At 44.0% G+C, this 274509-nt stretch overlaps 4 protein-coding genes and 2 pseudogenes across 10 annotated transcripts; 5 read left to right on the top strand and 1 right to left on the bottom strand.

The window, feature by feature from the left end:
- Window positions 1-5149: 5149 nt before the first annotated feature.
- Window positions 5150-18905, top strand: Zc3hav1l (zinc finger CCCH-type containing, antiviral 1 like). The gene is made up of 4 exons (XM_046434205.2): window positions 5150-5758; window positions 6638-6773; window positions 12496-12757; window positions 14092-18905. Exons 1-4 carry the CDS (start codon window positions 5376-5378, stop codon window positions 14220-14222), a joined length of 912 nt encoding a protein of 303 aa, XP_046290161.1. The 5' UTR covers window positions 5150-5375; the 3' UTR covers window positions 14223-18905.
- A 27036-nt stretch (window positions 18906-45941) lies between these two features.
- Window positions 45942-190176, top strand: Kiaa1549 (KIAA1549 ortholog). Its single transcript, XM_058575719.1, has 20 exons — window positions 45942-46122; window positions 101447-104122; window positions 107681-107769; window positions 108795-108972; window positions 117286-117416; window positions 119527-119710; window positions 121877-121936; window positions 123076-123224; window positions 126920-127097; window positions 131032-131216; window positions 139738-139934; window positions 141974-142089; window positions 147745-147950; window positions 149133-149356; window positions 150372-150525; window positions 161455-161775; window positions 171468-171514; window positions 175580-175737; window positions 181683-181828; window positions 183669-190176. The coding sequence occupies exons 1-20, from the start codon at window positions 45972-45974 to the stop codon at window positions 183921-183923; spliced, it is 5805 nt and encodes a 1934-aa protein (XP_058431702.1). The 5' UTR covers window positions 45942-45971; the 3' UTR covers window positions 183924-190176.
- On the top strand, window positions 96922-97067 carry LOC124086213 (U2 spliceosomal RNA; annotated as a pseudogene).
- Window positions 190177-205460: 15284 nt separating the features above from the next.
- Tmem213 (transmembrane protein 213) lies at window positions 205461-210747 on the bottom strand. The gene is made up of 3 exons (XM_046434231.2): window positions 210572-210747; window positions 206618-206692; window positions 205461-205732 (listed from the first exon to the last, which is right to left on the bottom strand). Exons 1-3 carry the CDS (start codon window positions 210681-210683, stop codon window positions 205563-205565), a joined length of 357 nt encoding a protein of 118 aa, XP_046290187.1. The 5' UTR covers window positions 210684-210747; the 3' UTR covers window positions 205461-205562.
- Window positions 210511-274094, top strand: Atp6v0a4 (ATPase H+ transporting V0 subunit a4). 7 transcript variants are annotated; one of them, XM_046434220.2, is made up of 23 exons: window positions 210529-210639; window positions 218124-218429; window positions 220913-221060; window positions 234311-234444; window positions 235599-235677; window positions 235932-236026; window positions 237778-237903; window positions 238320-238414; window positions 239943-240069; window positions 242940-243022; window positions 244331-244424; window positions 246639-246851; window positions 249825-249975; window positions 250780-250919; window positions 252435-252592; window positions 256018-256111; window positions 260147-260265; window positions 261679-261895; window positions 265518-265619; window positions 268280-268396; window positions 271530-271647; window positions 272525-272696; window positions 273748-274094. In XM_046434220.2, exons 4-23 carry the CDS (start codon window positions 234328-234330, stop codon window positions 273839-273841), a joined length of 2511 nt encoding a protein of 836 aa, XP_046290176.1. In that variant the 5' UTR covers window positions 210529-210639; window positions 218124-218429; window positions 220913-221060; window positions 234311-234327; the 3' UTR covers window positions 273842-274094. The 7 variants fall into 7 exon arrangements, with proteins under 7 accessions (XP_046290175.1, XP_046290176.1, XP_046290178.1 ...); XM_046434222.2 differs by having other exon boundaries at window positions 210621-210639; window positions 218130-218429; XM_046434221.2 differs by lacking the exon at window positions 210529-210639 and adding an exon at window positions 211436-211568.
- On the top strand, window positions 222833-228199 carry LOC124086201 (rho-related GTP-binding protein RhoG-like; annotated as a pseudogene).
- Window positions 274095-274509: the final 415 nt, after the last annotated feature.

The raw sequence follows: 274509 nt of genomic DNA, 5'->3' as shown, positions 1-274509 counted from the left end.
ATATCTGAAGGTTTTTTTTTTTCCCTGTGTTTATTTACTTTGTCATAGCATGCTCACAATAAAATCTGCGATTATCTAGTTTCTGGGGTGGACTCCTCAGTCCGGCATTTGGTGGAAGCAAAGCTAAATAGCAACCACTTCCTGCTCCTACCTGTAGCTACTATAAGGACAGCTATCAGGAAAGGCAATGAATGCCCAGCGGGAAGTGTGTGGTTAGAGCCACTGGGGCTATGTTCCAGGACGTGGCTTTGAAAAAGTGTGAGGGATAACAGGCAGGTTTCATTTCCAACATGAAGGGCAGAGGGGATGAATCTATGTCAGCAGTATCAGTGTTGTCCCTGGAGTGAATGATGAGAGCCTGTGCTCCAGTAGTAAGCCTGGAAGTGCCGTCAGCTTAAGCATGCATGAGCTTCAGAATCCGGTGGAGGGAACTTTCAAGGACCTGCTTACATGCTAAAGCTCCAAGCCTACAATGCCACCCCCAATCGCAACCTCCTGCTTCTCTTTTCCATACCTCTGTAGTCGACTAGGATGGTTTGTTTCCCTCTGTGCCTTCCCCAGGAATCAGATGATTCCCAGACTTCAGGTATGGTACATGCTACAGATTGAGTCTGCAATGTCCCCCAAAGGCCTGTGTTAGTGGTTTGATCCTCAGCGTGGCACTTCTGGGAGGTGGTGGAAATCTTTTAAGAGACGCACACTGGGAGGTTTTAGGTCACTGGTGGACTTGTTCCCCATGCTGGTCCTGTTCACCCTGTTTCTCAGTCGCTTCAAGGTGAGCAACTTACTGCACCACCTGCTCCCACCATGATGTACTGTGTTGCCATAGGACCAGTTGGTCATGGACTGAAACCCCCCAAATGGAGCCTTAAATCAAACCTTTTCTCTTTTTAAGTTGATTTTTCTCAAGCATTTGTTACAATAATGGGAAGCTGACTCCTAAAACCACACATTTGGGGCTCCCGGATCTGTACCTCTGCTGAGGCTCAAATAACTTGTGCAAGGTGTCACAGCGAAGGAAGCCAGCTGCAGAGCCCACGGATGAGGTGTGCTACTGTGCTGCCTCTGCAGGAGGTCTCCCTCTTCCTCTCACCTCTCCACCCTCTCCCTGCACATCCTCTCTCTCCTGCACATTTTTTTCTGGCTCACAGTCTTCTCTGCTCCCAATTCCCCATCTTCTCTCAACATTCCTGTGAATGATCCACTCAACAGCCCCAGCCTAGCGGTCTCCACCCTCTATGTCTTCATCCTCGCTCTATCAGGGCGCCCACATCCATCACCCCACTGCCATTAGTCAGAATCACTCAGAACTGCTCTCTCTGAAATCCTAAACTTCTGTTTTCCATCCGTGATCATAGCTTGCCCTTTCAGTCCTCCTCCCACCCCTGCGTCTACCTTCTCCACACATTCAGCCCCTTTCTGTCTTCATTTCTGTCCTTATTTAGCCATGAGTCCATCATTCAACCCATGACCCCTTTCAATTAATACCCAATTAATTTCAATTAATCACCCAGAACCTTTAAGCTTCTGCTCATCTACTTGGCAAAACCTAAAAGAGGATCAGTCAAATTTTGCTCCTATCCATGGAGTGTCTCCAGGGAGACCAGTGGAGCTGCTGGAGGGGTGCACTGTACAGCCGTGGCAGTCACCCTCGCCAAGGCCCTCCACTGCCACCCTCCCTGTCAGCATTCTCCCTATCTCTAGTCAGCCTTGCCAACCCCTTATAGTCTCAAGGGACCCCTCCCACTCATTCTTGGGCTTGTGTCATACTTACAAAGGCAAAACAAAAACTATTGGGAGGAACTTTATGTGCCAGCATCCTTGCTTCCTTTCCTCTTGTCTGAACGGAAAAGGTCTTTCTCCTCCTGTCTGAGGTTAATTCCCCCACTGGGTCCCATCCTTCTGTCACTGCTTTATGGACATCACCCGCTGACTAGCCACCTTCTTTCCTGTGTTTTCAACTTTCCTCCCTGCTAGCCCATTCCACTTAGTATATAACCGTACTTGTCTTGCCTATAATAAAATCCTTCTGATACTTGTGTATTCCTCTAATTATTATTTTATCATCTCCTTTTCAAATAATATTTATAAAAGTAGCATATAAGGCTAGGGGTATGGCTCAGAGGTGAAGGGCTTGCCTAGCTGGCATGCGTAAGTCCCTGCCTGGGTTCAATTCCCAGCATGGATTTTCCCATTCATTTTTAATCTACAGAAGTATGCTATATTAGGTTGGGGATGATAGCTCAATGGAACAGTACTTGCCAAACATCTGAAATAAACTTGCTTTTGCCCTTATAGCAAGACTCCTCCCTTGCTGACCACTTTCTCCTTCAACCTGTCTCCTCTGTGTGTCTACACATGACTTACACTTTCCTCTAATCACTCTTTCTCAGCTTATATCTTAGGCTGGGTTCCCCCCGAAGCAAAGAGAGAAGGATTGAGAGCAAGCAGTTGATGTGGAAGTTGGTCCCAGGAACACTGGTAAGAGGAAGCAGGGAAAGGAAGGCAGATGGTGCAGGCTGTAGTAACAGGCAGGTTATGGCCAGAGGCAGTGGGCTCAATTCCACTGAAGAACCTGTGGGAGGTTACGAAATACACACCTCCAAATTGTTCCATGGAAGAATAATGAGCTGGGATATCTGTCCCCTCTTAGGTTCGCTGGCAAAGTGGTGTAAAATTAACTGACAATAGGAAAAAAAAAACACCAAAGTTTATTCATGTGCATATGGAGCACACAAAAGTGGCTTCTAAATAGTTGAAGAGGAGCTCAGTGTGAGGCCCAGGCAGGAGGATCCAGAGTTCAAAGCCAGCCTCAGCCATTTAGCAAGGCCCTAAGCAACTTAGCAAGACCCTGTCTCTAAGGAAAATATAAACAGCACTCCTGGGTTCAGACCCCTGTACCAGAACAAAACAAAAACAAAAACACCAGTTAAAGAGGATAAAGGAGGGCAAAATGGCTTCTATGGGAAGAACAGTGGGTTTCCAGGGTAACAGAATGGAGAACAGTTTGGGATAATGCTTGTTTATGTAAGTGTGGGAGGGTTTTCTCCCTTTCTTTCTTTCCTGCCATAAAAGTCCCACGGAGAGGGGATCCATATAGGCTCACTTTCAGAAGCTTCTGCTTTCAGTGAGATAAGGAGAGCTCCAACAAGATTTCTTTCTGTATCTGTTGAATCTCAAATATCTTTAGTTTAAAACAGTCCTCACATATACTCTGGGCCCAGGTGGGTCCCCACACCACCAATTCCCTAATATCCCTGTTGAACTCCTTGGGGATTCCAGCCTGTCTATTGCCAGCAAGCTCATTCCTTTTGCTGGAAAAAGACCTTAGGCAGAGAATCCTGGTAAAAACGCTGAGTGCCAAAAGGACACAAGCTACTACCATTTTTCTTCTAATTTTTCTCTTCCTCTACCTGCTTCTTTAATGGTGGTATTCCCCAAGATCTTACCCTCCCATAGTTCTCACAGCTTCAGTCACTACGATGTCATTCAAATCTATACCCTTCCCTTCTCATCTCCCTTAAGGTGTGTGTGTGTGTGTGTGTGTGTATTGAGCACCTTACCTTGGATTGTCCACTGCAAACAAAACTCAATAAAAACTGGGTTGACAGTCTCCCTTTTTAAAAAAATGTATATATTTTTTAGTTGTAGATGAACACAATACCTTTATTTTATTTATTCATTGATTTTTATGTGTTGCTGAGTATCGAACCCAGTGCCTCATGCCTCACGGGTTCTAGGTAAGTGCACTGCCACTGAGCCACAACCCCAGCTCTGGGTTGAGGGTCTCTTAAAGCCTTTTCTCTTGTTATTCCCTACCTTGTCTTGCTTTCTTAAAATCTGGTCTTCTTATTGTTTCCAGAGGTCTTTCTAAAACATCTGTCCTAGGCTGGGGGTGTACTCAGTGATAAAACGCTGGCTTAGCACACACAAGGTGATAGGTCTGACCCCAGCATGCAAGCATGCATAAAAATTAGATAAATAGGGGCTGGGGTTGTGGCTCAGTGGTAAAGTGCTTGCCTTGCACACATGGGGCACTGGGTTCGATCCTCATTTCCACATATAAATAAATAAAGGTATTGTGTCCATCTACAACTAAAAAAATTATGAAAAAAATAGATAAATAAATACCTGTCTTACAATATGCCAGACAGTCTTTTAGGTGGTAGGGATATAATAATGAACAAGACAAAGAGGATTCCTGCTTTCAAAAGCATGAATCTTGCAAATACAGAAATAAACAAGAAAGAAGAAAAATATGTTTCATGTAGACTGGAGACCCATTTTAGATTGGGAGGTCAGGAAAGGCATTTTTGAAAAAAACACATTGAAAACCAGAACTGAATGACACAAAGGACACATCTATGCAAACGTACTGGCGGAGAGACCACTTCATTCCCCAGCTGAAAAATGCTTCTTTCAATGGTTTTCCAAAGACTTCAGGATCTAAGTTCAAATTTCTGAACAGGGCAGAGAAAAGTCTTACAGCTTGAGGCCAGCTACCTTCCTCTAGTTTTTTTTTTTTTTTTACATTACATGACATCAACTCATTACATACTCACAAGCACCACCAAGACAGCAAGTAGACTGGCTGAGTCCCCCTTACCTTTATTCATCTTTGTACTCTGTCTCTGCATTAGGAGTCAGCTCCATAAATGTTTGTTAAATGGCATATTGGGCAAAAAGTTTCGATGCATCATAAATGTACAGATCTAGATCAGTGCTTTTCAAGAGAAGAAGCATTCCACATGTGTAAAGTTTCCTCATAGCTACATTAGGAAAGTAAATGAAACGGATGCAACTGTCTTTACATTTTATTTAATGGAACATATCCAAAGTAGTATCCTTTTAACCTGTGATTCATATAAAGATCTTGAGCTATTTCACATTCTTTGTTTATCTGAAATCTTCCAAATCCAGTGTGTGTATTTCACACATCGCATCTCAGCTGGGACTGGCCACATTTCAAGTGCTCTGCAGCCACATGTGGCTTGCAGCCACCTCCTTGGCGACGGCCCCCTACCAAGGACCTAAAGCAGCCCAGCCATTCACCTCCTACCGCCTTACCTATTTTATCTGCTTTGCAGCCTACTAGTTTTACTCGCCAAGCTCTGGTTTGCCTGTCTGTTTTGTGACAAGGACTCGCCCTGAATGGTGCCAGGACAGGACAGACATTCAATAAGCGTCCATCCCTTCTTGAATCCGTGCCCAGCGGGCATCGCGAACTTGGGCCGTCCTCTCACCCTCCGGGGCTGCCCTCGCCCTTCCTTTCCTAGGCCGGTCCCTGGAATGTGGCTGGAAACCGTGGACGTGACTGGGAGGAGTCTGGCCTCCTCGGGTTTCGCGCGGCGCGCACGGGGACGCGGCCGCCGGCCATGGCGGACCTCACGGTGTGCTCCTTCCTCACCAAGGTGCTGTGCGCCAACGGCGGCCGCATGTTCCTGCAGGACCTGCGCGGCCACGTGGAGCTGTCGGAGGCGAAGCTCCGGGACGTGCTGCAGCGGGCCGGGCCCGAGCGCTTCCTGCTGCAGGAGGTGGAGATGAAGGAGGGCCTCTGGGACGCCGAGGCGGAGGCGGCGGCGGGCGCGGGCGGCGCGGGCGGCGCGGGCAGCGGCGGCGGCGCCTCGGCCTGGAGGGTGGTGGCCGTGTCCTCCGCGCGCCTCTGCGCCCGCTACCAGCGCGGGGAGTGCCAGGCCTGCGACCAGCTGCACTTCTGCCGACGGCACATGCTGGGCAAGTGCCCCCACCGCGACTGCTGGTGAGGGGAAAGCGCCGGGGGCCGGGAGGAGGGCGAGGGCCGCGGTCTGTAGGTCCAGCGGGAAGCCGGAGCCCAGAGAATGGCGGAGGCGGGTCCTCGTCGGGCGCGGGGTGGGATGGCGACCTCCGGGGAGGCCTCGTCTGCGCTCGCGGCTGGATGCGGGGCGGGGGGGAGGGAAGCGGGAGGTCCCTCGGCCCAGAGTCCTCAGTCGCCCGCGCCCCCCGAACTGCTGTCCCGCCAAGGTGCCTTCGCTACGCGCCTGGGTTGAATCGTGCAGGAACTTTTGAGTTGACCCCCCTCAAAGTGACCTCTGGGGGACATCTGAGGATCCCGGGAGATCCATGGGCCTTTTGCGCCCACTCCCCACTAACTACAGTTTTACAGGAGCGGGTCTGTGCTCTCGGGCTTTAAAATCCTGGTCTGGCCTGACCCACCCCCTCCCCCGGAAACAGGGCTGGAGGCTGTGAGTGAGGATCTACCCTCCGCACCCCCTCAGCGGGAGTTTGAAGCTCTTTCGTGGTGCATTCTCGCCGCACCCTCACCCCCAGTTTATGTGGAGGCGCTTTCTTTCTAACGTTAGTAGACAGTGGGAGATGGGTCCCTCTCTGGGTGGAGAAGGCCAAGTGCCGTCATGGGCAGAACAGATGTGCAGCCTGTCCAGGGAGGTGCCTGGGGGAGGTACACTTGGCTCGAAAGCATCCTTAATGAATATGAAAATGACCCTGGGAAGGGAGTAGTTTCAACCCAACTTTCTTATTATCAATCAGTGCCTGGGAAATTGTTGGACCCACTGTAAGTTGAAAGTTGTCTAAGGCAAGAATCCCACCCACTGGCCCTTCCTCACCTGGGCTTCTGACCCAGAGCTTTGTGTTTCCCCAGGTCTACCTGTTCCCTTTCTCATGATATCCACACACCTGTCAACATCCAAGTCCTGAAAAACCACGGGATTTTTGGCCTCAATGAAGCCCAGCTTCGGATCCTGCTTTTGCAGAACGACCCCTGCCTTTTGCCAGAGGTGAGTGGCCATGGAGTTCATTGCCTTCTCTGGCTTTATAGCACAATAGCTCTGAAGTAGTATGATTTAGTTTCGGATTCTTAAAAGGACCCTTTCTAATTCCTATAATGGCAAAATTCGCATGAGTGTTTCTGTTTAGCCATACATAAAGAATTGTTTTAAACAAAATAGTGAGAATCCCAAGAGAAAATATTATGAGACCACCAATTAAAAGTAGAATTTTGTAATCTGGCACCATGATTCTATCATAGACTTTCTCATGGTTCCAGAAAAGGGTAGGAAGAAGGTGGGGGAGTGAGGAGACCACCATTCAGGATTCAGGATGGCCCTGTTTTTTTTTTTTTTGGTGGTGGTAGTGGTGGGGATTGAACCCAGGGCCTTGTGCATGCAAGACAAGCACTCCACCAACGGAGCTATATCCCCAGCCCAGGATGATCCTAGGGTATGACAGGGTCCAAAGGGAAAGAAAGTTGTGAGGTAGAACATGTGAGCTGGAGCTTTTGGTGCAGAAGATGGCAGAGGCCTCCCTCGAGTACGTTCGAATCTGTACCCCAGGCAGTCCTGGAGGGGATCTTAGGAAGCAAGGCTTCTTCTTGGCATCCATCTCATTTTAAATGCCTGAAACCTTTGCAGCAGGTGTTCTGTGAGCCAGGTGCATCCCTCTATGTTACAGAAAGTAGATTCACCCAGAAGCTGGCACAGATTATTGACAGGAAGGGTTGAAAGGTGGCATCAACTGTGAGGCTGGGGCCAGACCTTCCTCTGTTAGAGGGAAGGAGCAGTATAGCTGCTGTTTGCCCTTTAATTTCACAGTATTTCTTGATTTGCAGAAGTTTAAAGGGTTTTTTTCTTTAAAAAAAAAAAAAAAACAACCGTTTACCTGTCCAAGATTTTATTAGCAGGACCATAGCGGCCAGTCGCAGAAGAGAAGGGGGTTGAGAGAGAGAGAGAGAGAGAGCGAAAAGAGAGGAGAGGGGGAAGAGAGGGTGAGAGGGAGAGAGAGGAGAGAGGAGAGAGCAGAAGAGGAGAGGGGGAAGAGAGAGAAGTTGAATGGTTTTATGTTGTCAAACTCATTGAATCTTTTTCTTTATGGCTATGTTAGACAGCTTTTTTGTTGGTGTTACTAAAAGACCTGACAAGAACAAATGTAGAAGTTTATTTTGGGGCTCACAGTTCAGAGGTCTCAATCCATAGAAGGCCATCTCCATTCCTTGGGGGCTTGAGGTCAGGCAGAATATCATGGCAGAAGACTGTATGGAGGAAAGTGGCTTAGGACATGCAGATCAGGAAACAGAGAGCTTCACTTTGCCCAACAAGGACAAAATATAGACCCCACAGGCATGCCACCAAGGACCCACCTCCTCCAGCCACATCCTTCCTGCCTACAGTTGGCATCCAGTTAATCCCTAGCAGGGGATTAATAATCTGATTAGGTTTAGACTCTCACAACCCATTCATTTCACCTCTAAACTTTCTTGCATTGTCTCACACATGGGCTTCTGGGGGATACCTCAGATGGAAATCATAACAGTGGCTCTTCCTAGATGACCTGGGCCCAGCCTCATCTTGTCCTATTAGACTGCTTCAGTGTTCTTTTAGCCCTTATAGTGGGAGGCTGCCCTTGGCCCAAAGTTGGACCTAGAGGTGTGTGTGGCACAAAACATGGCCACTTAGACATCAGGGGCCACAGACAAGCACAGAGGATGAAGTGAGAATGATGCTTCCTGTCTTTTGTATGAAGGTGCCTGGTTGATTCCTTTCACTGCTCTCCTAAAGATACAGTGCAGGATCCAGACATAGCACACAAGAAAAAAGACAATGGGGGATAGTATGTGAAATATCATGCTAGCTCAGTTGAAAATTTAGATGAAATGAACATATTTCTAGAGCATAGGGCAAATCAAAATTGATTCAAGAAGAAATGGAAAGCCAAAAGAGCCTTATGTTTTTTTAAAAAATAAAAGCACTAAACAAACCCTGAAGTTTTCTATAAGAAAACATCAGGCTTACATAGCTTTATCATTTATTTCTATCATTTTTTTTTGCATCTTAAGCATAATTGAAAAATAAAAATTATGTATTTATGGCATACAATGAGATATTTTGACATATATACTTACATGTGACATAATTAACATAATCCTACTAATTAACATATCATCACTTCATAAGGTCATCTTTTTTAAAATTTTGAGTGATGAGGATTTTTTTTTAAAGCAGGTTTTTAAAATTTTTATTTATTTATTTATTTATATGTGGTGCTGAGGATTGAACCCAGGGCCTCACACACGCCAGACAAGTGCTCTACCACTGAGCCACAATTCCAGCCCAGTGATGTGGATTTTTAAGATCTACTCTCTTAGTAGTTTATAAGCATAGAGTATGTTATTTTGAACTCTAGACACCATGCTGTACTTTAGGGCTCCAGAATGGATTCATCCTAACTGAAACTTCAGTCCCCTTCACCTGCATCTCCCCATTCTCCCCCCAAGTTCCAACACATCTTTAAGGAACAGATTGTTCTAATATTTGGACTAGGTCTGGGGTCTATTTTCCTTGACCTACATTGTTGAACCAGCATCCTACTATTTAAAATAGTTTATAATATATTTTAATATATGATAATCCAAGTCTCTATGCCCATTACTCTTCTTTCTCAGTTTTTTTTTTGTTTAATCAATTCTTTTTTTTTAACAATATCTTTATTTTATTTTTATGTGGTGCTGAGGATTGAACCCAGTGCCTCATGCATGCCAGGCGAGCGTGCTACTACTTGAGCCCTATACCCAGCCCCTGTTTAATCAATTCTTGTTTCCTTTTTCTGATAAAGTTTAGAATCAGTTAAATTCCTAAAAATATTTTCTTTTTGAGAGAGAGAGAGAGAGAGAGAATTTTTTTTTTTTTAAAACAACTGATATTTTATTTTCTTTTTATATTTATTTATTTTTTTAGTTCTCGGTGGACACAACATCTTTGTTTGTATGTGGTGCTGAGGATCGAACCCGGGCCGCACGCATGACAGGCGAGCGCGCTACCGCTTGAGCCACATCCCCAGCCCCGAGAGAGAATTTTTTAATATTTATTTATTTTTTAGTTTTCGGTGGACACAACCTCTTTATTTATTTATTTTTTTATGTGATGCTGAGGATCAAACCCAGCGCCCTGCGCATGCCAGGTGAGCACGCTACCACTTGAGCCACATCCTCAGCCCCCTGAAACTATTTTCTAGGAACTCTTTGACTCTAGGAGGGTCAAAATTGCATTAAAATTATAAGTTCATTTTAGAAAATTGGCACCACAATTATAGATAGAGATGCTCTTGTTTTAAAGCAGGTTATGTGTGTCCTGTAAAATTACCCATGTTTTAGCTTGATTGGTGGTGTTCCTGTTGTATCGCTTAACATGCTCCTCTATTTCTTGAATATATGGTAAACTAATAGATCTGGAGGTTTGATGGGATTTGGATTTGATTTTTTTTTTATAGCAAGAATATTTTTAAAGGTGGTGCATTATTAGGGTAACTTAACATTCCAGTTTGCCTGGGAGTGGAGGGGTGTCTTGGAATGTCAGACTTTCATAATGGTATTTCTTGTTGTACCACGTGGGGGATCATATAACATCTTGCCATCTTTTTGTGTGTGTGAGGTGAAGTCGATTGGTCATTTCAGAGCTGACAGCCTGATCCATCGTTATAAAGCTCCCCGAGAGTACGTCCTTGGTTTGCCTGGAGCAGACCAGTTCACATTAGCTGTCCCAAAGTAATCATTAACAGTGCTCCCCCCCCCCACTCTCATATTATATGGTAGTGCAACCTGTCGAGATGGGTTTCACTGGAAGTAGACCTGAAGTGGGGATTTGGGTTTTGTGATTTATTGAGGGAGGGCTCTTAAGGAAAAACCAGTGGGGAGGAAGGGAAGCAGGATATAGAGGAAAAAAGGCTACAAGCACGGGGAAGTCTGGCCCTGACTTGATTCATGGGGCCATAGGATAAAAATTGCACTGAAGAATTGTTCTAGCTTGGGGGCAAGGGGCCAGGCTTTTGTACCTCCATGTAAGTCCTTCATTGGCTAAGGGTTTGGGGGAGAGCAGGTCAGTTGAGGGTCCAAAGTAAGAGAGGGGGTAAGAGAGCCAGTGTGCACACTATCTGGGGGAGGCCTGGGCGGGGCTCCACTGGTATCCTTCAGCCCTTCACCAAAGATCTTAACAGCTGTTGATAATCAGAAGATGCCATTTACATCAGGGAACTGCGAATCAAAAGCACTATATCACACCCTGGTTAGAATATCTATTGTTAAAAATAAACAAAAAAAAATGCTGATGAGGATGCAGAAAAAGGGGAATACACTGTAGGTGGGGAATATAGATTAATGTACCATTATGGAAAACAGTACAGAGGTTCCTCAAGCAAGCAAGCAAGGAAGAAACAAAATCTAACTACCTCAATATATTGAGGCACTGAGATTAGTATGTTGAAGAGCCATCTGCATGGCATGTTTGCTATGCACTGATTGCAGTAGCCAAGATATGGAAACAACCTAGGTGTCCATTGATGGATGAACACACACACATACACACACCCATACACAGGAATATTATTCAGTCCTAAAAAGAATGAACTGTCATTTGCGGCAACATGGTTAGAACTGGAGGACATTATGTTAAGTAAAGTAAGTCAGATGCAGAAAGACAAATACTACATGTTCTTATTTACAAGTGGAAACTAAAGGTGATCTCAAAGAAGTGGGGAATAGAGGCTGGGTTTGTGGCTCAGTGATAGAGCACTTTCCTGGCATGTGTGAGGCACTGGGTTTGATTCTCAGCACCGCTTATAAATAAATGAATAAAATAAAGGTCCATCAACAACTAAAAATATACATATTAAAAAAAAAGAAGTGGAGAATAGAATAGTGGTTACCAGAACCTGGGAAGGAACAGTGTGAAGGAGGAAAAGATGGAGAGAGGATGGTTGATGGGGCCAGGGGTGCAAGAGTAACCTACTAATGTTCTATAGCACTGTAGGATAATAATGGTTGACAAAAATCAATTGAATATTTCAAAATATCTAATTGAATTTGAATGTTTCCAGTACAAAGAAAAAACATATGTTTGAGTGACAGACATGGCAACTACCCTCATCTGATCTTTATACATAGTATAATATACATTGTATACATGTATTGAAATGCCACACTATACCTCAATACAGGGTGCATAGTAATATGTACAATTACTGTGTGTCAATTAAAATATTAATTTAAAAAAGATACCATTTAATCTCCAGTTTTGTAGGAGGAACTGTTGTTTATTGGCTGAAAAAGATACAATAGCTGGGTGTGGTAGCACATACCTGTATCCCAGCACCTCAGCAGGCTAAGGCAGGAGGATCACAAGTTCAAGGCCAGCATGGGCAATTTAGCAAAACCCCATCCTGAAATAAAATAAAAAGGACTGCGGGGGCTGGAGTTGTGGCTCAGCATAGAGTGCTTGCCTAGCAAGTATGAGGCCCTGGGTTCGATCCTCAGCACCACATAAATATAAATAAATAAAATAAAAGTATATGTCCAACTACAACTAAAAAAAATAAAGTAAAATAAAAATTTAAAAAAGGGCAAGGGATGTAGTTCAGTGATGAAGTGCTCCTGGGTTCCGTCCCCAGTACTGCAAAGTAAATAAAGATATGGTGAGATCTAATATTTCAGGTATTGCCTTCTTTCTGTACCAGGTCTGTTTGCTGTACAACAAAGGTGGGGATCCCCTCTATGGTTACTGCAACCTCAAGGATAAATGCACCAAGTTCCACGTGTGCAAAGCCTTCGTCAGGGGAGAGTGCAAGCTACAGACCTGCAAACGGTCCCATCAGCTCATTCATGCTACAGCCCTGAAGTTGCTACAGGAGCAAGGACTGAGTATTCCAAGTGTCGTTAATTTTCAGATCATTTCTGCCTACAAGCATATGGAGCTGCACAAGATGCTTGAAAATAAAGGTAGGCCTAGCAGAGGCAGACAAGAACCATCAATGGTGAGGTGGTTTCAAAATCTTCACAGTAAAGAAATAAGAACAGTGACTTGAAAGTGAGTCTGAGGACCAAACCACTACATATGTTAATCGAAGCTTTGTTGTTAGAAAGTTTAGGACAGTGGACAAGTGACAATATTGAAGGGTTTCAGAAGACTTTTGAGTTTAATACTATAAACTCAAAAGTCTTCTGAAACCCTTCAATATTAGCTCCTGGGCCAGTTGGAGGCAGGAGCAGTCTTAACAACTTGCTGGGAGATGGGGAGGGAGAAAGGTGAGGATAACATAGGGATGGCTTTCTTTTATGAATTGGTTTAAAGGGTCTGCTTGTTTTCATTTTTTAGCAATTTTAATCACATTATAGAAAAACTTGGAGCACAAACTAGAAATAAAAATTGCATGTGATTCCCCTCACTCTAAATGGTAATAATTGTTACACTTCATTGTAGGCCATTCAATCCTGTTACTGTGTAAATGTTCTTTTAACTGTAATGTGTTTTGCTTATTTATTTTATTAAATTTGCTTATAGCTGAAAATCAGTTAGTGGTGGGTTTAGAATTGTTGATGAGAAAAGGTAATTAATTAATTGCCAAAGTCAGAGGTACTAAGCTTTTATTTTATTTTTAAATATTTTTTAGTTGTACATGGATGCAGTGTCTTTATTTTCTTTATTTACTTTTATGTGGTGCTGAGGATTGTGGGAGTGCCTCACATGTGGGAGGCAAGTGCTTTACCACTGAGCCACACCCAGCCACCAGTACTAAGCTTTTAATGTGCAGTTTTCTTTCTTTCTTTCTTTCTTTTTCCTCTAGTACTGGGGACTGAATATCATGCTAGACGAGTACTCTACCACTGAGAAACTTCCCCAGCCCTTTTGTGAAAACAAAAACAAAAATTAAGTTTTGAGACATCCTGAAGTTTTCTTATGTCGGAATGTTAGTGGCCGACTTTATGAATTTGAAAGTAAGGGGGACTCCGGAATACCAGTGTCACAGGCTGTCTAGGGAACTCTCAGGGATAGAAGGGACCTTCTACTCTGTTTCTGATGTAGTGCCTATTATTGTTCTCATCTGGTCATTTTTACTGGGACTCTTCTCACTATGGAATACTGACTTTCTGCTTGCTATTGTTATATTTTTAATATAACAATTACCTGTTTTAATTCAGAAGGCACAAACTCTCCAAACCCTGGGAATGAATTAGGAGTCTTGTCTGAGACCTGGTTACTAATGTAAAATGAAACTTAAAGAGTAATACAAAGAATATTTTTGGAAAGCTCATTCCTTTCTTCTTTCTTTTAGATAACTCAGCTACTGAGTGTTCACAGGGCCTTGAAAAACAGAGAACACAGGAGGCCAGGGCTGGAGAAGGCAGGCCTCTGGTCCCCATCCCTGCTCAGTCAGCCAGGAAGCCCTACCTAGGTAAACCGTAAAGGGCATCAGTGAAGCAAGAAGCTTGTTCATCTTGGAAGACCTGAAAGCAAGTCTTCTGCTGAGCTTCAGTTTGTAACCATTCGTTCATTTAGTCATTTCTTAATAAAGGTCATTAATAGCTACCTCACAGCTTATTGTGAGAGCTAAAGCTGGGAGGATAAAATTTGGCATGGGTGGCTGGGGATGAGGTTGGACATGAAGCAGGCAAAGAGAGGGTAAAATTTGAGCGCAGAGGGGTCAGTCCAGGGCAAATCCTGAAGATGCAGCTTCTGCAGTTCCTGAGCATCTTCCCCAGCCTGGGCGGATGGAGCTCTTCAAGTGGTGAATTTCTGCTGACTTCTGTGGTCTGACCAGTGATTTTGTCCATGTAATCAGTTTACATAGATCCATATGCTTTGCACAGTTTTCTACTTAGGCATTTCATAAGTATCATTCCATTTTGTTCACATTGATCACACATAATCATTTTTTTTGCACAGATACATTAATATATCATAGTTTAACTACCTCCCTTATTCTGAGATATTTCAACTCTAACAAATTTTGAATTTATCTTTTTATAAAATATACACAGTATTGAATTTATAAAGCCATGCTTTACTTTCGCTTAGCTTATAGGTGCTAAATGATAATGTGTTTTGGTTTGCATTTCTCTAAATGTATGTGAGTGAATAGTATTAACTGCCTTGTGTGGGTTCTGTTTTGTGTATTGTATATGTGACCTTTTATTGCTGGGACCTCTGGGCTGACATGGAGCTCCGTGATTTTCATAAAAGAATGTCATCCATACTGTGTTCAGGATGTCCAAGTTTTGTGCATCCATCCTTGGCCTGCACCACAGAGTATGTAACCTTTGGGTTCCTGTCAAAGATTTCTACCTCAGCCTGTCTATTTTTTATCTTTTATTGAGCTTTTGCTAAGCCCAGCTGCTGTAGCTTGAAGGATGGGTAGTTTATCCATTACTTGGTAACTCTTCTTTCTGTGGATGCAAACGGACCATGGGAAATCTACCTGCTTCACCCATTTCATGTTGACTTCCCTCTTCCTCCCTGTTCCCTCTTCTCTCTGCCTCTGTATACCCTGCTGTCTTTATCAAGATACGTGTAGATGTTGAGTTCTTTTTTATCAAGGGCTACCACAGAGGCAGGTGTATGAAATCCTTTGCTGTGTGTATTGTAGTCATATTTCCAAATGTCATTGTGTAAAGTGCTTTCTTAAAAAAATTTTTTTTGCAATAACAGTGTGAGAAAAAGGGACAATATAGTAGCTTTTATAAAACTAAATTTATTTAATTTTGAGAAAACTTATGTTTTCATTTTGAGAAAAACTGAAATGCTCTTCTATTGAGATGGGGGAATGCAAAAATGTTTTCAAGTGATAAATTTCTTTGTTTTCTCCTAAAAGGGCAATATGATTCATATAACTTATGATAGTTTTTTTACTGTTGTTGTCAACAACAGTATTTCTGAAAAGCCTGATGTTCTGCATATTTTGTTTTTTCTTTCTTTATTATTTTTTCCTAGTTCTGATTTTTCCTGGTGCTATTTTTTTTTGGTGGTGCTGGGAATCTAGCCCAGGGCCTTGTGCATGCTAAGCAAGCACTTTACCACTGAGCTACACCCCAGCCCTGGTGCTAACTTAAATTTTATTTTGCATTTATTTTACATAATGATTAAATGTAAAATCATTATTTTACATTTAATCATTATAACTCTCTCCGGTTTATCCTTTTACCGTGTATACTTTTGTCTAAGCCATCTTACACCCTTAAAGCAGAGAATGAGAGTCTAAAGGCGTATCCTTTATCCTGAGAGACTTGGTGGACTTTCACATCATTGTGTTCTTTTTATATATCTTATAATTGTGATCTTACATAAGTAAAGGCCCTCTGTAATCTTTGTTGCAATGTTTTATTCAGTTCTGTCATCTTCCATTTCAATTTTGGTTCTGCTGATAATCATTCTATAAAATTATCTTACGTAATTTACTGGACCAAGTCCAACTGCTTATCCCACTACATACCAGTAAAGTCAAGAGACAAGATATGGAGGCAAAGAGTCTGACTATTGAAAAAGCTGGCTAGATGAGAAGATAGGGACTCTGTCCCAAAGCTTGTCTTCCTGGGAAGCTGACTTGGGGGTGGCTTATGTAGACGGATGATGGGTGTTCCCTGATTGGTGGGTCCTGTCTCATCAAGTGGGTGGGCCAAATGAGGCACATCTGATCCTCATTGCCTGGTCATGAGATGTTTTTCAGTTCTGCAAATTTCAAAAGCAAAGATCATTATTTCCTCAGACTATTCTTGTCACTGATGAGTTACATATTACACAAAGGACAGGCTCGAGGTGGGTAGCTGCCACTAGTCTCTCTTGGTGATTGCCAAACTCCTGGTGAAAACAGGTTTCAATTGGTTACTTATTATAAACCTTCCATAATGGAAGAAAACATCCTTAAGCTCACCTTCATAATCACACCTCTTAATCTTTCTTTCATTTCCGTCTGATGGTCCAGCTCTTAGACTTCTCATGTCAGAGCTGGAGATAGGTTTTCTTTGTTAATTTATTGGGGTTCATGAGGTGAAGCCTCACGTCTCCAGGCTCCCCACCCTCAACATACTCCAACTTGAATGAATTCATTTTCCTCCAGGGTTGTTTCTCCTTTTATTTCCTTATTTTTGGATGCTTATCCCCATTCAGTCATTGGACTTAAGCCCTGTGCTCTTCTTTGTCTTTATTCCCTGTGTCACATTGGTCACCCAGGGCTGGCGATGTTTGGCTCCTAAGGAGCCTCTCAAATGCTCATCCTTCTCTGCCCCTTTCTTCCCATCCCTACACAATTCCTTGGTTCACACCTTTATCACCCATCTTATGTATCCCACAGGGACATAACTCGGTGTTTTTCAAGTTATATGTGGTGTGAGTTTTTAGTAGAAGGTGCTAGGTGGGCTCCTTTCCCCCACTTCAGTTCTGGTAGCTTTATTTTAATTTTTAATATAATAGACCTTTGTGGATTCCATCCATCTCCCCACTGTCCCTCTCTTCTGCACCTAGCTGCCGGGTTGATCTTTTAAAAGCAAATCTAATCCTGTTGCTTCGTTTCCACGTAAGGCAAGTCATAAACTCCTCCCCTACAGGGACCAGGAAGGTGAGTTAAATAGATGGAATGGACTCTCTGCAGGGAAAGGGGGCACAGAGGAAATCCTGTGGCAAACTCTCCCAACTGCAATGTGTGCGGCCCTGATTTCCATCTGGGAATATGGACCCAGTTTGTCATATAGTCTGCTTTTCTAAAGAAGCCAGAAATCCAGATTTTTTTTGTGAGAAATTTTCTGATTTTTAAATATTGGCTTCTAATTGAGTTTTAGAAATATAGATTAAGACTGTTTCTGCTGACCCACTTGGAGTTTTTGAAATGTACTCTTTGGTTGTCTTGTGACTCTGTATTTGTAAAAGATGTTCCCTCTTTTACAAGTGCCGGTCCTTCTTCCCTCTGCCTTCTTCAGAACCTGGCAGTTACAATCTTCAAAATGTTAGCGTTTCTTGGTCCCTAGAGAGGAAGCACTTGTAGAATTTTTTTTCTTTTTTGCAGTACTGGGGATTGAACACAGGGGTGCTCTGCCACTGAGCTGCATTCCCAGCCCTTTTTATTTTTCATTTTGAAGCCGAGTCTCTCTAATTGCCCCAGCCAGCTTTGAACTGGTCATCCTCCTGCCTCAGCCTCTGGAGTAGCTGGGATCACAGGTGTGAGCCTCTGTGCCCGCTTCCTGTAGCGCTACCCTAGTACTTACCACATTACATCATGGTGCTTTGAGGAGAATCGTTCTTGTTAATTCTAACTTCCATCTGGAAGTTAAGACCTATTTTTTTTTTAATCATACAATGAATTAAATGCTGTATTGGAACCTGTTTGAATCAGTATATATCTTCTTTGGTCTTCTTACCCCCACTTACATTCTTTAATATTCAAAAATACAGCCCCCCCCCATGGGGGGATAAGTAAAGTAAACATCTCTTTCAGTTCTTCAATTTGAATTTTTTATTACTCTGTAACACTTTTGTTTATGATGCTAATTCTTTCCATCAGGTATTTAGTCTGTTCGTTATTAATGTGTTTCTTGATGTTGTTTTGTTATACTTTGTTCTTATTTTTGTTTAGGTCTTATTATGTTACTTCTTTCTTGAGTATTTTATATCTGTGTTCCTACTCAGCATGGAAATCTTTATCTTTAGAAGGCTGTTAATTTTAAAAATATTTATCTTTTGCTGAATTGTTTTTGTTCCAGTAGTGGTAGAATGCTTTTTTTTTTCTAAAAATAAAACTATAGCTGCAAAATGATTTCTTTTTTATGTATTTTTATTGTTTTGTGTTAAGTACAAACAAAATGTGATTAAAAAGTTTCTTTGGTATTTCTTCATTAAATATAAAGTTGATTGTTGGTTTTAAATAAATGTTCTTTATTAGAATAAGAGGAATAACATCTTTTCTTTGTTTGAAGCTAAAAGCTTGATAAGATGAATTGGTATCTTTTGATATAATCCTATTTTTATCACTTAAATCCCTAATATGATTGACTATATAAAAAGTTTTCATAATTTTAAAACACCCTTAAATTCCTGAAATAAACTCTACCTGATTATGGTACATGTTCTTTTAATGTACTTCCCCCTTTGGTATACATTTATACATTCATAAATAAAATTTCATTTATATTTTATACGTGTATGTAGTAATTTTCTTTTTCTTTATTTATATGGTTAAAGCATAAATTTTATTCTATCTACTGTTTAGCGTTTTTGTAAATTGATTTGAAATATTTAAAAAAAGTTATTCTTATATTTTTAAATTACTCTCTCTGTCATTAGTAGAGAATATTCTTCCAAAAGAGTTTTTTTAAAAAATACAATAATATTTCATTGTGGAAGTTTTAAGAGAATGTAGGAATGTATTAAGAAGGAACTAATAAGCCAGGCATGGCAGCACACTTCTGTCATCTCAGCAACTTGGGAGGCTGAGGCAAGAGGATCACAAGTTTGAGGCCAACCTGGGTAACTTAGTGAGACTCAGTCTAAAAAAAGGGGGGGGGGGCAGTGGCTGGAGATGCAGGGAGTGGTAGAGTGGCCCTGGGTTCTGTATACCCCAAACTTTTTTTTAAAAAGAAGGAACTAATAATCACCCATAATACCAATGTATAAAGGCACTTAATTTATTAGGTTTTTTTTTTTTATTTTTAGTCTTTTTCATGCATACAGTCTTAGTAGCAATGACAGAAATAAACAGAGCATCCAAAATAAGGTAACAGATGCTGGGCATGGTGGCATAGGCCTGTAATCCCAGAGGCTCAGGAGGCTAAAGCAGGAGGACCACGAGTTCAAAGTCAGCCTCAGCAATTTAGCAAGACCTTGTCTCTAAATAAAATATAAAAAGGGGTGAAGACATAGCTCAGTAGTTAAGTACCCCTGGGTTCAATCCCCAGTACCAAAATAATAATAAGGTAACAAATAGGACTAAACTTAGCTATGGTTTGAGTTTGTCCCTCTAGAGTTTGTGTGTTGAAAACTTGGTCCCAAGGTGGTGGTATGTGACCTTTAGGAGGAAGGACCTAGCAGGAGGTCTTTAGGTCAGCTGGGGACATGCCTTTGGATGTGGGACTCCAGTTGCTCTTTGGCTTTTTTTCTGGCCAACATAATCTCTTCCTTTGGAATGTGCTCCTGCTGCCATGCTGCCATCAGCGATGAGGTCCACCATATCCAAGCTGATACTGGCACCATGCCCTTGAACCTCCAGAACTGTGAGCTAAATACGTTTCTCTTTATAAAGCATCCCATATTCAGGTATTTTATTATAGTAAAATTGACTAAAGCATCTCCCAATTATGTAAGTGTGTATATTTAAAACTTTACTATCAGTTGCATTAGAAAATGAGATCGAACAATGTCCTAGTTAGGCACTTTATCAATCAGTATTTAATTGCAACTTATAGAAAGTGATTCTAGTTTAAGAAAGTAAAGGAATTTGGCCAGGCCCATTAGTGCATGACTGTAGTCCCAGATACACCAGAGATTGAGGTGTGAGGATCACTTGAGTCCAAGATTTCAAAACCAGCCTGGGCAACATTGTGAGACCCTATTTCTAAAACAAAACAGGGAAGTAAAGGAATTTACTAAGAGTACGGGATAGTTCACAGGCTCTAAAGGAACTGCAGAAGAAAGTTTGGAGACTGTGCCACGTGGAACCACACCCTTAATTGTGCTTGAGAACTGGTCCATGAACACATCACTGCTCCCCCCCCCCGCACAAGATGTTGTGGCTGTCACCACCACCACAGTAATGCTGGGTCCCCAAAACTGAACTGATGCCACCCACCATCCAGATGGATTCTGTGCAAACTTTGTTTCTCTGGGTTACCAGCTTCTGATTCAAAGTGAGATGTTATAGAATGCAGCCTCAGGGGGAAGAATCTGTGTCACCTGTTGATGCTCCAGCTACAGGGGGCGATGGGAGTGTGAGTGTCTGGATTTGTTGCTTCCATAGCAAGAAATGGGCTCTGCCTCACGTGAGACAGGCTTTTCCAACACATGAGGAGGATTTAGAGTGACAGGTGCATTCCGCATTCCATTACTTTAGCATCCCAATGTCATTATGCACATTTCCCCCACTTTTACTTTTAAAAGGGATGAGGGCCACTTGGGAGGCTGAGATACGAGCATCACAAGTTCAAGACCATTCTCAGCAACTCAGCAAGGCCCTAAGGAACTTAGTAACTGTTTCAAAAGAAAATAAAAGGGAGTCCGGTCGGGGGAGGGGCGTGAGTAGGGGCTGGGGATGTGACTCAGTGGTAAAGCATCCCCAGTAACAAAAATAAAAGTGGGTGGAAGATTTTCTAAATATTCTTACAATATTTGTAAATGGGGTAAAGAAAACCAGAATAAAAAGTTTCATCCTCAATATGACATCAGATATACAAAAGAATAGTTGAATAGGAAAAATATTAATAGTGTTTACTTCTGGAAAGTATTTCCGCTCAGTTTTGGGGACCCAGCACTACTGTGGTGGAAGTGACAGTCATAGCATCTTGTGCCTGGGGTGGCATCAGTGTCTTAGTGGACCAGCATGCAAAACCCACTCAAAACACAATAAAAATGCTCAAAACAAAACCAGCCAAATTATGTCCTCTTAGCATTCTTTTCCCCCAGGTGCTGGGATTGAACACGGGGCCTTGGGCATGCTAGGCAAGTGCTCTGCGCTGAACCCTCAGGTCCAAGGCTGATCATCTGTATCTGTTCTTCCCTCTGGAACATCTTGAATTCAACTAAAGCGCTAAACCCCATCTGCTCACAACTTCACTCACCTGCCAACCCCTCCTCCTAGTTTTTGCCTCTCTCTGTGTTTACCAGATATCTATAAGAGCCTTCAGGTAGAATTTGCTAGTAGCTATATTTAAGAAATCCCAGATGAGAAGCAACTAGCCAGGATAAGCTAAGCTGCCTCACAACACAATCCTCATTACTTGTTCCGGATGCTCTACACCTGATCTGGGTTCTTCATTCCTAACTTTTGATAACTTTTATTCCAACTGGTAGCTACTCTTAACTTCTATCAGTCATTCTCCTGTTATCCTTGACTGTGTGGATCAAACTCCTGCTTGTTTCCCATAGCGATCCTGTTAGCCGCCTCTGCTCAGCCCCTAATTTATCATCAATGGCAGCCTCTTTAGTTGCCCACACCTGAAGTCCACTCAGGTGCCTGCCCATCTGAAGACTCAGCCAGCCCTGTTCAGCATGTGAGGCAAACACCATTTGTTAATTCAATCAGGTGTTGTGAAGTGAGCAGACCAGCAAACCAGCAGACGATTGTCACTGAAAAGGCAGTTTATTAGGGTTCCCGAGAAGAGGGGGCCATGCCATGCCAGGCAGGGCCACCTGCAGGTAAATGGCAGGAGGTGGGAGGTGGGGAGGGACGGTGAGAATGGTGAGGCAGGGTAAGCAGGCCAAGCGGGTTTAGGATTGGCTAGTTAGAAGAGCTTGAGCAGGGTGGGGGTGATGGGGCTGCCCCTCGTTGTCTGTTCCTAGTCTTGCAAAGATCAGAGCAGAACAAAGAGCATCCTGCAGTGCAAGAGCCTGGGAAGGCTGGATGGAGGAGGAGTAGACTCTCTGGATTGACTGGTTCATTTGCATATGAAAGGCTCACTCATTTTCTGTCTCTAGGAATCTCATAATTCTGGGAGGAACAGTCCCTCTCTAGTCAGAAAGGACCAAGGCGTCAAAACCTCAGATACAGAAACTGGAACATGTGGTTGATACCATGTTTTAAACATCCATCCTGTCCTGGGCAGGGTTGGGTTGGCACTGACCACTGCCTAGATCCAAACCCCCAGGTAGTCTCTGGGTTCTGGATGTGCTGCCCGGTCATCCTTTTGTATGAGGCACCTTCAATGGCATTTTGGCTACAGAAGTAGCTCAATACCCTGCTCAATATCCACAGCCTTAGCTGGGTGACTTTGCAGCTCCTCTTACGGAAAGATGGAGCCTCTTTTCCTAAACCCCTGCAGGCCCCGTGACTTGTTCTGACAAATGGAATGCAGGGTTGGTGAAGGTATGCCATATATAAGTCTCTTGGAGAGCCCTCTCCCATTTCCACTCATTCTCTTGAACCCCATTTTAAGAAGCCCAGGCTGGCCTGTTCCCATGAGGAAAGTCCAGTTGTCCAGGCTGAGAGCATCCTATGGCAGCCTCTTGCTTGCTGTCCCTCAGTCAAACACTTCAAGGGCTCAGCAGAGTCACCTCCTGCACCTGCAATTGACCATTAGTGCATGAGTGAGCTCATCTGAGACCAACAGAACTGCCCAGTAGACCTGCGGATTTATAAGCAATGATAAATTTCAAGGGGAAGATGAAGGGTTCTTCTGCCTAGTGGAATCCAACCCTAATCCCTAATTCCCTAATCCAACCCTAATCCCTAATTCCCTAATCCAACCCTAAATAGCCACTCTAATCTTAATATTTCAAATAATTAACAAATAATAAAACACACTCAGAAATATATTTACAAAAATGAAGCCCCTGATAGATCTAGTCCACATGGGTTCTTGAACTAGACAAAACCAAAAATGGCTCTGGTGGTTTATTTAAGGGAGTACATCAAAGGTAAGGGTAAGGTTTCAAGGGCAGAGTCTTGCTTTGTGATATCTTGTGGTCAGCAGATTGATTAACATCTTGGCAGGTCACACCCATCTCAGGTGCTGTGTGGGATCTCAGACAGAGCTTGAGGGGGAAGTTCACCTGCATCAGGTGATCAGTCCCTGAGGGGGTGCTACAGGGAGTTCACAATGCCAGACCTATCCCCTCAGGAGGCTACTATGTGCAACAGTCCATACAGAGCCCAAGGATGCCTCATGACAGATAAATGCTAATTGATTTAAGCCACCAGGATTGGGGTGGTTTGTTATACAGCTGAAGCTGACTGATACAATACCTATCTCATTTACATGTGAGAACACAACCAATATGATAGGTATTGTTATTAGCATTATCCTTATTTTATAAATAAGAAAATGGAGGCACGGAGTACTTAACATAGAAAGTCTCGTACCTTGTGAGTGGTAGAGATGGCCTTTGAAATCTAACTCCTGGGCCTGCTTTCTTCACTACCACCTCTGCCATTCCACTAATGTAGGGAGACCTGAGGTCCAGGAGCCTTCAACAGGCTCTGATTCCATCTCTTTACCTGATAACTCTATGTCAAATACACAGTTCCCAAATGAGGTTCTGTTAGTATGGTTACTCATCCGACTCAGGTTATGAGAACTTTTAGAGATTTTCTTTTCTTTTTAGAGAGAGAGAGAGCACATGAATATATATATATATATATATATATATATATATATATATATATTTTTTTTTTTTTTTTTTGTAGATGGACATAACACAATGCCTTTATTTTTATGTGGTGCTGAGAATCGAACCTGGGTCGCACCCGGGTCGCACCCATGCTAGGCCAGTGCTCCACCGCTGAGCCACAATCCCAGCCCTACGGATTTTCATACTCCTTTTTCAGATAACAAGTCAGTTAAGTACACATTAATTATTTTCTGGGGTAATATTTTGCAAGTCAGTTAAGTACACATTAATTATTTTCTGGGGTAATATTTTGAGATAATATAAAAGTTCCATTCCTCTTCAAACTTTCATCTATTTGTTGTAGCATCTATGGATGATTCCTGTCAGAATCATCCATAGATGCTACAAATCATTATGGGGATGGTTGTCAAGGAGTTATTTTCTAATTCCCTTATTTATTATACTTTTAGTGGCTGGATTCCTAGTGGGAGAGAAGAGTTTTCTCTTATTTATTTACTTGCTAGGCAAGTGCTCTACCACAGAGCTAGTCCCCAGCTCTATCTTTATTTATTTTGGTGCACAAATTGTTTCTTATTTGTTCAGTAGGAGTCCATTCAAGCTAGCATCTCTGTCCTTTTGAAATGTCCTCTTCATTCTTTGGGCATTTTTTTCACTTTGTGAGGCTCGTTTATGCTCTCTTTGCTTCAGCCCTGGAAGCTACTGTTTTTTTAGAAACATTATCAACAGGGGCTGGAGTTGTGGCTCAGTGGTAGAGCACTTGTCTGGCATGTGTGAGGCCCTGGTTTGATCCTCAGCACCGCATATAAATAAATAAAATGAAAGATCCATTTACAACTAAAAAAAATTAAATACAAAACAGTATCAACCACTTCCAACCTTTCTCCACCCTGCTGATCTTTAGAAGACACATTTATTTATTTATTATTTTGGTGCTGGGGGGTTGAAACCAGGGCCTCCTGCACACTAAGCATGCCCTCTACCACTGAGTTAGACCCCTAGCTGAAAATAACATTTAAAATCAAGATCTGCATATAAAAAGCAAGATGTGCTCATCATGACTGCTGGGGAGAAGACACTTATTCTCTTGGCTACGGACCCAGAAATGGGTGCACACACAAACATGCATGTATACATTTATGCACATATATACATATCTGCACAATTAATATTTATTCATATATGTTGCTATTTATAGGTACATTAAAACCCCTGAGTTCACACTGAATCCTTCAGATCTAATGCAACTCCAAAAGCTTCATTCTCTCCTACTTCCTGTTCATATTTGTAAATTGCTTCTTAAACAATGAGATGACCATATGATTCATCAAAAGTTACACAATTAATTGAAGGCAGAACCTCAACTCAGGCTCCCAGTCCATTGCCCACGACATTAGACTACACTCTCATTATTCACAATAATATTTATGTAATTGTTCACTTCTAGAATGTACAGAAGTTTCAAAATTACCAAACACCTCTAGAATTCTACTAACTAGAGTTAATATTGGATTAGTGGTTATTTTATCCTTAAACTGGGGTCATACAAACCAAACAGCATGTTCAAAAGTTACTTAGGGGGCTGGGGTTGTGGCTCAGAGGTAGAAGTGCTCGCCTAGCATACATGAGGCTCTAGGTTCAATCCTCAGCACCACATAAAAATAAAATAAAGATATTGTGTCTACCTAAAATTTTAAAAAAAGTTACTTAGGTTTGGGTCAGTTTCCCCACCTCCACCCCTGGTCAGTTTAGTTAGGTTATTCACTTGAAATATGGTTTAATTCATTTGCTTTTGTTGTTTTAATTTTGGGGATGGCCCCTATCCTTAATTTTCTCTTCTCTCCTTTTTCTTTTTTTGTAGTATATGAAATATAAAGGTGGTTTCAAGGATAAAGACTAAACAAAAATGGTTGTTCAGTAAAATGTCCTCACCCACCTCTCTTCTTCCCATCTTCATCCCACTCACCCGCTGTAGGTAGCTGTGTTCCTTTTCGAGGGCTGCTGTAACAAGCACTGCCCACTGAGTGGCCTGAACAACAGATATTTATTTTCTCACAGTTGTGGAGGCTGGAAGTCCAAGAACAAGGTGTGGGCAGCTTTGGCTCTTCCCAAGGCCTCTCTCCTGAGCTTGCAGACGACTGTCTACTTCCTGTGTCCTCACATGGTCTTTCCTCCATGTGCACACATCCCTGGAGTCTCTTCTTCACCTTATAAGGACACTAATCATACTGGATTAGAGGCTCATTGTGTCCTCATTGAACCTTAATTACTATCTCCAAAATAGTCACACTGGGAGTTAGGGCTTCGGCACATGAATTCTCAGGGACTTAATTTGGTCCATAACTGTAGAACCAATCTCAAAATTCTCTGTTTTAGTTTGCTGTAGGATTTTTGTTTGTTTGTTTTTTGGTGGGAATTGAACTCAGGGGTGCCTTACCACTGAGCTACCTCCCCAGCTCTTTCCAATTTTTATTTTGAGACAGTCATATTAAGTGGCTGAGGCTGGCCTCAAACTTGCCATCCTTCTGCCTCAGCCTCTCTAGTTGGGGAGTGCCACACCTGGCGAGATTCCTATGTTTTTTGTTTGTTTAGATGGGTAGATACATATAACATTATATACATATGTGTATATGATGTGTAATACATATATGTAAATAGATATCTATATATTTAAAGTCTTATTTCCCTTCTTTCTTATATAAAATATAACATAATAAAAGATAACAGTCTCCCCTAACTGGTTCTAAGATCCCCAGTGGGTGCCTAAAATTTTAGCTAGCACCAAACTCTGTAATACTGGTTTTCCTATGTGCCCTATAGCATTGCCATCTAGAATCAATGATTTATACCTTCCTTGATTTATACCCTGCAGCCTCCTTTGTGTTTATATTCTTGAGCTTTGAGACCATTATTAAGTAAACTAATAAGACTTGAACACAAGCACCGTGATAGCATGACTATCAGTCTGATAATCAAGATGGTGACTAACGGATGGGTAGTGTATACAGTGTGGATATGCTGAACAAAGAGAGGATTCACAGGCTGAGACATTGCAAGATTTCATCACACTACTCAGAATGGCATGTAATTTAAAACGAACAATTTGTTTCTTTCTGGAATTTTCCATTTAATATTTTCAGGCTGACTAAAGGTAAGTGAAACCCCAGAAAACAAAACCATGAATAAGGGTGTCTATTGTCTATTCTTTTGTACTTCATTTGTTTTCACTCAACAATTTATCCTGAAAATCACTCTACATGAATTTATAGTTAACTAAAACTCTGAGTACTGGTGAAAATTTAGGGAAATGACTACTTTTCATATGGTACTTGTCAAAGTGTATTAGTAAATTCTTTTCAGGTGGGTACAGATTGAAGATTTTTGGAATTCAAGGGATCAGATCAAATTTTGTTGGAACTATGAATTCTCAAGAAACCTTTTTGTGGGTTGTATGTATTTTCACTCATCACTCTGGTTAGGGCAAACTCAGTAAAGACCAAGGTAAATTAACTTCATTGGCACAACACAAGTTTAATACTTTTACCTATAAAGTTGGTTAGTGGATAGAAGGGAATATAGTCTAATGTAATGGGCACTGGACTGGGAGTTTGAGTTGAGGTTCTGTCTTCAATTTATCGTATAACTTCTGATGGTTCATGTGGTCTCTTTGAGTCATTTTATCAGGTATTAAATTGAATTAATTCCACCTGCTCTTAGAAATCTAAGCTATCTTAAGATATAAATGGAACAAAAGGTCTAAGACAAAAGCAGAGATGGCAGTCGTATTTTATATACATAACTATAATACAATCAAATGTCCTGAGAAAGGAAGGTAGACATTTGCCTAAGAAAACTGTGTGGGGTATAGAGAGATGCAGCAATATTACCATTTGAAAAAACCAAAAACTTTTAGAGGCAGCCTGAGGAATGTGGAGAGGATATGTTGGGACAGAAGAAATGTGGACATCAGAGCCAGGAGCATTGGCAAGAAGGTAAACTCATTATGTAAACGAGCAGGGAGAAGCAGATGAAGGGAAAATGATGACACTTCGAATATACCTCGATAATAGGAAACTGATTGTCAATATTTATGAAAATGCAGCTTCATGGATGGGAAATCTATGAATATGTAAAATCACATAGAATAGAAATAGTTTTTATATTTAGAAAGCCCATGAGAAGCGAATGAAATAATAATGGGAATGGAAGTGCTGAAATTACTTTGGACTGACAATCCTTAGAGTTGATACTGGAATATAGAAATGAGTCATAGCTCAATTAGGAAGGCTGTGATGGGAACATCTAGCGGGGAAAACCGATGCAGGTGCTGGGGACGGCTCCCCTGTCATGATAATCTCAACAGCCTCAAGCAAGAAACACTTAGAGCCCAGGTAATGGTATATGCCTGTAATCCCAGCTACTTGGGAGGCTGAGACCAGCCTAGGCAGCTAAGCGAGACCCTGTCTCAAAAGAAAATAAAAACAAGGACAGGGGTAGCTCAGTGATAGAGCACTTGCCTAGCATGTGCAGGGTCCTGGGTTTGGTCCCCAGCACTCCTGTCCATGCACACACAAAGAAACAATTATAGAGAATTAAGATGGTTTATTTGTTAAAAGCTTGTGGATCTCTATGATTTTTTAAAAAACTACTACTTACATATATTGTTTTGATAATATAATAAGAAAATTTTAAAATGACATAATATTTGAAAAAAACAAAACAACCAGAATTCTGATGAGGCTGGCAGTCACTGTTTCCTGAGCACGTTGAGCTGGACATTCATAAATAGCACACAGATTTATCTCAGCCTGACCAATCTGATAGCTGACTGATTGCTGATAGAAGTTTCCAGTTCTAAGACTATTGTTCAAGTAGGTTGTATGAGAAGCCAGCTAATGTAATAATTAGGAAATATTATCTAGGAAACTCTGTCTTACAAAGAACTGAAAACCTTTTCCTTACCAAAATGAAGATAACTGTTAAGCTTTGCTTCTTGGTTCATATTTCATTTAATTTAACAATATTTATAAATAAAGATACTAACATAATTAATGTGTCATGGAGAAGAAAAATACATTAATGATTTTGCTGTTGTTTTATTTTTTATTTACTCTTTTTGTGATGCTGGGCATCAAACCCAGGGCCTTGTGTATACTACACAAGTACTCTATCACTGAGCTATGCCCCAGCACTGTTACAATTTTTAAAAATATCAAGGCAATTCATGAATTGAGGGTTTCTAACTTGGTTGAGGCCCTGGGGATTGAACCCAAGGCCTCATGAAAGCTAGGCAAGCATTCTATAATTGAACTACACCTACAGCCCTTTTTATTTTTCATTCTGAGACAGACCAAGGTCTCACTTAGTTGTCCAGCCTGAACTTGAACTTGAGATCTTCCTGCCTTAGCCCCTTGAGTAGCTGGGATTACAGGCATGTATCACTTTAAGCTTATGTTTACATTTTCTGAGCTTATCTCTAAGGTCTGATGAATGATTTGAGAATGTAAGATTTTTGTTTGCTTGTTTTTTTATATGCCAGGACAGATAAAATGCTAAAGAAAAAAAATCTGAAACAAAAAATTAAACATAAAAAATCAGAGGAGTGGAGCTGGGGCTATAGCTCCGTGGTAGAACGCTTGCCTTGCAAGTGTGAGGCACTGGGTTCGATCCTTAGCACCACATAATAAATAAATAAATAAATAAATAAATAAATAAAATATTTTGTCCACCAACTAAAAATAAAATAAAACTTAAAAAAAAATCAGAGGAGTAAAATAAAAAAGAAAACAAAACAAACAAAAAAATCAGGGGAGTTCTGGGGTGTGCCTCGGCAATACAGTCCTTGCCTAGCATGCACAAAGCTCCAGAAACACACACAATCTGGAGAAAAAGGATTATTTAAAGAATAATGAAGAAAGGGGAAAACTAACCTAAAAGCAATTCTAGAAATTACAGCACAAAGAGAGCAACCAGAACCAATTGTAGAAATACAAATTCCAAGTAGGGCTGCTTGGATCTCCCGAAAATACTAGAGGAAAATAGGTTAGGATGAAAACTATTTAAAATGCATTTGTTGGGCTGGGGATGTGGCTCAAGCGGTAGCACACTCGTCTGGCATGCGTGCAGCCCGAGTTCGATCCTCAGCACCACATACAAACAAAGATGTTGTGTCCACTGAAAACTAAAAGGTAAATATTAAAAAAATTCTCTTTCTCTCTCTCGCTTTCTAAAAATAAAAATTTAAAATGCATTTGTAAGTGCTATAGAGATTAATATAATACTTAATTGTTTTATGCTTAATTGTTTAATGTCTAGAACTTTATAATCAAATCTACAGTGTAGCCAATCAGTGATACCAAAGACTAATTGAAAAATCAAATTCAAAATACAGAAGGATTGCCAGGCGAGGTGGAGGTGGCGGCTCAGGAGGCTGAGACAGGAGAACTGCGAGTTCAAAGCCAGGCTCAGCAACCACGAGGCACTAAGCAACTCAGTGAGACCCTGTCTTTAAATAAAATACAAAATAGGGCTGGGATGTGGCTCAGTGGTCAAGTGCCCCTGAGTTCAATAGTTCAATCCCTGGTACCAAAAAAAAAAACACCAGAAAGATTAAGTAGAGGATTATAATATTACCAGCAAAATCATATTGCTCTGACCTAGGCAACAGAGCACAAAGTACAACTATACATTGAAAGGAAGTGTAGTAGACTAATTGCTTAATCAGAATTGTAGGAGAGGGGTGTTTTCTAAAATTGGTAATGAAAAATGAAACTGAGTGTGAAACTCAAAATACTCAGGGCTCTATCAAATATCACAAGAAACCTAAAGGCTTTCTTGCTCTCTCTCTCTCTCTCTCTCTCTCTCTCTCTCTCTCTCTCTCTCTCACACACACACACACACACACACACGCACACACACACACAATTTGGTGCTGGGACCAGGTGTGGTGGTACACACCTGTAATCTCAGCAGCTTGGGAGGCTGAGGCAAGAAGATCATATGTTCAAAGCCAACTTCAGCAAAAGTGAGGCGCTAAGCAAATCAGTGAGACCCTGTCTCTAAATAAAATACAAAATAGGGGAGATGTGGCTCAGAGGTTGAGTGCCCCTGAGTTCAATCCCTGGTATCCCCGCCTCAAAAGAAATTAGGTGCTGGGATTGAACCCAGGACCTTGTATATGCTAAATTCATACTCTACCATTGATCCAGCTTCATACAACTAAAAAGCGGTTAGTAACATTTAAAGAGATACCAAATAAAATTACTTTGGAACTTGTAATCCAAATGAAAAGGCAGAGAGACTGAAATCAGTATCTTTTTTTTTTTTTTTTTAAATATTTATTTATTTAAGTTCTCGGCAGACACAACATCTTTGTATGTGGTGCTGAGGATCGAACCCGGGCCGCACGCATGCCAGGCGAGCGTGCTACCGCTTGAGCCACATCCCCAGTCCTGAAATCAGTATCTTTAAGATACTTAATACTACTCATCAATGATGAGAAATATTGGTAATTATAGTAGCTTCTGTTTCTTGCAGCTTTACTAAATGAGACAAGGCTTGGGTGAAGTCCTTTAGGTATACCACCTCATGTAGTTACCAAAACAGACATGAGGTAGATTGGTCCTGCCCTCACACCTGGGCAAGAGGGTCCCTTGCATCACTGGGCTTTCTCTCCTCTGGCTTCCTGTGGGTTTGGCCCAAGATAGACATCAGTGTGCTTTAAAGGGCTGTCTTTGCTCATGACATGTACCACTCAGTACTCAGGGAGATGCTTCTCAACATCTCCTATTGTATGTCCTCTAAACCAAAGTGGCTGCATCCAAATGCCCTGCAGGTCTGTGTGATGTAGGAACAAGGGTTTGGGATTTGCAGAGGATGTCAGTGGTGGAAACATGCAGGTAGGCAGAAGAAAATTAACTCCTCAGATAGCTTTGCAAGATGAATTGTTTTCTCTCAGTCATTCCAGTGTCCATTTGCCTTCCTCCTTTCTGTTTTCCATCAGTAGTTCTGGACATAGTCACAAATTGAGTAGCGTTTGCCACAGTGGTCAAGGCAGCTGTGGGATATTCTGTGCCATGAAACAATTCGTGTGATTCTTCAATATTTAGATAGGTAGCCTTGCACGGAACATGTGAGATGCAGGATAGGATATAAATTTCTTTCACACTGCATGTGGAATTTAATATGGTTTTGTGTTTTATAAAAAATATTTTTAAGGGCTGGGGTTGTGGCTCAGTGGTAGAGTGTTGCCTACCATGTGTGAGGCACTGGGTTCGATTCTCAGCACCACATATAAATAAATAAAGTCCATTGACAACTATAAAAATATTTTTAAAAAATATTTTTAAGATTTAATTACATTTTTAAAAAATTAAAAAGGAAGTCTCACATCAGCTCAGGATGCAGAAAATCAAGGACAAACCAGATGATCTACAAAATCATTTTCTTGAGTCCATAAAAGAACTGTGATCACAAGGCAATCAAGTTAACTGAAATCCAAAGAGTGACAGTGCTGTGCAGGCAGCGATGTGATACCAAACTGTATCACCTTTAGCTGAGCATGGCGAAAAGAGAAGGCCCCCATCCAATGAATAAGATGAAATTGGCTAGATTCTTAGTGGGGGAGGGTACTTGGGATTGAACCTAGGGGTGTTTAACCACAGAGCTATACCCCAGCCCATTTTAATTTTTTATTTTGAGACAGGGTCTCTCTAAATGACTGAGGCTGGCCTCAAACTTGCCATCCTCCTGCCTCAGCCTCCCCAGATGCTGGGAATATAGGTGCACACTATAGCTCTAATGAATTCCTAAAGGCCAAGTATGGGCTACCAAGTCAATTTGTAACAGCTAATAGCAGAGGAAAGCTGAAAGTTGTATAAGAAACACTAAAACAAAGAGATTGCAACAATTAATAGTCTCCCCAGTCCTGAAACACTTGCAAAGACTAGATGCTCCTCATATTACAGACATGCTTATAAACACACACACAAAAAAAGATGAAAAGAAATGAGAGTACCCAGTTGGATAAAGGGCCTGAAGGCTGATAACTCTCATACACCTCTGGAGGAAGACTACACTGGAAGACTAAGTTTTAAAGGTCTAAAAATATGCATGCCATTTGATCAAATAATTCCAGTTGCAGAGATTTATCATGTGAGAATAAAATGATTATTAAAATAGTAATTATTAATAATAATACAAAATGAGAACTTTACCTGTCAAGTTTTTATATTTGTTAGGTCATTAGCAAGAAGCAAATAGCACACACAAACAGGAAGAGTAGGAACAGCTGAATGAAGGACCATTTATAAAGGTCTGGGCAGGGCTAAAGGAAGCCAGCAAAAGATGGTGGCCAGGAGAAGGAGCTATTCTGGGAGCCCAAGGAAAGTGGCCTCTGAAGACAACCCCAACTAGGTGTGGGGTCTTCAGTTCAGGGACTCAGTCAGCCAGTAGTCAGGGAGGGAGTGAAGGGAATTGGTCCCTGGATCTCCCTTTTCTCCCCATCATCAGATTTCTCACTGATGTCTGTCTTGGGCTCAACCCACAGGAAGCCAGCGGAGAGGAAGCCTAATGATGTTAGAGTCCGTCCAGTGATTATGAAGATCAGCCTCCCCAAGCAGATGGCCTGGTGCAGAAGGATAGTGGATGGATGGAGGGCTGACTGAAAGACCTGGTACTGGGCAGGGTGCGGCTCTGTGGTAGAGCACTTGCCAGCATGTGCAAGGCCCCGGGTGTGATCCCAAGCACTGGAGGGGGGAAAAAAAAGAAAAGAAAAAAAGGATCTAGCACAATGTTTTCTGTAGCATTGCTTAGAATGGTAAAATATTAGAAGCCACTAAGTGCCTATCATTAGGGAATATGCTAAATGACGTACGATAGGCTTATATCTTGGTATACAATAGTACCAGTAAAAGGAACATTTTGGAAGTATCATTTATAAAGGTGAAAGATGTTCATAATATATTTTTGAGTGAAACAAAATTTTTCATATAGTCTGGCCCCATTTTAAAAATCAGTATTTTGTGTGTGTGAAATTTATGCATTTAAAGAGTCTGGGAAGAGCATTCATCTACTGTTAATAATACTTCTTCTGGAAGGTGAGATTACAGATAATTTTAATATTCAGAATTTTGCTGCTCTACATCTTATGCTTTTCCTACAATGTGTGATGAAAAATTAAAGTTCTTTTTTTAGAAAAATGAGAAAGATGGCATGATCCCAGATTTATTCAGTGAGTTCAGTAGGTGCTATTCTTAACACTGATAAGGAAGATTTCTTAAGAATCCCATTAGAAGCCAATTTCACTTATGAACATAGTTACAAAACTCTTAAATGAAATTCCAGCAAAGAATTGAGCAATGATAATTATCATTGTATATTTGGCGAGGTGCTTATTACTACATGGGGTACATGGTGCATTATAAGTTGCCAGTTTCTCCAGATCCCCAGGGCGGTGATCACACTTTTATTCATGGTGTAGTGCTATGTTGTCCAATATGGGAAACCACTGGCCACATGTGGATATTTAAATTTAAATTAACTAAAATTAAATCACATTAAAAATTCAGTTCCTTAGTTGTCCGAACCATACTCCGTGCACTTAATAGCCATTTGTGGCTAATGGCTATTTCATTGAACAGCACAGATTTATAGAGTAAATCCATCATTCTAGAAAGTTCTTCTGGACCATATTGGTGCAGAAATTTCTAAATTTTCCCTTTAAAATGGTGGGTGGATTCCACACAGAATTGTTCATGGTAGGTAAGTTTATCATCTAGCTTCTCACAATTGTCACCCAGAGCCTATAAAATTCAGTTTTGTATCATATTGAGCAAGATTCACTATTGAAGCCTATTTTATTCTTTGGAGATTGCCATTTCCTAAAGGGCAAAGATTGTGTTCTTCCTCTATTTCTGTCAAGAGACTTAGTACACTAAATTTAATAAATGTTTACTGGTACCTTCTTTCTGGGCCTGGTACCAAAGAATGATGGACAACCTCATGCTTCTCTTAAGTTAATTCACTCCCTCTGGGGAGAGGGGAGGAGGAGTTGAGAGAAGAAACTGGCGTTGTTTCTGTACTTCCATTTATTCATTTAACAAACACAGGGCAGTGGGGAGGGAAGAGATGAAAAGGACAAGGTCCCTGCACTTGCAGAATTTATAGGCTGGTGGGGGAGCGGACACTTGAAGAATTAATTCCATGTGAAAATGAAGTGACAGAGGTCTCTTGGGGACTTGTGGGAACACAGAGGAAGTACAGCAGGCCCAGCCTTGGTGAGGTCAGGGAAGGCTTCTTGGAGGACTGATGCTCAACACCAGGGGTTTCAATCCTAGGAAAGATGTGCCTCTTGAGATTTGAGCAGTACAGGAGTTTTCTAGAGAATCAAGGCAGTTAGACAGATAGATGGCTACTCTCTGGGTTTGGCTTCATTTATTCATGTAATCAGTCTGAACTCGTGACAAGATGGAAGAGTGAGGAACTGAGCAAGACTATGATCACTGTGCTATTCTGAGCTTGAGCCGGGGTTGAATTTTAGAACATGGTTATATGGGAGCTGGAGTTAGTATCAAGCCAGAGAAGAATGATCCTAAAAATAGCTTTCACCAACTGTTGCCATGATTCTGATGTGGGTTTCTGGCTGCCTCAAGAGAGCTGCCGTGGGTTTGGGGCTCCGTAGGAGGCGACCCTGGAGAGTGTAGGCAGAGGTTTGAGCTGGTGGATCTCCACAGCTTGTGTGATGGGAGGCGGAGTCTTGGAGGAAGAGGCGGTGAGGGAAACTGCAAGAACAGAGAGCAAGCCTGGAACCTACCTAAGGAACATTCTCACGCGCCATTACTGCTACCAAACTGTGCGAGAGTCGCGGACATCTCTAGGCCAATCCATCTAGGCAGGGATCCTGGTTGACCTTTGTACCTGTGGTCATAGGCTCTCTGAGGATGTCTTTCCCTCCCCTGGCTTTTATTCTGATGGACAGAAAGTCCTTCCCAGGGACCAAGGTAAACTGAGGTAGTTATTTGGTTGAGATCGAGGCAGGTCAAAATCTGAACTTGTCTTACTAATTTGCTCTTTTGTCCCCAATATATAGCTTTTCTTCCACTTAGGCAAGAGCCCCATCCCGTGGCCGGCTTTGTTCATTCCTATCTTCCCACCTTTGTCTTCTCTGCAAGGCTCCCTCCTCCTCGCCTTCCTTTAACCAATGTTACCATTGTTTCTGTGGTTTAGGACCCAGCTCAAGCCCCAAGTGCTCGGGACACCTTCCCTACTACTAGCTGATCTGTTCCTTTGGATTTTTTTTCATAGCCCAAGTCCTGCCATCCAGCACTGTGACTGATGATCTTAAATTGGGGGAAATCAACTTTAGAGACTACTAAAGGCCTCTACCTTGATTCATCTGCTTCTTCTCTCCTCTCTGGGAGGATGGCATTGGTGTCCATTTTTTTTTTTTAATTAAAAAGATGAATATTGTGGCATTACCCAGAGGAAGAATGCCTGTAAGCCCAGTATTCTCATGCAACCATTTTAAGATGGTCACATTTCCTTCCCAGTCATATAGTGTTATATATTAGCTCATAAATCATTTGGTATTAGTTTTCCCCACTTAACATAACCCAAACCCTTCCTGTGTGTGTTCTCAGTTACTGTACTAGAAATTCAACACCACCTCTTACTCCACTGTGATTTATCAAGCGCCTCTCTTGACACTAGGCCGTGGGCTGCGAACTCCACCTTTTCAAAAGAATTTCATGTTGCTCTCAGTTCCATCTCCCCTTAGCTCTGAGAGTGTGCTCTGGTGATGACCTTCTGCATTTTAGTCTCTCATCTCTTAAAACTAGAAGGATGTTCAGTCTTGTCTATCCTGACAGCATCTCAGCCTTACTGCATGCCATTCTCTGTGGCCTCCACTGTTTCCCAACCTGCTCCTTGTTATTTGTCTCCCACCCCCTTCAAGATAGTGTGGAGGTTCCTTAAAAACTAGGAAACAAATCACCATATGATCCAGCAATGACATTTCTGGGTACATATCTGAAGAAAACTCAATCCATATGCCAAAGAGATCTGTATATGCTTGGGTTCACTACAGCACTCTTCTCAACAGCCAAGACACGGAGGCAACCGAAGGGGTCATCAATGGGTGGATGGATTTATAATGGAATTTTAAATATGGGATTAATAATGTGGGGTTTATAATGGGATACTATTCAGCCATAAAAAGGAGATCCTGTCTTTCATGACAACATGGATGAACCTGCAGGACATAATGTTAAGTGAAATAAGCCAGGCACAGAGAGAAAAGTCTCCTGTTAATGACTAGATCGTCAAGTTCCAAGAGGTCTTCTCGGTCCCTTTGTCCTTGACATTGACTGTTCCCTTTGTTTCAAAACTTTCTTCCCAGGCCTTTGGTGACATCTCATTGGCATGATGCTCTACTTTCTCTCTGCATGGTTCTCCACCTTTTTCAAAGACTCCTCTTCAGATTCTCCAAAAGGTAGGTCTTTGGTCTTTCTTGAGGGCCCTTCCCTGTCCTCTTTTCTTTCCTTCACTCCTCTCTTTCTAGGCACAGAGATGTCTTCTCACATTTCTAGTTAATAATCCTGTGCCAATAGCTTCCATATCTGTATCTTTAGCCTTCTAGCCCCATCCTCCAAGCCCCGGCTCCTCTTTACCACTGCTCATGTTAACAGAGCTCCCCGGGTGTGTGCTAAGCACATAACAGCAGCACCTTTAATGCTAGATGCTTCATCTGTTCTCCTAATCCAGCCTCTCCTAAGCACATAATTCTCAGGACACAGAGAGCATGAGCCAACAAAGAAAATAAATAAATAATTGGTTTTTATAGAAGTTAAAAAATTCTTATTTTTGAAAGTTACCACTGAAAGAATGAAAAGAAGCTGAGCATGGTGGCACACGCCTCTAATCCCAGCAATTTAGCAGGAGGAGCCTGAGGCAGGAGGATTGTGAGTTCAAAGCCAGCCTCTGCAATAGTGAGGTGCTACGCAACTCAGTGAGACCTTCTCTAAGTAAAAATACAAAATAGGGCTGGGGATGTGACTCAGTGGTTGAGTGCCCTTGAGTTCAATCCCTGGTACAAAATAAAAATAAAAATAAAAATGATAAGATAAGACAAGCAATGGATAGGAGAAAATATTTGTAAACACATATCTGAGAAAGGATTTTTTTTTTATCAAGAATATATTAAAATACTTACAACTTGGTAATAAGATGAGAATTAACCCAAACATATAATGGGTAAAAGATATGAATGACTCTTCACCAAAGAGGATACATCAATGGCAAATAAACACATGAAAAGGTACACAACCTTTCTGGTCATTGGGAAAATGCAAACAAGACTACGACAAGCTGACTCTCCACGGCTACTCCAATGGTTTGATTAAAAAGACCAACAAAATCAAGTGTTAACCAGGACACGGAACAATTAGGACCTTCATACAATGCTAGTGGAAATGCAAAATACAACTCACTTTGGAAGATAGTTCGGCAGTTTCTTAAAAGCTCAATATACAGTTACCACGCAACTCTGCAATTTGACTCCTAGGTATTCACCCAGGAGAAATGAAAATGTTCACACAAAGCCTGGAAACAGTTTTAGCAGCATTATTCATAATAGCCAAAAGCCTGAAAACAACTCAAATGCCTATAACTGGTGAAGTGGATAAACAAATTTTATATATCTGTTCAGTGAAATACTACTAAGCAATAGAAAGGATCACAGGAACCATATATGGAACAACTTGTATGAACCAGAGACATTATGCTAACTACAAGAAACCAGACTCAAAAGGTTACACACTGCATGATTCTGTTTATATGAAATTCTGGAAAAAGCAAAGCAGTAGAAAAATAAATCAGATCAGTGATTATCAGGAATGGGGGTGGGAAGGTGCAAGGGATAGATGGCAAAGGAACTTGTGTGTGTGTTCCTGGGGATTGAACCCCGGGGCCTTGCACATGCCAGGCAAGTACTCTACCACTGAACTTCATCCCCAGCCTTTTTATTTTTTATTTTGAAATAGGGCCTTGCTAGGTTGCTGGCTCCGAATTTGTAATCCTCTTTCCTCTGCTTCCTGGGATTACAGGTGTGAACCAAGATGTCTGCCTCATTAGCAAAGAGTTGGGGGGGGGTAGGGGTAGGGGGAGGGAGGAGGGAGAGACAAAACAGGTGCTTAGAGAGGGGTGTAAGAGAGAAGAGGGAAGTTGAGTCAGAACGAGGCCTTAACTCTGTGGCCAGAGTCTGGCCCTAATTTGTAGACATATTTTATGTATCCATTCAGCAAAATTCTACCAAGAAACAGAAATGAACTTTTTAGAGCAATGGAAATATTTTATATCTTAAGTGTGGTGGGCGATATAAGATTTCACAGATTTGTCAAACTCATTGACTATTTTAACAAAGTGAATTTCTCTGATTGAATTACCTGGCTGAATTTATCTGGCTGAATAAACTCGACTTAAAAAAGAAAGGAGAGAGAGAAAGAAAGGAAGAGCATATATATTTCAAGTGGATTTTCAGGGTGAAATAGCGAATTGACTTTAAATTTTGATAGATAAAGCCAAATTGTCTTCCAAAATGGCTATACCAATTTACACTCCTACCAGTAGAATTTGAAAGTGGCTATTTCTCCATGCTTTTGCACAATGGATATAATCAAAATTTTAAAAGCTTTGTCTATATGATGGTGGGAAATGTTAGGATCCTTGATACTTCATGCATGTGGTGCTAAGATCTTGTCTCAATTGGTCTCCCCATTTAGGCTTTTCTCTCTCTAAATCTAAATCTTATATATTGTTAATCTTTCTGTGCTGAGTCCTAATATTATCTCAAAAAGATCTTGACTGACACTTCATTGCCAACAAATTTGGTCCAGACTCTCTGGCTGCAGAGTTAAGGTCTTCTTGTTCTGACTCAGCTTCCCTCTTCTCTCTTACACCCCTCTAAGCACCTGTCTGTCTCTCTCTCTCTCTCTTTTTTTTTTTTTTTTGCTACTGGGAATTGATCCCAAGGGTGCTCTACCACTGAGCTATATCCCCAGCCCATTTTAATTTCTATTTTGATACAGGACCTCACTAAGTTGCTGAGGCTAAACTTGAACTTGCCTAGGCCTAGGCCTCCCCAATGGCTGGGATTACAGGTGCACCACTGTTTTTATCTCCAATTCAGATTTACAGCTTGAGAGTTTCTATATGTGCTTGCACAGCAGAACCCTGGGGAGCGCTCTACAGAAAGGGTTGCTCAATCTTGCCTGCAGAGATTTGGATTTAATCGTTCTGAGGTGTGGCCTGGGTTGGGGGATACTTTGCTTTGTTTTGTTTTCTGGAGCCCAGGTGATTTTAACATGCAGCCAGGGGTGTGACCCACTCACCTTTCCAGTTACTCTGACACTAGTTAGAACAATCTCACATGTTCCTGCCTTCATGTCTTTGTTGAGGCTGTCTGTCCTTCCACCTGGAATACCTGTTTAGTCCTCTATAGCCTCCAAATCCACTTCATCCCTCGAGGACCCCCTGAGGCCCCCCAGATCCTTTGCGATTCCACAGCGAAGCTTTCCTTGAGCCCCTCTATCAAACACTTCTGCTCCCTTGGATCTTTTTTTTTTTTTTTTTAAACCAGAGATTGAAACCCAGGGTGCTTAACCACTGAGCCATCCCCAGCTCTTTTTGTATTTTATTTAGAGACAGGGTTTCACCAAGTTTCTTAAGGACTCACTAAGTTGCTGAAACTGGCTTTGAACCTGCGATCCTCCTGCCTCAGCCTCCTGAGCCTGGGAGGCACACCTGGGATTATAGGTGTACCCTACTGTATCCGGCTCCTTTGATCAGTTTCATAACTTCCCTCTGGACATTTTTCATGTTCTGCTTTGCCATAACTTTTTTATTTACTTTTTTCCCCCTGTAAGATGGTTAAATTCTTTGAAACAACTGTAGCTGATTAATCTTACTCATTACTTAGCACTTTATGGGACATTTGTTTAATAGGAGCTCAGTAAATGTTTTTTGGATGTTTATTCTAGTTGCTTTTTCATTTTGCACGGTTGCTTCTCCTGCCTGGGGCCCTCTTCTCCAGTTGTCCCCACTGGACCTTATTGAGTGCTCACTCTGACTGCTCTAGTGAACACGGTATCACTGTCCCCCACCATACTCCTTTCTCCCTTTTTTAGTTCCTGAATAGCTGTCATCAGCTGTGTATTTGTGACTTGTATATCACATGTCTCTCTCACCAGAACATAAGCTCCACCAAGAGAGGCCTCTCTTTTGTTTGCTGTTGTACCCCCCTCAGAGCCCACTACAGTGCCTGGCATATAAGTGCTCAAGAAATATTGATGGAACTTAGCGAATTAACTTTATGGACATTTATCTTATTTTGTTAATTCTCATAACAACCCATAGTTAGCGGAGGTAGGCATTTCAAGCCCATCATCAGATAAGAAAGATGGAATTTTGAGAATAGGGATAAGCTTTTGGTCCACATCCACAAACTTTCATGTGACAGATTGGAGAGCAGAACTGGGGAGTCCCGATTCCTCTTCCAGGGCTCTCAGCCTTTCTTCTGCCTTCCAGCTACCCTCTAGCTGTTGCTGGTCAGTCCTTCCCTCCCATCTGTACCTGGGCCCAGCCCTCGGAGGGGTCTGAGTCAAGTGTGCAAGCGTATGTGCACACACAATGCAGAGAAGTTTTAGCAGGGACAGGCCACGCAAGCATACCATCAAATGAGAGGCACCCAGCTTCCTCCGTGACCATACAAACCTTCCTAATGACCTGCTGGCCTGGGTTCCAAGGTGGAATTTCAGACTCTGGAGTTGTGGGCAGGCATGTAGCAGCCGGCTGCCCTGTGAACGTCGAGCCCTCCTGGCCTTCTCTTCCCACTGTGGTTCTTTGCTTCACTCCAGCAGACTTCCAGTGCGTGTCTGTAGCCACCCTACCTGCCTGTGCAAGCTCCATACTCCCCTGCAAGCAGCTACTGCTTGGTCACTCCTCAGGATCAGACACACAGCTGCTGTTCCACCCTTGAGTGGAGACACCTAAGGAAGAGCCTGGGGCCAAGGGGAAGGAATTCTGGAGTCCTGGGCTCTCCAGTGTGGGGCAAATGTGGTGTTCCCTTGGCCTTGCAGTCAGAGGGGACCCAGATGGGACCCATTTTGCCTCGTATAGAAGTGAACCCCATCCGACCTCTCCCCCTTCCCAAACCAGACTGGAAACCTCTCGAGGACCCAGGCTAATTCTTCCCTTGTCCCGGAGGTTGTGTAGTATCAGATGGAAAACAGGAGAATTTCACTTGGGATTTGAGCCTTAGGGAAAGAAATTAATCTCTCTGGCTTGTTTAATTATAAAATGAGAATTGGATGATATAATCTCTAAAATCGATTTTTTTAATCTTTTTTACATCCTACTACAACAGGTTGTAGTAGGTGCTCAAGAGTCTACTAGACTTATTTGTTGCATAATTTGCTACAAATGCCTCAAAGCTTCATCTTAATCCATTTTTGGTGTGTGTGAGTCTAGAGTTAAGGCCTCTTGTTCTGCCTCAGCTTCCCTCTTTTCTCTTAATCCCTTTAAGCTCCTGTTTTATTTCTCTCCCCCCCCCCCCAGTACTGGGGATTGAATCCAAGGATGCTCTACCACTGAGCTACATCCCTAGCCTGTTTCATTTTTTGACATACCACCTACCAGATGAGCCCTAGGAGACATCTTCCTAGACACTGCAGTAGAATGCTCTGAATTTTAACAGAGGTCCTGGTGTTCCGTCTTCAAGACTGGGGAGACTAAGACCCTAGGTCTCTCACCCTAGACAGCTGGTGACCATGAATCATTTCTATTAGCTAAAAGTTGCATTTTCATTTTTATTTCTAACTGATGTCAACTCCTTAACGGTGGGACAAACATTTCACTGTCTGAGTTGGCTAAGGAGGGAGAGGGAGGCTCCTTTCTCTGACCTCCTGAGGTCTAATGCAAGTGGAAACTTACTGAAGACTGAGGCCACATCTGAAAGATATACCTCTTCACTGGGGAGTGGATATTCCCCAATAAATGTATAATGAGGGTGCTGGCATTGAACATGGGTCAGTGCCTAGGAAGACTTGCTTCTGGAAGTGAACTAAGAATTTCTAAGAATGTGTTAGCAAGGGTAAGGAGAGGGGCTGGAGTTACAGCATGAGTGAGGCACTGGGTTTGAGTCTCAGCATTGCATGTAAATAAATAAAATAAAGGTCCATGGACAACTAAAAAAAAAAAAAAAAAAGGATAAGGAGAGGGAAACTGACCATTATTTTCCTTATCTCCAAATGGTGGTGATCAAAGCAGAATGACCTTGGTTGAGAAGTAAACGTATTTAATCATAAAACATCTAAAGAAACCCATACATGCAATTGGCACACAACCTATCTGTCTATAGTCCTCCTGTCTGTAGGCAGAGTGTGGCCCTCTACATTTTCCCCCTCTGCTGCCATGGAGAAGCACAGGAGTAATACAATTTCTAAACCGTTTCCATGAGTCCTCCAAGTTCTTTCTTTGGGATCACAAACAATACACTAGGGCTTTTGCAGCCCTGGGTGGAACAGAGGGCTTACTGGTACCATGGGAAATCCTAAGGCAGGATGACACCATATTTGAACTTCATATTAATTTAATGGGGGGAGACAAAGCACAAACTCATAAAGGATAAAATAATACAACATGACAAAACCAGTCAGGCTCCCTTCCCCAAGAGCTCAGTGTGCAGTAAAAGGGTGCCTCAAGGCAGTGGTTTGTGGTCAAATTGAGGCAGGACTCTCAGGTTACGGTTTAAGCTGGTGACAGAAAATCAGTGCTGGCTATATGCTTAAAGTGAATGGTAAAAAGGCCTCCTCAACTACCTCCACTGTTCAAGACACAACAAGGAAACATCGAAACCCTATGCAAGCAGGTATAACCACACCCCCTTGCCCGGAAGTAACCTCTAAACCCAAGGTAAGAGGGGATGGGACCCTCATTTAAATTCATTTCCATGTTAAAAGATACACCCAAGGGGAGACCTAACCCAATTTTAGACACATCTTTGATCTTGTGCAAGATGGTGCACAGGTCACAGTAAGAGACTGCAACATAATCATGACTATTGCTGCATAACTATGAATATGCAAATTCCTGATCCACAACTCTATAAACATTGTTCACCCTTTGCCTTCCTTGCCACTCTGTGGAATGGCTGCTTAGCTGTCTGGCTACTCTGCCTATGAGGTAGACACTACTAATCAATGCAACGAATGAATCTTTCTAACCCTCTATTTGTTAGCTGATTTGATTTCTCTCTTGCATGAGCTAAAGGACTGGCTGAGCAGGGGACAAAAGGAGGTGTTTATACAATGAGTTCAACAAAAAGAAAAACCATGAGAACCATGAACAAGAGGTCCCACATCTAGGGCCACCACATCCAGGGACCAGACATGCTCTGACAAACAGTGTCTCCACTTAGGTATTCACCTGAGTGTGTATGCTGGAGACAAGGTATGCAAAGCCCGTTTGGGCCAGGGCAGGGGGCCACCCGGGATTGTTCATGATGTGCATAACACCCCTCCACATCAAGGACCTCAAAACAAACTTTATTTTCACCCATTTTCCTCAAAACTAACAGGTTGATACTTAGAACAGAGTGCTCCAGTCTTGGGTGGGACCTCCCCCTCCCAGGGCTTATTAGGGGGAACCTGGCTGAAGAGCAACCTGGAGGGATCCTTTGGTCAGTATAGATGATTCACATTTTCCACTGTCATGGTTTTTTGGACAATAAAATAGTGCCCCCCCCCCCCGCCCCAACCCCCATGCACAGCTTTAGGCCCCTGGCTGGTATAAGTTCTCCAACAGGATGCAACCGTCCCAAACTACCCGCTTCACCATTCCAAGTCCTTCCAACCACCCGGTGTTCTCAGAGTTAGAAGCCTGGCACACGGGGATTGACAAACGTCAGCCTCCTTCTCTAAGTTTCTCCTTTCCCCAAGAAATCTAACCTCCAAACTCTGCCTTCACCTCCCAGGGGTGTTGTTTTATCCCCCAAAGGGCCCGGCTGGGTGGGGGTTCACCAGCCGCTTCCCAAAGGCCTGCTGGGTGCGGAGTGGAGGGCCAGGGTCTTCCTCAGGACCCGAGAGGGAGAAAGGAAGGATGGGCAGAGCTGTGCGCGCGCTTCCTCACCCTTTTACTGAACGCTGGGCTCTCGGGACGGGAGACCGACTTCTCCCCGCTTTGTCGGCTCTGCAGCCCCGAAGGCTGCCCGCGAAGGCAGGCGCTCGGCACACACCTGCTGCCCGCACCGAGTCGGCGGCAGAGGAGGAGCGAGAGGCCCGCCGCCCTCGGGGCTGGCCAGGTCCCCCGGCTCCGACCCCTCCTCGCGGGCCTCCCCCGCTCCAGGCGCCCCGGGGGAGCCAGGGCGGCGGGACCCAGCGCTAGGTGCCGGGTCGGGGCGGCGCCCGCGGCTCGCCCGGCCCAGGCCAACCGCGTCCCCCGCGTCCCCTCCCGGGAGGCGGGTCCTGGGGGAGGGCTGGGCACCGGCCCCGCCGCCGCGCCCGCGCCCGCCGCCTGGGCCGCCCCGCAGGCAGGCGCCGGGCCGGCCGGGAGGTGGTGCTCGCCTCCCCGCGCCCGGGCCCGCGCGTTGCCGGGCAGCGGCTCCGAGGCTCCGAAGGGGGCGGAGCGGCGAGGCCGGCGTGCGGCTGGCGGCCCCTGTCCGCGGTTCCGGCCCCCGGCCCGCCCCCGCCTCGCCGGCCTCCCTCCGCGCCGGTGCGCGGCGCCCCGTCCCAGCCGCAGCCGCAGCGGCCGCCCCTCCACGGCTTGAGCGCGCCGAGCCGCGAGGCCGGGCCGGGGCGCCGGCCGGGAGTGCCGGGGGCGCGGCGCCGACGCCGAGGCGCGGCCATGGAGGGGAAGCCCCGCGCCGGGGTCGCGCTGGTCCCGGGGCCGAGCGGCCGCGGGCCTTCCGCCCGCCGCGCCCGCCGCCGCCGCCCGGGGCTGCTGCTCCCTGGCCTCTGGCTGCTGCTGCTGGCCCCGCCGGCCTCGTGCGCCCCAGGTAAGCCCCGCCGAGACCCCCGGGACGCGGCCGCGACCCTGCCGGCCGGTACTGCCCATCTTTTCAAACCCCGGCTTTCCCCGCCCATCCTCTTTTATTCTCCACGGCTCCCTCGCCCTCCTTTCTGGAGATGCTTTTCCATTCTTCTTGGGCCCAGCAAATAAAGGCACGGAGGAAATAAATAAATAAAAGGAAAAAAGCGAGCGGATTCTGGCCAGTCTTGCTAAAGGTCTGCAAAGCCATCCTCTGTGAACCGTGGAGCCCAAGGCCGGTCTGGTGGCTTCATCAACCGAATGTGCCTTCTTTTTTCTGCAGAATGCAGGCACTGAAATTGTATGTGTGCATGGCTGTATGAATGTGACATGTCGAATGTTTGGGAATACTTTATTGTCGGGGCGAAGGAGTACATTCGGAATGGGCTTTAAGACAGTATTGCATTGGCGTTAGCAGCCAGCGTCCCCCAGATGCAGGCAGGCTGGTGGTGTCCCCCAGTGAGCCAGGACACAAAGAACATTCAAAGAAAATCTCTTGGAAAGCGCCCTGGCTATGGGTCTTTCCAGGGAAATAGCTATTGATATTAATTCTGCAAAGACATTATTAGTACAATGGAGTGTGAAAATATTTTGATTCTTAAGTGTCAGGGCATGAAAGGAGTAAGGGTTGTTTTTATAATGGATGCAATTTAGTGACTGTTCATCAGCATGGAATTAAGAGGCATGATTTATGAAGAAGCATGTGGGTGGGTTTTGTTTGTTGAGGAAATGATTTAATTCATATTGCTTCTCTGAAATGTTTATTTGTCCACCCTGAGCGTACACACAGGACCGCCTAGAGACGGGGTCTGAACGGACACACTGCAAACCAGTGATTGCCACAGCACACACACTTGGCCACTTTGTGGGTGGAAAAGGGAAGGTGGAGTGAGCAGCTAGGGGTGGAGAGCTTCTGCACACTGAACAAAAAACAGAGAGCCATGGAAGCTGCTCAGAATCCTCCCTTCTTGTGGGAGTGGGGCCAACGGACTGCCAAGTGGCTTTGGACAAAATTGGAACATTTGAAGGTGTTCCTTTGGGCCTGACAGCATTATAACTGGTGAGATGGAGGGCGTGTGCAATAGAAGCAGAGGAAGGGACTTTAGGGATCATAGAATGGGACCACTCTGATGTAAGAGGAAACTAAGGCAGAGAAGTGACTGGCTCAAGGTCACAGGCTAGCTGGTGCAGAGGCATCACTTTAAACCTCCCTCCCCCACTGCTCTTGACCCACAGACAGGTCCACATCTGAAGCCTCCATAAGAATTTCCCCTAGCTGGGTGGGGCCTTGTCTCAGGGAGCCACACCATAGTTGGCATTGACGGAGTGGGTCTCTTTTAGGAAGCATACAGCTAGTGCAAATGGTTTCACCCAGGGTAGTCCACCAGGCTCCAGTCTTGCCGCCTGCTAGTTCCAACCCTGAGTTTCTCCTTCAGAGGAGGAGAGGAGAAGAGAAGAGAAGAGAGGAGAGGTGATAATTCTGAAGAGTGCTTGGCTTTAGTCAACAAAGAAAGCCCTGTGATACTAATGGATTCATGTCATGGGACACAGCAAACTGTTTCCATTACAGAGTGTCCTGTGTGCCAGGTGCTACATTTTATATACACGATCCAATCATGCTAGTAATTAGGCATTACTGTTCCCACTTCACAGAGGAGGAGACTAAGGCTTCAGGAGTTGAGGTGTGGTTAGTTCAGACTCTGTCCTCAATAGCTTCCCCATGTACATGTGATATTTAGATAATCTGCAGAGGTTGTGGTGAATATAAGTTCTTTTTTTGATAAATTAAATAGTAGAGCAGTTGGGACTATCCTTCCAGAAATTTTTCTTCTTTAGAAGCCCTTTTCTGTTCCCCTCCACCCCCAATCCAAACATGCAAACAGTGACCTGAAATTACATTTCCAACCTAGAGCTGACGTCATGGAAGCAGAGACGTCATCCTTTCACTAATTTGTGTATTGGACTTCTCTGGTTTGCACAACTGCTTCGGGGCTGGGTGGTAGACTAAGAACTAAGAAACAGAGAACCCAATTTCAAGGACCTGGTCCTCCAGGATCCAATTGGAAACACAAAGCACTGTGTGAGCAAGCACAGACCCTTGTATGCACTGTTTGGTGAAAGGAAAGGCAAAAGGCAGAGAGGGACATACTAGCAGGGTTCCTCAGTATGGAAGTGGCCCCTGATCCTGATCCTTCTTTTCTTTTTCTTTTTTTTTTTTTCTCTCTCTCTCTCTCTCTTTTTCTTTTGCAGTGCTGGGGCTTGAACTCAGGACCTTGCCGTGCTAGTCAAGCTCTTTGCCCCTGAGCTACATCCCCCATTCTTCCAACCCCCATCCCCATGTGGGGGATGACCTTGGTGGAGGGTAGCTTCCTGATATAGCAGGGCTGCTTGTGGGATGCCTGGGCCTGGCCAACAGCTGTTCATCTTTGGAAGAGGTGGCATCACAGTTATTTGGCCTGTGTCTTCTTTCTGCCACTAGAACCTCTTTGCTAAGTCCTGAGTGTTGGACTTTGACCAGCAGTGGGAAGAAGCTTTGCTCAATGCTGCTGTGGTGGTGTGTTTTCTCTGAAGAGTAAGCAGTGTTAGTTAGAAGATGGTGTGCCTTGGTCCTGTTTTGGAGTCCCTCTGCCAGGGAGCAGTCCCCTCTGTGGCCATCTGACCATGCTCCCCTCCTTTAGTAGGTTTCTCTTTTCTCTAGAACTTCTGTTCAATAGTCTACTTTCCAGGCAACATCCTTATTATGATCTTTAAACTTTGGTGTTATTGATTTCTTGTTTGTTTCTATTTCATTCATCATTTTGAATTTGATCTTTTTTTCCTTAAAGAAAACATTTATAAGTTTGGTTTTGACTGTTCACTATTGTGGAAACAACTTGTAATACTTTGGACTTTCTTTTGAATGCAGTACTTTTAGGCAATTCGCCATCCACAATATAAAAAGAAAGAATCATGCTCTGATCCTTTGCCCTATTCAGAGATAAGTCTTTTTTAAAAATAATAGTCATTATGAAATTGATAGATAGCTCTGCAGAATTTGGAAGTTACTAAAAGGTACAGAAAACAGTTACTTACAATCCCACAACCCATCAATAACGCTGTAAATAGGTTAATCTCTTTTTTAAAATTTTTTTGTTTTTAGTTGTAGATGAACACAATACCTTTATTTTATTTGTTTATTTTTATGTGGTGCAGAGGATCAAACCCAGTGCCTCAGGAGGCATGCTAGGCGAGCGCTCTGCCACTGAGCCATAACCCTGGCCCCTAGGTTAATCTTCTTAACATTAAAAAAAAGTGAGAATCAAATTATATGCTTAATTGTATTTATGACTTTTTCAACGTTTAACTTCAACATTTTCCTATCCATTAGATATTATTAGAAAATGCAATTTTCTAGCCTAATAATTTAATTATTCTTCCATTTCCAGTCTTTTTTTTTTAGTGGCTATAAAAAATGACATGGATAAATAGCTGCAGAGATAAGCTTTGTCTATATATTTTTTTTCTGCATGTGTGGGTCTTTTTTGGAATTAGAATGTGATTAAACTGTCAGGCCAATCAGGCTGTGTTTCTTCATGTTTTGTGTAGAGTGCTGGGTGTGTAGTAAGTGCTCAGATTGTGGGTGAATGCATCAATTTTTTGCAAGTTGTAATTATAAAATAAACCCTTGGAGATTGGGTAGTTGCATCCTGTCATCACCTGCACTGAATATCATTTTTAAAACCCATGTTGGTATGTTTGTAATAATTGTTTTAATTTGCATCTTTTAAATTTCTTTAGTGTTGGATTTTTTTGTTGTTGTTTATTTTGTATTTATATCCTGTGATTTTGTTTTCTGTATTTTTGTTCATTTGTAAGTTTGGGTATGTATTTAAGTCTTCACATATTAAATATAAGGCTAGCAACCACTGTTCTTTCTACTTGCTGTACTTCCCCCTTCCAGTGGATTTTTTTTTAAATTTTATGAAATTTTGAAATGAGGAATTTGGAGTCATTTTGATTATCAAAATCTGTTTTTTCTTTTTACAATTTTTTTTCATTGCATTTATACTTTGTGGTGGTTTCATATCCTGTGAGCAAAGACTTAGATAAATGTTTGGCAAGTATGGTCCGGGGCCTCCAGCATCGACATCATTTGGGATTGGGGGTGCTTATTAAGAATTTAGATTTCAGGGTTCCCTCTTGTCCTAAATTTAAATGTTTGGTAGTGGTGCCTGCGGAGCTTCATTTTGACAAGTTTAGAGTCAAAATTTTATACTTCAAAACCACTGAGGCAGATACTGTGCACCCTGGAACTGAGAACTATAGTGCTTTGGAGATGCACCATTTAGCATCTTGCTGTTGTGTTTTCATTGCTAGAACTGTTGCTTTATTTTGTTTGGTTGTAACTGTTTTTGGTCTTGTGATTTTCTGGGTTTTCTTAGGGTTGCCAGGAGAAATGCAGAGCCTGCCGCTGACTCTGCCTTCTGCAGCCTGGGTCAGGAGTGTCTCCCTGAAGCCTGAATGCAGAGCCCCATAGGGAGTGGTTGAAAGACACCAGGGATCTGAGAGCCAGGGGTTTTCTGTCAGTGCCCTGGGTGACGGAGCCGGCTTATTACTGTCATGGTTACACCAGGTGAATTTTCCCAGATAGGAAGTCCCTGCTCTGACTCACTTGATTTCAAGTTGTGCCCACCCACCCTTCATCTGGAGCTCTCCAGGATGCTGTTTCTCTTCCCAGTGCTCAGGCATCAGGATCTGTTGGATAATGAGTTAGAGAACTTGGGTGTGCACATTTCTGCCCATAGCTTACTCTGTGACTACAGGCAAGTTGCCTTGTCCTGGGTTTCCCCATCAGTGTTAAAAGGGATGAAAGAGATAGATCGCCCCCAAGTACCCTCAGTGCTGTTTCAAGCCTCATCTTGGGTGCCTTGGATGCTTACTATAGGCAGCATCGATTCTGTTCCTATAGGGTTTCTGCAGCTGTCGGTTCTCTTTGCCCAGTAATTGTTTATGCTGGTGACCTGCTGAGGAGAGGTTCACTCTTGCTATTGCATTGAGTTCTTCTTTTTTAAAATACTCCTCCAGGCAGGTATGGTAGGGAATGCCTATAATCCCAGCTGTTCAGGAGGATTACAAATTCAAGGACAGCCTGGGCAATTTAGAGAGGCCATGTTATAAACAAACAAATAACCGCCCCCCCCCCCCCAAAAAAAAAAAAACTAAAAGGGTTGGGAATACAGCTCAGTGGTAGAGCAACCACGTGTCCAATCCTCAGTACTGCAAAAATCAAAAAAACCAAACCCTTCCATTCTTTCCTCTTGCATGCCTACACCAGGGCACGTCCTTTGCTTTCTCTCTTTTTTCCCACTCTTTGTCTCTTCCATTTTTCCATCTCCTTTGTTAATGCTGCAGTGTGCTGTGATTTACAGCTTCAGGCATTACTTCTCTTTATTAGTAAAAATCTACTGTTGCCATCCTCACTGGTCCACACACCTGCATCATCATTATCATCTGGTAGTTGAAAATGCAGATTTCCAGATCTCACCCTAGACCTTCTGAATCAGAATCTGCTTTGGATAAGATCCCCAGGTGATCTCACATGCATATTAAGTTTGAGAAGCCCTGGTGAGGAGCCCTGGGTGAGGCGGTGCCTTCTGACCCAGCCTTCTGGGACTAAGTAGTGTTGGAACTCTGGAGTCCGAGTCTAAATCTGCAGCTAATCCAGATGTTCAGAGACCCTGAGCCATACCTGCATTTAGGACTGATAAAGCCCTATTCAGTTTTGTATGGGATGGCTCTCCAGAGCTGCCTTGATTTGCCGCCTATTCATTCATTATGAACATTTGGCTAATGGTTGCAGCCTGACATACTGCCATGCCCTTGGTAGACAGCTGCTGTGCTGAACTTCCCTTGCCCCCATCCCCTAGTGCCCTGAGCCTCCCTCTCCTCCCCACCCTCCCTCAGGATTCTTCTCTCTTACCTCTCCAAGATCCAGCAACTGGAGGGTTAATGCTCAATCTAGCAGCTGCTTCAAGGACTGTGCTTTTGTCTTTTTGATAAAAGCCATTCCCATAGGTGTGTGGTGGCATCTCATTGTAGTTTGAATTTGCATTTCCCTCAGGATTAGCGATGCTGAACATTTTTTCATGTGCTTCTTGGTCACTTGTATGTTTTTATTTTTTTTTACATCTGTCTCTTCAAGTCCTTTTGCCCATGAACTTAGAATAACTCCCCTTCTGTTAGTCAGTGCTCATGCTCCACCTGCTGAGAACTGTGTTGACTGTGGTGGACATTCACTTGTTTATTCATCCATCCCCGATTCAGTCCTTAGAAAAAGTTTGTCACATGGTGTATTTGATGGTAGCTGAAGTCACAGATGTGGGAGACACCACCCAGGGAGAGCATGAGAGGAGAAGGCACCAGTTGACAAAGCCCAGGAAACTAATGATGAAAGGGGAAGAGAAAGAAGAGCCCCTGAGCAACAGGGACTGTTGTGACTAGGTGGGGCTGTGAAAGCATGGGGGTGGGGGAGAGTTTTTATTGGGGTGAGTGATCCATCATGTCAAATGCTATGCTACCGTACTTTTTTGTATGTGTGGTGGTGCTGGGTATTGAATCCAGGGCCCTTTATATGCTAGACAAGCACTCTACCACTGAGCTGTACCCCCAGGCCTCCAGGGGTATGAGGGTACCAGGGCCACCTGATCCATATCTCTTGGGATACTTGTCACACACCCTGACGCATGGTCAAGTTAGATCTGCTGAAGCAGCGTTTGCATTTTTGCAATGTTCAACAGGCTCTTTAAGATTTTCTCGTGCTTGGAGAGGTTTGAGTTATTCCTGAGAGTAGGCTGCTGGTGGCATGGAATTGATTTAAGTTTTAAAACATATTATAGGCTTGACCATGTTTATAAGCTACAAGAAGGAGTCGGTAAAGAGACAGTGGTTGAAAATTTAAGGAAGGGCGGGCGTGACAGATGCACAACTCACCTGAAGTGGAGAGTTCAGGTGGGAAGGCAGGATCAGCAGAAGAAGGGTTGGGGAGAAAGGGGTTGGGAGAAGGAATTGGAGGGGGCCTGGGAGTGAAGTCTAAGGGGTTGGAAGACATCGATAATGAGTCAGGACCCATGCTGCATGATTTTGTCCTGCAGCACTTGACATTCCGTGGTGGCCAGGGAAAGGTGAGTGATTGAGTGGCTTGAGACATCGGGCAGGTGCGCAGCGCCAGTGGGAATTGAGGAAGCTGACCAAGGTGGATGAAGGGCGCTGTGTGGGGTCTGGCCTGGAGGAGGAAGGAAGTGAATATTGGATGGAGCAGTGGGAAAAGGACTGGGAGAAAGGGTCCATCCAGGAGGCACCCCAGGCAGGAGTGTGAGGAGCGAGGTGGGGAGAGGGTGGGAGGGGTCGGTGAGTGGTGTTTCAGGAGAGCATGGACTCTGGTTTTGGTCCTGGGTAATGACCAAGGTAGGTGTAGTTCAGGAGTTAGTTGTTGAAGTGGAATTGGAATGATCTGGGTGGATAATACCATCCAAGTATGTTGAACTTGCCAGGAGCAGGGTGGGAAGGGCCGTAAGCTGGGCCTCAAGCCCGCAGTGCATGAAGGGAGAGACCCGAGCACCGTGTACCATGGGGAGGAAGTATCTCGAGTTGTCCACTCTTCCCTGCCATTCCCACTCCCACTGTCCCCACCCCAGCTCCTATCATCTTTTCTCTGGCCACTGATGTGGCCTGGCTCCATCCAGTTCATCCTCCACCTTCAGTTGGAGGGACCAGTGGGTCACATGCTTCCTTCCTGCTTGAGTCTGCCACAGCTGCTGTGGCTTTCATCACATTCCACACCTGAGTCAAGCCCGTGCCCTGTCGTCCTGTGTATGGGACAGGTGGGAGGAGGGATGTGGGATGGGAGAGACTGGACACAGTGGGTGCCAGGTTTTCAGTGTGTTGGTGCTACAGGGGGCCAGCACTGTCCCTCCAGCAGCAGAGGAGGGGGATGGCTGAACGCCGAGTTGGCCCACCCCAGACTGAGGCCTAGCAGTGGAGAGGCTGTTTTTCAACCCTGAAGTGTGGGTTTGAGTTGACGGCTGTGGAAATGACAGAGTAGGGCCCAGCCCTTCAGAGGGCCCGTGTCCTTTGGGGTGCTGTGTGTGTTCAAGGAGTGAAGTTCAAGTATTGAGTTAGGGATGGTAGGGGGGAGTAATAAGGTGGAGACCTCTGTGAGGTGAGGAAGTAGGAAGAAGCCCCTGTGGGTGGGGCGGCAGGAGACAGGTGTTGCTGAGAGGGGGGCAGAAAGCGCAGGGCAGAGCCTCCTGGGTTTGAAGGATGGGGACTCACAGCCAGAGTGGAGGGATGATTTTGGAGAGGAGGGAGGAACAGGCTGGAGCTCTGGCCATGGAGATGCAGAAGGGGCAGCTTGTGACTGTGGAGGCTGGCAGGTCAGGGGCTGGGCTGTGGCTCAGTGTGGAGCTTTCCTAGCACACGTGAGGCACTGGGTTCAATCCTCAGCACCGCATAAAAATAAATAAATAAAATAAAGGTGTATATCGTCAGCATGGGTGGAATTGGGGAAAATATAGCAGGTTTCTGGAGGAGAGCACGAAGAGGGGTGAAAGAGATGCCAGGCAGTGGACAGGGCCCAGTGGAGTTGGAAGGCCAGTCTTGGTAGTGGCCCAGGGGTTACTCTGTTCACTCCTCCAGCCACCCTGGATGGCCCAGAGCCTTGGAGAGAATGAGAGGCGACAGCCGTCCTGGGCTGTTGAGGGCAGGGACATTGGGAGGCTCCTGGCTGCCGGTGATGGGCTGGGAGCTCCCAGCCCTGTGTAGTCATCTGGAAACTCTCCTTGCTGCTGTTTCTCTGGCCTCTTGTTTGGGCCTGTGGAAGGAGCCCTTCATCACTTAGCATTTTGGGTGCTGGGATTAACTTTGGAGCCAGACAGTCTGAAGGGCCGCTTTAAAAATGCTGGGTAAGTATTGCTGGGAGCTTTAAAGCAGGGCAAGGGGAGGGGGAAGCTAAAACATACAAAAACAAATATTCTCATGGAGCCAGCTGTGTGTGTATGGTGGGGGGGGCAAAGCCTGGGAGACAGGTGGGAACTGGTGGGAAGTTGCTAGGGCTTTGCTGTGCCCCAGGTGAGCTCCTGAAACCAGCTGCGTCAGCTTCACCTGGGAGCTTGTTGGAAATGCACCCCAGGCCCCGCCCCGGTCCCCTGAATGAATTTACTTGTAGAAAGCATCTCCAGTGATTATGTGCACACTAGGATTTGGGAAACTCTGGCCTAGGCAGTTTCTCATGGAGTTTGGGTGTGTTTGAAAGATTTTTGGTTGCTACCTAATTAGTGGGGGTCTTAACGTGTCAAATTCTAGCCCAGGTTTCAAGTTGACTGGGAAAACCAAGGGCAGGTTCAGAGCTGAGTTGGTGTCTGGATGTGCTCACAGACCTGCTTCTGCTCTGAACTTCCCCACAGGCCCCCACATGTCCCCAAGCCTCTAGTCCCATTCTGGTCTTCCTGAACTGATCTCAGCAGGAGTCAGGGTGGTTAGATACCTAGGATTACGACAGCACCCCAGATGGTTGAAGCAAACAGGTGTCCCTGAGCAGAGGAGCAAATACACAAAATGTGGTCCAGACATACGATGAAACATTTAGGAAGCCTTAGAAAGGAAGGGAATCCTGATGCACGCAGCGTGGTGAGCCTTGGGGACATGATGCTCAGTGACATAAGCCAGACACAAAAAGACAGATGCCGTATGCTGCTGCTTTCACGAGGTACTTAAAATAGGCAAAACCATAGAGGCAGCCAGTGGAATGGTGGTTGCCAGGGCCCGGGGAGGGAGGAGTGGAGGGCTGTTTAATGGGTACAGAGTTTCAGTTTTATAAGGTGACAAGAGCTCACTGGTGGCGCAACAATGTGAATCTCCTCGGCACCACTGAACTGTACACGGGGAATGGTTCAGAGGGCAAATTTTATGGTTTTTTTTTTTTTTTTTTTTAACCACAGTTGTTTTAAAGAATAACCATCGTGGTGGAGTGGGACCTAGCTGATAGGGTAGCAGGAGTGGACTTTGGTCAGAGCTGGGAGCCAGTGGTCAGGGTGCAAGGCAGCAGCCTCTGACAGGTGTTGGTCCTGGGAGCTGGCCGGCTGAGGCAGGTGACGGGCTGGGAGGCAGGGACACCCATGTGGACCAGCACAGGCAAAGTCTGGATGGAGTGTGGGGTGCGGGGCAGGACGGTGGTCTCAGTGGGTGTCCATGGTCCAGCAGCGAGGCTCTCCAGGCCTCTCCCCCTCAGGACAGCTTTGCTTCCTCCCGTCCCTTCCTCTCTCAGGCCTCATGTTGTCGAGGGTTTATTTGCTGGGGTCTGGGCTGGGGAAGGCAGTTGGAGAAAGGGGTTAGGGTTTTCAACCTGGGCCTGAATGGAGGCTGAGGAGAATCTTTATTTTTTTGATTTATTTATTTTTTTCCTTGTATGATCTTTATTTTTTTAAATATTTATTTATTTATTTATTTTTTGAGACAGGGTCTTGCTATATTGCCCAGGCTGGCCTTGAACTCCTGGGTTCAAGTGATCCTCCTGCTTCAGTCTCCCGAGTTGATAGAGACTTAAGAATTTGTAAAATCAAACTCTTCTTCCTAGCCTTTGGAATTGGACTTTTAAATATTTTTATGCCTTTTGAGGGTTACAGTAGCTTTATTGGCTTTTTCCAGATTAGAAAAACAATATGCATTCATTGCAATAATTAGTACTTACTGTTCCCTCTGCCTAGAACATTCTTATCTCAGATTTTTATCGGCCTGGGTTACTCCACTTCCTCCAGGTCTCTGCTCAAATCTGGTGTTCTCAGAGAGGCATTCCCTAATGCTTTTTATTTTTGAAAAATATTTTTAGTTATAGATGGACACAATATCTTTATTTATTTATTTATATGCGGTTCTGAGGATCAACCCAGTGCCTCACAAGTGCCAGGCAAGCACTCTCTACCACTGAGCTACCAACCCCAGCCCCTCTAATGCTGTTTTAAAAAGTGAGGAGCTGCCTTCATCCCTAAGATCCTGCCTCCTTAATTTTGCCTGGCGACTCTTGTCATCTTATGTATCTCTGGCCGTCTACTCTGTCTCCCTACACTAGACCGTAGGCTCGGTCAGGGCAGGGTTCATTCAGTGCTGTTGCCCACTAAGGCAGCGAGTCTTCCTCCAGTGCCTGCTCTGTGCTGGGCCCTTGGGGTCCAGCCCTGAGCAACATTAATCACATGATGTGTTCCTAGATGGGAGGTGCCGTGGTGAAGAGAGCAGGTAAATAGCTGGGACTCAGGATTTGCAGTGTTAATCTGGGGGTTTGTGAAGCCCCATTGAGAGAGATTAGGGCTGCTGTAACAAAAGCTCCACCAATGGAGTGGCCTAACCGGCAGGAATCTGTTGTCTCCCAGTTCTGCAGTCTGACATCAAGGAGTGGCAGGACCTTACTCCCTCTGAAGGCCTTGAGGAACAGTGCCTGTCTTCCCATGGTGTTCTCTGTGTGTCAGGTTAAATCTCTCCTTTTTATAAGGACAGTCCTACTGGATTAGGACCCCGCCCTTCTTCTGAATGACCTCATCCTAATCACATCTGCACAGCCCTGTTTCTACATAATGTCCTATTCTGAGGTTATAGGGGGAAGGACTTCATGTGAATATTTGGTTCGATTCATAAAAGTGACATTTAAACCAGGATTTGAAGGAGGCAAGGGGGCATCCATGTTCCTAGCAGAGGAAGTAGCCAGGTCAGAGGCCTCGAAAGGTATAAGGGCACCTGGCTCTGGGGATGAGAGGAGGCCAGAGTGCAGGGAGGAGCGGGGCCTCAAGTGTGAAAGAAGTGGGTACCAGGGGTTTTGATCAGAGGGTGATGTGTTGAGACTTGGAATGTAAAATCTGTTGCACATTGAATGAATGTAGATGATTACACAAAGGTATAAAGGCTTTTAGAAAGCAAAAATCATCCCCGATCCTGCCACTCAGCTGTGACATTTTGGTGTCTCTTTCCAGACTTTTTACACACAGAAGCAGACACACACACACAGCAGTAGTATCACACTCTGCCTGTGGTTTGGCAACTTGCTTTTTTTTCACTTCGCACTTTATCACGGAATCTTTATGTTGTCGGGAAATATAGATCCGCATCATGATATTATTCGACACTGTGGAGGTTCTGTATTTTATTTAATTAGCTCTCTGTTGATGGATAATAATTGTATCGCTTTCTGCTGTTCCGAGCATCACTGTACATACATCTGTACACACTTTTCTAATTATTGCCATAGAATAAATTCCCAGAAATAGAATTGCTGGACTAGGCAGTGTGCACATATTAAATTTTGATATATTTTGCCAAATTGCTCTCAAGAAAGGTTGAAGCAATCTATATTCTCTCTAGCAATGAATGAGAGTGCCAATTTTGCTTCCACCCTCCATAATACAGCCTGTTACTGATCTTTATTATCTTTGCCAAACTCCTAGGCAAGAATTATCTCCTTAACAGTTGCACTTCTTCGATTGTTTATTGGCATTTGATCCTTCATTTGAGCTCTCCTTTACATTTTTTTCTCTAGTCGTCTTCTGCAGAAATCTCAGGACTGACCTGGGAAGAATTCTAACAGTGACAGAGAGCTTGCCTTGTGCCAAACACCCTGTGAGGCTAGTGTCTCTTGTTTCATCTACACAATCATATGAGGTGGATATTACTGTGATACCCATTTTATAGATGAGGAAGACAAAGTTTAGAGAGGTTCACTAACTTGCATAAGGAGACACAGCTAGTAGGAGTCCTCCTAACTCTGTGGATGAGTGTGCCACCCGCAGCCACGGTTCCCCTAGTCTGGGTCGTATTAGAGAATGACCTCATGGTCTCTCCCACTGAGGAGCCTGCTCACAGATTTGCTTGCTTGGGCAAATGAGCTCTGTGGCACCAGATCTAAGCCCTGCCCATCGCAGAAGCCCTAACTGAAGGCACCCTCAGGACTGTCCCTGAGAAGGTGCTCACCAAACTTTATTTAAGAGAAGTGAAGGAAGTGGATTTTGGAAAGTTGTATGGAGGTGCCATTTGGTCTTATTTCAGCAGATAAAACATTTTAACATAAATAAAAGATGGCAGAAAGCTGAGATTCATGTTATGAGCCATATTCTGTTTCCTCCAGCATGGAAGGTGATCTTCTTCTTAATGCTGTGTGACATTTTCTTTCTGCGTTTCTTTTTCACTGTGTCCTGGGTCGTATGCTTGTGGCTTTGGTAACATTTCTGTCTTGTTTTGATGGCTCTGTTTCTCTGTGGTTTGTTCCTGACAGCAGAGTGTGTGGTGTACTTCATCTTCTTTGTTCGTAAATTAGCGTATGCCATTGGTTTAAAATCAATTTCTCATTAACTAGAAATTTTGTTGGGAGGAAGGCAGTGCCTTCAGAGAGGTCCCTTGTTCAAAACCCCGCCAGCGGAGGAAGCTGTCCTACTTCCGTGGCGTTCTGTGCCTCTTGAGCTTTTCCTCAGTTCTCTGTAAAACACAGCTTATTAATGCTCTGAGTTCTTGCCTGAATCTGGTGTTAAAGTTTAACCTGCCCAATAATTTCCAGAAATCTTATTCCTGTAACTGTTCTGATTTTTCTGTTGCAGTTTACGTTGACTTTATTCGTTGACAGCCTCCACGTTCCTCTGTTCCCTCCTCCTATTCTGTGTCCCACTCCCCTGAGAGGAGAACTTGACCTGCCGTGGCATCTGCACTGTGTCAGGCAGCGTCAACTAGTGCTGCACAGAAACAACCAAGTCCCAGGGGCTTTCCTTCAGCTGGTGGCTTCTGACTCCCCTGTGCGGGTCTGTCTTGTGCCTTTTGAATTTTGTCTCTTTCTGGAATTTCGCTAACCTGGCACCTGTGCTTTGTTCTTCCGTTGTCATCTTGGATTTTCTAGCTCCAGAGTGCACCGGGCAGGCAGGCGGCTGTGTGGCAGCTCTGTGTGCACGCGCCTGTGTCGTTCATTTGTTGAGTGCTCCCTGCCGCGTGCTGAGCACGGTGCTGGATGTTGAGATATTGTGATGAACGTGACCCTCAAGGAGCTCAGTCACACAGGACACAGCATTCCATGTATAAGTAACTGCCCGACAGTGTGCCTTGTGGTATAATAAGGGGACTGCCGTGGTGATGGAAAGAGGACCGAGAACTGGCAGTAGATGTAGGATAAAAAGATGGCAGGGTGGAGATAACTTTAAGAAGGGAGGTGAGATGGAGTGGTCTTTCAATGCCACAGGGGAGCGTTGTTTCAGTTATTTATGGCTGTGGAATAGATTGCTCCAACATGGAATGTCTTGAAACCACAGTGGTTTATTATTTCTCATGAATCTGTGGGTCAGGAACTTGGTTGGGGTCTCTCACGTGTATGTGTTGGGCTGGTACCCGACCTGGGCCGTGGGGTCTGACTTGGTTTCCCTCCCTTGTCCAGTCTCCTGGCATTCTCCCACAGGTCCACCCTCTCTCTTCCCATGTGGCCAGCTTGGGCTTCCCTGGAGCAAAGTGGTCTCAGGGTAAAGGACTTGGTGATGGGCAGGTGGCTGCCCAGAGGGATGATGCAGAAGCTGCTAGTCCTCTTAAGATCCCGGGCTTGAAGTTTTCTGAAAGAAGCAACCGGAACAGTGACTCTGGTAGAGCAAATCACAAAGCCAGCCCCGCTTCCAAGGGACAGGAGGGATAGTATGCACCGAGGATTGGATGATGGTCATCTTTGGAGACTTGCCACCATGAGTGGAAGATGTTCCAAAAGAAAGATACATACAATTACAGATAGATACATCACAAATGGAAAGAAAGATACAATTACTGGAGAAAGTTCTTGGAGGAAGTAGGAACACATGATAATAATAATAGGCATCATGATAACTAACTAAAATGGGATGAGCACTTACCCCAAGCCAGGCATTCTTAAGGCACTAGGCATGTAGTAATTGTTTTATGCCATTTAATGCTGACAACAACCCCATCTATCAGGTACAGTTATTAACCTCATACAGGTGAGGAAAGTGATAATATCAGGAGAGGAAGTAAGTCACCTTATTGACTTTAAGTCACATAGCTAGTAACTGAGAGAGGAGGAATTCAACTCCAGAGCATTCTTGGATAGAAAGAATGAACGGTGCGTCTTCCACCGCGGCAGGTGGGAAGGAGGGAGGAATGAGTCCAGGTGTGGGCTGATGCAGGTAGGGATGGGAGGAGGCTGCAATTGAGGATGTTGATTTCTGTTGGCTTTTTTTTTTTCTTTTGATGAGGACCTGTCATCTCTTATGTGAGATGGGACTGGAAGAGATTGGGCTCCTTGAAAAAAGTGGTTTATAATTCTAGTACCTGGGGCTCAGGAGAAGGACCAGAGCAGAAAGCACCAGAAGGATGGTTGAGTGTCCAGAGCCTGGAGGAGCTGGAGACCGTTCATAAGCAGCAGCACCGTCCTAGCCCTGTGGCGGATTCAGCTATAGGTTTTGGCTGCCCCATGTCAGGGCAGAAAAGGTCCATCTGCCCCGTGGCCATCATGGGGCTAAACCCTCAGCGGCCCCTTCAGCCCATGACAAAAGTCTGATAGATCTGTTTTCTTTTCAGCTTCCATTATGGCCTCTGTGTCACAGTTTACCCTAAGTAGCTCCCCCAAAGTAGCATTTTTATAATAGATTTGGAAAAAAAAAGAACATCAAGAGTCTTCCTGCACAGACCCCACAGACTTTGGGTTTTATTTTATTTTTTTAAAGTGGTAGTGGGGATGGAAACCAGGGCCCTCACGTGAGTGGTAGAGGGCAAGCACTCTACCACTGAGCTGCATCTGTTTTGAAAATCTCACTAAGTTGCTGAGGGCTGGTTTCTAACTTGTGATCTTTCTTCCTCAGCCTCCTGAATGCGTGGGATTATAGGTGTGCACCACCAACTCCATCCGTCTTTAATTGGGTGTTTAATTAAACCTTTAATTGGGTGTTTCTTAAGATACTCTTCAAGTCTTAAAGTCTTTTCTAGTTGTGATGGGTCTTTTAGTTTTGGCACTGGATTAATTGCTAAGAGGGAATGAATTAGTGTGTACCCAATATGAAGGTCGTGAGGTTAGAAACACATTATGTATGAGAACTCTGGGCCACAGTGCAAAAAAAAAAAAATTGGTTATTTCTCAGGTTGTGTAATATGTGTGCCTACTTGTACAGGAACAGATTCTGGGCCATTTAGTCTATTTGGATTATCTTGGATTGTTGCTGAGTGATCCGGGGGAAGTATCTGCCATCCACTGTTAGGATGAAGCCACTCATCTCTGGACTGGGAGAGGAAGAGTCACTGATATGGTAAAGTAGAACAGCAAGACTTTGAATTGGAGAGATGCACAGTTTTAAACAACAATCTCAGGCAACTCTATTGTCCTGGGAGGTATATGAGAGACTGTTAACTCCTGAATCATACCAACTTTTACAGCCGAGAAGTTATATAAATATTCATATCAGTTCCTATTTCTGTGGCTCTGACAAGATGCCCCAGGGCCCGTGGCTTCAGGATTCAGGCTGAGTTGGAGACTGTTTCATCAGTGCATAACCAACAGGATGAATTTCACCCTCTTTATTATTCTGTTTGAGATTAAAACTCCAGGGAAGAGAGCAGGATTTGGGAATGGTGCCCATCCCTCACCCAGGAGCGAGTGGGCACCTTGAGTGACAGTGGGCGGTATCTGGATCACATGCTATGGTGGAGGCAGTGTTCCCCAAATCAGGACTTGGGGGAGTGGGCACCAGGCAGGATTGCAGCTGTGCACTCCACAGCCTGCTCCTGGGGTCACGTGTCCTCTGTGCTCAGCACGGGGCCTTGTGCATGCACACACTCACTGATAAACCTGCATGTGTCTGGAGGATATGTACAAGGGAGAGGAGAGGCAGAAATACGTATTCACAGACATTTTCACGGAAAATTACAAATCACAAAGACACAGTGTATACAGAAGTATGGTGTGCACAAACATATAGGTTAACAGCAATATAGAGAGCAATATAATAATATTATGCTGCTGTAATAATCAACTACAATGCAAATAAAGCCATTTGGACTCCACATAATGCTTTGGGCTTGAATCAGAGGAAGGCTAAATAGTAGAGGGTGATCCAGGAGAGAGTAGGGGGGTATAGAGATCAGGAGGGGCCAGCATGTGACCGTGGGGCACCAGTTGGGTCCACATGCTTTAACAAAGTAGTGGCTAAGATTCATGATGAGACTTTGGGTCCCCACTTGTGTTTCATGATGGGTCTCTTGGCTCTGTTCCTTGCCAGTGTATTCACTAAGCCAGTCTGATCTCTGTCTCTGATTTGTTCTGTCTTTACTTCCCTCCATCTGCCTGCATGAGTGGAACAGCCTCTTCCCCTCCGGCCTCTTTGCCTCCTCTCCTCCGCCCGCAGGGCTCTGGGGTGGCCTTCCCCACGGAGCTCTGTTGGACTGTTAATTTGCGCCTGCTGTTCCTTATTCCTGGAATGCCCTTTCTGCTCCTCGTTTGCCTGATTTTGTGCCTTCCTCAGAATCCCACCCATGCATAACCTCCTCCAGGAAGACTCCGGCTCCCCCAGAAGGGTTTCCGTGCCTTCTGTCCATGTGCATCTTATTTTGGTGCTGGCCACTGTACGTCATTGTCCTTAACTAGGTTGGAGACTTCTCGAGAGCGGGAGGTCTTGCCTTCTTGGCCCCGTGTCCTCACCAGCTGGCACCTGGCTCAGGGCAGGTCCTCAGTGAACATGGGTTGAGTAGTTGAACGGACGAGTGAGGAAGGAATGGGCCACGCGTGAACATGGCCTGGGTCGATAACGGTGACGATGGAAGGACCTGAGCACTGAGTGGGGGAGTTCACGGTGGCTGTGGCGTCTCTCTGGACTCGTCAGCTGCTTTGTAAGGCTGGCTTCTTTTGTCGTCCTTGTGCCTTACTGGTACCTCCTCTGAAATGCCAGCTCAGATCCCCGGTTCACACCGCTCCTCTTTCTTCAGATCTGAGTCACTCTCTTGGTCTCTGGAGTCAGCTCGTGTAATGGGACCTCAAAACTCGTCTTCATTCCAGACCTGTCCTGTGGACTTAGGCCTCTGTGGACAGGCAGCTGTCATTCTAGCCGTCAGCGTCAGCTTTGGGTTCCCTGCACTTCCCTCTATTGAGAGGAAGTTTATGAGTCTCTGATTATAAGTGATGCTCGTTTGTGGATACTTCAGAAAATATGAAAGTATATTTAGAAGAAAATAACCATCTTTATTTCTACCACGTAGCCATGACTGTTTATCAACAGTTTTCTGGTCTTTTAAAAAATATACATATGTAATATGTATATGTAATAGACTATTTTTTATGAAAAAAGTACTCCTTTTTATATGCATATATAATTGACTCTACTTTTTCATAAAATGGGATCATACTATCCATAAAATTTTGCATCTTGCTATTTTTATTTCCTATAAGCACTTTCCATATTCCTTAAAATATTTTTAATTAAAAAAATTCATCTGTAGAGCAGAATTTCTAAGCCTTTCAGTAATTATCTGGTGTCTTTCTTGGTCCTCATTCATGCATTCTATGCAATGCTATGACAAACCTCTTTATGCATAGATTTTGGAACTTCTGGTTATTTCCTTTAGGATAGGTAGAAAGAAGAAGAGTAGCTAAGTTGAAAAAGGGTAGACTAGAAAAGAAAAAAAAAAAGCCATGTGTGTGTGAATCAGAATGCTTTCTAGCATTCAAAGATTTGCCCTGTGTTGGGATTTTAGAAACAGATTTATAGTTTGCATATTTCAGTAATTTTCCTTAGAACACCTGGTCAGACTGTGGTTTTCCCAGCCCTGGGGTCTGGTTTTGTTCCATCTCATCTCTGTGTGAGCCTATTTGGCCGTGAAGGCTCGCTACCCTCTGCAAGCCTTTGGAGATCTAGAGCCAGGAGGGTGGTGTGGATGGCAGTGGGGATCTTAGCTGCATGGTGGTGTCCTAGAGACTGGTGGCATGACCTGGTGCAAAAGGCCAGGGACCTGGAGTGTCCAGATGGAGTCTGCTCCTCCGCAAAAGCCCAGCCAAGCTGTCTTTGCTTTGTGAAGTGCCTTTTTCCGACCCCCCTTTATGCCACAACTGTATTTAGTGTCTTTATACTAACTGTTCTCAACTTGAATTACAGTGATTATTTTATTTCTAAAATTGTGGTTAAATACATATAGCATAACATTTACCATCGTAACCATTTTTAAGTATATGGTTCAGTGGTGTTAAGTGCATTCCTATTGCTGTGTAACCGGCCTACAGAGCTCTTCTCATCTTGTAAACCTGAAACTCTGTATCCATTAAAAAACAAGTCCCTATTCCCTTACCCCAGCCCCTTGGGAACCACCATTTGACTTTCTGTTTCTATGAATTTGACTCCTCTGTTCTCTCGGATAAATAGGATCATATGCTATTTGTCCTTCTGTGACTGACTCATTTCATTTAAAATGTCTTTGGGGTTAACTCTTTTAGTATGAGTCCCAATTTCCTTTTAAAGGCTGTATAATATTCTGTTGTATGTCTGACTACATTTTGTTCATCCATTCATGGACACATGGGTTTTCACCTTTTGGCAATTGTGCATTACAGTGATTCATTTATCTATTTTGTAGCACTGCTGATTGAACCCAGGGCCTTGCACATGTCAGGCAAATAATCTGCACTGAGCTACGTCCCCAGCAATTTATTTTTAATTCTATTTTTACTACCTGACTATGAACAGCAGGGACAGCAACTGGTTGTCTCTGGGTCCTGGATATTTAGTGCTGTCTCTGGCACATAGAGTTGAGTCACCCAGGGGCACCTCAGAGGAGGGCTGTGTGTGGTGACTTAATGCTGTTGCTCTCTGTGGTGCCATCAACACACTGTGACTTCAGCTGTCTCTTTGTCCCTCTTGTCTTCAGTCCCTGGGTCTCCCATCTGCTGCTTTCCTCTTCTCTGCCACCACCTCAGTCCTGATCACCTAGTCCTGACTGCCAGGCTCTGCAGCACACAGGTCTTCCCCCAGCTGTGGCACTGTGTCACCCCTCACCCAAAGCTGCTGGAGCTTGGCTGGGTCCACCTACCTTCCAGGGAGGCTGAGGTGCTGGTGAGCCAGGGAGGGTGGGCTGAGACAGCAGCCTGAGGTGGAAAGAGGACTGTGGCATCCACTGGGGGTGGGGGACACTGAGGTAGAGGAATTACCTGAAGGACGTGGGGAAGGAAGCTGACCGTTTTGGACAGAGGGCAGGAGCCTGGGCAGTTTGCTCTGGCTGTAGAGAGCAGGGGGCATGTGAAGGAGTCTGGTTTGTTCAACACAGTCCAGGATCCTGAGTGGGGCAGTCCCTGTCCTCTGTAGTCTTTCCCCCTTCCATCTAGTAGCCCTCCACGGCTGCACCCTCTGCACCGCAGTCATGACCCGTCAGGCCCTCTGTGCTCTTTCTTCTTTTTGGTACCCAGGATTGAACTCAGGGGTGCTAAGCCACTGAGCCACATCCACAGCCCCGCCCCCCCCCCCCTTTTTTTTTTTACAGACAAGATTTTGCTGAGTTGCTTAGGGCCTTGCTAAATTGCTGAGTCTGGCTTTGAACTCATGATCCTCCTATCTCGGCCTCCTGAGCTCCTGGGATCACAGGCATGTGCTATATGCCTGGCTATACTCTTGTTTAACATCTTATGCATGCTTATTTCTCCAAAGAGAGCAGCACCTGCCCAGGTCCCCAGTTTCCTAACTTCTGGCCCTCTGCTGAACAAAGTTCAGCTGCTATTTTTACTGATAGAGTTCAAGAGCAGAAACATACTCTGCTTCACACCCTTGAAGCAGTTTCCCTCTACTCCACTCATTTGTTTCTTCTCAGAAGCTGATTTTTATTATTATTAATCTGACTTCTTATACACACTAGATAACTAGATCATCAGCCCTTGCTAACATAGTGCACGTGCAACGTGCTGACTCTCCGTATCTTTAGGGTATTGGTTCCGGGAGTCCTGAGGCACCCAAATCCCAGATTCTCAAGTTATTTGCACAAACCTATGCCCATTCTCTGAAAAATTCAAACAATCACCAGATTACTTGTAAATACCTAATGCAGTGTAAATGCTATCTAGAAAGTGGTTATGCTCTATTTTTTTAAGGGAGTAATGAAAAGTTATTTGGTGCATGTCCCCATATAAAGCGGTTTTATTCATTTTATTTCACTCATTTCCTTTCATGTTTTTGTTTCTCACTGAAGACTTTCAGCTTGTCTGTTGGGCTGTTTTTTGGCCATGCTTCATGTAGGAGGGTGACCTCGGTTTTTTAAAATCTTTTTTTTTCTAAAATTCTTCATTTTTATGATTGTTTTTCCTATTACCATTGTACTTGAAAGAAATTAAGATGAAGCTGCTTTCCAAACAAGAGTGATTCTGAGCGGAACTTCAAAGCAGCGACCTTTGATCTCATCTCATCATCATCTGCCCTGATGGGTCCTGCTCTTCCTATCATTCTGGTCCTTGGTTTCTACTCAGATATGCACTGTGGACATGCTCTCCTCACCAGGCTTTCTCCTTTCTCTTATTGAATGTTGCTCACCAACAGTTTCAGCTCATTAGGGAAGTTCAGTGGTTTACAGGCCTTCTAGAACCTCTGGAACTGCTCCTTGGGATGTTCTCAAGATGATCACAAAAATAGCAGAAGTGATAAGAGCAAGAGCAAGGGTCTCCAAGTCCAACTGCAGATTTCAACCTGTGAAAATACATTTGGGAGCCAGAGTATAAATATTTTGGTAGAGAAGGCCTGTTGGGCGATTGTTTTACTAGCTGATCGGAGCGTCAAGTCCTGTTAGTTCACATCAGCAGTTTACGACTCAGTTTATGAGTGACTTCCCTGAACATCCCTTGATACGTGGCGTCCTCAGTTCACTCCTGGGAATGCATTTTCTCTTCTTTTCACTAGCTGAGAAGTACGGAAGCGTGAAGGCATGCTTACTTTTGTGTGCCCTAGTTTCTGATTATTAAACTACTCACTTGCCTTAACCTGAGGTCTTTCATGAGTCCCGTGTTGTTTTGTCCTAGAACCCCAAATTCTTATTTTCTGAGCAATGTTATTGATGATTACATTAACAGCTGGCCTTTTTTTTCCTTTCCATGTTCACTCCACGTTTGCCTGGTGGCTCTTGACCTCATGCACGAAAGAATCACTGGGGCACTTTGGAAATCCACATCACACCCTGCCAAATTGAGCCAGGGTTTCTTGGAGTGGGGTCCAGGAGTCAGGAAAGCTCTGACGCAGCCATCCCTTTCCTGGATTATCTCATGTCCTTTTTCTTTTTTCCTCATGATGTGCCTCATTCTAGAAGGGCACATCAAGGACAGGATTGATTGCTCTGGGGTTCGAGGAGGTTCTCCAGTCTGTGCACGCTCCGAGGTGATCCTTTCCATGTGCCTGTGCTGCCCTGGAGCCCGGCTGCTGGGGGAAGGCAGAGCAGGGGTGTTCTGTAAAGTTTCTAGAGCCAGTGCTGCCTCAGGTCACGAAGCGCTTTTAAATCCGGGCTCCTGCGCAGACATGTCTGTGGGGTACTCTTCTCACATCGTTTGCTTATCATGATGTCAGAATTTCCATTTGTTCAGGAGGATTTGTCGAATTAGCATTCTGTGAACTCAGGTTTGTTGCAGAATGATCCTGGTGAATGTCTTCAGTTTGGGGTGCTTTATTAAAGTCTGTGCTCATTTTGAGTCGGTTGTTTTGTGGGGAAAGCAGGTGTTCCCATCCACCCGGTGCACGGATAGCATAGCCTCTCCACAGGGATACGCAGGGAAGGCAGGCCAGCTGTGCAGTCGAGGAGATGCCAGGACAGGAACCCGGGGAAGGCTGAGTTAGAGATCAGGGGAGAGAAGACCTCTGATATTTGAAGGCCAGAGGGAAGAAACTAAGGAGGGGGACAGACGAGGGTGGGGGGAAGCATCTGTGAACCCTGCATTCTGCGATTCCTTTGTGGAATTTGGGAGACTCAGGACAGAAGGTGTGCGTGCAGGTGGGGGAGGGGACAAAGGGATGGCTGGTGGGGAGGCAGCGGGGGTGTCAGGAGGGGACTAAGGAGAATGAAGGTGTTTGAGGACCTAGGTGAGGCGGTGCTGACAACTTCAGCAAAGCAGGAGAGAGACTGCTGGAGCGTGTGGTCAGGGATGAACAGCAGGCCTGGGCCGGAGCCCGCGGCTGCTGCTCGCCTCAGCAGCGCCTGGCAGCAGCTGGGGAAGATGTGTCCCTTCTGGAGCAAACTGAATTCGCGAGAGGGTTGCCGCTCGTGTGGAACAGAAATTAGAAGTGATTATTCTTGTACCAAATAGTCTTTAAATGACAAGGGTCCCCTAAGGCACTCAGATATAACTCAGACTCCAGAGGCGGTTTCCAGGTAGCTTTTCAGGAATTCCTCTCATCACACAGATGAAGGCTCAGAGGCAGGGGCGTGCTCCTTTCTCCAAGATGAGGAAGGATTAAGGGCAGAGGAGAGATTCTCCTCGTGACCAGCCTTGGGGATCTGTTAGGAAAACTGTTTTAAGAATTTTGCAAATTTGATAGACATTTAGGTTTTGAAAATATATATGACAAATAATTTCTAACTTTTAAAATCAAAGCATGTGTATTATATAAAAGTGCTTGTAAAAAAAAATAAAATACTTGGGAATCAATCTAACAAAAGAGGTGAAAGACCTCTGTAATGAAAATTACAGAACACTAAAGAAAGAAATTGAAGAAAACCTCAGAAGATGGAAAGATCTCCCATGCTCCTGGATAGGCAGAATTAATATTGTCAAAATGGCCATACTACCAAAAGCTTTATACAGATTTAATGCAATTTCTATTAAAATTCTGATGACATTCTTCATAGAAATAGAAAAAGTAATCATGAGATTCATTTGGAAAAATAAGAGATCCAGAATAGCCAAAGCAATCCTTAAACTATAAAGCTATAGTAACAAAAATGGCATGGTATTGGCACCAAAATAGACATATAGACTAGTGGTACAGAATAGGATACAAAGACAAACCTACACAAATACAGTTATCTCATACTAGACAAAGGTGCCAAAAACATTCACTGGAGAAAAGGAAGCCTATTCATCAACTGGTGCTGGCAAAATGGAAAGCCACATGTAACAAAATGAAATTAAACCTCTATTTCTCATCTGCATGAAACTCAAAGTGGATCAAAGACTTAGGCACTAGAACAGAGATCCTACAGCTACTAGAAGAAAAAGTAGGCCCGAATCTTTATCATGTCCGCCTAGGATCTGACTTAATAAGACCCCTAAAGCACAAGAAGTAAAATTAAAAATCAATAAATGGGATGGATTCAAACTACAAAGGAGAGAGCCTATAGATTGGGAGAAAATCTTTACCATATGAACCTCAGATAAAGCATTAATCTAGGATATATGAAGAACTCAAAAAACTTAAAACCGAACAATCAATCAATCAATCAATCAATGGGCTAAGGAACTGAACAGACACTTCACAGAAGAAGAAATACAAATGATCAATAAATATGAAAAAATATTCAACATCTCTAGCAATTAGAGAAATGCAAATCAAAACTACTGTAAGATTTCATCTCATTCCTGTCAGAATGGCAATCAAGAATACAGGCACCAGTAAATGTTGGTAGGATGTGGGGAAAAGGTACACTCATACATTGCTGATGGGACTGCAAATTGGTGCTACCACTATGGAAAGCAGTATGGAGATTTCTCAGAAAACTAGGAATGGAACCACCATTTGACACAGCTATCCTACTCCTTGGTTTATATCCAAAGGATGTAAAATCAGCATACTCCAGTGATGTGGCCACATCAATGTTTATAGCAGCTCAATTCAGAATGGCTTAACTATGGAACTAACCTGGATGTCCTTCAATAGATGAATGGATAAAGAGAATGTGGTGTATATATATGGTGGAATATTACTCAGCTTTAAAGAAAAATGAAATCATGGCATTTTCCAGTAAATGGATGGAGCTGGAGAATATCATGCTAAGCAAAATAAGCCAATCCTAAAAAAACCAAAGGCTGAATGTTTTCCTCTGATATGTGGATGATAATTCCCAATAAGGGTGTAGAGGTGATGCTAGGGAAGAATAGAGCTACTTTAGATTAGAGGGAGTGAAGGGATGGGAGGGGATATGGGGATAGAAGTTTAGTAGAATGAAACAGACATTATTACCTTATCTACATACATGACTGCATGACTGATGTGATTCTACAACATGTACAATCAGAAAAATGAGAAATTAAGCCCTATTTGTATTGATACATCAAACTGCATAAATGCATTCTACTGTCATGCATAACTATAAGACAAATGAAAAAGATTAAAAAAAACTTCTCGTAAGGATGCGCTGTGATGAATTTCCACCAACTGATTACAGCCCCGGGACACTAAGATGAAGAGGTAGAATGCTACTTGCCCCTTAGAAGCCAGTCACCTCCCCCAGGGTAGTTGCTGTCTTGGCTCCTCCAGCTGAAATATGAAATTGGTGTGTGCAATCCTGTTGTACACAGACTTTGACCAGTAGCTTTGGTTGCTGGGGCAGCTTGTTCTTGGGCAGATCTTGGAGTTAGATGGCCATGGTCATCTACTTGAAAATATAGCATTCTTGGGGAAGGTGGTACTTGGCATGGTCTTTTGAAGTCAGGGATGTTCACTGCTTCTGTGGCTCTGCTCGGGATGCCCTGTGCCCTCTGGGGATTGGCACAGGTGTATCTGCTTGTCTCCGTGTTCGTGACCCACCCATGAATCCCTGTGCACCTAGTGGGTCGCAGGCCGTCCTGGGATCTGTGGAAGGTCCTCAGGGTGCCTGGACTCTGCAGTCAGTCTGGGCTATGAAGCCAGTGCGAGGTGACTTCAGGGACTTATTCTTGAGGCAGACTCATCCTGGTGCTCTTCTTTGAAGCTTGAGCCTGGAGAAGTGGGTCACTTGGCTTACAGATCCAGTCTTTTATTTATTTTTGATTTGATAGAGTTGCCAACATTTAAAAACGAGGAGTCTTCCTTTGCAATGACTGAATACCCGGCCCCTGGGGCCCACTTTGCTGACGTCCTACAGCTTGCTGTCCTTGAATGTGGGCCTTTACCGGCAAAGTTTCCCTCCCCAACCTCTCAGCTTTGTGTCTTAAGAGTTTCCCACAGAGCCAGGACTTCACAGACCTCCCTGCCTTAGGGTTTTTACAGGACCCAGCAACTGGGTTCTCTAAGTCAGGGATCTCAAGTTTCCATCCAGAATCAGAGGCGCCGTAGGTTGTATTACGTCTTTATTTTTGTGTATTCATCTTTTATTGGATAGGTCAGACTTTCCTATTGTTTAAAGTACACAAGGCAGAAAATTATAATAGTGAAGCATTCCTCCTATCCTACCCTGCTATCCAACCACCTAATCCCCCTTCTCAGGGTCTTCATTTGCCTTCCAAAATACTCAATGCAGATACAAGCAAAAACGTGTCAGCTCACTGTGCTCTTGTTCCGTAGCCTTCCTTTCTTCCTTTAACAACATTTCTTAGACACTGTTCCATGTTGGTACTTGAGGAGCTTCCTCACACTCTGTTGTGTATATTAGTGCTTCTAAGAGAATTCCAAGATAATTTGTACTTGGGCCCTCGGGGTCAGGTGTGCACCTTTGCGTCCACCCAGCACTCTGCTGCTGCCCAGAGCCTGTCTCTCAGTTGCTTGATGTTCATGCTGCTCCCCGCTGGGTCCTGGAGCACAGCAGTGGCCCTGCTGGTCCCAGCCATCATCCATCACTGACCTGAGTTCTGCTCACCTAGGAAGACCTTCCTCAGCATGTCTCATGCTATCCAGAGGAAACCCCGTTGCCTTAGCAACCACACTATCCTTGTCCCCCAAATTGATACATTCCTTGTGCCTCTCCTGTTATGTTTCTGTGGCACTTTGTCATTTTCCTGGGACCTAGTAGATAATAAATAAATATGACCTGATGAGCCTGGTTGAATTGGTTGACCCTTACCTACTGGTAAGTTGTTAGCAAGGTTCTGCAGGATTGCGCTAGAACCTGTCTCTTTATTCTGTGTGATGGGAGAGACGGCGGAATAGGCATTTGGTCCCCACAGTGGGGTGTGTGAAAACATTAGAATTTCTCAGTACTTTTGTAGAAAAATCTATTTTGTATATAGAAATAAAAATTGCTTTACTAATATCTAGTATATGGGTTGACCCTGACACCCTCAGTTGGTCTCTGTGACAGAGGTTTTGTGTCACATACGGAGAGTAAAGAGACCTGAGGACAAGCAGGAATGCCATGATGTGGAGGGGTTGACAGTGAGTTTGTCACCTGTTTGTTGTCTTTCAGGGACTTGGGATGGACGGAGATGATGAGTGTTTCATTTTGCAGATTTTCAAATAATATAATAAATATTTTGAAATTTCATGTGAACAAAATTTCCCTTAGCGTACAAATGACCTAAGACGGCTTTTTTTTTCCCTTTCTTTTTGAGGGGGTAGAAGCCCTTGGGTGGAGGTGGTGTTAATAGTGCAGCCACCAGCTGGGGAGAAATGGCGGCATTCTTACTCCTGTAGCGGCTCTTGTCAGCCCAGTGCATTGGGAAGCAGTGACCGCGCCTGTGTGAGTGCGTGAGGGCAGTGTAACAATGCCACATGTTGGGTGGCTAAAAACAGTGAGTTGACTTGCATCGGGTTTGGGAGGCCAGAAGTCCCGAGTCAGCCGTGCCCTCTAATGGCTCCGGGGGAGGCCTTGTTTGTCCCCTGCTGCTCGGGCATCTGCTGGCAATTCTTGGCTTTCCTTGGCCTGTAGCTCCATCACCCCCGCCACACGGCTGTCTGCTCGTCATCTTCCCTCTGTGTGTCTCCATCCTCTTCTGCATATGTCCATCTGTCCTCCTTTTATGAGGGCAGTGCTCAGGTTGGATTAGGGTCCTCCCTAGAGACCTCACTTTAACTTACTGCCTGTAGTAAGACCCTATTTCCTAATAAGGTCACATACTGAGATGGCAGCAAGGGCAGTTTAGGACTTCAACAGATCTTTTTTTTGTGTGTGTGTGGAATAAAATTCCTTTCGTAAGACTGTCTAATCCGATGTGGTAAGTTGGGTCTCTGAGTATTGGAATTCATCAGGACGGCTGGAAGAATCGTTCCTACCTCCAGTTTTTATCAGGGAAGTTCAGGTAAGTCTGCTTTTGCCTTTAGATGTTCAGCAAGTGTCCTGAGCTATTTATTGCGCAGCCACTTCATTATTTTAAAGTTTGCTTTTGTGTATGATTTATAAGACTCACAACGTGGGAACAATAGGCTGCGTAGGTTGTAAACAAAGCAACTGGAGGTGCGCTTGGGGATGCTTTTGCTGATTGATGACCCAATCTGCTTGGAGATGGCACCTGTGTCCAAGTCCCATCTCCACCTCTTATTAACTTGTGGACTTGGTAGGTTCCCTTCCCTCTCTGTGGTTGGGTTCCCCATTTGTAAATGGGTTGTTGGGGAAAATTAAGTGATTTAATTCTCAAAGGATGCTCAGGGTAGAACTTGGCTTATAGTAGGCAGTCAGTAAATATAAATTATTGTGGATATTAGCAGGTTGGCTTTTGTTGTTTTCCACAGTAGCTTATTTTATCTACTGTCTCATCTTGGGGAAATTGTTCAGTTTGGGGCCACAGATTTCACAAGAAACTCAGCTGGACGGACGATGATTCTGTAGGAATGGACTAAGTAAACAGCAAGATGGGTGTGGAACTGGGTGTGAGTTTACTTTTATTTTCTCCCACTCGGTGTGAACAGGTTGATAAGTAAAATCCAAGTGAATGCACCTCTGAGGTTTTCCTACATCTGTTGACAGTGCGGTGCCGCGGGGACTTGGGGTATTTACCTGTTCCCCATATCCTCTCTCTCCCTGGGCTGCCCCAGTAAAGATGCGTGAGCCCCAGTGGTTCTCAGCTGAGCAGGGTCATTTTTAAAAATTGGTTCTTTTTAGTTTTGTATAACATTAGGATACATTTTTACATAGTCACAAAAGCATGGAATGGACTTTGCTCTAATTTCAGTCCCAGCACTTGCAGCCTCAGCTCCCTTTGCTTTGCTCTACTGATCTTTCTGCAGTGTATTTATGGTTTTTTGTTTTGTTTTATTTTTAAATTAGTGTCTGGTGGCTGTACTTGATGTTGGGATTCACTGTGGTATGTTCATGTGTGGACATACGAAAGTTCAGTCAGATTCATTCCACTGTTCTTCACCAGGGTCAATTTGAATGCCTGAGGGGCACTTGTTGCCTCTGTGTGTGTGTGTCTGTTTGTCTGTCTGTGTGTTGGGGGCATTACAGACAGTGGGTGGGGTCAGGGGTCCAAGGAACAGGGGACCTCTAGAGGCCTCTGTGTAGGACTGCTGTTAGGCTTTTTTTTTTTTTAAGTTACAGTTCTGTTTTAGAATATCTTTGGTCTGTGAGCGATTTTTCTTCCTGTCCCTATAGCCAAGCAAAAGAAAGAGTAATTGTATCACGACAGTAGAGTGGTTTCAAGTTCTTGCTGAAAATGCCCAGTGTTTCTTACTTAAATAGCCTCAGTAATCAAGAGCCTTTTTCTGGTAAAGGCCACTGATTCTCTGGAGAAATCAACCAAGGCTTACACACAGGCAGAAGTCCATTTTTTAAAGAATAAGTTATAACTGGCATTTAAAAGTAGAGAATAAAAAGCCTCCCTCTGTAAATGTAACAATAAATACAGTGTATTATTTGATTTATGTTATCATGATACATTAAAACCAGTGAAGGAGGAAAGGGAGAAGACAGATCAGAGGCAAAGGATGGAAGGAGATTGAGGGTGGGGAGGGAGGTGAAAGGGGAGAGTTAGTAAACCCAGAGGAAAGATCCAGCTTAAATACTTTCTCTGCCAAACTTGATATTGACTTAGCCTGTGGATATATTTTAAAATTTATCATATGAAGAGCAATGCTTTTGTAATCTTATTTTAAAAGTGGTCACTGTATTTAATGACCGTGTTTGCATGTATTTTTTTTTTTTTGGTACTGGGAATTGAGCTCAAGAGTACTCGCCCACACATCCCCAGCTCTATTTTGTATTTTATTTGGAGACAGGGTCTTACCGAGTTGCTTAGCACCTCACTGTTGCTGAGGCTGGCTTTGAACTCCTGATCCCCCTGCCTCAGCCTCCTGAGCCAATTACAAGTGTGTGCCACCACGCCTGGCTGACCGTGTATGGTATTCTTGAAAAATGCTAGTGGATGATTTCAGTGTGCCTAGATTAAAGCATGTTAGCAACCTGATTTGAGAGAGGAGGGGGTCAGAAGTCAATCACAGTCTTTGGGCAAGATGACATGAGTGACTTCATGCATTCAATACCTGAAATTGATGGATGAAATACAATCAGAGAAAGCCAACAAGTCTAATTCATCTCCAGGACAAGTTGTGACCTTGGTGGACCAGAAGTGGTAGGGAGGTGCAGGATAGTTATGGGGCCAAGGTCAGTCCTGGCAGGTGGAGTGCTCAGCTTGGAGATGCGCTGGGGCTGAACCTGGACAGCAGCTGTGGGCATGTACACATCAGGCACTAAGGAGGCAGAATGGTACCTTCCTTTCCCTGAGGTCTGGGAATGGGCTACGAGTTCAGCCAGGGGACAGCTTTAACGCAGCCTATCCTTAAAACACCTGGGGAAAGGTTGAAAATGTGCACTTCTCACCTGCTCCTTCACAGAATCTGGGGAGAGGCCTGAAAATCCATAGTTTAAAAAGATCTTTAGGTAGCTCTGAGGAAAGAACCCTCTTTAAGAAATACTGCACTGGTGAAAACCAAAGTCAACTTTAGAAAAATAATAGCTTCCCCAAATGAAATGAACATGAGCATGTTTAATTGTACTGAGGAGTTTTTGTGTTTGAGTCCTTCAATTAACTGTCTTTAGAAATTTCTTGATGAAAATTATATTATTGTGTGCATGTGTGGGTATGTAACAAGGAATCCCACCATTATGTACAACTGTAATGCACCATGCACCAATAAAATTATGGAAGAAAATTCCTTGGTGAAATACACATAACACTTACCATTTTATTTATTTTTAACTTAATGTAATTTTGGGAGGCCTCAGGGCCTCCTGTGCTAGGCAAGTGCTCCCTCACTTAGTTACACTGCCAGCCCTACTGTCACTGTTTTGAAGAGTACAATCCAGTGGCATTAAACATTCACAATGTTTTGCAGCCCTCATACCACCTAGTTCCAGGTTCCCCCAGGCTCCCAACTAATCTGCTTTTGTCTCTATGGGTTTGCCTATTCTGGATATTTCATATAAATAGAATCATGAATTTCTGTGTGTGTGTGTGTGTGTGTGTGTATGTGTCTGGTGGTATTCACTTAGCAAATGTGTTCAAGGCTTATCTCTGTTGAACACGGGTTGGTCTTTTATTATTTTTTATGGTTGAATACTGGTGCATTGAATAGATATGCCACATTTTGTTTATTCATTAGTTCATGGACATTTGGGTTTTTCCCATCTGGTGGCTGTTATGAAGAGTGCTGCTATCAATATTCAATGTAGCAACATTTCTTGGAACACCTGTTTTAAGGGCTTGGGGTATCTATCTGTCTGGGAGTGGAATTACTGGGTTTCCTGATAATTCTGTTCAACTTGTTGAGACACTGCCCACCCTTCCCCTAGTGGGTCCACCAGCAGGGGTCAGAGCTTTGACCCTGCCACCTGCTCACCAGCTCTTCCCATTTTCTTCCGTGGCCATCCTGTGGGTGTGATTTCACATTTTACAATGGTTTTCATTTGCATTTCCCTAAAAATGAATGATGTGGAGCATCTTTCCATGTGCTGGTTGGCAACTGCATTGCTCTTGAGTTAGAAGTTATCTAGGTGCTGGGCAGGGGGTGGGCGCAGGGTAGGGAGATGTTGACCATAAGTTACACAATTTCACTTAGGAGCAGCAAGTTTAATAGATATGTTGTACAACGTAGTGGCTATAGTTAGTAACCATCTATTTTAATCTTGAGAAATGCTAAGAGAGTGGATTTTAAGTGTCCTCACCACAAAACGATAACTACATGAGGTTGATTAGCTTGACTTAGCCAGTCCACAATTTCTGCATGTATCAAACCATCATGTTGTACACTACAAATAGGTACAATTTTACTTATTTATCAGTTTTAAAAATAAAAGAATAAGGAAAGGAATAGTAAACACTTTTCCCATAGGTGGTGTTTCTTACCATAGCAGTTAGTCTTGTATGGCGTGGCGGAGACTGCAGTTGCTGGGGCAGGCAGCCCAGGGTGCCAGGCCTTGGGCAAACCAGGACTCGCTGTGCCTGCCCGCCCTGTCGTACACAGCATGTGTCAAGAATAGCATGTCTACTAGGAGCTTTGTGAGACCTGAGGCTGTCCGAGAGGCATCCAGGCATGAAGCCATTGTCACACAAAGGAGATCTGTTGTTACATCCCTATTGCTTATGGGTCTCTCAGGCTGCCTTAAGATTCCTCAGCTGGGGAGGATGGAGCTGTGCTTGTGGCAGTGTCCATTGTGCAGTGCCCTGGGTAGCCATTAAGAGGTCGCTGGGGTAGCAGGCAGGTCCTTTGCTCTGTTGTGTTCCTCACTTGAGTTTTCCTGCTCCCAGCCCAGCCTTCAGCTTACCCTTGCAGGCGAGGTAGTGGATGTGTTCCTATGAACTGCCTGAGAGCTGGTCCCTGGGAACAGTCCCTTCATGTTCATAGTTCTCATTGGGCCTCCCTTGGGGCCACCCACCCTTAACTGGGTTTGAGGTCCTCTGGGGGCAGCACCCGCATGCTGTCAATTTCCTTTGGAATTAGTAGTCAATGTTATTTTTATGTATTGCTCTTTTAAATGCTGTTTAAAAGTCTCCAAGTTGGTAGGTCTGTGGCGAGATGCAGTGAGCATAGATTTTAAAATTTGAAACCGATTTCAGTATATGCACATGAATTTTGTTTATCTTGTAGTTAGGAAAAGTTTTGTGCATAGCTACTCAAAAACACTTGTCTAAAATTTCCCTGGAAAACTCTCAGCAGCCTCTCCTGGTGGTGCTGTGTGGACTCGGCAGTGTGATACTATGGTCAGAGCAAGAGGTTTTGATAGCAGAGGGATTTGAGTTCAAATCTTGGTTCCCCACTTACTGGATGTGGGACTTGAAAAAGTTTCTTAATCTTTTGGATCCTCAGTTTCTTCACTGATAAAAAGTGAGAAGAACAGAGCCCAACTCTTGGCAGGGTGGTGTTGTGCAGATGAGCCTGCACACCTTGAAACTAAACATCACAACATTGTTTTTCTTTTCTTTTCCTTGTTTTCCCTCCAGTGCTAGGGGTGAAAACCAGGATTTCACAGATGCCAGGCAGGTGCTTTCCACTGAGCTACACCCCCAGCCCACATTTTTTTTTTTTTAATGTGGTAAAATATACATAACATAAAACTTAGCAGTTGAATCATTTTTAAACATACAGCTGAGTGGCATCCATTGTAATGTGTCCTTAATTTTTAAAAATTTAATTTTAATAAGAATTGTGTATTGATGGAATCTTTCCATGTTTTACGTAGATGAAACCACCCTATGGTACCCTGATTTCTCTCCTGGAGTGCAGGCACCCTCTTCTTACCCTGCCGTCTGCCCACCTTCTGCTTGCACCAGGCTGGTGCCGGTCAGTGGGGCTCCCAGCTGTTGCCAGCTGGAGTTTCCTTAACCCTGGGGACCTGCGGGCACCCTGAGGCCTGGCTATTCATAGGGGCTTTCTCAGGTCATTAGGTGATTATGCAGAAGGCATTAAACGGCCTCTGATTTTGGAGGTTGGGGGAGAGTTGCCTTCTGTTTTACACAGGTGTTATGCTGTCTCTTAACACTTCCCTGAGTATGGAATAGGGGAGAAAAGGATTCAGAGTCTTCTTGCCTTTTTCTAGAAACTCTAGTTAAGGGGTATGGGAAGAAGAGGAAATTGAAACTATTTAGCAGCCATGTTTTAAGGTAATTTTAGTACTTCATTAATCTGTCCTTTGGAAAGGGACTAAAATAAATGTACAGCTTTGGAAATATTCTAACATATCTATTTCCTCCCCTCCTTCTTTATAAGTGTCATAATTTCCAAGATCTGCTTTATTCTTTATTCATTCTTTTGGGAACTTTGAACTTCAGGGAGAGAGCCAGAGTCGGACGAGCATTACTCGAATACATTCTTAGAGCCAGTGGTTAATCTGTAATTTTTCTAAAGAACAGAACAGACTTCAGCAACTTTGTATTCAATTCTTCATTAAGCAACTTAAAAATGTTCTAAAATAAGCACAGACATGTTATCATTCAGATTCCAAATAATTCTTGTTCTTTCTATAATTGTATCTTTGAGTTTTGGAATGTCTTAACCTGAGCTTAAGATCCCGATGTCCCTAATGCCATACCGGATGTCAGTGGTGGTGCCAGGTGATGGCCTCATCACTTGGTGAGCAGTAGATGGGGGGTCTTTTGATAGATGGAGCAGGCTGTCACTACACAAGCTGCTGGTATATGTGTCACTCCTCAAAGTGGCACAGCCAGAAATTAGGCACCTTCTGCTGTGATGCAATAGGAAGTTCAAGGACCACCTGAAAAGTGTTGTGCCCAGAGCATCCATCCTGAATCTGAGGGAGCCTCTTGATCTAACTGGAGGTTTATGGGCAATTTGGGGGTTAGAAGAACATGTTAGATGACACCATGAGACTATAACCAGCCAAATATAGAATGTAGGTTGTCTGTGGGGACAGATGACCTGTTTTCTTTAACAAGTAAATAGTGAGTGCTTAAAAAAAGAATGGGACAGGAAAACTTATAAAGTATAAGAGACTTAAGAGACACATGAACCAGAGCGGCGTGTGCCTTGTTTGGAGCCTGATTTGAAAAAGCAACTGTACAAAAATATTTTGAGGCCATCAAGGAAAACTAAGAAGGAAGTGGTATGATCGTTAATGAGTTCTTATCAGAGTTAATGGAGGTGCTCATTGAAGTGAAAAATAATATCTGGGATTTGCTTTTCTTTCATTAAAAACATTGAAATTGTCGAAGCTGGGCAATGGTTTCTAGTCTTTCAGCCTTTGCATATGTTTGAACATTCCATAATAAAAAGTTTAAAATGCCAAAATTTGTTTGTTGGCAGTATTTAAATGTTTTACTGTAAACAGCAAAAACATACATGGAATCCTCTGTGCTGGTAGGACTTCTGTTTTAGAAAAATTGCCTTTTGGCTTATTTATTTATACATTGATCTGGTTGGTTTCTTGGCAAATTAGTCTTTACATTAACTTTGTGTTATTCCTCATCCTGGAGTCCCAAGGAGCCTTTAAATAAACCAAGAAAAGTCATAATTGTAGATACTTAGAAAGTTAATGTTATGGATAATTGCTAATCAGGAGGCTCTTCATACCAATAAGCAGGCAGAAGAGGGGGTTTGGGAAAGATTGCCAGTGAATGGAAGTAAATTAAGTAAGAATGAGAATAATTTGTGTGACTGACTGAATTGAATCATAGAAGTATATGTAAATAGTGTCTTAGTCCTTTGGGGCTGCTATAACAAAATACCTTTGAGTAGGTAATTTATGAACAATAGAAACTTATTGTTCTCCATTCTGAAGGCTGGGAAGTCAAGATCAAGGTGCCAGGAGTTTGTATCTGGTGAGGGCTGATAAGGGGAATAAGCTTCCTTAGGCCTCCCTTATAAGGACAGTCGCACTTATGGCTCCACCCTCATCACCTTCCCAAGGCCCACCTCTTAATTCAGTCACGTTGAAGTTCAGGTTTCAGTACAGGAATTTTGGGAAGTGACACAAACATTCCGAGGATAGCAATATGATTGCATAGCTGAGTCCTCCCCTCAAGTGAACGTGTCATTGTGGGTTTGGAAGTCACAAGTTTTCCCCTCTTTTCTACCTTGATATGGTATCTGTCGACTTCAGTGATCATCACCATTAGCCCAAATGCTCTCTTGGGCACCAGAATCCCATTTCCAACCACCCCAAGCTGGCTCCCTGCCTTCCACACAAGTCCTGCTGTATAAGGCTTCCCTTGCTGGCCGCACCCCTCACAAGCCACGCCCCTCATCACCGGCCACGCCCCTTCGCACAGGCCACACCCCCTTCACACATGTGTTAGATGCTTTCCCACCTCAGGCTTTGCCCACGCTGCCCCCTGAAGGAGCGGCCTCCTGCTGTCTTCCTGGCTCCTCCTCCTTTCCTGACCTTCCCTCTCTGTCATTCTCCTTGCTCATTTCCTAGGCAGTCCTCTCAGTCTGTCATCATCTGTCTCCTCCACAGTAAGGTCCACAAGCAGGGGACCTTTCTGCCTTGGTTAACTCTTTGTACCCTGCCTGTAGCTACCCTGGTCAGGAGGGAATTATGGGACTTTAGGCCTTGGGCTGGGCCCGGGAGACAGACCCTTGAAAGATATAGCCTCTCCCTCTAAGGAGCTCAGGGCCTTCTACGGAAGCTGGGAGTAAACCAGTAATACAACTTGAGTTTGAGAGAAACGCATGGGCAGGCATCTGGGGAAGATGGCACAGGGGAGTCTGGATCTGATAGGAGGAAGGTCTGGCGGAGGGAACAGCCTCTGTGAACCCATGGCGGTGGGGTGGCGGGAAGGGTGCCCAGCAGGACACGCAGTAAATGGCAGATGAGGGCTCCTGTCCACCAGCTGAGGACTTTGGATTTCTGGAGGCCATTAAAAACCAATGAAGGATTTTAAAAAAATATATATATATATATATTAGTTTTTGATGGACCTTTATTCTGTTTATTTATATGAGGTGCTGAGAATTGAACCTAGTGCCTCACACATGCTAGACAAGTGCTCTGTCACTGAGCCACAACCCCAGCCCTCAATGAAGGATTTTAAGAATGAGATGACCTGGTAAGGTCATTTCTTTTCTTTTTTTTTTTTTCCTTTAGGTAAATTGCAGACATACTGACACGAATTGAGCAGATCTGCATGTTAGAAAACTCGAGGTGGATCAGAGTTTAGATGGGTTATGGCTCATGGCAAGAGACAGCCCTGACTCATGCTCATGGCCAGAAGCAGACACCTCTGATGAGGCCCCGGGCAGTTGCAGAGTTTCTCAGCCTCAGGAGTTGGGGCACATGGAGGGTGGCCCCACAGCTCCAGTGACTGAGTACAGGGTACGGAAGTTTCATGCCATTGCCCTTTGCACTTGGGCTTAGGTCCACTCCAGAAACTGTAGAAGAGATTTGAAGGACCGCTGCTGGGTGCTCTGGGCTCTTCTGGTTCTTGAACTGCACCCAGAGTGGGCCAAGAAGCACCTCCTGTGCTCAGCACCCTGGGAAGCCCATCTCCTGTTAGCTGTGCAAGGCAGGGCTCTCAGCAGATTCAGCGTGGTGGTGGGGAGGAAGGAGGGGAGACTTAACAGCAGAGGGAACTTGCTGTGAGCATGCATCGTTGATGGGTCTGAGGGAGAGCATGGGGTTGTTGTAGGTACTCCGTGGAGTTGTCTAGTAGTGGTGGAACTGTGACTCCAAGTCACATTTTCTTTTCTTTCTTTTTTTTTTTTTTTTTGAGATGTGATCTTGCTGTGCTGCCCAGATTGGGCTCAAGTGATCCTCCTCAGCCTTCTGAGTAGCTGTGACTATAGGGTGTGTCACAGTGCCCAGCCTCGAGTCACCTTGATGGTTCTCTCTTGCCCTACCATACTGTCAGCTGCCGAGTTTTGTGGTCTAAACTTCAGGTGGTCTCTAACTTGGGACTCTGCTCCATTCCCTTCTTACTGTTGCCCCCTTGGTCTTTGTCCATGCGGTGTAAGGTGGAGTCTGCTTGGCCTTCTTCCCACCCTGCACCGTAATGATGCTAAAAGGGCTGCTTTGCTCAGAAAGTCCAGCAGCACCCGGTTGTCTGTGGACATTCTCTTTTGGTTCCTGAGCCAGCTTTTCTAGCATCCTTCCCAAGCAAATGGAGCTGCTGCTGGGTGTTATGCAAACGCATCCCACATCCACCAGGCTGGGGGCTCTGGCTCCTGCTGGCGCTTCCCACCAGTGTGACCCCTCTCTCTTTTAAGCCTCCTTGCTCACTTGATATCAGAGAAAAGCTTAATTTGGAGCTGAATTAAGGTCTTAAGCCTGTGGATAAGCTGTTTACTGTTTGCTGGAATTAGACCCAGTTGGGGAGGCTGCAGTGTCTGCTGGTCGCCTTGTTCCAGCTGGTGCACTGGTGTGGAAATGAGTTCTGCTGTCCCTGGGTCCCCCAGGGAAAGTGCCGCCTCATGCTCCGTCATGGCATGTCGTGTGCCATCGAGCTCCAGTGTAATTGGAGACAGAAGATTATCTTGAAGATGATGGTGTCCTTTTCCCTCTTGTTGTGGGACTGTGTTTTGAATTAAATTATTTTAGAAACAGATGGCTGACAGAGAATTTTTTTTTTTTTTTGCCTTTGTTCTTAGTGAATTGAGTATTTAGTTTATTTTGGTTACTTAAAGTGCTGACAGTCTTGCTTTCCAGGTTGGTAAGAGAGGGCTGAATTTTATTTAGGAAAGAATAAAGCCAAGCAAAGAGAAAGCACAGCATCTTCCAAATGATACTCTTGTACCTTGAATCACACCAGCATTTTAATATCTCGTCTCTTCGAATAAGCACGTCATGCAAAGAGCCTCCCCACATCCCAACCAGGAAGCCTATGCTGATGTTTTAACCATAATGGTTTGAGTTTACAAAAAGCTTTGCAGTACCATTATTTTAGTATTGTTTGGTTGTGGCTGTTGTTTTTCAAATTCCTCTTAGTTCTTGTTGTATTCTTTCTGGTGAAGTCACTAATTGTATCTGGACCCCTATCTCTAGAGGAAGTGGAAGGTGTGACTGATGACCGGGGATTTCTCCAGGGGACCTGTGCAAGTTGGAGATAGAGCGGTGCCTGATTCTTCTTTCTGTGGGATGTTCTGGAGACGTTGGCCCCATTATCTCCCTGTTTGGAAGGGATTGTGCAACACCAGTTCCAAAGAGCCCTGCTTTTTATTAGCTGGGACTTTTTAGCTAAAAATGAATCTCCCCCAGCTGTTGATGAAGTGGCCATTGTTATTTTGGGAAGCCCCTCTTTAGATCTGGGGAGTCTCTCACCATGTGATGGTCAGAAGGCCACAGGATTGATGGAGCAGGAAGGCATGTGACTTAGGCCTGGCCAGTCAGACACCCCACCTGGACTTTGGATCCTGAGGGTGCAGCCGGCTGTGCTGGGTTGCTGTGCTGGGTCCAGCCGGCTCAGGCCTCGTCCAGGACTGTCGCTGCACAAAACCCCAGCTGGCTCTCCAGCTGCAGCCTCGCTCAGATCGTGGCTGCTGTTTGAACTCTGTAGCCAGAGTTGTCTCCGTTGCAAACACTAGAGGACCCTGGCTGAGAGAACCTTCTAGCATAAATATGGGGTCATATTTCAGTTCTACTTGGAAAGCAAACTTCAACACCCATTTTTCAGGTAACAATTTTCTGGAATGCTGACTCTTGTTAGCAGTTGAGAGAACTGAGGCCTGGGGAAGTGAAGCAAGCTGTTCAAGGCCAGCAGTTAATGAGCTCACGGTGAAGCCAGGTGAGAGCCAGGACCCGAAGCTCATGTGTCCAGCCGTCTCTGCTACATCACATGCCTCCTGTGTGAGTCAGGAACCAGGGACGTGAAATAGGGCAACAGATGTTTTAATGTCACCTGTGACTTAGTAAAAGTCAAGTAACAAAAGATATCAAAGGAAGATTTCAAAAAGAAGTGTTTAAATAGATGTGAACTTAAAATATTGGGGAAAATCGGTTACTGTCATTCTCCTTGAGGCTGAGGCTTTTCTGTGGCTCTCTCAGGCCCCACATACAGCTGATCCTGAAACCTTCCGGGTCAGCAGGTCTTGCTCTTGCAGGATGACAGGGAAGCCTGCCTTCTGGTTGGGGTACAGCTCTCAGGGTGAACCTGGCCCTCTGGCTTCATTTCTGTGGGCAGCTCCCTCCCCCTGCTCCCTAGGTCTTTCTCTCACCCCAACCCTCCTGGTGGGCTTTGCCTCCTCCCTACTTGGGCCCTGGTCTCAGTGGATGACCTGAACTCATTTTCTTTTTCTTTTTTTTTTTTTAGGAAAAAGAGAGAGAAGCCCCTCTGGTCAAAATTCCCTTGAGTTCTCACCATTAAGTTATACCGTTTGCTGGTCTCTCTACGCGCCCTCAATTCCACTTCCTTCTTCCTTCTCCGCCTGGGTTCATCCCTCATCCTGTCACCTTCATGTCTTCCTCTCCTCTGGATTTTTCCATCGGTGTTGCTCTAGCCCAGCATTTTTCAATGAAAGGCTCTTGCACTTGCATTTGAATTGGTGTTGGATAAAACATAGGTTCCAAAGTAACATTGTGGGCATATGCACCCCGTGCATGCACACAGCTATTTTAGTTTTTGTTTTGAAAGAATTTTAGACACCATAACAAATTATGAAAATTAATACACAGAGTTCCCACGTGCTCCTTGTTCAGCTCTCCCCAGTGTTAACCTCATATGTGGCCCTCACAAGAGTCATCAAAACTGAGGAATCATTATTGGTGTCATACTGTGAACTAAACTACAGATTGTACTGGTTTCATCAGTTTTTCTGCTTCTGTTCTGGAATCCAAGGCAGAATCCCACCGCACATTTAGTTGTCATACCTCCCCAGTCTCCTGTCTGTGATAGCTCCTTAGTCTTTTCTGACCTTGACATTTTTGGAGAGTTGGTATATAAAATACCATTGCTGGGTTTGTCTGATGTTTTTCTCCTGATTAGATTGAGATTTTGTATTTTTATAAACTGTGTCTTTAACCAGCTCTAAGAACCGTGACCCTGGCTCTCATCCTTCCCTGACCCACGCAGCTAAACTCAAAAATGTTGTGTGACATAGTTCATCATTCTTCAACACACGGCAGCCTGGCCTGTGAAATTCCTGCCACCACGAGACACCTGCCATCCTGTCTCATAGCTGCTCTCCAGCCCTTTGTTCTTGGTCTCCTGGGCTCATTCACCGAGGTGACCCCTTCCTGATTTTACTGTTCTGTTTTCCCCCTCCTCTGACTTCTCACTTTTGCAGGCTTATCCTGGGCTCGTGTATCCCTTTGCATACTTGATCTCACCACGTGGATTTCCCTAAAACACATATTTCTGGTGTTTCTCACACATAATGGGCACTCAAGTCCTCTGGGGATCTTGTGAGAAGCAGTTTCTGATTGAGTGGCTTCACGCAGGCCTGAAATGACATGACAGTTCTGAAACTCTCCCGGCTGAAGCTGATGGTCCGCAGACCAGCCTGGGTAGCAAGTTCCAATACTCCACCCCAACTAAGCCTCTGTCATCTCAAGTTCAGTTATTGTGGCCATACAACAGCTCTCTCATTTCCTCTTGCCCCTGTTAACCTGTTCTTCACATAGCAGCACAGAGAAGGGCTTTAAAAAAAAATAAACCCAAACACAAATTCTGATTGTGTCGTTCTCATGCTTTAAATGACTTCCTCAATGGCTTCCTGTGGCCTTCCTGGTGTTGTTCAACATCAGGGCTTCTCTGCTTGTATTCTGGTCCCTGTCTCCTCCTAATCCCTTCTTGGTGTTTTTCTTTTTTTGAAGAGGGTGCTAGGGATTGAACCCAAAGGCACTTAACTGCTGAGCTGCATCTCCAGCGGCTTTTTATTTTCTTATTTTGATACAGGGTCTTCTTAAGTTGCGGAAGGCCTTGCTAAGTTGCTGAGGCTGGCTTTGAACTCATGATCCTCCCGTCTCAGCCTCCCAAGTTGCTGGAATTATGGGTGTGTGCCACCATGCCCAGCTTTCTTGGTGCTTTTTTAAAGCTTTTTCCCCCCTGCTTCCAGACATGCTATCCTTCTGTGGGCTCTATCACTAATCCTGCCCCTCTGCCACTGGACGTCATGGAAATCCCGCCTTCATCCCAAACAGGCCACACTGCCTGCTGCTGGTGCCTTGATTGATAGTCAGGCTTAAGCACTTTATCTCAGTACTGCAAACCAGTGACAAAAACCTTAAAGACCATACTTTGAGAAACAATGATCTAAGACACTCTTGTCTACAATCATACCTCATGCACACACACACACACACACACACGTGCACACACAAACACACACACACGCACTCATGGGCACATTTGGTCCTAAATTTAAAAAGCAGAATTTTTAAAAATTTTAAGAAGTAGTGCAGAAGAGTTTCACAGTTTTTAGTGCAGAGAATGATTTCTTAAAACTTCCATCTTAAGATACAATATGAATCTCAAACAATAATGGTAAAAATTGTTAAATTTGACTCTATTAAAATTGAGATCAAAAGATACCATAAAGAGAACCAAGCAACAAGATACAAATTAGGAGAAATTATAACTAACACAGGATATTAGGATCCAAAATATGCCCAAATCTCTAAATCAGAATGAAAACGATGGACAACTCAATGGGAAAATGGTCTGCAGAACTGACAAGACACTGAAGAGGCCACATGAGTGGCCAGCAGATATGCAAAAATACTGTGCAAATTAAGACCATGAGGTTTCCCTCCAGCAGGATTGGTAAAAGTGTCAGGTATTGGTGAGGGTTCGTAAGTCACGCTCTCCTGCATTACTAGTGGGAGTGTAAATTGGCTCAACTACTTTAAAACTTCTTGGTGGTGTTTAGTAAAGTTGCAGATGAACATGCCTTCTGAGCCAGTTTCCTATTCCCAGATACTCACACACACACACACACACACTCTCACCCCAACTTTTGTAAGTTTAATATCCACAGAGTTATATGTGTACATACATACATACTTTTCACGAATGTATGTGTACCAGAGTATGGGTAAGAAAATTCATGTTTGAAATGTTTTCACTAACAAAAATTGGCACTAGTCCAACTGTCCATCCACAGTAGATGGATAAATGAACTTGATCTATTCTTGTGATGGGATTGATGTTGAAATGAAAATAAAGACTTATAGCTTCATGAAAAGAGGGATGAATCTAAAAAAAGAATGTGGAGTGAAAAAAATTAGTGATGATAGAAGATAGGAGTAGGACCGTGGCCCGGAGTTCTGGAGGCAGAGCCCACCCGCACTTCCTGTGCCCGTGCGGAGAGCCACCCTGTGCTGGGGTTCCTTATTCACCAAAGCATGGCTCCATAGCCCAACATCAGGAAACATACAGTCTTGAGGCTGCCACGAAACTGGGATATCACCACTTGTATCATGGGACAACAAAAAGGACATGATAAGACATCATCAAGGTCCCTGGGGGCCTGGCTGCACCAAAAGTATCTCTTCTAGGGGTGCTAACAGTTACCCTGTTGCTGAGGTAACAAGGATTCTTACAAGAGGTTGCCTATCTCTTGTTTCTCTTACTAACAGCCAACTTGTTATAATTATCCTCTCACTAGTCATATAATCTAATACCTCCATATTCTCACATCCTACATCATAAACATCTCAGCCATCACCACCCCCCGCCACCCAGTCTCCCCTTCCACCATCAGAAACTAAACCATCATGCAAGCCTATTGACTATATAGTTTAAGATAACTGAACTCATCATTTCTGAGTATAGTGACAAAACTGTAAATTTAAAAATAGAAGCTAACTGATATATGGTTGCACGTTGGGTACATTGAGTGCTATAATATTGATCTCTCCCTTAAATGTGAGATATTGGTAACCTGTAGGCACACTATAAGACAATAGGGCAGAAACTGTAATATTTGAGATCTACACTGTAAGAGAGGATGACACATAGACATCATGAAAAAACAAGGGAGGAAAGTGCCCCAAACAAACCAAGACACTACAACAATAGAATCCATAGATAGTGAAGTAGGTGAAATGTCAGAGAAAGAGTTCAGAATGTACATAGCTAAAATGATTTGGGAATTAATGACCTAAGTAAGCAGATACACACAAAAATCAATCATTCCAAAGAGATAAAGAGATAAGAGAACAAATTCAGGCAGCCATTGATCACACCAACAAAGAGTTAAGAGAGCAATACAGGCTGCAAGAGATTAAGAAAGAAATAGAGATACTGGAAAAAATTCAAACAGAAATCCTTGAAATGAAAGAAACGATAAGCCAATTATAAAACTCAATAGATAGCATCACCAACAGACTAAACCACTTGGAAGACAAACCTCAGACAATGAAGACAAAATATACAATCTGGAAAATAAAGTTGACCTTACAGAGAAGATGGTAAGAAACCATGAACAGAACATCCAGGAATTATGGGATACCATCAAAAGACCAAATTTAAAATTTATTGGGATAGAGGAAGGTCAGAGATTCAAACCAAAGGAATACACAATCTTGTCAATGAAATAATATCAGAAAATTTCCTAAGCATGAAGAATGAATTGGAAAAATCAAATATAACAACAATAAGGACATGATAAGACATCATCAAGCTCCCTGGGGGCCAAATGTACAAAATTACAACAGATCTACACCAAGACACATTATAATGAAAATGCCTAGCATACGGAATAAGGATAGAATTTTAAAGGCTATAAGAGAGAAAAGTCAGATTACTTATAAGGGAAGACCAATTTGGATCTGAGCAGATTTTTCAACCCAGACTCTCAAAGCTAGGAGATGTTGGAACAATGTATACCATGCTCTAAAAGATAATGAACGCCAACCATGAATCTTATATCCAGCAAAATTAAGCTTCAGACTTGATGATGAAATAAAAAGCTTCCATGATAAACAAAAGCTAAAAGATTTTATAGCAAGAAAGCCTGCACTACAGAACATTCTTGGCAAAATAGTCCATGAGGAGGAAATGAAAAACAACAATGAAAATCTGCAAAAGGAAGAACTACAATAAAAGAAAAAGCCAACCAAAGGAGAAACTAAGTCAAGCTAAACACCAAAAATAAACAAAAATGACTGGTAATACAAATCATATCTCAGTAATAACCCTAAATGTTAGTGGCTTAAACTCACCAATCAAAAGACATAGGGTGGTAGATTGGATTAAAAAAAAAAAAAGACCCAACAACATGCTGCCTTCAAGTGACTCATCTCATAGGAAAAGACGCCCATAGACTGAAGGTGAAGGGTTGGGATAAAATATACTATTCACATGGCCTACATAAGCAAGTAGGGGTTTCCATCCTCATATCAAATAAAGTAGACTTCAAGCCAAAGTTAATCAAAAGGGATAAAGATGGACATTTAATACTGCATAATGGAACCATGCATCAACAAGACATAACAATTATAAATATATATGCCTCAAACAATGGAGCATCTATGTTTATCAATCAAACTCTTCTCAAGTTCAAGAGTCAAATTGATCACAACACAATAATTCTGGGGGACTTTAACACACCTCTTTCACCACTAGATAGATCTACCAAACAAAAGCTAAACAAACTATAGAACTCAATAATATAATCAATAACTTATATAGAGTATATTATCTATCAATGAGTGAATATACTTTCTTCTCAGCAGCACGTGGATCCTTCTCTAAAATATGTTATGCTACAAAGCGAATCTTAGTAAATACAAAAAAATAGATAGTACAATGGAATGAAATTAGAAATCAAGGATAAAATAAAAAATAAAAGCTAGTCCAACACCTGGAGACTAAATAATATGCTATTGAATGAACAGTGAGTTGTAAAAGATATCAAGGAGGAGATTAAAAAATTCATAGAAATAAATGAGAATACCGATACAACATATTGAAATCTCTGGGACACTATGAAGGCAGTGCTAAGAGGAAAGTTCATTGCATGGAGTTCATTCCTTCCAAGAAGAAAAAGTCAACAAATAAATGACCTAACATTACATCTCAAAGCCCTACAAAGAGAAGAAAAAATCAACCCCAAAAGCAGTAGAGAGACAGGAAATAATTAAAATTAGAGCTGAAATCAATGGAATTGAAACAAAATAAACAATTGAAAAAATTAACAACAAAAAGTTGGTTCTTTGAAAAAAAATAAATAAAATTGATGAACCATTAGCCATGCTAACGAAGAAAAGGTGAGAGAAAACAGAAATTACTAACATCTGTAATGAAAAAGGTGGCAGACACTATAAAAAATAAGATAATTAGAAATTATTTTGAAATTTGTACTCCGATAAAATAGAAAATATTGAAGACATCGACAAATTTCTAGAGGCATATGATATACCTAAACCAAATCAGGATGATATACACAATTTAAACGGATCAATCTCAAGCAAGGAAATAGAGGAGGCCATCAGAAGCCTACCAACCAAGAAAATCCCAGGACCGGATGGATACATGACTGAGTTCTACAAGACCTTTAAAGAAGAACTAACACCAATACTTCTCAACCTATTTCATGAAATAGAAAAAGAGGGAACACTTCCAAACACAATTCTATGAGGCCAATATCACCCTAATTCCAAACCAGACAAAGACACATCAAAGAAAGAAAACTTCAGACCAATATCTCTAATGAATATGGATGCAAAAATTCTCAATAAAATTCTGGCAAAAACATATCAAATACAAAAAAACATATCAAGAAGATAGTGCATCATGATCAAGTAGGGTTCATCCCAGGAATGCAAGGTTGGTTCAACATACAGAAATCAATAAATGTAATCCATCACATCATAGACTCAAAGGTAAAGATCATATGATCATCTCAATAGATGCTAAGAAAGCATTTGACAAAAAATATGGCATCCCTTCATGTTCAAAACGCTTGAAAAACTAGGGATAACTGGAACATACCTCAACATTGTTAAGGCTATCTATGCTAAGACTGAGGCCAACATCATTCTAAATGGAGAAAAATTGAAAGCATTTCCTCGAAAAACTGGAACAAGATAGGGATTCCCTCTGTTACTACTTCTATTTAACATAGTTCTTGAAACTTTAGCCAGAGCAATCAGACAGACAAAAGAAATTAAAGGGATACGGATAGGAAAAAAACTCAAATTATCACTATTTGTAGATGATATGATTCTATGTCTAGAAGACCCAAAACATTCCAACAGAAATCTCCTAGAACTAATAATTGAATCAACAAAGTAGCTGGATATAAAGTCAACACCCATAAATCAAAGGCATTTTTGGGTATCAGTGACAAATCCGCTGAAACTAGGAAAACCACCCCATTTACAATAGCCTCAAAAAAAATACTTGGGAATAAATTTAATGAAAGAGGTGAAAGACATCTACAATAAAAACTACAACATGCTAAAGAAAGAAATTAAAGAAGACCTTAGAAGATGGAAAGATCTACCTTGTTCTTGGATAGGCAGATTTAATATTGTCAAAATGACCATACTACCAAAAGCACTATACAGATTCAATGCAATCCCAGTCAAAATCCCAGTGGCATTCCTTATAGAAATAGGAAAAGCAGTCATGAAATTCATCTGGAAAAATAAGAGACCCAGAATAGCCAAAGCAATTCTTAGCAAGAAGAGTGAAGTTGGTCACATTACTATTCCAGACCTAAAACTATACTACAGAGCAATAATAACAAAGCAGCATGGTATTGGAACCAAAATAGACCTGTAGACCAATGGTACAGAATAGAGGACATAGAGTCTAACCCAAATAACTTCAGTTTTCTTACATTAGACAAAGGTGCCAAAAATGTACATTGGAGAAAAGATTGCCTCTTCAACAAATGGTGCTGGAAAAACTGAAAACCCACATGTAACAAAATGAAATTAAACCTTTATCTCTCACCATGCACAAAACTCAATTCAAAGTGGATCAAGGACCTAGTAATTAAACCAGAGATCTTGTACCTAATTGAAGAAAAAGTATGCCCAAGTCTCTATCATGTCGGATTAAGCCCCAACTTTCTTATCAAAACTCCTGTTGTGCAAGAATTAAAAACAAGAATCAAGAAATGGGATGGATACAAACTTAAAAGCATCTTTTCAGCAAAAGAAACAATCAGGTGAATAGAGAGCCTACAGAATGGGAGCAAATCTTTACCATAAGCACATCAGATAGAGCACTAGTCTCTAGGATATGTAAAGCACTCAAAAACCTTATCACCAAAAAACCAAATAACCCAATCAATAAATGGGTCAAGGAACTGAACAGACACCTCTCAGAAGAAATTATACAATCAAACAACAAACATATGAAAAAATGTTCAACATCTGTAGCAATTAGAGAAATGCAAATCAAAACTACTGTAAGATTTCATCTCACGCCAGTCAGAATGGCAGCTATCAAGAATACAAACAACAATAAGTGTTGGAGAGGATGTGGGGGAAATGGCACACTCATACATTGCTGGTGGGATTGCCAATTGGTGCAGCCAATCTGGAAAGCAGTATGGAGATTCCTTGGAAAACTTGGAATGGAACCACCATTTAACCCAGCTATCCCCACTCCTCACTCCTCGGTTTATACCCGATGGACTTAAAAACAGTATACTACAGGGACACAGGACAATGTTTATAGCAGCACAATTCACAATAGCTAAATTATGGAACCAAACCTAGATGCCCTTCAGTAGATAAATGGATAGGGAAACTTTGGTACATACACATAATGTTCCACTCAGTATTAAAAGAGAATAAAATCGTGGCATTTGCAGGTAAATGGATGAAGTTGGAGAATATAATGCTAAGTGAAACAAGCTAACCCCAAAAAACCAAAGGCCGAATGTTTTCTTTGATATGAGGATGCTGACACATAATGGCGATTGTGGGGGACAGCATGTGAGGAATGGAGGAACTTTGGAGGGGGCAGAGGGGAGGGAGGGGGAAAGGGGGGGCAAAGGGTAGGAATGATGGTGGAATGAGTTAGACATCATTACCCTAAGTACCTGTATAAGACACGAATGATGTGAAAATGCTATGTGTACAGTCAGTGTCTTGAAAATTGTGCTCTATGTGTGTAATATGAAATGAATTGCATTTTGCCATCATGTATAACAAATCAGAATAAATTAAAAAAGAATATAGGTAGTGTAGTTCCATTTTGAATAAAGTTTGGAAACATACATGTGTGTGGTAAAACTATAAAGAAAACCAAGGATATGAAAAATACAGAACTCTAAGTGATAGTTATCTCAGGGGGAAGGGAAGGTGATAGGAAAGGGTACACCAGGGCCTCAAAGGTAAGGGCCTCAACTGGGTTGGGGGTACTTGCATGTTGGTATTATCTATATAGCTGATGTGTGTGTGTGTGGGGGGGTGGTGTATTTACACGTATACACACATACATACACTTCCTATTTGATAGTAACACACCAGTACCAGTTGGAGGAGAGGGTGACCTGGGGGAAGATACTGGCATATGTTGGGGTTGGAGAAAGAAAGGGAAAATGCTATTTTTTAAACCAGGTAGAAAAATGAAAGGTGAGGATTGGGGAAGGGAAGTTTTAATAATGGCACAAAAAACCTCCATAGGACATTCTGAGCACTAGAAGAAGAAAAGTTGTTAAAGATTTGCCAAGTTGGGCAGCAGTTTATTATCTGACTGCTTTTATTTTTAAACTCTTCAAAATTCTGTGGTGGGGGGTGTGTGTCTTGTTTTGTAGGTTTAATATCCACAGAGTTGAAATGACTCATCATGTTTTGAAAACTACAGCTTAGCAGAGAAGCAAAAATAGTAGCTCCATTTGGATTGAAGCTCTTTAGAGACATTCGACACTGCCATTCCCCGGGGTTCCCCGGTCCTCAGAGGATTTCCTGTGTTTCCAGCACCCTTGAGCTAGTCCCTAGGTGGTCACTGGGGTCTCACAGTCCAAAATGCCTTTGTGTGGGTTTCATTAACCAAATTTAGTGTGTGCTTTCAACTCACTTATCGTATGACATAATCTGGCATGTTTTTCAATTTACTTTATCAACTATTTTGAGAAAATGGGCTAATTTAACAAGGTGTGAAGACCCTTCCACCTCTGAGAACACAGGGACCTGTCTTTGCAGGCTGACTCTGCCTCATGTGCTATTTTGAACAAGTCAGCTTAAACTCTGAGTCTCATGTGCCCCAGAAGGAAATTGGCCTTGGTCTTAAGGGATCCATTTAGCTTGAAAAGTCCATGATTGATCACTACATTTAGGGAAGCGTTCCAGATAGAAAAATAGATACTTAAAAAGATACTTATTTGTGTGAGTCTTAGATAGTTGGGGATCCTCGTCACTGACTTTTAATCACTCTGAGGCAGCAGTTGGGCAGTTCCTGGGCTGTGACATATAGCACGGCCAGGTTGGGGGCTGGGGGGGACGCCTGATACATATGTGTTTATGCAGGTTCAAGGAGAGAAGGTGCCTCAATGTTGGCTACTCAGAGTGGGGTGGCACACCCGGGTCAGCTGGAGTGAAGCTGAAGCCCAGGCCCCATCGCAGAACTGCTGGGCAGTGGTGGCATGTTTTCAAGGTCCCCACATCATTTGTGGGCACGCCACTGTCTGAGAAGCACTTGGTCTCACCCCAACCCCGTTCCTTTCTCTCTGTTGTCAAAGAGAGAACCTTTTACTCTTTTGTGATCTAGTGCTTTAGAGCTCGGAAATTGATCCCCAGGGCTTGAGATGAGAGTCCCTGATGCCTTTTATGCTGAAAAAGAGACTCACCTGGGTTTTCTAACCTCTTCCTGAATTAACCACAGAAGTAATTCCCCATGGCACTGCAGCTGCTGTCTCTCCCCCAGGGCCTGGCAGAAAGGAAAAAAAAAAAAAAATCCCAGGTTGGCACGCTTGACATTTCTCAATGTGAAGTTTTTTTTTTTTGTTGTTCCTGTGCTTTCCTAGTTAGGAGATTTATTTATTTATTTATTTTTTGGTCCTTTTGATGACTTTGCCTTTCTTGCTCCCTTATCCTCTGAAGGCAGGGTGGATTTAATTCTCATTTGCATCAGAGCTGGATCTCTTCTTGGCCTTTTGGCTAAGATCAAGTGTAGCATCAGATCTGGTTCATAAATCAGCCACTCAACATCACTTTTCTCTCTCTCAGCCTTCTGGTGCACTTGAAATGTGTTTCTGATTTCTTTTAAAAGGGATCTCACTCCTTGTTCAGCTCTTATATTTCAAAACAAGTTATATCATAGCAGAGTTTTAAAACAGACACATAAAATGACTCATCCTTAGGAAAACTTTCAAATTTATATGCTATACAGTTGGACAGAGTTGTGATTTGTATTACGTCTTGAATATATGCCTTTCAACCTTTACTGCAGAGAAGAACAGCTGCTGTTTTACTGGACTGGTATTAAGTATCATGTTCTCTTTCGCCCGTGCTTGGACTGAGACAGGTAAGTCATAAAAGCACGTACACAGGGAATCCTAGGGCCAGGTTGTATTGAAGGCAAAAAACATTTAATAACATCATATGAAACAACTTAAAATCTCTATTTAATAAATTGTGTCCTTTTACTGTGTATCTCTTTTCTTTTTTTAAAATAATTTTGCAGTGCTAGAGATTGAACTCGGGGCCTTGGGCATGCTAGGCAAGCGCTCTACCACTGAGCTACAGCCCCAGCCTGTGTTCATCTTTTAAGTCATGTCACAGAGAAAAGAGAATGGAGGTTTGTGGCTTTCATATGCTAAAGGCACCAGCTAGAAATATGTTGCCTATAGGACTAAGCATTATTTACAGATTTTAGTATATTTACACAAAATCTATCCACAGAGTTTTGTCTTAACTTTTGTTTTAATGTGTATATTTTTAGTTGTAGATGGGCCCAATACTTTCATTTCTTTATTTTTATGTGGTCTGAGGATTGAGCCCAGTGCCTCACATGTGTTAGATAAGCTCTGTACCACTGAGCCCCAGCCCCAGCCCCTGTCTTAACTCTGATTCTCATCTCGACTGGTGAGTCACAGATCCCTCTGCTGTCCTCCTTTCACCTTCTAGGCAGCTATACTATTTTATGCATCTTTCGTTTACTCACAAATTAAATAGCAGTATTATTATTCATTTGTACCATTAATGTTTGTTTAGAGTTACCATCTATTTGTCATTTACTTATTCTCTATTTCCTCTTCCCAGACCTTTTGTCTGAGATAATTTATCTTTGTTCTTGAAGGATGTCCTCGTTTAGAGGTGGTGCAGGTAGCTGCTGCTTCCTCCTCCTCCTCTTCCTCTTCCCCTTGCCTCCTCTCTTCTTTCAGTACTGGGCATCCAACCCAGAGGCTTGCACACACTAGGCAAGGACTTTCCCTCTGGGCTACATCCCCAGCCCAGTTGTAATTTGAAACAGTCTCTCTCTGAGTTGCCCAGGCTGGCCTCAAAATGGTGATCCTCCTGCCTCAGCATGCTGGCTAGTTGGAATTACATGTACCAAACCATATGTGTCTTCTTGATGGGGAGTTTTTGCTCAAGTCTGAGATGTCAGATAGTTTCTCTCAACTCCTTGAAGAGTTTGTTCCCTAGTCCTCCAGCTTCTATTCTGTGACTAGTTCTCTGCTTGTGTAATCGACACCCTTCTCTCTCTGACTGCTTTTATAATTTGTCTTTTTTTTAAAAAAAAAATTATTTATTTATTTATTTTACTTTTACGGGGTCCTAAGATGGAACCCAGTGCCTCATGCACACTAGGCAAGCGCTCTGCCATTGAGCTACAGCCCCAGCCCTCATAATTTGTCTTTGGTGACCTGTGGCACAATATCATAAGTATGGGTTTTAAAAAAAAAATCACCTTGTTTGGGATTTCCTGGTTTTCCTAAATTGAAGGATTTGTGTCTCCTTAGTCTTGGAAAATTATTAGTGTTATCTCTTTGAATATTGTTTCTCTGTGACTCCCTTCATTACGTTTTTCTAAAACTTTGATCAAAGGTACGTCTCATTCTGTCTTCTTTCTTATGTTTGCATCTCTTTGTTTCTAGCTGATTTCTTCAGATGTGCCCCTCAGTTCACTAAATCTTACTTCAGCTGGGTCTAAATTGCTGTTTGATGTGTGTGTTAAGTTTTTAAATTTTAATTACAATATTTTCATTTTTCAGTGTTCTTTGTTTGCTTTTCAAATATTTCTGGTCAGTTTTCATAGTCTCTTGCTCAGAACTCATGTTTTTAATCCCCACTTATTATTTTAGATGAATTAAACATATTTTAAAAATGTCTCCCAGAATATCTGAAGTCTTTGAGATCTGAGATTACTTTGATTTAGTTTCTTTTGGCTTTTCCATGGAATTCGCTTGACTTTTCATGGTACCTTATTTTCCTGTGTGTTTTTTCATTTGAATTTTGTGCTCATATTTGTTGGAACTGTAGCTGTGGGAATATTTGATTTGGGAGTGTGTTCTTCTGAGGACAACTTTTTTTTTTTTTTCCTTTCTTTTTTTGAGACAGGGTTTCACTCTGTTACCCAGGCTGGTGTCAGACTCCTGGGCTCTGATTCTTCTGCCTCAGCCTCCTCAGCTTTCGTTGTAGTTAGGTTTATAAGTGTGTGTCACCACGCTGGCCTGGGATCATTCATATTAGATTCTGACAGACATTGGAGACTGGGCTTATTTTTTTGGGGGGGGGATACTAGGGATTGAACTCAGAGTCACTCAACCACTGAGCCACATCCCCAGCTCTGTTTTGTATTTTATTTAGAGACAGGGTCTCACTGAGTTGCTTAGCATCTTGCTTTTGCCAAGGCTGGCTTTGAACTCATGATCCTCCTGCCTAAGCCTCCGAGCCACTGGGATTACAGGTGTGCGTCACTGTGCCCAGCTAGACTGGGTCTACTTTAAATTAGGTCTCTTAGCATAGAGTTATTAGGACCATATAAATAATGTAGGTTCTAAAGTTGGAGAGACTTGTGTAATTGCTGCCCAAAGCCAGAGCTGAGATAGACATTTGTTCTTTCCTTTTCTCCCCCTCCCTCCCTTCCTTACTTCCTTCCTTCTTTTTTGGCCTCAACAACAGAACTTAGCTGGGTCCCTTCTGGAGGCCAGCAGTCCAAGGACTGGGTCAGCAGGCTGGTTCTCTCTGAGGCTGTGGGGGAGAGCCCTGCCCAGGGGGTCTCCTGGCTGCTGGTGTTTGCTGGCAGTCTTTGACATTCCTTATCTCTTAGGAGGATTGCCCTGATCTTCCTTCACCTTCACAGGTGTTCTCCGTGTGTGTGGTGTGTGTGTGTGTGTGTGTGTCCAAATTTCCTTTCTAAAATGAGGACAAGAGTCATAAGGAAGATTGAGTTAAGGGTAATTTTTATAGGTATTTCACACATAGTTGGGACAAGTGGAAGGTGTTGTTCCTGCTTGTGATCGCTGCCCTGTCCCCAGCTGTGCTGCAGTGGACAGTACTCTGGCCCTCTGTCAGTGGCTGGGCTGTCACTCACCTAACTTCCCTGGGCAACATATCTAAATTACAGGTGGAAACACCTGAACTTTTAAAATGATGACAACTGTCCCAGGATCAAGAATAGCAGAGTTTGAGCAGATGATGGGATGATTTGGACACATGTCAGAACCTGGTATCCTCTGACACTGTTCGTTCCTTCATTTGAGCAGGTGTTTAATTGAGTTCCTACCAAATATCACTCACTGCGCTGGCTACCAGGCAACAGGAACTGTCCCTGTTTCCAGAAGCTCACAGTTGAATGAGTAGGCAGGTAGTTTGATGGTAAGGGGTGTGACAGGTAGAAGCCCAGGGGGAGACAGTGACCCATAACTAGAGCTTGGAGGGAGGAGGCCAGAGCTGTGTGCTATCTGAAGGACTGGAATGGCCTGATGGAGAGCCAGGGAGGGGCATTCAGGAATGGGGACAACAGGGTGCAGGTCACCAAGGCCAGAGCAGATTTGGGTTTGGGAGCCGCAGGGTGCTTATTTGGCCAGAGGAGAGTTGTGGAGGCCTGACAGGGGTGAAAGGTGGGCCTGGAGGTCTCTGGGGACAGCCTGGGAAGGGCCCAGTGACTGTTTGGAAGCACCACTGGAAAAGCCTGGAACTGTCACCAGGACCTGAGTGGTGCTGCCAGGAGGCACTCTGTCTTCGCAGGAGTCAGCTTGTGATTGGAAGAGAGAACCGTGGGCTTCAGGGTCAGGGCAGCCCTGTGTTAGAGGCTGGCTTCCCTCCAGGCAGATCTTGTAGTGGACTTGTCCACCTTCTCTAACCTCCTTCCTCGTGTGATAAATGAGAATGGCCAGACAACCTCCCAGGGCCTGTTTCCTGTGTTGTGTGGTTTTGTGGGTACGAGTGTCTGTTGTTAGAAAGCAAGAGAAAGCGTGTAAATGTGTACACACAGAGGCCAGCTTACGTAAAGGTGGTGCTCGGGTTTCTGAGTGCTTGAAGATTCATTTCCCGTGGCGATTCTGGCCATATCTGGCTTCCGCCGCGTAGCTGTGAATGGTAGCTCTCTACCGCGAGTGGATGTTTGCTGAATGAGTAACTGTGGATGCCTGAAAGGAAACCATAGCAGTCCGACTCCCGTGGCATTGCAGCTAACCCAGCTCTGGTTTTCTTGCTAGATGAGCTCCCTCTGGAGCAGCACGGCCTCTCTCCCTTCCCTGCGGAGCTCTTGCTGGAGACCAGCACCATGCCCAGCGCTGCACACGTGGCCTTAACAGAGACTGCGGCGGGGTCCCAGCTGAGCCGGTCTCTTCTCTCCACGTCCTCTCCATCTGCCACTAGTTTTGATACGGCCTTTTTAAATCATGGAAAACAGACCCAAAGTACAGCAGATCACAGTGTCTTTGTGGTAAATTATGGGTCTGTGACGAGTAATGAGGTGGCCTTCGGTGACGATGACATGGATAACTTTTTGCCAGATGCTCCCTGGACCTCTGCACGGATGGTGTCCCCAACACAGTCCATCGTGGTCAGCCCACCAGAGCTGCCCGGAGAAACGCCCGAGCTCAAGCCCACTCCATCACTACCCACGATTTCCCTACAGGACCAAGAGGTGACATCAGCCTGGCAGAGTTCAGCCCAGCCACCAGCGACTTACGTGGAGTCCCCCAGTCATCTTGGCACCTCTTGGTCAGCTTTTCCCACCTCCGAGGGCATAACTCCAACTCTTAATGGGAACCTGGTGCTTTATCCTACCGGAACCTACAGCCAGTTACCAAGTAGGACGTGGCCAGAGACAGTGGCTCCAGTCACAGAGGACGCGGGGGCCCTGCCCTTGGGCTCGTGGTCTTCTTTGCCTCCGCCGTTAGGTGATGGCGGTCCCCAACAGCCATCTCTGCCCCCTGGGGAGGTCTCACAGACTCCACAGCAGGTCCTGGCCACACGCACAGGCAGACACCCCGATGTGACCACTGCTGGGAGTCAGCGTCTGGAAGAAACTGTCTTTCCAAGGGTGGACCCCACTGTCACCGTGTCACAGACGGCCTTTGCTTCCAGGAGCACACAGGCTGCTTCGTTTTCCGCCCCTCCTGCATTTGTGTCTTTTTCTACTCCGTCAGTGGATGCTTCACACGACCCCTTCCTTCCTGGAGATGCCGGCGACACGTCAGAGTTGCCTGGCAGTCCTGTGGTCCCCAGTCACACGGCGGATACCCTCGTCCTGAGCCCCGTGGCCTCCCTCAGGCCCTACACTTGGTGCGCGTCCTGTGCTGTGGCATCTCCTCGGCACGTTCTGGCCACAGGTTCTGTGGAGAGAGACGTGGGGTCGGGGGATGGGCCCGAGACCCTGACGGTGGCCACGCTGGCAGCCAGCAGCCCCTCTCTGTGGAGTAGCGAGGCCACCGACCTCTCTGAGTTCGAGGAAGATCCTCAAGAATATAACACCCTGTTCCCCTCCAGGCCCGTGGTCTCCCTCGCTTCTCCATCCCTGAGGGTCTCGGAAGCCAGCCCAGGTGTGTCGGCCGAGGTGGGCACGAGCAGCGTCACCAGCACCCAGGTGTACTCTTCTCTTGAGCACCTCTCTGCACCAGTGTCCCTCGGGCCTGCCTTTGGCTTCTCCCCGGTGGCCGACGCTCAAGGAACACCATCCAGTGTGACCGCTGTGTCTTTCTCGGTCACTGCCAGCGTCCTCCTTGAATCATTTTTCTCTGTCACAGTAAAGGAAAGCACGCCGTCCCTCTGGTTCAGAGACGCGAGTCTGTCCCCCTCTGAGACTCTGGTTCCTCTGGCAGAGCCTTCACTTTTCTCCCACCAGGAACCCGCGGGGGCTTCTGCCCAGGGGTGGCCGAGTGTCCTGGATCTGGCGTCCAGCCTCCCCTCCACGCCTCCGCTGGACCTGGGCAGCCCGGCCCCCTCCTCTTCCCAGGTCCCTGCTGCCCCGTCTCTGATGCCAAGTGGCCTGTCCCCCATCCCGTCCCAGTCCCTTTCTGCCTGGGTGGCGACCTTGGCCTTGCTTGACCCTGCCAGTCTGCACTCACCGCCTCTTTCTGCTCCGAGTTCCACAGACCTGGCGTCTCCTCAGCTCTGGCCGAGTGCGGACCTTCCTTCAAGGACGGTCACCTCTCTCCCTGGTCCTTCTGAAGTGCCGGTGCCGCCGAGCTTCTCCTCGGATCCTCTCCAGCTTGCTGGCTCATCCACGGTCGCGCCCACGGACTCTGACGCCCTTTTTACCTCGGCTCGCACTGGAACTACCTCCTCTTTTGAGTTCTTGCCCACCCGCCACGGCTCTGCAGTCGCCACGCTGGTGCCCTCCGGCTCCGAGCCCAACCTCGATGTCTCGACTGCTGCGACTCACCCCTGGTCAGAGTCCCCTGCTTCCCCTCTGACACCTGTTTTCACCGAGGCTTTTCTGTCCTCGACTCTGACACACTCGGAGGACCCGGTCAGTGCTACAGACTATCACACGCCTGTCTCACCCTCTTCCTCCCAAGTCATTCCCACCGGTCCAGTGTCAGTCAGCGACGCATATCTGCCATCAGCATCCTCACTTGTCCCGGGGGGGAGCTCGTCACCCCTGCCCACAGAGCCACCGTCCACGCTCACAGGTTCACCGTGGAACACATCCCCCGAGCCGAGCACACCCAACAGCACTGCTGCCCATACTGTGGACACTGACCTGAGCAGTGGCACTGGGAATCCGAGCCCCCCGGAGGGCAGTGTGGCCCCTCCATTGCCATCCCTCCACCCTGTGACCACCTCCACTCTTGAAGCGACAGTGAGTACTCCAGCACCGGCCACCACCAAGCCACCTTATGTGTGTGATATTACAGTCCCCGATGCCTACTTGATCACAACTGGTAAGGCCCCGCGTCCGGTTGCCTCTCTGGGGAGGGGGCTTTTCCTAAGGTGTTCGTGAGCAGTGCTTACAGGAGACCTGAAATGCATCTATGTATGTAAAATACTTAGTATGAGCAAGTGCACTGAGCAAGCACCCTGAAGATTACCTATTAGTACTTTCAATAAAAGCAAATAGAGGATTTAAATGAACCATGGAGCTTTTGGTAGGGTCTTTGTCTTCAAAGCTCATAACTCAGTGGGCACACGGATGACATGGTTGAAAGGAAGCCCGTTCTCATTTAGTTCAAGCAGAGTCGGGAAGTTGCATAAGGGTAACCTTGGCAATTTTATACTGATTTACTATTCTTGCTTTTGCTTTTATATATTCCTGTAAATGTCATTTGGATCCCAAGGAAAGAAAAATGGAATGAATAAATGTCCTCTGAACGTAGTCACGGACTTTGATCCTCTGCCCCGCCTGTAGCCTTGGTTGGTGGCCAGCTGAGCTCCAGGGTCCTGAGCATTGTGGGCTGCTCCAGCCACATTGGGCTGCAGCCCACCTGGGGACATGCTGTACAAGGCGGACTTATCTCAAGGGCAGTGTCCAGGGAGGAGGCCTGCTCCATCAGCTCTCCATGAGAAGTGACTTGGACGTACATGACGTCTCGTGGGCTATGAGTGTGTGTTCGCCTCCAGCCTAATGCGACAGATCCTGGCTCTGTGAATTGGTTTTGGTGGGGATAGTTTTGATGAAGAAGGGAGAGAAAAATGGCAGGAGAAGTAGGGAAGAAGTGGAGTGGAGTGGACAAAGAGGAAGAGGAACGGGAAAAGGTGTAGGTGAGGACAGAGAAGAGCATGCCTGGTCCGTTTCCCCCATGCTGAGTGCGGTGGACCATGGAGCCTCTGCCCACCACCAGGACAGAGCCGCCACCCTCGCAGTGGGCTGGGACCCTGGCAGCCTTTGCTCTCCTCACCCCACAGTAACCTCTGCAATTCAGGTGACAAATCGTTACTGAGCACTTCGTAAGTGTGTGTCCTTCTCGAGGCTGTGAGGGATAGAGTCAAGGAAGACATGGTCTTAGAGCCTGGTAGGGCAGGCGGTGAGCCATGGGCTGGAGATTAGGTAATGGGAGGAGAAGATGACTGGTAGGAAATGAGGGTGGAACAAAATTAGACACTTTAATCTGCAGGACGAAGGCAGTTGAGCCGTGAGAGGAGTTTCTCATTGACAAAAATATTTTCATTCTTTTTTTTTTTTTCCTAGAGTGGTTGGATGTAAGGAGCTTATTAAAAGAGTTACTGAAAGCATCTTTATCTCTGAGATACTAGGATATTTATGATACAATGTTGTATCTTTTAAAATTTTTCTGCAAACAACTGGAAACCATTTTAGGAGTACCTCTGAGAACACTGGGCATCATATAGGATAAATTTAACTTTCATATATGATATACATTTAATGACGTTTGGTGCCCTTTATTAGGTATCTATGTTTTTAAACTGCCTTTTGGAACAAAATTCACCTCTTACGAGTGTGCTTTGTCAGCTGTGCAGAGTACCCTGCTGTCACTTTGCGTTTGGAGGGGAGGTAGATGCCATCTCTCGCTTTCAGTAAGGCCTTTGACGAGAGGACAGATCAGCTCATTTCCAGTGCTGGTTTAGATTTGACCTTGGTTGCTTTCTTTTTATCTATGAGAGAGTCTGGAGTGGGGTTCAAGGTGGTTCTTTCAGTGGAGTTCTGTAAGAAGGTAGAACCATTCTAGGTGCTCTTGATCCTTGGTGGCCTTGCAGGGAGACCCTTGACCACAGGTGTCCAGCAGAGGTGACCATGCTTCCCATCTGGCACCTTCCTGACCCATGCCCTCTTCTGGAGGGCTCCTCACCTCTCTTCTGCTGGCTCTGGGGAAATTATAGATAGTTGGCAAAATAATTGTAAGAGCTGTTTCTGGATGATTCTTTTTCTCCCCAAAGACTGTAGTTCTCACATCTCAATGTTCATTTTATAATACCTTCCTCAGATTGCTTAGAGCGGGTGGCAGTTATGGTGGCTGTGGGACCATGTAGAGCAGCACCTGGCTGTGGAGTCACATGCAGTACATGCTTTCTGCTTCCCCTGATAGTTCTTCTGTTTCTGACTTTCTGCCTCTATCCTTCCCCAAGCTTAGCTCTGGAGACCCTTCCTGTCCTCCTCTCCCCCTCCCCAGTCTGTTCTAGTTCTCCCTCCTTATTTCCTTTCTTAAATAGGACATCTTTCCATTCCCCCTTCTCCTTCCTGTTCATTCTGTCTTTCTCTTAAGATCCACGGATCCACTCTGATCCACTTGGAGCCTGTGCAGACTGTGGTGGCACCGGCATGACCCAGCAAGGTGCTCTAAGAAATGGATTTGTTCTAATGGTCTCATGAACTAAAGGAGTGATCCCCCTTACCATTTTATATCCGGGTCACTGATTTGTTGGAAAAACAATCAAATGTAACTTACATATTTTTTAAAAAAATTATTATTAGAGTTTTATAGTTATACCTAGCAGCTGGGTTGGTCCTGACAAACTCACACCTGCATGGAAGTCGACTTCAGTTCATGATCCCTCCCTTTCTCTCCTGTGCCCCCTCCCCTCTCCCATCCTCCTTTCTCTACTAGACTTCCTTTTGCTTGCCTATTAATTTATATTTGGATGGTTCTTTATGTAATCTTATCCTTCCCCCTCTTTTCCTTTATTTCACTCTAGCTTCCAAGTATGAGAGAAAACATTTGACCTTTGAGTTTTTGAGTTTGACTAATTTCACTTAGCATGATATTCTCCATCTCCATCCATTTACCAGCAAATGCTATAATTCTTTTTTATGGCTGAGTAGAACTCTGTTGCAAATATATATATATATATATACACACACACACACACATATATATACACACACACACATAATTTATTAATCTATTCATCTATTGATGGGCACACTTTTTTAAGAATAAAGAATGTGGAAGGATTCTAAAAATTAAGATCAGGGGAATGAAAAATGGAATAATAATATCAACTGCATCCTAATTTTGTGCTATGGCAAGTTGATAGAAGAGGAAGGAAAAAGTGGAGGGGGAAGGAAGGGCAAGCTTACTAAATACTCAGTAGACACAGAGCAGCAGGCATACACATGAGCATGAATTTTTAAATGGAACTTTTTAGATGTGAAAAAATTTCAATAGAACTATGCTAACTAGGCTGTAGTATGAGAAATATTTTATTTCCTGCACAAAAATTTAAAATATGGGAATTGGGATAATGTTTTTCCCCCACCCTCAGTGGTGAACATTCTTCACCTGCTGCTTTGAAGAGGGAGGAGTCCCTAGAAGGGAGGAGTCTTCTAGTTCTGTCGAGCAGCATCTTAAAGCCTTTAAAAACATTGTTTCTGAGAGCTTCTAAAGTCTGGTGTTTTGCCATTAGGGCCATAGCCAGGGGACAACCTGCTGTTTGTTGGGATAAAAACGGGAACTGGAAGCTCTTTGCCCCTGGCTAACACATTTTGGCATAGCTTGGTATTCCTGGTGACACTCAGCTGCACGCGGTGGTTGTCTTTGATCTAGTGCTGGCCAGAAGAGCAGTGCAGGAGTACATCATCACCTCCATCAAGGAAGTGCTGAGGATTCACTTCAACCGTGCGGTGGAGCTGAAGGTGAGCCGGCTGGACGTGCGGTTGAGTCCGACGGCACGCGATGATGCCCTGCCAGTTCTTCCTCTAACCCCTCTGCTGCTCCTTCCTGCTCATCCTCTCCATCTCCTCTCAATGTCATTTCATCGGGGAAGCCTCTCCTGATGCTAGACAGGGTCAAGTTGAGTTCATTGGGGGGACATTTTGGCAGAGTTGGGACAGAGGGTCTCTCAGACCAGAGGTGACACTTTTGGTGATGACCTTAACAATTTTTGCTTCCCTTGATTTACATTAAAGGACTTGGATTTGAGTTTAAATTAAATCTCAGAGTGAGTACATATGCTTCTTTCAGTACATTGAGTGAGACGGAGATGGATTTCTGAATCTTTTATACCAGTCCCCCCAGTGCCTCTTCTCCTAGATGAGCTGAGGGAGTCATGCTCTCTAGACCTGCACCATCCACAAGGTGACTGGGAGCACACGAAATGGGGCTCTTGTCAGAAATTGAGATGTGCCCTAAGATGTGCTCCCATGTGGTGGAGCTGAAGATTTTAAGAACAGAGTGAAAAGAGGAATGGAAATATCTCCCTTTTAATTTTTTTTTTGTATTGACCACATATTGAATAATATTGTGTTGTGTTAAGTAAGGTGTATTTAAGATGAATTTACAGTGTTCTTATGTTTTTAATGTGGTCTCTAGAAATCTTAAAATTGTCTAAGTGGCTTCCATTGTATTTTGGACAGCGAATGCTTAATACAGAGTAAGTGCTCTTTTCTGTGTGGTTTAAACATGACGAACACCTTGAATTCTCTGTAGCTCGTTATTCAGTTCATATTACTGGCTATTGTTTCCTGCTGCTCTGGTAATTTTGAGCTGTTTTTGAGAAGATTGAAAGAATATAAGAATAACTAAAAATTTTGATTCTCTGTGAAGCACTACCCTTTCATTTAAAATACTGATATATATTTTTAAATTTAATGTATTATCTTTCTGCCCAGTACAACTTCCTCTCAGCTTGAATTGTCTTTTGTATTTTTTATTTCCCTAGGTTTATGAACTATTCACTGACTTCACTTTTCTGGTAACATCCGGTCCTTTTGTTTACACGGCAATATCAGTCATTAATGTGCTTATTAGTAGTAAACTTGTGCGTGACCAAACTCCTTTAATCCTGTCTGTGAAACCTTCTTTCTTCGTGCCAGAGTCCAGGTTCCAAGTCCAAACAGGTGAGACAACTGAGCATAGTTGTTTTGATTTGTAAGTAGAATTTCATTTTATTTTTGTATTTTTTAAAAATGGGAGATTATTTTAGAAATTATTCATTCATTTGTTTATTTTTTGAGATGGGGTCTTGCTGTGGGCTCAGGCTAGACTCTGACTTCTAGTCAAGCCATTCTTCTGTCGTACAGCCCCTCGGGTGGCTGAGACTACAGGCGTGTGCTATTGCACCTGACTCTGTTATTTAATTTAGAAAATCTTTAAAATTATGGAAAAATTTCAAGCATATATAAAAGTACACAGACTAGTTTGATACCCCCCATGTACCTACCATATGGTTTCCACAGTGTTCAGCTTCTAGCCAGACTCATTACATCTATACCCCCATTCACTTTCCCACCTGTCACATTATTTTGCAGTGAATCTCAGGCATTGTATCATCTCACTTACAAATATTTTAGCTTATACCTCTGAAAGATAAGGCCTGTTAAACACACAAGCTCACACCCACACATTCACACTCACATACATATATATCTGTCCACAAAATTATCACACTCCCTAAATTTAACAGTAGTTCCTTAATATCATACTTTTCTTTTTATTATAGACATTTTTAAATGTATACTAAAGTAGAATTACATATGCTCATCCTGAGCTTAAAATAAGTAAACATTTTACCAGTTTTTTTTATCTTTCCTCCACAGCTTTTTTGAGGACCCCAGAGTGTTTTAAGACAATGACAGATATTATGTCATTTTGCCCATAAATACTTAAGAATTCATCTCTAATGAATTTATATACCTTTGAAGTGTTTTGTCAGTAGTACCTTGTGATGCTCAAATTGTTATCTTAGGTGTTTTTCCATTTTAAGACAATACCAGTCACCCCCATATTGCATATATTTATTTGGTACAAATTTGGCTTTCTGCATTTCCATGACATGATCCATAGAAATAATACTCTCTGCCCTTAGGCCCAGGAAGCAACTTGATGTTCTGCTTATCCTTCTGCAGCCCCAAGAAGCAATTGAACTGCCAGTCCTCAGAAGTGTGGCCCCTGAGGGCCTGAGAAGCAGACAGGCAGACATGCTGTCACACCCTCAATCCTGGGAAGCAGCTGAGCATGTTGGCCCCTGGAGGCCCTGCACAGCTCTTGGACAATGATGGGTGCCCTGTGTGATCCCACCAGAACATTCTGGCTCCCAGGCAAACTTTAGACACTGCAGGCATTGATAGGTACCCTGCCCCACTACCAGGCACTTCAGTGCATCCACCTGGGCCCATCAGAATGGTCTTGCCCCTACATAATGTGCAGAGAAACTGACATGTGCACCACAGATGGTGGTACAAGACTATAATTCCTGCAGCCTGGCCACTGAGACTTATGCAGATATTGCTAATGTTGATTATAGCTGAAGAAGCTCCACTGAATACCCACCTAGAACCAAAGCCAGTGCAGCCTTTCCAACCGCCATCCTAGGACATGCGGTCAGGAGAAGTCTTTTATTATGAAAGGCATGGTGTAAAGTTGGTAGAGGCAGCAGATCCACCAGATACACCAGTGTCAACATAGGGACACAAGAAGCATGAAAAAACGCGACACCTACAAAGGAGCATGGCTCTAGCAATAGACCCCAAATAAAAGGAAATCAGTGAATTGCCTGAAAAAGATACAAAATAATGACTTTTTAAAAAACTATTTTTAGTTGTAGGTGGACACAATACCTGTATTTTATTTATTTATTTTTAAATTGTTGATGAACCTTTATTGTATTCATTTATTTGTTTGTGGTGCTGAGAATCAAGCCCAGTGCATCACACCTGTGAGGCACATGCTCTACCACTGAGCCACAACCCAGCTCTCTTTATTTTATTTTTATGTAGTGCTGAGGATCGAACCCAGTGCCTCATGCATGATAGGTGAGCGCTGTACTTCTGAGCCACAACCCCAGCCCCCAAATAATGACTTTTTAAGGACTTAATAAGATACAAGAGGACACAGACAATTCAGTGAAATTAGGAAAGGTAACTCCTGATAGAAATGAGAAATTCAGTAAAAAGTTAGCATTTCATAAAAAAGGGCCCAACATAAATCATGGGGCTAAAGAACTTAATCAATAGAAATAAAAAATACAGTAGAGAACCTCAACAGGAGAATAGATCTAGCAGAAGAAAAGGATTTCTGAACTTGAAGACAGGTCTTTTAAAATAACTTAGTGAGACCAAAAAACAACAAAAAATAAAGTATGAAGAAAGCCTTTGAGACTGCGAGACACCATTGAGTGAGCAAACATTCACAGTATGGGTATTCCAAAGGAGAAGAGAAGAGAAAAGGCATAGAAAAATCTATTCAATGAAATAATTGCTAAAAATGTTCAAAAACTTAGGAAAGATATGGATATTCAGGACCAGTAAGCTCAAAGAACCCCCGCAGATTCACCCAAAACGGATCCTCTCTGAGGCATATTATGGTCAAATCATCAAAAGTACAAGGTAGAATTCTAATGATAGCAAAAAAAAAAAAAAAAAGTTAGGTCACATATAAAGAAATCTCCATTATGCTAATAACAGACTTTGCAGCAGAAACGTTATAGTCCAGGAGAGAATGGATGACACAGTAAGATGCTGAAAAAAACGAAACAAACCCCTACCAACAAAGAGCACTCTGCAAAGCTATCCTTCAGAAGTGAAAGAGAAATCGGCTCTTTTTAAGGCAAACAAAAACTGAGGGATTTTATAATCACCATACTGGACCTACAATAAATGCTTAAGAGAGCCCCACACTGGAAATGAAAGGGTAATAACCTCCACCATGAAACCTGTGAAAGTCTAAAACTTGCTAGTAGAGCAGATACACAGAAGAGGTCAATCAGTACACAAAATGACCAAGCCCCCAGACCTCAAAAACAGCAAGGGAGGAAGAAAGGAACAGAAGATCTACAAAACACCCAGAAAAAAACTAAGAAGATGACAGAAATATGGCTTTACTTATGAGTGATAACTTTGACGGTAACTAAATTCACCAATCAAAAAATATAGATAGACTGAATGGATCAAAAAATCAAACCAAAACAACAAAAAATGACTGTGCTGCCTACAAGAAACTCACTTCACCAAAAAAGACACACATAGACTGATAGAAAAGCGATGAAAAAGATATACCATGTAAATGGAAACCGGACGTGAGCTGAAGGAGCTATATTTATAGCAGATCAATGGACTTTAAGTGAAAAATTATAAAGGGAGACAAAGAAGGGCCCTCTATAATGATAAAGGGATAAATTCAACAAGAAGAAACAACAATTATATAAACACACAACGGACCCAGTTATGAAAAGCAGACATTATTTAAAGATTTAAAGGAGAGAGAGACTCTATTACAATAACACTGGGGACCCCAGCCCCTCATTTTATCAACGGACAGGTGCTTCAGACAAAAGAATCAACACAGTAACGTTGGAGTTGGACCATACTGCAGACCCAGTGGACCTGATAGACATTTACAGAACATTTTACCCACCAATTGCAGAATACACATTCTTCTGTCAACACATGGAATGTTCTCCATTATGGACCATATGTCCAGCCACAAAACAAGTCTCAACAAATTAAAAAAAAATTGAAATCATAGCTCGTGTTTTCTCTGATTACCATGGAATAAACTAGAAATTGGCAAGAGCAACTTTATACATTGTACTAATACATGAGCATTCACAACATTCTTTTGAATGGCCAAGTGGATCAACAAAGAAATCAAAAGGAAATTAAAATCTTCTTGAAACAAATGAAAATGTAAATGACATACCCAAACCGGTGGGATATAGCAAAAGCAGTGCTAAGAGGGGAATTTATAGCAATCAGTGCCTACATCAAAGAAAAGTAAAAGAAAAATTTCAAATCAACCTAATGACACAACTAAAGAACTAGCTAGTGAAGCCAGCACAAACCAAATGCAAAATTAGTAGAAATAACAAGGGTCAGAGGAGAAATAAATACAGATGAAAGAAACAATTAGAAAGATCAATGAAATGTTGGTTTGTTTTTTTTTTTTAAAGATAGATACAATTGGCAAATCTTTAACTAGACTAACAGAGAGGGAGGAGAGGAGAGGAGAGAGGGGAGAGGGGAGAGGGGAGAGGGGAGAGGGAGAGGAAGGGAGGGGAAAGAGAAGGTGGGGATGGGCACAGCCCAAATAAATAAACTCAGAGATGAAAAGGAAGACATTGCAGCTGATACCACAGCAATATGAGAGATCATCCTTAGGGACTATTAGGAGCAACTGTATATCCACAAATTTGAAAATTCAGAAGAAATGGATAAATTTTTACACACATGTAACTTACCAAAATTGAACCACAAATATGTAGGAAACCTGAGCAGACCAATAACAAATAATGAGATTGAATTAGTAATAAAATGTCTCTCAACAAAAAAAAGTCCAGGATCAGATGGCTTTGCTGTCGAATTTTATAAACTCTTTAAGGAAGAACTGATGCCAGTTCTTCTCAAGCTATTCCAAAGCCTTGAAAACGAGGGAACTCTTCCAAACATAGTCTTCAATGCCACCTTATACAGATACTAAAACCAGACAAGGACATGACAATGATAAAAAAACTACAGTCCAATATTTCTGGTGAACATAGATGCCAAAATTCTCCATAAAATACTAGTGATGTGAATTTAATAATATGTAAAAAATATTACAGGGTATGGGAGGATTAAGTGAATTATAAAAAGGGCAAAGGGGAAAAGGGGAGAGTGGGAAAGGGAGGGGGTATAGGGTAGGAAAGACGGTGCAGCCATGGTCATCATTACCCCAAGCACATGTATGAAGACATGAAGGATGTGACTCTACTTTATGTACAACCAGAGATATGAAAAGTCATGCTCTATATGTGTAATATGAATTGTAATGCATTCTGTTGTCATATGTAACAAATTAAAATAAAAAAATTAAAAAAAATTACACACCATCATCAAGTGGGATTATCCCAAGGAGGAAAAGGAGATTCTACATATGCAAATCAATAAACACATCACAAGAAAGAATAAAGGACAAAAACCATATAATCATCTTAACAGGTGCAGAAAAAGTGTTTGATAAAAGTCAACATCCCTTCATGATTAAAAACCCTCAAAAATTAAATACCGAATACTTAACATAGTAAAGGTTGCATATGAGAAACACATAGCCAACCTCTTGCTGAATGGGAAAAATTAAAATTGTCATTTCTAATATCTGGAATAAGACAACACTGTCGATTGTCACCACTGTTATCCAATGCAGTACTGGAAGTCCTGACCAGAGCTGTTGGGCAAGGAAATAAAGAGCAGCCTGATGCCAAAGAGCCAGGCAGTCGAAGTGTCCCTGTTTGCAGCAACATGACTTTATAGCTAGAAAAACCTGAAGACTCTAAAAAAAAAAACCTGTTAGATCTTATGAATTCAGCAAGGTTGTAGGATACAAAAATCAACAAGTAAGAATCAGTAGTGCCTTAATACACCAGTACTGATACTCCTGAGAAAGAAATCAAGAAGGTATCCCCTTCACGATAGCTACCCAAACAATTACAACAAGAAAGCACTTGGGAATAAGTAAACTGAGGAAGTGAATGGTCTCTACGATGAAGAGCATAAAATGCTGATCCAAGAAATTAAAAAGGACACACACACAGTAAAAAATGGGAACATATTCTATGTCCAAGGATTGAAAGAATTAATATTGTTAAAATGTCCATCATGGGGCTGGGGATGTGGCTCAAGTGGTAGTGTGCTCACCTGGCATGTGTGAGGCACTGGGTTCGATCCTCACCACCACATAAATGTAAAATAAAGATATTGTGTCCACCTGGGGCTGAAAAATAAATATTTTAAAAAAATGTCCATCATACTCAAGCAATGTATAGATTCAGTGCATTTCCTATGAAAATAACAATGATGTTCCTAACAGAAGTAGAAAAAAAAACCTTATAAAATTTGTGTGGAACCATGAAAGAACCAGAATAGTCAAAGAAATCCTGATCAAAAAAAGCAGAAGTGGCTGGGCGTTGTGGTGTATACCTACAATCCCAGCTACATGGGAGGCTGAGGCAGGAGGATTGCAAGTTTGAGGCTAGCCTGAACAACTTAGACCCTGTTTGAAAATAAGAAATAAAAAATTAGCTCAAAGTAAGAAACAAAATTAGCTCAATGTGTAGCTCAATGGTAGATGAGCCTGTGTTCAAGGATTCTATCCTCATTGTGAAACAAACAAAAACCCCAAAGCTGGAGGAATTACAATACCTGACTTCAAAACATACACAGTGATAATAACCAAAGCAGCTTGTACTGCACAAAAACAGACTTGAACCCTAGTGGAACAGAATGGATAACCTGGTATAGGCCCACGTATTTACAGCCAACTGACTTTTCACAAAAACATACATTGGAAAAAAGGATGTTCTCTTCGATACATGGTGCAGGAAAACTGGATATCCATGAAGAAGAGAGAAACTAGATCCCTATTTCTTCTCCATATACAAAAACCAACTCAAGGGGCTGAGAGTGTGGCTTAGTGGTAAATTGCTTGCCTAGCATGTGTGAGGCCCTAGGTTCAATGAATTGCCAGTATCACACACACAGAGACAAAAGGAAAAAAGTCAACTCAAAGTAGACATGAAAACTATGAAACTACTAGAATAAAATATAGTGGAAATCCTTTAGGACATTGGTCTGGGCAAGGTTTTTTGGATATGACCCAAAAAGTATAGGCAACAAAAGCAGAATTGACAAATGGGGTTGCATCAAATTCAAAAGTCTCTGAAAGGCAAAGGAGTCAAACAGCGAAGAGATGGTCTTCAGAGGGGAGAAATGATTGCAGACTCTGCATCTGACAAGTATTTCTGTTCTACAATGTGTAAGGAACTCAATAGTAAAACCCCAAACAATCTGATTAAGAAATGAATAAATGACCATAGGAGACATTTATCCAAATAAATTATATGTGTGGCCAACAGGTATATACTAAGGGCCACCAATTGCCCAGCCTCACTAAGCATCAGAGAATCACAAATCAGAACCGTGGTGAGAGATTGACTCGCTTCAGAATGGCTATAACCAAAAAGACAGAAAAAAAAAAAAAATCAACGTGGCAAGGATGAAGAGAAGAGGGAACTCTCATACATTGTCAGTGGGAGTGTAAATTTGTATATGCATTACGGAAAAGAACATTCATATATTCATTTGAGGAAACATGGGGGTTCCTCAAAAACTAGAAGTTTGCTACCATATGGTCCAGCAATAGCACTACTGGATATATGTCCAAAGTAATTGGTATGTTGAAGAGACACCTGCACTTGCATGGTTAGTTTCAGCTCTATTTACAAAAGCTAAGACAGGGACTCAACCTAGACCTTCATTGCCAGTTAAATGCATAAAGAAAATGTGATATATATATATACACAATGGAATATTATTTGGGCAGAAAGAAGAATGGAATTCTGTCATTTGCAGCAACGTGAATGGAACTAGAGGACATTAAGTAAAATAAGTTAGGGATAGAAAGCCAGATACCACGTGTTCTCATTTACAGATGGAGGCCGAAAAGCTGATGTCAAAGAAGTAGGGAGTAAGATTGATGGTTACCAGAGCCTGGAAGGGATGTGGGTGGGGAAGGAGGGCTGGAGAGGACTTCTGATGTTCCGTAGCACAGAATAACTATGGTTAAAAACAATTAATTGTCTCTTTTTAAAATAACTATTAGAGAGGATTTTGAACGATCCCAGCACCAAGAAATGATAAATGCTTGAGGGGAGAGACGTGCCAGTCACTCTGATCTAATAGTTATATGCTGTATACATGCATGGAAACGTTATGCCCTACCCCAAATATGTATAATCGTTATGTGTTAATTAAAAACAAAAATCTATTTAAAAAGTTCATATTAAAAAAGAGAAATAAGCTGGGCGTGGTGGTGCATGCTGGGAATCCCAGCAGGAAGATCAAGAGTTTATCATCAGCCTCAGCAACTTAGCGAGGCCCTAAGCAACTTAGTGAGACCCTGTCTCAAAATAAAAAAATAAAAAAGGGCTGAGGATGTGGCCCCGTGGTTAAGCACCCCTAGGTTCAATCCCTGGTACCAAAAATTAAGTAAATAAATAAATTTAATAAAAAAAATTTTAAAAGAATGTTTGAAAAATAGAGAAATAAAGCACTGTAGGACTTGATTGCATTCTATGGGTGAATTTGTTGATTTGGGTTCTATTTTTTTTCACTCTCTTCATTCCGTAATCCTCAAGAAGCACCTCACTCATGGGACTTGATTGCTGTCCTTGTTTTCAGTGCTTCAGTTCGTGCCTCCAAATGTGGATACTGGCTTCTGCAACTTCACCCAGAGCATCGAGAAAGGCCTGCTGACGGCCCTCTTTGAAGTGAGGAAGCAGCACCAGGGGACCTACAACCTCACGGTGCAGGTGAGACTGTCCCTGGATGCAGAACTGAATGGGAATCCTGTAGAGGGGAAACTGCCCCCCAGTGTTTCATGTGCTCAACCCTCATTGCCCCCAGTGGGGGAAACCCAGGTGGTGTGTCCCCGGGTCATCTCCCTACAGTACAGCAGGAGTCTGGTAGGCACGGCTTGAGCATCTTGGAGACCGCAGAGAAGCTGACAACCAGGGAGCTCGGGTGTGGTGAGCTGAGGACATGACCATGGGCAGGAAATTCAAGAATGTTCTGAAAAGCAATGCTGTCTGTCTAAACAGCCAAGGGGGAGTGCCTCAACATACTGGTGTTTTCCTAAATGTTGTGTATCCCTCATCCAAAATGCTTGGACCAGGAGTGTTTCAGATTCCAGAGTTTTTCAGATTTGGGAATATTTGTGTAGACTTTACTGATTGAGTTTCCCAGATACTGAAAATCTGAAATGTTCCTAAACCCAGAACTTTCTGAGTACTAACCTGGTACTTAAACGGTGTTGGATTTTGGAGCACCTGAGCTTTCAGGCTAGGGAGGCTCTGCCTGTGTTATGGGATACCTGAGTGCAGCACTCAGTCTAAGCCGAGGCGGTGGCTTCGCGTCCCAGGCCTGGCTTTGTACAGATCGTATGGAAACTGCTGATGTTTTCACATTTCTTTGTTTTTTTCCCCCTTCATATTCTTTGTTCTAACATGCCTGTTATCTAGATCTTGGTGCCTCTGGATTCACCTTCCATATTTCTTATTTTTCCCTCACATTTTCCATGTCTGTTTATTCTCTATTTTTTACAGATTGTCTAAACGGTCCCACCAGGTCACTAACGCTGTCATCCTCTCTGGACATTGCATTATTCATCCTCCTGTAGAATTTTTCTTTAGCAAACCCCTCTCTCTCTCTCTCTCTCTCTCTCTCTCTCTCTCTCTCTCTCTTTTTTTCCATTTTTCTTTGCTTCTTTTTCATAATAGCCTTTCCTTCCACGATGCAGGTCATCGTGAACGACAGTGCAGGGTCACCTTGAGAGTCTCTCTCTGAGGATGTTAATTTGAATTTTAAAAAATTCTCCTCCGTTTCCTACGCGGTGTGTGCTTTCTCTGCAGTCCTTGCTCTGTGTGCTGGTCTTGCTCCTTCGCCCCTGCGCTTGTCTGGAGGTGCCCAGGTTGCTAATGCTGGTGGCCGGTCCAGATCCCTACAGCCATGTGCCCGCCCTGTCTCCTAACGGGGGATTCCCAGGGTGCTGGCAGCTGGGCAGAACATACTGGTGCGGGCTTCCCAGCGCAGCACGTGGTCAGAGGTGGGCAGAAGGGGCCACTGTCAGGATGAGGCAGAGATGCACTGACCTCTTTTTCATGGCAGGACGGAGCTTTCTTTCCTTTTTCTCTTGCGTGTCCTGGACTTACCTGTCTCTGCCCTCTGTCTTACATAGGGTCCAAACCCACAAGGGGCCTTTTGTTCCCCAGGGACTTGTTTTCCTCTGGAAGCAGTTCTTTGGCCTGTGTTGGCCTGGATGTGGCATTGAGAAGTGAGAGAGGAGGAAGGGATCCGGGCAGCTCTTTGGCACAGATCTTTTAATTAATCATACTCATACCGATTACCTCTCTGGCCTGCTTTTGTTCTCTGTTCCTCTGCTTTCCCCGGGGTGTCTCTCTGGGCCCTCCTTGGGGAATGGCTCTGCTGTGCGCTCTGCCTGTGTAGGTTTTGGGTCTCAGTTCCCTCCGTTCTGGTTTATTTCAACATGATCCTGTCCTTTCTCCATCTTCCAGAAATTTGACAGACTCTGGGCTTCCCCTCTTCTCAGTGCTGTTGTGGATTTATTCCCCTTTGTTCAGCTTCTTGTTATTTCAGTGGGATTTGGGTGGGAGGCAGAGCCGGGGAAGGATTATAAATACATGAGCTCAGTGCATCATTTAATGTAAAAAGCATTTTCAATAAACGGAGTGTTTAAAGTCTTGCAAAAGGGAACCAGGTTAGCAAGCCAGATATTTTTCCTTTGATAACTTTACCTCTTTTAAAAACATTGATGTCAGAGCTATGAGAGAGAACACATCGTCCAGCTTGCAGATGAATGTTTTAATTTATTTTAGAAGCTTCTTCTGACTTTTCTTCTTTCAGATCTTGAACGTCACTGTTGGTTCCTCAAGGATGGCCTCTCGGCGGGGCCCGGTGAATATTATCTTTGCTGTTAAAAACACACAAGGATTTTTGAATGGGTCAGAGGTGAGCGAGCTGCTCAGGAACCTGAGCGTGGTGGAGTTCAGCTTCTACCTGGGGTACCCGGTGCTGCAGATCGCAGAACGTGAGTACCGCATGCTTTTGAGGCTCAGGGGAAGTGGCTGCTGACATTTTTGCCGGTGGACCAGTTTTTTAAAATATTTTGAATTTTTAAAAGGGACTACTTTTTTAGAGCAGCTTCAGGTTCACAGCAAATATGACCTGAAGATATGGAGATTCCTATCATACCCCTTCCCTTCATGGATAGCCTCTCCCCTGATAACACCGGGCCAGAGTGGTCCATTTGTTACAGTCGAGGAACCTACATTGACACACCATTACCACCCAGATGCCATAATTTATGTCAGAGCTGACTTTTTAAAAAAAATTTTGTTTGTTCTTTTTAGATATACATGACAATAGAATGTATTTCCACCTATTATATATACATGGAATATAATTTCCCATTCTTGTGGTTGTATGTGATGTGGAGTTCCACTGATCGTGTATTCATATGTGAACATAGGAAAGTTATGTCTAGTTCATTCTACTGTCTTTCCCATTCTCATCCTTCCTCCCTCAGCTTCATTCCCCTTTGTCTAATCCAGTGAACTTCTATTCTTCCCCAGAGAGAACATCCGGCCTTTGTTTTTTTGGGATTGGCTTATTTTACTTAGCATAATAGTCTCCAGTTCCATCCATTTACTGGCAAATGTCATAATTTCATTCTTCTTTATGGCTGAATAACATTCCATTGTGTATATATACCATATTTTCTTTATCCACTCATTTGTTGAAGGGCACTAGCTTGATTCCATAGTCTAGCTATCATGAATTGAGCTGCTATAAACATTGATGTGGCTGTGTCACTGTAGTGTGCTGATTTTAAGTCCTTTGGGTATATACCAAGGAGTGGGATAGCTGGGTCAAATGGTGGTTTCATTCTGAGTTTTCTGAGGAATCTCCATATTGCTTTCCAGAGTGGTTGCACCAATTTGCAGTCAGGGCTCCCTCTTGGTGATGTGTGTTCTTGAGTTTGGGCAAACGTACAGTGATAAGTCTATACCATTGTAATGTCGTACAGAGTAGTTTCACCGGGACTTCCTTTTCAAAGGAAATATTTGACTGAACTCCAGAGTATAAATCAGATAAAATCAGAACGTATCAGAATTTAACCAGGTGGCTCTCCAGAGCCCTCCTCCAGTGCTGGGCTTCTCTGTGACTTTGAGAGTAAAGGGGTACATTAAAGAGTATTCTAGTTCTAGAAAAGGGCAGCAGTATAGTGATGGGGAATAGGTCTGTGGCTGTCCGGGGCTGGTGTGGGAGGAAGTCTGACTATAGCAGCGTGGCAGGAGGTGGTTTAGGGAATGATGGGACTGTCTGTACCCCACCCTGGTGTCCACATGACTGTGCATATGGATCAAAACCCATAAAATTGGAAATCGAAAGGAGTGAGTTTTACTGTGTGTTAATTTAAAGATACAATGTAATAAGTGAAAACAAAAGATACAATGTAATAAGTGAAAACAAAACAAAAGATACAATGTAATAAGTGAAAACAAAACTGAAGCAATAAGGTTCACAGAGCCATTGGAGGTGATGGTGAGGAAGGGAGAATGTTTACCTCAAAAATGGAACATTCTAGAGTTGAAGTCAGCAAAAAAGTATCAGATTCTTTTTCAAAATGGAGCAGCCAAGCAGCCTAAGGACTTCACATTTTTCAGATTATTGGTGATTAAGTTCAAAAGAATAATGTAGAAAATAAGAAGTAGACAGGGATATAGCAACCTCCAGTTGTGCATATTATACAACAGCTAAAATAATAAGTGTGCTGGGCAGCAGAGGTGTGCTGAGACTGTTCCAGGCAAGCCAGGACACACGGTCACTTTGCCCTGGGTCACTGCTGGGAAAGCCCAGGGCTCTGAGAGCACAGTGGGAACCCATTGCCTGGAACAGTGACCTCCATGGAACTTGAGGGGCGTCTCTCTGGGAAGCAGTGCCCTGTGTTGGGGCTGGGGAAGGCCTGCTGTTTCTGTTGTCCTTCTCTCTCCTAGAGACACCATGCCCAGAATCTGCCTCCCGTCTGGTCATCACACTGGCCTGGCACAGTGTCCTCCCTTATTTAGAGCGCAGTGGCATGGCAGGGATGCTCCGGATGGCTCACCTGGTGCTCCCAGGGCGCTGGCCTTTCTGACTGTTGCAAACGTGTTTCTTACAGATTCTCTCCTCCCCATCTCTTTCCTTTTTGTAGCCTTCCAGTACCCACAGCTCAACCTATCTCAGTTACTGAAGTCCTCCTGGGTCAGAACAGGTGAGTAGAGCTGGCATAATGTTTTGGGAACTGTAAGAATGAGAAGTCTGTGTGGGCATATTGAGAATGAGACGCCTTTCCTGTTTCCTAAATTGAGGACAAAATGTACTTTAAATTCTTGGCAGAGAATGAATGAGAAAGGGATTCAAATTGGGCTATGGGAAAGTGTCCCACTGAGTTGTGGCACAAAAAGGATTGGCCTTCTTTAAAATTTATACATAAGTCCAGGGCAGAATCTAACCAGAACTCACAATGTCCCGACCTGGAACAAGATGAGGTTCAGAAGTGAGGATCTTTTTTCCTAAAATTGTTATTTGTTGGTTTAGAAAGACAAGTAAGATAGTTAAACTGCCACAGGGGCCCACAGCAGCTATTTAGAGGGAGGGCGTCACAGAGAGAGAATTTCTAACCAGGTCCACGCGTCTTACCAACAGTTAGACACTCCCTTGGTGCCAGAGTACAAGCAGCATGTGATTGGCACAGGTAAGGAGTATGTCAAGCAGCGTCATCACCGTTTACGGGATGCCAGTTCTTACTGAACATACAGCGTGCTGTGCAAGGGCCTGCCTCTTTGCATGGCATGGGGCCTTGTTTTCTAGATGATTTTCATAGCGATTGAGTGACTTGCCTAAGGTTGTATCTCACAGAGGATTGAAACTAGTTCTGGCTGGAAAGCACATGGTGCTTCCCTATGGACCATGCTGATAAGCTGATTATCTGTTTAGATAATCTCGTCTAAAGTAGATACCAGAAGTCAGCCAGACACCCTTTCTTCAAGTGAGTTTGTAAGTCCAAGTCTTAAGACAAGATAAGAATGCACACTGTTTCCAGGAGTTTTGAGATAAGTGCAGACAGACACAATGTTGGATCTCACACAGATGCTCTTTGCTCCAGAGCTCCTACTGTGCTGTGTTCCCAGGTTTTCTGGCCACCCGGCTGCAGAACACTTAGATAAGATCAGAGCATGGCCAGGTCCACCCTCACCTGTGTCCATTTTGCCCACTCCTAAGGTCTCCTCTCTAGGATCAGCATTTATAGTAATCTGTGTTAATTTCGGCCTCACACACATATACACCCATGCAGTCCCACCCTTTCCGCCTCTGACGTGTTGGGGGCTGCGTGTTTCCTGTTGCATGCAGTCCTCCTGGGCGTTGTGGAGAAGCAGCTCCAGAACGAGGTGTTTCAAGCTGAGATGGAGCGCAAGCTGGCCCAGCTGCTCAGTGAGGTTCCCACCAGGAGGCGCATGTGGAGAAGGGCCACCGTGGCTGCAGGGAACAGCGTGGTGCAGGTACTTGTAGAGGGAGAGAGGAGGGAGAGGGGGAGCCCACTGAAAATCCTGTGCTTCATGTGCAAATGGGAAATGCAAGGAAAAAATTCTGATTTCAACTGATTGCTCTTTTGCAAAGCAACTAATGTGGCAGCACTGGGGGCCAAGTAGCGTTGACCGAGTCCTAGTACGTGGGTGGTCTAGCACTGACCTGGGGAGCAGAGCACAAGGGTTGCTACTAGATTGCCATAATAATGCAAGAGCTTACTTTTTTGAAGAGTGTTTTTTTTTTAATTACCAAAAATGTGTTTATGGCTGGAATTCATTATAAACATGAATTGTTTATCTGGAAGAGACCTTAAGAGATGGAGAGAGGGTCTCTTTCTGTCTCCCACCAACATGGTTGTCTTGTGTTACCCCAAGTCTCCTTCACGTTGGTGAACTGGCAGACAGATTCCAAAAGATAGATTGGTTTGAACTTAAGGGTGACCCATTTTAAATGCACAGACTCATAAGACACTGGGAGTTGGGCTGTTATTTGTTCCTTTTCTAGGTGAATGATGTGGGCTTTTTCTTCTTTACTAACCGCTAGGAAAATGGGCTGTTTAGAATGACTGTATTTCAGAAAAAGGAAACTAGGATGACACTCAGAGGTGCAGGTGTGGGGCTGGCCGGCCCGGGGTGGGAGGCATCAGAGAAGATGTGCACATGGCATTGGGTAGGATGAGGGTGGCATATTTCCTGAGAAATGGCATCCTGGTCCCTGACACTCTCACCAAGTGCTTCCCTCCTGGCATTGCTGTGTACCCTCCAGAAATGTGATTCTTAGGTTTCTAAAGTGCTTCCTTTGTCAATTGCAGTAACTAGAGAGAAATTTAAAAACTAATAAAAATCAAATAAGCATAAAACAAAGAATAAAAATTAAAATGAGTTATAAAACCTTTGCCTTGTTCTATAGCCCTTGGCTTCATAGAGTTCAAGATTTGAGTGTGGGTTGATTTATGCACACAAAGCAATTAGGAGCACCATAAAACTGTAAAAATAAGGTGCTAAATTGGACATGCAAGGTCCTGAAGTAGGAATATTAATTTGTGGAAGTTAACTGGTACACCTAATGTTAATGGTGCTGTCTGATACAGGTGCTTATAAAGCGTTCTGCTTCTCTTCCCCTTTCAAGTGGCCAAACAGTGAGGATGTAGTCAAGGATTTGTAGACAGGAGTACACAACTCCTCACCAGAACTTAATTTGTAAATGTGAAAAAGTTGAACAAACCTAAATGTCCAGCATTTGGGGATAAATAGCAAATATTTATTTGTTGGAATATTATGCTGCCATTATTTTTTAAAATTAGAAATACAGAAGGATGTTTAAGTGAAAAGAGACTAAAAAAGACCTATATGATATAATCCAAATAGTAATATAGAATTCAAGGGAAAAAAGAATTGAAGGAAATATATCAAATTTACTTGGAGCCAGGTGCGATGGTGCATCCCACTAATTCCAGCGGCTCAGGAGGCTGAGGCAGGAGGATCAAGAATTCAAACCCAGCCTCAGCAACTTAGTGAGGTCCTAAGCAACTCAGGGAGATGCTATCTCTAAATAAGATACAAAAAAGAGCTGGGGATGTGGCTCAGTTGTCCAGTGACCCTGAGTTCAATCCCGGTAATCCTCCCCAGACCAAAAAAAAAAGTTTACTCTGGTTTTCTTCAATTGGTTGAATTTCAGGAGATTTGAATTTTATTACCTTTTTTACATGTGAATTTTGAAATTTTGCCAATGGGCCATATGATTTTTATAGTGTACATGTGATTTTAATCAGAAACTAATTTTTAAAATGAAGTTGAAAATATTACCCAAAGTGATGGTCTCATGGTACCAGGCTCATCATGGTTCCAGACCCAGTCCTAGTAGCCGTCAGCTGGGGGATGAGGGATGCTGGAGCCAGACCTTCTGACCATTACATTCAGACGGGACCAGCTGGTGAGAGGCTTTAATCAGGGTGGCATCACTGGACATTTGGACATCCCTGGACATTCTTCTACAGGAAGAAATCATGCTAAATTTATCAAACTTTTTTTTTTAAGTTTTCTTTTTAGTTGTAGATGGACACAATACTCTTATTTTATTTATCTTTATTTTTATGTGGTATTGGGGATCCAACCCAGTGCCTCACACGTGCTAGGCAAGTGCTCTGCCACTGAGCCACAACCCGGGCCCCTTATCAAACTTTTATATAGGTTACGTATGCATATAGAGAAGAGGGTCAGGTGGACATAATCTGCATGGTTTTCTGCAGCCTTTTGATAGCATTCCATACTACAGGCTAATAAAAAGCCAGTCACCACAACATGGTCATGGGGAAGGAGGAGGTGACAGAGGAGGAGATGTGCTCAGTCAGCAGGCCTCCGGACAGCAGGCAGAGGGCAGGACAGACAAGTCTTCTCAGGATCAAATAGGATGGATGTTCTTTTTTAAAAATTTCTTTTTTTTAGTTGTAGATGGACAGCGTGCCTTTATTTATTTTATTTGTTTATTTTTATGTGGTGCTGAGTATTGAATCCAGGACCTCACGTGTGCTAGGCAAGCACTTTGCCACTAAGCTACAGCCCTAGCCGTTGACAGATGTTCTTAGAGGGTGAGAGTTTGGACCCAGGTTGTTAAGGATCTTTGGAGATGATTTAGATAAAGGAGTTTTCAGTGAAATCATGAAATCGTTGGTTTTCCAGAAGTTTCGCAAGGTGAAGGAGTCCAGCTGTGGTACCCAGAGCGTAGGACAATGTCACAAAGCCACACATGTGGATAGAGAAGTAGCAGCTGCATTTTAGCAACAGCAAAAGTACAGAACAAAAATTCAAAGTGCACGAGTAAAACAAGGCCCTCATTGAACTTTTTCTCAGGATATGAACCTAGTGCTTTGCTGAAGGCTAAGAGGGCAATAAAATAGTTGCACATTATTAACAGAAATAGCAACGAAACAAACCTGTATGAGTGCAACACCCTGATACGTCAAGTGGTCAAGATGCTCAAGTGCGGATGGGAAGGGGCTGTCTTAGGACACAGAGGAAGTTAGGTTTTGGGACATATCCAGGTTTGATTTGATCTGGAAGATCACAAATTTACAAGGTTTACTATTCTTAAATGAGCAGTTCTCAGTGGGTGGTGCTTTTGCCCCGCTCCCACTCCAGGGCACATTTGGCGATGTCTGGAGACATTTTTGATTGTCACTTTGTGTGGTGCAGGCCAAGAGTCAGTTGCTACTGGCATCTGGTGGGTAGAGGGCAGGGATGCTGCTAACCAACCTAGAATACTGGCCCCAAGTGTCGATAGTTCTGAGGTTGGGAGGAGGGAATGCTAGTTGACTCAAGAAGGGACTTCACAGGAAGGTCAGGAGTGGCCCCCATGGCTTGGTGAGCCTGTTGGAGCTTGTTGGCAACACTTCTGGACTGCCAGGCCTGGCCAGCCCTAAGTCCTGTGTATCTTGCTGGCCCTGACATCTCAGAGATACTGAGTACAACAAAGCACACTTGACATTCTGCACGGAGGAACTTACATTTGAATCCCTCTTCCCATCAAGAGAGAGCACCTTCATGATGTGGGGCTCTGGGCAGGGAAGGGGCTTGTTGTGAGGAGTAAATTCCTCGGTCACAGTCAGGGGTAGGTGGCCTGAGGATGGAAATGTGAGCTTCTGCAATGCTGATGGTTTCTGTTCTCTCAGGTGGTCAATGTGTCCAGGCTGGAGGGAGATGACAATCCCGTGCAGCTCATCTACTTTGTGGAGGATCAAGACGGGGAGAGACTCAGTGCCGTCAAGTCTTCAGATCTGATTAACAAGATAGACCTTCAGAGAGCTGCGATTATCTTGGGGTATCGAATCCAAGGCGCTATTGCCCAGCGTAAGTCCCAACTATGTTGGGGCCCCAGACAGGCTTCTCTCAACATAAGCTCCAATGTGGGGCAGTATATTTTGTGTCTTAAGCCCTTATTATGAATTGACACTTATATAAGATGCCAGTTGTTAAAGCTCATTTGCTGAGACCCCCTTTGTTCTAGATTCTGGGGTCTTCTAGTTGTGGTGGGTACTGCTGCTTTGCCTATTTCCTCTTCCTGGTGTTGGAGTGAGTTACGGCACCTTACATCAATGCTAATGTCCTTCTCCCTTCTCCTGTGCTGTTTCTCTTTTTAAAAATTTTGACTTAGGCAAATTCGTTGTGCTTGTTTTGTTATTATTCCAAAATCTCCTATGTCATGTTCTGAACGTTGGTGGGGACCGTGAGTCACGCAGGAAGCAGGGAGGTGCCCTCTGGATTTGTTGGCTCCTTTCAGGGTCTTTCAACACAAAGAAGTCCTTGATCCTTACCCTTTTCAATCCTGTCTCTCTCTCACCCTATCCTCACACCACTCCACAGTGTAGAAAGAGGTATTTTGATCTTTGTTTTTGTTGGAAAGTCCTTGGCCCCTGCTCCCTGGCCGTGCCTGTTCTTGGTGTCTCTTTTCCAACTCTCAGATTTTGGGTACATATTTAAAATGAAGGAAAAGGAGAGGCAAAAAAAAAAAAAAAAAAAGGAGAGGTCTATTTTCCAAATAGACCTTTACAAATCAGACTCTTTTAATGGGGATGTTTTTCCTCTGTGATCCGGAGAGTCCTTTTAAGAGCTTGGGGAGATTTGCTCTGGCACTAAAGCCATCAGGAAGTGTTTTAACACCAGAGGATGCTGAAAAACTCCTTAGAGAGTGTAGATGGGAGGCAGAGCAGTTTCAAAAAGTGATGGCTTTGAAATTGTCCTTGGTAGCATCAGGTTCTTTGTGAAGTCTATCTTGTCCCTGGATACTAACCAGGACAGGGCTCTGGATGCATATTTTCCATTTGATGGAAGATGGTGGGACGGAGTGAGCCGTAACCACGGGCAGGCTGTGCTGGCACACCTGAGATATGACTGCATGCTAGTGCCTTCTGTTTCAAGGCAGTGAGAAAATGGGAGCAAAAGCACTTCCTGACGTGGCTTTACATGTGACATTTGTGGTGGCAGGAGGGGCAGCTCAGGCACTTAGCATTTTAAACAAGGTTGAGTACAGCAGGATACCACATCTTTTAGGCCTTCCTCCGTCTGGTCTTGGACCTCTCCTTCCCCAGTCCTGGGATTTCAGAGTTGGTGAAGGAGGCCTCAGCTGAAGCCAGGGCCATCCCAGGGGCTTTGGGACACTGGTGTTGACCTGGCTTTGCTCAGCCTCTGCCACTCCAGTGGTTTACCAGGCTGGAGCTCAGAGGAGTGTCCAGATCTCTCAGCTCCTTGGTAGATGCTGACATTGCTTCTCTGTTGTCAGTTGTTTTTATGCAAAGTGAGCTCCGTATATAAATTACATTCACATTAAACCTTAAAATCCAAAGTTTTGACCCATTGTTATTTTCCCCCTGTCACCTGCAGTGTCTGCTCTGCCGGGGCCTTTTTCATAGTCCATCTGATTTAGAATGTTTGCTCCCTCCCTGTTGCTGTCAGGGGTCTAACCCAAACATAAACCTACCCTAAGAATCTTTTGTAATTACATCTTTGAGCAGATACTTTTAGATCCCACCACAGGTATTAGCAGTTATATGACATGAAGGAGCCTAGGACTCAGTCCCTGCCCATGTCAACTAAGATGGATTTGAAAAGACAAGACTAGATCCTGGCCAGATTGAAGAGCAGAGTGTGCAGTGTATTAAGCTGGTACATTTATATAATAAGAAGCATTTTAAAAGAATAATGAGGCACCATTTGCAAAACAAAGACAACAAGAACAAAAGAACTTAGACCAGGGAGAGATTAGTGTCCTCATGGGGGGTCCTTATGAGGCAGCTCTGTGGGGTGAGAGGGGTGGGCATTTAGGTTCCATGACTGGATCTGAGTGGAAGAAGCATTGAGCATAGTTTGGGTCGGGCAAGGAGCCACTGAGGGAAACTGGGGGTCCAGGGGAATCGAAGTGTGATGGTCCAAGGTGTGAAAGAAGAGGGGGCTGATAAGGGTAGGTGGGCACGACATGGGCGAGGAGTGCCACATTCAAAGCGTAAGATTTACTTGAATATGATTTAAAAAATTGACACTTGCTAGCTTAAATAAAAGAGTTTTAATGAAGACCCAAGTGTTCAGGGAGGGTCCCAGATGAGGAAGTAAAGGCAGCATAACCATGTGTTAGGACTTCAGTTTCCAAACACAGTGGTGCACACCTTAGAAAAATTTGAGAATCATCTTTATCATTTTTAAAAAATCATGGTAACATATATGTAGCATAAAATTTACCATTTTTTTTTCTATTGGTGCTGGGGATTGAGCCCAGGGCCCTGTGCATGCTAGACAAGTCCTTACCACTGAGCCACATTCCCCAGTCCTGCATTTTCACCATATTTAAGTGTATAATTCAATGACTTTAACTAGATTCACAGTGTTCACAACCATCTCCATTACCCGTTTCCAGAGCTCTTTGATTATCCCAAACAGAAACTCTACTTATTAAATAATCCCTCCTCATTTGCCACCCCCATCCTCTGTTCTTCTGTCTGTCTCTATAAACTAGCCTCATTTTGGGTGGAATCACGACACTCACCTTTTGGGGCCTGACTTCTTTCACTTAGCGGGTCTTCACGGTTCATCCAGTTGTAGTGTGTGTCAGCTTTCCCTTCCTTTTGAACAGTTGATGATATTCACCGTATCAACGTACCACATTTTGCTTATCCATTCGCCTGTTGATGGGTATTTGGGTTGTTTCCTCCTGTGGCTGTCATGATTGATGCCACTATGAACAGCACCATCTGTATCACCTTTCAGTTGCTGAAGGAGAAGTTACCATGGGCCTGTGTGCTCTTGCTGTGTCTCATGAGTTATTTCTCTCGGTACACGGCACTACTAGTACATGACGTTATTTTGCGACTCATTTACTTGATTGAACCTGTGTTCCTTGGGGGCTTTGTCTTCTTGTCCATCCTTGTATCCTCCTCTAGAACTGCATCTGGCACATGTAATAAGCACTTGTGGATCCAGATGCTGGGGTGCATGCCTGTGATGGCTCAGGAGGCTGAGGCAGGAGGATGGCAAGTTTGAGGCCAGCCTGGGTAACTTAGCAAAACCCTGTCTCAAAATAAATAAATAAATAAATAAATAGTGCTGGGATGTAGCTTAATGGTGAAGTGCCCCTGGGTTCAATCCCTCATACTAAATAAATAAATAAATAAAATTTGAGAATAAGTGGAAAAACTTATTGAGTAGCAAGAGATGGGGAGCCTCCTAGTCGGGCTCCTGTGCTCTCTTGAGACCTGGGAGGGTGTGGATTCCAGCTGTGATAGTTCTGTGGGCACAGCAGTGTTCTGTATAAGCAGCTGCTTTTCACTTTCTTTAAAAAAATATTTATTTATTTATTTTTATGTGGTGCTGAGGATCGAACCCAGTGCCTCACACATGTGCACAGCAAGTGCTCTGCCAGTGAGCTGCAGCCTCAACCCTGCTTTTCACTTTTGATCAAAGTTTTACAGAACCATTTTTGGTGTGGAAATGTACTGCCATGAGAATTCAGAGATGAGCTAATAAACTAGAAGTCAGGAGACCTAGAACCAACGGAGCTTTGCCATTGAATTAGCCCCAGGCCTTTGGAAACCTCCGATGTGTCATCGTGATTGCTGATGTCCCCTGCAGGGGCATTGCATGTTGCCTGCTCATAGTTCCTGTCATTGGGAGGTTATAACTTACTGTCTTGAGTAGAAGGTCTGGGGACTTTCTGAGTTCCTCATGGAGGAAGACACATTCAGTCCGGTGCATGGGCTAAGAAGGCATTATTGAGAGACTGTCTTCCTGTCCACAGCTCTGGACAGGGTGAAGAGGCCATCTCCGGAGTCCCAGAGCAGCAACCTGTGGGTCACTGTTGGCGTGGTCATCCCGGTGCTGGTGGTGATGGTGATCATCGTCATCCTCTACTGGAAGCTCTGCCGTACGGACAAGCTGGACTTTCAGCCTGACACTGTGGCCAACATTCAGCAGCGGCAGAAGGTAAGGGTCGGGATCACTTGAGCAACCTTGTGGGACAGATATGGGTCCAGGCTCTAGATATTGAAAGGTGGGGAGAGAGCTATTAAAGGAATCTTCTGGCTCAGGGGTGGTGTCCTCTGTCTTCGTGTATGCATAACTGAAAGCCCAGTTCTTCTATAGTGGACATATTCCAGGAAGGTGAGGCTGCAGAGGCTCAGAGGTGAAGTGAGCTCTGTGGTTTCATTTTTGAGAGTCAGTTGAAGATTATATCCATCCTGAGTCATTTGAAGATCTTATCAATTGAGGATCATGTCTATCCTTTGTATGAATTTGGATCTCTTTCACCCCTGGATATTTTCAGAGAAGAGGGGCCAAGGAAATTTTTCTCACATCAATGTATGTTTTCTTTCATACACAACTCCACCAGACAGCTCCTTCATTCTCTGTCCGCCATGTTGAATGCCCATCTATCCACTCCATCATTCAGAATTGTAAATACATGCCTTAAACTTCTAACTTCAAATATACGAGCAGACATTTATTTGGTATTCTTTCAGTGTTATCAGTTCTTTTTGTTGTTGTTGTTCTGAGTGTTGGTCTGCTGAGAGCAATACTATATGATTTTTCTTGCAATAAATAATACCCATAATGTATCAGCTGTGGTTTCCAATTTGGTTTTCTTTGAGAAGAGCAAGGCAATCTGAGTGCAGAATTTTCTTGATTTTTTTTTTATGCCTCCCTCCACCCCCCCCCATTTTGCAGTTTTTTAAAGTTGATTTGCCTACACCTAGTTCGACATCATTTTTTTTTAGCAGCCCATTTTACATGTGTCTTTTCCAAAGCACTCAACTTAGTTTTTATAGAAATAGCAATTCTCTTTTCACATGTATGTTTCAGCGGTATTCTATACTATCTTCATAGTCACATCAGGTTCAGAGCAAAGAAATTGGCTTTGGGTCAGTGTCTGGCTCATATGCCAGAGTCCTAGGGAAGAACTCACCACAGACATTCACCTCAGCATGAATATCCGTGTGTTTAGGGAGTGGAAGGTGGTGGTCAGTCTACTGTATTAACTTTTACCCTCTGTGGATCTCACAAATTTAGAGGACTCACCCCACTTTGATGGTACTTATTCTTTTGATTAAAAACAGGCAAGCAAAAGGCAAAAGAACAAGGAATAAGAGAACCTTTTAACTTCATTCTGATGATCTCAGTGTAGTTCTGCCTGTTATAAACCTTGACCTGCTGAATGAAAACACAGGTTTTATTTTTATTTTTATTTTATTTTTGTAAAAGTGAATGAAAATCGTCCATTTTTTTTCCTTATGAGTTCAGCAAAAATGCAAAATCTTAATTAGATATCAAGCTTATGGCTATGTTAGAATCATTTCATATGTAAATGTTATATTTCCACTCATCTCCATGTATTATGTACATGGTCTGCTTGGGTTGTTCTATTGTTATACCAGTGAATGGCATGGAAAAAACACACGACACCTGAATGATTCATAGTGTGAATTTCATTGTAAGAGGTTCAGCAATAGTTTGGGAGGTGTTATTTTTCTCATGAAAGGATTGTTATGGGGAAGTTTCAGCAGTGGAGCTGTGTGTGTAGGTCTTTGCTGGTCCATATCTCCTGATGCATGTACTCCTTGTGGAAACCCACCGTTCTTTGTTACTTCAATAAACTGAGAGGTCAGCGCATCTTGGGTTAAAAAAAGAATAGTCCCCCAGCTTTCTCCTTCTCTGATTTTACTTCTGAAATATTTTCATGTGTCAGACCATATTGTGAATCAGGTGGACAGAGTTTCAGATAGAACTTCTGGCCCTGGGGGCTGCTCTTTCTCTTTGGGTGGTGTGAGGACGTGTGATCCAAGTCGCCAGCCTTGTTGCGTCAAGGGTCTTCTGCAGGGAGGAGCCCGGGAGAGCCGTCGCAGCCAGCACAGGCTGTCGGGAGGCCAGGCCAGGGTCTTGTTTTGCTGGCATAAGGACCCACCTTGCCGATGTGGTCATGGATTTGCAAGAGGGGAACCATGACCTTCCTTTAGTTTAAAAACACACCTGTCTACCTCCTAGGTGCTCCTCCTAAGCCTGTATGGCCATAGCCAGGCTTGGGTGATCTGCGGGGCACTCTCCTGCCCTGGTACTTCAAGTTCCTTTTCCTGTGGCCTTCTGTTTTCTCTCTCCATTCTACTCACTCGGCCATTGCTCCAGCTCTCCAGAATCTTCCAGCGAATCCCAGAACTGTAAACATCTGGAGACAATAAATCTACTGATCTACAGTCCACACCCCCTTCCCCTATAATGAGAAGATGACCTCTTCAGATTGTCTGGGAGTAGGTTATTTTTGAAATATGATAACAGGGAGAGGCTGTTCTGTCGTGTTTTGAGGCAGGGCCCTTTCTTATTTCTAATAATAAAGGGAAAAAAATGCATTTAACTGTCCTTTATCTGTAATCTCTTTAATCTGTAGTCCTAAGTCATCATTTATCACTACCACCTGAAAAGCTGCTGCTCAGATCCTCTGCACCCTGAATGGCATTGGCTAGATACTGCAGGGCCTCAGGGAAACATGTTCCTTCTGATGGGGACAAGCCACACCCAGTTATTAGCTCTGATCCTAGTTATTGCCCAGATCTTAGCTCCTGAGTGATTGGCACCTGGGTTGCTCCTAAGGTCTGCACTGGGGGAGCTGCCTCAGACCATAACTTTACACTCACCAAAACTTCTGGGCCAGGTGGGTCAGGCTAAGTTACAAACACAAATAACATGTCATCACTGCCTTCCAGGGCCTTGGTGAGGGAGAGGAGCAGTCTCCCAAAAGCTGACACACAACAGTACAAGCAGGTTCTGTAGAGGGACCACTCCAGCAGGTGGCTGCCTCTGCCTTTGTGAGCAGGTGACACTGGGCTGCAGCTGAGAGGTGACAGAGGTGACATGGCTGCAGAAGGAATATGAGCAGCTCAGGCAAACCGGAGCAAGGTTGTAAGGAAAGGCACAGACCAAAGCCACTCAGACCCAGGTGGTGCAGTCAAGGCTGAGGGGCTTCAGGACATGGAGCGACTCTAAAAGGTACCAGGTACCGAAGACAGTCGGCAGCGACTTCAGGGCTCTCAGAAGGAACAGCAGCTTGGACAAGCTCCCATTAGCTGAGGTCCCTTGGGAAGCAGTGTAGAGTCAGTGACCTGAGGAGGAGCTGGCTGAGGGCTGCTTCCCTCCTGCTGGTCAGCCCGTGCCCCACGGCGGCCTGGAGTCTGTGCACAGGTACTCAGTTCACCCCACCAGCCGAGTGTGACCTGCCGTGGGCTTGGGTGGGAGACTCTTGGGTGCTGTCCAACAATTCATAGGCCCAGGGTTTCCATGGCCCCATGCTGGCTACGCTGAAGACAAACAGATGGCAACAGCTTTGCCTTCTAAGTGGAAACAGCATGGTGGTTAGGGTTTTTTTTTTTTTTTCAAATTATATAAGTCAAATAACCAATGATTGCAATGGCACTCTCTACATGATTGCAAATTTTTATTCAGACACTTTTGGGATTTGCTCTGTGGTTTCTATTGTCATCTTAAACTGTCCCTTCCCAGGGGGACAGGCTAACCCAAGTACTAGGGACTTCACTGTGTCTTGTTACATCTGTGTCTTATTATATTTATGACCCACGTGTCTTGAGATTCATCAGGCATCTCGCTGTTTGGCTGACCTGCTCCACCAGACCTCCCTGACTCCTTGGTGATGTGTTCCAGTGCGGCACAGACAATGTGGCTTGTTCCCTCCATAAAATAGGAAAGAAAGAAAGAACAAGAGCCTTCCTTCTTCAGAAAGAGCCGAGCCCTAACATGCATAGTGAAGACTAATTAATTTCCATTCCTCTTCTATAAAACATGGAGTGAAGCCTGTTTGGTATGTGAGGCTGGGCATGCAGTGCCAGCCAGACTGAACTCTAGATTATTTAAAAAAAAAAAGAAATGAAAAAACTAGGTACAATGATCCAGAAAATAGGGTTGAAACAAAAGGAGTGAATACCATACTGGGTATGTGTGTGTGTCTCCTCTTAATTTTTCCCTTCTGTGTGAGGATGGCTTTTGTGTATAAGTATGGATTAGTTGTCCCATTTCTGTTGTCACTGAAGATGGTGACTTGCCCAGCTGGTGAGAAGTGCAAGGATCTAACGGATATATTTAAAAATGTCAGCTGGATTCGACAGTAAGCCAATGGGATTTGTATACTTCATTTATGACACATAACCTTTTCTTGATTCCTCATAAAATTCAGAAAGTTTGGTGCTTCAGCTATCCTTTCTAAAGTTCATTAAGTCATCAAATATTTATTGAGGGTCTGTCCTGTGTCACGTCCTGTTGCTGACCTAACAAAACATTATATCCAAATTTATGTCTGTAACTATCTGATACCTGAGGACTCAACTGTTTACCTTAACTACTTGACGTTTCATCAACCAACAGCTATAATAATGCTGTCAGTCTCACTCGCCTGGCACTTTGGCATTTACGAAGTATCTTCACATCTATTTTCATGGTTGCTCCTTGCACGAGCCTGGCGGTTTCTCACGGAAGGCGTTTAGAGCCTACACTGGGGCTGTGCATGCAGCACTCGGAGACCTGCACTGTTTGTGTTTTACATCAGTCCCTTCGGAGGCCCTTGCTTTGTTACAGCAAACCCCGGAATGTGTAAAAGAGATTGTTGCCCAGTTCTTAGAGGCACGCACTTTCTTACTGGGAAATATACCAAAAAGGATTTTAGCAAGATTTATGAAATGATGGCAGTGGCGGGTGGATGACTGCTGATGCTGTTACTCTTTTGCTTAGGAGCACTTTGTTTAAGGAGATAAAAGGAGGTGCAGCTGGAGTAAAGCAACCCCATAACATCCCAAGCCCACGTTAGGATTTTTATCATCAGCTATGAGCAATCGGTGTCAAATTTCAATTTTCTGGCTATCTTAAAAAGGCTCGGCAGATGGACGCTCAGGAATTATATAGGTGGATTTGTACTTTCATTTCAAGATGAAAGCAATATTTATAATTATGTATTTCATAAATTAGGATATTTCAAAGCCCAAGAGAGGGAACTCCATCCTAATCAATGGACTAGATTTTTTAAAGTTTAGAAGTTAACTTCTGGCTTTCCTAATTTTTCCTCTTTATCTATTATGAATCTATACACCCGTAGATAGATGCTTCACTTTTAAGAGTACAGTTGAATCTTTATGGAAATTCACAGCATGTGAGGAAAAAGCATTAGACTGGTGGTAACTGTTGGGTTTCCAAAAGGCATGTAGCTGATGGCTGCTAAGTACATTATTTATGAATCCAAACATGTTGCTGTGTAGTTAATCTAAATGAGCACACAGGCATGTCAAACAAGCAGGGAGGGATCACGAGGCACAGTGAACAAGAGACTTGCACTGGTGAGCTGAACACAGTATCCACTAGTTATTTGAAAGAAGTTAATGAAAATTTAAACTGCAAGTCTGAATAAATGCTCGGGAAGGTGCACAGCCCTATCTTAGCTCTATTAATTTTTTTTTTAAGTTTGAAATTGTAATTTTGATCTTTCAGACATGAATGTGGAAATTTTCACTCCTTTGTCTTTTGATGCAAAACACAGCATTAGGACCCGGAAAGCCCGTGCACAGGTGCTGGGAGCTCTTTAGTTGCTGAGGACCATAAGCTGTGGCCAGCATGCACCCCAGGGCGCCTCCGTATTTCCCTGCAGAAGGTTGAATAGATCTTGACGGTCCTCTTCTGAGCTAGACACATAAAACACAAGGCCTGGCCATGAGCTTGTCCCTGGGACAAAATGAGACAGTGCCTTAGGAGTTCTTCCTGCTGTCCTTTTGGTTCTCATTGATTCCTCCACTGGAGGGAGGCATCTTTGATGGTTGGGAGGTGCTAGAGGTGACGTTGTTAAATAGAAGCAACCTGCGGCCCCCTCTGCAGAATGTCTGAATTCAGAGCATCCTGGACATGGATTGATGATCCTGTTTCTTGTCTGCATTTCTCCCTTAAAGAAATATGTACAATACGGGGATGAGGCAGCCGTGCCACAGGTTTATTGTGCTTCAGTGAAAGGGATCTGCCAAGCACCCTGTTGTCTTTTCATTTGATGTCCTCACCTCTACACAGAGCACCCCAGGAAGGTTAGAGGCAGGGGTGTCTCCTGTAAGGTAGGAGAAAAGAGAATCCTGCTCCTAGGAAAATGTTTGTCAACCCCAGGGGTCCCCCAGTAGACCAATTCAAGACTGCTGTGCTAACCCAGTTTCCTGGATGAGGAAAATAATTTATGGGGGTGGAGGAGGTTGTGGAGTGGTAGGTCTGGGTTCATGGTTTGCAAAGCAGTGCTCCTGAGCCTAGGCGTGTGGTGCCCAGGGCCTGTCTTGTAACAGGATCTTATTAATTATAGAATGTAGGCTGTCAGTCTTTGCGCCTTTTGTTTCCAAGCAACTCTTTGTAAACTCTCTTTACAGTAAGTTTTGTCACCCTCTGCTGGCAGAAATCATTATTGCAGACCGCTTTCTTTCTACCGTTGATCCTAGATTTCTAGCATTAGAAGGCGCGCATGCATGCTTGTAATCCCAGCCACTCCAGAGGCTGAGACGGAGGGTCACAAGTTGCAGGTTGGCCTCAGCGATTTAGTAAGACTACAGCAACTTAGCAAGACCCTGTCTCAAAATAAAAACAAGAACAGGGAATGTAGCTCTCTAGCAAAGTGTCCCTGAGTTCAACCCCCAGGAACCCAAATAAACAAACAAAAAAAAAGGAGGGGGGGGAAGACATTAGGTGACACCCCTAAGCCACTGGTGTGCTTAAAGTTAACACAAATATGACAAAACTTTTTGCTTCTACTTGTAGTATATTGTCTAAAATCACTCCAGAGACTTGGACGGTCGTTTGACTGCTAGGACTATCTGCAGGTGTGGATAGTCTGCCCTGGAGGACTTTGGTTTTCCTGTGGTGTTCCTGCTGAGGACACTGCTCAGGGTGACTCTTCTGGCAGTTTATTTCCCTATAATCCTGGTGGCTCTTTGAGTATCATGAAAATAGGGTCATCAAAAATGGTGCCCTGGGCCTAAGGGTGCGACTCAGTGGTAGAGCTCTTGCCTAGCTTGCCCGAGGCTAAGTTCCTTCTGCAGCCCTGAAAAAGAAAGCGTCTCTGGGTACCTCAGATGTCTCCTACCTCATCACAGGTCCAGAAACTGAGGCCCGGATCTGAGGTGTGGGCTCATGGGTCTGTTGTAGGTTTTGGATCGGTTGTTATCATATGCCTGGGGGGGGGGTGCCCCTGCCCCCACCGGTGTGAGTGTGGACTCTTCCTGAAGACCCCATCCTCCTTCAGCTTTGTGCTCCCATTAAGTCTGTTGACCATTCCTTTCTAGAGATTCTTTACTCTTTGGCTTCGATTCCACTGAACTTTCCAAATTCTTCTCTTTTCCGGAAGCCACCTTCTGTTTTCTTGCCTGCTTCCTTCTCTCTTCTTAGCCGCACACTAGGAGATGTTCTCCAACACTGTATCTGTAGAGCCTGGATTCATTTTGAAAGGCCCCAGCTCCCCTGCATGCCACCTCCGGACAGGTGGCGTTCAGCCTTCCCTCTCAGCCCACGGGTCCCTAAGCCACTGCCCTCTGTCTCCAGCTGCACCGAGCTGCTTTCCTCTGGGACCTTTCCTTCCATCTCCACTTAGCCCGTTTGAGGCGCGTCGTTTTATCCCCTCCGTCGTCATTCCCGCAGGACTCGCCGCTTGCCCCTGCCGTTTGGGATGCCCTGTCTGAAACTTCTGGCCATCGCTGGTCTGTTTGCTCTCCTTTTGTCTCTTGTGTCCTTCTGGTTTCCATCCCCTTCCTTCTGCATCCTGCTGCTACCTAGCCCTTCCCATTTTCTTGGCAAAGATTTTGGCTCAAGCCTTTGTGGTCTCATGCACGTGGCATCACGGGGCCTCTTGCTGTTCCCTTGGGTCCTGTCTGCTTGGATCTTAGAACATTTAGTGGTCTCCTGATTGCCCAGGAGCTGGCACTTGGGGATGTGTGTGCGCAGGTTGCCTTCTCTCCTTCTCCCCCGCTTCTACATCCCGGCCCCTCTAGAGCAGCTGATGTGACCTCTTTGGGCCTCAGGATTCTCTGGCCCTGACATAATCAGGAACATGTTCTTTGTAGTTTTGCCTGTCCTCAGGGCCTGCCTTAAGTCCCTCTTTCCCTATAAAGAGTGTGTCACCTTGTCTCTCTCTCGCTAGTCCACTGTGACAAGGGGGCAGGTGCTGTGTTGGAATGGCTTTTCTATTACGGTCTAGCTATTTAATCCTTGTACTCTTGTTTAATCCTTTGCTGGCATCTGTCACAAATTCTAGGAATAAACAGAACCTTGTACACAGTCAATGTCATAGAGACGCTTGTTGGGTTGGGTCGGTGGCCTGGGTGGCACAGTCTTGGGTTGGAGTTGTGCTCGTCTTGTCAAGCCCTCGTAACCTCTCTTCACAGTGCTCAGATTTCACAGTAACCACCTTGTTTGTGTGTCTGCCTGTGTGTGTGTGTTTTAGCTGCAGATCCCTAGCGTGAAGGGCTTCGATTTTGCTAAGCAGCATCTGGGTCAGCACAATAAAGATGACATCTTGATTATTCATGAGCCAGCACCACTGCCAGGACCTGTGAAGGACCACACCACGCCCTCTGAAAATGGAGACGTGCCAAGCCCCAAGTCAAAGATCCCTGCCAAGAACGTCCGCCATAGAGGAAGGTTATTATTGGGCTTTCTGGATTGTTCTTTGTTGCAGAGCGTGTTTCTGTTCTCAGGTTGTCCATTGCCAGTCTCAGCAGGGCTGAGGGTGAGTATCGCCCAGTGTCTGAAGCCTCGGATCCTGATGACTTGCCCAGAGGCACACACGGACTTGGGAGTGCTTTCACCTGCTCCGCAGGGTTACCAAAGGAGGCTGTGCAATTATTTCCTCAAGTTATTCAAGGTTAGGAATCACCACCTGTGACACTTTGGCAGTAGTGGCCTCAGATAGGATTAGGGACAGGCCAACTCCAGCGTGTCTGTTCTAGGTGAGCGTGGGAGGCGGTCTGGTGATCATAAGCAAAGGATGGATACAAAGCTCAAAGCGCACAGCCCACCTACATGCTTGGCCAGCGCAGGCTTCTTTGCTCTTGCATCACCGCTTTGTCTACAGGTGACCCTCATCACGTCCTCCAGTGAGTTTTGCTTTTCTCCAGCTTCCCACGCTGTCACCTTTGTTAGCACAATGCACAGGACTCTCCACAGCCTCCCAGCTCCCCATTCCTATTTCCAATACTTCCTATCAATCAATCAATCAATAAATAAAGCATATGGAGCATTACTTAATTTTCCAAACTACCAGTAAGTCCATGGCTGCCCTCTGATCCTGTGAGATTGGCTGGAGTCATGTAACAGGAGACCAAGTTCACACTCAGGTTTTATGGGACTGACTTGAGGTCATAGCACCACCAGGATTTGGCTACTGACGCCTCAGATTACCAGCCGGCCTCTGAGCTTCGGACTGTAACTCTCAGTTAGCTGTGGGGAGTGAAAACGTGTGTGGCCACACCAACATTCAAAACAATGCCATCATTTCCATCTGATCAGAAAACCCACCCCAGGTGTCTGACCTGGTTATAAGAATGTAACGGATGTAAGTGCATGATCTTTGTGAAAGAAAATGAATTATGCAGAGACATGCTACTTGCTTAATTATTTTCCAGGCTAAGAATGAATTGAATTATTAAAAATGATTTAATATACTAGTAAAGCTTGGCAGGATATTTTTTTCTCCCCAGTAGCCTCCTCATAAACTTCTAGTCCTATCATCTCAGTTGTTTTATAGCCATGGATTCAAACTACTGTGAATCAAAAATACTCAGGAAAAAAATACTCAGGAAAAAATACTGCATCTGTATTGGACTTGTACAGGCTTTCCTTTCATATCATCATTTCCCCCCAAAAAATCTAGTATGACAACTATTTATGTAGCATTTACATTGTAAGAGGGATTATGGGTAACTTAGGATGTGCATAGGTTTGATATAGATTTGTGTCATTTGATGTCAAGGACTTGAGTACCATGGATTTTGGTGTCCGTGGGGATTCTATAAGCAACGCCCCATGATACTGAGGGGTGAATGTATACCTTAGCATCCCTCAGGGCACCAGAATGTCTTGACACTTCATGTTGTGGTAGAAGCCAGGGAGCCCGCAGAGGCAGTGTGCTAACTGGTTAAGGATTTTCCCAGCCTGGGGCAGCCTGGGTGCTGTGATACCCTTGATGTTTGTATTTAGAACCAATCTCAGTAGCGCTTGTCATCCTGCTGTTGTGAGTTTAGGAGTCTTACATAATCTAGAGTCAACTGAGGCAGCTGCAGAACTATCCTGGCCTCCTAGGGATTCTCAGTGGACCTCCCAGTGGACCCTAAACCAGGCCCAAACCCCAGATGCTCTTTGATCCAACTTGTGTTAGACCCAGATTGCCTGTCTAGAACTGACCCGGGGCCAGGAGCTAGTCGTAGGCCTCGGTAGCTGTGGGACTGTCCTCCACTGTGGCACTTATTTCCAGCCTTTGTTGAATTGCAACCTCCAAGCCAGTTAGTAAGCTTTTCCCTCGTCTTCAGCACATGGTGACTGAATAGTGTTGTCCCGGTCCTTGGACGGTTTCCTCTCTCCCGCTTTTGCCTGGAAGCCTGATTTCCATGACTGAATTAATGTGACCTTTTTCTTTTGTTCCTTCTTGCTTCTGATGTTTGCAATTTGTTTTGTGCCTGCAGAGTCTCCCCCTCGGATGCCGACTCCACCGTCAGCGAGGAGTCCAGTGAGAGGGACGTGGGGGACAAGACGCCAGCAGCGGTCCACGAGAGCAAGGCCCACAGAGCCCCACAGAGCGGTCTGTGACTCTCCTCCTCCTCCATGTTACAGGGAGTCGTGAGGTTCCCGCAGGCCAGGGTGTGACCCTACTTCAAAGGATGAACCTTTAAAAAAGACCCGTGAAATGGGGTGCAGTTCTCAGCATTAATTGTCACCTCTGAACATTACAGGGGTGTCTGCTTTGAGGCAAGGGAGGCAATTTTCCTGCCTGAAGGACAAGAAGGAGGAACTACACAGAAATCATAGTCAAAAAAGTGTCCCCAGAATTCAGTGACTTTCTTAGGATTCAAGGATTTCACAGCTGTCCCTGTCTGTTCCGTTTGTCCGGTGCCTCGACCTTTTGTATGATCAGACTCCGTTTTAGTGTCCCTGCACTGGGAGTCAGATAGAGCTTTGGAGACCAGGGATGGAGTGAATTTCCCTCCCATTCCAAGGGGCAGTGCCATGAGACTCATGCCTGTCTGAACCTGTGCCCAGAGGCCTTCCCAGCCTTGAGAGCAGTTTTTGGAATGATGGCAAGTCAGCTTGACTTTAGTTTAATTGATTCTGTTAAATACATGTGCCCATTCAGCTTCTGTCTTGCCTGGAGATTTATTTATATTTTATCGTTGTATTTCAATGATGCAGACATGATTGGGAAGCCTCAGGCTACTATTTTCAATAGTAATTTTTATATTTTTAAAAATCACATGTTTTTCTGTATGAAAATGCAGCACAGAGTGATCTGCATTGGTAGATGAACAGATTCTGGATGGAAGGCCAAGGGCCTCTGCTATCTCTGATATGTCTATGACTTTGCAGGTCCCTTAGGCCCTGAGGCTCCTGTGGGACTAAAGCAGCCAATCCTTGAGATGCCTGTCAGCTGGTTTTCGTATAATGTTAAAGAAATACCCCCTCAGAATAAGGGAAGAGATTTTTTTTCCTTTGGATTCCATTTTACAGACTCTTAAAAATTATTTAGCACCATGGTAACATGTGCTGTATTTCAGAAAGGATTAAAATCTAGTTTTGATTCTGTGAAAGAAACATTTGGGGGGAGAAATCAAAGCGCTCTAGATTTCCTCAATTTCTGTTGATTGCTTACCTCAGGAAATCTTGCTATTAGTTCCTGCACTTAACTCCTTCCAAGAGTGTCACAACCAGTGAATTCTATAAGAATCAGACACCACTCTCAGCATGCATTACGAATCCAAGTGGAGAGCACTTCAGCTGGGGGACAGGGAGCTGGCTGGATGGAGGGGGTGGATCAGATGTCCCTGTGAGCAGCAGATGCTCAGATGCTGCTGCCATAGTTGGAAGGGACACCAGTCTGTGCATTATTTTCATGCTTTAGAAAGATGGTTTTCTCACTACCAATAGAAATTCACTTTAAAAACTTTGTTTCTCCTTGAAAGGCATCATAAGATAGCTTTCTACAGAGGTATTTTCTTGCTTGCATAGAATTTTGTTAACTAAGTTGGACACAGTGGTGCACACCTGTTATCCCAGTGACTTGGGAGGCTGAGGCAGGAGGATCACAAGTTCAAAGCCAACTTCAGCGACTTAGTGAAGCACTTAGCAACTCAGTGACACCCTGTCTCTAAAAAAAAATATTTTAAAAATGGCTGGGATTGTGACCCACTGGTTAAGTGTCCCTAGATTCATAGATTCAATCCCTAGTATTGGAAAAAAAAAAGAAAGAAAGAAAGAATGAAAGAAAGAAATTTGTTAAATATAAAAAAGAGTCTGGGCTGATATCATAGCTTTTTAATTATCTTATATGTCACATAAAAATCTTCTTTTTGTAAGTCAAATGAAATTAAAAAGTAATGAAGGTGGGAGGTTGTTTGAGAACTGCTGTCCTGGGACCAGTGTTGCCTCTGACCCCTGTTAGTGCAATATCCACTGGCTCTCTTTAGGCTTCTTGGCAAGGCTTTTGATGGCTGTCCCAAGTTATCTGGCATTTTGAGGCCCAACTTGCAGTGAAGCTCAGAGAAGACCTCTTTGGTTTTGGTAAATTTGAGTTGTGCTTTATTTCCTGTGCAGCTGTTTGGAAGGGGACTGCCGTGCAGGGACCCTTCAGAGATGACGTACAGGCAGATCTGCAGTTAAGATCAGCTGTATCATTAGCACGGAGGCCACCTTTATTGAGGGTGTGAAGGTGCAGGAGGTATTGTGCACTCTGTATGGGAGACAGCAGCTATTCTCAGGGTGTGGTCAGGGCTGCAGTCCTGTGTCCCTGCCTGACTAGTTTCTCTCTCTGCCCCTTTATTGTCAGGATTATATTAAGTAGATAAGGACTATGAAATGCTGAGTGTTTTTTTTTTTTAATGCTGTTCTTATTAGGTTGCATCTGTGTAAGTGTGTGACTTTTAAGTAGCCATAGCTTTATTATTTAAATTCCGCAAACTCCAAGTTTTGGAATCTTATGTGGGAACAAAGCCAATATTTACTCTTGAACATGCTAATGAGTTCACCAAGCAAATCAATAGTCTTTACCAGATCAACTACATAAAACATGGAGATTTTTTGAGTAGTATCAGAGTGCCCATTTATGAAATGATGGAGATCATATAGTTCTCTTGTCACTAAGCAGATCCCCAGAGGCCTCTTCAAGAAAACATCCTGTCAACTCACTTGGTCATGCATGCAACAGGGCTTGCTGGGTGCTGGGGTATAGTGGAGAAGGTGAGATAAGTGTGATCACACTTGGTGGTGTGTGCCTGAGGGTCACCAGCAGTAGTAAGGGTGCAGTGTACATGTGTTTATCTGTAGATAGTGGAATAGTATTCCCAAACAAATCGCTGGTGCTTCAGCATTTCGGTAATGCCTTTTCCTCTCTCATTCTGCTTGGATGACCTTATCCTATGTGATCCAGGATTGTGCTCTTTCTCTTTTTGTCTTAAAAATGCAGAAATTTATTTTTTCTTTCCTTTAAAAATTATAAATGTATATAACTTTAATTATAATATGATGTTTAATATTTGCATACACTGTAGGATGGTAAGATTTATTTCACATTTACCTTTTTACTTTGTGGTGAGAATACTTAAAATCTAATCTTGTAACAATTTTCAGATATACAGCATATTGTTATTAATTTTAGTCACCATAATATACTATCTGTCTAGTTGAATTTCTATCATTTAAAAAAAAAAAAAACAACTACTAATGTTGGAAGAAAAGGATGTTTTAATCCAGAGTCCTTACTGTGTGGGTCCCCTCAGGCTGAAAGCCACATAGCATTATTCTCGTATGTGTTCACTGTACTCCCCATGGGTCATATTATCCAGGGAGTTTGTTTTTTTAATTTGTGTAATGCATAGCAAACAACTTTTTTTATACATAATTTAAAAAACACTTTTCGGCCATTTGAAGGGCTGGGTCCCAGCTGTGGAAGCTGGAGGGTTCTCTCTACTTCCCACTCTGTTCTCCTGCACAGTCCTTCAGCTCGGCCTGTGCATCCTGTGCTCCTCTGGTTGCAGGTGGTGAGTGACAAAGCAAGGATCTCCAAGTGCAGTGGGGAGGGGAGGGCTGGGACCCTGTGCAGGAGCCCAGTCACAGGCTGCAGCATGCATGGAACCTGGGCAGGGAGCACAGAACAAAGGGGAGAGGCCTTTTCTTTCTGTCACCTTTGCTTGAGGCTCAAAGGCAGCTCCGAGCTCTCTACCACCCTAGGGGAGAGAGATCTCACCTTTGGGTATCAATAGCTTAAGGGGCTACCCTTTGTTGCTTTAGAAGTTTGGGTCAGCAAGGTTAGAATGTCTGGCAAAGTAATCCTCTCCTTTCAGGCAGTATGCCTGCAACTGAAGTGGCTGCTACTGGATGAAAGGAGGTACAAACTGTCGGGCTGCCTGAAGGTGTGCAGTAAGGAAAGAATGCCCGAGAACAGCTGGGGTCCAGAGAGCTGGGCCTCCTCACCAAGAGACACTGCTCACTCGGAGGTGTAGGAAGGATTTCTAATTGCTTGGCATAACCCGTGAATACAATTCAAATTGAGAGAAAGTACAAAAGTCTCTCTACCACCCGATGTACATTCCTTATGTAATCATCTTCTATTTCTCACTGCTTTGCTCTTGATCTTTTTTTACACTTGGAGAAACCTCTAGATTTTTCACTTTTGCTTGAGGTTTCAAACCTTAGGCTTAAAAAAACACAAAAAACACAGTCTCCCATGCTCTCATGCCTTCTACTGGCCATTTATTTTTAAAGCAGTGTCTGAATTTCAAGAGGTGAGCCTGGCCTGTTAGAGGGAGGGCATCAGTTGATCTTCGTGTCATTAGCCAGCTCTTCCCATCTACTCAGCTCCTCTTTCTCTTTCTTTCTCTCCCTTTTCTTTTTGAAACTTGAAAATTTATTGGGATTATTCTTACTACAGAAAATACTCATTAGAGAAAATTCTCATTACAGAAAATATAAGAAAGGCACCCATTTTTACCAAGATCCAGTCTCTTTAAATGTTTTTTTCTTTTTTTAAACACTTAAATTTCTTCAATTTCACAGATTCTTTTTGTAAAAGTTATTGTAGTAAAATATCATATTATAAAATTTACCCTTTTAGCGTTTTTTTTTTTTTGTGGTACCAGGGATTGAACTCGGGTGCACTCAACCACTGAGCCACACCCCCAGCCCTTTCTAAAATATTTTATTTAGAGACAGGGTCTCATTGAGTTGCTTAAGGGCCTTGCTAAATTGCTGAGGCTGGCTTTGACCTCACCTCCCTGCCTCAGTCTCCCAAGCTGCTGGGATTACAGACATATACCGCCATGCCTGGCACCCTATTAGCCATTTTTAAGTGCTTTTTAATCTCTCTTCTTTTGATTTCCTATGTGCAGCAGGTTTTTCTTCTCAAGCATCTTCAACTTTTCTTATCAAGATGGGAAAGACAGACAATTTTTAATAGTACATGCCTGAGCGTTCACAGTCCCACAGTCTTTTATTTTCTCAATTGCGTAGTCAGCCCTCTGTATCCGTGGGTTCCACATTCAACCAACCATAGATGGAAAATATTTTTTAAAAAATTACATCTGTATTAAGCATGTAGAGACTCTTATTATTAGTAGTAATAATGATAGAGTAGAGCAAGTATTTACACAGCACTTACATTGTATTATGTATTTTAGGTAATGTAGAGATCATTTAAAGTATACGGGAGGATATACATAGATTCAATGCAAACACTCTGCCATTTTATGGAAGGGACTTGAGTGTTTGCAGATTCTGATACCTACAGAGGTCCTGGGACTGATACCCTGTTGGTACTCACTTAATATCGCTCTAGGAAGCTTCTTCCTAGGTCAGCTCAGAACTGCTATAAATGCTTTTTTCCTAGAAGGTCTGTAAACTGCTTTTTGACCTGCTGAGCAACTTGAGAATCCTTCTATCCTCCCCCACCCTTTTTTTTTAACTGAAGATTTGAACCACATTTAGACAAAACAGAGTAATTTTTTTACACTTTATAATAATGATTTTATCACATCTTTCCTAAGAGTCTGTAATTTTTAGTGAAACTGAAAGAGACAATGTTTAACTCATATCATTTAAGTTCAAATAGAGAAATTTTAAGTATGCCACCATCAGCATGGGGACATAGTTTTAGTCAGAGGACCTGTCTGAGGATTGTTTCAGGCAGGGTCCATAATTTTGAGTGTGCTATTTCTTAAGGTGACTTTGTTTTTCTTTCTTTCTGTGCTAGGTCCCCCCTTGCCCAGTTCAGGGAATGAGCAGCATTCCTCTGCCTCCATCTTTGAGCATGTGGACAGGATTTCGCGCTCCTCAGAGGCCAGCCGGCGGGTTCCCAACAAGATCCAGCTGATTGCCATGCAGCCCATTCCAGCACCCCCAGTCCAGCACCCCATCCTGGCTGACCGAGTGGCAGAAACCAACAAAATCAACAAAGAGGTATTATGAACACCCCCTCCCTATTTTCTTTCTTTTTTTTGGGGGGGGGTACTAGAGATTGAACCTTGGGGTACTCTATCTCTGAGCTACATCCTCAACCCCTTTTTATTTATGTATTTTGAGACAAGGCCTTACTAAATTGCTGAAGAGGGGCTGGTCTTGGTCTTGAACTTGAGATCCTCCTGCCCCATCTTCTCGAGCAGCTGAGATTACAAGCATGTACCACCTTGCCCAGCCACTCTAGCACTTTTAAAATTTTGTTTTGAAACAAGGTCTAACTAAGCTGCCCAGACTGGCCTCTCTAACTTAGAATCCTTCTGCCTCACCCTTCTGAGTAGCTGGGATTACAGGTATGCACCATCCGGCTAATACCCCCCCCCCCCCCTTTTAAGCATATTAATAAAAAAATACATTCTGATTTTTGTCAATGCTTTAAAAAGAGTGAAAGATACAGTGTCAAAAGGTCACAAAGGCTTGAGCTGCTGACAACTGTGCTTAATTTAAAACATGCTTAGTTTTTAAAGATCAGATGATGGTCAGGGACACTCTTAGACACATTGGCAGATGTGCAGAAGGGAGTAACCCAGGAACCCTGAGACTGCTGTCCCCAGAAAATCCTGCTTTGGCTCTGGGTCAGGTCCCACATGGCCACTGATGATGTTGCTATTTTTGAGGATGTTACTCTTTGTGAGGAGGGGATCATACCTCAGGGAATGTGTTTCCCTAAGCTGGGTAATTATCCATAAATGGATATTCTACAGTATAATGCACATACCTTCCTTGAATGTCAGTTTTACTTTAAGAATCTCTAAAGTAGTGATAATATTGAGTATGGAAAATATTTATTATGTTCTCAGGGCATATCCTAACTTTTGATCAGACAAGTGTGGGCTCAAGAGTTGTCACAAGCTGATTTCCAAGGTTTGGGCATTTCCCCTGCTTTGGGTAGAGGACGCCACTGCCCTTCCTTCCTGCAGGTGGATCTCATTTATTTTCCCCCAGCCTCCTTCAGAGTGTTGGGTCTCACCATCACTCTGTCACCTCCCTTAGCGCCTGCCTGGAGCCCATAGACAGCAAGTCCAGGGTTGGGGAGAGCATGGCATGCCTAAAAGGCCAGGTGGATAGCATGTCCAGAGACCTCTGAGAACACCCATCTGCCGCCCCCCTGCCACCCCTGCTCAGATTCAGACGGCGCTGCGGCACAAGTCCGAGATCGAGCACCATCGCAATAAGATCCGGCTGCGCGCCAAGCGCCGCGGCCACTACGAGTTCCCGGTGGTGGACGACCTGTCCTCGGGCGACACCAAGGAACGGCACCGCGTGTACCGCAGGGCACAGATGCAGATCGACAAGATCCTGGACCCCACGGCCAGCGTGCCTTCGGTGTTCATAGAGCCCAGGAAGAGGTGGGCCTGGGCCCTGCCTGGGAGGTGGGGGAGGGCGTGGGGACTTGCTCTAAGAGCATGGATAGATGGGGATGTCCCTCTGTGTTGTAGGGCCCAGGACAAAAGGCCCTGTCCATTTTTTCATGAAAGTTCCTGAGAATGAGTTGAGGAGGGTTGTGCCAGGAGGGCTATTTCTGCTTCTAGGAAGGCCGAGGTCAGCCTGGGGCGCTTCATGCCGAAGGCTGCGGTGGGTTTTCTCCTCTGCATCTCCGGTTGCCTCTGCACGGATCCTCTGGGTTTAAGAACACACACAAAACTGAGCTCCAGCAGCCTCTTCCATGGCCTCCCTGGCCCTTCCTCCCCTCCCCTCCCCTCCCCTCCCCTCCGGTACTGCTGTCGAGCTGTCCAGGTGGATCTCACTTATTTTCCCACAGCCTCCTGCAGAGCGTTGGGTCTCACCTTCCCCTGGTCTTCCCAACTCTGCCCCTTGGCTCACATATGTTCTTGAAGTACGGCTCTCATTTGTGTCTTCCTGTGCCCAATGTGAGTCGGGTTTTGTAGCCTGCCTTGTGGAATCTGTCTGGAGCGCTTGGCTTGCCTCTCCGTGCAGCTCCTCCCGTTGTCCCGTAGATGGCCCCTCATGCTCCCTCAGATCTTCACCTGCCTCCCGTTTCTGGCCTTGGTTGATTGGATGCTGTTTCTGTGCCTCCCATTTGCTTCCCGTGGCCCTGCCCAGCCTCAGATCCCACTCTTCAAGATCTGCTTCAGGCCCCGGTAGCTGATGGTGGTATTAAGCTCCCCCCGACCTCTCCCTTTTCTGAACCATCTGTGTCACTAGATAGTGTCCTGATTACATGATTGTTGGTAGGTCAGCTCTGCAGGGCCCAGACTGGGGCTGCCATGTTGTCTGTCTCCTCGAGCCTCTTACCGTGGTTAGCACATAGTAGGCCCTCAGAAGATACTTAGTGTATGGAGGGGGTAACTTAGCGGCAGGAGGCTTATTTCCTATGAAGATAATTTCTGTTTATTCTGGCAGCTCACGAATAAAACGCTCTCCTAAGCCACGCCGGAAACACCAGGTCAATGGATGCCCTGCTGATGCGGAGAAGGACAGGCTCATCACCACAGACAGCGATGGCACCTACAAACGGCCTCCCGGCGTGCACAACTCAGCCTACATTGGATGCCCAGTGCGTAATGCCGAACTCTCTGGAAATGGGGTGGGGCTCAAGGAAAAGACCCTGATAGGAAAGGATGATGAACAGTGCTGGCTGCTGCCCCATGGGACATCGATGTTGGGGCCAGCAGGGCCCTGAAGTACATGGTTGGGGCTAGGCCACTCCTGTCATGTCAACCTGGGGCTGCTGGGTAATATCCCTGAAAAACTAGCCCTGTCCTCAGGCTTCAGAATGGGAGCTGGTTGAGGTTAATTGGGAGGGGGTGGGGAAGGTGTCCAGGTTTGTCTCCCCCTCCACTCCCTGTGAGTTTTTTTTTTTGGTTTCTTGGTGACAGGGTTGTGCTCCCCTTCTGCTCCCAGAGTGCTAAGAAGATGGTGCATTTGTTGAGCCTTTGCTGATTTCAGTATCCCATATTCAAAATGTTGGGGACATTTTCAGATTTTGGAATTTTTTAGGTTTTGGAATATTTGCATGGACTTTGCTGGTTCAATTTCTCTAATCTGAGAATCCAAAGTCTGCAATGCCCCCAAATCCCAAACTGAGCATCAGGGCAGAACTCAGTAAGTTACAGATTCTAGTACATTTCATATTTATGAATTATGGATGTTCAACCTTTATATATATTTCTTGTTTTTGTTTTTGCAGTGCTGGGGATTAGGGTCAAAGCCAGGGCCCCACATGTGCTAGGCAAGCGTTCTGCCCCTGAGCTACATCCCAGGACTTTTTTTTTTTTTTTTTTAATTTTGAGACAGGGTTTCACTGACTTGCTGAGGCTGGCTTCAAACTTGTAATCCTCCTGCCTCAGCCTCCTGAGTAACTGAGGATTACTGGTATGTGCCACCTCACACCAGTAATGTATGCATTTCTTATTTTTATGGGAGAATGAACTTAGAAATTAAGAAACGAAGAAGTAAACACTTTTTTTTCCCCAGTGCTTTATTCACTCAAATTACTGAAAGAGGCACAGAGTTGCTCGAAGTGTTGGAGGCAGACATTGCTAGCATTAAGACACATGTACACAGGCTCCATTGAGTAGGACAGCCGTCCTCCCTGAGGGCTATGAGAAGTACAGACACAAGAGGGGGACAGCCAGACACAGCTGACTCTGGCAGTGCCGGGAAACACAATGGCCTCAGCCTGGTGCCAGGGAGCAGCCCTGCCGTGTTGCCCCAGGCCCTGTCCTCCTTCTGCAGGCGAAAGGACAGAGCCATCCTTGTTTAGAGAATGGTTAGCAAAAGGCTTGTCCTTGGGGAAGGCATTTGTGATTGTACATGACCAGTCTAGATACTTATGTAACCAGCCATTTCTTGAAGTTTCTATTTTTTTCTCCTAAATTGTACAAATAATGCTGACCCTCAATAGAATACCACAGATGTATGAGAACTGTACTGTCATGGAGCCCAAGTGTAATTGAACCCTGATCCCCTGAAAGAAATGGGTTTTCTTTGGAAACTTACTGTGTTTCTGGTGTCCTTTAAGTCGACTGACTGTGGCCTTCATAATCTCCTCATGAGGATCCTGCGATTTTAGAGTTGGAAGGTCTGTAAATTGGACCACTCTCCTCCTCAGTGGGATTGAGTCCCCTGGTCTCTGGGTCTTTCTGAGCCATCGCCGGGCCTTCTTGCAGCAGATGATGCTCTTGTGTTGCAGAGGGGTTTTGGAAAGTGTCTGGACGCCAGTGGTGTTCGACTTCACTGTCCCCTGGGGATCCAAGATTGCCAGCCACCTGGAACTTTTGTCGGTCTGAAGCAGGGACTTCCTGAGGTGTGGAACTGACCACAGAAGAAGCAGGGGCATTCCTCCTTCCCCTCCACTTCCCTGGGCAGCCTGGGGTGCTTGGCCCCCACAGGAGGGCCTTGCTCCCCTGCCCTTCTGAGTTCCTCTTCTCTTGATCTCTTCATTCACCTTCATTGACCCCAAATGAAGCTTCCATCATGATGGTCTGGACCCTCCTTTTAATTAAATAAGTAAAATTTTTTGAAACAGCTTCTCTTTTTATGTTGCCCAGGCTGGCTTCAGACTCCTGGGCTCATGCAGTTCTCTTGCTCCGGCTCCCAAGGAACTGGGATGTCACACGTTCTGGCCATCACATCTGGCTTGGACCCTCCCTTTCTTCTTCAATTTTTTTCCTTCACAGAAAGCGCAGAAGTTCCTCCTGGAGCTGGCGGAGAGAACACCAGCCTGGAAACCACAGCTCGCCTGTATCCCTGAGGCTCCTCTTTCAAAATTCCCCAAAGGAAACTCTTCTTCCTCAGATGAGCTTACTTTTCACTTTCTCTCCCTAAAAATCCTGAAATGCATCCTTAGGGAGACATTTCCTCTCTCAGAACTCACCTTTTCTTAGGTAGCTTTTCATCCTCAAAACCATACAGGTCCTCCATGGCTTCGGGTGATCTTGACTTTTCCACTTTCCCTTCAAAATATCTTCCCTTGAGGTCTCTCTTCTCCTAAAACTGGAGAAATAAATACCCCTCACTCCCTGTAACTAGGGCTGCCAGTGTAGTCCAGGCCTGGTGGACTGTGGCCCTCAGGCCAAATCCAGCCAGATGCGTACTTTAGGAGGTGCAGTAAAGTTTTATTGGAAGACAGCCACACCTGTTTGTCTGTGTGCTATCTGTGGCTCCTTTTCAGAGTTGAAGAGTTGTGATAGACTCTGTGACCTGCAAACCCTAACACACTTATTATCTGGCTTTACTGAAAATGTTTGCCACGGCCGGATGTGGTGCCACTTACCTCTAGTCCCAGCTACTCAGAAGGCTGAGGCAGGAGGATCACTTGAGCCCAGGGGTTTGAGGCCAGCCTGGGTAACATAAAAATGTTACCCCATCTCATAAAAAGAAGAAAAAAATACTTCTTGGCCCCTGATGTTATTTATCATCCAAACTAGACGCTTTGGGTAAAAGGGAATGCTGTTAATTATTAAACTGGGGCAAGAGGGGTAAACCAAGGTTGTCTTGAATAAAACAGGGTGTCTGATCACACTTAGAATAGCCTACCAAAGATTGCAAAATAGGAACCCAAATCCATCATCTTTGAAGTCTAAAGGTGAACAGGTTGGCGTGTAGTTCTGAAGAAGGATAGAGAAACGTGTATCTGCTCAAAGGGAACAACATTGCACCTTAATACAATTATCAAAAAAGGATTCAGGAAAATGGATTTTGGATTCTGACTTAGGGATTCTGGGTGAGCCTCCACTTGTGTAGGCCCCAGCTTTTCATCTCCTAGGGAATGTCTCCATATGAATCACTGTGCTAGGGGCTGGGGTATAGAAAAACGAATGCACCCTCTTGGCTTTCCAGTTCTGAAAACGTGAGGAAACAGCTAGGTGACCAAGGAAGAGAAGCTCCAGCGTCATGGCTCCGTGACTCTTGGCCTTCTCAGGAGGATTCACAGGGCTTTCTAAAAGTCCAACAAGAACAATTTTAGAAGAGGAAATTTTTATTTGGGGGCTCACAGTTTCAGAGGTGACTACTCTGTTGGTCTGGGCTGGAGAGGTGGCTGGACATCATGATGGACCAGTGTGGAGGAGCTGTGAGTGTGGACCTTCACCCACCTCATAAGGAAAAGAACACAGTTCCCTCCAGTGGTAGATCCATCATAAACCAGAAGCCCCTTTTAGAGCCTTACTTAGAATCCCTAGTAGAGCCTTTATGGAGATATTGTAGTTTAAGAGAAACAGATGAGACCAGGCATGTAAGGGGCAGAATGAGGTCATCGATGGAACTTTCTGGAGAGAAGAGCATCTGCTCCATCTCAAGGGGGCTGGAGCTCTCAACAGTAGTTGGTTGTTTCCGTGTGAGTCTGAATCCAGAAACTAGAGCATTCACATGAAGTTTTCAGATTTTTATAATATTATATATTTTCATAAAGACAGTAAGGCCAAGCAGAGCAGGTCTGAGGGCCATTTGTGGGTTTGCCAACTTGTAGTTCAGTTTTCTGTGTTTTGGAGTTAAGCAGTGGCTGTCCTTTGTGCTGGTAGGAATGACCTGTGATCTTCCATGGGACAGAGCTTTATCATTAGGAAGCAGTATCCAGACAGCTGGCCAAGCTTAAAGGTGTGTGTGGAGTAGAGCTTTTCCTTGTCATGGGATCACTGACCCAGACAGACATGGGAGTGTCTTCCTTGGCTCCTCAGTAGGGTGATCCAACCCACCCAGGTGGCGCGACCCATCCATCATGAGCAAGGCACTCTAGGTGAAGGTGGACCCTCTTCTGCACGGCCTCAGGGGCACACCCTCTTCTCTCTCGATGCGTCTGCCAAACCATGATGTTTGGACTTGGGAGCCTCTGAGATCTTTGGTTTCCTGTTTTGTCTCTTACAATTTATGCAGTGTCTTCTATGACCATGTTTTGCTCATAATGCAATATTGAGAAATAAGTTAGTTTCAAAAAATCTTAATTGTTGCCTGGATTCCTGCCTCTTAACTCAGGGTATAGAACATAATTTAAACCTTTCTTAATGACTCATGTTATCCAGAGATGTCTCCAGTTTAAAGACAAATGGCTTCTAAGTAATTATTTAATTATTGCTATTTTACAAATAGTTATAATAGGTATTATAATTGTTTTTATGCACATGAACATAGTTTTAAAATGGTGGTGACTTTGACCTTTTTTAGGGAATATATAGAGCAATTTTTTCTTTCTGTTAATAGTCAATAGACTGCTGCACTTTTTGTTTTCTATACCTATGGAAGATTGACTGTGTTTTTTGAGAATATATGCTAATTGTTTTTAAAATTTTTATTCATGCATTACAATTATACATAATAATAGGATTCATTGTTACATGTTCAGACATGCATATGACATAATTGGGTGAATTTCATTCTCTAGTGCCTCCCCTTGACCTCTCCTCCTTCCTCTCTCTGGTCCTCTTCTTCTATTCCCTGGTCTACCTTCTATTTTCATGAGATCCCCACTCTTTTCCCCCCTCTAGCTTCCACATATGAGAAAAAAATACGACCCTTGACTTTTGGAGTCTTGCTTATTTCACTTCATGTAATGCTCTTCAGATCCATCCAATTTCCTGCAAATGACATGATTTCATCCTTTATGGCTGAATAAACCTCCATTGTGTAAATATGCTACATTTTCTTTATCCTTGTATCTATCAGTGGACATCTAGGCAGGTTCAGTAACTTGGCTCTTGTGGATTGTGCTGCTGTGAACATAGGTCTACAGGTATTGCTATAATATGCTGACTTTTCATTCTTTGGTATGAATACCAAAGATTGGTATAGCCGGGTTATATGGTGGTTCCATTCCTAGTCTTTTAAGAAATCTCCAATCTCTGATTTCCATAGTGCATGTACTAATTTACAGTCTCACCAACAATATGTAAGTAAGTTTTCCTTTCTCCCCACGTCCTCACCAGCATTAATTATTGTTTGTATTCTTGATTGTGACCTTTTTAACTGAACTGAGATGAAATGTTGCTGTAGTCTTGATTTGCATTTTCCTGATTGCTAAAGATGTTGAAGATTTTTTCATATATTTGTTGACTATTTATATTTCTTCTTTCGAGAAGGATCTGTTTAGTTCATTTGGCTATTTATTGTGGTGGGTTTTTTTTTTTTTGTATGTGTGTGTAGGTTTTTTTAAAATAATTTTTTCTATGTTCTGGATATAACCCTCTGTCACAAGAGCAGCTGGCAAAGATTTTCTTCTGTTCTGTAGACTCTCTCTTCATGCTCTTAATTGTTTCCTTTGCTGTACAAGGCTTTTAATTGCATTCCATCCTATTTTAAAATTCTTGGTATTATTTCCTGAGCTTTAGGGGTCCTATTGAGGAGGTTATTGTTTACTCGTATATGTTGGAGTGTTGACCTTATGTTTTCTTCTGTCAGTAGTAAAGTTTATGGTCTGATTCCTCAGTCTTTGATGCATTTTGAGTTGACTTTTGAGCAGAGTGACAGATAGGAACCTAGCTTCATTCTGCTACATTTGGATATCCCATTTACCTGGCACCATTAGTTAAAAAGACTCTGTTTTCTCTAATGTATGTTTTTACTTTCTTTGTGAAAGATCACATAACTGTATCCTATGGGTTTGTCTTTGTGCCTTCTATTCTGTTTCATTGGTCTACATGTCTGTTTACAGGACGGCACTGTGCTGTTTTATTGTGATAGTTCTGTAGTATGATTTAAAACTGGGTATTGTGATGCCTCCAGAATTTCTCTTTTTGCTTAAAATTGCTTTGGTTATTCTGAGATTTTTATTCTATCCTATGAATTTTAGGGGTGCTTTTTCTGGTTCTCTAAAGACTCTTAGTATTTTGATGGAAATTGCATTTAATCTGAAGATTGCTTTTGGTAATATGGCCATTTTAATCCTTTTACATGAACAAGGGAGGTTTTTCCATCTTCTTGTGTCTTCTTTAGTTTTCTTCTGTGTTCTATAATTTTTATTGTAGAGGTCTTTCACCTCCTTGGTTAGATTTATTCCCAAGGGCTTTTTTTTTTTTTTTTTTTTTGAGGCTCTTGTGAATGGAATTATTTTCCTAATTTCTTTTTCAGCAGGTTATTGTATAAAAAGCTACCATTTTTTTCTGTGTTGATTTTGTATCCTTCTACCTTGTTGAATTTGTTTACTAACTCTAGAAGTATTCTTATGGAGCTTTTTGTATTGTTTAAGTATGGGATCAGATATGATCCTCTGTAAACAGTGATAATTTGACTTTTACCTTTACTATTGGCATATCTTTTATTTCCTCCTGTTGACTAATTAGTCTGGCCAACATTTAAAGTACTATATTGAATAGGAGTGGTGAAATGGACATGTTTGTCTTGTTCCTTATTTCAGAGGAAGTTCTTTCATTTTTTTTTCCCTTTAAGTATGATGTTGACTTTGGGTTTATTGTGTATAACGTAAATGATTTTGAGATCATTTTTTTCTATTCCCAGTTTCTTTTGTGATTTTATCATGAATGGGTACTGAGTAGTGCTGAGTTTTCTGTATTTATTGAGATCGCTACATGATTTTTGTCCTCGATTCTATTTACATGGTGAATTACATTTATTGATTTGCATATATTGACCTATCCTCATATTCCTGAAATGAACTCACTTGATCTTTTTATTCAATCTTAATGTGTTGTTGAATGTAATTTGCTAATATTAAGGATTTTTGCATCTATGTTCTTCAAGGATATTGGTATGTAATTTTCTTTCCTTGATGTGTCCTTATGTGGTTTAGGTTTCAAGTGATACTGGCTTCATAGAATAAATTTGGAAGTGCCCCCCCATCCCCTTTCTATTTCATGGAATAAGGTGAAGAGTGTTGGTATTAGTTTTTCTTTAAAGGTCTGGTAGAATTTGAGAATCCATCTGGTTCTGAGCTTTCCTTTGGTGCAAGGCTTTTATTACTGATTCAATCTCATTGCTTGATGTTGGCTGGACCATTTGCATTAGGGATCCTCTTGGTTCAATTTGGGTAGGTCATATGTTTTTAGAAGTTTATCCCATTTCTTCTCAATTTTTCAACTTATTGGAGTGTAAGTTTTCAAAATAGCCCCTAATGAAGATCCCATGAATTTCAGTGATGTCTGTGGTGATGTCTCCTTTTTTATTTCTAATTTTATTAATTTGGGCCTTTCTCCTTCTTTTGGTTCGTTAGGCTAATAGTTCATCAATTGTATTTATCTTTTCAAAGGACCAATTCTTTATTACACTGATCCTTTGTATTGTTTTTAAATTCTCTATACTATTAATTTAGACTCTGCTCTTAATTGTTTCCTTCTATTGCCTTTGGATTGGTTTGTTCTTGTTTATCTAGGATTTTGATATGCAACGTTAGGCTGTTTATGTGGGGGTCTTTTTAGTTTTTTTATGTTGACACTCAATTATAAACTCTCCTCTTAGAACTGCCTTCATAGTGTCCCTAGGATTCTAATATGTCGTATCTTCATTTTCACTTGATTCTAAGAATTTAAAAATTTCTTCTCTGATTTTTTTTCTATCCCCCATTCATCATTCAAAAGTGTATTGTTCAGCTGGGTGTGGTAGAGCATGCCTGAAATCCAAACTACTTAAGAGGCTGAGAGAGGAGGATTCACATGTTCTAGGTGAACCCGGGCAACTTAGTGAGACCCTGTCTCAAAATGAAGACTAAAAAGGGCCAGGGATGTAGTTCAGTGGTAGAGTGCCTGTGGGCTCAATTCCCAGTACTGCCTGACCCCACAAAAGTATACATTGTTCAGTCTCCATGTGTTTATATACTTTTTCTTGCTCTTAATTTTTAATTTCATTTGATTATGTAGTTTTTCTTACTCTTAATTCTTAATTTCATTCCATTATGATCTGATAAAATACAAGTAATTATGTCAATAAATTTTTGTGTGTGTATTTGTTGCCTAAAATATGGTCTATTTTGGAGAAAGTTCTATGAGAGGCTGGGAAGAAAGTGTATTTAGCTTTTGGGTATGACATTCTATAAATGTGGGTTAAGTCCGTTCCATTTGATTTATAGTATTTTTTTATGTCTGAAGTGTCTTTGTTGATTTTATATCCAGATGACCTACTATTGGTAAGAGAGGTGTGTTGAAATCATTCAATATTATTGTTTTGGGATCTGAGCCTATGTTAAGTAGTGTTTGTTTTATGTAATTAGGTGCAGTGATGTTTGGGGCACAATATTTACTATCATTATGTCTTCTTGTTGGACTGTTCCCATTACCAGTATGAAGTGATCTTTGTCTCTTCTGATTAATTTTACCCTGAAGTCTGCTTTGCCCAATATAAGAGTAGATACTCCTGCTTGCTCCAGGCTCCATTTGCAGGGAATATCACTTTTTATCCTTTAACTTTCAACCTGTGAATGTCTTTGCCTGAGAGGTGTATATCTCTTGTGTGCAACACATATTGTTGGATCTTGTTTTTAAATCCAATTTGCCAGTCTGTGTCTTTTAATTAGAGTTAAGACCATTTATATTCAGTGTTGTTATAGAGAGCTGTTTAGTATTTCCTGGCATTTTGCTTTACTTCTATTGTTTAATTCAATCCTAAGTCTCATTTGTTTAAATAGTCTTCTAATGAGATTTATCCTTTCCTGAGCTCTGCTATTTTTGAAATCTTCTCTTGTGTTTAGGAATTCTTTAAGTATCTTTTGTAATACTGGCTTAGTAGTCATGAATTCTTTTAGCTTTTGCTCATCTTCGAAGGTTTTTATTTCACCTTCTGTTACGAATGATAGCTTTGCTGGATATAGTAATCTTGCTAGGCAGTTATTTTCCTTCAGGGCTTGAAACACATCTTTCCATGCCCTTCTCAATTTTAGAGTTTTGAGAAATCAGATGTTATTTTGATTGGTTCATCTCTAAATGTAATCTGACATTTTTTTCTTGAGGCTTTAAAAATTCTATTTTTGTTCTGTATATCTAGCATTTTAATTATAACATATAATGGAGAGGATGTTTTTGATCTTATCTATTTGGGATTATAAACACCTTTCATATATGGACATTCTTTTCTTTCCCAAGGTCTGGAAAAATTTCTGCTATCATTTCACTAAAATACTTGTCAATGCCATTGACTTGTATTTCTATTCCTTCCTTGATGCTGATGATTCTCAAGTTTAGTCTCCTAATGTCCCAGAATTCTTGTATATTCTGATCAAAATTTCTACTCCTGCTTTATTGTTTGAATATTCAAGGCCAACCACTTTGTTTTCCAGCTCTGATATTGTGTCTTCTACTTGGTCTATTATGTAGAGAGACTCTCAACTGAATTTTTCATTTGATTCACTGTGCCTGTCATTTCTAAGGCTTTTATTTAGTTCTTTTCTAATATCTCTATTTCTTTTTTGAATTCCATTTATACCCTGTATTGATTTCCTTAAATTATCCAGTTGTTTTCTGTGTTCTCATGAAATTCATTGATCTATTTTGTAATCATCCTTTATCTATTATTTCATCCATTTCTCTATCTTTGGATTCAGTTGCTGCTGAATTACAAATTTTAGGTGTCATGTTACCTTTTTTCATATTTCTTGTATACCTATGTTGAGATTTGTGTATCTGTTGGGATGGATTTCTCTACTTTTATGTCAGGTCCTTATGGTCCTTTCTCTTGGCAAAGTGTTCTGGGATATCTGTTGTGAGTTGTTGTCCAAGTGTGTTTCATAGTATGGTTTCCCTGCTGGTTCTTTGATGATGTTTAATGTACATTGATTTAGAGTTTACTGTGTTGGAGGGTGATAATCCCACCTTCTCTGTAGATCTTACAAGAGTGGGGTCCTTATAGTAAGTCAGGCAGTTGTTTTGTATACAGCAAGGCATATGAAGTACACCCTATGTAGCCTATGTAATTGCTCTTCTAGACTTGACAACTCTGTATATTCTAAAGGGGTATGAGAGCAATTTAGATGGAGATACCTTGTAGGTGAGGTGTATTATTGTTGTATTATTATATTATATTATTTTTCCCTGCTACTACTATAGAAATGGATACCATGAGTGGGATCTGAGGCCCCTCAAAACTATTCCTACTGAAGGTCTGGTCACTGGTTTGGGGTTTTTGTCTCTCCTGTTCTTTATGTTAATGTACTAATGAAGTTTGAGTCTATTAGGTTGTGTGTGGTACAGGTGTGGTGTCTCTTAGAGAATGTATACTTTGAATCATATTTATTGGCTGTTTAGGCTTTCAGTAAAAATGTATACTTTCAAGAATTAAAATACATTTCAGATAGTTCAGTTTAGTTGAAAAAAAAAAGAGTTGAATATTCCCACATTTTTGTTTTCTTTCTGATATAACCCTGCATCCCTCATATAATGTAATGCATATTCCTTGGCTGTCATTTAAAACATTTTCTTATGATAAATCTTTTCCTCAATTTCAGGAGAATTGATAAATTCCATTTTGGCCTTGTAGTTTTGTTTTTGGACCACCACAAAAGCTCATGTCTGTGTTTTTTTTTTTTTCCTTTGTCATTTCCCCACTGTAGTCTGATCCTGATCTCCCAGCAGATGTGCAGACACCATCCTCAGCTGAGCTGGGCAGGTATCCGGGCCTGCCCTTCACCCCGGCCTCTCAGTACATCCCACCCCAGCCATCCATCGAGGAGGCACGCCAGACCATGCACTCCCTCCTGGACGACGCCTTTGCCCTGGTGGCCCCCAGCAGCCAGGCTGCCGGTGCAGCAGGTGCAATGTCCGGGGTCCCAGCCAGCCTGCCTGTGAACAGCACCCCTTCCCGCGAGGAAAGGCGAGCCACCCAGTGGGGGTCCTTCTACAGCCCAGCCCAGACAGCCAACAATCCCTGCAGTGTAAGTTCTGACCTTCTAGAATTCTTTCCTGGGCAAGATAATGGAGTTTTGTTGCCTAACTGCATCTCTTGCAGGTTCCCCATAAAACTCTGGTTGTATTTGATAATAATTCAATCTTGGATGATAAGTCTTAGTTTTTATCATCTTCTGCTAAGTTAATTCTTAATATTAGAAGCGTTCTTTTATGCTGCTCTGATATTTTGTGGAGCTGTTCAGAGGATTTCGCGGAAGCATCTTCCTGGTTCTCTCTCTGTGTTATGAAATGGAGGTAGTTTAACTGTCAAAACATAGTGGCACTTGTGTCTCCAGTTTAGACTGGAGCAGTTTGGAATGGACTCAGATTGTTTAACCTCTGTATGACCCTCTGGAGAGGCCCCCTGAGGGTCTGGGAGCATAGGCAGCGGTCCAGGCATGGGCACTGTTCACAAATGTCATCTGCCCATCTTGGGAGCTGACGTTTTAGCATTTCCTCTGCCTTTTCATTGGCCTTCATGTATGTTTCTCGTTTTTGGTTGGTTCTTTCAAATTTGCCTTCTTACGACTTGGAGAAAGAGTAACACTCAAGGAAGTAATGTTCATGTAATTTTTGCTTAGTTCAAAAGAAATGATTTGACTGAGGATTGGTGACATTAACTCTGGAGAGAAATTAATAGACCACAACTTAAATTTATTAGTTGGGAAAGGTTATACTGGGTTCTTCTAATTTTTTTTTTTTTTTTAGCTGTAGATGGATAGCAGGCCTTTGTTTTATTTGTTTATTTTTTCATGTGGTGCTGAGGATGGAACTCAGTGCCTCACATGTGCTATGCAAGTGCTCTGCCACTGAGCCCCAGCCCCAGCCCTGGCTCCTTCTAGTTTTGTTTCCCTTATTCAGGTGTGATGTTTCCCTTATCATTGAATGACAGTAAAAAAAAAATTTTATCTCTGAAATTGGTTTGAATTTTCAGGCCTTTGGTAATAGATTTTTTTCCTTCCAGGTCTGGGAGACACAGTGCTTGCATTGTGGGTAGCTGGTACCGTGGGCAGGGGGAGGGTACCATTCAATGTAATTGTTTTTGTTTTTAATATGAAAATATAGCTTGTTCTAATAATAGATGTTAAACTACTTCAAGGTTATATCTGGTGGGTTATAATCTTTTAGGAAATGGATGATACAGACCACAACTCAGTGATAAAACAAGTGTGGGTACAGTTGCTGTCTGGTCTCATTTGCATTTTCATTCAGGTGCATTACAGAGCACCTCTGTGCCTGGAGCCCTGCTAGGTGTTGGGGACTCCGTGGTGTACAGCACAGGTCCCTCCTCTCTAGCTCTTGCACTCCAGTGGGGACCAAAACAATAATTCCAGTACACTGTTGTCAGTGCCATGGAGAGGAGGCAATGTGGAAGAGAACCTAGCTGAATTTTGAGGAGTTTAGGAAGACTTTTCTGGATAAAATGACATGTGAGTTGCTGTCTAAAGGATAATTAGTGGTTGTCAGAGAATAAATTTTCACATAGTGAGAAGTATGGCAGAGACACACAGAAATAAAGGCATATGGGATAAACTTCCTATTCTGGAAAAGATGGAAGAACAGGTCCTGGATGTCTTCCTTACTGAAACAACTAAAAAACTGAATGAAATATGTGGGATTTTGTGACACTGGATAGTAGACAACAAAGGACAAGGATTGCCAAGAAGCAAGTTGAGTCCTACTGTTGCTCCAGCTTGTGCCTAGGGAGGGTTTTTGGCCACCACACAGGGAGGGGTACCAGGCAGAGCTCAGGGATCTGCCTGAGCTGAGGAGATGGATTGGAAGTCCAGGGAGGAAAAGGCAGCTAGAGTTCACAGAGGTGCCTGTAGGACATGATTCCACTTTCTCTGAAGATCTCACAAGAGTGGGGTCCTTCTAGTAGGTCAGGCAGTTGTTTTGTATACAGTGAGGCTTATGGAGTACACCCTATGTAATTGCTCTTCTACTTAACAACTCCATATATTCTAAAGGGGTATGGGAGCAATTTAGATTGAGATACCTCATAGTTGTGGTGTCCACACCTTTGTATTGTTTTTCTCTGCTTCATGAGTGGGAAAAGTTAGCCCCAGATTAAAGCCACTCTAGTTCTACTGAACAAAGCAGACAAACGTAAAATCTGAATCCAAACAAAGCTCAAGAGTATTTATAGAAACAAAAATATGCAGCATCTAATAAGGTAAAATTAATAATGTCTGGTATCCAATCAAAACTAACTAGATAAGCACAGAAACAAGAAAAAGACATAGGTGATAAAAACAGCAAACAAGGGTATTTAAAGGATTATTTTAATGTAGTTTCATCTATTTAAGAAGCTAGAGGAAAGATCAAGGATGTTAATTAGAGACCTTGAAGATATTAAAGGATATGAATCAAACTTAGAGATGAAAACTCCAGTATCTGAGGGGAAGAATATACGGGGTGAGATCAATGCCAGGTTAGGTATTGCAGAAGAAAAGATTAGTGGACTTGGAATATATGGTAATAAAAATTATATACTGTCAAACAAAGAGAGGAAATGGAATGAAAAACACAAACATGATTAATGAGCTGTGCAGTAGCTTCAAGTGGATGAATACACATGATATTTGGAGTTCTCAGAGAGCAGGAGGGACAAAAAATTTATTAAGGAAATAATGGCCAATCCAATACTGAGAAAGAAAAGACTGGAGTCATCACACTCCTGTTTTAAAGTTATATTACAAAACTACAGTAACCCAAGCAGTATGATACTGGTATGAAGATAGAAACACAAATCAATGGAATAGAACAGAAAGCCCAGATAAATCCTTACACATGTGGTCAATTGATTTTCAGTAAGGGCACCAGGACACAGTGGGGGAAAGGATAGTCTCCTCGATAAATGATGCTGAGAAAATTGAATTTCCAAATGCAGAAGAAAGAAATTGGATCCTTATATTATACCATACACAAAAATCAACTGAAAAATGGATAAAATACTTAAAATATAAAACTTAAACCATAAAAATCTTAGAAGAGAACATGGAGAAAAGCTCCTTGATGTTGACCTTGGCAATGACTTTTTTTTTTTTTTTAATATCACATTGAAAAAATCAGGATACAAAAGCAAAATAAATAAAGGGGATTATATCAAACTAAAAAGCTCCTAAACAGGAAAGCAGTCAACAAAATGAAAAGTTAATCTACAGACTAGGAAAAGGTATGTAAAAATCACATATCTGATAGGGAAGGGGTTAGTATCCAAAATTTACGAAGAACTCTTAATAGCTCGATAGCAAAAAACCAATTGAATTTAATTTCTCAGACAAACTTAATTTCTCCAAAGAAGACATAAAAATCAATAGCAGGTATATGAAAAGGTGTTCAACCTCAAAAATCATCAAGAAAATGCAAATTAAAATTAAAGTCATCATGAGATCTCACCTCATGTTAATGTTGATGACAGTGTTGAGAAAGGGAATCCTAGTGCACCGTTGGTGGGAATAAAGATCAATACAGCCATTATGGAAAACAAGATGGCGGATCCTAAACAAATTAAAACCAGAACCACAGTGTGACCCCACAGTCCCTCTTCTGTGTGTTTAGAAAGAACGTATCACCTGCCTTGTACAAAATATTCCAGGAAGTCCTTCAGGTAGAAGAAGCACAGTGATGCCAGGTGAATATTTGAATGAATAAAATGCAAATGAATGAAAAGCTCTGGGAATGTTAATATGTGGTTAATTATTTTCATAAAAACTTCATTATTTAAAGATACTAAAAAGACAATTGACTCTTTAAAACAAAAGTAATGACAATATATTGTGGGGTTTGTAACCTATATAGAAGGAAAATATATAAAAATAGCACAAAGGCCAATAGGGAGAGATTGATGTTTGCTCTTTTAATGGCCTTATGCTGTATGTGACATAGACTAAAGCACTGACCAGTGGACAGGGACAGAGGATGTGTAGTACGCACCCTACCACAACCTATTGTTAGCCAACAAACGAGTTAAAAGAAATCATAAAATATAGTCCCTGGAAGGCAGAAGAAGAAGAAAAAAGGAACAAAAAACAGGTGGCGAAAAGAGAAAACAGAAACCAGCAAGGTTGGTTTCAGTCCAGCCTTATTAATAGTCACATTAAACATAGGTGGTCTGAACATCCCTCTGAAAGGGCAGAGATTGTCAGAGTGGATAAAAAGCAAGATCCAAACAATTGCTTGGCGACGAGACACCCACATTAAATACAGAGGTACAAACTTGGTTGAAAGTATGGAAAAGGTATGCCACACTAATCATGAAAAGTTGGAGTGGATTTATTACTATCAGCCAAAAGAGATCTTGTAGTAAAGAATATTATCCAGCATAGAGGACCATTTCATAATAACAAGGTGGTCACTTTTCATCAAGAAGAAAAAATCTCAGCCAGACACAGTGACAAACACCTATAATCCCAGCAGCTTGTGAGGCTGAGGCAGGAGGATTGAAAATTCAAAGCCAGCCTCAGCAACTTAGTGAGACTCTGTCTCTAAATAAGAAAGACAACAACAACAAAACAGGGCTGGGGCTCAGTGTTTAAGTGCCTCTGGATTCAATCCCTGGTACCATTAAACAAACAAACAAAAAAATGAAGACAAAATATTAAATGTTTATTTGCATGAAGCAAAAACAGATAGAATTACACATAAATATAAATCCACAGTTAAAATTGGAGATTTCCAATACTCCTCTTTCAATAACTGGTAGGACAAGTATACAGAAAATCACTAAGATAGAGGTGAATTGAATAACACCACGAACTTGAAATAATTGACATATAGAGAACAGGGCAGGTAACAAGAGCACAATATACGTTCTTTCAATCATGGAATTTTTACCAAAATGGAATATATTCTGGGCCACAAAGCTAATCTCAATAAATAGAAAAGATTCAAATTGTACAGACAGCCTAATAAAAAAACTTCATCAAAGAAGATATAGAAATGGAAAAACAAATGTGGTATGTCCATATAATGGAGTACTACTCAGTAATAAAAATGAACTATTAGCCACGAATGGTGGCTCAAGCCTGTAATCCCAGCAGCCCGGGAGCCTGAGTCAGGAGGTCTTGAATTCAAAGCCAGCCTCAGCAACGGCGAGGTGCTTAGCAACTCAGTCAGACCCTGGGGATGTGGCTCAGTGGTTGAGTGTCCCTGAGTTCAATCCCCAGAACCACCCTTAAAAAATAAATATTGAATCAGACAAAAACATAATTGACTCTCATAAATAATTATGCTAAGTAGAGGAAGCCAGACCAAAGAAAATGAATATATACTATACAATTCCATTGAAATACAAGTTTAAAAAATGCATACAAATCTGTGACAGAAACAATCAGTGGTTGCCCAGGGATGGGTCAGGTGGGGACATCAGTTGGAAGGATTATAAAGGGGGCACCCAGAAACTTTGGGGGTGAGGGATATGTTCATTATCTTGATTGTGGTGGTAATGTACAGTTGCAGTCATACATCAAAGATTATAGAAGTGCATTCTTTAAATATGTTCAGTTTATTGTATGTCAGTTACAACTCAATAAAGGTGTTAAAAACTTCTTCCCCCAAGTGTGCTTGATATGTATATTAGCTAGGATTCTCCAGAGAAACAGAGCCTATGACGTGTGTGTGGAGAGAGAGATTTAAGATTTATTGATTATAGCCGGGCACAGTGATGCACACCTGTAATCCTGGAAGCTCAGGAGGCTAAGGCAGGAGGATCATGAGTTCAAAGCCAGAGCAACTCAGTGACACCCAATCTCTACATAGAATATAAAAAAGGGCTGGGGATGTGGCTCAGTGGTTAAGACCTTGGGTTCCATCCCCAATATAAAAAAAAAAAAATAAAAAGAGTGACTGATTATGAGGAATTGGCTCACTTGATTGTGGAGGCTGAGAAGCCTGCTGTCTGCAGGCTGGAGGACCAGGAGAACCAGGGGTGTTCTGAGGCCTGAGTCTGAATCTGAAAGCCTGCAAACCAGGATCTCCAAGAGCAGGATCAGGAGGCAGAGGGAGCACCACCCCACCTTCCTCCCCCTTTTTGTTCTACTGAGGCCGTCAGTTTTAGTAAACACAGAAATAGTGTTTAACCAGCTCCACCCAGTAAACACAGAAATAGTGTTTAACCAGGTATCTGGGCACCCTGTAGCCCAGTCACCATATGTTCTTAACAATGGAATTGGTTCTAGCATTTCTTACAGAAGGGGTAGTGAAGGGGTGGTTCATGAGGCAGGAGAGAGAAAGCAAGAAGCCCACAGTCATAGTGCCCACCTCATCCCAAGGGTGACACCTTCACGTTGCAGGGCTCTGAGCAGTTGGGAGACGTAACTATGTAAGCCACTGTGGGAGATTTGTCCCACGTTGGGCTGCAGGGTTATGTCAGTACAAGAGTAGAGGCAGGGGGACCGTTGGGAGGCTGGTGGAGCAGGGATTGTCAGTGTGATTGTCAGTGGCTCCAGCCAGTAGACTGGTGTGGATGGAGTTGAAAAGAAGAATCCAGAAGGTTCCACCTGTTTAATTGCTGGCTGCATTGAGCCAGCATGGAAGAAGATTGATGCCATGGGTTGAGGGCATCAGGGGAGGAACTGTGTTTAGAAACGACGGGATGTATTTCTACCAACTCAACGGAGGCAGGAAGGAGAGGTTGGGAGGCATGAAGCTGAGGAGCCACATCTCAAGGCTTCTGTGCTCCCCGTGGGGAGGGTAGAGCTGTCTGTTGAGAAGGAGGGAAGAAATGTGGCGGGCATGGTGGTTTTGGGGGAGAGTCGGGATCCGAAATGCGTGTTGTGGAGAATGAGAGATCACAGATTGGAGACACAGCCTGAGGTCCCTGTTGAGGTTGACCCTCAGGAAATTATAGTGGCATAAGTGAGAGTTCTCCATATGGCTTTGTGGTTCAACATCGGACACCCAGGTGTGCGGCCGAGAAGGCAGACAGTGGGGTTGATCCAGAATTAAGGGTCTATCAGGGGACTGTGACAAGGGGACACCTGGCAGGCGCTGTGCGGTGAGAGATGCAGTTGAAATGTGATAGCCCTCCTACTAACAAGGACAGAGAGAGAACGGCCCTGGGAGCACACAGAGCCTGCCGTGCTTCCTCTCCAATCTGTCCACTAGTGGGCACCACCGTCCTCAGGATCATCCTGATCCTTTCCCATCCTCTGTCTGGAAGGTGCCCAGACAGCTCCACCTGCAGGTGACAAGTGAAATATAGTTTTGGGGTGTTGAGAAGGCCAAGCTGCTGCAGGACTTACACCTCAGAGACATTCGTGGGATGAGGAGGGGACCTAGGATGAGGAGGAAGATCTGCCAAGAGCCTGTTTGCTTAGTCTTGAGATTTCCAAGACGAAAGCTCTTGTCTCACTTTCTGACCTGAGCTTGGTCACTGCTGACCACCTCTCCTTGCCCCCAGGCTTTTCCTTGATCCTACTGCTCCCAGCTCCAGACTGCCAGGTCGCCCCCCAGTCAGCCCCTGTCTGAGTGGAGGTGCATCTCTGCTTGCTCTTGGGTGGGGTCAAGAGCCACACTGTGCTGTGAGAATCATTTTTTTCCCTTGGCCGCTGCTTTTCTCCATTTATAGCATGATTCTTCTCCTTCACTTGCACGAATTTTTAGCAGTAATTTTTGACAGATTTGTGTTACTACTTTTATTATTTGTTCCTGGTTCTTAGGTGTTAGGGATGAAAGATTCCATGATAATGCCTTAATCTACCATCTCAACCATGAATTCAAATGCATTCTAATATTTCTAATTGTGGACTTTTTAAAAAAATTAATTGTGGACTTTTTGACGTCACCCTGATATTTTTTCAATGGGAATGGTATTGATTTAATCTAGTGGAAAACCAGAATCATATAAATTTCAGCATGTTGATAAACTGGTGGTAAAGTTACTAGTTTGTTGCCAGGACGAACCTAACCACCCTTTATTTGCTTCTTCTGACAGTGAAAACCACAGGAATGTGGGTTTCAAGGTGCCTTCAGTCACCGCGTGAGCCTCTGTGTTCCCCTGGATGACATTCTGCTCCTTTTTACCAGCAGGGCGGTGTGGGTTAGGCAGCAGTGAGTCAGGCAGCTGGGATGTGGTGTTCCTGCTGCCCTGAGTGGAGCTCCACTCTTGGAGTCACCTGCTGTGCAGGCCTCGGTGCCAGCTAAGGCCTTTTACAAGCTGCCTCTGCTGCCTGGTGGCTCCACCTCAGGCCTGTCCCAGGCTCCAGCCATTTGACTCGCCTTTCACATTTGACTGGGCTGTGTTTTATATGGATTAAGAATGAAATGAAAATGAGACTTGTATTGACATAGCTGATTAAAACTTTAAAATTCAGTTTTGTCCTCCAAGCCTTTTATATAAGTGTGACTCATTTAAAGTAAATACCTGACACACAATCACAGTAATTCTGTCAGGGATTTTTTTTTTTTTTAACTTGCCCTGTCTCTCAGCACAGAACATCCTCTTTCTGAAGACAGTAGGTTAAAATGCCTCACCCACAATAGTACCATGGATAAAAATGGGCAGCTTTTTCCCCATAGTTTTTCTGTTGGTTTATCACTCAGATCTCCTGAAATCCTGATAGGTAAAGTGATGAGCCTTGATTTAAAAAAAACAAAAAAACATGCATATGAATGTGTCTTAAAACTCTGAGCCATGCTGGAGGTGGGTGGGCACCATGGCTAATCTTCATCCAGTCTCAGCTTTTTCTTCAGTCATTCAGAAAAAGGAATCAAAACTGCTCTTCTGCCATCTTTCCGTTTTCTCTGTTACCCCCTCTAGTTTATCTTCCTCAGCTGGGAACCTACAAGGTTCTAATCTCCTTCCTGCTGCCAAGGGGATTGAGTCAGAGAAGATCAGAAGGGGACACAGTTCCACCACGGTTTCCCATCTACAAATCCCTCCAGAACCATCACAGACATCCTTGTGTCGTACGACCTTCTGAACACCAAGGCCTCTATTTTCCCTCTTAAGAGGAGAGATTTGTCCAATGGGGAAAGACCCGTTGGGAAAATCTGGGCAGCACAGCGTAGTGGGGGAAAAGCCTGGACTTTTGAGAAAAACTAAAATTATAGCCTAAAAAAGAAAGATCTAGAATCAGTGCAGCCCCAGGAGCCAGGCCTGGTAGTTCCTGATTACAGGCAAGCAGTTGTTCACAGTGGCCCAGGAAATGGTCAGAAACAAAGGGGCCACCTTCATCTTCTAGTCTCTAATTTTGGGTTTCCTTCTAATTTCTGGTTTTCTATTTTTACAGTATTCTAAACATGGTACAGCATTTGATGGTTTAGTTTTGGAGATATTTGAATTGCTGCTGGTCGCTCCCTGGATTTGGGGGCGGGGAGCGTGTGCTTCATACTAACTGCGACCAGTTAAGCTACCTTCTAGCAGAAGATAAAGTTCATAGAGAAGGAGACTAGGGGTGAACAGGCACAGAAAACCTGTCTATTGTTCACAGTCTTAGTTTTTGATATAGAAAAGACCTAGAAATGAGTTGTGTCTTCTCTAAAGCCTGGTAGCCCTGTTCCCCAAACTGAAACCCTTGCTGGATGGCAGAATGCCCCAGGAGCATGCTAAGCTTTAATGAGAAAATAATTCTCCCGAAAGTTGATCCTGCAAGCCCAAGTTTATAAGTTTGCTGTTGTCACTTTATAATAAGTACTGAATGTTAGTCTTCATGTCCTTTTGAATTTCTTCCAGAGATATGAAGACTATGGGATGACTCCCCCTTCTGGCCCATTGCCAAGGTAAGGTTTCAGAACAGAATGTATTATGACTTTGTTTTGTAGGCTGCTCTTTTTAAACTCTGTAAACCCATGTCTTTTAACTAATATGAGCAGAGATGTAAAAGTGATTTATATCTTCCCTTGATCTAACCAGAAGAGGAGGGGGGAAAGTTAGGACTTAAGTTCTGCTTCCAGTAATGACGGGCTAGAGAGTTTGAACTGGTCCTTCTGCTGGGAACACCTGGAAAAGCTAGATAAGATATTAATTGTTTTTTAAACTCCAGGGGCTAACAGAGCTGTGCAGCAGTGTGGGACCAAGATCTGGGAACCCAGAGAAGTGAGCCCTTCTTTGGGGTCACTTTTCTCCCAGTGGCATCTGCTGACTCCAGAAGAGGCAGCTGAGATGCTGAGAAAGTGGATGAAGCTCTAAGAGACTGCGTACAGGGCTTGGGGGGAGGAGGAGAGACCTTGATAAACACCCAAGGTTTTGAGTTCTAATCCTTAGGCCCTGGGAGAAAGGGTGGGTCATAGGCAGATTGGTCCCTTCAGAGATTGACGTTCAGCTTTGAATTTTAATGAGGGATTTCTCTCTGGCAGAACACATGTGAGTCCCCCCCCTCAGAATGGTTAATACACTCCAGGCCTTATACTGTTTCTACAGTACATGTCACCCAGTACACGCACACAACCAGGCATATGAGAAGAAAAGAAAACACAGTTGAAAATAAAATCAGGAGCAACAGACAAAAGCAGAACCACAGGGGATCCAGATATTGGAGCTGTCAAACATACATTTTACAATTATACTTAATATGCTTAATATGGAGTTCAGTTTTATTGTCTGGGAAGATATATAAAAGTACTACTTTGTGTTAGACTATTGTAAGTCAAGGATTCTGGTGTAATTTTTAGGTTAACTGAAACAGTGTGAAAAATGCTTAAGCCAAAATAAGATGGTGGAGATCTAAATTCAAGGGTGTGTGTGTGTGTGTGTGTGTGGTTTCACTAAATGATAATGGCTATATATTCTAATTAAAAGACCAATATCATTATATTGGATTTTAAAAAGGGGTATTTGACTTATGAAAGACATGTCAAAAATATAAAGATATGGAAAGGATATAGAAGATTTGAACATGATTAATCAGTTTGAGCTAATTGATATACATAAAACATGGAATGTTCAATACTGCACAACACACCATTTTTTTAGGGGTGGGTAGTATTGGGGATTGAACCCAGGGCCTCCCACATTCTTGGCCTCCCACATTCTACCTCTGAGCTATATCCCTGGACTTTTGTATTTTGTTTTGAAACAAGGCTTTGTTTAATTGCTGAGGCTGGCCTCAAACTTGTGATCCTCCTGCCTTAGATTTCTGAGTAGCCAGGATTATAGGCATGTGCCTCCATGCCCAGCATACCTCTTTAAAACACATTTTTTTTAAGAGCTGGGAGACATATAGCTCAGTGGCATAGCACTTGCCTAACATGTATGGTCCTGCATTCAATCCTCAGTACAACATACACACAAAAATAATGAAAAATTTACTATATCTTGGGCCATAACCAATCTTAAATTAAAAAAAAATTAAATAAAAATACATTTGTTCATCCTAGTAAAATTAAGAAATGATAATAAAAGATAATTAGAAAACCCATGTACATTTAAAAATTATTCAGTACTCTGCTAAATAACATATAATACACTTATAAATCACAATAGAAAATTTAAAATATTCTAAAATGAATAGTAAAGTAGGATATATCAAAAGTTGTAGGATCAGCTATGGTAATGTTTGGGGGAGGGAATTGTTATCCTTAACACATGTATTTGGAAGGAAAAAATAGCTGGAAATCAACAATCTAACTACCCATCTCAAGAAGTTAAAAAAGAATATCCAATTGAAGGAAGGAAATAATATAGACTGTAAAATAGAAAACAAATCTCCTGGCAAACTTGATAAAGTAATCTGTGTAACAAATCATCAATAGGAATGAAAAAGACAAATTAACATAATCTTAAAAGATTTTACAAACACATTTTTGTTAATAAATTTGAAATGGAAAAATTTCTAGAAAGAGGAAATCTGAATCATCATATAATTATTAAAAATGGAAATCATAATTAAAATTCTTCCCATAAAGGAAACTCCAGGTCCAGATGGCTGCAACAGTGAACTCTGCCAAACATGATGGAGGGAAAGGCCAATGTTGTACAAGCTAATAAAAAGTAGAAAAAGAAAGACTACCCTCAAATCACTTAATGAGACCAGGGTCATTGGACCTCAAGGACAAGGACATAAGAACAAGGTCATTGCAAGACTGAAAACGTTAAGGGCCAGTTTCGCTCTTGAATATAGACATGAAAGAATATGAAACCAAATACTTGCAAACACATCCAGCAACACGTACAGAAGAATATCATTTACAGCCAAATTGGAGTTATTCCAGCAATGTGAAGGTGATTAGCATTTTTAAAAAAATCAAGCAATGTAACACATTGCTTTAAATGGAACTAAGGAGAAAAATCTCATTTCGGTAGCTGCAGATAAAATGCAGTTTTTTTTTTAAAGCCAGTTTTATGTTAGTATGTTCTTGATGAAGTAGTAAAAATTAATTTTATTCAAACTAGGCCCTTGAGTCTTTCATAGTCTGTGTGACAAAAGTGGAGGTACTGACTGGACAAATAAGGCCCTTGTGCTGAATATGGGATCTTGGAGGAGAGCACCTGCTCTGCTGTTTGTGACTGAATGGAACCAACTGCCTCCTCGCTTTCTATTTAAACAACTGATGAACATCAGGTTCAGACTTGGGAGTTTATCACTGTGTTGAACATGAATGAAATGAACTTCTTACTTCAAGAAAAACAACTGACAGTCTTTTTGTCAATGGTAAAATTGAGCTTTCAAGTGAAAATTAGACTAGAACCTTTTGTCTGCCATGTTGAACTTGAGAGCATCCTAGCACTCTTCTGGATGAGCGTGGTGGTTCCAGTGAAGCAGGGGAATTTTTGATACTGTAGAATTAGGCATGTGAGTGTCCATCATGTCTTTGTGATTCAGTGAACTAGTATTCTCCCAATGGTAGATGCATGGGTTGAAGATCCACTCAAAGTCAAGATAGAGCCATCTGATATTGTTTCAGATCCTGCATTGCAACTAATCCTTAAGGAAGTACCACTTAAGTTTTGGTGTGGTCTCAAGAAGAATATCTGAAGTATTATTTAAGTACTTTCTAAAAAAGGCTATTAAAATACTCTTCTAAGAAATGTTTTGCAAGGGCAGATTTTCTTTCTAAAATAACATGTGTCAACCGATTGTAAAATATTTGAGAATCCATATGTCCCATGTTAAGAGAGTCTGAATAAAATAAGAGTGCTACTCTTTTCACTAATCTGAGGGGGAGGGATTGGAGAATGTAACTAAATTCATAACATTGTTATGCTAGCATGTGATAGGTTTGTAGTTTTTGTAAATGAGTTTTTAAAATATTGAAACATTTTCTTAGTTTTAATTTCTAATAATACCATCAGTGTGGGTAGATGTAATCATATAAACAGAAACTCTTGGGAGTTCCTCAATACTTTTTATGAGTTTAAAGACATCTGGAGAACAAAATAGACCAAATTGCCTTAGAACATGGGTTTTTGCCCTCGATAGACACACCTGTGGAGTGTTTTCAAAGCCCTTGTCTTGGTTACACCATGTCTGGGGTGCAGCGTGGGCACCAGGATTTCGTCTCCCCCAGTGATGCTGATGGGCAGCCATGGCTGAGGACCACAGCTTTATTGGAAATCTGTGCCTTTCTTTGATCTGGAAACTAAAGCTTCCCTTCTTTTTCTTTAAATAGAAGAACTATATATATCCAATCACTCAGCATAAACTGGTGAACATCAGCTTAGTACTGAGATAGGGCCATGGAATAATAAAATCCACCTTAGGGAGCGGTTTCCGTCTCCCACCTTCCAGGAGCTGGAGGAGGATAAGCAAGTAGACAGAGAAGTCTGCATTTTCTGCAGGGTGGGACCGACTAGGTAGAGGCCAGCACAGGGGAAACATAGTCCTGATGCCTATGCTTTGCCTTCAGACCGGGTTTTGGCCCTGGGTTGCTGCCATCTTCAGAGCTGGCACCCCCTGAGCCCCAGCAGCCACAGTCGTCAGCAGAAGCTCCATTTGCTGCCCGAGGGATCTATTCAGAAGAGATGCCATCGGTGGCCCGGCCCCGGCCTGTTGGGAGCACCACAGGTAATGTGGCGATTGAGCTTACATTTCTGGGGGAATTACTTTAGGAATAAATTTAAAGGCCATAGCTAGGCTTCCCAGAGGGTCAGCGTCTTGGTGTTGAGCAATCTCTTCTCTGGCCAGAGCTCCTTTCTCTCAGGTTCTGGTAGAGATGAGGACAGGGGAGGGGAAGGGCTGTGGCAGAGCCCCCCAAGGCTGCTGTCTGCCGATTCCTGAATCAGCCAAGTCACAGTGAAACTGCGGCACACACCCTCCAGGAAGGCATGGCTAAATTCTCCAGTGAACGGGAGGTCTGTGGCAGCCCTAGGACGGCATCAAACTGAGTTTAAAAGAAGGGGCATTTGTGCCTTGTAGTGAACAACCCTCAGAGTTGCTGGACAGTGGCTAGAGGGAGATTTCGTTTTATTGGGTCACTTTTGGAGAGCATGCAACCTTTGTTTTCTCCTCAAGTCCCTGCCCTCGGCTTTTCCCTTCTGCCTTTTTAAGTACAGGTTGAGTATCCCTTATCCAAAATACTTCGGACCAGAAGTGTTTCTGTGTGTGTGCTCTTGCGTGTGTTTTAATAATTTAATAGACTTTACTAGTTGAGTATCCTTGGTCAGAAAATCCCCAATCCAAAATGCTCCCAAATCGGAAACTGCTTGAATGTCATGTCAACGTTTTGGACTTTGGAGCATTTTGGATTTCAGATTAGAATGCAAACCCTGTTATCTCCTTCCCTTTTCTTATTGTCACTTTTGTGACCCTTTGACTAAGCCCTCCCTCAACTGTCTCAGACAAGAGCAGAGTCAATGATAGAGCACCTGTGGAAGACGGAGCCACCCTGGCACTGTGTGGACGCCTGTCTGCCCCTCTTTAAGTCCTCATTTAGAGAGTTCTCCTAATGCCGTTCCTGGGTAACCAGCACCACTTCTACCATCATTCAGTGGTGGAAGTCATGTTTTCTTATTCTACCATTATTACAATTTAAATCCCTGAAAACAGCATCTGTTTTAACTACCCAATGAAATTAAAATAAAAATCTATGCCAGGATATCTCCACATAGGAAGTTAAGTTTCCAACTTCTGTTCTTAAACAAATATATGCTAAAGTCTTCAATTTCTGGAGATTTTGAAGCCAGAGAGAAAATAAATTGTAAAACCTTCTAAAATATATTTATTTAATTGATTTGAGAAGCATTTTGCACAATATGGTTTACTTAGTACAGATTTTTTTTAAAGACCACAATTGAAATGTGATTAAATTTCCTTTTATGTATTCATTTTTGCTTTTTTAGAAAGAATTATAAGCATCTGTATTTTAATAGGCCAACTGCTCTTGGGTTTTATCTGTTTTGAGACATATGTAAATGTTTTCAGAAAGGAGGAGCTTTCTGAATTTTAGTAAAGAAAGAAAGGAATGAAAAATGATTTCTGAATTGAGATCTCAATAATCACAGTTAGATAAGGAACAAATTTATTTTCAGAAAGTAAGTTAAGAAGAAAATACAAAAAAAAAACATTTGTCTCAGAGCCTCCTTGGAGTTTTATGTTAATTTTCAAACCCAGATCCCATCCTCAGGTTCAGCAGATGCTTGATATTTGGGAAGAATTTGTTCTGAACTCTTTGTAAATCCCCCAATTTTCAATGACAGCTCTACTTTATGATCAATGTCCCTAACTGGTCCAATAGAAGTATAAGTGGAACACCTGAGAAAACACTTCAGACCCCTAGGAGGCACATGCTGGTGGTGGTCTGTGTCCAACATGGCTGAGTGGAATTTCTTCATGGCAGTTGGAAGGGTTGCCCCATCAGTTTACCTGTGGTCCAGACTTGTCCCCAAATGACAAATGACCATTCCATTTAATAGAACTTGAACTTCTGAGTGGTTGATACTGTATAAGCTCTATTTATGAATGCTGTTCTGTGTTCTAGAACATCTGTAGTATAAGATCTGAGCTCTCCCTATTACTTTTTTAAAATTTTTTTATTAGTTGCTCAAAACATTACAATGATCTTGACATATCATACATTTGATTCAAATGGGGTACGTAACAGCTCTCTATTCTTCGAGATTTTTTTAAGTTCAATATCATCTTACTGTGTTCTATTACAAAACCTCAAAGTCACGCTTTTATTTTTTCCATTCATTTCTTCAGCCTCCTTTTGGAAGACTGAGGCTTCAATGAGAGGGAACCATGATGTGTTAAATAATTTATTTCTTATTTTCTGAACATATATCATTCTATGTTATAAAGGAAGTAGTTTAGGGGGCTGGATTGTGGCTCAGTAGCAGAGTGCTTGCCTAGCACGTGTGAGGCACTGGGTTCAATCCTCAGCACCACATAAAAATCAATAAACAAAATAAAGATTAAAAAAAAAAAGAAAGTAGTTTAGGCCAATTCCAAATTCGCAATAATTGCGAGATGTCTTTCCATTTTAGTCTTCCAGGATGTTTTTATATCTTGCATTATCTGCTAGTCCTCAAAACAAATAATGGCTGGGCACAGTGGTCTATGCCTCTCATCTCAGTGACTCAGGAGATTGAGGCAGGAAGATCATAAGCTTGAGGCTGGCTTTGGTAACCTTATCTCAAAATAAGAAATAAAAGGGTATATAGTTCAGTGGTAGAGCATGCTTAGGTTCAATTTCCAGCACCACAAAAAAAAGAAAAGAAAAAAAAAAGTATTGGGACTTCTCATCCTTTATGCTAGGCTTTGTGATGAGTCTTATTTCTCTTGTGAAATGTTGCGTATGTGAGCCTTGCTGCACAGTATAAATACTAAACAAAATTCAGATTTATTGTTTATTAAAAATCTAGATGGATATAGAAATTCTATGTGTCACTCATTTGAAGAGGGAGTTTTATTCTAACAATTTCTAGTAAGAGAAGAAATTGTATTAAAATTTACAATGGAAAATGTTGGGATCTAGTATAATTATCTTTCTGGCTATAAAAATTATCAAACATGTATATTTCTGAACATAACCAAAAATGAAATACTACCTAGGGAAAGTTTGAGGTATATTATAACCAAAAGTCATTTTTATTATAGAGGATAGCTCCTATAAATTGACAAATGGGCAAGCCTCAAAAGATGAATAGGCAAAATATTGAAAGAAAGAATTCATAAGAGAAAGCTGTGTGGGGGCTGGGCTGTAGCTCAGTGGCAGAGCCCTTGCCTAGCATGTGTGAGGCACTGGGTTCAATCCTCAGTACCACATAAATAAATAAAATAAAGGCATGTTGTCCATCTATAAGTATACAAAAAAAAATTAAAGATGTGTATAGACCACATGTAGTGGTGTATACCTATAATCCCAGCTCCTTGGGTTGAGGCAGGAAGATTGCAAGTTCAAGGGCAGCCTGGGCAACTTAGCAAGACCCTGCCTCAAATAAAAAGGGTTGAAGTCATAGCTCAGTAGTAGAGCATTTGCCTAGCATGCATGAGGTCTTGGATTCAATTCTAGTAACACACACACACACACACACATACAGAAAAATAGAAAAAGATGCATGTGTGTGTATATGTGTACCCTATAAAGGAAAAACTTGGAAAAGGTTCCAGTTTTGAAAATAGCTTAAGAAATACAAATTAAAACCACAATGAGGCATAACTACAATCATGAATCATTTTTTAAAGATGGTTTTATGATAGAATTTTGCTGATTAAATAAAATAAAAGATGTAAAGTGCCCCAAATAGTGCTTAGCATATCATACATTTTCAATAAATACTAGCTGCCTTTATTATTATTACTATTATGTTATTTCAGTGGTGGTGTAAATCATTAAAACATTTGGAAAGCAGTTTGATAATAGGACTCATGAATCTTTGATTTGGTGTTTTCACTTCTAGAAAGTGAAAGGAAATCCCCTAAATTCAAAACATTGGGTGGAAATTATGTGTGTCAAGATGTTTATCACAGCATTATTCAGAACAGCAAAAAAAGTATTCACTTTTAGGATTCCCAGTAAGTGCATCACTGAGTAAACTGCACAGCTATTTAAGATGAAAATATAAAAAGCCAGAAAAGAAGTGCTAGCCAAGGTGCAGGTCCCATAGTCCCAATACTCAGGAGACTGAAGCCAGAGGATCTCTTGAGACCAGCCTGTTTCCAAAAAAATAAAAAAGAAAAGAGGAATTTAGGAATCACCAGTTGTTGCCTTGCCCACATTTGTTCTTTTCATATCTTCCAATCCTTGAAATAAATCTGATTGGGTTTTTCACAGCATTGGAGATGTTGGAAAGCCAGGCCCACAGGAGCGGGCTTGTCAGAGGCTGAGCTGGAATCAGCCCAGACTCTGAGCTCCACGCAGAGTCAGGGGAGAGCCTGTGCTGTGTTGTTGAGTGATCAAAGCAGGGAGCAGAATCATGTCTGGATTAAGATGGCAGCCACTGTGTGCTTTCCCCCTGCGCACTTGTTTGGACCTTTGGAAACCACTGTGAACACCCGGCTAGATTCACAGCTCCTCACGAGATTTGCTCAGGCAGTGCCTGCTAAGTAGACAGTGCTGATAGTCCAGATAATGTCAATACGCTGTGAGTTCTCGGTAAAGGATGGGTGCTCCAGTGGAGTTCATTGCTCCGCCAGAGGCCTGGACAATTTTCCCTGACTTTCAATTACCAATATATGTATCCAGATAAAACCAGCGGGAGCTCTTTTCTTAAAAGCAGCTGATGAGTTAAGGTCTGATAACTAGATAACGTGAGCAGCTGATGAGTTAAGGTCTGATAACTAGATAACATGGGTAGGAGTGGGCTTACAGATGGAGGGACTTTCCCCTCTTGAACTCTTAGAACCTGAGCATCATGGATGAACTTGATGATCCTGGGAGCATTTGGAAATAAGTATTTCATTTCACAGCACATAAAGATCATATTCTAGGACCAGGAGTGTAGTTCACTAGAGCACGTGCCTAGCATTCGCGAGGCCCTGGGTTCCATTCTAAATGCTATAAAAAGTGAAGTTAAATAAGATGAAATAAATAAAGATGGCTTTTTTCCTCCTTTAATTTGCAGTATAGGGATATTTCCAAATACCAAAACTTGGTGTCCGAGGAAATAGGTTATTTAACACCTGACCATCCGAGCCACACAAGGCTACAGGTTTCCTGTGTCTGGGAGTTAGTGCCACAGAGTCAGCTGGTCTACCTCAGTGTCCCTCACTGGCTAGGTGAGGTGTGAGGTGTTGCTTGTGCTATGGCTGAGTTATGGGAACACTGTGAGTAAAAGGGCCTCAACATTCTGAATTCAAACACATTTCCGCCTTTTAAGAAAAAAGCAGCTGGGCTCAGTGGCACACTGCTGAGGCAGGAGGAGCGCAAGTTCAAAGCCAGCCTCAGAAACTTAGAGAGGCCCTGTCTCAAAGAATAAAAAGGGCTGGGGAAGTGGCTCAGTGGTTTAGTCCCCTGGGTTCAATCCCTGGTACCAAAAAAAAAAAAAAAAAAAAGCATAGGCCCTAAACAATGTAGTGAAACCCTGTCTCATAATTAAAAGGGCTGGGATATGACTTAGTGGTTAAGTACCTCTGGGTTCAATCCCCAATAACAGGGGAAAAAAAAGGCATATTGGATATTCTGCTCTTTGTGAATCTCAAAGCTATAAGCAACAAGAACCAGGTGTCAACTTCTTTATGGCTCTAGAACCTTTGAGTTAGCATAATTAAAAAATCAGCAGGGCCACCCTGGGTGTCACCCTACAGACAAGAGCAGAAGTGCCCTCTGTGATCCTTCATCCTCAGACCTTTGATGTGTCACCATTAGCCCCTGTATTGAAAGGGAATTAGAGCAGTTCCTGGGCTGTTCTCGTGGGACAGGCCATTTCTGGAGATGGCACTGGCACTGTTTGAACATTGCTCATCGTCCCTGTCCTTAAAGGGGCCAGTGGTCAGAGCGGACGGTATCTTACTCCATAACCTTCCTCTCCTATAAATGCTGACCAGCGACTGCACCATGTTCCTCCCAGGCTCCCAGATCCAGCACCTGACGCAGGTGGGCATTGCTAGCAGAATCGGGGCCCAGCCCGTGGAAATCCCGCCCAGCAGAGGTGGCCAGTATGGAGGACCGGGCTGGTCTGCATATGGGGAGGAGGAAGCAGGGCGAAGGGAGGCCGTGAGTATCCGGGACTTGGGCCATCAGTTAAAATTCTCACGCAATCTTTAAATTTAGCTGCTGCTTCTTGGGCAATCCATTTTTAATCTCCCTCCCTGTTTTCACCTTGCTGTGTGTTTGCCTGTAGCTTGTAGCAAACTCTCTCTCACTTTTGGAAAGCATACGTACTTTCTTGAGGCAAATTTCCATGGCTTTAAGTAGCAAGTCTGAACCTGAAGGTAGCTAAAATCTGGACATGGTCTTGGTATGATCACTATATGAACATCCCTGATCTCACCATATGCTTTGTGGGGCTTGCTGATGTTATTTCCACCATGCCCCCTGTGCTAGATGGTCTTGGAGTGATCTCAGAGGTAGCAGGGTCTCAAGGCATAGACCTCCCTCAGTGTGGGAACAGCTAATTTCTACAAGTGCCCTTGTCTGTTTTTCTCAAGAATTTTATATCCTCGAGGGATAAATTAATGAAGTTTGAAAATACAAGCCAAACTATCACTTTAGGTTTTATCCTTATCTTTATGCTCTGGCTTTTATTGAATTTCTTAACCTTCCTAACAGCTATGCTAGATCCCAGTCATGGTTAGATGCTTTATGTAGTGAAAGTAAATTCACATTAGAGTTTGTTTTTCCCCAAAAGACATTTGTCAGACTTACAATTGCAGGTCTTTGCTTAAAGTTATCGACACATTTTTTTTTCTTCTGCCTTCATTGTATTCTACTGAGATTCAGGTTTTCTAGTCAAATCCAATAATGTTCACTTTGAAGGATTTCTTTATTGCTCTATGGAGGAGTGAAATGTAGAAAGAAATAATTCAGGACTAGGAGGCCACATTTCTCTCGCTTTTAGCATTAAGGTTTTTAGTACACAGATATACCACACTGACCTATACACTAATTTAGTGCATGGATGTGAAGTTTTTTCTTCCACTTGAAAAAATTATGAAGGATATTTTAAAAATGAAAAAAAAAATCACTGAAAAGCATAATTGTTCTTGTCAAATGAATGCCAAATTAATCCATGTTCTGCAGACATCAGCAGGACAATTGTCTACTTTTGTGTGTATAACTTAACTTTAAATTGCACTTGAAAAGACATGGAAAGACACTGGGCCTTGGGGCCACACACCTGTAATACTAGCCACTCAGGAGACTGAGGCAGTAGGATCACAAATTGCAGGCTGGTCTTGGTGACCTAAACCCTATCTCAAAATAAAAAATGAGAAGGGCTTAGGAAATAGCTCAGTGGCACTCCTGGGTTCAATACCCAGTACCTGAAGATAGATGATGGATGGAGAGATTGGTAGATGATTGCTGATAGATAGGCAGGCGACACAGCTCAGCGGCTTGCCTAGCATGCCCCATGCCTTGGGTTTGAACCTCAGCACTACAACAAGACCACAGATTGATAAGACACAAGATAATCTTGTGATCTGGCCCAGGCTCCGTGGTCCCGCCTGAGTTCTCAGGTACATACTCTTGGGACTCCGGACCAGGCTAAGGCAGTGGTTCTTTCCATCCCCTTTGCCCCAGTCTTACCTCCCTCTGCTCTTGAGTGTTGCCCTCTGACCTCTCACCTTCATGGGGTGCTTGCCTGCTCTCCCTTTCCAGCTCCCCAGGTCCCTGCCTGTTGTCCTGTGGTGGCGAGTTCCACACCAACACCCGCTTCACCCACTCACTCCACACCCTGTGCACAGGCGATCAGGCCACAAGGGCCCTGCTGGAGGGCCGAGTGACCCTGGGAGGTGGGCGAGGGAGCCCATGAGCTTTCCCAATGCCAACTTGAACTTGATGTTCCCTTTGGTTGCCGTGTGGGAAGTGCAGTAACGTTTGCCATGTTTTTCAGCCTCACGTTCTTGGACATCAAGATTATTCTTCTTCACCGCTGTTTCAGGTGCCAAGGACTTCAGGCAGGGAGCCCTCAGCTCCTCCCGGGAACCTTCCTCACCGGGGACTGCAAGGCCCTGGGCTGGGTTACCCCACCAGCTCCACGGAAGACCTCCAGCCCAGCCACTCCTCAGCCTCCCTCATCAAAGCGATCCGCGAGGAGCTCCTCCGGCTCTCCCAGAAACAGAGCACCGTGCAGAACTTCCACAGCTGATGGGCCTCGCCCGCAGGTTGGCCAAGTATCCGCTTCCCGTGGAAGCAAGACCAAAAGGAAATCAACTGAGCGGATGTTTGTAAGCGGAATGAGCATCTCCTGGGCGAGCTGCCTGAGTGAGGGAGCAAGTGGCAATTTTAGAAGATGCCATAAGTCACACAACACCCATGATACTTTTCCTAGATTGGCAATTTGGTGGCCACTTGGGTTCAGTTGAAATGTATGTACTTTTGGCCAAAAGCCAGCAGCACTTCACAAAAACAAAACAGAAACCTAAGCTAACAATTTTGTTTAAGTCTCCTTTTTAAAGGCAAAAGATGAAAATGTGTAGATGGTGTCGGGTTGGAAGGAACCCAGCGATTCCAAGGGATTCAGACTGACATGTACGATGTACCTGCTGCTTTGTTTTCTAAGAAGAGATTTGAAGACATTTTATTAACAGCTTGATTTCCCTCTTTTCTCCATAGGAACTTATTTTAATAGGAATATTAACAACAAAGAGTACTAAGACTGTTGGGAGATTTTTTTTTTTTTAAAAGCTACTAGTGAGAAACCAAATGATAGTTTAAGAGCCTGAAGACTCCAAACGAAGCCATCGCCTGCGTTCTTCCTCCTTTTTTCTGGTGCTACAGCCCCAAGGGCCCCTTCGCCTTTGTGTCTGTGAAATGCAACGTTGGCTTTGCAATGGAAGAATGGGTCGAAGGTTTCATTCTGTTCTAGAGGGAAAAAAAAAAAAAAGAAAAGAAAAGCAACTCCCAAGTGGTGGGAGAAAGCTTAATATTTATTTGGTTATTCAAAATACATATCAAAATTTAGATTTACCTTCTTAATTGTATTTGCTGTTTAGTAATTGGGCAGGTGCAACTCCTGATGGCATCCCATTCCAGCACATGCCATGGAGGCCAGTCCTACAGAATGAGGCTTTCAGGAAGTCCTAACTGGTAGATCCTTGCACGTTGCTCATGATCTGCTCACAAATTATGTTTGAATGAGAAGTCTTCTGTAAGCAGACATTATTGAAAACAATTTCTAGGACCACCAAATTATTGTGAATCCATCCCTAGTAATCCGTTCCCTGTGTTCAAGACCTGGAAGTGGAACAGAGTCCAATTCAGACCCTGAAGAGTCAAGAAGAGTTTTGAGACCACAAGGGAAAGGAGAGAGTTTCCCCTCATTTCTGATTTTATTGTGTTATTACTTCGTTGAGTGACTATTAAAACTGTCTCATGCACTGTGGGCCAGAGAGAGGGGGTCATCTCTCTTAGAACATGCTCCTGAAGTTTCCCCATGTCCCACATTAGAGTCAGAAAGGGAGTGACTTGTTCTGTTTTCTGGTGCCTGAGTGAAACTCAGAGGAAATGCAGGCTTAGAGACGAGATTCCCACTCTGAGCCTCTTTTTATCAGATGAATTAATACTTTTGATTAAACAAAAGATAACAAGGTAGAATTTGGGGCTGTGCTTTAATCAAAACCTGTGTACCTGCACCAAGTTTTAAGAACCTGGAAACAGCTAGAACAAGCTTCCAGAGTACAGTCATTGGTTCCATAATCATGCTGTACTCCATCCTTGGTTAAGCTTGTGGTACGGAGTTAGAGTTTGGGGACACAGGGAAAGCCAGTTCTGCGGAGTTCAAGTGTAGCCATTGTTCACCTGCCTGCCACTGAAAGACTAGGGTGCAGGAAGGTAGGTACGTGAGTCAGGTTTTTGTTCCTGTGACTAAAACATCTGATGAGAACAATTTGGAGGAAAAGTTTATTTGGGGTCATCAGTTTCAGTCCACGGCCATCTGACTTCATTGCTCTGGGCCCAAGATGATGCAGAACATCATGATGGATGGGTGTGGTGAAGGGAGGCTTCTCAGCTCATGGCAGGCAGGAAGCAGAGAGCAAGGAGCCAGGGACAGAATATAATCCTCAAGGGCATGTTCCCAGCGCCTATTTCCTCCAGCCACACCCCACTTGCCTACAGTTACCAACTAGTAGTCCCGTCAGTTATTAATTCATGCTGAGTTTGGAGGTGCACACCTGTAATCCTAGCTACTTGGAAGGCTGAGGCAGGAAGATCCTTAGTTCAAGGCCAGTCTGGGCAACTTAATGAGAACTTGTCTCAAAATAAAAAGGGCTGGGGATGTAGCTCAGTGGTAGAATCCCCGTGTTCAATCTGCAGTATTGCCAAACTCAAAGTATTAATCCATCAAATGGATTAACCCACTGATGAGGTTACAGCTCATGATCTATCTAATCATTCCACCTCAGAACATTCCTGCATTGCCTAACACATGAGCTTTTCAGGGAACACCTCATATCCAAACCATAACAGTAAGTCGACCCAATACAGGACTGGCAGCCTCTTGTCAGACAGTCCCCAAAGGCTCCCAATAGTGTAGAAGAGAAGGCCCCTTTCTGGGCTTGATTTCTTAACCTCTTGGTCCTGGCTTAATACCAGACTGTCCCTAAAATGGATCCTCTTTTCATGCCACTCAGAATATCCAGACTTAGATACCCAAGCAGAGTTTTATGGTAGACACTTTATAGTAAGTTCAAATCTTGTGACAGCAGGTGGAATAAATGACCTTTTCTCTCGGTTCTGCTTGGTGTCATAAGTGTTTTACATATAATGTGTCCTAAAAATGGTTACCTCCTCTGTGCGTTGCAAAAACAGGTCTCTGTTTCAAGGGTGTGACTGCAAGAGCAGAATGGATGCCTTTCAACTACCACAAGGGGATTCTGCCTGTATTCTTAGAACCAATACACCTTTGAACAGAAGTCAAGACCAAAGATGATATGTAACGAAGAGCTGGTGGTGTGTGGCGTGGCATGGATGGGTCCTGCGGGCTGCCAGCACTGGGTCATTGTTGGGAAGCGCCCTTGGTCTGCACTTGTTTCCTCTAAACACCTGCTGCAGTAGTTTACCAGGCACCAAGTTCACTGTACTGGCTCTTGTGGGGTGCACCACGCCCAGTGGGTCTTCAGACACTGGGTTAGTGTTTTTCTACTTAAAAAAAAAAAAGTCCTTCTGTTGATCATGCATAACTTTGGAGTTCCATTTATTGGAGTACCCTAAAATTTAAATTTTATGTCTGTAATTTTTTCCTGTTTTAGAAATTCTAGTTGTAACAAACTATAAATTGGAGTCAGCATTTTAGAGGAGATTGTTAGAGAAGTGATTTTTTTTGCAGTCTACTTTATAACTAACTCCCTGTGTCAGGTTCCTTCTCTGAATTTCATTTTCCTCTTAATCCACAAGAACACGCCTCCCCTGCCCTCCTCCCAGGATCTCAAATTGTAAGAAAATGATGTGTTCCTGTGTGCAGGCATCCCTTGAGGAGGAAGCATAAAGCACTGTGAAAATGTAAACTGTTACCTGTGTGAATGCCCTAGGATGGATGATGTGACCTGCCATGATCTGCCAGTGGGTGTGTTCACGTGTATGTATCCAGAGACAAAACTGGAAACCCAGTGTGACTCGTGTTCCTCACTCTTGTTTTGTTTTAAACTCACCCCCCCCTCCCCGCTCCCACCAACTTTCAAAGGGCATCTATTAATCATCTTTCTGCTACTGACTTTCTGCTGTTTCCAGTACCAAATAGGTCAGCAGCCATGGAGCCCGGTCTTCTGAAATCTTAGAATCTAAGTCAGATAGTACAGATGGGTATAAAAGATGGAAGAGGGGAAAAAAAATAACATGGATTAAAGATCCATAAAATTCAGAGTATACAAGTGCTTTGGGTACTTGAAGTCATAGAAGTTGCATATTTGGAAGCAATAAGATCTTGGGGAGAGATCATCTGCAGAACCCACTTTGATGAAGACAGTGGAATTGTCCAACCAAGGGTGAGATGTATGGGCTGAGCCCCGAGTGGGGAGGGATAAAGAAATTAGTGTATGCCGGCGTCAAAAATGAACTTGATCCTGATCAGCTGCAGTATGGCAAACCACACTCTTTAGGGTGATTCAAAAGAGGAGGAAATGGTGCTGGAGGATACATTTGAACAAATGACCAAACCAATGGAGATTTACTGATGAAGATCTCCAGTTGGGGGGAGGAAGTGGAGTATATCAAGAACTGCTAAAGATCCAATGTAAAGTGTGCAAATAGTGATAAGAATGATTCCAAGCAGATCGTGATGGCTAGCCATTCAGTAACATTAATCCTTTGTGGGGCACAGCAGGTTTTAAATAAATGTATTTGCCTTTTTTATAGCTACACGTTTTCCTCAAATTTTATTTAATGCCAGAGTGTGTGTTGATTTTGGTGGCACATGGTTTTTAAGGAGTGGGTTGTTGCTAACCAGATTTTCCAGGGCATGAGACCTGTGGTGCAGGGCACAGGGGAAGGTCTACTGGGGAGGAGTTGGGCTGAAATGAGTAACTGCGCCCTCTGAGTCTCCCGTCTCTCATGTTCAGGGTAAATGTTGACTGCATTAGCGCGATGTCTTCGAGATCACTCCAGTAACCAAACCAGTCCCCAGAGGCTGTCTGCATGGGCGGCACCCCATGAGTTAATCATTAAGCACCCCTCTCTTGGCCCTCGCATCCTGAGTCTTAGACATGAATGAATTTGACGCTTGGAAGGACAGCTGGTTAGGTTCTGGGCTTGGGGCAGAGGCACTCCTGGTCTAGAGTCCCATGCTAACTTGAGTTCTCTCATGGAGTTCTTACCATGTCATTTCTACCTCCAGAGCAAGGCTCCAAAGCTGGTCACCAGGCAGGAGCACAAGGACATCTGCCTTGGTGCCCACAGAGAGTCCGCATGAGCACAAACACATTCCTGTGGGTCAGTCCGTTGAACTTTGTTTTCACATGTAATCCAACATGCTGCAGAATTTTTTGTAACTGGCGAGAGGGGTTTCTATGAGCCACTGCTGTGACATTCTCACAAAATGTATAGACTTCACACTTGTCACCTAATGAGCAAGGAGGGCCCACGTTTCAGGTTTCTTTTGATATTTTTGGAGGGAATTGTTGATGTTTGAACTAGAACTCCTTTGTCCACTGTTGAGAAAACTTGAAGAATGATGGTGACACGGTACGGCACTCATTCCATGCTGTGTGTGTGACAGCACACTTGATCATTTATCTCAGGAATGTATAGCAGAGCCGTGATGCGCGCCTGTAATTCCAGTGACTTGGGAAGCTGAGGCCAGAGGATCACAAGTTTGAGGGCAGCCTCAGCAACTCAGTGAGACCCTGTCTCAAAAATAAAGAAAGAGAATAAAAAGGCTGGGGATGTATCTCAGTGATAGAACACTCCTGGGTAAATCCCCATGAGGGGTGGGGGACACAGTAGCATTGAATTATAGGGTAAAAATAGTGTCTTTGGAAACAAGTGTCTCTGGAACACTTTAGTTCAATTCAAGGTCCCACAGGGTAGATAATGGTCCAGGCTCCTTGCTTTGCCATCTGACTCCGGGTTTTTCTGCTCTGGCACCTCTTTCTGTTTAAAAGGTAGCAGGGACTGAGAAGGGAGGGAACGCTTCTAATCTCACTGTCCTTGATGGCCCAGAACCACCTTCCCGGACTACTTGGAGCATCATGGATGCACTTTTCTTGTGTCCACCAGATTTCAAGTGTTCACAACTTGACTCCAAAGTGTGCAGGTTGGGAATGGTACAGGGACAAGTTCATGCCAGACACGTGTTCTGCTCCTCTGGCAAATGTGGGGAAAGAGGAGGGGGGTATTAGGGGAACTGTGGCTTACGCCTTAGCTCTAAGTTGCTCTAAGTTCCAGGAAATCAGTTCAGAAAAGAGGGTCGGGGTAGGAATGCTCTCCACTCGGCCCTCCTCTGGAGCTTCACCTGGGGACCTGGAGCTTAGGCTAGAATTAACAGAAGGGGTCACCCCGTAGAGTTGCTCTGGGGTGCCCACTTGTCTCCTCCTCGGTGAAGGTCTGTTCTGATTCTTCCTGCACCCTCTTTCCTAGATCATGAATATTAATGTATGAAACTGTGCAGAGAAAATTGGGGCCATCGGTGGCATCAATACTGCAACTTGAACTTGACAATCATAGTTTGCTGGTCTCAAACGGGCACTTAAATCTCAGTATGGGTATATGATTTAGTAACTGAACCCTCCCTTCTATTTGTCGGTTATGTTTCTACCCTTCAATTAGCTGCACTGTTTTTCTAATGTGCTGTAGATTTTTTGAAATAATTTATGCAAGTGTTTGGTTTCCATGTTTACAATTTTTACAGCTTTCCTAGCATTTTAAATGGAAATGTCAATAAATGCTATGAATCGGTGTCAAAGTGATATTTTCTGTTTATTTCCTTTGCAACATGATAGTTTTCTCATTTGTAAAACATGAAAAATTGGGTGAGATGACCTGTTGTTTCTCTAATTCCGTGTCCCTGGTGAGAACACCAAGTGCTGCCTTTGTTTTCCAAGGAATTAAGTTGAACGTATTCCATTCATCATGGAGTTTGCCAGATCGGTTTCCACTCACGTTGCCAGTGCCACGCCTTTCTACTCTCTGTGCTGTTTTCCTGTTACCCAGTGATGGAAATGATGCATCTGCTAAGAGCTGATTTATTTTGGAATTAAAAGATTTAGAAAGAAAGGAGAAGGTTAAAGTCCGTGCAGTCTCAAAAGGTAATAGGGTAAACCTGGAGTTGTTGATGAAACCTGAGAAAATGAGAACCCTTGGCAACTTAGAAAAGCAGAAGGAACTCAGCTCGCAGGAGAACACAGCAATGAAATGAACTGTGGAACCCTGGACAGGATCCTGGGACAGTGGCACCAGCAGAGGGGGCGCCCTAGGGAGATCCAAGGACGTCTATAGTTTAAACAGTTGAAGAAAGGGAATTTTACTGGTTTTGTTCTGTTTATGGTTATTAAGACTTTAATATTAGAGGAAACTATGGAGGTGTTACAGAAACTCTGTCATAACTTTTGCAGCTTTTCTCCAAACCTAAAGTGATTTTAAAATATAAAAACAGTTTGGGTGGTCGTAGCTCAGTGGTATAGTGTGTGCTTAGCATACAAGGGGCCCTCAGTTTGACCCCCAGCATCACAAAGCCCTGTGTTTGGTCTTTAGTGTGCATTTGCATGCGTGCGCACTCTCTCTCTCTCTCTCTCTCTCTCTCTCTCTCTCTCTCTCTTACTGATGTGTCCCGGCTAAATCCCATGTGGCTGCTGCAGGATAATATGGTCTTGTCCACAGCCGGAATGTCTGGCACCTCTCAGAATACACAGCTCCTGCTATCACTGAAACCACAATGAACAGTTTTGAGTCTTGCATAAGATAAGCCCTCATGGGATCGACCCAAAGGAAAATTGAACCAGAAAAAAATTAGAGCAAATAAAGCAATATGAGAAAGACCTTAAAGAATGTTTGAGATGTTAAAAGAGCTTAAGAAAAACTAACAATAGGATGTGATGGAAGTTTAAGCAAATTTGACAAAACCAAAAATAAATCTTTGAAGACAGTGAGGGAATTAAGAAAATGCATTGGTATATAATGGTCACATGATGCAATGTTTTATAGGCCTAGCTGAAGAAATAACAGTTGTCATTCATGTATCTTTATGCTTTAATAAATATAGCTTTAGATTAAAACTCTAGAACTTATTACCCTCGGATATCTCACGTGTTCTGAATGTAAACATATTCAAAGTGAGGGAAGAGCAAGAAGCTACTAGAAGAAGCTGAAGCTCAGAAGAAAGTTCAGGCTGGTCCCATGCCCACAGCCCGTACTCTGAGTTGGGAGGAATATGAACTTGAACCACAATTGGCATTTCTTTTTTTTTTAAATTTTTTTTTTAATATTTATTTTTTAGTTCTCGGCGGACACAACATCTTTGTTTGTATGTGGTGCTGAGGATCGAACCCGGGCCGCACGCATGCCAGGCGAGCGCGCTACCGCTTGAGCCACATCCCCATCCCCAAACAATTGGCATTTCTTGTCCTGCTCTTTCCTCTTCCACTTTGTACCTGCCAAGCACAGCTTAAGGTAAAAAGAAAACAGCAAGAGGTCCTTTGGTCCAGTGCCTGAGTCAGATCACTAGACTAATGGAGCCTTGTGGCTGGACAGTGCCCTGTTTATGCAGTAACTTTCTTCCTCGCCAGGCCTCCCGCCCCCGCCTTCCTGCCCCCTTCTGCCCATTCTGGAATAAATGGGGGGGGGGGTGTATGTTTGATATCCCTAGTGTTAAGCCTGGAAAAATTACAGCCACAAGTCTAGGAAAACCACAGTTGTGTAGTTAAGTTTATTTGTTGTATTGGCGCCAAAGTATAGCATTACAGAAGGGTAAAATCTGAAGCATATTGTGACATTCTTTTAGAGAGCCTGGTCACAGATGGGTCCTTCAGCATCTTAACAATACACTTAAGTGTAAGTGTTTGGATTTGGGCTCTCTGGTGTGGTAGTATGCCTCTCCTCCCTCTTTTCCTCCTTTCCTCCCTCCCTTCCTTTTTAATTGAACCCAGAATGCTCTACCACTGAGCTGCATCACCAGCCCCTTTTATTTTGAGACCGTCTCACTAAGTTGCCCAGGCTACCCTTGAACTGGAGATCTCCCTGCCTCAGCCTCCCGAATTGCCGGGATTATAGGCATGTACCACCATGCCTGGCTTTAAACCAGTGGTTTTCTTTCATTTGGTATTTTAAAATTCTGAGATGTTTTTAAAGAAATTGTTTCTGCAAAGTGTTTTTTAAAAGTGGGGAGAAGAGGGGCTGGATAGAGCATTTGCCTAGCATGTGTGAGGTCCTGGGTTTAACCTCAGCATCACATAAAAATAAATAAATAAATAAAAACTATTCTGTCCATCTATAACTAAAATATTAAAAAAAAAAAAAAACCAAAACAACAACAACAACAACAAAACCTTTAAAAGAAAAAAAGTGGGGAGAAGGGTCTTAGGAACTAATGGGGGTCTTGCAGTTCAGTGCAAGTGAGCATTGGTCTTGCTGTCCAACAGTGGTCTGCACTGTGGCTGTTTTTGAAGAGCTGTAGGGGGTTCTATTTTTAGCAGAATCCAGATGAGATCACACAAGGTTTGGATCTTCCTAAAGCTGTGAGAGAGAGAGAGAGAAGCATGGCAGCTTGACTCGGACACACTTGGTCCAAGATCTTGTGTGTGTTTAAATCTTAGATGTTGTTCGTTCTGGCTTCTTGGGGAGACAGATTTGATTCACAAATTAGAAGTAAAGTTAAATTTGTAAAGACACAACCAAATTTAAATCAGAGCATCACACACTAACTAGCCTATTGAACTTCACCTTATTCTGCTTTTCTGGTCAAAATTCAAATCAGTAAATAAAAATCAAATCAGGAAATAAAACCCAGTATAACTCTACCACCAGAGATACCAGCACCAAAATTTTAGTAAATTTTGGTCTTCTTAAAAAAACAAACAAACCTGGAGCTGGGCGTGGTGGCGCACATCTGTAATCCTAGCAACTCAGAAGGCTGAGGCTAGAGGGTCACAAGTTAAAATGTAGCCTCAGCAACTTAAGGAGATCCTGCCTCAAAAAAAAAATTGAAAAAGGGCTGGTGACTTAGCTCAGTGGTAAAACATTCCTGGGTTTAATGCCCAGTATAAAATTCAAACTTACCTAGGAATCTGTATTTTTTTATTTGTTAAATCGAACAACCTTAACATAACAGCTAACAGATAGATGTGTTTGTGCTGAGGGAGATAATCCATGGGAATGGGGAAGCGTGTGGATAACACAGAAGACAGGAGAAACAGAGAGGGCTGGGATTCAGCCCATAATGGAGAAATTAATCCTTTAGCATCTGAATGTTTCCCATTGTGCACAGGAAGGAAAGCAACACAAGCAAAGAGATCAGCCTCACATATCAGAAATGGGCACCACTTTTTGTTCTGGGAAAAAAATTTCAACTGAATATGTTACTATTTCTTTGGATTTGTAAACTCTGATTTTTTCAAAAAGCAAGAACATAATTTTACAGGAAATTGTCTGATTTTGTGCTTTTTAAAAAAATGAATTCTGTAGAGTGTGGGATCACAAGTTTAAAGCCAGCCTCAGCAGTTTTGCAAGACCCAGTCTCAATAAATAAATAAATAGGGCTGGGGATGTAGTTCAGAGGTAGAGAGCCCCTGGGTCTGGTTCCTCAGTACGTTAATTAATTAATTTAATAAGGTGAGTTCTGCTTTGTTTTCCATGACTAGTGAGATTCTTTTCAGATTAATGGTGTTATTTGGTGTAACACAGTAACGAAGGGATACGCTACTAAGTTTTTTAAGTGTTTTATGGCCCTGGGTGTGTTCTGTCTTGATGAATGTCCCATGTGAGCTTGGGAAGGACGTGCATTCTATTGTTAGAGCAAGTGTTCTATAAATGTCCATCAAATCCAGGTGACTTGCTGCTGCTGTTCAGTTCCACTGTGTCCCTAGTGACTTTCTGCCTGTTCCATTTGTCCTTTTCTGATCAGGGGCTGTTGAAGTCTCCAACTGTAATAATGGCTTTGTCAGTTTCTCCTGCAGTTCTTTTTTTTCTTTTTAAGAGAGAGTGAGAGAGAAAGAGAGAGAGAATGTTTTTTTAATATTTTTTTTTTTAGTTTTTTTAGGTGGACACAACATCTTTGTTTGTATGTGGTGCTGAGGATCGAACCTCAGATTCAAACCTATCAGGATTGCCTCCTGTATTCTGACGCTCCATTGTCAGGCACAAACACATGAAGGATTGTTATATTTTCTTGGAGCGTTGGCCCCTTCCTCAGTATGTAATGCTCCTCTTTATCCCTGATAAATTTCCTTGCTCTGGAGTCAGCTTTGTCAGAAATGAATATAACAACTTCATTTTTTTTTTGATTAGTGTTAGCATTGATTAGGGTTCAATCCCCACTACTGGCAGGGCTGGGGGGAGTTGGTGTGGTTTTGCTAGAATACTTTAAGAATAATTGTTAAAATGTCTCTTGATATTGTGCATCCTAGCAGCAGTAAGGTAGAAATGGTTTACATTATGAAGTTTATAGCAGTGGAATGGAGCTGTAGCCTTGCAGTTAGGACTGCGTATGCATCCACTTTTGCTTCTTCCTGTTTGCACAGGCTTGGGCAGCTTGAAAGGTGATAAAAACAAAAACATGTTGAGAAATAGAATTGAGTGGGAGGCTTTGTTTGAATGATTTAAAAATAATTGCTAAAATGCATTACAATGTTTTATATCCTCATCATAGAACGGTAATAATTATACAGTATACAATAGAAGAATCAGGCATTAACTTTGCAGTAACAGCACCTAAGTTTTAATTTACCTTTGCTCTCTCTCTCTCTCTCTCTCTCTCTCTCTCTCTCTCTCTCTCTATATATATATATATATATATATATATATATATATATATATCAATAAGTAATTATACATACCCAAATTACGTACCCAAGGTTTTATATATAATTTGGTGTGTGTCTGTGTGTGTGTGTGTGTGTGTGTGTATATATATATATATATATATATATATATATATATATATATATATATATATAAAACCTTGGGTACATAATTTGATCTCTTTTAATGTATATTACACATTGTGGTATTTGGAGTTTAGTATTTTGTTGTTGTTGTTTTGTACCAGAGATTGAACCCAGGGGTGCTTAACTACTGAACCACATCCTCAGCCCTTTTTAAAGTGTTTGATTTAGAGACAGGGTCTCACTAAGTTGCTTAGGGCCTCACTAAATTGTTGAGCCTGGCTTTAAACTCATGATCTTCCTGTCTCAGCCTCCTGAGCTGCTGAGATTACAAGCTTATACCCGGCTTGGAGTTTAGTTCTTAGGAGGAATCCTAGGGACTTTTTATAAGAAAGGTTAATATTTCAGAAGGAGGCTATTTACTTTCTGAAGTCATAGAATATCCCAAAAGGCCATTTCCTCAGACATGCATATGTGTATGTATAATTAATAGATAGATAGATAGAGATATAATACATATCAGTATCTAGATTAATTCCTGGGCTTGAGTAATCCTTCTACCCCAGCCTTCCAAGTAGCTGGGACTATAGGTATGTACCATTATGCTGGGCTTTTTGTTTTTAATGCAATTTTATTATGAAGTCATGATTTTTTTAGAAATCCAAAAAATGAGTTCAAGTATAGAAAAAAAAAAAACAATTTCTAAATTGTGTGAGATAGCCCCAACATCTTGGTGAAATCCTATCTCATCTTTTTATATGTATTTTATGTCCCTAATTGAGGGACATATTATATATACAATTTTCTATCATTCTCTTCTTTAGCACTGTCATAAGTGTTTTCTCATGTCATTCAATGCACATTGGCATCCAACATTTTGTGCTACATACGTGTAGACACAGATATCCTCTCTATATTTTCTTTATATGGATCTACCATAATTTAATCATGCCCTGATAATAAACTCTTGGCTGTTCTCAATGTCTTGCTATTATAAATAATGATGTACTAAATATCTCTGTATAAAATTTTCTGATTTTCATATTACTTTTTAAAAATAAATTCATAGGGCCAACATTATTGAGGCAAATGATCTGAATAGATTTAAAGGATTTTATTCCATATTATCAATTACTTTTCAGAAATCCTGGGAAATCTTATACCCCTAATGTTTGAAGATACATCTTACTGCACTGTCACCAGTACTACATTTATATTTTTAAAATATTTTATAATTTGATAAAAAAAGGTTTCCACATAGTTTTCATGTTTATCTTTTATAGCGACATGATGTCTTTCATTAACATTGTGACTATATCCTTGTTGTTTAGCACTTGGGTCTTTTCCTGGTATGTAGTATTATCCAGAAGAGCAAATTATTGGAAGCAACTGGTATTTTTCCAGAGAATCATCCTGTTATTTTTCCTTTGAATTATTTGTCAATTAGGCAAATTATCAGAAATAGGTCATAAAATATGGATATTTTCTTTCCTTTTATTTCTCTCTCTCTCTCTCTCTCTCTCTCCCTTCCTTCCAAGGATTGAACATGGGGTCACTTAACCACTGAGCCACATCCAGCCCTTTTATATATATTTTATTTAGAGACAGGGTCTTGCTGAAGTTGTTTAGGGCCTTGCTAAGTTGCTGAGGCTGTCTTTGAACTTGTGATCCTCCTGCCTCAGCCTCCCAAGCCTCTGGGATTACAGGCATGGGCCACTATGCTCAGTGGATATCTTCAATATATCCAGATTTTTAGAGATCTTCTAATAGTCATTTACTGGTCACCAAACATGAACAGGTCTTCCTTCTTGAGATGCATTTAAAAGTGTGTGTGTGTGTGTGTGTGTGTGTGTGTGTGACGAGGGGGCAAAATTGTGACATATGCAGTTGAGGGGAGAAATAAAGAATGTCCGCACGCTTTTGCCCCTTTCAATGCTTTATTCACTCAAATTATTCAATACAATTTCACTCTATAGGTTCTTAATCAAGAAAAGGACAATCCTTAATGCTAGGCACTGCAATAGACATAATCAATTCACAGCAAACAATTCTGGATTAATTCTAAGCACTGCAAACACACTTAATCGCAATAGGCTAATGATAGACATCTCCTCTGCGTGCTAAGTTCAAAAGTCTCAAGCCTTAGGCTTTGAGTCCAGCAGATGCACACTCACTCAGACCGCGGTGACCAGGTCCGGAACCAAGGCAGGCTTTTCCTTGGTGTGGAGTGGAGGACGGTTGAGGAGGGGGTCGTAGGGAGGAGTTGCGGCTCTCACCAAGGTCCAGGGGTAGAGTTTGAGAGTGGTGAGGATCACGCAGAAGCTCAGGAACAATGACAAGTGATGGGATGTCAGGTCCTCATCAGGCTTTCCAGCTTGAGTGCATCCTTGTCGGCTGGCTGAATCCCCGTTCATTTGCTCTATTATTTATACTAAATTTTGGGGCTTTTGACCCCCCCCCTTTCCATGCTTATCAGCTACCACCAGATTTCCCAGTGACATCATTTACCCTGAGGTCAGAATCATCTGGTCTCCACCCTGATCTTCTCTCCTTTCCCTCTTCTCTGTTTATCAGGGTGAGGGGAAGTAACTTGTTTGAATCCCTACTGGGAGGGCTCTGTGGGTGTGCCTAGTGAGTCTGCAGGTTAAACTGGAGTTTTTAAAATGGAGTTGCTTAGGCTCAGGCCTAAGGCCATCCTAACAGTGTGTGTGAGTGTGAGAGAGAGAGGCGGGGGAGGGGGAGGGAGGGAGAGAGAGAGAAAGATAGAGATGGGGTGGGGTGGGGGGGCAGGCAGAATAGAACACACTGACCTCTAAGGGCCCTTTCAACTCCAGTGTCTAAGGTAGACTTGCTGATGAGGATTAAAGAAGAGAATTGGAATCCTAGAGAGAATCAGCTTTTTTTCTTTTTAGTCTAAACTGATGTGACTTTTGTTATCTCACATTATCTCCTTGGATTTCATGAAAACCCACAGATGCAAATAAGGATAACTTACATGACATTGAGTGTTCAGGAAGGCAAATCTGGGAAAAAGATTTGAAATGGTATCACTCTTGGCCCATCACTGATTCCGATTTACCTTACAAATGCAAATTCCCCACCCCACAGATCAGCCTGGTGACCCACCTGCCTCCCTCAACCTCCTCCCAGGATTTTTCCAAGGAAGTTGTCCTCAGAAATTTGGGAGGGGAAAGCTTTCTGTGCTCCTCTTGATCCATTGGCCTTTTACATGGTCTCTATTCAGAGAAAGGTGGGAAGTTGTCATCTCTGCAAATTGGAGATGATGGAGGCTAAGGGAGTTCTGTGTGTCTTCCAGAAAATTTAGCTGTTGGGACAACATATAAAGTCCGAGAAAATTATTTTAATGTTAAAAATAATTTTAAAATTATTAAAAACTCCTGGATGCCTGATATGAACCCTCTACTGTCTATCCAAAATATTCACTGTGTGTACCTTACAGACCACAAGGTCAAAGGTTCCTCTCAGTTTGGTGTGTGACTTGCTGTCATCCAGCCCCATAACCTGGTTCTGCTATTTGCTCTCTGCCATGAAGACTTTCAGAACTGAAGGCCCATCTGCCCTTTGGTTTATTCCTGGTGAAAATATATGGCAATCTGGGCTGGGGTTGTGGCTCAGTAGTAGAGAGCTTGCCTAGCATGTGTGAGGCACTGGATTGGGTTCTCAGCATCACATACAAATACATAAAATAAAGGTCCATCAACAACTTAAAAAATATTTAAAAAAACCAAAAACAAATGTATATATGTCAATTTCACTCATGATTTCAGACGAGCCAGTCACAGAGTTGTCTTTTTGAATATATTTTCTTCCTTCATTTCTTCCCAAACCTGACACAACCCTGGCATACCTGAAGGCGAAAATATACCCAAATCCAGGAGCTTAGTAATAGGAACACCTTTTATTTTTTAATTCAACTAAAATGCATACGCTCAAGAATTTTCTTAGGGCTGGGGATGTGGCTCAAGCGGTATTGCGCTCACCTGGCATGCGCAGCGCTGGGTTCGTTCGATCCTCAGCACCACATACAAATAAAGATGTTGTGTCCGCCGAAAACTAAAGAAAAATAAATATTAAAAAATTCTCTCTCTCTCTCTTTAAAAAAAAAAGAATTTTCTTATAGCCATCTTTCTAAAAATTCACATTAAAAGAAAAAAATGCTAACTTTGATACAAATGAAAAGCAATGCTATCTCAGATTTAAAGTAAAATGGAATTTAATAAATCAGTATCCAACAACGCTATGCATGTTGTCCTTGGCTGAGGCGTGGACTTGATGGGGATGTTTGTCTTGAAAGGGGGAGACTGAAAGAAATAATGAAAAGTCAATTTCAGTTTCTTGGACAACTAAATGAAGTCATCTGTTGTTCTTTTGAAAAGCAGGTAATCCCATAGGGCTTAGTTTAAATAATGGCTTCTCCTGGGACCAGCGATACTGCATGTGGGATTATTTCCCAGGGAAGTTTGATCACAGGCGCATGCAGGAAGGGCGCTTGTGAGGATTCTCATCCTGGGGTGATGTGGAAATGGGGCTTGGAGACAGTGTAGGCGTCTGTCTTGCAGGGGTGGGGAGTGGACCATCTGGACGGCAGCCAGAAGTACAGGTCACCAAGTGCATGTCAGCCACAGTAGGCCTCCAAGGCAGCAGTGTTATGAAAGTTAAGATGCGGCATGAGATCTAATTTAGGTAGGTGGAAACACCCGAACTTACAGTACACCTCACATTTTTACAGGAGCACATTCAGGGACCCCCACGATTGCCTTAGCGGTGGCAGCAGGAGAATGGGGGATGGGGGTAAGAGGGAATCCAGGACAATAAAGGGGCCTCGTAGAGATCAGTGTGACCAAGTGACATGAACTGAGGTGCAATGATCTATGCCCCCTGCACAGGCATCTAGGGGCAAATGCCAGCTACGCAAAAAATAAACCTTCACAGGAGGAAGGGCTAGCCTGACATGGTGGTGTGCCATATGTTTTCCCCAAATAAAGGAGTATGGTTCTCCTAAAGAGTCAAGAACCACTCATGGTTACCCTAATTGCTGACGTAATAAGTGATCTTAAGAATGGAATTGATAAACTAATTTAGGCATTAAAATTTGGTGCCAGTAAGCTACACAAGTTATCCTACTATTTGTAGTCTTTTGTTGAGGATTTTCAATTCAAAGATATTTAACTTGGTGCCCGAAACTCCACCCTTCTCCAGAGTGATAAGACTCTCCTGGGTGCTTTTAAATCCTGTTTTAAAAGTAGATTTCACATTTTAGAGCAGTTTTAGGTTTATGGTAAAGTTGCGTGGAAACTCCAGATGATTCGCACCCTGTCCCCACCCATGACAGTACCTGAGTAGTACATATGTTACACTTGATAAACCAGTGTTGATACATAATCATCACCCCAAGCCCAGAGTTTACACTAGAGTTCACTGTACAGCCTGTGAGTTTGGAAAAATTTACAATGATATGTATCCACCATTATAATATCATTCAGAATAGTTTCACTGCTAAACAGTCTCTGTGCTCTGCTGTCTACCATTTTCTCCTCCAATCCCTGGAAACCACTAATCCTTTTATTGTCTTGAAAGTTTTTCGTTTTTCAGAATGAGCCATAGTTGGAATCATAGATATGTAGTTTTTTTAGACTGGCTTCTTTTCACTTAGTAATCTGCAATTAAGTTTCCTCCATGTGTCTTCATGGCTCCACAGCTTTTAAATCAGTTTTCAAATGAGCATTTTGATCCAAGCATCTCCAAAGTCCGATTTATTCTTGGTCTTTCACATATTGCTTCCTAACAATACAAAATTTGGGATAGAAGCCACTTGTTTAACCAGTGAAAACAGAAATGTTTGCTTATTTTTATGCAACAATTTCGGATCTTTTTCCTTCTTGATAGAAATGAACATGTTGTAAATGAAATATGAGGATTGCACTATGGACCATGATTGCTTTAGTGAGAGAAATGGGGCTTTTGTGCACTCTGAAATCGCCCAACTCCACATTTGCAGTCTGTGGGACTGAATCGCCTCCTTTACCAGAGGCTCTTTATCAGTCTGGCCATGATTGTTTATTGTTTGTCATCATTTTTTTTTTAAAGTAGTTTGTGTAGCAAGCGTGCGTTGCACAGGGAAGCCTGCAATTGGAACCAAGTGTTAGATGCAGAGTTTGAGCCTCTCTTGGTTCATGGCAAATCTGCATCTGGAAAAGGTACATGTCAGCCACAGGAACAGCAAGAACAAGGGAAGGGATGGAAGAGGGCCTGGCATGTTTACAGACTGGAATAATTCAGAATTGGGTTTGCCTAAAGGATACACAGGAGGAAAAGCTAGAGAAACGTGAGCATCTGGGGTCGTCTGAGAGGCTGGATTCTGCTGTCAGCCTGGGGAGCCATCGAAGGACTTTCAATGGGGGCAACTTGATCACTGACTATGCTGGAGAAGAGTCACCCTGGAAGAAGTAAGGGGGTGGGCTAGAGGTAGAGTGGAGGCTGTCCCCAGGGCGCTCCAACCATGGGCTGGCAAAGACCCCTTGAATCACACTGTATGGACATGTATGCGGATTTCAGGGTTCGGAGAAAGAGAGGGTGAGTGCACAGCTTCTTCAAATCAGGTAGATAATTTCTGTACATTTTTAAATATGCTCACCTATACATGTGTGTGCTGGGAGCCATTAGCCAAGTAGGTATGACAATTTCCTTGCCAGCGTACCCCATGTTGCTTAGTGGAAGGACTCGTGGAAATAGGACATTTTGCAGTGACATTGCATGTAGGTGACCTTGCTCAAGGACCAGGGCGGATCCGAGTTTAGGGTGTTCCCGGTTTAGGATAATCTGGTTTAGGGCGTTCCCGGTTTAGGTTCCAGGTTTAAGGTTTAAGATTATTCTTGCTGGGAATAGGGCGTATCCTGCTGCCTGTGTTCCCCTTGAGTTCTCACGGGATTCAGACAGTATTTTTTGGGAGACAGAAGCCGAGTGGATGTGGATTTGGGCAGAGAACGTGGATTTCCCCAGAACGTGATTGTAGACGGCTGGTGTGAGTTCGGGAGTAAAGAGTTGCTGTTTGAATCTACGAGCTGTGTGGTGGCTCGTGATTGTGTGCCCAGCCAGACTGCGGCATTTGTGCCCAGCCAGACTGCGGCATGTGTGGAATGAGGCCTGGCGTACACAAAATGTTGTGCCCTCCCCAAATTCATGTTAAATCTTAACACCCAATGTGATGGTATTTCTAGAGGGGCCTTTGGGGGTGGCTAGGTCATGGGGTCAGCCTCATCAGTGGGATCAATGTCCTTGTGAAAGAGTCCTCAGAGGGTTCCTGTGTCCCTCCCACCATGTGAGAAGATGGCTGAGCCTAAACCAGGAAGAGGGCCCTGGCCAGGACCCAGCCCAGCCTGCACCCTGAGCTCAGTCTTCCAGTCTCTGGAACAGTGAGAAATCAGTTTCTGCTATTTTTAAGTCACTCTGTCTATGAAAAGTTTTTATAACAGTCCAAACAAGACAAGTCTAAGCTGTCCTATGAATCATCTATGACTGAGTTTGCCTGGTATCTAACATTTAACTTTTAATAGAAAATTATGTATGGTTTATTTATCCATGGGCATCATACATATGAAAAGAAATGGATTAAAAATGATGGTTTTTAAAAGTCAGGTAATTGTGCTCCACCTTCATGTCTAAGATTGTCTTTCTACACGGGACATTTTGATACAGATCCACCCTATGCTGTGTAGGCTGTATCATAGTTTGTAGTGTGTGTGGAGGGTAAAGTTGACTATTGAAGACAAAATTCAAAATGAAAAGTCCATCTACCATGGGATGGGCTTTGCTGCTTTACACCTGGACCCTTTCAGATCCACCATGATCTTCCTTCTCTCCGTCTCCAAGAAGGGAGCAGTTTACATTCACTCTGTCCTTCCTCTTGTGCAAATAATCTCATGCCTATAATCTCAGTGACTCAGGAGCCTGAGGCAGGAGGATTGCAAGTTCAAGGCCAGCCTCAGCAATTTAGTTGGGTTCAATCCCCAGCACCAAAAAAATAAAAATAAAAAAAGGAGATGAAAATGTTAATTACCTTGATTTGATCAGTACACAATGTATACATGTGCTGAAATGTCACCCTGTACCTCATAAATGCCTGCATTTTAATGTGATATGGCAGGGACTACACCCACTTCACTTCAATATTGTCTAGGAATTAGCATGTTGTTCCAGACTGGAGAGGATCTAACATCCACTGCTGCTCCGCCCCTCTGTTTGTTCAAGCAGCTGTGACATCTCAGGTCTGGTAGAGAAGAGCCAGTCTGCTCAGGTTGAAGGTGGCCTCACGCCCACCTCCTCCAATGGTGGCTCAAATGGCTCCATAAGCTTTTGCAACCACACCTGAAAATACTGCATTGGTCCAATTCTTACATTTTCTTTTTAGAAAACTGATGCCCAGTGAGGGACAATGACGTGTGTACACACAGGTCAGACATAAATCTTAATTTCCCTTCTTTAAAGCTAGCACTCTTACCACTATGTCACACTGTATTATCTTGTATTTTTAAAATTTATTTTTAGTTGTAGATGGACACAATATCTTTATTCATTTATTTTTATGTGGTGTCGAGGATCAAACCCAGTGCCCCATGCATTCGAGGCAGGCGCTCTACCACTGAGCTACAGCCCCAGCCCCTGTATTATCTTTTAAACATTTGCAGATGGTAAATGTGACTGTGCTCTTGAATGAGCCTTTTCCTCTCTTGGAAGATAAACCACTACACATTGTGAAATTTTTCCTTGAATATGTGAAAAAGTGGGGACCGTGCACACATGGGTGCTCACAGCAGAGCACAGACTCCATGGACACATTCATCCACACGATTGTGCGACACTCAGGGACAGTAAGCCCATCCCATTGTACTGATGGAACATTGGGGTCAGGAATTATGGGCCTTTTGCAGAGTGCAGGACGAGCCAGGCAGTCCCTTCAGATTCTGTTCTCAGGGAAGTTTACTTAGATTTTCTGAGAGAGGGACTGAGCAGCTTTAAGTTATTTGCTTCCTCTAGAAAAAGTCTCTTCCTCTCAGAGGCCTCGTTTTCCTATGTTTTGAAATAATGTTTATCCCATCTGAATATTTTCTCACAAACAATAGGAGTTGTTTCATAAAGAATCATTTGTCCTATCTTCCTCCTGACAAAACCACCTTTCCCTCCCCTCTGTTCACCCTCCACTGGGAGAGTTCACAAGGACACGCGGTGTCTGCCCTCCACGGCAAGTGATGTGGCTGCATTTGCTGACAGAGTGGTGACCCTACCAGCTTCTTCAGAAATAAGTTATTTCAGCCACCTGGAGAGAAGTGGAGGTTCTGAGTGCAGAGACGTGATCATAGCTGTCCATGGCAAGGACTTGTCCGTCTGTCCATCCATCCATCCATCCACTGGACAAACATGAAGAGCTAACTCTACCCTAGGATTGCAAGGAAGTATAAAGGGATCACCAAGAAGCCCATTCACAGTGGCTGCCCCTAAGGCATTGCAAAGTGTCCAAGAGTCCCAGCTCCAGGGAGCCCAGGGCCACCCATGGGAATGGCGAGTAAGACGGGCAGGTCACAGGCAGTGGGACCAGAAGGAGACATTCCTGAATGTCCCAGGAGATGTCGTGAAGGCAGAACAAGGGAGCTGGTAGGGAGAATGGGGGGGAACAGACAGCCTCTGGGGACATAGGAAGGAAGACTGAGAGCTGGAGAGGGCCCGCGGTGGGGGTGACGGAGGAGGGGGCGTGTGGGGCAGGGTGCCTCTCACATCATCTGCCCTTGACTGAAGGGGGAGAGAGGAGCCAACCGCCTGGTTTTCAAGTGTGTTCTCTAGAAGTCCACGTCTTCAGTTTCTTGGGCACTCCCTTGGGTGTCCAGAAGAAAGCCCTGGCTAAGAGAGGAGCAAGCCCACAGGGACTCCCCGACAGCAGAGTTCATGGGGTGCCGAAGACCCTTTGGAGTGGGACTTGAGGGATGGCTGGCCTTGGCTTATTTGGACCCCTCTCTCTTTTTCCTTCCCTTTTCAAAGTAGTAAAGGGGGGTTGGGGACGTAGCTCAGTGGCAGTGTGTAAAGCCCTGGGTTTGATCCCCAGCATCAAATTAATGGATGAATGAATGAATAAAAGCAGCTGAGGCTTCAAGGTGAAAGGCTTTAGAATAATGGTGGCTGCCCTCCTCCCGCCCTCTGCGACCCACACAGTGATGGCAAAGGCCGTTCTCAGGGCTGGGACTCTCATCTCATGCTTGCGAGTCCTTGGGCTCCTCTGGAGTCAGCTTCATCAGTTTGTCCACGCAGAGCAGGATGAGGGTGAGAAACCAGAGGCTCCAGCCCACCGCAGCCGCGATCCAGCCGTACTCATCCACTCCAGCATGGCAGCACCGGGCCGCCTGGGGGCAGAAGTCGACATCTGGGGGACGGGAGATGAGAATGGCAAGCTGTATCCACCCAGCTCCACCTCTTTCTCTAATCTCAGGAAGAACATGAGCAACGTCAGAGCTGCCATGCACCATGCCAAGTCCTTACGATTTCCCTTTCATGTTTCTCACAGGATGACAGGCACTATTATTATTAATATCGTTATTTTGGTGCTGCAGGGCCTCCTCCAGCAGGCATGCCCTCTACCACCATTCTAGACCCTCAGCCTTGTGATGGGTACAATGACTATTTGCATTTTGGGTGAATCAATTGATATTGTAACTTGCCCAAGGTCTGAAGATGGCAGAAAGAGAACTCGAACCCAATATAGACTCCAAAGTCATATTCTTGTCACTTCATATGATTGCCTGTTACCTTCTTTATAAATGACCAGGAGTGAACCCATTTGGTCATTGAATGACGGCAGTGTAGAGGGGCCAGGCTTAAAGGAAAACTTCCTTAAATGTGTTAAGGCTGGTTCTTTGTTACCGAGCTCCTGCCGCTGGAAATACTCAAGTAGAGAATGAACAGAAATAGGTAAAGGGGACCGAACCAAGTGCCTGTCTTGTTCAGGTTAGCTGATTTTTATAGACTTCCCCCTCCAAACTTCTTTCAAGCATTTGAACCCAGGGCATCTTTGGCTGCCCACCAGGGACTGGGTCATTACGGCCACCTGCACCAAAGACCATAAGCCTGCATTGGGATCAAAGCCAGGACGGCTTTTAGACCTGTTCTGCAGATGGTACTAGGCAGAGCCACCCTGTGCCCAGGAAGCCTGGGAGACACTTGGTCACCTAACACCATCCAATGGGAAGCAGGAGGGCTCAAGTTTCCCTCATAGCTCAGGGCCAGCTCTGGGATGAGGGCAGAAGCTTACTGGGGCACTGTTCCAGGGTCCCTGGACCTGGGTGGTGGGTGGTCAAGGTTGAGTTGTTGCTGCTGCTGCTGACTTCTGAAAGAAAAGACAGGACATCGTCTCAGGCAGAAGGAAACACTGTTCCCAGGTGTAGGTTTTGGAATCGTGTCACTTGGTAGTACTGTGAAAGTGTGACAGAATTTCCCGTGCAGGTACACTGAAGCTTTATGAAGCTAACTCCCTGCTGTAGACTGAACTGTGTCCCTCCCAAATTCATACGTTCATGTCCTCATGCCCAACGTGACTGTACTCGGAGACAGGTCCTTTAAGGAAGTAATTAAGGTTAAAGGGGTCATATGGGTGGGTCCTGTGCCAGCGTGACTAGTGTCCTCATGAGAAGAGGAAGGGACTCCAACTATGCATGTGCACGGAGGAAGGCCATGTGAGGTCACAGGGAGGAGGTCATCTGCAACCACAAGAGGCCAAATTGCTGATACCTTGATCTTGGCCATCTAGCCTCCAGAACAATGAGAAAATGAATTCCTGTTGTTCAAGCCCCCCAGTCTGGACTTTTCATTTTGGCAGCCAACCAGCCAGCGAGGAAGCCACTTCCCTTTTCCTATCACTTTATCTTCATTTTTCATTGCCCTTCAGTGACCAAAGGCCTGCTATATAAATAGCTTGCCACACTCTATTTTTAGCTGTGCAAATAGATGTAGCTATAAAAGGGCCTTTCCAGTCTATATTGAAACAATCACGGAACAATCTAGAATGTCTTCTCACAACGACTTCAATTCCTTTCAAAACCCTGACAAGTCAACATTGAAATCTGACCTTGATTCTTTATTCCTGATGATGGTGAAGTTGTTACACGGGCACGTGGTGAGGAACAAAAATTAAACAGTCGTGTAAGTCAGTCCAGGGTTTGGGATTTTGTGTCCATCAGCAGTGAGTATTGTGAAAGTGTTACAGAAGTCCCAGTGTAGGTGTCTGTATGCGACAAAGCTAACTCCCTGTTGTCAACTGAATTGTGTCTCCTACAAACTCATTGCCAGATATGCAGTGCTTAAATTTGTTGTTCAACTTATAAGCAAAGAATAATAAAAAAAAAAAAGAAAGAAAAAGAAAAAAGAACTTAAGCAGGAATTCTAAAAGAGCCGCTTTTGCTTTTGTCTCAAGGAAGCTGGAAGTTTAACCCTTTCCCATCTGGACAGAAGAGAATACACACTGGGTTTGGGGGATGGAGATGAATGTAAGCATGTTGAGAAGACAAGCCACTGCCATGTTCCTTCACAACTGAGAATGAAAGACAGGTGGCCCACATTGTCTGATACAGTGGCCCCTGGCCACTTGTGGTTATTTAAACTTATTAAAATTAGCTGAAATTAAAAAGCCAGCTTCCCCGTCACATTAGCCATGTTTCAGATGTTCAATCACCACATGTGACTGGTGGCCGCCATATTGGAAGCAAAATGCAGTAATGGAACATTCCCACCATCCAAGAAAGATCTCTTATCACTAATGCTAATTTAGGTAGATCAAACCCAGACATTGATTTTGGAGAACTTTCTGGAAATTATATTGCTATTCAATCTGCATTGTTGGGAATGTAAAAAATTACATCAAACCAAAACAAAAATGTTTGAAAACTCTCAACATTCCACTGACTGTGGGTCAGCATGTCCTTCAGGTGCCTGTTGTCATAGAGTTAGGAAGAAGGCTGTTTAGCCAAAGCCATGAAATTGCTGCCCAGACTGACTTTATGCCACCAATCCCTAAGCAACTCCTGGATCCTGCTTAAGGGATGGTAAATTACCTTGATGAAATCTGATTGTTACTGTAAATTATTTACAACTAAATGGCTCAGGGCTTGGTCTTTGTTTTGGAGACATTTATTCCTCAACATTTGAATTTTAACTCCCTTCGCCCTGACTTTCCTCTCCCCTCTAAACCTAGAGTAGTGATATTCCTGCCTAGAGTAAGTGAGTGGGGGAAAATGTAGTTAACTGCCAGTATTAGGTTATGAATTACACATAAAAATGTTTTTTAGTTATAGATGGACACAATATCTTTATTTTGTTTATTTGTTTTTATGTGGTGCTGAGGATCAAACCCAGGGCCTCACATGTATGAGGCAGGTGCTCCATCACTGAACCACAACCCCAGCCCATGAATTACCACTTTTATATATAGAAAATTATTTCACAACAGCAGTTTTACATGGTTCAAACAGAGTAGCTCAGCTAAAAATTCCTAAGTACCTGAATATCACCCTCCTCGCTTATGAGCAGAACAGCCAGGGGCTTGCCCCATTTGGGAAGAAGAACAGCTCAGTGGAGTTACATTTATTATTATTATTATTATTATTATTATTATTATTATTATTATTATTTTAGTACCAGGAATCAGCTCCAGGGGTGCTCTACCACTGAGCTATATTTGTTTGAAGGAGATTTTTTTTTTTTTTGGTACCAGGGATTGAACCCAGGGGCGCTTAACCCCTGAGCCAGATCCCCTTTATGTTTTATTTGGGGACAGAGTCTCTTTAAGTTGTTTAGGGCCTCACTAAGTTGCTGAGGCTAACCTCAAACCTGTAATCCTCCTGCCTCTGCCTCGTGGTCATCAACTTTTTTTTTTTTTAATCCACAACGTGAGCAAGGAACTGTGAGGGTAAAGCAGAGAAAAATTAAATAGCCATGTTTGAGGAGGGTGGAAGTTGGGAAATAAGACAAACTTGTTAACCATATTTGCTAACAATCATGTGTGTGCAATTACCATTTTTTTTTTTTTGTACCAGGGATTGAACCCAGGAGCTCTCAACCACTGAGCTACATCTCCCCCTTCTTTAAAATTTTGAGACAGGGTCTCACTAAGTTGCTCAGCGCCTCTGTCAGTGGCTGAGTCTGGCTCTGAATTTAAGATCTTCCTGCCTCAGCTTCCCGAGCAGCTGGGATTACAGGCGTGTTACCACCACGCCCGGCTTATTGTACATTCTTTAAAAGCAGCCATCTCATTTGCTTCTCACAAACAACCCTGTAACTCAGCCGTTTTCACTGTCATGTTCTAAACAGGAAGCAGGCTCCGGGAAGAGAAGCAATTTGCTCAAGGTCACACAGCTAGTAAGTTGGGGAAACTAGGGTGGAAGGGAGACTCGGTGAGTCTGGGCAGCCACACTAAGCCCTCTGGCCGTGGCCACAAGAGATGCTAAGATGGGAGAGAGAGGTGCAGACTTGATGGGGCTTGGCTTTGAGACCGGGAGAGTCTCTGGGTGCAGGGCAGACAGGGAACTCAGACAAGATCAAAGCTGGAGGCAGCAAAAGTTAAGTGAGGCTCCCCTGCCCCCAGGTGCAGGTCCCCTGGGAGAGTGAGAGGTGGGGCTTAGCCCAGAGCCACAGGTACCCCGGGGAGGCAGGAGAGGGGTGGGCAGTGACTGGCAGCTTCCAGGCTTTGGGAAAGTGGCAGAGGAAGTACAGTGGCCAGGAAGGACAGGGCTTCAGTAAGGAATGGTGAGAGCCCAATGTGAGGGAAGACTGCCAATCACAACGGGGGGGGGGGGGGGGCTGAGCAAGAGGAGCCACCAGGAAACCAGCAACCAAATTTATCACTGAAGACCAATTTGGTCCCCTGATAGGTAAGATTCTGACAAATTCTGTGTGTGTGAGAGAGAGAGGAAGAGTGCCCACAGAGGTGGCTGCTCCTGTCCCAGCCCAGGAGCTAAGTATTTGATCTTGGTCTTAGGCAAACCCAAGACACCCCACCCCACACCCACCCTTAACCCCCTGCCTACTCCTTCTCTGTGAAAAAGTCCTTTTCCCTCTTTGCTTCCTGCAGGACCAACCCTGGCCAAGGAATTCTCGCCCTCCCCCTCCCCCTCCCCTCTGCCCTCCCCCTCCCTCCTGCTGCTCCCTCCCTCCCTCCCTCCCTCCTGCCCTCCCCCTTCCTCTGTGAGGCCAAGAATAAAGCTCACAGTTCTACCTGCCCAGCAAGTCGAGTGGAAGGAGGCAAAGCCCAGGCAGAGGAGCAGGGCGGCCCGCGGGGCAGAGGTGAGGTGCTGCGCGTTGCGGAGGGAAGCATCTCCGTGGGCCATGTCTGCAGAGTGCCGGGTGCTGCAGGAGCTGGCAAGCTTCTGCTCTGTGTTTGGGGGAAAAGGGACGGACGGGGTGGAGCCAAGGAAACCTGGCCTGTCACACCTGCTCTCACCTCTCTAGAAGGGAAACCAAACTATATTGGCTGGGGGAGCAGAGGAGGGGCAGTGCATGTCCTTCTTCCTTGACATGAAATTTGTCCCCACTGAGAAAAAAGGGAGGACTGGAGGGGAGATGAGTGTATTTCTTGGAGGGGAGTTTGCTGCCTCTTCCGCTTGCAGGAGTCGCGTGGACTCCCTATCCCAGTCTCGTATTTACTGAGCACCTACTATGTGCTCTGTGCTTTGCTCAGGTCTATGGATACTTGCCCTCAAAATGCTTAGATGACAGACACACATCACTGAAATACAGGGCAGCATTTCAGGAATGAGTTGGTCAGAACAAAGTACTTTGAGTCTCAGCATAAGGAGGCTGCATCTGCGGATGGGATATTTCTTGAAGAAAATGCCATCCGAATTGGGCCTTGAAGAATGGATAGAATTTTGAGAGGTGGCGAGGGGAGGAGGGCATTGTGGGTGGGAGTGACAGGTGAGCAAAGGCTCAAAGGTAGGATAGTGCTCAGGGACTCAGCGTGACCATGGCACAGGTAGGTGTAGGTGAGCTGAGGAGAGGGAGCTGGGCGGATGGGGAGCAGGAGGCTGAGCTTCTATTTGCAGGGCTGGGGGCTGCAGCGAAGTGAAGATTTTGCACTGAGTAGTGACGTGGAGGGAGTTCTGCCTTCAGCCCAAAGCATGTACAGTGGTCTCCCCTTAAGCATGGAGGATATGTCTCAAGACCCCCTGTGGACGCCTGAAACCCCGGGTGGCACTGAACTCCCTCTGTATAAGGTAAAGTTCGATTTATAAATTACAATAATAATAATAAAAAAAAAACAGCAATTATAACAAAATGCTGTACTGAGAGTAATGTAAAACTTAGGAATTGTTATTTCTGGAATTTTCCATTCAATATTTTAGACTGAAATTGATTGTGGGTACCTGGAAACCACAGATGGGTGGGGATCACTACTGTGCATTGAACACTCACCCTGTGTGTGAAAGCCATCCGCCTAGTTACCTGAGACTCACAGCTGACGGGGACATGGTCCCTGCCCTGGAGGAGGGCACTGTCCAGCAGCGAGAACAAGCAGGGAAGAAAGACTTTTGATGCAAGATGGCAAGACTCAAACATGGGAATCTCCCAGTTATGGGACTATAAAAGAGGGAGGAGCACCTGAGAGGTGCAGGGAAGGGGTCACTGAGGAAGTGACATTTGGACTATGTGTGCACATGCATCCAGAAAGAGTCCAATGTTTGTAAGGATCTGCCTGGGATCTAATTCTAGCCCTGTGTCTTATTGACCTGGTGGCCCTAGGCAAGTTATTTAATGCATCCAAGTCTCAGTTTCCTTATCTGAAAAGGAACAGGACAATAGCACCTATCTTGGGGTTTGTTGAATGACTGAATGAAGCATTTCATGTCAAGCACTTAGCTCAGGTTGAGCAGATTCTAATTACTTAGGAACCTTAACCACCATTTTAATAGAAGGATCATCATTGAAAATACCAGAGAAATGGGAGGAAGGCAGTTTTAGGGAATAATAATGACATTTATACATCGAGTTATTCACCTTGATCCTCCAAGGACTTAATGAAGCGTACCTGCAATTAATCTAGCTAGATAAAATTAAGATCAATGAGAAGAAACGAGGCAAGGAGAGATTTAGGCTAGAAAGTAGAAAATAGGTCCACGAGCAAGTTCAGAGCACGGAAGGCCACATGTGTTTCCTGAGCTTCTGGTAGGAAGAGGGTCACAGGGTTGCACAGGTGATTCATGGACTCAAGATGAAAACCACAGCGACAGCTCTCGTTACCGCCCCATAAAAAATATCCCAGGACGTGTTTGATGTGAGCAGAGCGTGTCCCTCCAAAAAGATGAGAGCCAGGGATTTTAAATGACCCTGCTGTGGGCTGTGGTGGAGGTGGTTTGAATAGCAGCTGTGACCTGAGCTGACAGCATCCTACCAGATCCTAGCCAGGGATACTTCTCTGCCCGCAGAGGAGATGAAGGGGAAGGATAACGTGCATCTCCTCCTTTCTTTTCGTTATTGCTATTTGATTTGAGACTTTGAGATTAGCTGTTTGCAGAACAATTAAAAGACAAACATTGTCTTTATCAACAGATGAAAGTACTTGAACTTGACCCCATGATAACTCACTAATTCCCCAAGAGAGCCTCAAGGCGACTCTTTCACAAACATCTCCAGTATCAACTGTTTTCAACAGGTCCACAGCTGAGAACTCCCTGAGCAGTTACTCTGTCAGTGAGCCTCTCATGCATTTTGCACTGGTTTACTTTGGAGGGTGGACCAGGAAGTTGTGTTGCTCAAAGCTAGACATTCTACGGGAACATTCTCAAGATTTTTTTTTTTTTTTAATGCTTGAGATTGGCATTGGGTTACACATACTTAAAAAAAAAAAAAAATAGAAGTCCAGGCCAATAATATCTGTGACCAGGCTCCGTGGTGCAAGTTGGAGTGGGGTAGCTGAGAGGGTGGGGTTCCAGGGCCTTCACTGTCCCCAGTGTCATCTGTGGTTCCTGATGAAGGCAAGGACAGAGTGTTTCCTGTTAAAAGACTGAAAACAGCCTGTAGCCTGCAATGGCCAAAGTCTATGAAGGATCTTCCACGCCGAAGACACTTCCCTTGTGGTTCCCATAGGCCCCTCTACCACCTGTCCATCTCTGGCCTTGAACTTGGGGCATTCATCTTCATTTAATTAAATCCATTCAGAGGAGGATCGAGGCCCCAAACACAACTCTGCCTCTTCCTTCTGATCCCAGGTGGGGTTGATGGTTCTCCCCTTGTGGCTTTGTCAGATGTGTTTTCACAAAATAACGTCAGGCTCTGGATGCCGCGAGCTGAAGCATCAGACCTGGACTGTGGGGCCCTGAGCGTGTGGAGTTTAACCTCAGTTACTGCCACCCAGGGATGGGTGTAGAATTTGGAGAGAATGAGGGATGCCTGTGTAAGAAAAATAGAGAACTCCGGAGTCCCACCTTCAGATCCTGCCACAGTGTTGATAAAAGCAACCAGGAGGCCTGGAGCCCACCATTTGGAACTGTGTTTGGACAGATCTAGGGCAATTCATTCAACTTGCTTTCCATAATGGCAATGGGAGGCGGCCCAGATCGAGGGAGGGATTACCCAAAAGGAGGGAGCCTCCTGAGGTTGAGGCTGTCTTCCTCCTGGGCTACAGATCTCATCCCTGCCCCCCTTCTCAGAAGTGTGTCTTACTTTACACACATGAGGGGCTCTTCTAGTTCTCTCTGCCTGTGTGTGGTGCTGGGGACCACTGCCTGTACCCCAGCCTAGCTTAACTGCGTTGCCTTCTGCAAACATACTCCAGTGATTTCTTGTTTTGCTACTTAAGAGCCACACTGGGAGCTGTGGTGCACCTCTGTAATCCCACTGACTCCGGGGGCTGAGGCAGGGGGACCACAAGTTCAAGGCCAGCTTCAGTTACATGGGGAGGCCCTAAGTAACTTAGTGAGACAATTTCTCAAAATAAATAAAATGGACTCCTTGTGTAGTGAGCAGTACTAAGGAAAAAAAAGGGGGGGGGGGCTGTCACTGAAGTGCACACAAATACAGAATGGTGACACCTTCCTGGTGAATTGAACCTTCCATAAAACATCACCATGTAATACCCCAGGTTACCTCAAGTAGCGCTTTAACTTTCCTAAATCCTTGTGGAGTTTCAGCTGTGTATCTTATAAAAAATGTACATAGTGTTGGATTTAAAAAAAAATCTTTATTTATGTGGTGCTGAGGATTGAACCCAGTGTCTCGTGCATGTGAGGCAAGTGCTCCACCACTGAGCTGCAACCTAGCCCCTATGGTGTTGGATTTTTAAAACCCCGTCTGATGATTTTTATGGATACTCGATCTATTTATATTGAATCTATTTACTGACACATTTAGCTTTAAATCAACTTACCAGAGGCTTTCCAGCATTCCCATCTGTCTTATGCTCCTTTTTCTTTTTTGGGGGGTAGAGGTACAGTGGATTGAACTTGGAGGCACTCAACCACTGAGGCACATCTCCAGCCATTTTATTTTTTATTTTGAGACAGGATCTCATTACATTGTTTCAGGCCTTGCTAAATTGCTGAGGCTGGCTCTGAATTCGAGATCCTCCTGCGCCACTAGGATTATAGGTGTGCACCTCTGCGCCTGGCTCCTTTTTCCTTTTTTCTCACTATTTTTGGATTCTGTTTCTTATTTTTTCATTTTTTTAGAGGCTACAACATACATCCTTGACATCAAATATATTTTGAATAAATTTCTTCATCTTCATCTAATATATTAATTGAAGACCTGGAACTTAATTCTGTTTTCTCACTCCTGGTTTTTAGTCTTTCTTATCACATCCGTTCAACAGCTGCTCCTCAATTTCTGGATGGGTTATGTCCTATTAAACCATGTAAGTCGAGAATACCATAATCTGAAAATCGATTTTACCCTAACCTACAGAACTTCCTAGCTTAGGGACACAGTACACTGTGGAGTGTCCATCACTTCTCCTCTTGGCCTGGATCCCTGACGTCCAGCTCTCCAGGAGTGTCCTACGGCATAGGGTATAGTCCAGGAAGAGATGAGCACGCACCCTCCCAAGATGGTTTCTACCGAATGCACAGTGCTTATGTGCCATCATAAAGTTAAAAACATGCCACACCTCATATGTCACCATTTATATACATAGTTACCATTAAGTCATCATTGTTCCTTTATAAATGAAGGTTTATTTAGATCTATCCACATACTTACCAATTTATCGTTCTCAATTCTTTTCCATGTGACTGGTCTTTCAACTTATGGCGACCCTTCTCTATGAAGAATAGCTTTTCGTATTCCCCCATAGAGTGTCCAGTGCTCTCAGTTTTTGCTTATCTGCATGTCTTTATTTTTCCTTCACTCTTAAAAAAATTTTCATTGGGTCTAGAAATGAAGGTTGGCAGAAATATTCTTCTAGTGCTTTAAAGATGTCATTCTAATTTGTGTGTGTGTGTGTGTGTGTGTGTGTGTTACTGGGGACTGGACCCAGGTGGGCTCTACCATTGAGCTACATCCCTCGCCCTTTGTATTTTTTGATACAAGGTCTTGTGAAATTGTTTAGGACCTTGATAATTTGCTGAGGCTGGCCTGCAATTTGCAATCCTCCTGCCTCCGCCTCCCAAGTCAGTGGGATTCCAGGTGGGTGCCACGGTGCCCAGCCACCATTCTGTTTCTTTCTATCCACATTGTTTCTGTTGAGAACTGTTGGCCCGATTGGTGCAGCCTTGTAGGTAACTCGTTTCTTTTTCTTCTTTGGTCATCTTTAACATTTTTGTTTTGGCTTTGGTTTTCAGTAGTTTTACTCTTAACATGCTCAGATATAAATTTCTTTTTATTTGTCCCACTGGGGTTTGTAGGCAATTGAATATGGAGCTTGATGTCTTTCAGAAATTTTGAAAGGTTCTCAGCCATCAAATTCTGCTCCTGTCTCCTTCTCTTCTCTCCTTTGGTGACTCCAGTTATACACAGAACTTTTGCCTGTACCCTCTAATTCTTTCTTTTCCACTTTTTTGTTTTTTTGTGCTTTATTTTGGATATTTTTTCTCCTATCTATCTTTATAATCTCTTGTCATCTGTATCAAATCCACCTTTGTAACTACCCATTGGATTCTTTTTTTTTAATATACCTTTATTTTATTTATTTATTTTTATATGGTGCTGAGGATCGAACCCAGGGCCTCACATGGGCAAGGGGAGTGCTCTATTCCTGAGCCACACCCCCAGCCACCCACTGGATTCTTAATTCCAATTATTCTTAATTTCAGAACTTCCATTTTATTTTTTAAAAATATATGTTTGTTATCTACAAAGATATTTGGTTTATATTTTTCATCTTCACAAACAGAGTGAATACAATTATTTTAAAATCTGGTCTAATAACTTCAACATCTGCCACCTTCTCCCTCATTGGTGGTTCTATTGTCTATTATTTCTGCTGGTTTTTAATCATGTAGTTATGTTTTCTTGGGAACCTGGTTATTTTTTTTGTTGTGCTCAAAATTGTAACTGCATGCAATTGTTCATAGTACTAACTTGAAATTTAAGGTGATCTGATCTTCCTGTAGAAATAATTTATTGTAGTTGTTCTTTAATCAGATGCTTGGGGGCAACCCAAATCTGCCATCATGTCAATCCAGTCTCAGCAATTATGATGATTTATAGCTAAGTGATAGGCTTTGTAGGCCTCCATTTATTTTGGTGACCTTTCATCCTATGGTGTAGCCCTTTAGAGCTTCTTACCCAAGGAAGTTATCAGAGATGAGACCAAAAATGTGCACCCAAGGTTCTCCATTTCAACATTATAGTGTTTATAAAAATGAAAGCTTAGACCTGGGTGCAATGGTGCATTCCTGCAAGCCCAGCTACTCTAGAAACTGAAGCAGGAGAATCATAAGTTCAAGGCCAGCCTGGGCAACTTACCAAGACCCAGTCTCAAAATAAAAAGATGAAAAGAGCTGGGATGTGGCTCAGTGGTAGAGTCCTTGCCTAGTATTTGTGAGGCTCTGGGTTCAATCCCTGTACCACAAAAAGAAAACACACCTAGGAGCAGCTTATAATGGGTTGAAAGATGGTTATTAAACACAACGTATCTGTGGTGAAGGCGTAGCTTAGCATGTGCAGGGTCCTGGGTTCCATCCCCATCACCACAAAGGGAAAAAAATCAAGAATAACACTGAATTATTGGGAAAACACAAACTGTATTATACAAGGCATTAAAAATATTTGTCTACATATCCAGTATAATTTAATTTTTGTAACACAAAAAAATGTTTGGAAAACATCCTATCAAAATGTGATGCTACAATTTTGGGTGATTTTTATTTTCTCCTTTTCACTCTTATTTTGTCTTTCAAATTTTCTATAGTAAATGTTTAATACTTTTGTAATGAAGGAATAAAATTAAGTTAGTACCTTTTTTTTTCTTTTTTAAAGATAGTTTCCTAGAAGCCCCTCCCCAGCTATGTAAATCTCAGGATGAAGATCCTGACCCCCTTTTGTGTTCTGGGTTCTGTGTCGAGGAGATGGTGCTAATCAGTGGACTTGATTTTGGTGATGAAGTTTGGTGATGGTATGACTAACCTGAAAAATATTTCAAATTGTGTTTTAATAAAGCAACAATGTAAAAGAAAAAGAGAGAGAGAGAAAAAAAAAGATTGTTTCCCAGGAGAGCCATACAGCCACCTTGGACAGGTAGATGGCACTCATTAGTGTCTGTTTCATTGTCTGGGAGCATTTTTTAATGTCAAGGAATCTTTTCTTCATTAAAAAAAAACACCTTAACTTTCAAGTTGCAGATGGTGCAGAAATCCGCTTGCCAACAGTCTCTGCTCTTGGGGTGCTAAAGGTCTACCACAGAAGGCGCAGGAGCATACAGGAATGTTCAGGATGTAAAGATGAGACACAAAGCCAAAGGCAACCGGAGAATGGCAGTCAGATCTTGATGTTGGAAAGGAACCTCAGAGGACGTCTGGCTTAATCCTTAACCTGGCAAGAATGCCCTAGAAAGAGAGGGATCTGCTAGAGTTTGGGATGGCTGCATCTGACCGGTCCTGCCTCTGCAGGTTGTTACTTGGACTGCTGCTCAAGTGCCTCAGGTGACTGGTTTCTCACTGATTTTTAAGGAAGCCAGCCAGTTCCTGTAGGGGACAGTTTTAATTGCTGGAAAAGTTAGTGAGTTACTAGCATCAGACGGGCAAGGGCATTTTAAGGTGAAGTTCACAGACCACTCGAGGAAGGTCTCTTCTGTGATTGGCAGTTTCGGGCTCCCCACAAGTACCATTTGGGCAAACTGTTCTGTTGGCCCAGCAGTGCTTGTGGTCAGATTCATTTTTTGTTTAGTAAACAGAGATGTGTGTTCTCAAAGAGTAACTTTGAGCTAAGGTTTTGGGGAAATAAGGTCCATGTTTATGATAAACACTCAGCCAGTTTTCTTTTTCAGTTTTGTCCACATGAAACTAAAGGAGACCAGACAGCCATTCAAGATTGCTGGCCTGTCTTCCCGGCACCTGGCTTCTTTCCTACGGCGTCCTTCTGGCCTCTGACTTTCCTTTGCTCTCTGGTTCTCTTTCCCCCATCTTCTTGTCCAGACTGTGCACAGGCCCCAGGGGACACAGAAAAACCTGAGTTGGGGATCCTGGATTCCAGTTTCCACTTTGCCACTTTCTGTGTGACCATTGAGAAGTCCCATAACCTTGGCCATGGGACTACCCATGAGATATGGTGGGGACTCTCTGGGTTGGGGGAAGTCCCAAAGGGGAAAACCCAGGGGAGTGGTGCCTTCAATCTTTTTTTTTTTTTTTTTTTTTTTTTTGCGGGGGTGGGGGGTACCAGGGATTAAACTCAGGGGCGCTTGGCCACTGAGCCATATCCCCAGCCCTATTTTGTATTATTTAGAGACAGGGTCTCCCTGAGTTGCTTAGCTTTTGCTGAGGCTTTGAACTTGTGATCCTCCGGCCTCGGTCTCTCTGGGATTACAGGCATGTGGCACTGTGCCTGGCCTCCAATCATTTTTGAGAAGACCTTTGTCTAGGGTCCTCAGAACTCACTGGAGGTGATAAGAGATCCCCAGAGGGCCTTTGTTCTGTGTGGCACCTGACAGCAGAGGGTGGTAGGGACAGCAATGAAATGAAAAGACCCCAAGAGTCAGGATTTTTATGTTCTGCTTCCGGCTGTGCCACCAGTTAGCTGTAGGATCTCATGTAAATATGTCACCTAGCTGGGGTTCTGTTCATCTCTAACCTAGAAGAGTTGGATTCGATGTTCTCTAAGTTCTCTTCCAGCGGTACAATTTTCTACTCAATGCAGGACTTTTTTCATAGCTTTATTGAGGTAAAATTGAAGTATAATAAAATGCACATATTTGAAGTATGCAATTTGATCAGTTTTGACATGGATGCAACCAGTACGATCAATATAAAAAAGCACTTCCATTACTTTTTAAAAATTTGAAATCCTACAGACTGTGTTTCCTGCATGATTTATGTCATTAGAAACCAATCACCTTAAGACATATAGAACTCCACCCCCACATGTCAACTATTTCAAAATTAAGTGGCACACTTATGGGCTGGGGATATAGCTCAGTTGATAGAGTGCTTGCCTTGCATGCACAAGGCCCCGAGTTCTAATCCCCAGCACCCGCCCCCCCCCCCCACACACACAAAGTCAAAATTAAATGGCACACTTATAAATCTCTCTCAGGTCAAGGAAGAAAAGTAAATAAAAAGTGCTTTGAACTAAGTGACAATAAAAGCTTAAAATATCAGAATATCTGTGATGAAACAATATTCAGATGAACATTTATAACTTAAAGTACTTGTATCAGAAAGAAGCTAGATTGACAATCAAATTATTATCAAATGAGGTAGTAGGAAGGAAAAAAGAGTAGGAGCAGAAATATATGAAATAGAGAAGAAATAAAACAGCCAAATGTTGATAAAAATCAAGCAAGTCTAATCAAGGAAAAGACAAGAACACAAAAATTGGCATCAGTGGAAAGGGAACTATCAAAATAACCCTTCATATGCTGACAATATACTAAGGTGACTACGATTGCATGCCAATATATGCAATCGCTTATACAGCGAGGTCTATATTAGAGAAGGATTCATTGCTTCAATGCAGGATGTAAAATAGAGTAAAAAAGAGAAATGAGCTAGTAAATTTAATTTTTTAAAAAGAAGGTAGAAAGTTGACCCTCTCAGCAACTCGGGAGGCTGAGGCAGGAAGATCACAAGTTTGAGGCCAGCCTCAGCAACTATTGACACCCTGTCTTAGAATACAAAAATAATAATATTAAAAAAGGGCTGGGGTGTGGCTCAGTGTTGGAGTGCTTCTGGGTTGATGTGCAGTACCACTTGCATCCAAGCAGGCATACATAAATAAATAAAGTAGAGGTGGAAACTGAAAAGAAACTCAACAGTGTAGTTTACGGTCAGTATTATCACGGAAAGGCAGATGACTGGGGAAGGGCTTCAGGTGTGAAGCTTAGAGAGACTGGGTGACATCCATCCGAGACCAGCTCAGGTATTCTGCTCTCTGTCGGATGACCTGTTCTTTGCCTTCATCTCATTTCCAGTTGCTGTGTGATGTGGCAAGTGAGGAGACAATGAAAGCGACGTAAAGCGGCTCTGCTCGGAAGAGGAGGAAAGAAACAGCCCCCACCAAGGTCTGGCCAAGAAGCCGGCGGAAGGGCCCCCAGGGAGGAGACTCTGCTAAGAAGCCAGGTAGCTGTGGGCTGGGGCGGGAGCTGGAGGGGGCAGGAGGCTGAGGAGGTGTTGGAGAGAGCCACCAGGGGTGTTCTGTGTGCCAGGGACAGAGACCTGCAAACAAGTCAGGGCCAAATGGACGCTGGATGGTACCAGTGCCCAGAGTCATATTGCTGGAGGGAGCCACCTTACATGGCAGGGGTGATCCTGGCTCCAGCGAACATAATTTCTTTTTTTTTTTTTTAAAGAGAGAGAATTTTAATATTTATTTTTTAGTTTTCGGCGGACACAACATCTTTGTTTGTATGTGGTGCTGAGGATCGAACCCGGGCCGCACGCATGCCAGGCGAGCGCGCTACCGCTTGAGCCACATCCCCAGCCCCAGCGAACATAATTTCCATCTCTATGTGCTGATACATGAACTCAATTACAGTGTTAGTGTCAATGAATTGGAGTGTGTGTGTGTGTGGGGGCGGGTGTGGGTGTGGGTGTGTGAGTAGTGAGAAAGTTGAATGTGAGTTCCTCTCTTTTTAGCAGTCTCAACTCATTCTCTTCTGTCCTGGGCACCTTCTTATAGTGTAAAGAATCATGAATGGTGGGGTCAGTGCCTGGCCAGTGGTGCACATGGTTAGGCTCAAGTGCATGAGAAAATTCACTGTTTGGAATTGGGAATGTAACTCAGTGGTTGAGCACTTGTCTACCATGTGCAAGGTCTTGGGTTCAATTCCCAACACTGGAAAGAAAAAAAAAACGAATTTATGATCTGAATGATAATGTGGCTGGAAGTGAGTTTGGAAACATTGGGTGCCATTTTTAGAAAAGTTGCGTTATTTTCCCAGCTAGATTATGATTTTTGGATTAAATTCCTTGCAAGCATTTTAGCTTGCTTTCTACTTAACCCCTTTCATTTTCTAAATGATGATGATCTCCTGTAAGTTGATCTGTACAGCTGAACCTGGGCTTATGCACAGTATCTTCCTAATCCTGGGTATGAACATTGAGCGAGGGCACAGGCACCCTCTGCATGAAGCATTGTCACTTGAAAGATTCGGGGGCAGCACTCTGTCTCAGCTCTGCAACATCTGTTTTCCAGAAAGTCCATGGGGGCAGAAAGGGCCTCACAGAGACCTTCAAGGACAGTGTGAACTGGTGACAACTGGCAGCATGCCACAGGCTTGCCTAGATAGGGGGAACTGTGGTATCAAACCCCAGAATCAAAACCAACAATTTTTGGGGTGATAGAAAGGGTTGCTCCGGCTCTATGACTGTGATTTTTCTTCAGTCCTAATGCTTAGACTTAGTTGTTCTTTTCCTTCAAAGTACTGATTTAGTTGGAAAAATATATGTGTGTGTGTGTGTGTGTGTGTGTGTTTAATGATTAACAGGAGAATTGTTGCCTTTTTAAAAAGTCAGTGAAGCAATTAAAGGAGCAGGAGTGTACTCTCTGGACGCGGGCAAGTCGTTTGGTCTCAGGATTCGAGAGGAGCGGGCTGGGCTAGATCTTCCTTCTCACAAGTCACGGGAACTCCTTTTTGGAGCCCGGTTGTGTTTGGTTCTTGTTTTTCCTCCTTTCCCACTTCCTTCCCTCTGAGATCGTCAGTGCCGAGTGTGGGAGGTTTACTTTGGTTTTGGAGACACTGGATTGCACTTGTCCTGTCCCTACTTTCTGAGTTGGTGATGCAGGAAACGTGGCACCCGCGAAATTGAGCCAAGGCAGGAAGCTCCCGAGAAGCAGAGGGCATCTTTGCAGGGTGCCAAGGGAGGGTCTCAGATGTCTGTAATGGGTAAGGAGGAGTGGGGGTTCCTGTTTTCTACCAGGAAAATGAAGTCCACGGATCTTTCGGGATCATCCGCAGTCTCTCTCTTCCCTTGAAAGAAACCCTCAAACCCTCCCGCGATGCTTCGTTTTCTCTTCAGCCACTGCCCTCCCCGCCTCTTTCTCTTCAGCCTGATATTTTGAGAGAGCGGTCTGTCCTCGATTCTTGCACCTATCTTTTCCTCAGCAGCCACTGACTCCCTGACTCCTGGCTTCTTTGAATTCTGTCCCCTTCACTCCATTGAAGTAGGTCCACTGGTCTCCAGTCACCTCCAGATGCTCCGAGTCCTCTTCAGGACCATCCATGACTCCTTCCTTCCCTTCTCCTCCCTCCCTCCCTCCCTTCCTTCTTTCTTATGGTGCTGGGGGTGGGACCCAGGGCCCGGGACGTGGCAGGCAGCTGCTTGACCTCGGAGCTGCACCCCAGCCTCACTCTGTGGCTCTCGAGACTCTTCTCCTGAGTTCTCATTCCGATTAGCCTCCTTTCTCTGCGTCTTGCTGTCTTCTCTCTGCAGCCCTGAACCTCGGAGTTCCCTGTGCTCAAGCCCGGACTCCCATGACTTCCCCCCTTCTCACAGGTTGAATCGTGCCCTGTCTCCCAAATTCCTGTGCTGAAGTCTTAACCTCCAGTATCTCAGAATGTGAAATTATCTAGGGACAGGGTCTTCGCATAAGAAATGAGTCAGATGAGTTCATTCTGTAATAGGGTGCTCCCTAATCCAGTAGGACTGTGTCCTTATAAAGAGGCGGGATTTGGACACAGGGACTCACATCTGCAGGTCAGGCAGAGACTGGAGCGAGGTTTCCATAAATCAAGGAGTACCAAAGATTGTCGCAAGCCACCAGGGATCAGGCAAGAACATGGAACAGATCCTTCCTCATTGTCCACCAGAGAAACTAACCCACCAACACCTCCTCTTCAGATTCCAGCCACCCAAAGTGTGAGCCAGTGCATTTCTGCTTTCTAAGCCCCCGGTCTCTAGTATGCCAGGGCAGCCCTGGACACTAATACCTGCTCCGCTCTCCCCGGGCTAGTGGTTCTCCAGTTTGGCTTCATGGCCCTTTATCCTGTTAAAATCTGAGGTCAAGGCAAAGATGGCCTCTCGCTCTTCTCCTTTTCAAGATCATACGGGAAGTCCTGGCCAATTCCCTCCGACCAGAAAACGAAAGAAGAAATTAAACTAGCTTTGTTTACATAGATTACTTCTCTTTATAGAAGATCTGAAAGAATCGACACACACACACACACACCCTCCTGGAATGATAAATTTTTATATGGAAAATCCTTTTCCCCATCCCTGTGTACATGGCTCCCCAGAAGCAGTTTTCTTCTAGCTGCCAAGGCCCCCAGCACACCTTCACTGTCCTATCTCAACTCCCCCCCACCCCCCGGGTCACAGTTTAGATTGCAGAGACCTTGATCACCTTTCTCTTCCATAGGGTATTGCCTTGGTCCGTGACATTGATGACATCATGCCCACTGGACCTGGTGAGCAAGAAATAGCACCTAGTGTAGACTAACTGATAAGGCATTTGCATATTGGAGAGCAGGAAATAAATCAAAGTAAAGTTTAGGGGCCTTCTACTGCTGTGAAATTTCTGGGGGTCCAGTGGTATAGGGCATGAGGAGCTGAGGCGAAGGGCAAGTTGTACGTGACCCCCTCACGGTGATTGGTGAGGCTTTTGGAATTCTGGAGGCAAAATAGTCCTCATTTGGGAGAGTTGCTCCGCTGATTTACCATTTGGTAAACCTTAGTCTCGAGTGGGGCCTGGAGTAGGAACAGGCTCTATGACAGGCCCACACTGCTGTGCAGGCTGGTGCACCACTTGGGTGGCATTAGCCAGATTCATCTGGTATTAGCCAGATTAGCAGCAGACAGGGATGCCACCTGGAGCCTTTGGCAGGTCCCCACTAGTGAGTAGCAGTATGGTCCCTTAGGACTTGGGAGCAAGGCTCTGCCATTATCCACAAGCCAACTACTTTCCTTTTGAGAAGATACTCTTGGCCTGTTACTAGGCCTCAGCAGAGGCTGAAGTTTGACCATGGTCCACCAAGTGGCCTGGAATGAAGCTGCCTGCTCCATGTAATGACCTGAGTATGACATGATTCGCTGAACCATGAAGTTGGGCATGCACCGCCACATCCGTCACCAAACAGAAGTGGTGAAGACTGGTATGAGAGGCCCTGAAGGCACAAGGACACAAGGCAGTGTCCCAAATGCCCCGGGACCCCACTCCTACAATGCTGTCTCCCCTCTCTCAGCCTGCACCTGTGGCTTTGCAGAGGGGTTGCCTGTGATCAGCTGACAGAGGAAGGGAATACCTAGACCTGGTTTACAGACGGTTCTGCACAACATGCAGACATCACCAGAAGGGGACAGCTGCAGTGCTATGGCCCCTTCTCTGGGACATACTTGAAGGACATTAGTGAAGGGAAATCTCGAAGGGCTGAACTTTGAGCAGTGTATCTAGTCAGTATTTTGCATGAAAGGACAAATGGCCAGAGGTGTGACTTTATCCTCTGGCAGGTTTGGCTGCATAATACAAGAGTCAGAAGGAACCTGATTTAAAAATTGGTGACAAAAGCTGGCGATGCCGGCTTGCAGAAGCCACGAGGGACCCCTGAGGTGGGAGAATCTCCTGTTCCGCGACAGAAGACTTTGAAGTGGCAAAGGTCACTGCATCCAGAGAGGCCCAGAAGAGGCAGGAGGCACTGCTTCCACTACTATAGCTTTATCCACAATGCAGAGCATCAAGTGTGTGGTGGTGGGCGATGGGGCTGTGGGCGATGGGGCTGTGGGCGAGACGTGCCTGCTCATCTGCTATACAACTAATGCCTTCCCCAAGGAGTACATCCCCACAGTGTTCGACGATTACAGTGCCCAGAGTACAGGTGATGTGCGCACAGTGAACCTGAACCTGTGGGACACTGAGGGCTAGGAGGAATACGACCGCCTCCGCACACTCTCCTACCCTCAGACCAACGTCTTTGTCATCTGTTTCTCCATTGCCAGTCTACCCTCCTACGAGAATGTGAGGCACAAGTGGCACCACTGCCCTGATGTGCCCATCCTCCTTGTGGGCACCAAGAAGGACCTGAGATCTCAGCCTGATACCCTGCAGTGCCTCAGGGAGCAGGGCCAAGCGCCCATCACACCTCAGCAGGGCCAGGCACTGGCCAAGCAGATCCATGCTGTGCACTACCTCGAGTGCTCTGCCCTGCAGCAGGACGGCATCAAGGAAGTGTTTGCTGAGGCTGTCCGGGCTGTGCTGAACCCCATGCCAATCAAGCATGGGCGGTCCTGCATCCTCTTATGACCTTGGCCCTCAGCTTGGAGGCTGCCCCTGACCCCCCACCAGTTGTGCCTTGGCGCCTTATCTGCCCCCAGCTGTGCCTTAAGGACTAATTCTGGCACCCCTTGCCAGGGGGTTCCCTGAATACCTTTTTTTCCTTAAGGAGGCCCATGGGAAATGGACTTTGGGTCCTACCCCACTCTGCTTGAGAACACCAGGTATTCTCATGAGCTCACCTGGGCCGGGTTGACCCTCCCCAAGAGGGTCCCCAGTGTCTCCACCTCTCACATTTTCTGCTACTGACCAGTCATCTAGCTTTCCACAAAGTTGTTGCCTATTGTGGTGTCTCCTCTCAGGTTAGGGGCTGTCAGCCATCTCTAACCTCTGCCCTTGCTGCTCTTGGAATTGCCCCCAAGATGTCTTCTCCCTCCCCCAAGGAAGGAGCCACAGAATCCTGAGAAGATAAATGTGTCCTAACCTGCCCCCATGTGCCCAGGCCTTATGCATTTGCTGACTGACTCAGCCCCCATGCTCCTGGGGGCCTTTCCTACCCCCAACAGCATCAATAAAACCTCCTGTCTCCAGTGGAAAAAAAAAATTGGTGACAAAGAAATATGAGGAAGAGGTGAGTGGCTAGACCTCTCTGAATGGGCAAGGAGCATGAAAATATTAACATCCCATCTGACTGCTCACCAAAAGGTGACCTCAGTGCAGGTGGATTTTAATGATAAAATGGTAGGATGACCAGTCAGCTCTGTCCCCAGCCACTCTCATGAACAGAGTGACCATGGTGGCAGGGATGGACTCAGCAACACTGACTTTCAGTCTCTAGGCCAGTCTGGGTATGACCACTGCTGAGTGCCCATCTGCCACAGCAGAGGCCAGCACTGAGCTCTGGGTATGGCGGCATTTGCCAGGATGATCAGCCAGCTCCCTGGTGACAGCTTGATTACATTGGACTACTTCCATCATGGAAGGGAAGAATTGTGTCCTTATTGGAAGAGACGCTTATGTTTGATTTGGGTTGTCTTCTCTGCATTTAATGCTTCTGCCAAAAATACCATCTGTGGACTGGTAGAAAGCCTTGTCTACTGTTGTGGTATTCCACACAGCATTTTTATGTTGTTTTGTTTGTTTGTGGTGCTAAGATTCAACCCAGGGCCTCATCTCTGCTAGGCAAGCACGATACCACCGAACTTTGGCTCCAACCAGCATCGCTTCTGATCAAGGGGCTCACTTCACACCATGGGCTCGCTTCACAACATGGGCTCGCTTCACAACATGGGCTCCTGCTCACGCAGTTCCCCGTTTTCCCCTTCTCACCACTGTCCTGAAGCAGCTGGCTCAGTAGAACAGTGGAGTGGCCTTTTAGAGACTCAGTTACAGCTCCAGCTGGACCTCGCAGGGTGGAGGCAAGGTTCTCCAGAGGTTGAGTATGTTCTGACCAGCATCCCATACATACTGCCCTTTCCCCCACAGCCAGGTCCCACAAGTTCAGGAATCAAGGGTGGAGATGGGAGCAGCACTATTCTATATTACTTCTAGTGATCTACTAGCAATAATCCCCCTGTTGGTCTTGTGACTCTGTGCTCTGCTGGCTTTGAGGTTTTAGTTCCAGAGAGAAGAATGCTTCTGCCAGAGGACACCACAATGGTTCCATTGAACTGGAAGTTAAGGTGACACATAACCAATTTGGGTTCCTCATGGGAGTCGACCAATAAGGAGATGCAGTTTTGACCGGGAACTAATTGTTCCACAGTGAAAATAAAGAAGATATGTCTGGAATATAGGAGGTCACTCAGGGTGTCTTTCAACCTTACCATGCCCTGAGATTAAAGCTGATGGGAAACCATGACAGCCCCCTGCAGACAGGACCACTAATGGGCCACACACTTCAGGAATACACCAGGTAAAGAATCATGAGCAGCCGAGTGCTTTCTGAAGACAAGAGGAATACAAAGCACGTACTAGAAGAGCACACTGTGATTGTCATGAATATTCTCTCCTTATTTTGTTATGAATAAATTTGCATATATAGACACACGTATATTAAGCAAGGGTCTTTGTTTCCTTTCCTATTCCCTGGTCATGTGACGTTTTTATTTTAGTATTTAAATATCTTGGACTTTATATTATGGTGTTTAAGTTACAGAATGCAAGGGGAAGAGTAAACACCACTCAAGGAGTTCCCCTCCTCTTTCAGGAAAGGCTCAGTGCATTTTTAGTTATATCATATTGGGTAGAATCATGACCCTGGTGCCAGGGGTTGAACCCAGGGCCTCATGCATGTAAGTGCATGCTCTACTAATGAGCCGCACCCCGGCTCCCCAGCTACTGTTTTACATAGACATCAACTATGGCTTAACAAGATGTGTTTGGGTGCCAAGTTGTACTTTCGATGATTAACTTTATGTGTTTACTAGGCTAAGGAATGTCCATATAGCTGGTAAAGCATTATTTCTGGATGCATCTGTGGGGCTGTTTCTGGAAGAGATTAGCATCTGCTCCAGTAGACTGAGGAGAGACTAGGCCTGCCCAAAGCTGGAGGAAAACATCCAGTCCACAGAAAGATGGAGGAAGAGGCATTTGCTTCCTGCCTCAACTGAGACATCTTCCCCTGCCTGTGGCCATCAGACAGATCTCCTGGGTTCAAGCTTGCAGATCTGGGACCCTCAGCCTTCCTCATCGTGTGAACCAATTCCCTTAAGAAAGTGTGTGTGTGTGTGTGTGTGTGTGTGTATGTGTATGTGTGTGTCCCTGTTGGTCCTGTTTCTCGGGAGAAGCCTAATTAATACATGTACCATCCGTATATCCTCTTGTGTAAAATGTCTCTGTGTCTTGGGTCCATTTTCTGGTTGGATTGTTTGATTTTCTTTTACTGATGAAGTTTGAGAACTCCGTAAATGCTAGTTGAGTTCTTTATCAGACATGTGGCTTGCAAATATTTTGTTCCAATCTTTAGTCCATCCTCTTAACGAATTTTTTCATCCTCTAAATAGCCAAAGGATTTTTTAACTGTGTATATATATAATATATGTTAATATATCAGCATATGTATTTATATAAAGATAAATATATATTTATGAAGTATAAACATATAAATGTAAATATAAGTGTGTGTGTAATACACACACACACACACATATATATATATATTTATTTATTTTTTGTGTGGCTGCATGCTGGGCAGGAGCTCTGCCTCTGAGCTGCGCCCCCAGTCCTTCATCAGTGTGTTGTTTTCATGGATTGTACTTTAGGTGTCATGTCTAAGAACGCTTTACCAGCCCTCTGTTCCAAAATGTTCTACTCTATTCCTCCTAAAAGTTATACAGTTCTACATTTAAAATTGATCTATCATGCATTTCGAATTAATTTTCAGTCATGCTTCCCTGGCCTGCAGAGTTCACAGAGGGGAGAGGCTCCCCAGCCCTGAGATTCCTTTTGCAGTTCTTAGCTCTCATCTTGCTGATCTGCTTTGTGAATCCTGAGTTCTGTCTTCAGGACTTTGTCCAGTTCAATCCAGACTTGTAGGCAGATCTGCTCTGACAGATTAGTGGGTGTGGCCAAGCTCCGTTTCTCAAGAAACCCAAATTGTTCTTGTTGTTCTCTTTTTTTCTGGGAATCGAACCCAGGGGCACTTTACTACTGAGCTGTATCCCCAGCCATTTGATTTATTTACTTTTGAGACATGGTCTTGCTAAGTTGCTTAGAGCTGCACCAAGTTGCTGAGGTATTTTGAACTTGCCATCCTCCTGCCTCAGCCTCTAGAGTCACTGGAATTACAGGTGTGTGACACTGTATAGGCCCAAACCATTCCTTTCTTACAGGGCCTAGGAGTAGACCGCCTGCTCCCTCAGGGACCCCAGTCTGCACTGTGCCAGGGTTAAAATGGCCACAACTGCCCAGCTGTCCCCACCCAGCTCTTCCCTGCTGCCCCCCCAACTCAAGTTAGATTTTTCAGTGTTCTCAAAAGCAGTGGTGTCAATCAATGATCATGCACAGAAAACACCCAAGGGGTTTATTAAAAATGAAATTTCAGACAACCTAGGAGATTTGAACCCTGATGGGATATTTGAAATTAAGGAATTACTGCTGAATTTTAGGAGTGTCCATGACGTGTGTGTTTGTGTGTATATGTGTGTGTGTGTGTGAGATCTATGAAAAAATCCTTATCTTTTAGAGATATGCTGACATATTTTGAGGCAAGCACTCTACCAACTGAGCTGTATCCCCGGCCTAAAATCTAAGTTATGGTCCTTTTTTTTTAAAAACATTATTATTTTTTTTATATATATGGCGCTGAGGATTGAACCCAGTGCCTCGCATGCGCTAGGCAAGCGCTCTGCCACTGAGCTACAGCCTCAGGCCCCCCTCCTTTTTTTTTTTTTGTGGTGCTGAGGAGTGACCCCAGGGCCTTGTGCGGGCACTCTACCAACTGAGCCATATCCCCCACCCCCATATTTTGGAAGAAATACATGATGTATGTAATTTGCTTCAAAGTAATGGGGAAGGTGGGGAAGTGGGCAGGCACAGATGACACAAACTTCAACAGTTACTGGAGTGACACATACATGGGGGGATATTCTCTGTACTCTTATAGCCGAAAGCTCTGTCCTTGTCCCTGATGCCAATCCAACAACAAGGACACGGTTTTGAGAACAAGGATAAAGGTTTATTGCTTTGCTACCAAAGGAGAAACCCAGGGGCCTCCTATCCCAAAGGCTGTGGGTCTGTCCATCAGCAGGAATGGGGGACTTTTAAAGAGGTGATTCAGAGAAAATGAGATTAGGGAGGAGAGATCAGGGAAAAGAAGATCAGAGAGGGGGTCAGGATGGAGAAGGTTGGGAAAAAGAAAAAAACCTGTAAGTTTCAAAGCCACAAGGGCTGCAGTCAAAGCATCAAGAGAAGCCCTGGTACCTTCTTGCAGGTATTGACATTTTCCCCCACAATAAAAAGTAAAAGAACAGAAAAACCCCTTCAACTTGGGGTTCATTTTATGGGTGAGCACATGCAGGGGATCTGTGTATACCTGGGAAGCTGCTCTGGAAAGTTCCTTCATGTCAGTGCAGCGTCTGGTGCGGAGGAGCCTCTGAGCCCAGAGAAAGTGGCTCTGAGGGCCTCACTCTGTGGCCCTCACCTTCTCTGCCAAAGAAACAGGAAATGCCGTAGTTCTCCTGAGGAAAAGAGTGGATATCACGTGCAGTCTGTCTCTTTCTACCTGGGCCACAAAGGAAACTGAATTTTAGACGTTGGGCACCTGCAAGTATTCCTCTGATTTTTTTTTTTTTTTGCCTTTGAAAGTACATAGAATGTTTTGGAAAACAGCTAATAGGACGGTGGGTAATAGTCTTTTTAAAAGCCACTTTTTAGTATTATTTCATGCCTACGGTTTTTCTTTCTTTTTGTGGTGCTGGGGATGCTTTGCTCACGCTAGGCAAGCGCTCTGTCACCGAGCCACACCCCAGCCCTGGACCTTACAATTTCTAGGGCCCTTGTAGGTCCCCTAGAAACTTTGTCCCTAACCCTCAGCTGGCTGAAGGCAAGTTACCCTCATCAAAAAACAGTGTTCTGCTTCCTGGTGGGGACTCAAAGTCACTGCAGAGGGCACAGTGGGGGTGGGGGTTGAGCCGGTGGGGCAGGTTTGTCCTCACCCACGGCAGTGTTGATACAATAGAACCGCCTCAGGAGGAGCAGCAGGAGGGGTGCTCCCACTTGGGCCCTGGGCCACTGGCAAGCCACACCCGCGGAGGAGGCTGGATGGGGCTGCTGGGGGTCCCTTCCCTGAGCATTGAGTGGACCTCTCTCCCCTGAGAACTTGGGTAAGCACAGGGCCTTTCTCTGGGCTTTTGGTCTGTATGAAGCTACGGTCTCGTGTCTCTTTCTGTGAACACATTGCCTTCGTTATAGAAAGGACAGTGTGGAAACTTTTGACTCATCTTGATGTCAAAAGGAAAAACAGGACCTGACTCTGCACTTCCAGAGGTGGGGGAAGTTTATTCTCGATTCCATAGATGGAGAAATGGTTTTGAAGCAGATGCTTGGTGGTCAGTATTGAGCTAGAAGGTGCTAGAGTAAAAAACATGGAATCATTCTAGCCTCATGACTTTTTTATGAGAATACAGAAATTTGTTAAACAAGTAATTGCAAATGTCTGTGACTCTGGCAGTATAGGGGAGGAAGCTTGGGTCACTGGGGATCAGTGATGGTCAGGGAAGGCTGGGTGAGGGAGAGGATACTTACATTAGACTGGAGGAATGACAGGTTTGTGGGGGAGGTGGGGATGAAAGATGAAGAGGAAGAGATGGAGGTTCCAAGCCCAGGGGAAAGCGTAAGCAAAGGCCCTGTGGTAGGTGAGTGCTCAGAACTACATGCAGGAGTCTGGGGAGCAGTGTGAAGACAAGTGAAGCTGGAGAAGACAGAGACAAGACCCACAGCCTTTTCCTGGCCAGCTCTGGGCTTTAGTCTTTTCATGACAGAAACAGATAGGCCAGGTATCTGGCAAGTTGTGAAGTGAAACTTCCAGAAGGCAACTTGGAGGAAAACCATTCAAGGTGACAGCGTAGGGCCTCCAGGGGGTGTTCCAAGGGAAGAGCCACAGCCCCTCCCTGTCCCCACCCCTTGCTCTCCGGCAGTTTCTTTTACTCCTTGGAGGGAATCTTCGCCTTCCTCCCAGCCCTGGGCCGTCCTTCCTTGCCGTCTGCTCCAGCAAACACTAAAGGTGGGCCGTCTGTCCGTTTGGCACTGACTTTGATGGTCTGGGGCGGGGAGGGGATATGTTCTAGAATCACAGACTGCCACACCCCACAGTTTGGAACCCGTCTGTCTGAGCATTGGGTGGCCTCGACACACCAGGGCTGGGTTACCTTGCTGCATATCTGCGCCAAGTCCAGGCTGCAGCCCTGGTGTGTCGAGGGGGCCAGCTGTTGGTGGCTCTTCTCCTGCTCAAGCTGTGGACTTTCCTCTGTGGCAGCGAGTAGCGGGTCTTATCACACGCTTGCAAGCCTCGCCCTTATATGAAATGCTTGGGAGGAAGTGTTTTGGATTTCAGATTTTTCAGTATTTGCATAAACATAATGAGAAATCTTGGGTCTGGGACCCAAATCTATATGCAAAATTCACCTGCTTTATAAACACCTCATACACACAGGCTGGAGGAATTCTTGAACAATATGTTTGGAGCACCTGGGTTGTGACAGTGACCGTATTAAGAGGGGACTTGTCTTGTGGTATCATGTCAGGGCTCAGAAAGTTTCATATTTTGGAACAGTTTGACTTTTGGGCTGTTGAATCATGGGTGCTCAACCTGTGTTCATGTCTCCATGACTGTAACCCCCTCTCAGGAGTGTGTCTCAGTCATTTTTTAAGCCAGAGGTGGTAATGTCCTTGTGACTGGATAGTGGAACGGATCTCACAGGTGGGTCCAAGAAACTCACAGGGCTTCAGATGAACATCCTTCTTCCGTATGTGGGACACAGACTTATTTAATTCCTGCTGAATATGTGGAGTTCTGTTGTATTTAATCATCCCCCATAGATGATATCTAGCATAGATTCATTTACTAGAAATTTTATTTATAATGGTATCGACATCCTTATTCATCTGTTTTTCCATAGGTATTCAGGTTTGTCTGGATAAATAGCATGGAGATCTGGGGTCATGAGTATGAATAATACAAAAGTCAATGGATATTGACAACTTGCTCTCTGAGAAAGCTATAAAGAATTTACACTTACTGTAGGAAAGGCTGTGCTTTCTCACACTTTCCACAACTTGAGTCTTTAATCATATATACATGATTACATGTGTGTGTGTGTGTTATGGAATTTGAACCCAGAGCCTTGTGCAGGCTAGGCGAGTGTTCTACCCCTGAACTGCACACCCAGCCCTTGGTTTGTTTTGCAGTGTGAGGACCGACCCAGGACCCTGCGCATGCTAGGCAAGCACTACCAAGGAGCTGTATCTCCAGCCCCACCCTACCCCCTCATCGTATTTTAAATCAGTGGCTAATTTGATAGAGGGTGAAAAGTTCTATCTTGTTTTTGTTTACCATCTTTAAATCAGGAGTGATTCTAGTTGGGTTCTAATTTTTAACTTTAAAAAATCATCCTAAGACTGTCACATGTTCATTTCCTTAGATCTTTCTCTTTTTCTCCTGCAGACAGAAGCCAGGCCAAGATGGCGTCTGTGTTTCGAAGTGAGGAAATGTGTTTGTCACAGGTGTTTCTGCAGGTGGAGGCTGCCTACTGCTGTGTAGCTGAGCTCGGGGAGCTTGGATTGGTTCAGTTCAAAGATGTAGGTATTACATTCTTTGGAGATAAGAGGAAGGTGGGAGGGAAGTAGATAAATCTTTCACCTCCCTAGTGAACAAAATGGGTTCTGCAGGAAGAGGAGCCTGGAGCTGGAATAGGTGGAATTCCACAGTCCTAGTTGTCCTGGTGGGGGTTTGTGACCACAGGGCAAGTCATTCATGACCCTGTTTTCTTCCTCCATGCCTGTCTTCTCTGGAGGAAGATTCTGAAGCTCTAATGCAAACCCGGATCACTGATGTGGGATGCCTTTGTATTTGATTTCCTGTGCAGCATCGTCAAACATGCCCATGCAATCTAGGGACAAAATATTCTGGAGTGCACAGCGTTGTTTGTCATACCCAGGACTGAGTTCCAGAGTGATACTCCAGGGATAGAATGGCTTGAGTGACATTGGGTGTCACTTCCCAGGGGCACTTTATGTCCAAAGCTCTTTTTTTGAATTGCATTTTGAAAATCAGTCTTTCTGATTTCCTCACCAAGATCAATGTCAAAGCTTAGCTTCTGCAGGGAAGGATCATGACCTTGTTTTTTGCTTTCCTACTTGCTAGCACAGGACCTGACTGGAGGCAGGTCTTCAGAAACACTTATTGGGGTGAGCCAAGGGTCACCACACAGGGGTTGGATTTTTATTGATGATTGTGAAACTTACATTGACTTGTGCAGTTTTCAAGGTCCATTCATATTTATGGCTTTATTGAAGATTCCCAGGCTTTTTTGGAGAGCAAATGCAGCTAAAAACAAGGAAACCTTGGGTGTGGGAGGACTTTGTTTCTCTTAGAAATGGCGAGGTCAGAATGAGTGCCAATGATTGTGGGTGAAAATACCAAGGGTTGGTTTTCCTGTAACTCACCTGTCTTGTACATGAAGACACCTGTTCCCAAGATAACTCCAGCAACATTCTCCAACATGAAGAAGATAATGCAGGGCTGGGGCTGTAGCTCAGTGGCAGAGCACTTGCCTAGCATGTGCAAGACACTGCGTTTGACCCTTAGCACCGCATAAAAATGAAACAAAATAAAGGCATGCTGTTCATCTACGACTACAATTTTTTTTAAAAAGATAATGCAATAACAGAGGAATATGTTGGCAACCATGTGGCCTAATGTGTGCCTGCTGTCCCCTTCCCCCTGTCCCTAGTTAAACGTGAACGTGAACAGCTTCCAAAGGAAATTTGTGAATGAAGTTCGAAGGTGTGAGTCATTGGAAAGAATCCTCCGTAAGCTGCTTTCCTTACTGTCTAAATGGGGACTGGTAAGGAGGGAAATAGTTTGCACGACTAGTTAACAAATGTGTCCCTGTTTGTAATACTCTTTGGGGTGACTGTGGAGGCAGGAGGTTGGGGGAGGGCCCCTGGTGCTGGGGCAGGCCTTAGGGCAGCTGGCTGGAAGACACCTGTCCTGCTGGACCCTGTTGCTTAATTATGGGGACCCACTGTCACCTTGTATTCTCTTCTGGGGTGTCATCCCTCAGGTTTTCTGGAAGATGAGATGCAAAATGAGATTACAGTCCAATTGCCGGAGAAGTACCCGGAGACTCCTCTCCCTCGGGAAATGATTACACTGGAGGTAGGTTCTGCACTCTGCAGCTGCCCCCAGGGAAGGACAATCACAAAGCCTGTCATTCTGGGAACTCTGAATGCCACTCATGGGTCCTTCACCTGGTTAGAGAAGGTGAGAAAGCAGATTTACGTGGTTGTCACTTTTCAGGGTGACTTCCCCAGGAAAATTGCAAATTTTGGGGCCACTCCTGCTGATGCAGGGGAGAGCTGTTTTCCTTTCTCAACACAACCCCAGAGAAGCTCACCTCGCAAGGAGGAGTGATCTGCTTTGTGGACATAGATTTTTCAAAGGCAGCAGAGTCTTGTCTAGATGGTGCGTCTGAGCAGGCTGAATGTGGGCGAGGTGGCATGTCTGCTAGTCACCCGCCTGTTCAAAGCAGTTGGTGGACTAGGAACTTCTTCCTTCTCCTCCTCCTCCTCTTTTTTTGTCGGTGCTGGTTCTTGAACCCAGGGCCTCACACATGCTGGACAAGTGCTCTACCACTGAGTTGCACTCCAGCCCTGGAGAAAGGTTTTAACCAATCTGAATAGGACTTTCCCAGATCACCTCCAATTTCAACCTAACCCCCCATCTTGGAATACCAGTCCCCTTCATTCAGCAGCCCTGTCTAGCTCTCACCCCAGCCCTTACCTCAGCCCCAGGCCTATTCTTGTGATCTGGGAGACATCCTTCTGGTTTATGCATTGACATTGATTTCTGAGCCATCCCAGAGGCCTCTAGTCTGACTGGTTTTCTTTTTTCCTTTTTTGGTACGGGAATTGAACCCAGGGGTGCTTAATCACTGAGCCACATCCCCAGCCCTTTCTTATATTTTCTTTAGAGACAGGGTCTCACTGAGTTGCTTAAGGCCTCTCTAAGTTGCTGAGGCTGGCTTTGAACTCGTGATCCTCCTGCTTCAGCCTCTTGAGCTGCTGGGATTGTAGGCATGCTTCACCGTACCTGGCTATTTATTTTTTTAGTGAAATCAATAACTTCATTTATCTCTGAATATTCAAAAGAGAAAACACATACACACACACACACACACACACGGATGTAGCTCAGTGACAGAACACTTTCCTACCATGCATAAGGCCCTGGGTTTAATTCCTAGCACCACCAGAAAAACAAAACAAAGTTTAAAATCTTTTTTCATACTGCTCTATAAAAATGATTTCATGACATAGGGTTTTGTGTTCTGATTTTGTTGGTGATTTATCTTAATATTAGATTTTATCACAAGCCTCATCTTTTTGTGTCCCCTTTTTCTAAAGGTTTTTTTTTTTTTGCTTGTTACTGTCTCGTCGTCTGTGCCCACCTTTCTCTGTTTCCTTTTCCCACTTGCTTGTACCTGGCTCTCCAGATTCTCACTTGGAACAGGAGGTGACTCGGAGGTGATACAAATTTTTCTTCCTATATTTAATCCATCATTACAGTTAATTTGGGGCAGAGGGAATTCTCAACATGTAAATCCCCTCTGTCTTCCCTGTCTAGTGTTATAGAGGAGGGAAGGATGCCTGGGCTTCCCCATGAAGGTGCCTCCCTCCCTGAGGAGTGTCCTCCTTTCCTTCCCATTGATAAGGGAACCCTGGAGAGTGAGTGGACGGTTCCAGCTCAGGTTCTGCAAGAACAGAGAGTTTGTGGCTGGAAAGGTCACCCAACTTCCAGCTGTGTTAGGGTGCACTGAACCCCTCTTTGGTTTCAGTTATCGGTGTGGGTAGAGTAGGAGTATCATAGTGCTTTCTGTCTGGCTTACCTTCTGTTTCCCTCCTGCATAGACTATTCTAGAAAAATTGGAAGGAGAATTGCAAGAAGCCAACCAGAACCAGCAGGCTTTGAAGAAAAGCTTCCTAGAACTGACAGAACTCAAATACCTCCTGAAGAAAACCCAGGACTTCTTTGAGGTCTTTTTTTTTTTTTTTTTTTTTTTGGTGGGGGTGGCGGTGTGTTCATTAAAGGGCCCATTTAATCAAAACCTCGAATTTTCTCAAAATTTGAAAGCTGGCTGATTTGGAACATGAATAAAACCCCTTGTTTCTGTCCTATGGCCAGATCATCAGTGAAGGGGAAGAGAATGTACCCCAAATGGCTCTGACAGAAGGGAAAGTCGAGCAGAAGGACAGTTAGTTTGGGCAGATTTGGGATTTTCGCAGAGAGAGACTGGGGACGATTTTTGGTCTGACAAGGAGCACTCTGCTGTTTAATTCTGTTAATCATCTTGTGGAAAATTAAAACTCCTTTAAAAACAGACAAAACCTTAAAATGTGGGTGCCTCTAAGATACCAGTGCATTTCAATGACAGTGGTGCTTTGGATTTCAGACAGAAACCAATTTAGCCGAAGATTTCTTTATTGAAGACACTTCCGGTCTCCTGGAGTTGAGAACTGTACCTGCATTCGTGGCTGGAAAGTTGGGGTCAGTGTAACTCTAGGTCCTGAGTCATGGGTTTCCTTCAGTGTTTGAGGGAATAAATGAAGGAACAAAGAGCCACTGGAGTGGTCACTTCTGCCTGTGGATGCAAGGCCTCCACAAGCAGCAGACCCCAGGGCCATGGTGCCAGCGGCTGGGGTGGAGGTAGTGAGGGCTCCCTCTGTGTCATGGCCGTGCTCTTGTCCTTCAGCGCAGGGAGTGCCACGCATGGATAGCTCTTGTGGGGAAAGCCTGGGGATCAAGCCCAGAAAGATCTCCTCAACTCTTCGTTGGATTTGGCCCTGGGCTAGGGGGTATACGTTTTTTCTTTATCTTTAAATGACACTTGGGTAACATGCATTTGGAGTTTGAGTTTTTAAATGTAATTTTAGAAATGATAGAGTTATCCAGTCAAGTCATTTCCAATTAGTAGCCATATTATGTATGACACTGACAAAAATACATGGAGATTCAACATGGGGGGATTTCAGGCTGGGGTTGTGGCTCAGTGGTAGAGAACTTGCCTAGCATGTGTGAGGCACTGGGTTTGATTCTTAGCACTGCATATAAATAAATGAATAAAGTAAAGGTCCATCAACATCTAGAAGAATATTAAAAAAAAAACAATAAAAAGCAAAATGGGGGGATTTCATTCAGTGTCTAAGTGAAATTGATGAATTTTAAGATATTCCTGAACATTGTGGGTTTGGGATTTCTAATATTTTATTCAACTAGTTATTGAGGGCCTGCTTTTTGAGGCACTAGGAATTGAATTTGAAGTGAAAGGAATAAATAATTACTGAAAACATTTGGAGCTGGGGGTGTAGCTTGGTGTACTTGTCTTAACTTGCACAAGGCCTTGAGTTCCATCCTCAGCACTGTAAAAAATGATTTTTTTTGATCCAATGGTAATTCGGGATCAATATATGTTTAAACTGATAAACCAGTGAAAGTCACCACTTTGAATATCGTATTAGAAGTTTGTGTCAGCAATTGTTAAATATCTGAATGATGAGAAAAAACAGAGATATATAAAAATCAATGTGTATTTCCTTCTTTAATTTTTTTTATAATTGATGCATTATAATTATACATAATAGTAGAATTCATTTGGACATGCACATAACATCATTAGATCAATCTCATTCTCAGTACCTTATCTTTTGTTTCCATCTTAACACATTAAAAGTTTTTGGTAAAAATGCACAGAGACCATTATTGAACACTTATTTCCAGGAGCTGCAATGCTATATTGAATATTCTATCACATTTTTAATTGGAATAAGTAAATATGGAGTATTGGGATAATTTTTTTTTTTTTTTTTTAAAAAAAGCACCTCAAAATATCAAAGAGAACAGAAGGTCCAAAGGGACTTGGGTAGTTGGGGCTGGGATGTGGGCTGGCCTTGTGATCCCTGACCCCAGCTGTGTGAAGACACCTCCAGCCTACAGAGCCAGGTGGGCCATCCTTCTGCAGTTGTGCCATAGAGCCTGCTCTCTGGGCTCCAGTAATGTCTCCTCTTCTGCTGCCCAGGTTCACGGCTGGAGTGATTAACAGGGAGAGGATGGCTTCCTTCGAGAGGCTGCTGTGGCGCATCTGCCGGGGCAACATCTACTTGAAGTTCAGTGAGATGGACACGCCTCTGGAGGATCCCGTCACGGTGGGAGGCCCGGGCTTCAGGAAGCCTCCGCTGAGATTCCTGGAACTGTGTCATGAGAGTCTGGCTCTCAAAACATTGAGTCTTTAGTTCTGTGAGACTAGCACCTCACAGAACTTTCTTTCTCCTATCTCCTCTTTTTGCCCTTTTTCTATATGTTTGAGGGGTCACTCTAGGACTGAGTCTTGTTAACACCTTCTTGTTAAAAGAAAGTTGATTCCTTTCTCCAAGTCGTGTACCTATCTTGTCTCCAGAAACTTAGCTGTACCAGCATTACGTGAGTGGCAGCTGTATCTTAATCACAAAGCACCAAGAAGCTATTTAGGTCAGTTTCTCAAACTTCAGTGTGCCCATGAACATAGATCCAGGTCACATAGAAGTGACCTGGGATCTTGTTAAAATGCAGACGCTGACTCAGTGGGGCTGGGGCAGAGCCTTGGTGCCTGCAGCTCTTACAGCCTTCCAGAAGATGCTCACGGGGTACTGGTCCACCGCCACAGGCTTCAGCAAGACCGGCTTCTAGGGGCTTCTTCCCTGAGAGCGTCACAGGGTTAATTCCCATGGGGTATTGATTCCTCCACCCTTCCACTGAGTGTTGAAATCCACTTACTCTTTAGTTCAAGAAACTGAGCTTGTCTCTAAAAGAGTGTAATCGTTTCCAGATTAGAGGCTAAAAGAATTAATTTAAAGTTTTATTTGATAAAGAACAACTCAAGAGGCTGAGGCAGGAGGACAATAAGTCCCAGGCCAGTCTCAGCAACTTAGCCAGACCCTATCTCAAAATAAAAAATAGAAAGGGCTGGGAATGTAGGGATGTGGCTCCCCTGGAGCACCCCTGGGTTCAACCCCCAGTGCCACAAAGGAAGAAAAAAAAAGAATAACAACAACAAAACTCTCATGATTAAGATAAATGAAATTTAAAATAAGAAGGAAACACAAACACAAAGCATTTAAAAAGCACTATAATGTCTTTATTCTTAGTCTCTTCTTGTACTATTTTTCTCTAGACTGTAGCCATAAGCAGGTATGATTTTATATGGTTGTTATGCATGGAAATGATTCCTCTTTCCCTCTTCAGTTTAGGTAATATGAGAAAAATTCTTGATATCATTACCCGTAATGTCTATAGATTATTTTCAAATTTGACGTTGAATCATCGTTTTTCATAATGATGTTTTTTTTTAATTTTATTTTTGTTTGTGGTACTAGGGATGGAACCCAGGGACTCTTTACCACCAAGATTCATCCTCAGACCCTTGTATTTTTTGAGACAGAGACTTGCTAAGTTGCTTAGGGCCTCACTAAACTGCCCAGGCTAACCTTGAACTTATGATCCTCTTACCCCAACCTCCTGAGTAGCTGGGATTATGCACTACCATGCTTGGCCATAATGTAATGTCATGGTAGTACAGACAGTACTTAAAAACATCTGGAATCTGGAAAAAGATGACCACATTGAAGGCCACCCAATGGATTTCTTTCTTTTTTTTTTAGAGAGAGAGAGAGAGAGAGAGAGAGAGTTTCAATATTTATTTCTCAGTTTTTGGCGGACACAACATCTTTGTTTGTATGTGGTGCTGAGGATCGAACCCGGGCCACACACATGCCAGGCGAGCGCACTACCGCTTGAGCCACATCCCCAGCCCCCCCCCTTTTTTTAAATTTGTTTTTTAGGTGTAGTTGGACACATGCCTTTATTTTATTTACTTATTTTTATGTGGTGCTGAGGACCTCGCACATGCTAGGTGAGTGCTCTACCACTGAGCTCCCCAATGGATTTCATGACGTGAAATCCCTGGTTCTGGTGGGTCAGGAAATGAGACATTCAGAAAAAGACTAAGGTAGCATCCATGGGTGAAGGCATCTTTGGACCTAATGTAAAGCAGGCAGCTCAGAAACCCCACACCACTCCTCCCCTGCTCCCATAAACAATGCCCAAGAGAGGACTTATTTTGAGGCTATTTTAATAGATGCCTAACATTTCCATTGAGTTGATGTGATATTAACTTTCTAATTTTGAACACTTCATTTTCAAATTTTCTCCAGAATATAGATACTATGATGAGCAACTTTATGCATGTGGGTTTTTATTTTCTTTTGAATTTATTCTGTAATATGAATTTAAGGAAGATAGGATACTGGCTTAAAGGGCATGGCCATTCTTTTTTTAAATTTTATTTATTTATTTTTATGTGGTGCTGAGGATCGAGCCCAGTGCCTCACATGTGCTAGGCAAGCACTCTACCATTGAGCCACAACCCCAGCCCCAAGGGCATGGCCATTCTTGTCACACTTGAAGGGTCCTGACAAGTACCTCTCCCCGGGGCACTACCTGACTCAGTGCCCTGAGTGGTATGTGGTGAGTTCCTTGGGTTTGCCGTCACTTTTTCCACAGTGGGTTTTGTAACTTTTCCTTTGTTCCCTTAAGTTAATTAAGAGTGAGAGAGCACACTTATTCAGTTCATATTTCTTTGCTGTAAGAGTTGAATGATTTCATAAATGCTGTGGAATGCATATTCTTCTTTTCTGTGAATTGTCCAACTTGGACTTGATGAAGCAATTTAAACAATATTCCCAAGCGTGCACAGCAAGCAAATGTGTGAGTTGAAAACTAAACACAGCTTTCCTTTTGTTAAATATCAAACACACTCATCCCTGAAGTGCAGGTGTACGTGGGTTGATGCTGGATGTTTTCCTCGTATGCCTCGCAGTATCCTCATCATGCCCTTTCTGGATGTTTTCTTTTTTGTGATCCCATCTCTTAGGTAGAGGGCTTAGAGCAGAATTCAAAGCCCAAGTGTGGTCCCGTTGGTGTAGCAAATAGTGAGGTTATTACTTTAAGGTCTTTAAGAAAATTTGTTCTGATTTTCCAGAAAGAAGAAATTAAGAAGAATATATTCATCATATTTTACCAAGGAGAGCAGCTCAGACAGAAAGTCAAGAAGATCTGTGATGGGTAAGAGAAATTGCTAATGATTCTTTCATCGGTGACTGGGGTCAGGATCAGGTGGACATATGTCATGCAGAACGTACATGGTTGGGGCTCCTTTGAGGTCAGTAGGGTTTAGAATGACATTTAACATGGTGGTGTTAAAAATGCAGCTGACTTTTATAGTTGTGGGAATATGAACAGAGAGAACTTGAATAACATTTAAAGGTAACTAAGAATAGACATGTTAACCATTCCACTTTATTCCTTGGTATGTGGTATATCTCATTTCTGCTGCTAAGTAATAAGACAAGCCAGGTAGTGTACACCTGTAATCCCAGCCACTCATGAGGCTGAGGCAGGAGGATTGCAAGATTGAGGTTAGCCTGGGAAACTTAGAGAGACCCTGTCTCAAAATGAAAATTAATAAGGTTGGGGATGTAGCTGAGTGGTAGAGCATCCCTAAGTTAATCTCTAGTACCAAAAAAAAAAAGAAAGAGAAAGATAGCAAACTACATGGCTAAGTTGTTGCTGATTTTGCAGACTTGTCCTGTATGCAGCCCCTTAGAGTCAGAAACTACCCAGACAATAATACACGAGATCCTGAAGGGAGAAGTGTTACCATTGAGATGTCCCATCAAAGTCCAGGTCCTTGGTGTCCTGAACAAAGACTTGAGCAAGACACACAGACGTAACAGAGTACAGTTTTACTGAAAGGTGTAGATAGCCCTCTGTTGGGCAGAACGAGTGGCTGGCTGAGAGAGACAGGCTCAAGGCTCCAGTGTTGGAAATTGAGATCTTGTAGCCTGGACTGTGGAGCTTCTGTTCCCTATGGGACCTGATTGAAGACCTTACCCCATTTTTCCCATCAGTTACCTTATAATAGTGATTAGAATATTGCCCACTTTACCTTCATTGATTATTTTAAAATTTGAACCTGTGGTGGGAATTGTCACGGTGATGTCCTCAGTGTCATGGTAATGGGATTTATTGTAAATAGGGATGGGACTCTTTTCCTGTCCTGTCCTCCAGTGGCTTCTTTCTAATGTTCTGTCTCTGCCATCTTGGTGTCCCTGAACTCCTACCTAACAGAGGGGGCTCAAGCCCACAATGTGATTTCCATAATAGCTCACAGGTTTTGTGGTTTGAATGAAGTTCATTCATGTAACAGAACCACAGTTCAATTTCTGGGACTGCCAAAGAGGAAGCTGTTGTCGTAGGAGAGGGTGGCCATCTGACTCGTGTGGGCCAACAATGGCCTTGCAGAAAAGGGATTGCAGAGTGCTCTGCAGCACTAACCCACCTCCACACATCCATGGAATGTATTGAACACAGGTTTCGAGCCACCATATACCCCTGCCCAGAACATGCTGCAGAGCGCAGAGAGATGTTGGATGGGATCAACGTGCGGCTGGAAGATCTCATCACAGTGAGTGAGGGGTTCCTGTGTGAGCTGGTTGGGGCTGCCTCTGTCTTTTCTCTCTGAGTCCTATGCCTAGGCCCTGCCTGGAAGGCTGGCTGGAATGTTTGCTGCACTCTTCTGCCTGTGGCTGGAGAAAATTGCACAATTAGAAAACTGTTCAATAAGCCGGGGTGATGATACTGCCTGTCAGCAATGCTTCGCCCAGCTCCCAGCCACAGCCCTAGCCAGCCTTCAGGAGCCTATCTTAATCTGATCAAAGGAACCCTTTATTTCCTGCCTCAGCCTAGATGGAATCTAGGATCCAACTAACCAGCTTACTACGTTGAACAACCAGTTTGACCCGTACTGAATTAAGCCGACCAACTAAGTCTGTAAAAACAGTGCATCTGGTTTCGCCGTGGGAATACTTGTATGTCTCCAATTCATTTCTTTGAGAGTGTGTCATCATTCACGGTGACACTGAGGGCTTCTGTGATGGGAACACTCATCCGTCACAGTGGCTTTGAGTGTGCCCACTAAAGTCACCTGGAATATTCCATCTGATGGAATATTCTAGACCAGCACCGTCGAGTTGAACTCTGTGTAATGCAAATGTTCTGTAGCTGGCAATGTCCAGTGCTGTAGTCACTGGTCACATGTGGCTATTGAGCACCTGAAATGTGGCTAGTGCCAGGGAGGAACTGAATGGTTATTTTTTATTTAATTACATTTAAATTTTACTACCTGCCTGCGGTGACCATAGGCCAACACAATGTGAGATCCTCCATGGGTGGGTTTAGGAATTTGCGGTGTCTGCATTTGCAAACACTAGGGCCAGGAGGCTCCTTTACCCTCCCAGAAAATCCGTGTTGAATTTCTTTAATCCTCTATTCCTTCATCGTCACTGTCACAGATGTTTCCCTCAAGTAATCCCGCTTGAAGTCCTTTTCCCTGAATGCTCCCGGTAGAGCTCACGAAGGCTGTAACGGGGAGAAGGGGAAGGACACGATGCTTGCGACGCCCAGGTCAGCGTGGCTTGGGCAGCCTCTGTGTTCACGGATTTTGGTGGCCCGAGTTGGTCAGTTTCCCCAGCAGTGACTTCTGTCTTCTGTTTAATCAGGATGCGGAGTGAGTCTTAGCCACCCAGGCGGTTCACTCTGGGGGTGCTCTTACAAGAGGATCCCAACAGCAGGCGGGTAGCAGAGCCAGGAAGATGAGGGGGCCAGATGACCGGTGGAGCAGGGGGTTTTCTGCCTGGAGGCCGTTCTCAGAGTTTGGGGAGTCCTATCCCTGTCTTATACCAGTATTGAGTCCAGGCCTGTCACCAGGTGTTTCTTTCATAGAGGGAACATGAGCTGTTCTTGAAAGAGTGAGCTCCATTTTAAGGTTTAGGCAAGTTTTATCTGCTGGAGCGGCTTTGTCTCCTGGAAGTCCTGTGACCAGGGTGCTTCATTCTGCTGAGTGACCCTTCAAGACACCTCAGTGGGCCTGACGGCTATCATTAATCTTACATCCATGATGTACCTTTTACAGAATACTATAGTAGCCACCTGTAAAGGTTATTGAAAAGATCACCTATTCATTGAATTACAATTAATTTCATTAAATACATCTTGTGTGGGACAAATCATCCATTCAGTCCTTCATACATTAATAACTTGTCACTTCTTAGAGGGATTATGTATCACAGCGTGTCTTAATTTTTAGGGCTGCTACAACAACTTACTGTAAACTGGGTGGCTTAAAACAACAGAACCAGAAGTCCAAACTCAAGGTGTCTGCAGGGCTGTGTGCCCTCTGAAGTCACCAAGAGAGGGTCCTTCCTTGCCTCTTCTAGCTTCTGGTGGTTTCGGCAACCCTTGGAGTTCCTTGGCTCATGGATGCAGTGCTCATCTTAATCGAATATGACCTCATCTTATCGCCGTTATGTGTCCATAATCTTATTCCAAATAAGATTATACTTTAGGACTTAATCTTTTTTCTTCCTGGGGGAGGGACACAATTCAACCCACAACAACAGGACCATGGACTTTAGAAGAAATGGAAAATTTGGTCTTCGCCCCAGGGATGTAGCCTCTATAGGGGATAAATTCGTGGTGACAGGTAAAGTCCAGATGAGCTCCTTCCTCTGACATGGAAGGAGCCCAGGACATGGGAAGCCATGGTGGCTGATGGACCTCCCACCCGTGTCAAATGCCTCCACACATGTTCCTGTCTCTCTGCGTGTTGTCTTTTGCCTAGGTCATCACACAAACGGAATCTCACCGCCAGCGCCTGCTGCAGGAAGCAGCTGCCAACTGGCACTCCTGGGTCACCAAGGTACAGAAGATGAAGGCAGTTTACCACATCCTGAACATGTGCAACATCGATGTCACCCAGCAGTGCGTCATCGCCGAGATCTGGTTCCCAGTGGCAGATGCTGGACGCATCAAGAAGGCGTTGGAGCAAGGCATGGTGAGTGGCACGAGAGCTGGGAGGGGGCAGATGAGTCACATCGGTCTCATCAGTCCCTTCGTGGGGCTCTTGGAGGTTGTCAGCCCTCTGAGCTTTGCAGGTGACTTCGTGGTTGGTTGGTTTCCATCTTTGTATTTTCAGGTCTTAACCCAGTGTTAGGGCGCATGAGAGAAACTCCCCTCTCCTGCTCCAAGGGTTTGACAAGTATGCAACATTTCTTTGATCTTCAGCAAGTATATATTGAGCACGAATGTGCCTGTCACTCTGCGAGCTGTGACTGCAGATACCACAGTACAACTGCAGCTATCATCCGTTAGCTTGTGAGGTGACAGTGTAGCTGGAGAGACAAATAACCAAGCATCCTTTGACAAGAGCTGAAGGGAACAGATTGCCCGTGGTGTCCAGCAGCTGTGCTAAGCACCAAGCATTTTATTCTCATCGCTCTCGCATTCAAATCTTAGTCATGCACTGAGCATTGGGAACTGATCTAGGGCCACATGGGCAGACCATAGCTCTGCCCCTGGGGCATTCTAGAAAGGGAGATGGGCAGTGTCCATGCCCACAAGAATGTGATTTCAGGCAGTAGTGAGCGGTGAGCTGGAAATCAAGCAGGAGGGCAATAGAGACAGTCTGGGCTTATTGGGCTCCCCTATCCACCACATTGACGAAGGAGGTTCCCCTGCCCTAAATCCTACATGTTGGCCTGATACATGGCCCCCAACACTGGACAGATGAGACTGATGGTCACACATTCTCAGAGCCCAGGTGAGAAGGACAATACCTGCCACGCAGGCCCACCTGAAGGTTGCACTTGGATGTGCACTTGGGAGCAGAGGGAACCAGGGGGCCTGCAGAGGCAGGCTTGGTAGTGACCAGAGGGTGAGGTGACCTTTGGTTTTGCTGGAAGATGTGATTATTGCCTCACTTGAATAAGCTTATGTGGTAGTGAGGAGGTGAAGCCCATGGCGTTGGGGACTGGGTGGGGGCAGCTTGTGTGGCTGATAAGGGAACTAGTTGGGTGGGAGCCTCTCCTTCAAGGTAGGTGGCATATCTGGTGACAGCAGGCGGAGCTCATGGTGTCTGTTGCCAGAGAACCCTCTGAGCAGGTGGCATTGGAGCAGACTTCCCGAGATGCCACAGGGGCAGGTGGGAGGCAGAGCTTTCAGGCCAGACCTCTAAAGGTAAAGGATTTGTGGTGGGAATGGATGAGGAGGTAGGAGCTATGTTCTTCCCCTTTGCACAGATGAGGAAACAGAGGCACAGAGCCTAGTAGTAACTTGCTCACAGAGCCAGACCCGGAAGGCAGGATTTGGATGTGAGGAGTGTTTCTTTTAACCCCAAACCCAACTATGTCTCCACATCATAATCCCCAAACTGCTCAGGTAGAGTTTGAAAATGGCATTTCCCCACAGTGGGATGGACAGGGGCTGCTTCCTGGAGGAAGGGGTGCATGAGCTGGACCAAGGTGGAGAGGTCAGAGAGCAGGTCAGGGGGATGGGGAGCAGGGGAGGCCTCCTGGAGGCAGCTGCAGCAGGTTTAAAGAGGGGTCAGGGGGCTCAGGAGAGGCTCAGGGCAGATCCCAAGGACCTCACAGCCATTCGAGGGGCCTGGTTTTATTCTCCTGCTGTAGTGACATGATCCAGTTTGCCTTTTAGAAACACCTCACTGCAGTGCAAAGACAGTGGGGCCACCAGGGATGTGGTGTTCCAATGTTGGGGTCTGAATGGAACAAAGTCATTCTGATATGAAGGAGTTAACCTTCCTATAGGGCCTCTTAGGACTGGCTTTTTTTGGAGGTGGGGCAGGAATGGATGAGGTCTTGAGATGGGGTCTTGCCACATTGCCCCGTCTGGCAAACCCCTGGGCTCAAGTCATCCTTCGTAGCTTCCCAAGTACCTGGGACCCAGGCATGCACCACTGCACCCAGCTTAGGGCTGGGTCGCAGTTTCTTCAGTCCTCTGAGACAGGAGTGGAAGGCCTTAGGTGGGTAGAAGATCGGAAGGAAAAGTGTATAGGGAGAGCACATGGCGGTACCATCCTGTCATCAGTAAACATTTGTCACCTGCACCAGGCAGCAGGTCGGCTGCAGAGAGTATGTATAAGAAGAAAGACAAAAAACAGGAAAAGGAGGCTTCAGTTCTTGCCATCCAGGAGTTGATGGTATGCACTGTAATCAGATAATGTCACAATACAATAACCGCCCCCCCCACACACACACACGCACACTGGCTGTGAGAACTCCAACCACTCCAAGCCCCAAGGACACTTACCATGTGCCCACTTAGTGGGACTTAACACGTGAGTGCTCAGTTCTCAGCCTCAGTCCTCTAACAATGCTATAGGGTGGGCATTAGGACAAATGCCATTTAAAAGATGCAGACGCCAGAGAGCAGGGGTAGTGAAGGGGGGAATAGCAAGTTTTGATTAGTGGACTGGCCGATTGGATCAGAAGGGACGAGTCCCACGATTGCACAGTTTCAGGAATCTGGGAGACTGGAGGCTCTGAGGAAGGAGCAGAGGGGCAGGAGGACCTAGCCTGGGACAAGCGAAGGAGTTCAGTTTTATGCTCCTGTATTTGGTGAAGTTGGGGAGACATTGGAGTTAGCAAGCCTAAGCAGGCCATTAGAAGAGAATTGAGATTTTGGGGAGGGTTAGAGCCATTTGGAGGAGATGGGTTCATTCAGCAAAGTGGATGAGCTCTTGAGGGAGGAGGTGAAGGGAAGGGGAAGCATAGAGAGCTGGACCTGAGGCACGAGGTGGGCGTTGGTTGGCAGGAGGAGGGAATGGAGATCGTCAGAGATTCAGGTGGGACTTCGCTCTCCAGACAGCTCTGTGTAAAATGAATTAGGTAAGTATTGGGAAGATGAGGTCATGATTCTCAGAGAGGTCAAGAGGTGTCCCAGGGTCACACGGGGTCTGCTGGCCCTGGCCCCAGGCTCACTTCCTCACATGGGTCACATGTTCTTTTTGCAGGAACTAAGTGGCTCCTCCATGGTCCCCATCATGACCGAAGTGCAATCTAAAACAGCCCCTCCCACCTTTAACAGGACCAATAAATTCACAGCTGGCTTCCAGAACATTGTTGATGCATATGGTGTGGGCAGTTACCGGGAGATAAACCCAGGTAAAGACCAGATGTGCTGCATAGCAGGACAGCTTGAAAATTAAAATTGGTTAAGATGCTTTCTCAGGGGACCTAGGAGGAGAATCAGCTAAAACTGTGACATCCCTAAAATCTTATGTGGTGTCCTCATGCCCAGTCTTGTCTTCCCTCTCTAAGTGCCAATTGGCGATTTGTTGTCTGTCTGCACCTGTTCTCCTTGAAGTGCAGCCTCACTGGGCAACTGAATTCAGTTCCTGTTTCCTTCACCTGTTCAACCTGGGTCATCTCTAGTGATCATGTAGGAAAGAGAGAGTGCAAAGTAGATGAGGTTCTTATGCCCTATGCTGCGGAGTCTTTGCAGCCTGGTTGGTAGAATGGAGGGGTAGACCAGATGCCTTTAATGCAAACAGGGCATGGTGCTGCCTTTCTCCAGCCTCAGACCATAGCACAGGGCCTCATGGGTTGAGAGTCCCTGATGGAGGTGGAAAGAATACAGAAGACACTTCTGACAGTTCGGGCCTGTGGCCAGAACTCTTAGCAGATGGAAAACTGGTTTTAAATCCCCTCAAACTTTGCGATCCTGGGCAGGTCACCTAACCTCTCTAGGACAGTGCATCTGAAAATTGGGGAATAAGAATCCCTGATCATGGATGAGCTCATGCATTTGGGAACCAAGCAAGTGTTGTGGGTGGGGATGGGGAGGGAAGACCATCACAAAGACGTGGGGAAACCAGGATGTGGAGTGTGGAGAACTCTTTGCTTGGAGGGGCCCAAAGGACAATCAGAGGCCTCAGGCTCTTGTGGTCTTACCCCCACCCCCTGCAGCCCCCTACACCATTATCACATTCCCCTTCCTGTTCGCTGTGATGTTTGGAGACTGTGGGCATGGGATTGTGATGCTGCTGGCAGCCCTCTGGATGGTCCTCAACGAGCAGCGCTTGCTGTCCCAGAAGAGCAGCAACGAGGTGGGTGTCTGCCCAGCAGGTGTCTCACCTGTCTCCTCAAGGCAGTGTTAAAACGTGTTCCCATCTTAGGAATAACATGTGCTCATTAAAAATAAGGAAGAGAGGCAAAGAGAAAATAAGGAAAAATTCAACATAAAACTCCCTGCAAAGAACAATCCTTTGGATGATTTGGTGTAGCTCATTCAGTATTTTTTTTCCATAGTTTGACACTAGGAAAGCTTTTTATCACTGAGCTTTAGCCCCAGCCCCCTTCAATTTTTTTTCTAGCATTATTTTCTTTTCTCTGATTATAAAAGCATTACATATTTATGTAAAAACTAGGAAAATACAACAATCTAACCGCCTTCAGAAAAATCACAATCTATGTTTTTGGCTGTCTTTCCATCTTTTGTGTGTGTGAATATCCACAAATATATAATTTTCAAAAATTAGCATCAAGAAGTACATATAATTTGTAACTTCTTTTTCTAACATAAAATATCATAAGCATCTGTTCATGGAAGACCCTTTTTCTATAAGCCTGTGGCCAGAACTCTTAGGAGACCCTGAGAAATCCTGAATACTGAGGCTTGGCTTCATTCATGTTTGAGGTTTCTGTGCTTCCTACAAGGTCCCTTTACAGTGTTCCAAAGATTGAAGCAACTCAGGGGCTGCACTGGTTCAAAGTTTATCAGCTAACCAGTAAATGGCTTTGTGTTCATGGAGATACATCTGACCAAGCCGAATTATGAAAATAGCTACAAACTCTTATCATGGGTTGAGTCAATTAGAGCTAGCTGGTGAGGTCATTATGAGTTAATCATAAGCAAGGTCAGTGGGCAAGGTCAACCTGTGACCAACAGTTTTCCATGACCAGCTTAACAGATGTCATTTTCTACAGTAAACAACTCAAGTTGCAGTGTTACACTTCGGTACTTCTTGGAATGAGTGACACACTTCAAGCAGTGCTACGGGAAAGGGCTCTCCTCTTCACAGTGAGTTAGACAGCCTCATGACACAAGACCCCAGATGAGTGTAGATTTGACTTGCCATGAACAGGCAGCCCTCAGAGGCCAGCTCAGTGCTGTGTTCTATAAGGACCCGAGGCAACAGCCAGTTTCAAGTCCCTTCCTTAGAGTTGAGGCCTCGGCTTGTGCTTCAGTTCACTTTCTAAGTAGACACTGGAAGAAAGAGTATGAAGCTTGTATATTTTTGTTTCCATGTTAAAAAATACCAGGCTAGAAACTTCTTTCCTTCATGTCTGCAGTGCTGGGGATGGAACTCAGGCCTTGCACATGCTAGGCCAAGCTCTACCACATCCCCAAGCCTAGGACTTTCTGATCCACCCATGTAAGTTCAGGAAAACCAGGGCATGTGTGCTCTTCCTCGTTGGATTATTTGTGTCTGCCTTGGTCACATGGTCCCCTCCATGGGACCCCCAGACTAGTGATGCTGGAGACTTCTGATAACACTCTCCTCTCTGAGATCTGCAGTGGAGTCCACTGATAAATGTTCTTTCTGTCTCTCTGGGGCCAGATCTGGAACACCTTCTTCAATGGGCGCTATCTGATCCTACTCATGGGCATCTTCTCCATCTACACGGGCTTGATCTACAATGACTGTTTCTCCAAGTCTTTCAACATCTTCGGCTCCTCCTGGAGTGTCCAGCCCATGTTCAGAAATGGCACATGGAAGTAAGTTTGTAGAACAAGATGGCTCACTCATTGGTCATCCGGATAGCCCCAGCAGCTGTCCTCATGGTCCAGAAAGTTCTTAACTGGCACTGCTTAAGGGCACACCTCCAAATTCAGTCCATAATTTAGTTTTGGGTACAAAACCTGAACCACTTCTTCAGTAACTATGCTAGTAACTGTATGCACAGAAATATCTTTTATGATTCCAGAACCATGTTCCAGGTGCAATTGGGAAAACGAGTGGTAGGGATCATAGAAGAAAGCCTTCCTGGAAAAGATGGTGGCATTTGAAGCATACTGTGCCATGGTAGAGGCTGGAGGTAGAGTGGAAGGCCAGCCTCAGCAACTTAGGCATTTTGGAATGAAGACTTTGCTTTAAGAAAAGCCCCGACAGATGTTGAACTATGGTCTCAATTTCCAGTGTTCAAGGCTCCATACTCTAGCAGAGCATTTCCTTTGGCTACTCAGGACAGCTTGATTTCAATGTTAAAAGCAAAGAGGGAGACGTGAGTTTTGCAATGCCAGCTTCCTGTATTTGCCTGTGTCTGACAGAGTGGGGAGGGAATGGGTGTTGGGGGGTGAGGGCAGCTAATGAGGTCTGGGGGCTGCAGGAAAGTGGGACCTGGAAGCCCTCTGGATCCCAACAGCCTGCACCTCTCACATGAACCCCACGGTTGTTTTAGCAGCTAATCAGATGAACAGTCACCAGACTGGAAACACAACACTTCAGGAATGTGGACTCCTAATGGGGAGGGAGAAAGATTTTAGAGTTTGAGAGAGAGGTCAGTTTGAGGAACTGGGAGAAAACAGAAGAGCCCTGGAGGGTAGTGGACTACAATCAGAAATGTCAATCAGAAATGCTGACAACCTCGTGATTCTTAGGCCCCACCCACCCACCGTACTGGAACCGAGGGGCACTTTACACTGAGCTACATCCCCAGCCCTTTTTCAGTTTTATTTTGAGACAGGACCTTGATAAGTTGCTGAGGCTGGCCTTAAGCTGGCCTTAAACCTCCTGCCTCAGCCTCCTCAGCCTCTCCAGTCGCAAGCTCTTTAGGGAATCTACGTGGCATGAATCACATGGCTGAGACACTCTCAGTAATTCATGGCTGATTTGCAAAACTACAAATCATAGGTGACGTTTTCCTAACATCAGTCTGTCCGGCTTCTTTGACTCAGTGTAAGGTTTCCTTGTCTGGTTCTGGAACTTCCAGTTGACAGGAAGGACTAGAAGTGAAGACAGAGGTGCACATTGTCCTGCCTCTCCAAGCCTGGGATGATTATAATATTTCTATTTAAGGAAATTCAGGGGGTTCTAAAGCATCCCTTTTAGTTTCTCTGATGGACCTAACTTCCTATAGGAAAGAATGGGAATATTAAGATAAAGAAAAATGAAGGATAAAATTGAATACAGATAGCTAAGTCTGTATTTTTTTAAAATTATAATTAATATCCTGAGGAGATGCCTAGGAGAACTTGTAAACAGAGAGGAATTTTGAAATGTATTAAATCCACATAATCTCACCAAACTTCCAACATGAAATTTCATTTCCCCCAGAGTATGATTGTGAAAGGTCCTTTTTAACTGGCTGGTGTCACTCTGTAGATGCAGGTAGGACTGCGGCTCTCTTACCCATGTGCAAATGACCTCTTCCCAATTCAAGTGACTCTTCAGTGACTCTGGAGCCTGGCCTGAGAGACACTCAGCCACATGCCCAAGTGTTGTTGATAGTAAAAAGCAGAACCTCACTGTCAGGTAGGCAAAAGGACATTGCAGTCATCCATCCAAACTGAAGTACTCAAGCAAGCTGATTTTGGTCCCTAGCCACAGCCTGGGTCTTGGGCCTGCTTCCTTGTAGTTGACCGAGTCCCTCAGCTGAAGACCTGAGACCAGGAGCATGCCGTGGTCATTGAGTTGGGTGTACCCTGGGAGTCTGGGGTATTTCAGGAAGAGGGGTTAGAAGGACTGAGAGGATCTGGCCCAGGGTAGGATGTGGGGCCATCTGGTCATCTTGTGGTTTGACGAGGTCCTTCTTGCCTGTGTGCGGGTCTGACTTGTTTTTATCTAACTCCATCATAGTCACAGGTGGCCTGGTCTGAGGCTGTGAAGTTGTGTATGTTCAGCAGGAGACACTATGGCTTAGCTGAGTGCCTGGGCAGTTCCCTCCTGTCAGGGGTAGCTGTGTCCAGAACGGTTCAGCAGGGCCAGCTGCTTTGACTGTGTATCGAGGGCCTGGGCAGCATGGTGAGGTGTTCTGATACCCCAGATGTTATTGAAGACACCCAGCACCTTATTTTTTATTTTTTGGTACTAGGAATTGAACCCAGGGGTGCTTTACCTCTAAGCTACATTTCTAGTTTAAATTTTTCTTTTTTTAAAAAAATTTGAGACAGGGTTTTGCTAAATTGCTGAGGGTCTAAGTTGCTGAGGCTGGCCTCACGTTTGTGATCCTCCTGACTCAGCCTCTAGAGTCACTGGGATTCCAGGTGTGTGTCACCATACCTAGGTTAAGACCCCCAGTGTTTTGTTGCAGAAGGGAGGGAATTTATTTCTGAGCAGCCTGTGGAGTTCATTATTTCAAATACTCATTCCTAAGGGCCCTTCCACAGAGGCGTGCTCTTATAGAGTTAACCTCTAATGGTCATGTCCCCTGGAGTCTTACTGAAGGGTTACAATCCTGTTGCATTTTATGATCTGGGCGAAGATGGGACACAGGTTTAAAGACGTTCACTAGGCTCAATACATTTAGGGCTGAGGTCACAGAGGTGGAAATCTGTGTGTGAGAAGTCCATTCATCCTTCATGATCAGCCCAGCTGTCCCCTGGGGAGACTTTCTCTCCTATATGCTCCCAACATCCCTTCCCCTCTCTCTTTTATTTTTTTTAATTGCCCCTCTTTTTTGATTCCCTACAGTTTTAATTTTTGTTTTGTTTTGAACCCTGGGGCACTTACCCACTGAGCCATCCTCAGCCCTTTTTTGTATTTAGAGACAGGGTTTTGCTGAGTTGCTTAGGGCCTTGCTAAATTGCTGAGGCTGGCTTTGAACTCGTGATTCTCCTGCCTCAGCCTCCTGAGCTGCTGGGATTACAGGTGTGTGCCTCACATTTTCATTTTCTTTCTTTCTCTCTCTCTCTCTCTCTTTCTTTCTTTTTTTTACTACACCCCGATCAGTTCTTTGGAAACTTGGATGGTGAGCTCCTTGGGGGGCAGAAGGTAACTTCTGTAGCCTTGGCTCCTCAGACAGGCTTGGCACATAGCAGGTGTTCCATACCCATGCCTGAAGTGATTCAATGAACAAAACTGTTGACTCCTACCAACAGCTGGGCTTTGGTTGACCTGGAAGTTCATGACTGATGGGGCTATCGTATTTTTTTCCATTTCTGGTTGATTTTTTTTTTTTAATGTTTTTCCCCTTTCTCTGTAGCACTCAAGTAATGAAGGGAAATGAATATTTACAGCTGGATCCAGCCACGCCAGGAGTGTATTCTGGAAATCCATACCCATTTGGGATTGATCCGGTAATGATGTCATCTTGGGTAACATATTTATGATGCACAATGTGTTGTTGAGAAGCTGTCTGAATAGAGGGAAAGAAGGCACCAGAGCCTGTCAAACTAGCAGACTCATGTTGAGATAGAATATTCTGCTTTGAGGTTGTCCTGTTTTATTTTGTTTTGTCTTTGCAGCGCAGGGGATGGAACCCAGGGCTTTATGCATGCTAGGCCAATACTCTACCACTGCCCTGCACCCCAGCCCCCATGCTGGAGGGGACACACAGAGCTGGATTCAAGCCAGTGCCCTAGCTGTATCTCTTCCCAGCCCCTGGGTCATTTTCCACACAGTTCCTGAACATCGCTTCTTTCTCCATCATTTATTCCACACACACAAAATGATAGAATCCTTAAAAAGCCCTTGGTTGCCTGGAAACTATGCCTATTAGATAAGTGAGTAAATGGTTTGGCTTCCTAGTCAAGTTTCCTGCTTTGCATTTTCTTGCAATGGGTAACATCTTTCTTTTTCCTAGAAAATATGGATTTGCTTTTTTTTTTTTTTACTGCATATGATTGATACAAGTTTTTTTTAAAGGTATACACTTCCTTTTATTTGTTTGTTATATATTTCTCAACAAACTAGATGTGAGCCAAACAAAACAAAGGTGTTTCCTTGCATAGCCTTTATTGTTTAGTTATTGGCAGACACAACATCTTCGTTTGTATGTGGTGCTGAGGATCGAACCCGGGCCGCACGCATGCCAGTTGAGTGCGCTACCGCTTGAGCCACATCCCCAGCCCCTTGCATAGCCTTTAGATATAAAGGAGTTACTAGCTGATACACATGCCTGTTCATACAAAGCCAAGCTCGAGGGTCCAGCGCACACTGCCACCAGGTGGCAGCCTTGTGCTCCAAATAGGAGAAGTGTAGACTTGAACTTGGCAAATGCTTCTCAGTTCTCTCTGGGAGAGAACCTGAGACCTCAGTTTTGATTGCCAACAGTCGAGAGTAAACAAATGCCCTATAAAAATGGCTCTCTAATCTCTTCCATCTGGGGTAGTCTTTTCATTGTTCCCAGGCTCTCCCACTATCTTCCCACCTGCCTACCCTTAGAAAAACAGAAACATTGCTCAGGGTTTGTCTATATTTGCCACTCAGAAGCACTAGCATTCTCAGTTTTATCAGGAGTAAAATCCCTGAACACTGGTTGGTAACCTGCAAAGTGTTAGAAGCCAATTTGGGTTTTCATTTTTCTAAACTGGAAGGCTTTATTTGTGGTCAAAGGAATGTCCCTATCAATAAGCAGGCTGAGGAGGAGCCTAGAGCAGGAGGAAGCCGTGGTCTCCTCCTCTGGATCCTCATTTGCTTGGATCTCATTGTTTCTATCATCCTTCCCAGCCCACGTCTCATTTTCTCATTTGTAGCAAATCCTGTCTGCTCAACTTACTCCTCAGACAGAGTGGGGCTATGTGTTGTTAGAAAAGGAAGAACAACAACAACAACAACAAAAGATAAAGGAAGAAAAAAGGGTAAAAGAGAAAGTGGGACATTGAAAATGATCAAAAATTTTTCCTAGTAACATTTAGAATTTTGAGAATTTGGAGTCTTGGGCTGGGGATGTAGCTCAGTGGTAGAGTACTTGCCTAATATGCATGAGGCCTTGGGGTCAGTCCCTAGCATCACTAGAAAAGAAAAAAGAAAAATTCTGATCATTTTATCATAAAATAATACATACTGGCTCACCCCTCTATCCCAGTGACTTGGGAGGCTGAGGCAGGAGGGTTACAAGTTTGAGGTTAGCCTGGGAAACTTAACAAACCATTTTTTGAAATACAATGAAAAGGGCTGGGGATATAACTTAATGGTAGAATGCCCCTGGATTTAATCCCCAGTGCATACAAACAATTTTTTTTTTAAATTTTAAAAATAAAATAACATACTTATAAAAAATCTATATAGTACAAAATATTATAAAGAAAATCAGAAGCTGATTTTCTTCTTCTCCTGTTCCTGCAATCCTGTGTCTCAGAGGTAACAAAATATTCTGTGCCTCTGTCAATACTTGTGTTACAAATTAATGAAGGATTCTTTTTTGCATGATGTAAATTTCCATGGTACATTTACTAACTGTGTCAGCATCTCTTTGTGAATCAAATCACAAAATATTTGGTCTTTATTATAACTGAGAGGCCTGAAAATGTTTCTAAGTATTTGCTTATCATGGACACACAGTCGTTAAAATCCCATGCTCTGGAATCAAAGTGCCTGGATGAAATCATGGCTTCTCCCTTTACTTGCTTGTGGTTTTGAGCAAGTTATCATCTCTGTGTCTGTTTCCTCACCTGTGAAGTAGATATAATAACAGCCCTAACTCCTAGGACTGCTCAGCAGGTGATAGGGTTTTTACAGATAAACCCCCCAGAGCAGTCTGGTACATAAACATGGCAAATGCTCCTTAATGTGAGTTCTGTTGTATATTTTTTTGAGGTATATAAGTAACTTAATCTTCCTGAGATTGTGTATATCCATCCCATAGAGCATTTGTTAGAACTCAATGAGGTGAATTCATCTAAAGAGCTTTGTGTGTGCTTGGTACTTAGCTATGAGCATCTTATCAGATTTGGCAGAATCTCCAGTGTGCTGGTAACTCCCACCCCCATGCTGAGTGATACTGTAGGAATGGGCCAACCAGGTGGGTGAAAGGCAGTGGGCAGAGGGCAGACCTGGCACAGCTCAGATGCCAGGACTGATGACGAGGCTAGAGAAGACCCCTGTTAGAGGGTCCCTTCTGCGTCCATCCTTACCAGCTTCTTGGGGGTTGTCCAGCTGGCCGCTGCTCAGGATGTTGCAAAGAAAGAATCAGTGATATGAAGGTCCTGCCCTGTTTATGTGTGTGTGTGTGTGTGTGTGTACACGTGTGTGCATGTATGCACATGCATGTGTTCATGTGTGCCTATGTGTATATGCCTGCACGTTAGAGGAGGCAAGATGGATGCATATTAAGGCTTTGTCTACTTGGATGTTGGCCGTCAACAGAAGCAGAGTATTTTGGAGGAGAAAGTTGTTCAGAGGGGAAGGTGAGAGGCCCTGTGATTTTGTTACCTTTGAGATACAGCATTGCAAACCCTGAGGCTGAGTCTAGTAGGAAGTTTGGGATATGCCAATGTGGGGTCAAGGGCAGGCGCAAGGTCTTGGAGTCTTTTGTATAGGGGTAGGAGTGGAGACCACAGGAGAGTTGAGGTTTCTGTGAGAAAGAGGAACTTAAGCGTTGAGGATCATTATAACCACTGTGAGACCCTAACTAGCCCCCCAACTGCTCTGGGTACTTGTCTTGTTTATCAGTTTTATTTTGGGCTGGGTGGGTACACATGTCCCCCACCTTGCAAGCCTGGACAGGTGGAGAAGGTAGGAATCATGTCTTACCCATAGTGCTCATAAAGATTGGCTGTAGGAGTGGCTCCTTGAGAAGGGCCTGGGAAAAAATGCTTTGTAATAGAAAGTGCTATAGAAATTCAAAGTAATGATGATGCACACCCATAATCCCAGCTACCCAGAAGGTGGAATCAGGAAGATCACAAATTTGAGGCCAACCTTAGCAACTTAGCAAGACCCTATCTCAAAATAAAAAGGGCTGGAGATGCAGCTCAGTGGTAGAGCACCCCTGGGTTCAATCCCCAGGACCACACACTCACACTCACAAGAAGTGGATATTGAATACATCCTGGGCCAGGGATCTACAAGCTATTATTAAGGGAACTGAGGCAAGTTTGAGACCTCTCCTTAGTGTTTCAGTTAATCTTTTCGTTTAGGACAGGGGAAAAGTCATATAGGATTCTTCTCCCTTTTTTGCTATCAGCAACTTGATATTTTATTAATGGCGCTGATGATTTTGGTACTGTGGTCACCTAGTTGCGTTGATAATGGGCTCGGTCCTTTCACTTTCCGGAGCCTAAAAGCATGAGTTCTCAGAACAACTCCTGGGAGAATCTCGTTGTAGCCCCAGCTCCAGTAGAACTTCTAGACTCTCTCTCACGTGTTTCTTGCCACATTTCTTGTTCCAGATTTGGAACCTGGCCTCCAACAAGCTCACATTTTTGAACTCTTATAAAATGAAGATGTCGGTCATCCTGGGAATTGTCCAGATGGTTTTTGGTGTTATTCTCAGCCTCTTCAATCACATGTGAGTTTCCTGATTCACCCTCTGATCACACTGATGATGTGGGGAGGTGGGGCCACCAGCTTGGCCCTGCACCCCGGGTATAAGCCTCCTTCCTGTGGACCATGCTTCCCTGTGTGTCTTGCCAGGCAGGGGAGCGGGGTGGCTGGAAACAGCGGCACCTGTTTGTGCTGAGCAGAGTCTGTTGAAATTGAGCACACCCCCCGCCACTTCAGAAATAACTAAAGGCTCAGCAAGAGGCTGAGAAGCATGCACACCTGTACCCCCTAACCTGAGAGGTCCAGGCTGGTGCTAGTCAGGCTTAGCTCCCACCCAGTGGGCCAGGGGGGCCTTCTGGCCAAGGTGCTCTTGAATTCTGCCCTCTGGAAGCCTCTCTGCCCTTTCTGTGTTCATGTTGGTCCGTCTATTTCTTTCTATTTCTCTCAAGATCCATCACTGGAAAGCTTCTTCAACTTATTTGTGCTGAAAGTATAAATGTTGGAACATAACTTCAAATGTACCTGTTCCGTGTACCTCTTGCAGACATGGCATCTGACTTGAAGTCACAGAAATATTCAGTGAGCAAATTAACCAGCACCCTGTTACTGTTGTCAGCTGACAGTGCTGTGCATGTGGCCCACCACAGGTGTTCAAAGGCCCTTTCTGACCTCTCTTGGGAGCCCCCTCTTAGCCTTGCAGGACTCTCTCTTAGAACAGGGACTGGCAAACTTTCTTTGTAGAGGGCCAGAGAGTGAATATTTCAGCCTTTCCAGGCCGTACAATCTCAGTTGCAACTTCTTCCTTCTGGGTTGGTGGCACGAGAGCAGCCATAGATGTGACCTAAAGGAATGCTTGTAGTTATGTTCCCCATAAAACTTATGTGCACTCCAAGGTTTGAGTTTCATACAATAACATAACATATTCTTCTTCTTTTGTTTGTCTCCTCCTACCATTAAAAAATGTAAAAACAACAGCAAAAACTTAACTTCTGGGCTGTATAAAAACAAGTGAAGGACTTGATATGACCCATGGGCCATTTTTTGCTGACTTGTCAGAGCATTCGTGGGAAAAAAGCTTCCAAATCCCGATTATTCTATCCTTCTGCCTTCAAGTGTGTTCATGCGAGCCGGGTCTGCATGGGAAGCTGTGGCCAAATCACCCCTCTCTTCATGACTCTCAAAGGTCAATCTAAAGCATGACCTTTGCTTTATACATTGCCTTCTAGACCTGGGTTATCTCTGAGTCTTTTGTGCAAAAGCACTTCCCATATTTCCTTGCTCCTCTTTTCTGTGCACCCATGAGTGCTGCTCGCCTGGGGAGTGTGGCGGTTTGCCAGCCGTGTTCAAAAAACAAACAGACATCTTGTCTTTGGGGAGTATACTGCAGCGAGAATGTGCCTTCGATGTTCTTTCTCGTATGTCTGTTCTCGACCCCCAGATACTTCAAGAACACTGTCAACATCATTCTGCAGTTCATCCCTGAGCTGATCTTTATCCTGTGCCTGTTCGGGTATCTGCTTTTCATGATCATTTTCAAATGGTGCCAGTACGATGCCCATGTGTCCCAGCATGCCCCCAGCATCCTCATCCACTTTATCAACATGTTCCTGTTCGACTACGATGACCCTTCCAACGCGCCCCTGTACAGTCATCAGGTACTTCTGCTTTTCAAGAATCCTTCTTTCATGTGCTTGATCATGTCAAATCTCTCTCATAGTCTTTGAGTATGGCAGGGAGCAGTTATTTACAAGACTGCCTTAGCACCAGGGAAGAAGGTAAGCTTAACTTTCAAAAGGTTCATATTACAGGAGTGTACAGGCGCTGAGAGTTTGTGTGGCCCCAGTCCTTCCTGTTGGGGTAATAGGCGAAAGGGGTTATTGCTGAGGGTGGAAAACTGAGTGTGAAAAAAAAAAAGAAAGAAAATAATCAGCCTGCTTCAAACAATAAAATGCTCAAGAGAGCACCTTAAAGTTTAATAATCTTGTATCTAAAAAGCAAACTCTAGCTAAGGTTCACAAGAATAGAATCAAGAAGGGAAGTTCTATAGAGCCCTTGCAAGGCCTGGGTTCAATCTCCAGAACTGCAGGAAGGAGAAGGAGAGGGAGGGGGAAGGGGAAGAGGCAAAGAAAGAGGAGGAGGAGTGGTGGGGGAGGAGGAGGAGGAGGAGGAGGAGGAGGAGGAGGAAGAGGAGGAGGAGGAGGAAGAGGAGGAGGAGGAGGAGAGGAGTGGAGGCGTGGGTGGAGAGGAGGGGGAGGAGGAGGGGAGGAGGAGGAGGAGGGTGAGAAGGAGGAGGAGGAGTGGAGGAGTGGGGGGAGAGGAGGAGGAGGAGGAGGAGGAGGAGGAGGAGAGTTGTTCCTTTGTTCACACTGGTTCTCAGTTTCTGGGAAGCTATAAGCCTGCCTCGTTGTTGTTCTCAGTTCCACGGCAGCTAGAGATTTTTTTTTTCCTTCACTTTTCTGCTTTTCTTTCATGGACAGCATGTTCCGACAGTTGGATTTTATTGCTACTCTGATGTCTCCTGTTTCTTTTAGACTCTTAATCAGCTTAATACAGCCGTCCGTCCCTCTGTGTTCATGGGGGGCTGATTCCAGGACCCCTCACCCCCTGTGGATATCAAACTCATGGGTGCTCAAGTCCCTTCTGTAACAAGGTGTGGTAGCCACACATAGCCTACAGACCTCCTGCTGCATATTTTAAACATCTCTTGATTACTTATAGTACCTGATGCAATATAAATGCTGTGTAGATAGTTGTTATACTATTTTGTTTAGGGAATAATGACAAGGAGAGAAAAGTCTATATATGTTCTTTTAAAAATATTTTTGATCTGTCGTTGGTGAGTCTGTGGATATGGCACTTGCAGATAGAGAGGGTCATGTGTATTTTATTTTGAAAAAAGTATAAATGTCCCATCCATCAGACCCAGACATGAAAAGAACACAGTAGTTATTTAATAACACAAATAGTTCTTTTTCCCTGGCTTCTCCCAGTGATTAACGCAGTAGCAGAGCGCGCCCGCAGGTTTTCACCAAAGGAGGACCCGCTTCTTTGCTGATCCCTCTGGGTGGAGCTCTGTGGCGGTGCCAGGTGGCGCTTTGGGGTAGAGTCCTCCAGAGGTTGCTCTGCTGGGTGTCCTGGTTAGATGTGACTTCACGCTCCTCCCTGGCCACGCACATGAGTTGATTCCTGGCTGTTCTCCTCCTCCCCAGAGGCATCAAATAAGAAGAGAAATGCCTCATGATGGGTTTTTGTGAGGAATGATTTTATGAAATCTGTGAAGAAGTTTGCTCTGACAGCCCCGTTGCTGTACCGCGGTTGGCTGTGTTGAACACAATGGTAGCCTTGAGCCGCCCCAGAGTGCTGGCGTGCATAAGTGTTCTTCGAAGGATCATTTGCTCAGGATTGGAGTAAAAATGGAAGTTTACCTGGATTTCCCAGACTAGTCTCTTTCAGGCAGAAAACGAGAGTGGCCAAACATTTCACGTGTTAACTGCTTTCATGAAGCCCAGGATCCTCCCTTAGCCTAATGTGTTCCCTGTACTGCACAGTGGTGGCTTTTCCAACTTTTTTTTTTTTTCTTTTGGTACTGGGAATTGAACTTGGGCACTCAACCTCTGAGCCACATCCCAGCCCTACTTTGTATTTTATTTAGAGACAGGGTCTCACTGAGTTGCTTAGTGCCTCACTTTTGCTGTGGCTGCCTTTGAACTCGCCATCCTCCTACCTCAGCCTCCTGAGCCGCTGAGATTACAGGCGTGCACCACCATGCCTGGCTGCCTTCCCAACTTTTTTGGTCTCAAAAACATTACTGGGACTACTAGGCTGTCTTCCCCTCTCCCGAGGACTAAGATTCATCATCTCCATACAGTTCAAAGTTTCTGTAACCTCATTTTGGGGTCATGCAGCTCCATGTCCTTGCCCTGCCTGTCTTTGGATGTTAAGCAGGGACAGCGACACTCCTGCCTATACCTAGCCAGGTGCTTTTTGCGTCATCAGGGGAAAAGCCTTGTTACAAACAGGGACACATGGCAATGGGCAGCTTTGGGTGCAGGAGGTAGGCTGGGCAGGCCCGAAGCTGATCCTCTTTTGAGCATTTAAAACGGCGCGAGATGGAAGATTGAACAGATAGTGTTCCACGGTTGTCCAGGTCAATCTCGTTAGCACTGGGGTAATGCATCAGCTGTCTCCCAGCCTGCACTGCGGGCGGTCAAAACAGCAGAAGCAGCATGAAGGCTCAGGAAAATGCTTTTTCTTTTCCTTCACTTCATTCCAGACCCTTTCAGCATCCCTGACCCAGCCCTGGGGACACCTGGTTCTTTTGTCAGTCCTCACAACTGGGATCTGGAGTGTGTGTGAAGAAAGAGGTGGGGACGGGAGGATAGGAAAGGAAATAGGCAGCAGCCGGCCCGTGGTGGTGCACTGTAACCCCAGTGGCTCAGGAGGCTGAGGCAGGAGGATCACGAGTTCAATGCCAGCCTCAGCAATTTAGTGAGGATCTAAGTAACTTAGCAAGACCCTGTCTCTAAATAGCTGGGGATGTGGCTCAGTGGTTAAACGCCCCTGGGTTCAATTCCTGGAACCAAACCCCAAATCAAACCCAAAAAATGCAGCAGGACGATAGAAGGGATCTCTCCTGGGACTCAGCAGAGGCCAGAGGACCACGGAAGCCTGGCTCCAAAGTGAGCTGTGGGAAACCACCACCAGGACGCAGTGGGTGTCCTGCCCCCGGGGAACTGGCCTACTGTGAGGAAGAAAGGCAGGTGGAGGTTGTGGGGAGCTTTTGTATTCTTTATTAAGAGAAGGAGCAAGAAACTTTGGATCATTTTCTAGCACTGAAAATATAAAATCACTGATTGAAACAATGTGAATGAAAGGACTTGGTTACTATGGAGTGACCGGTGGGTCATGGGACTTGCAGTTTTCATCTCAGTCCAGGGAACAGGTTAAAGCATCAGGAGAAGAAAACAGAGCTGCCTCTGTGAGGGGTCTCACAGCACTTCTTGTTTTAAAGGCTGGTGACGTGTGGTGTGAGTGTGGATAAGGGCTACATAGAGGGTAAAGCAGATCCAGCTTCCTCCCTACCCCAGGCCGCGGGCACCACAGCACTGACATTTCTCTATCTGCAACAGGAATATTCCAGATATGAAGTTGAATAGACATGAAATTCTTTAGATCTCTAAAGTGCTCCTGAAATGACCCATGTGGACCATTGTGATCGTGTGAAGTCGGTCTGTGGTTACTTTAAAATGAGAGGGTCTCATCATTTTGGTCTTGCAGCGAGAAGTCCAAACCTTCCTCGTCATCATGGCGTTGATTTCTGTGCCGTGGATGCTTCTGATAAAGCCGTTCATTCTCAGAGCCAACCATCGGAGGGCCCAGGTAAGGGCTGGGTTCACTCACCCACTGTGGTTGCAGTGTGGCTTCTTGGAAGTGGAAGTCTAGGGTTGAGAGAGAAGCCTGGGGTTCTGTGGCCTGAGGGATATGGGTGTTGTCCAGGGACATGCTTCCTTCAGGAGAGACACACCTGGGCCCTCTTTGTCCCCTGCCTTCTAATCCTCTTATTTCCAAACACGTTAAATCTTTGTTCCCGAAAACTTTGCTCACGGAGTAGGTGTGCTATCTAGCGGTAATTAATGTTTTTAAGATACTGAACTTTGTTGTCTTAATAGTTGAACACAGGAGAAATTTACTATAGTTTTACTTTTGAAATGAATAGTAACCTGGGCATGGTGGTACATGCCTGTAATCCCAGAGACTCAGGAGGCTGAGGCAGGAGGATTGCAAGTTTAAGGTCCATCTCAGCAATTTAGCAAGGTCCTAAGCAATTTAGGGAGACCCTGTCTCAAATTTTTAAAAGGCTGGGAATGTAGCTCAGAGGTAGAGCACCCTGGATTCAATCCCTGCTACAAATATATAGAAAGATTTTACCACATTCTGTTGCAGATTGTGTCAGGGAACTAGAATAGTAAGGAAATTCAAAAAAGTCAGTCTTATTAATTGGTGATTTTCCTTCTGTGCCAAATACCATTTCTGCCTACTTCCTCCTTTTGTCTAAATGGCTCCTGAGCTTCAGATTTACCCAGGGAATGAAAAAGATTAATATCCACCTGAAGCAAATAGGATTTAGGAAGATTAACCCTTCCCAGGGGACATCAGAGTCTAGCTCTGACACACTTGTGCTGTTTGAGATTATTCTCTGCTTTCTCCATTAGAGTAAAGGCTCAAGTGGAATGTGCTAAGATCACATTGCCCCAAGTGGCTGTAGATATATTCATATTAAATCCTACTTTTCTAAAATCTGTGTTGGATATTGACCTCAAATATAATTCATGAGGGCTATGGATAGGGAGAAAGACTGAGAAAAGAACACTTGTTTGTTATTTGGTTAATTGGGAAGAGACTAAGGTGGTGAAGGGAGGTTGCATGATATACAAATTCAGAGTTCCACGCTGATCATCCAAGTTCTTATGAGGATTTATTTATCAAACTAGGAGGCCAAACATATTTTATTTAAGAGTTTGTTGGTTTGACCCAACAATTGTAACCCAAAGTTACAATTGATCTATCGGGTGTGTTTTAACAGTAGGAAGGTTCTTTTGCACACAAATCACTTTTCTGTAAAGACTGTGCACAGTGTGGCTATGGAGGAAATCACATGCTCTGGCTTCAGGTGGTCTGAAGCCCAGTTGAAACCAGGCCCAGTTGAAAGGTGATTATACCTAGATTTTACTTTCCCTTGACTTTTTCCTTTCTTTTTAAAAAAGTATATTTGTGTTGGAAACTTATAAATATTTACACAAATGGCATATGGACTTTCAATTTTACCCCTGCCCAGACCCCTGCACATATTAGTTGCAGAAAGAAGTAAAGACATTTTAAAGCCTAATTTGCAATACTCCTTCTATGAAATTGTCCCGGAACAACTTTGGATGTGGGACATTCAGCTCTATAGTAACTTGAAAGGACTATAGGTTGAGCATCCCTAATCTGAAAATTCAAAACTCAAATTGGTGCAGGATTGGAAATCGTTGAGCTCCAACATGACATCATAAGCAAAAAAGCCTACACCTGACATCACACTGTGGATCTCTGCCAAAATGCAGGTGCTCTGAAGATACCAATAAGTTACCTTCAGGCTACTTAAATCAGGTGTATTTAAAACACAAATGAACTTTGCATCTAGACTTGAATCCCATCTTTGAAATATTTCATTATATAATGCAAATATTCCAAAATCTGGAAAAATCAAAATCTGAACTACTAACTACTTCCAGTTCTTCTTTTTTTTTTTTTTAAATTTTATTTTAGTTGTAGTTGGACACAATACCATTATTTTATTTTTATGTGGTGCTGAGGATCGAACCCAGCACCCCACACATACTAGGCGAGCACTCTACTGCTGAGCCACAACCCCAGCCCTGAACTACTTCCAGTTCTAAGCATTTTAGATACATCTATATTGCCTTTCAACTTCAAGGTGCTACCAGGCCCAGTTGAAAGGTGATTATACTTAGACTTTACTTTCCCTTGACTTTTTCCTTTCTTTTTAAAAAAGTATATTTGTGTTGGAAAAACGTATTACCATCTCTTAAGTTTGCCCATAGAAAACTAGCTGTTTGAGTCACAGACTATGTCAAAGTTACAATTGATCCATCGGGTGTGTTTGTTTTAACAGTAGGAAGCTTCTTTTGCACACAAATCGCTTTTCTGTAAAGACTGTGCACAGTGTGGCTATGGAGGAAATCACATTCTCTGGCTTCGGACGGCCTGGGTTTGATACTGATTCTCACTGACTAGCATTACTAACGGTGTGATCTTGGGTACCTTTCTTAACCTTTCTGTGCTAGTTTGCTTCTTTGTGAAATAGGGTGATAATTATGCTTATATGAAATCCTTTTGGAGGGTTAGCAGGATAATACAGAGTTTAGATCAGTATCAGATACACAGCTGACTTTCAACGGGAGCCTTTATTTTATGCAGTACTGTTATGATTCTAAGGGTGTGTTTAGAACTCTCTTTGTTTCCTTGCTTGCTGATAGCTGCAGTCATTAATGATACAAGAAAATGCCACAGAGGACATTGAAGGTGGCAACTCCAGTCCTGCTGGCCAGAAGACTTCTGCGGGTGCCCAGGAGGCTCAGGACGACGAGGAGGAGGTATCTTAGAAGGCTTCCCATTTTGACAGATTATGGGAATGTGATCTTGTCCTAACAGTCACTGGGGTGTGGGCACTGACCCTGGACACAGGCACTGAGCTAGGAGGCTCTGGGACCCTGCTGGCCTCAGCTCTGTTGCCCCTGAGTCTTGGAAGGTCCCAGGGAAGGAGGACTATCTGAGAGGATCAGAGCAGCTGTTTACCAACCCATCTGCAGGTATTTTAGGATTCTGGCCAAGTACTGCCCTGTCTGAAAGAGTGGGGGGTCTAGTGGAACAGAAGGGCCTACCTGGTGCTGAGGTCCCCTGGGAGTCCACCACATTTACTCTCCTCTGTCCCATCAGTGCCCCTCAAGGACAGCAGAGCCCTTTCTAGCCTCAGATACTGAAGTCTGAAGTGGATTATTGATTCGCATTGTCTTCTCCTATATAATCATACATGGCGGCCACAGCCTCCTTGTTCTGCCTCCTCTCTGCCCACCTCGACTCTGGTCACTTATCTCTACCCTTATCTGCCTCCACATGAGTCTGTGCACTGTGTTGTTCTCATCCCTCCTGCCCTGTCCCTGTGGGATGCTGTCCACATTTCCTCAGATGAGTCCCAACTGCAGTTTTCACTTGGAGCTCCTTCCCATGAGGCCAGAGGTGCCATAAATGGCTCCATTCGTGGTGGTGATTACTTTAAAAATTACTTAAACAAATGGATGGTCAGTTAGAATGAATAAAAAAAGGATGGTGGGAAATCTCCCCCACAAGTTTCCGGAGACGGAGAGTAACCCATGACAGTGGTTTTGGTGTCACTCCCTCTGTCCGATGTGGTGGAGTGTTTTGGAAGCCAACCCACCCAAGTCCCAGCCTGCCCAGGACAACCTCCCTCACCTGTTCTCCTCCAGCCCTCAGTGTATTCCCAGGCAGCTTCCTCCTGCCACCTCCTCTTCCTCTTGCCACCTCCTCACTGGCTGTCCTCGTTTGGTCCTCCTTAGCCTCTCACGGGCTCCTTAGCCTGGGTTCATCAGGCTTGGTCTCCCTCCCTTGGCCCTCCTTCCCTTTTAAGCACCTCCCCTACCAGGAGTTGGCCAGATTCAGCTAAGAGCACAGTCCTTCAGACGGCCACCTCGGACTCCTACCCGCCACAAGATGAGGGTCACCAGAAGCACCCTCTCCTCAGACCAAGATAGGTGAACCCCTGAGACTCTTCCAGGTTCAGCACTTTATAGAACAACTCACAGACTCAGGAGGCTGCTGCACATGACAGTAAATTTTGTTGTAGCAAAAGGATGCAAATCCGAGCCAGGCAGAGGCAGAGACGCGCAGTGCGGGATCTAGGGACGGGAGATTCCAACGGTGAAGCTTCTGTGCCCGAGGGACGCCTTCCTCTCCCGGCACTGATGTGTGACAACATGCACAGGGAGGACTGCCAGCCCGGGCACCTCCCTGGGGACTTCAGTGCCCAGGGTTCTCCTGGGGTTTCATTATGTGGACATAACCCCAGGGGGCTGCTGTCCTATCTCCCTCCGGACCCTGGAGATCGGCCCAGCCCTCTAGTCACATGGCTGGGCTCTCTGGTGTCCATCAGGCACCCACCGTGAGTAGCAGACGCTCCACTAGTGAGATGCCGCGGGTTTAGAGGGGCCCTCCCAGGAGCCAGGCCCAAGCCAGGCCCACTCCGTTATCTTGACTCTACCCGCTCCATCCCTGCCCAGCCCTGCGCCTTTGGTTCCACAGAGCAGTTTCCACGGCTGGGTGGAGGGGCATTGCTTTTTTTGGGTTCTCTCTATTACTTGGGACATGGTTGACTGTGGCCCCGTTTCTTTTCTTCCTCATCCCTGAAAGAAGATGTTTCTGGAGGCTGAGAGCGCCTCCTCCTGTGACCCGTCCCTTGTTGAGTTTCTTGCTCCTCCATGGATGTCCCGAGTGTCTGTGCCTCGCGGGGCTTCTTCTGCTGAGTTCCAGTTCCACCTTTCCCGCGTGCTGAACCATTCTCCCATTTGGCCGCTGTCGTCAGAAGCTCGGCCCACACGAGGGTCAGCTGCTTACCTCCTCCCTGCTCTCTCCATCGCTGAGGTGCTGTTCTTCTGGTCACCAGAGCTCCATGGCCTCAGAGCACTGTAGGGCCCTGGCCCCAGCTGGATGGGAGGGACAGTGTCCCACTCCCATGTTTGCTGTGTGTCCCGGTTGCTGCTCCTCTATCCTGGGCTGTGCTGGCTGCCAGCACCTTCTCCCTGCTGGGCTGTGGGCAACTTGAGGCGAGGTCAGGGCCTGGACTGTTTTCCCCACGTGTCAGCGTGATGGAAGGCAAACAAGCCACTGTGGCTTCCTGCCACCCTCTCACCTCGGGTCTGAGGGACTGAGCCAATCACCACATCGGCGTTTTTGCCCACAGGCCGTTCTTCTCCAGTCCACGAACCTGCCAGCTCACCTCCCCCAGGTGTCTGCTCACCTCCCCCAGGTGTCTGCTCACCTCACTGACTCCAGGCCGACTTCTCAACTCTCCCCAGAGCTTGGCCTTCCAAAAACTTCAACCACCAGGCACTGTCTTTGGGTTCTTCACCTAAACAAACTTCCATTTTCAGCCACATTGATCCTTCTTTTAGTTTCTCCGCTGTCACTGGGAAACGTCACCACACGCTTACCCTACCTTACTTTGTCCTAGTTTTCCTCAAGTATTTTTATTTCCCTGAGTTAGCCTGAAGTGTCTCAACAGCAGAGCACACACCTTGTTCATCCGAACCTCGTTTGCAACACCTTTCATGGGCAAGGGGAATGGAGAGGCTGGACAATAGGCACCAAGACACAGAGAGAAGACATGAGCTGTAGTGCTCCACAGCAGGGACAGTGACTGCAGTCCACAGGAGCCTGTTACCCATTTTATGCAGAACTCAAAGAGAGGAGCTCGAAGGCTCCAAAGATGCAGGACTGGTCAGCAGGCAGAAATGCTCATTACCCTCCCTCACTCAGCACATGTTGTATACATGTGTTGAGATATCAGACTGCCTGTCTTGCAATAATTGCATATGTACAATTATCAAATCAATCACAAATTCAAAAAGTGAAAAATAAGATTTTTTAAGGTTGTTGATATGAAAAAATAAAAGAAGAAAGTACTTCATAAAATTTTTAAAAATTCTCTTTCAGTTCAACTTTGGAGACATCTTCGTCCACCAGGCCATCCATACCATCGAGTACTGCCTGGGCTGCATCTCCAACACGGCCTCGTACCTCCGGCTCTGGGCCCTCAGCTTGGCTCATGCACGTGAGTCAATCTCCCCTGGGAGCTTCATGCAGCATACTCGAAGGCAGAAGTGCCTTCCCTGAGTCACTTGTGGTGTGTTTGCCAGAGGAATGCTGTTTTAATATATTTTACCATGTACTTATGATTCCCTAATCAATTTAGTGTAGTTTTCCACATTTTGAGTTTACATGAGTAGAATCCTGACTTGGTCAGCTTGGGCTGCCATGACAAAATGCCATAGACTGGGAACTTAAGCAATGGAGAATTATTTTCTCACAGCTCAGGAGGCTGGAAGTCCAAGAAGAGGGTGCCCACATGGTCGGGTTCTGGTGAGGGCTCATTTCCTAGCTTGCAGATGGCCACCTTCTTGGTATGTCCTCCATGGAGGGGAGAAAGAGAGTAAGAGCAAGCTCCCTGCTGTCTCTTCTTATAAGGTCACTAATCTCATCATGGGAATCCTTTTCACAATCTCTTCGAACCCTCATCACCTCCCAAAGACCCGTCTCAAATACCATCACATTGGAGGTTGGGGCTTCAACCTATGAATCTGGGGAAAGATATAAATATTCAGTTTCTAACAAGTCATGCTATGTGCATTCTGTGTGTGTTTGTGTGTATAAATCATATGACTTGGACCCATTCATTTTCCTGCCAATAACTCTAGTTTGCTTACTTCCACTGGTGACTCATATGCCACCATGTATTTCTCTGGTTTCCTCTTGAGGGTAACCCCGCCGCTGTGAACAAAACTGCAGACAATCTTTTACAGGTACCCTAGGGCACATGTGCATGAGTTCTCCATCTGAGTGGAGTTGCAGATTTACCATGATTGCATAGAAATAATCTGTGTTTACGAGATAGACCCCATGGTTGAGAATGTGTCTCTTGTATCTTGCAGAACTCTCTGAAGTGCTCTGGACCATGGTGATGAAGACTGGCCTTCACCAGGAAGGCTGGGGAGGACTCATCGGGGCCTTCATCATCTTTGCCGTGTTTGCTGTTCTGACAGTAGCCATCCTTCTCATCATGGAGGGCCTCTCGGCTTTCCTGCATGCCCTGCGGCTGCATTGGTAAGGACAGTCTTCCTGTAGAAGCTCAGGGTGGTGTAGGGAAAGAGGGCAGGCTGACAGTTTCATATTCCCACCTGCTGCATGATTTTAGTGACTTGCGTACCTTTTTGCAACCTTAGTTGAGTTGTCTGCTGGGATAATATTAAATGATGACATAAGACACATTTCCATATATACTGGCTGCCCTATAATAAATGTTACTTTTCGTTCACTCCTCTTTTAAATATTAAACGCACATTTAAAATAAGTGACTTGTCCAAGCACAGATGAGATGACAGGTCTGACTTGGGTTCCTAGACTGTGTGCCGTGTCAATCTGGATGTTTGCTGTGGCTGCCGAAGAGGGGAGTTATAACCATAGAACAAGCTACTCGATGCCAAAGTGGTACCGCAGTGAGGAAGGTGCTCACAGGAAGCCCTGGGTGTTTACAAAATGTCCCCAGAGACTATCGGTGGACACTAAGCTGAGGATGCCATGCATGCCCTCAAACCACCCACACTGTCCTCAGCTTACACTGGTCTTTTCTATCCCCCTCTATGGTAGCTGATCACAAGAAAAGTTCTTATGCTTCTGCAATCAGTAGAGAGAATGCCCTGCCTCCATAGCCACGTCATTTCCCTCCATGCCACTGGGAACGTGAACTCTGAACATCACAAAACACAAATGATGGTCTGTGGTATTCACTCTGTAAGTTATAGACGTACAGACCTGTTTCTCCCACAATAGCACAGGCCCCACAATCGGGAGTCAGATGGCAACAGAGGCCATGCGTGACCTCAGGAACAGCGAGGGCGTCTTTGCTTGTGATGGAGGCAGAGTCAACATGGGAAGAGCTGCCAGTGTTGTGGTCCCTGAGGCCTGGAGGAAGTGAGGCGGGGGGTGGTGGTCAAGAGAAGGGCTTAAAAACCACCAGGATTCCCATGGCAGCCATCAGCCGGGGAGACTCCCCAGCAGGCCTCTCTGAATGTGTACTTGATTTTCTTCCTGCTGCGTGCTGACCTCCAGCTTCTTATTTAATCCCCCTTTTTCTCATCCTTCCTCCCAACAACAGGGTGGAGTTCCAGAACAAGTTCTATGTCGGGGCTGGGTACAAGTTTTCTCCGTTCTCCTTTAAGCACATCCTGGACGGGACAGCTGAGGAGTAGGCTTTGCCTTTACCGCCTGCACCCGTGTCTGTGCCAATAAAGAAGTTCCATCCTGTCTTTGATGTCAACCCATGCAAAGCCCTCAATGGAATGATTGTTCTCTGCCAGCCGGAAGCGTGGAGCTATGTGTTTTTTGGTCATAAGCCTGGGGATTCCATGTGACTTAACCACATCACAGAGGAGCTCCTCTCGAAAATCATTTTGACTTCACGTGGGGTTGTAATTATCGAATAATAAAATGATTGGGAAATGAGTGGGGATGCTATACAGATATCTTCTTGCAAAATTTAAAGTATTATATTCCCCAAAACAAATATATGGGCCATTACTTTTTCTTAAGATGTCTTTATTTGGAATTACCGTGTAACAATAGCATTGACAATTATAGGCCAACACTGAACAATGGAGTCGCACAGCTAGTCCCAGAGAAGGATCATGTTCATTTTTCTCCCTCATTTCCCTCTTCCTCAAACACCTTTTCCCCTTGTTTAAGGCTTAGCATTACAAGCTTAGGAATTTTCTCATGAATTTTCAGATGAGGAAGAACAGGTAATGTTCTCTCTCTGGGCGGGGCAGGGGGAGGTTGTCCCCAGGAGTCACTCTGCATTGCTAAATCCTGTGAAATGAAGCGTGACAATGTGGCACTGCTCATGGGTGCCATTTACCAC

This window comes from Marmota monax, unplaced genomic scaffold, assembly GCF_021218885.2.
Source record: "Marmota monax isolate L192 unplaced genomic scaffold, Marmota_monax_Labrador192_F-V1.1 WCK01_AAM20220418_F8-fsc00122, whole genome shotgun sequence".
Taxonomy (NCBI): Eukaryota; Metazoa; Chordata; class Mammalia; order Rodentia; family Sciuridae; genus Marmota; species Marmota monax.
The sequence above is the reverse complement of the archived record's forward strand: the minus strand, read 5'-3'. Positions and strand labels throughout refer to the sequence as shown.

Coding starts and splice junctions, on each gene's coding strand:
- Zc3hav1l (XM_046434205.2), top strand. CDS start 5,376: ATGGCGGACCTCACGGTGTGCTCCTTCCTCACCAAGGTGCTGTGCGCC. Junction 6,774..12,495: donor ACCCCTGCCTTTTGCCAGAG/GTGAGTGGCCAT, acceptor TTTCTGTACCAG/GTCTGTTTGCTGTACAACAA. Junction 12,758..14,091: donor CAAGATGCTTGAAAATAAAG/GTAGGCCTAGCA, acceptor TCTTTCTTTTAG/ATAACTCAGCTACTGAGTGT.
- Kiaa1549 (XM_058575719.1), top strand. CDS start 45,972: ATGGAGGGGAAGCCCCGCGCCGGGGTCGCGCTGGTCCCGGGGCCGAGC. Junction 104,123..107,680: donor TGCCTACTTGATCACAACTG/GTAAGGCCCCGC, acceptor TCTTTGATCTAG/TGCTGGCCAGAAGAGCAGTG. Junction 117,417..119,526: donor CCTACAACCTCACGGTGCAG/GTGAGACTGTCC, acceptor TTCTTCTTTCAG/ATCTTGAACGTCACTGTTGG.
- Tmem213 (XM_046434231.2), bottom strand. CDS start 210,683: ATGGCCCACGGAGATGCTTCCCTCCGCAACGCGCAGCACCTCACCTCT. Junction 206,693..210,571: donor CCACTCGACTTGCTGGGCAG/GTAGAACTGTGA, acceptor CTTTTCTTTCAG/AAGTCAGCAGCAGCAGCAAC. Junction 205,733..206,617: donor GACCCTGGAACAGTGCCCCA/GTAAGCTTCTGC, acceptor CCCGTCCCCCAG/ATGTCGACTTCTGCCCCCAG.
- Atp6v0a4 (XM_046434219.2), top strand. CDS start 234,328: ATGGCGTCTGTGTTTCGAAGTGAGGAAATGTGTTTGTCACAGGTGTTT. Junction 249,976..250,779: donor TTACCGGGAGATAAACCCAG/GTAAAGACCAGA, acceptor CACCCCCTGCAG/CCCCCTACACCATTATCACA. Junction 250,920..252,434: donor CCCAGAAGAGCAGCAACGAG/GTGGGTGTCTGC, acceptor CTCTGGGGCCAG/ATCTGGAACACCTTCTTCAA.